Source organism: Myotis nattereri (assembly GCF_964212035.1).
Source record: "Myotis nattereri genome assembly, chromosome: 6".
Lineage (NCBI taxonomy): Eukaryota > Metazoa > Chordata > Mammalia > Chiroptera > Vespertilionidae > Myotis > Myotis nattereri.
Window position 1 is genome coordinate 99,749,170 of NC_138081.1, and position 247,270 is coordinate 99,996,439.

A 247,270-nucleotide genomic window follows, 5' to 3' on the forward strand; every position below is an offset into this window, starting at 1 on the left:
AAAGAAATAGGAATGAAATGTAACCACGTGGTGCACACAGAGAGAGATGGCTGGCAGAAAGAAAGCATAGTCAGCAACTGTACCATGACACAAAGGAGTGTGACAGACTTAGAGTTGGATCTCAGAAGGAGTAAGACAGGAGTTTGTGTGAAAATAGTGGCCAAAACATTTAATCCGCAGACCCAGGAAGCTCAGTAAGTCCTAAGTAAAAAATAATAACATATACAGACCCACAAACTATGTCCACTGAGGCATATCACATTCAAATTGCTGAAATACAGTGATAAAGACCATGGCATGCCGAGGCACAGAGGTAAGATTGGCAAGCCAGAAGACGAGAAATGTCGGCTTCTGTGCTGAAAGAAAATACTGTCACCCAGTAATTGTATACCCAGTAAAAATCCTTTGAAAACAATGACCAACCACATGAGATGCCGCCTCACACCCATTGGAATGGCTATAATCCCAAAGTCCAACATTCCCAAGTATTGGCAAAGACAGTATGTTGTTGGTGGAAATGTAAAATGGCACTGCTTCTTTGGAAAAGAGCTTGAAAGGCTTTTTTTAAGATAAGCATCTCCTTACCATGCAGTGCAGCAGTCAGGCCCTGTGACTATTCCCTTGGACAGATGTGATCAGGCCCACACAGAGGTTGGCTCCTGAATGTCCATCGCTCTGCTGTTCACAATAGCCCCAAACTAGAATCAACCGGAATGTCTCCTAAGAGAAAAGTGGATAAACAAACCATGGTGGTTTAAGCACACCATGGGATATTGCCAATTAAGGAAAACCAAACTGCCAGTACATTCAGCGACCTGGATGGGTTGCAAAATCTTACGCAGAAAATACGAAGGCAGACACAAAAGTCTGTGCATCACATGACACTTTCCCGTGGAAATTCCATAAAGGTGAGGGGTAAGCATCCCAGTGGTTTCTGAGCCAGGGGTACAGGTTAGCCGGGTCATCTGGGGAGACAGACCTGGTGGGACAGACCCAGAGCAGAGGCGAGCTCAGGTGGAAACGTACCTGAGCAGGTGGTGAGTTCACCTGGGACCCCACGTTCCTGCCACTGCAGCCTGTGCCTGCACAGCCGTGCCCCCACGGGGTCCTGTATCCACGGTGCCAGCATTCAAGCCACATTTATCCCCACATCAAGTCATGACGTAATTGTCATCTGTTACTAGCATTTCTTTATTTTGATATAAAAATGGATTCATAGTTGACAAAGAGTTTTTAAAAAGCAGGAATGCTGATGGCTTAAAGATTACCTATCTTGGCTTTTTCTTCCTGACAGCTTTCCTTTTATTTATGGGAATCAGGATTGCGGCATCCTCTTGTGTCACCTACACAACATCTGGCCTCCATTTAGGAGAAGAGTGTTCTTTAAGGAGCTGCCATCTATTGGGCTCCTTGGCACCGCTCGGGACACGCTTGGTTGTTGATATGCTCGGCAGATCTGTGGGTGGGGGTTCTCCAGGCGTGTCCACAGCAGAAACGCTCTTCAGAGGCAGCAGCCATGGCCTCCAAAGGAAGGCTGGTCAGTACTGACAGCCAGTACATCGAGTCCCAACTCGGGCGCCGCCTACCCACCAGGGCCCTGCCCATTGGGCACTGGGTGCAGAGATCCTGGGGTGTTGAGAGTTAGGGATGAGGCGGAGATGTCAGCGCCACATTGTGAAGCATTTTCATAGAAGGGTTTTTCTGGAGCTTAGATGGTGCTGAGTCCAGACACAGCTGCAGAAAGAAGACAAACCTTGGTCAATCTCTGAAAGCATACCTCTGTGTACTCTCCCCCTAGAATATTCTAGAAAAGGCAGAGACCACACACGTGCACATGCCATGGTTCCTGAGACGCTGTTCCTACGTGTCTGGGCTGAACACTTGTGAGGGGACAGCCACGGGGGTGTGCACGCGTGAGGTCCAGGCTGCTCTCGCAGCGCCCCTCCCCCCTGGGTCACTGTCTGGGACAGAGTCCAAGGTTAAGGTGAGGAGGTGGCTCCTCTGAAGCCTCGGGGGTTTGCTGGCATCTCTGGCGTCTCTGGGTTTGTCTCGCCTGAGTCCTGCTGTTCATGTCCACGTGGTGTTTCCCTTTTGAGAAGGACACCACGGTGTTGGATGAGGGCACACGCTAATGACCTCATCTTAACCCACTGCACCTGCAGTGGCCCCACTTCCTAACTAGGCACTAGTTTGGGGGGGCATAGCATGTGCTTCATGTTATTCTGAAATAGCTTTGCTTGCTAGGGGCCCCTCTGAGGGCCTCAGGCAGCTCGAAGACACTAACATCAGTTCCACTCACATTTGTCTGTCAGCTGTTCCCTCACTGTTGCTTCCTTTTTGAGATGAATGTCTAAGTAGTCGGTGAAGGTCATAAGGCAGCTCTCATTCTTTCAACGAACCACCTGTCGATCAACACTGTTTATTTCTATCGGTTGTTCATCTGACTGGGAGGGTTTAGTGGTTTAACTGGATTGAGAGCAGAAAGCTTAGGGTGTTGGCTTTGTCATTAGCAGCTCTCCTGTCACTCTTTCTGTTCCCTTTAATGGGGTTTGCAGCAGCGGTCGCCACCCTGTCGGACCTCACGGACCACCAGTGATCCGTGGACCACCGGTTGGCAACTGCTGGTTTACAGGGAGTGATCCAGGTGCCAGGTCCAGCTCAGGCCCTGATGACGAGTGAGTGACAGACGGAAGAGGCACCTTTGGCCATGCCTCCTCTGCTCATGGGAGAAAGAAATGCGTCTTCCTGTGGAGATGCCCCAAATAGACTCTGGCTGGTGTCTGCGCCTCGTCCCTGGTGGCTCCTCACTGTCACTCCGTGTCCGATGGCAGCAGCCCCTGCACACAGTCCCCCTCTTATCTCGCAGCCTGTCATCTGCCATGGTTTCCCTCCTCACACCTGGGCACTGACAGGAGCTGTCCCTGGACGGTGTTGGCACCTCCAGAGGCTGCGACACCTTCCTGTTCTAGACCCTCAGACCATCTGTCAGCAGAAGGCTCTTCCCTCACCCGTGTCTAGGTCACAGGCCTTTCCACTGTAGCACCTCCACTGTGAAAGGCCAGTGCTCAGGGTCACCTGCACTGGGACTCACAGGACACAGGCTGTCCATCAAGGGGCCCCGTCTCCTCCCCACCTCACCGCTCAGGGTCACCTACATAAGTCTCTGTGGGTTGTTTGTGCACAGATGGTTCCTGCTTCTGGGTGTGACTGTTCAGTGTGTAGTTGGTCATTCTCTCGGCTGGTGTACCTGGCGATCCTCATGCTCCCCCATGGCTTTCTGAGGGATGCAAGCCCATGGCTCACTCACAGGATGGACCCTGCTCTGTGCTGGGCACGGGTGAGGCTTCTAGCTGCCAAGACCTCCTGGGAAGTTGGTGATTGGACGCAGGGCTTGGTTCTTCTTTCTTACGGAGACCTGCTTCCAGGGATTCCGTGATTCTCCCGGGTGGGGGGGAGCCCTGAGCTGTCTGCTGTGCCTCACCTCCCCAAACTCAATTCCAAATTCTGAACACACACTCCTTTCCATTCCCTATTTTTCTTCCAAAATTCCTTTGCAGATTAAACGTTTTAAGTGCCAAGAATAATGATAAATACACTATAGGAAACAGAGAACGTTGTAAAGATTTGAACACATAAAGATGTACCTTTGTAGCCTTGTATACATTCAGGCCACCATACTGTGCTGTGCCAGCACAGCCAAGGGTTTAGTGAGCCTGAGGGGGTGGGGGGGGGGGTGGCGAAGGATGTAGAAAAGACAGACAGAGAGAATAAGCTGGGTCTAGGTCAGCCGTGGGCAAACTACGGCCCACGGGCCGGATCCGCCCCGTTTGAAATGAATTAAACTAAAAAAAAAAAAGACCGTACCCTTTTATGTAATGATGTTTACTTTGAATTTGTATTAGTTCACACAAACACTCCATCCATGCTTTTGTTCCGGCCCTCCGGTCCAGTTTAAGAACCCATTGTGGCCCTCGAGTCAAAAAGTTTGCCCACCCCTGGTCTAGGTGGATCTTCCTGTGCCTGGCTAAGGCCACAGAGAGAGATCCAGACAGCAAGCTGAGCCTTTATTTTATAGCCAGGTAATGGTCACCATAGTTACAATGTTCTTGTGAGTTTCATTTGTTTTGGCAGCACTTGTTGCATCTCCTGCAGCCCATTAGCTACCCAGATAAGATCTAGGAAGCTCATAAGGTCAAGCCTAATTATGCTAAGGGGCTGCGCCCTCTAAACTGGGACTTGTTTGTGGCTTTGCCAACAGGTCAGTCCGAGGCTTAACCCTATAGCCGCTCCCTACACCATACAATACAATTTATGTTGTATAATGGCCACTAAAATGACAAACTATTTTGCATGTTCTCTCTTTATAAGCTAAGTAACTATTTACTATCTTAATTCTAAAATAACCCAAATCCACCAGGGCAGGCGGAGCGTCTCTGTCGGGGACACCCTGATGTGGAGGAGGTCACTCTGGCAGTCACTGAAGTTAGTGCAAACCAAATGCATTTTCCTTAAGCCCACTGGGGAGGCGGGTGATTGCTGCCGACCCCTGTCAGTGGCACCTAGAGATGCAGGGTCTGTGGGTCTAGTCCAGGCCCCACGTGCCCCGGGATGACACAGGTGTGTCACCTGCATTCTTTCACACGGTATTAAAATGTCACATCGCGAGTCAGAGTTAATTTCACATGAACCAGGTGTCCGTGTAAACAGCCCCTGTTACTGCAGCTGCTCCAAGCCCTCCTCTCAAGCGCTCTCTCCACAGACAAGTGTAAGCAGCTCCCTTGTCTCGTTTTCTCCTCGCTGACCACAAAGTACATGACATTCAAATACTACTCAGTGGAAAGAAGGTCAGTTTTCCCCAATCCCATTCTTCTAGAATGGAAACACTTATGTGGAAATTATTTCAAGGTTTCAGGATCCGCCACAGGGGGTTTCTAAAGGATGACTTGGCAGGAACCTTCCTTCCTCCGTGGACGTTTTAAACAGATCACATGCACAGCAGTGTGAGGCCAGCAGCTGTCCCCTCAGAATTCACGCACCACGCTCTCCACTGCGCCTCCCAGAGGGGCCCTTCATCACCGTGCGGGGAGTGGGAGTTACGTCATCAGTTAGAAAGTTGGGTACGACTTCCTGCTTGCTACAGCTATAGAGCACAAGTATATGTTTTTTCGTGTATCTGTATATTTGTCATTTTTAAGTTTCAGAAGGTCTTACCTAAAAAGTAGTTTTGAGTGCATTGCAGCCACTCAAAGGCCATCTCCTCATGGGAAACAATTCACGCACTCATCCCCTCAAGTGACATTCACATCGTCCTGCACTGGCCAGCCCTGAGGACGGCAGATCTGCTTCCTGGCCCAGGGGCTCGGGCTGGGGACTGAGCCCTCACGTGCCTCACCTGCCCTTGCCCAGGCTCAGGAGGGTGAGGGCCGTCGCGGCGACTGCGCGCACCTTTGCGGGTCGGTGCCAGCAAGCACAGCACACGTTCCCCACGTCTTCTCACTCAGTCTCACGACAGCTCAGAGGAAGAGAGTTTTTATCACGGCCTCCCTGTGAGAAGCTGCGCTTCAGGAGGTCGGGGAGAGGTCGGGGGTCACGGACGTGGGAGAACGCGGGATGGAGTTTGTCTGTGCCCCAAGGACACCGTGCCTCTCTGTAATCGGGGCCGTGTGCAGAGGCAGCTCCCGGCAGCAGGGCACCAACACGTCCCAGAGCGCCCCACACTCGTGTTCACGTCTGAGCCTTCGCACACATGGCAGATTACTGCATAAACATGCAGGAGGCGCTCTTCTAACTGCTTCCGGTGTCGGGAGGTCTCTGGTGGGTTCCGTGTATCAGGTTCCGAGCACCCGTGGGCCTGTCCCTTTGACCACACTCCCTCCTGGGAGGTGGCCAGTGCTCGCTCACTGAGACAGGAGCCTCCCCCCTCCTCTGGGTGCTGCTCCCGCCAGGAGGGGGTCCTTCAGCGTGGACCATGCGTGCCAGAGAGTTAGCACTGAAGTGCAGCTGTGGAGCGGGGCTCAGGCGAGGAAGTGGCCTCTCCTATCAGCGTGAACTGAAGGAGGAGCAGGCTCAGCCGCTTGCACCCGGGTGAAACGGTGCAAACCTTTGCACGTCACTCCCTGCCTATTGGTGGTCTCTTAAGTAAAGGCAGGGCTTGGGTGGGTGTCTATTCAGTTTCTGCTGAGTCCTGAGGGTCTGTGGGCAGTGCTATGCCCCTCCGTGTGGCCTGGCGTCCCTGCCTGCGGTCCAGCACAGCCGGGGGCCGGCCCCTCCATCCAGATGGCAACTCAAATCCCAGCCCTCGCCTGCCTGTTGGGCTTCGATAAAAGAGACTCCGTTATGGTGCGTTTCCAGCTCCTGATTGTGCCCGTCAGCAGACTGAGCTTCTGCTGCCAAGAAGCAGTGGTCACCCCCACCCCTGCCCCGAGGGCAGGGAGAGTGAATGGCCTGCCGTGGCCCACAGGCGAGGATCACACAGGCTGCCGGGAGGGGCCTCTGCCGAGATGTGCAGTAATCAGGCAGTGAGGACAGAGATGTGAGTGTCTTCAGGAGACCTCTGTAAACCCACTCTTGATTGATTGTGAACAACAAAGAGACTGTCGCCTGCAGCTCAGAGCAGCCTGATGGCTTCAGCGGGGCCCTCCTCCCACCGCTCCTCGCCGCCCTGCGAGCACAGCCCTAATCACTTGCAGATGATCCCTCCCAATGCAGCAGCCAAGGCCAACTTGTGAAAGTTTTACAAAGGGAAGTTCAGGGTGAGAAAGAAGAAACGGGCACAGCTGTGATCATTGCAAACAGGGAGAGAGACGTGTGCTGGGCTTGGGAAAAGGAGGGAGACAACGACAGAGATAGGGAGATAGTGACATATAGAGATAAAGACAGAGACAGAGGTAGAGAGAGAGAGAAATAACGATCTGTAAGCTTGAAGATATGTCAACAGAAGGTCCAAAACTGCAAAGCAAACAAAAAAAGAATGGAAGAAAGTTTTAAAAGAACCAGGAGAGATGGCTGAAGCACTCTAGGACAATTACAAACAGGTGACACACACATAATGAGGACAACAGAGAAGGAGAGGATAGAGCAGAACAGTTGAAGTAATAATAGCTAAGAATTTTCCAAATTTAATGACAAACACAAAACCAGAAATCCAGCGAGTTCAGAGAACACTGCACAACACATACTAAACATACACCTTGGTGTCTCGTCCTCAAAATGCACAAAGGGAAAAATTTTGAAAGAACAGAAGTGAAAACCCACCCAACCTATACAGCAGGGAGGAGGGATGACAGCCCCATCACTCTCATGTGGAAGAGATGAGAGTGGAGGGACATATTTTAAGTGCTCAAAGGACAAACTCACCAACCCAGAATTCAATACCCAGTGGGTGATCCTTCAGATGTGAAGGAGAAATAGATTCTCTCAGAGGAATGAAAGCTGAGGGACTTCATCGCCAGCACACCTGCCCTGCAAGAAATGGTAACAGAACTTCTTCAGAAAGCAGGAAAATGACAGCAGAAATGCATGCTTACATACAGAGAGGAAGAGCATTTGGGAAGGAGAGTGACGTAAAGTAAAATACAGCCTTCTCCTTGTCTGGCATATAATGTATTTTGTTCAAAATAATGGGAACACCTTTTTGGGTGATGATAGCATAGGACAGGCAAAATGAGTAACATCGTGCCATCAGGGAGGGTCGGGGGTATTGGGAAGTCTCTGTAATGAGGTGCTTGCACTGCCCACGAAGTGTGTGGTGATATTTGAAAGTGGACATAATTACCTGTAAGGGTACAGGACAAGCATAAACATGTTTTAGCAACATAATTTAAAAAGTTTATTTTTAATTATAATTGACTAGAGGACCAGTGCACGACATTCATGCACTGGGGGAGGGGAGAGGCCCTCAGCCCGGCCTGCACCCTCTCGCAGTCCAGGAGCCCTCGGCAGACATCCCCTGAGGGGTCCTTAGCGCTGCCGCAGAGGCGGAAGAGGCTCCGCCACTGTCACTGCACTCGCCAGCTGTGAGCTCGGCTTCTGGCTGAGCAGCACTCCCCCTGTGGGAGCACACTGACCACCAGAGGGCAGCTCCTGCATTGAGCATCTGCCCCCTGGTGGTCAGTGCGCATCATAGCGACTGGTCGTTAGGTCGTAACGGTCGCTTAGGCTTTTATATATATAGATTGTTGACTATATTCCCTAAGCCGTGCTTTACAAACTGTGACTATTTTTATAACAGGCCATTTGTACTTCCCAAGTACAGGCCATTTTCACCCCAAGTCCCTCCCATCCGGCAGCCATCCTTCTCTGACTGACTCGTTTCACTCAGCGCAATACCCCCAGGTCCCTCCATGTTGCTGCAGATGCAAGGCTCCTTCTTATGGGTGGTAGTCCTGGTGCACATGCACCCCTTTACCCGCTCATAGAGACGTGTACTTAACATGCTAAGAGAAAGGAGAAAATGCAATCATGTAAACTGGTCACTTACAACCAGAGAAGGCTGGAAAAAAGAATAAGCGTAATGAATAGAGACCAGTTATAAGAACGGTAGATGTTAATTCAGCAATATCAACAGTCTCTTTAAACATTGGAGCTAAATACACCAGTTAAGACAAAGACTGTCAGAATTAATTGTAGAAACAGACCCAACTATATATTGTCTAAGAGAGGACACTATACATGTAAACACACAGATGGATTACAAGTGAGAGGAAGCGGACAGAGGAACCAGCCAGAACTGAGAGGAAGCTGGAGCTGCTGCATCGGTTCAGACCCAGCCGACCCAGAGCAAGGACGAGGGCAGAACAAAGTCCGTGAGGAGCTGTCACCAGGGAAGGGAGACACTGATTTACCCACTGGCTCTGACGGTTCTAGCAGCACCAATAACTCAAGGAAGTAAGTTGGAAGATGCAGGATAAAGGATGCTTCCCTAAGACACCGAGGGAAATGGTGCTTGACTAGCCCTGAGCTCTGGTCTGCAGTGTGACCACCGAGCAAAAGCCCTTGCTGTCCACCCCCTGCCTCCATGGCGTGGAGAACACAGCGTCTCGGTCACAGGGGCCCACCTTCCTGCGCTGCCCACCACAGCCTTGCCGCCTGGGCGAACCACCAGCTGTTTAATATCCGGGCGATTTGACAGAAAAAGAGGAAGAAGGAGAGAAGGAGACGAGGATGGACCAGCCTTGGTTCCCAGCCACGACCACCTGTGGTCCTTCCTCACTTTGCAGAGTTTACACCTCACTAACATTCAGTGACAACCTGCCTAATGCTACTGTTTTCTCAGTGCACATCATGAAAGTTGAAGAAAAGGGTAGAATGAAAAAGGCGCACCTTCTTGAAAACGTGCGTTTTAACTCACGGTCCCACACATCAGAGATTCCCTGGGAGGGCGATTGGCACAAGGTCTGGCAAGATGCCAGCGAGGGCCCAGAGCCCGGCCGCTCAGAGCCGATCCAGGAGGGCTGTGCAAACGCGTCTGAACAGAACACACTGTCCGCGGCACTGACGGTGCCTATTCCAGGGCTGCTCTACCAGCACAGAAAGGGGAGGGCGCGGGCGACTGGGAGCTGAGGTGGTGGAGTCAGTAACAGCAGCACAGGGGGCACTGTGAAGGCCGGGAAGCACCCGCAGGCATCCAATCAGAAGCTCACCGCTCCATGGATGGCCACCAAACACTCCGGCTTGAATCAAACAACACACCCGACGTGCAGTAACATTTTATTCACTTCACGTGAAGGTGCCAGAGAGACCCTCCCCTGGTGGGTGAGGGGGAACATAGCACATTTTCCCCGTCTAGCGGGAGAGGGATAGAGGGCGACCACTCTCCCGGAAGCGGCTGCTTCCGAACCTCAGCCCTGCGCTCCCTGAGCCCTGCCCTGGGGCTTAGGCCTGGAGGGCGTGTTCCTGTGTCTCCAGCCGGTTTCCCTCCTTCAGCCGTACCTGCTCTTGTTTATTTCCAAGCCTGTCGTGACCCCAGCGATTTCCCTGCCTGTGAGAGCAGGGCCGTGAAAGACCAGGACTCGGGTCCTGCCTCAGGACTGGACACGCCCTCGCTGGCCCGTGTGCGCGGTTCAGGCTCCTGCCAGGTCCGGGCGGGGGGGGGGGGGGGGGCGGGGCGGGCTTGTCTCCTCCTCGCCCCTAGTTCCCAGTTTGGGAGCAGCTGGTGTCGGCGTGACCCACACTGTATGTCACGCACTCTTGAGGAGATGTCACAGGCGCAGAAGCGGCTGAGTCACACTTGGACTTTTCAAAGGTTTGCCCAGCGACTCGCTTTAAAACTCCTTTAAACCTTTGGAAGCACATGCAGATTGTCACCCCCACACGCACTGACTTCCAGGGCATCTTTAACATGGGGGTGGGGGGCAGGGAGCGAGCCCACGGCCGACGCTGTCATCGCTGGCGTGGAGTGCTCAGCCTGCTTTCCTCTCGGTAAAGGGAGGTTTAGGCCAGATTCAGTGTCCCAGTCCCTTCAGGTTGAAAATGGTGCCTGACTGGCGTTGCTCAGTGGTTGAACGTCAACCTATGAACCAGGAGGTCACGGTTCCATTCCCATCCGGGCACAGGCCCGGGTTGTGGCAGGATCCCCAGTGAGGGGCGTGCAGGAGGCAGCCAATCAGTGATTCTCACCATTGATGTTTCTCTCTCCCTCTCCCTTCCTCTCTGATATCAATAAAAACATTTTTTTTAAGAAAACAGTAATGGTTCTGTGACCCTGTGGTAACTCGGTCTGAGTCGCCGCACACTCGACCAGATGGACTCCTGTGGAGCTGGACCGCGTCCTCCCAACACCATCTCCAGGGCACATGCTGGGGTGTGTGCAAGTGTCAGGTGTGTCTGTAAAACCTGGAGGGAAGCCAGTTCCCCTGTAGCTGGTGAAGACACTGTCTCTCCGCGTCCCTGCCGTTTGCCACGTGGGGACCGGCAGCTTGGGATGGAGAAAGCTGTTGATGTGTTTGGTTTGGGTGGGGGCCAGCGTGGAAGTGTCCTCTGGGCCTGGGATTGGAGGGGGGGGGGGCGGTTGTCATTAATGGAGAAGGAACAAGGCTCAAGGGAGTGACCCCAGGAGCCATTCTGTGGAAAAGGCTTCCAACGTCCATGCTCGTAAATTGTCAGCAGGCTCCATCCAAGCCTGGTCCAGACAGAAGTCCTCTCTCTGAGAATGTCCTGTCAGGATGCCGTGGCCGACGCACATGCGCACGGAACAGACATGTTTGTGGTGATCGTGCCACCAGGGATTTGTCAGCCCAGCGTCGCAGGTGCACATCTGGAGGGCATTGGCCAGGCAGGTGTTTCCTCCGCAGTCAAACACCTATTTGTGGCTGAGCATTAATAACAACAATAGAGTCGCTGCATCTGTGGAAGCCGTTTTCTTTCTCTTTATGGGAAACCACATTAAAATAGAAACAGCCATTGGCACGTGAAAAGGTGGTTAAATTGTATGCAGAAAATGGAAAATTTGGTGCATATGTGGTAATTATTCGACAGAAACATTTTTATATGGATTTTGTTATGTTTGGGGCATATGTCAGATTCATAAAACGTATCAGTTGTGCTTTCTCTTAGTGATAAGGTTACTCTTATATGAATATTCTAGTTGTGTTTGGTGGTGTTTTTCAAGAGGGCTCCCTAAATGATTTCAGTGTTAAACCCGGAACCCACCCCAAAGTAGTCATGAAACTGAGCCTTGCTGACATTTCACAGACGAGAGGATGTGCTTTATACCATAAGTATGTGGCAAATAACAGACTTCATCACCAGAAACCCTCCGCTGGTCCCTGTGAGGCCCAGGGGGTCAGATAGCTGGGAGCAGGGTGCCCTGGTGCGTTTTACAACGAGACAGCGCCCCCTGGTGTCGCAGCCTCACCACGCAGGCAACTCAGGATGCTGTGAAGAGGCAACCCCCTGGCACCTGTGGGAGGTTGGTTTCTGCTTTTCCCCTCCAGGTTCTGCGGCTGCTGCTTTCTTCCGCGTCCGGAACGGCTGGCAGTCAGATCCCAGGGTCACAGCCGCAGAACCCCGCCTCCCAGAACCCCATTTCAGGGGATGGTTGGCCTGGGAACAGGAGTAACCCATGTCCGTCTGGCCTCGGCCAGCGCAGACCTTGTCCGTCTTGCAGTGTGTCCTGGGGCCGCGTGTGCAGGCGGAACCTGTAGCCATGAGCCCTGCAGTCGGCTGATTTCCGTTACCTCCTGTCCTTCCTTAGCCTGCGCAACGGGAACCCACGAGTCTGAGTGGGAGTAGGGAGAACTCGGAAGGAAGACCTGGTTTGCTTCCCTTGCAGTGACCAGGGAGAGGCCCAGCTCTCTGGGAGTGTGGGTGTGTGTGTGAACCAGAGGGAAGGGGTCAAGTACACGGCGACTGAAGGCGATGAATGGGGGTGGTAAACACAGGGTGATGTGCAGATGGCGCATCAGACAATTAATTGCACCTTTGAAACTGTCCACTGGTTGTCCTTGGCGCCAATTCAAGGCCAGCAGGAATCGCCAGTTTGGGTGCAGTGGAGACGGAAACTGCTCCGTGCAAACAGCCCAACAGTGATACAACACGGCCGTGGGAGCAGCGCGGCCCGAGGCTGCCCCGCCAGGCGGAGGGGGGCTCCATCTTTGGTGAAAAGTGTGCTCCTGGAACCAGAGTGGGGAGCTGGCTTATATAGGCAGAAATCTCTGCCCCAGTCCCTGATTGGTCAAAACAGAGCCACTCTGATTGGCCAGAGCTGCACAGCTCTGAAAGCCTCAGCCCTATAGGTCAAGACCCGAGTGCAGAACTGGTTTTTTTCTTTTTTGTGTATGTGTGTGTTTTTCAGCCCAGTTAGCCACCAGGAGCCCTTCCTACTGGTGTCTTCTTTTTTCTTTTCTTTTTTTAATAGTTTGGGTTCACAGTAGCCTGAGTTGGCTGGTGGGTTCATTCCAGACAAGCTTAGGTTTCTAGTGACATTCTCCACAAATGTAATAAGTTCTTTTCGCTTTAAGGTTCTCAGTGAAGTATGTTTCAACCATGTCTGTAACGTGTAAGGCAGCAGAAAATATACTCTTTACAATTATTAACTCAGGATAAGAATGTTTGATGTTGACTAACAAACGTGCTCACGGGTTCTCAGCACTACTCGGGTGCGAGAGCACAGCCCTCTGCAGTGCACGCCTGCGCCACAGCCACACGGCATCCTCGGCTGGTTGGCTTCTTGAACTGGGTCGGTGGTGGGTGCCGGGCGTTTGAAGGCAGAAGGGCCGGAGCTGTGGCTCTCCAGGGGACAACGTGGCTCCTCGGGGACAGCTGCAACCTCTGGTTGTCACAGCGAAGGGACTGCTCCTGGCATCTCGTGGGAGAAGCCAGCCATGCTGGTCGATGGGCTCGGGTGCAGACAGCCCCACCGCCACCCAGCGCGCGAGCGAAGGCAGAGCTCAGACCAGGAGCCGGGAATGGGTGAAGGGGTCGTTTCAAGAGAAAGATGAAGCAGGAGTTGTGCTGTGATGGATGTAGTACAGGATTTACTTCTTTTTTTAATTGAGATGTAATTGGCATTACCTTGTATTAGTTTCAGGTGTGCAACCTAATGATACCTGTATATACTGTGCAGTTTACCCTTAAACAACATGGGGTTAGGGGTGCCAACCCCCACACAGTCAAAAATTTGTGTGTAACTTCTGACTCCCCCAAAACTTAACTACTAACAGCCTATTAGTCTTAAATAGCCGTAAACCATCAGCACCCACTGCTGTGTGTCACATGTCTTATGCGCTGCACTCTTACCGTGAAGCTACAGAAAAGGACGTGCTGAAGTCACGAGGAAGAGGAAATGCAGGCACAGTGTTTACTGGAAACCCTGCAGGCAGGAAGGGGTGGGGTGTGCGGTGCAGGAGGAGCAGTGGCCCCGGCAGAGCTGCAGTGACCTCACGTTCCGCAGGGCCCGGGGGACTGGCTGGGAACACGCATGCCCTGCCGTTCTCAGCCCTCGTGCCCCGGCCTCGCCATCCGCCCCCCGGGCCCTCAGCTCTCGTCCTGCTGCTGGTCCAGCAGGACGCAGCCTCTTCTCGTCCCGCGACCCACTCTTCACGTGTCCCCTGCCCGTGCGAGGCTGTATGAACACACAGGTGCACAGGTTCACGTGGTGCCGAGCCCAGGGACCACCCACGGCACAGGCTTCCCAAGGTGAGGACGGCATTGCACCTGTGAGACAGCCGCGGCGAGCTGATCAGGACAAGGTGAGCCTCACCTGGGTCAGGTGAGCCTAATTAGCCCCCAGGCCAAGGGCAGGGGACATGACTGGAATGACTGGGTGTGTTTGAAGAAGGAGCACATAGCATTTAGACTAAGTAGAGTCCCCTCTTTAATCTGTGGCCCATTAAATGCTTGAAAAGAGATGAAGGGGAGACGCGAAGATATATGCAAATAAGACCAAATGAGAAAGCCCTTTCATCCTGAATTTATTCATAAATGTCAGTGTGAACTCTGATGTGTCTCCCTTAAACCAAACCAAACCAACGAAACGCGTTTCCTGGCTTTGAAAGGCCCGGCAGCGGCGGCTCCCCTGTGGCCACAGGCACAGGACTGGTCTCTAAGCACAAACGTCCCAGGAGGACCCAGGCTCCTGTAACAGTGAGGCAGGAGCAGCGGCGGGGGCAGCAGTGCAGGCAGGGACGTGGGCGCTGCTGGTGGGGTCTGGGCTTGTGGTCCACGCAGGAAGGCCGGCTCAGGCCGGGATAAGCAGCGGGGGTCTGGCCAGCGAGAACTGACGGAGCTGCTCGCCTCCACTGGCCGGCGCTTAAGGAAATGTGTCCAGTTTCAGGGACACGCAGGGCCGGCTGGATCGTCTGCCCAGTGGGCTTTGGAAGCCGAGCCTTTGGCCCCCACTGCGTGGCTCCCCCGGGCTCCGTGATGAAGCCGGCAGCTCCTGGCCGACTCCTCCTGGGGGCCCTTGGCCTGGGCTTGTGCCTGAGCCGCGCACAGCTCCGGAGGAGGGGGGTGCTCTCCTGGGCGCGTGGTGGGGTCCCGCTGGCTGGCCAGGCTCCCAGGAGTCCTGGGCGGGTGGTGGGTCCCGCTGGCTGGCCAGGCTCCCAGGCGTCCTGGGCGGGTGGTGGGGTCCCACTGGCTGGCCAGGCTCCCAGGCGTCCTGGGCGGGTGGTGGGGTCCCGCTGGCTGGCCAGGCTCCCAGGCATCCTGGGCGGGTGGTGGGAGCTGCAGAGGGTCCCAGCCTCGGAGGGGGCCTTGCGGGGTGGACACGGGGCAGTGGGCACAGCCTTAGTGTAGACTCCAGCGCACGGTGGGTGAAGGGGCCCTTTTTTTCCAGGTTTGATTTTTTTAATTTTAAATTTATCTTTATTATTGCTAGTGTTACAAATGTCCCTTTTGTTTTTTTCCCATTGACCCCCTCCACCGGGCACCCTCCCCTCCCAAGCCTTCACCAGGCTTTTGTCTGTGTCCGTGGGTTATGCATATGTGCATATTGGTTCCCCTGTTCATCTCCCCCAAGCACCTCCCCAGCTCGCCTTCCTCTGACACTCATCAGTCTGTGAGATGCTTCTGTGTCTCCGGATCTATTTTCCTCAGTTTATTTTGTTCATTAGATTCCACATATGAGTGAGATCATGTGGCACTGGCCTTCCTCTGACTGGCCTGTCTGGCTTCGCAGATGCTCTCCAGGTCATTGGTTGCAGCGTACTCTGAAGTGTTATACTTTCTCCTTATTTAGTCTCTATGGACCACATAAAAGCATCCGTGGCTTTTGTCCAAGAAAGTAATACCTATTCATTACTTAAACACCAGGTGGTCAGTCTAATGGGACTTAGTAGGGCCCACACCCCAGTGTTTTCCCCGCTGAACACTGCAGCCTCTGTGGTCTGGTACAGTGGCCAGGATGGGCCACCAGGGGGCACTGGAGACTGTCCTTGTGCCTGTTTCTGCTCAGTCCCTACCCTTGCTTCAGGGTGACTTGCTGTCAAGGGAGGCAGGACACACAGAGGTGAATGGATTAAGCACAAAAAACCCTCAGACCCACAGACAAGTGTGGTGATTGCCAGAGGGAGAGGGGGTGCTAGAGGTAGAAGAGGGTGAAGGGGGTGAGTGGTGATGGACGGAGCCTTGCCATGGTTGGTGAACACACAGTACAACACACAGATGACGTATCACAGAATTGTACCCTGAAGACGGCATAATGTTATTAGCCAATGTCACCCCAGTGCATTCAATAAATTCTCTTCAAAAGTAGAAAATAATTTAAAAAGACAAATTGTATTCGTAGCAGAGCTCTTTGTGTCAGCCACAGACTAGAAACGCCCATAATGAATAGTACACAGAATGAATAAGAATTATAAACAACTAGTGCCCTGGTGCACAGATTCATGCACATTGAAAGGAGATTAATTAGAAGGTGGCCAGCGGGGTGGGACTAGGCCAGATGGGCTGGACACGCCCTGGAGCCAACCTCCCACGGCCCCCCCACGGTCCTCCCACGGTCCTCCCCGGCCCTCCCCGGCCGGCCGCACCTGGGGCGGTGCTGTGGCTTGAAGGCCGTCTGCCGAGTAAGTGGGGTCCCTCTGGCAGGTGGGGCCCTCAGTGTGGCCTGCGGGGATCAGGCTGAAACTAGCTCTCTGACATCCCCTGAGGGGTCCTGGATTGCGAGAGGGCGGTTCTTAGGTAAAGCACCCTGGAATCTGGCTCCCTCCTCTCTGGTTCTGGGTGCATCACCCGAGAACCGCTGCTGCCAAGTCACTGCAGCTTGGCAGCTCCTGCGTTGAGCGTCTGCCCCCTGGTGGTCAGTGCGCATCATACCTACCGGCCGGTCAGATGGTCAGACAGTTGCGTCGCCTTTTATGTATACAGATGGTGCAATAATATAATTAACCTCACAAATATAATGTTAAAGCACTCACACCAAAGGGATGCGCAGTGTGTGACTTCACTTGTAGAAATCACGAAGCAGCAAACCGCCCTGTGCGGTTGGAGCCGAAGCGATGGCTGCTTCTACGAGATTGACTTCGGTGTGCAGCCTTGAAGCAACACAAGGTACTTACACTGTGAAGATCTTTTTAAAAATGTGTATTTTTATTGATTTTAAAGAGGAAGGGAGAGGGAGCGGGAAACATCAGTGATGAGAGAGAATCACGGATCGGCTGCCTCCTGCACGCCCCACACTGGGGATAGAGCCGCATCCGGGGCCTGCGCCCTGACCGAGAATCAAACTGTGACCTCCTGGCTCACAGGTCGACACTCAGCCAGCGAGCCACACAGGCCGGGCCTATGAATCTTTCTCTTCTATAATCTTTTCCATGTTTCCTTCTGTCTACATATGCATATTTTAAGTAACATCAGGAGAGGAGGGAATTCTTTACAATGTTGTGGGTACATGTGATTTACTTCTCCTTTAGTTCTCAACCTGTGGGTCGCGACCATCGGAAAAACACACATAGCATTATCAGATATTTACATGACGATTCATAACAGCAAAATTACAGTTATGAAGTAGCAACGAAAATAATTTTATGGTTGGGGGTCACCACATGAGGAACTGTATTAAAGGGGTCGCAGCCTTAGGAAGGTTGAGAACCACTGCTAGAGCCTGCCACACTTGACCTACTTATGGGAACCATGGCTGAGGTGGCACGTGGCCTCGTCCTGCTTTGCTTGTTGGTTTGTTGGTCTAGTTGCTGACACTGTGAAGTCCTGCAGGCCCAGGGGCGGTGCTCAGGGTCTGGGTGCTGCCCTGTGCGCTGTCTGGTGTCCCCCGGTCACTGAGTCTGGGGACAAGACCCTCCTCCCACCTCCACCCTCTGCCCCTCACTTCCCTGTGCACCCGTGGGCGCAGACCAGGAGTCACCGAGACTGGGCACAGCTGTGGAGCCCCCATGGGCGTGGGGACAGACAGGTCCTCTGTTCCATGCCTGCGTCCGCCTCCCCCACTGTGCGGAGCCTCTGACAGCAACCTGCGTTTCCAAAGCGTCCATGGGTAGTCCTTCCTGCCCAGCAGCAGGGCGTTGGCAACCTCAATCTTCTCGGCCTGCTTTTCACAATGTCCTCGCCCGGGGATGTGTTCCCATTGATGTTAGAGAGAGTGGAAGAGGGACAGACAGAGGGAAGCATCGATGTGAGAACACCGATTGGCTGCCTCCTGCACGTGCCCTGCCCAGGGCCCGGGCTGGGGAGGAGCCTGCAGCCGACTCCGTGCCTTTGACTGGAGTCGAACCTGGGACCCTTTGGTCCACAGGCCAACACTCTATCCACTGAGCCACCCGGCTAGGTCTCTACTCTGCTTTTAACCCAAGACAAGTAGAATTTTAAAATGCTGACCTGAAAAACAGGAATTATAAAGCATTTTCCCACAATTTTCAAATCTAGCTGGAAGATGTCAGTCCTTTTAAATGTTTTAAAAAAAAAGCAAGTTCAGTTCAGTTCATCCATTTCTTCAAAACAGGGTTGTAAAGAAAAAACAGAGACCACAGAAGTCTGAGGAAGCACATGGCAGATGGGCTGGTACCGTGAGCTGGAAACTTGGACGCGGGGCTGAAACCCCATCCCAGTCCTGCCCCTCGCCTCCGCCAGGGCTGAGATTGCGCCCCGTCCAGGCTCTAAGTGCCGGCTGTGCCGTCCAGGCTCTCGGTGAAACGTAGTCGCCGAGGCTGTCGGGGATTAGAAGCTGCACAAGCACAGCCTGCATCCAGCTCTCAAACTCAGTGAGCAACACTCTTGTAGTGACTTTTTAATTAAAAGTTTGAAGTGAACATTTTAGAGAATTCATGAAAATGGCCTTTAAAAAGAACCGAAGGCATTTTTTATTTACTCGAGGAGAGCGAAGGTTGCTGATCCGGGTCCCTTCAGGGGCCCAGCCCGTCAGTGTTCTGGGCCAGGAATCACGGTTCCTATGGCTGCGCCCTCGGGTGGGCGGGCGGATGGCAGCCCCACAGGAGGCGAGCCCCCAGGCCTCCGGCTCCCAGGTGGGGACTCAGCTTCCGCCTCCGCTCTGAGGCCCCTCCCGCTCAGGTCCGCCTCTCCCCTCCCCTCTGCTTCAGCGCAGAGCCCGTTGCTGGGATCCTCTATAGCCACTAAATGGAGTCGATTTCAAACTTCTATAGAAAACCAAACAAAAATGTCTGTTTTAGACGCATTTCATAATCCGTTGTTACGAAGCCCTGGTGCCCTGTCGCTCCACCCTCTCTGGCTGTGGGAGGAAACGAGTCCCTGATTGCCCACCTGCTGTCAGGGCTCCCTCTGCGCTGGTTCTGGAGGGTGACGGGGGAGGGGGGGAGGGGGGACATGGGGAGGGTGACGTGGGATTCGGCTCCCACAGCCACATGCTGCTGGGCATGGAGCGCTCCCCTGGGCGGGCAACCAGGACGGTAGGAGGCCCTCGGTTAATGGACCGAGTTGCTCAGATCCACACCATGGGATGCGTCAGTGAGAATTTGGAGAGGGCGTCACGGATTTACAGGGCGTCACGGATTTACGCTCAGACGTCAGCGGACCAGACCCCAAGTCCCTGCGCCCTGCTGCGCCCGGTGACTGAGAGCTCAGCGCTCCCTGCTGAGCGCAGGGCCTGTTTCTCATTTGAAGTCAGTGTCAGTGTGACCCGAACAGACGGCATTTCCTTCTCTTTCTGCAGCTTGAAAGGAGTTTGGATGGTCTTCCAGGCGCTACTGGCCCTGGCGCTACACCCGCCTTAGATAAAGTTCCGGGTAAAATCAATAAATCCTGGAAGGGAGTCACATCCTTTTCTGCGTGTAATTTTCCTTTCACTCTAAACCCCTACAACGGACAATTATAGCCAAAGAGGTGAAAAGGCAGCATCGACGGGGAGCTGATGGCTTGTCTGGCTCCGGTCTGTGGCCCGCAGGCCCAGGAGAAGGCGGGCCTGGCGAGGTCCGGGGTGGCGTGCGGAGCTGTGGCCGCGGCCCTGGCCTACGTGGGCACGGCGGCGGGCGGCCACGTGAGTCCCCGTGCGCTTGTTTTTCTGAGTGTCTGCTGAGACATCTTCACCTTCCCTCTGCTGTAACTTTGTTTTGTGCCTGCACTTGCATTCCCCTGGCTCTGTGTTGAAACGCTTTAAACCTAGCGCAATCGTGAAAGCACTCCTTACTCGGAGCCGCCCATGGTGTGGGTGCTGAGTGACCCACGCACAGGGGCAGCCACGCTGAGGCACGACCATGCTCCTTGCTGACAGGCTCCCCTGGGTCAGTGAAATCCCCAGCCAGGGAGACGCACACCCTGTGCAGCCCCAGCCGCCCTCCCCTTTCTGGTCAGACACCTGCTGTGCTCCAGGGCCGGTGCGGGAAGTCACGGAGTCTGCCTTCTGCGTCTGGTGCCTGGGAGACGCACACACCTGGGCGCCGCTGTCGTGGCGGCGAGTGCGCGGCTTCTGACCCGAGAGTTGGCCGCCCTGGTGATGTCACAGAAGGAGAACATCAGGCTGATGTGGGGGACGTGCCTGCATGGCCGCCCTTCTGTCCCACCAGCTGCTCCTCTGGGGGCGTGGCCTGCCCCTCCTGCTCCTCCCCAGGATCCGTCTCCCATGGTCACGGGAAATGCCCTGCAGCCCCAGCTCCCCCACCTTGTCTTCCCTCCAGGTGAACGGGAAATGTATTTCCCACACAGAGCTGTGTGTATGTTTATATACACTTATTCATAGCCCCTCAGATTGGAAACGCCACGCTGTCCGTCAGCAGAGACGAGTTGAACAGCCGTTCTGTTCCCAGAGGCTGGGCCAAGGTTCTCAGGACGCGGCTGAATCTCACACCCATTTTGCGAGAGAAGCCTGCGCGTTGCATTTCCCGTTGCCACGGGTCCCGGGAGGCAAAGGCAGGGCAGGAAGGAAAAGAGCTCTTGGGCTCAGGACGGGAATAATGAGGGCAGAGTCACGTGTGGTGCGGACTTGGCGTGTTTGTCGAATGCCCTAGAAACGCCAACAGCACAGAGAAGCCGGAGGCATTTCTTTCATGCAGAGAAAAAGATCAACCCTTTGAGGAAGATCCAAAGGTGAAATGCAGATTGTGACAAGTGAACTAACTGTTACCCATGATAACACAAGTCAACAGCTAACACAACTCAACAGCTAACACAGCTCAACAGCTAACACAGCTCAACAGCTAACACAGCTCAACAGCTAACACAGCTCAACAGCTAACACAGCTCAACAGCTAACACAACTCAACAGCTAACACAGCTCAACAGTTAACACAGCTCAACAGTTAACTCAACAGTTAACACAGCTCAACAGCTAACACAACTCAACAGTTAACTCAACAGCTAACACAACTCAACAACTAACACAACTCAACAGTGTGCCTCCAGAATTGGGAGGGGGAAGGACCCCGTGGCAAACTCGGGGGCTGTCAGGTCAGCCACGTGGTGGCGCCAGAGGACCGCCCAGGAAACCTGAGGACATTTCCAGGAAAGTACCTGTTAGAGCAGCCTGATTGGCACCTGTCAGTACGGGAGGGGCAGTTTCATTGACTGCTGGACGCCATGCCAGCCATGTCTGTTGGTCAAGAGCATGTTACAGCCAAAGTGAGAACATGGGAGAAGCCCGTGGCCTGGGCCTCAGGGTCCTCCTGGGTTTCATGTCGTTACGCTGGATGAAGAGTTTGACTTTGTCTTGGTCGTTGTTGGAGTTTCTCAGAACTGGTTGGGACGTTTACTTATCAGAGACGGGGCAGTAGAAAGAGAAAACAGGTGAGTAAATGTAACCATGTTGGTTCCCAAAGCTGAGAACAGGTCAGTCTCCTTGTTGCTGGGACTGTCCCTCTAAAACCCGCCACTCGAACAACAAAGTGACAACAAATACACATCTATCAACAAGTGAATCTAAAAATCAAGTGAATAAATAATGTGATGAACAGAATAAACTGGTGAATATAATAGAATCAGGGGCATAGAAAGGGAGTGGACTGACAATTCTCGGTGGGAAAGGGGTGTGGGGGATGTGGGAGAGACTGGAAAAAAATCGTACACCTATGGATGAGGACAGTGCGGGGGAGGTAAGGGCAGAGGGTGGGGTGGGAACCGGGTGGAGGGGAGCTATGGGGGGGAAAAAAGAGGAACAACTGTAATAATCTGAATAATAAAGATTTAATTTAAAAAAAAGCTGTGGTACATTTATACCATGGAATACTATGCAGCCATGAAAAAGAAGAATCTCTTACCCTTTGAGACAGCATGCAGAGACCTGGAGAGTATCATGCTAAGCGAGATAAGTCATAGAAAGGCAAGTTATCACATCATCACACTCATATGTGGAATCTAATTTAACAAAATAAACTGATGAGCAGAGTGGATCCAGAGACATGGAAGAGAGTGTGGAATCTCAGAGGGAAGGCAGGGGAGGGTGGGTGAGTGGGAATTAATCAACCAAAGACCTTGTATGCATATATGCATAACCCATGGACACAGACAGTTGGGTGGTGAGGGCCTGGAGTGGGGGATGGGGGTGTGCTGGAAGGGGTCAATAGGGGAAAAAAGAGACATACGTAATAATTTCAACAATGAAGATTAAAAAATAATATTTAAAAACCAACAAAAAGGTTTAACAACAAAAAGAAACCGAATTGGAACAGCACTATAAACCATCTACACCTGGCAGACACACAGAATGCTCCAACAGCAGAACGCACATTCTTCTCAAGTGCACAGGAAACATTCTCCAAAATAGAACATATGGGCTGGTGACGTGAGAGTGTACCTTTTCCTATTTCTCTGAAATTTCAACAAGTCAACCAACTATAATTCAACAAAGAAATCCCTGCTCAACACAGATGTGCTCCTGAGAAATAATTGTCACTATTACGGAAGGTGTTTATCCCCCAGTTTTCAACTTTGCCTCACAACAGGACAAAGGAAATGACTTCAGAAGGTCTTTGCGTTGCACTCGGTCTCATGGCCAGTGGCTTCTGCTAGACGTGTGACACGGAGATTTCGTCTTTGCAAAGAGTGGCAAGAACAGGCCTTGGAACATGAGGGAAGGGATCCCATCGGTGCTTACAACCCCGGCAGAGCAGATAAGCTCCAGATAACATCCCCTAGAGTGTGTCTCTCAGATAGAAGCCAGGATTCACCGGGACTCCTTCCATCAGGGGCCTCAGCAGCGAAGGTGTCAGGAATGTGCCGGAACAGGCGATCGGGGGGGGAAGAGATGTACCTGGAGGTGGAAACTAGCACTGAGAGGTTGAGTAGGCAGTTTCCAGCCAAGACCCGGGAGTGTCTCCAGCGGATCTGGATTGTCACCCGGATTCCGTTCTCCTGGGAACGTGGAAGACACCTGCTCCCTCGCAGGGGTGATGCCTGTAGCTCTCTGCCTGTAACATGCCCTCTTCACTCCCAGTCGCTTCTTGCTTCGAGTCCAAATTCTGGTCTTAATGTTCTCAGAACGTAGCTAATTCATCCAATCACAACAGCCCTCAGGTCTGTTCCCACTTCCCGGGGTGCTACCCAGACGCTTGGCCCAGGCCCCATCACAGGCCAGTTGGTTTCCCAGGTAACCAAGCTCAATCCTGAGGTGACACTGTAGGTGCAAGTTTGGTGGTTGTTTCAAGAAATTCCTGTAAACCAGTTTGTCAAGAGAATCAATTGGCTCATCTGAGCCAAAGTTCATTTGCCAAAGACTCACCTCAAAACTCTTGCTCCATCCTGTCACCGATGGTCACCTATCCTCTGACCCCTGACCCATCCCAGGCCCTCGACCCGCACGCCCTCTCACAGGGAGCCAGACTGCCAGGTGATGCCGTTTCGCAGTGTCCCTGCTGGGCAAGCTGGTGGCCTTGCGTGCAGTCCATAGAGACACTTCATCCTCACGAGAGCATCAACTCGGGGACCTCCATGGTGTGACCTGTCTGTCCCTCATTTCTGCTCCATTAACCTGTGAGTCCCCCAGGCTGTCCTCTCGAGGGTGAGCGTGTGGAGTCTGACTGTCCCGAGAGCCTGAGGCCTAAGAAGCTACAATGTTCAGTTTTCTTTGACCGACTGATTCTCAGAGCACCTGTGTGTACACGTCTCATACATTCACTGTGTGTTTATGCAAAACTGTGTTTTTCTCCTTCCTATGCTTCTGAAACGTCTTCCTCAGGAGGATTCCTGTGTCTGCGTGTGGGTGTGTGTACACTGCGTGTGGGGGTGTGTATACCGCGTGTGGGCGTGTGTACATCGTGCAGTGTGTGAGGAGGAGCATGTGCAGTAAGTCTTTCTTCCACAGTGAAGACACAAGCTTTGAGCCGGCCGGTGTGGCTCAGTGGTTGAGTGTGAACCTATGAACCAGGAGGTCATGGTTTGATTCCCGGTCAGGGCACAGGCCCAGGTTGCAGGCTTGATCCCCAGTGGGGGGCGTGCAGGAGGAGGCCGATCAGTGATTCTCTCTCATCACTGATGTTTCCCTCTCTCCCTCTTCCTCTCTGAAATCAATAAAAATATACTTTAAACAAATAAAAGCTTTGAGAGGTGATATAACTTGCCCAAGGTCACACAATAACCTTAAGAACTCGAATTAATACCTTTTGAAGGTTTGATAAACATTTATAAAAATTAGAAAATTAACTCAAACTTAGATAAAACTAAAATCTTCATGAAAAATGTATTAAATAGACCTTAAGTAAGCATTCAAGAAATTCCAACAGACCCAAAAATACCAAAATTACATGGACTAACCTCTTTTCTGTAACTGAGTATCTTAAGAGCATTGTTGAGGTATAATTCATACACCATCCGAGTCAGTGTTTGTCATACATTCTTGGGTTGTACAACCCTAACCACATGCAATTTTGAAACACTTATATTTCCATGCCCACTCGCCATCATCCCTGACCCCTTCACATCCCCCCACCCCCCGTCCTCCAACCCCCGAGCCCATGTCTCCCCTCTCCCCCCCCCGCACCCCCCCCCCGCCCCCCGCGCCCTCAGCAACCACTAATCTATTGTGTGTCTCTAAACGTGCCTGTTCTGGACATCTTATAGGTCTGTCACAGTCGCACTGACCTGGCTTCTCGCTTCTCGTGTTTCTAAGATTCACTGTTTTGTAACTCGCATCAGCTCTTCACCTCTCTGTTGGACTGATGGTTAAAAATACCTTTCAAGACTGCGTTTTCCCTGAGCTGCTCCGACTCATGGAGCCAGGGAGGCACTTCCAAAGGAACCTCCCGCCACCGTCATCAGGAAGGGGCAGGCGCAGGGGGGAAGCTAATCTCTGCGGAGCGGAGCTGTTGGAGGTGCAGGTGCCTGAAGGGACGTGTGGACGTGGGGTGAGGAGACGCTGATTTACTTCTGCTCCATCCCACGATGGGAAGAGAAAAGGCTGTTCCCTGGGGAAACTAGCTCTGCTCATGTAATAAGGCACGAACTCGGGCCACAGCACATGTGGACGCGGATACGGGTCATGTTCATGGAGCTCGTGCCTGGAACCAAATTGCATGTTAGGTTCCAGTCTGTGCTGGGCATTAGATTACAGTTTCATGGGGTGGGATGGGGTGGGGGAAGCTATGCAGACCGATGGGAGGGAAAGGCGTTGGCCAGTGGAGAGGGGTAAGTTGAGGCCACGGGTGTCTGCTTCTTTCTCCCTGGCCTGTGATTCCTCGTCCCATTTGGGTCTTCTCCTTGCCCTCAACACAAGAGAGGCCGAAGCTCCACCTCCAAATGGGTTAATGCGTTCTCCAGGCCTCTCTCCCTCAGACTAAATATAGAAAGGCAGGCGGAGGAGAGGGCTGAGGCCCAGCGAGGGTTGGTTCCTTGCCGCAGTCCCTCTCGAGTCTGGATGAGTTCCTGTCGCTCTCTGACCCTCAGATTCCTCGTTTATGAAATAATAGAAAAATGTAGAACTTTCCGATTTGTTAAAGTGATTGATTAATATGGTGAATTCCTTGTCAGGGCCCTGCTCGCTGGAGACCCGTCACTGATGCCGCTGGGCCGAGTCCCCGGACGCGTTCCTGGGAGAGAAAGTCAGTTTGAGCAAAGGGTGTTTTCAGAGCTTACCTGCAGCGTCTGCAAGAAGTTTACGCACATGTGGTTTCTGTCTCACTTGGACGGACCGTAAATCGTCACTCATTCCCTTCCTGGCACGGCAGCTGCTGATGGGAACCCCAGCTGTCTCTGTGGCTTTGCGTGGCGTGGTCCCGTCTGCTCCCGTCCGAGGCCACGCCCCAAACCAGCCACTGTGCCCCTTGGCAGTGGCTCACTCTCAGTGGGGCCTGTGGCTGGAAAGTTATTTGAAAGTGAAGAGTGGATATTTTCCTTCCTTGTAAAAGCAGTCCTGCTCCTCAGAGTGGGAGGGGGCTACCCTGGCTGCCGGGCACACAAGGGCGCACGGTGGACTCAGTGCAGGGCTGAGGAGGGGCGCACAGTGGGACTCACAGCAGGGTGCACGGGCCTCTCTGTGGCTGTGGCCTGGTGGGGGCGTCGGGTTTGGCTACTTAAAGGAAATGTCCGCTCCCAGACTTCAGGCAGGCCAGGCCTCCGGCCGCAGGGCTGTCTTGGTCACAGGGGTTGAATTCCGTGTGTGTCCTTCCCACCTCCCTTCGTCAGCACCTTCTACTTTGGTGACAAGTCTGTTTCATTCTTTTGCTTGTTTTTTAATTGGTTGGTTGGTTTCTTGTTTTTGAGTTGGGGGAGTCCTTATGTATAAGGGCACCTCTTTTCTTAGTGGACATGTTAGCATTTGTGTCCGTCATAGAATGAAGGGTGAGAGCGCTCTGGGGAGAGGGCCACCCCGCGCCCTCGACAGGCATGCCCGGCGGGGCCTCGCTGCGGCCAGGAGCCCGGTGGGTTGGAGGGTCTCCGGACGCTCCCCTCGCCTGGGGCTGAGAGGAGAAGGGGGCGGGGAATGGAGAGCTGGGTGCCCTGGGAAGAGAGGAGATCTGGGGGCACACCCAGCAGCGTTTGGGGGCAGCCACCTGACAGCGACAGGTGCAGAGAGGAGTGTCATTTCCCAGCTGTTCACGATGAACACGTGCTCTGCTCACTGACCACAGCCACTCGGGGAGCACAGGCTGGTGTTCCCTAGCACAGCGCCGCTGCCCTCTACACTGGCACCCCGCGAAACTGGCTCTGGGAGCATGGCCCAGGCCCAGACCCTAGTTCTAACCTCCTGTCCCCGACAGCAAAGCAAGTCCTACACACAGTTCCCAGTTGGTCTGGTTTTAGGGAGTCTTCCGGGCCTCTCCCCACCTGCGTTTGTCCCTCGTGAGTGAGCTCTGGGTTTCCACACCCACGGGGTTGGTCAGCAGCTCATTCCTCAGAAATCCACCAAGAAGAGCAGAAAGAAACTGTCCGTGGAATCAGGGTGGACGGGGATTGAGGGAGCAAATTAAAATGACAGACGGAGGCGTGCCGGGCCCGGACGGCAGGGCGGCTCCTCTCTGCAGGCCATCCTGGGACCGCCGTCTCATGGTCTCCCCGATTCCGCCCTCAGAAGGTCCCCTTTCTGCTGCTGTGACCCCGCTGTCCTATGTCCCCAGCGACCCCTGGGTTTTCCGTCCCCGTGAGCCCCACCTGCTGGACACAGCTCCATTTGGGTTAGAATCAGATCTCACCTCTTCTTCCTGCCCTCCGCCCCTCCCCCATCTCTCTCGAACAGCCTCTAGGGCAGTGATGGCAAATCTATGACATGCGTGTCAGAGGTGACATGTGAACTCATTTTTTTGGTTGGTTTTTCTTTGTTAAATGGCATTTAAATATATAAAATACATACCAAAAATATAAATATTTGTTTTACTATGGTTGCAAATATCAAAAAGTTTCTATATGTGTTACGGCACCAGAGTTAAGTTAGGGTTTTTCAAAATGCTGACACGCCGAGCTCAAAAGGTTCACCATCACTGCTCTAGGGCAAGCATATCAAACTCGTGGCCCACAGGCACATGTGGCCCACAGTGAATATTTTTGTGGCCCAACCAATATAAGGATATGTAAGAAATGTTTTAATAAAAATTTCGTAACTTAATTTTTACAATATGCTGTTAAACACAATTAGAGGCCTGGTGCACAAAATTTGTGCATTTGAGTGGGGGGTCTCTCAGCCCAGCCTGTGCCCTCTCGCAGTCCGGGAACCCTCGGCAGATGTCCAACTGATGGCTTAGGCCCACGGGGAGCAGGCCTGAGCCATCAGTTGGACATTCTTAGCGCTGCCCTGGAGGCAGGAGAGGCTCCCACCACCACTGCTGCGCTTACCAGCCGTGAGCCCTGCTTCTGGCTGAGCAGAGCTCCCCCTATGGGAGCACACTGACCACCAGGGGGCAGCTCCTGCATTGAGAGTCTGCCCCCTGGTGGTCAGCGTGAGTCATAGCGACCAGTCATTCTGCCATTTGGTCGATTTGCATGTTAGCCTTTTATTATATAGGACTAGAGGCCCGGTGCACAAAAATTTGTGCACTGGGGCGGTTGTCCCTCAGCCCAGCCTGTGCCCTCTCGCAGTCTGGGACCCCTCGGGAGATAACGACCTGCTGGCTTAGGCCTGCTCCCGGGTGGCAGAGGGCAGGCCCAATCTCCAGGTGCAGCCCCTGGTCGGGCTCAGAGCAGGGCCGATTGGGGAGTTGGGGCGCCGCCCCCTGTCATGCACAGAGCAGGGCGGATCAGGAGGTTGCGATGCCACCCTCAGTCACGCTCAGGGTAGGGCCGATTGGGGGGTTGGGGCACCGCCCCCGTCACACTCAAGGCAGGGTCGATGGGGAGGTTGTGGCGCCACCCCCTGTCACGTACAGAGCAGGGCCAATCAGGGGGTTGGGGCGCTGCCCCCTGTCACGCACAGAGCAGGGCCCATCAGGGGGGTTGGGGCTCCGTACCCTGTCACGCACAGAGCAGGGCTAATCAGGGGGTTGGGGAGCTCCCCCCTGTCACTCACAGAGTAGGGCCAATAGGGGAGTTGGGGCACCGCCCCCTGTCACACACAGAGCATGGCGGATCAGAGGGTTGGGGCGCCGCCCTCTATCACCCACAGAGCAGGGCCGATCCGGGGGTGGGGCGCCGCCACTGTCACACTCAGGGCAGGGCCAATGGGGAGGTTATGGCTCTACCCCATCACACACAGAGCAGGGCCCGTGGGGGTGGGGGGGTTGGGGCGCTGCCCTCTATCACCCACAGAGCAGGGCCGATCAGGGGGTTGGGGAGCTCCCCCCATCAGGTACAGAGCAGGGCTGATCTGGGGGTTGGGGCTCCTTCCCCTGTCACGAACAGAGCAGGGCGGATAGGGAGGTTGTGGCCCCGCCCCCTGTCACACACAGAGCCACAGAGCAATCAGGGGGTTTGGGCGCTGCCCCCTGTCACGCTGATCCCGGTGCCAGGAGGCCTCTCGGCTCCGCTGATCCTGGTTCTGGGAGGCATATTACCCTTTTACTATATAGGATAGAGGCCTGGTGCATGGGTCGGGGCTGGTTGGTTTGCCCTGAAGGGTGTCCTGGATCAGGGTGGGGGTTCCCACTGGGGTGCGTGGCCAGCCTGGGTGAGGGGATGATGGCTGTTTGCAGCTGGTCACACACCCTTCAGAGTGGGGGTCCCCACTGGGGTGCCTGGCCAGTGTGGGTGAGGGGCTGAGGGCTGTTTTCAGGCTGGGACTGAAGCTCCCAACTGCTCCTTTTTTTTCTTTCTTTTTTTTATTCTGGGCCACCTTTAGCCTGGCTCCAGCTCTGAGGCCTCTGCTGCTGAAAGAAGGTATCTGGTTTGTTTAGATTCTATAATGGAAACTCTGTATCAACTCCAGCTCTGAGATCCCAGCTCGCTGAAAGCTGGTTTCTGGGGTTTTGTTTAGCTTCTATATTTGTAACTATGTTTCAAACTGCAGGCTCAGAGGCTGGCAAGGCAGGCAGGGAACGTTGCAGTCCTCCGTCACTGAAGCAAGCAAGCCTCATGTTCAGTTTAAGCTGCCTGGCTGCCGGCCGCCATCTTGGCTGGCAGTTAATTTGCATATCTCCCTGATTAGCCAATGGGAAGGGTAGCGGTCGTATGCCAATTACCATGTTTCTCTTTTATTAGATAGGATTATTAATAACGAACTGCAACATTTGCTAATAACTGATTACTATAATCATGTTGCATTCATTTTCCTTACACACCTTACACACAAGTGCACCATTTCTCTCCCCTAATACTAGCAGTGAATATTTTAGCAGCCAATTGCCAGTCATTAGTCTTGGACTAACTTGTTTGGTGTGCGCAACAGGAAATATTTTGCTTTCAGAGAACAAGAAAAATAGGTTTATTTGCGTTACACTTATTTGTGCAGTTATTCAGTGTCTGGTAAGTTAATGTTCAAGAAAAAATATTAATTTTTTTATTAAAATGTTCTATTAATGATTACTCACTTATTTTAGCCCTTTGTCTTGGGCTTATTTTAGCCCATTCAGCATGTCTCTATCGAAATAAACCTACATTTCTATGAAATTGGGGCTTTTGTATTTTTTGCGGCCACATACACTTAAACCTTGTTTATTTGGCCCGTGTCAGCCTTTGACTTTGACCTGCTTGCTCTGGGGCGCCAGGGCCCTTCTCCGTCCAGCTCCTCACCACTCTCTCCCAGGGCTCTGCCCAGACGAGGAATCCAGCCAGGACCTCCTGGTTCACCGGTGGACACTCAAGCACTGGGCCACCTGGCAGGGCTGCCCGTTCTCTCCTGAAAGGAGTTTCTGTTCCTCCCTCCCTCCCTCCTCTTCCTCTGGGCTGTGACTGTGTGAGTGGCAGGGCCTCCACAAGGCCCCCCGCTCTCTGCCTGCTGTTCTGAGCTATGGTGTAGGTGGTTCTCTCGCGATCTCTCTCCTCATTTACTCCTCTTCCTCAGCATCTCCATTCTCTGGTGGCCTGTCCGATCTGTATTTCTTTATTTCAGATATTGTGATTTTGTGACTAAAATTTCCACCCAGTTCCTTTTTCTAACGTGCCTGTGCCCTCGGCCTCTGCCCTCTCATTCTTTCCTTCCCCCCAGAAGCCCCGACTTTATCCATAACATGGTTGTGTTTAAAGCTCCAGTTCTGGGCCCAGCAAACCACTGCGTTCATTTCTTTCCTTATTCATGAGCCTCACATTATTTGCGTGTCTGGTGGTTTTTGGTGATACGTGAAACTTGTTCGTGAAAAGGCATCGGAATATAAAATATTCTCGTGTTTTAATTTGGCTGATTTGTTTGTTTGCAGAGAATGTGAACTCTTTTCTGTGCTGGATAAAATGAGGAAGTGACTCATTTTACTGAAGTCCCGTAGAGCAAGGACCACACCGCTGCTCCCGCCGGAGTGAGCGCCCCTCCACACAGGCCGCTCCGGTCCCCCTGTCGGCACGGGGGCGCCAGGGGCAGGGGCAGCGCCTGCGTCAGACCTGTTGGGCCCTGGCGGAGGCTGGCGCCAGCTGTAGCAGGAAGGCCATCTCAGGCTCCATGAAAATAAGCAAAACTGCAAATTCTGGTTTTAGACCATCTTTCACTGCCTTTTCTGGAAAGCTGGGGGTGGGCCAGGGGTAATGTTCAGGATAAGCAACTATTGTTTTATCTGGGGCTCTTCCCGACGGACCCGTCCCCGCCGCTCACAGCCTGGCTGCGCGCCTGTGACCGTGGTGAGTCTGATGGTCTCCGAGGGGCCCTTCCTGCCGCCGCCGCCGCCGCCGAGACCTGGCTCTCCGAGGCCGCTGGCCGCCTGCGCCTCCCTGCTCCCGCCACTCAAGATATTCTCTTAATCTCCTGCTACTTCCACTGTCACGTGTGATCTGCTGCTGAGATTTTAAATATCCATCAGGAATGGAAAAGGTACCCTAGCGTTGAATAGTTTATGTGATGAAAGTGGCCATTTATGGAGATGGCCAGTTACTGCAGCCATCTGTTTTGTGTTTCACGTTCTGGAGCCTGAGCAAGGAGGAGTGCGTTTGGAGTCTCGTGGTCTGTGTGTCTGTTCACCCCGGACACTGAGGCGGAGGCGATACCACGGAGCGTGCGTGGCTGGGAACACTCTGAGTAACGGGCGAGGACGCTGTCGGTGTTCACCACACGCCGTGGCAGGGCCTCCTGTGGCCGCCTGTGATGAGGCCGGGGTGCCGGTCCCACGGTGAGCGGCCAGGTAGCCTCCTCTGTCCTTCTGCCCGCGTCCTGGCCGACGCCTCCACGGAGAGTCGGTGACAGAGGAGGACGGGCCGGCGCAAATCCGTGTGCGCGTCGTGTGCCCCACCCGTGTTCGTGTGCAAAGGGATGTTTCCTCCCTGGTGTTCACTCCCCTGCGAGACTCGGTTCTGCCTACAGTAGCTCGCAGCCCATGAAGGTCGGTGGGGACCAGGTCAGTGACAGAAAGACGGCACTTTTGTCCAAAGCAGCATTTTCTTTGCGTCGTGAAACCAGGCTTCTCTCCCAGCGTCCGGGGCTCTGGCCACGGCACGTGACCGTCACATGTTGGCTGAGCTGGCGGGGTTTCTCTGAATGTGTCCAGCTGGGATGATTCGGTCATTTCCTTTTGAAAAAGCAGTTCACGGTGCTCGCTGAGCTGTTGCTTGGTTAGAATCCAGATGAGAATATTGGTGCTACAAGGAGTTATTATAATGGCTAAGCTACGATAACGAATGTGATACAGATGGGTCAGGAAGCACCAGACATGGCTATTGAAACTACAGCTCACTTTAAAGAATTAGGGCAGAAGGTTAGTGTTTATAGCGCTCGTGGAAAGGAGTGGGGATGGAAATAGATCTCTCATCTGGGCATTTGTGAAGGAGGGCAGTGACACGTAGCACAGATTTCAAACACTTCTTAACAGGATGCTCTCTCCTGTGCAGGCGCGCACACACTCACACCTCTAAATTAGATGGAAAGAGTCCTTTTCTAGTTAGTTGATTAAGAAGGCCATACAAGGAACAAAGATCTATAAGACATTCAGAAACATTCCCAAACTTTTGGCCTGGAAAACAGCTACGTGCTGAAGATTTGAAATATTTGCAGAAGTTCGAGAACCAGTGACCCCTCTGAGGTCGCCGGGGCTCCGGAGGGAGGTGTCAGCCTGCCTCCCAGTGGTTGCACCCCAAAGCGAGATTGGGATCTGCGGTGAGAACCCACCCCAGGTCTCCCCGTGGCCTGGGCGTCCCGCTGAGCTATCCCTGGCTGCCCCTGGCTGGCTTTCTCCTCTCCGATTCCTGTGTTGCGCTGTTCTTTATGCCGTGTAGCTTGCTTTTGATTATTTCTACGTACAGTTTTGGTGATGCAGGGCCTCGCTCTGTCCCCGCAGCGAGGCTCTCATCGTCACCACCCCCCCCCGCCCCCCCCCCGCCCCCGCCCCTGAGGGAAGTGCGAGTCCCCCTCCTGGGAGGAAAGCGATAACACACAGCTGCTCCTCCGGGTGAGGATGGTCCCGGAGGAAAGCAGCTGGCAGGACCGTGACCTGCACTGGCGGAGACCGTGGTGCCTCCGAGCGTGTTTCCTGGAGCTGCTGTGGGGGAGATGGTGGGAAATGCTCGGCGTCGCGGGAAGATGGAATTGTGAAGTTTGGGGACAAGATATGGAAGGAGGTTTGAAGGCAAAGACTCCCAGTACCTGGTGAGAGGCTGTAGCTCCTCATAAACACTTTGATAGCACGGAGCTCGGATACAACATACAACGTGATAGGAATGGCCCTTTGCCTCTGCGCTTCCCCGCAGAAGCCTGTGGCCCCGCCCAACCAGGCGAAAAACAACAAATGCCGACAGGAGGCCATTCTACAAGACACAGGCCCCCTCGCACCCCCTCCCGCTCAGCCCTGGTTGCTGTCATCTGGACTCACACGGCCTCCAGGTTCCAGCCTTCCTCTCTGAGATCCACCCCCACCCACCGCCACCCCACACTCCTTGGTCCTGAACCGGATGGTTTCCCAGCCGATGGGTCACCTGGTGCTCACCTGGGCGGCACTGCCCGGCCGCCCCACGATCCGTCCCTGCTGTCCACGCCTGGCAGTAGCTCCTCCCACCCGTCTCCACAGAGCCTCACCGCCTCTCCGAAAGGCAGCTGTGCTTTTGTTTCTGGCGCCTCCGTGTTGTTTGTTGTCGTTCCACACGTTCACCTTCCCCACTGAGGCTGAGAGTGAGGCCGCACCGTGGGGTCGCGTAACACACAGGGCTCGCCGGCTGCTGCCTGTGCATGTAGCTGGCCCTTGGTAGCTTTGTTCCCACCAACACTGTCCTCGGCAACTCGGATCATCAGGGAACAAACACGCCGTCCCTGGCACCCAGGGGTGGCAGGAAAAAGGCATTAAGAAAGGGTCACAAAGTTACGTAAATGACTGCAAACCTTAAAAGTGCTTCCACGCAGGAAAAAAAGAAGAGAGTGTGGCAAAGACGCTTCGATCTCCAGAACTCACTCCAGCCACGTTCCCACGCGCACACCCTGACGCGGGAGAGCTCGTCCTTCGTCAGCACCTGGGCGGGGGGGGGTGGGGGGGGGGGCTCCTCCCACTGCTCTCAGCGGCTGAGAGTTCATCAGGGACGAGCTGTTTAAATACAGACTTGAGTGGCCTTCAAAGTCCTCTGTGTGTCCGAGGTGCGACGGGCTCCCGAAAGGACGGACTAACAGCAGCGGAATCAGGGGCTCCGGCCACGGGACCCCCGGCCACGGGATCCCCTGCCACAGGACCCCCGGCCACGAGACCCTCGCTGCGTCACCCCCGAGCGCCGCTGCCGCGACAGCATTGTCCTCAGTGCAGTGGGTTTTATGTTTCCGTGATCCTCGCCCAGATCCTACTTGGAAAAACACCGCGTCTTCTCCCTAAAGAATGTGCCTCAACCCCAAACATACTTTTCAAAGATGAAACCTGTTCACACAAACGGAGCGGCCTGGGTACCAGGCGGTGCTCCCACAGGTCCGCTCGGCTCAGGTGGAAACCATCCTGACCACTGCGCGCTCCAGCCCTTGTCCTTCGGTTTATTCTAATACCCACTGAGGGGCGCTTGTCTTCCCTCACCGCTGTCTGCGAGGGGCCTGCAGGGTGCGCTGCCCTCAGCACTCGGGCCCAGACGGTGCCGCGCCAGGGGCGTGTCCTGCCGGGTCGTCCTCCCTCTGCCCAGTCAGACCCGGCACTGGTGCTGGTCCTGGGTCCTGGGTGGCCTTCGGCGTCCGACCCAGATTCCCGTCCTTGCAAAGGGGAAGGACGGGGAATTCCTCAGAGCAAAAGGCATTTCAATGCTAGTCTCTAGTTTTCAGGTTGAACTTTTTTAAAGATCCCGTTTGGCCACTTTCCTATTATTTTCTTCCAAGTTCATAATGGAGGCAGCTTTCTGCTAACCCACACAATGCAGGCTGCGGTGCGTCTTCCGGAAGCAGAGGCTGTCGGTAACAGCGTCAGCACACGGCACTGGAGACAGATCTGCCACCTACTCCTCTTGCGTTTTTAAATGTTTTATTCAGAGAGGAAGGGAGAGAGAGAGAGAGAAACATCCATGATGAGAGAGAATCCTGGATCGGCCGCCTCCTGCACACACCCCACTGGGGATCAAGCCTGCAAACTGGGCGTGTGCCCGGACCGGGAATTGAACCCTGACTTCCTGGGTCATAGGTTGACACTCAACCACTGAGCCACGCCGGCTGGGCCACTTCCACCTGTTTGTGGAGGAGACGCTGAGACCCTCTCTCTGCTTCTCGGGGGCCACCAGCGTGGAGACGCCTCTGCTGCGTCTGCATCCACAGCAGGGGTTAGGTTTCTGCTTTCAAACTGGACGGAATCTTTCAAAGACCAGGCAGGGTTCCCAGCACGTCCGTGCTGTGGGGAGACGCGGGATCTGGTGAGCAAGGTCGGGGTCCCCGTCGCTCACAACAGGGCGGGCGGGGCTCAGAGAGCCAGTCCCCGTCCCCATCCCTCTTCTGGATGGGGTGCCCAACACCCCACTGTTAGAGCAACTTAGCAGGAAGGTAGTTTCCCCGATTTTACTAGTAAAACCTAGGCTTACAAAAGTGTATGTAATGAGCTTATGCACTAGAGTTTATGCAATCTCTACTTCATGACACACGTGTGTTCTTTCTGAATTAGCACGAAGCTGGTTAAACGGAAGGGGATCCGGGTTGTCAGAGAGAAAGGAAAGCCCCGGGACCAGGCATGGCGCCGCCACCTCTCCCCGAGGCGGGCACTCTCCACACACCCACCAGGTGGCACCCAGAGCTGCCGTCCAGGGCGTCGTGAAGACCCTCCTGCGTGGCCCCACCTCTGGTCCCCGCGTCAGGTCAGGCATTTTGGCTGCGCCTCCTGCTCCCAGCAGCGCCCAGGACGACGGGCCTGGCCCGGCCCCCCCCCCCCGCCCCCCCCCCGCCCCCCCAGCACAAGGCGTCTCGGTCTGAAAGGCCCTGGCGAGGGCCCTTGCACAGTTGTGTCCCTCAGGCGCGGGGGCTGCAGAGCAGCGTGGAGCCATTGCACTTGGTCAGCGTGCCCTGCAGGCTCTGAAAAAGCTCTTTGTCAGCAACAGTTTCGACCAGAGCTCCTTGGAGCCCTTTCCTCTGAACCAAACCTCCCCGTTTTCTTGAAATGAAAGGAAACTTAAAATCATTGCCTTGCGTTGGCTCTGCAGTTGGCTCTGCGTCTGACTAAATGAGAAACGGTTGCAAGTCAATAAGCAGCGTGAGTCGATGGGTTGAAGGGAGTCTGTATTTTACAATATTCCTGTTAGTTTCAAAACGATACTTGGCCATTGCTGCCTACTAAAAGGCATTTACATAAGCGAGTAACTGCGACTGTACGTCTCCAAAAACTTAAACTCCCTGTAACTCTAACAGTGAATTTCAAGCACGTGATTGTAGTCTTGTGCTGTAGGCTTTCTCTGTGTGCGATGTAAACGGAATGAGCAGAAGCTGCCGATGGAAGGAGCCAGTAAGACTTCGCGGTTTCTCTCCACTTGGAGTGTCGAGAGCAGGCACGGGGTGCGTCCGTGGGGACAGGGTCTCGGCACATCCCTCCGGCAGCTCCACACGGCTCACGGCTCACGGCTCACGGCGGGGCAGCCTGTCTTGCGGTTCCTGGGGACCCGGAATCATAGGCACAGGCCAGGCCAGAGGGGCTCCCTGTTCCTCCCCAAAAACTATGCGTGGACTCGGGATGGCCCCCGAGGTCCAACTTTGTCTCTTTCTCTTCTTCCTTGTGCTGGCGCGGTGGGCGTGGACGGAGAGACGGGGGGCTGGCCAGGCAGCCTCACACAGACCGAGGCTGTCCCTGCGTCTGTCCTAATCTCGGCAACGCTGGGCTCTTCCAGGGCCGTCCTTCCTGCTGGTGCCGCTGGGACGCTCATGGACCTGAGGGAAAGGGGGGGCCCCAGGGCTCGGAGCTGAGGGTTGTCAGACCTGCAGCAGGAAACCCAGGGCCCTCGCTCAGCACTGGGGTCTGAGACCCAACCCCGTTCGAGCTGAAGGGGTGTTGTGACCATTTTTCCTCTTCCGGACACAGTGTGTTAAAGCAGGGGCACTGTCACCCACACGTGTCTTCCAGGACAATAGCTACTCCTGACTTCAGGGCCCGGGACAGCTCTCGGCTCTGGGTCAGGACTGGTGTCTCCAGGCCTCCCTACCGATACCTCACGGAAGGAGGTTGAGAACTTACTGACCACCATGCAGAGGTTTGGGGTGAGGACGAGGGCAGCTCTGGGGAGCCCCGTGATCCACCGGCAGGAGGGAGAGAGGACTGTGTCAGCCCAGTCGGATGGCCTGAGACAGGGAAGCAAGAGAGGAAGGAGGCCTAGGACAGTGGCTCCAAGCGGAAAAGCAGAGCCCAGCGTCCTTCCTCTGGTGAGGCCAGAGCGCAGCAGCGTCCAGGCAGGCAGAGCCGAGCGCCCAGAGCGGGGCCAGCACACTGCAGTGAGAGTGAGAGCACCGTCCCCGTGACAGCACCGTCCCCGTGAGAGCACCGTCCCCGTGAGAGCACCGTCCCCGTGAGAGCACCATCCCTGTGAGAGCACCACCCCCGTGACAGCACCATCCCATCATCCCCGTGAGAGCACCATCCCCGTGAGAGCACCATCCCCGTGAGAGCACCGTCCCCGTGAGAGCACCGTCCCCGTGAGAGCACCATCCCCGTGACAGCACCATCCCCGTGAGAGCACCATCCCTGTGACAGCACCATCCCCGTGAGAGCACCATCCCCGTGAGAGCACCGTCCCCGTGACAGCACCGTCCCCGTGAGAGCACCGTCCCCGTGACAGCACCGTCCCCGTGAGAGCACCGTCCCCGTGAGAGCACCGTCCCCGTGAGAGCACCATCCCTGTGAGAGCACCACCCCCGTGACAGCACCATCCCATCATCCCCGTGAGAGCACCATCCCCGTGAGAGCACCATCCCCGTGAGAGCACCGTCCCCGTGAGAGCACCGTCCCCGTGAGAGCACCATCCCCGTGACAGCACCATCCCCGTGAGAGCACCATCCCTGTGACAGCACCATCCCCGTGACAGCACCATCCCCGTGAGAGCACCATCCCCGTGACAGCACCATCCCCGTGACAGCACCATCCCCGTGACAGCACCATCCCCGTGACAGCACCTTCCCATCATCCCTGTGACAGCACCATCCCCGTGACAGCATCATCCCCGTGACAGCACCATCCCCGTGACAGCACCATCCCCGTGACAGCACCATCCCCGTGACAGCACCATCCCCTGTGACAACACCATCCCCGTGACAGCACCATCCCCATGACAGCACCATCCCCTGTGACAACACCATCCCTGTGACAGCACCATCCCTGTGACAGCACCATCACTGTGAGAGCACCATCCCCGTGAGAGCACCATCCCCGTGACAGCACCATCCCTGTGAGAGCACCTTCCCATCATCCCTGTGACAGCACCATCCCTGTGAGAGCACCTTCCCATCATCCCTGTGACAGCACCATCCCCTGACCCAGGAGCCCCAAGGACGCTCTGGCCCAGAGGATGCTGTTCTTGACTCCGGCCCATTCCGACTGAGTTACTGGAAACACCAGACTTCACAGACCACAGGCTTGTCTGCTTTCCAAGCTTCAGCAAAGAATTTTATTTTTCCGTGAAGAAAGGAACAGGCTTAATAAACATATAACAAAGCGCCTTCTCTCGATTCACTCGAGCAGTGACTTTGCCTTTCCTCAAACTGGCACTTAATGTGCAATTAACTCGCTAGACTTCAGGCCAAGCGTGTCTCACACAGTTTGGGGGGGGGGGTGCTCACGCCCCTTTTCTTAAGATGGGGGTCACTGTGCTTTGACTTAATGGCTGTTCAAGAAGAATGTGATAAAATATAAGCAAAGCAGAGAAGTCAGACACTAAGCACAACGCCACACGGGGACGGACCCCGCCGACCGCCCCGGCTCTCAGAGAAGACGTGGGCGAAGAGGAATTCAGCTCGGGCTGGCGCTGGGGAGGTGGAGGGACTGAGCAAAAGAGAAAAAAGGGAGAACGTACGGACATGACAGCAGGCTGGTGACTGCAGGGGTGGTGGGAGGTGAGGGGGGTGGGAAAGGGCATAGAGGGAATAAATGGTGATGGGAAAAATAAAAATAAAATGTAGAACAGAAAATGGAATAAATCTGTGCACAACTGCCATCCCATCAATGCCACGGGCCCTGTGTCCTGGGCCCGTGGAGGTCAGCACGCCCGGGGCTGTGCACAGCGGACGTGCCCCCGCAGCCAGGAGAGCTGATCAGGGAAGTGTCACTCCCTTTCTGTGCTTCGGCTAATAGTACTTTTTAATTATGAGATAAAACACCCCAAATTAGAAAACAGATCCGTCCTGAACCCGCACAGGGCAGAGCTGTCTTCATCGGCTCCTGCGCCCGCCTTGCCCGCAGGGAAGCGGGATTCTCCAGGATGAGCCGCTGCCGCCTGGGCACCAGCTCAGCCCGGGCTTCGGGGGGTGGGCTGCCGCTGAGCCGGGGGGTGTCGGTGAGAGTGGGAACGGGCGTGTGTTCACCGCACGTTCTTTCAGGACGATACCGATCCACAGATAAGTAGCAAACGGTGTGCAGGCACCTGGCTCTGAGGTTTTAGATGATGCAGATAATAGCCGGGTTCCCCGTGGACTCTGCAGAGAGTGGAAAGTATCTGGAAAGAGAGAAACCGAAATGTGGCTGATTTTTTTGTGGGCGATTTTTTAAAACAATTCTTTCTTTAAATTTATATTTCCTGTAAGAGAGGTCCCTTTATTTTTAGGAAAACGTGCTCTTAGAGGCACAGGGTGGCTGCTGCTGGGAGAAAGGCTGAGGTCAGGACCCGTTGAAAAACATGCCTGCAGCCTAGTCCCAGCTTCTGAACCCAAAGGAAACCCCGATTCTGAAATATTGTTTCTAACAAATTGTAGTCCAGCCATGCTGATTTGGATAGATACCAGTTTGTTCGAAGGCACACCATTTCCAACATGCCTCCCTGTGTAGACACGGACACGTACTCGTGACGACGTCAAATAGACGAACCAGCGCGTGTTGCTGAGTGTCAGGCCAAGACAGGTGCTCACGCTCAGTCCTCTGATCTCATGGTGAGGACGCGGAGACCGAGGGTGACGAGGCCTTTGGGCCACATGACCGGGGTCAGGGCTCCCCTCGGGACCCACGGCCCTTCCCTAGGCCACAGATTCAGCCACTGTGGTCAGCCCTGAGCAGGAACCACCAAGCAGGAGGCAGCCTCAGCGCCAGCCTCAGCTCAGCCAGCAGTGTGGACCGTGTGGGCCAAAACAAACCCCTGTAAACACGTTCGCGGAACAGTGTCCGAAGGGAGACGCTGGTCAGAAATACATAGAAAACAAATGTCTGCTCATTGGGGTGAGTTTTCTTACCCTGATTTTTCTTTAAGGATCTACACTGCATCTTACACTTCCTTATATAAGAAAAAGAATAACCTGAAATAACCAAAGTGTTTAGGCAAAGTATCCTATATAATAAAGAGCTAATATGCAAATGGCCATCACACCCTCACACCAGGGCCGGGGGACCTGAGGCTGCGCCCCCTGCACCAGGGCGGGGGGCCTGAGGCCACACCCCCTGCGCCAGGGCCGGGGGACCTGAGGCCGCGCCCCCTGCGCCAGGGCCCGGGGACCTGAGGCGGGGCCGGGGGACCTGAGGCCACACCCCCTGCGCCAGGGCCGGGGGACCTGAGGCGGGACCGGGGGACCTTAGGCCACACCCCTGCACCAGGGCCGGGGGACCTGAGGCCGGGCCAGGGGACCTGAGGCTGCGCCCCCTGCGCCAGGGCCGGGGGACCTGTGGCCGGGCCGACGGACCTGAGGCTGCGCCCCCCACCCTGCAGGGCTTGACAGGGGTGGTGCTGGCCGGGTCTGGGTCTCGCACAGTTTCGAGGCATGCGTGGGTGGGCAGGGACTTGACTCTGGGTCCTGCAGCGTGCTCCAGACTCTGACAGGAGGGAGATTTTCATATACATTTTACTAATTTTCTTTCATCTCTGACACTTCTATTATAGAGAAAGGGCGAATAGCAATATTAAAATATTTCCTCTAATTAATTCCCTTTTAATGTGCACGAATTTTGTGCACCCGACCGCTCGTTTTATAATAAAACTAGGACAGGAGGTTTTGTTTTTGTAATCTGTGTGCGAGTCGGCTTAGCGTTTTGTGTGTGTAGAGGAGAGAATGTCTGGAACATATAAGTCTGATGCCAAGTTATTTCCTGTGTTGAATTAAATGAGTTACTGTTTTAACTCATCTGCTCTCTGTGGTTTGTACAAGGATATGTTTATCCAGCTGCTTTTTATAACTACATCATCTCAAAATATCACCATACATGCACCCAGCCACCACCCTAAAACCTACATTCCTCTTCTTGTGTAACCACTTTGAGAATACCCTTCCAGATGTGCCTGGCGCCCTTCACCGCCTGTGAGTGGTGGGACCATGTCCTGAGGGCCCCACGCACGTGGTTGCGGCCTTAGAGCTGCCTGGAGACAAGGAGAGTTTGGGGGTGGACGCTGGACATTTTTAGGACAAATGGCAGTGAAGGGAGGCTCGCGGGAGGACAGTTTGCAGTTACCAAGGCAATCAGGCCGGAAAGAGAAGCAGTAAAGGGAAAAGTTAGGTGTTTTTGAAGAGGAGGAGTGTGCACTGTCTATGTGTTTCCCCCACTTCTCATGTCCCTGTTTCTCTCCCTTCTCCCTCTCTCTCTAAAAATCAATTTATTTTTAGAGTGTACCCAGAGGTCAGAGTGGGACCATCCAGTTTGCAGCTCCATGGAACCATAAAGGACACATTCAGGGGGCAGACTCAGTGAGCACCAAAGCCCCACTGAAGCAAGTCTTGCCCTGGAGGGGTGTCTCCAGCACAGAAGTTCTCCCACTGCAGACACAGCTGATTCTCACAGCCAATTGGCCTGGAGGTCAATTGCTCCCAGTGATCCTACAACAATCAAGGCTTAACTATAACAAGACTGCGCACAAAACTCACAAGGGGGTGCACCAAGAGTGTCCTCCTCAGGTAATTTGCCGGAGTCCAGCCCCAGCGGGTCCAGGGGTCCCCAAAGGTGTGGACGGAGTCGGCGAAGAAGGAATGACACAGAGGCAGCGTTCAGTTGATCAGCAGCCTAGCCAGGATCTCCAGCCAAGTTCTGTCTGGATCTCCAGAGAGGTTCTGCTTAGGATCTCCAGCCAGGTTCTGTCCAGGTTCTCCAGCCAGGTTCTGTAGCCATGTTCCCTCGCTAGGTTCTCCAGCCAGGTTCTGTCCAGGTTCTCCAGCCAGGTTCAGTCACCAGGTTCTAGTCAGGTTCTCTTGCCAATTTCTGTAGTCAGGTTCAGTCCAGGATCTTTTGCCATGTTCTCTCCAGCGAAGTTCTTCTGTCTCTAGAGAACGTTCTGTGTAGGTTCTGTGCCTCCTGGTTCTGTCTTCTAAGTTATCTGTGTTCTAAGTTCTGTGTCGTTACATCTGTATTTATACCAGTTGATTCCAATCCTATCAATCTCTATTACAAAGGTTAGGGCGTTTCTTATCTCCATTCCAGGGAGTAAAGATTATGTAGCTTAAGCATGATTGTTCGTAGTTAAAGTGATTCATTACCCACCTGGCACTTAGTTAAGAGGTTTTATTCCCTCCCTAACTTCAGGGGAAAATCCCTACCTGGGGAAACAACCTTTCTCAGAGACCTTGGTTAAAACACATAGTGCCAAGAAGGTGAGCAAACATATTAAGAACAGTATGCCATATATGCCAGGTCCCTTGAAACAGCAAGCATGGACCGGCTCCCGGCAGTAATTGGGGAGGCTGAGCCACTGGGCCCTATAGGACACTTAGCACAGAAAACCACTTTATCAACACAGGGAAGCATAAAAAATGCGGAGACAAAGAAAAAGGACACAAATGACAGAAATGGAGGAAAGCAAACTACTGGATATAGAGTTCAAAACCACACTTTTAAGGTTTTTCAAGAATTTTCTAGAAACTGCTGATAAACTTAATGAGACCTACAAGAAATCTAATGAGACCCTCGAGGTTGTGATAAAGGACCAACTAGAAATTAAGCATACACTGACTGAAATAAAGGATATTATGCAGAGTTCCAAAAGCAGACTAGAGGATCGCAAGAATCAAGGCAACGATTTGAAATACAAAGAAGCAAAAAACACCCAACCGGAAAAGCAAAATGAAAAAAGAATCCAAAAATACGAAGATAGTGTAAGGAGACTCTGGGACAGCTTCAAGCATACCAACATCCGAATTATAGGGGTGCCAGAAGATGAGAGAGAGCAAGATATTGAAAACCTATTTGAAGAAATAATGACAGAAAACTTCCCTTACCTGGTGAAAGAAATAGACTTCCAAGTCCAGGAAGCGCAGAGAACCCCAAACAAAAGGAATCCAAAGAGGACCACACCAAGACACATCATAATTAAAATGCCAAGAGCAAAAGACAAAGAGAGAATCTTAAAAGCAGCAAGAGAAAGAAACTCAGTTACCTACAATGGAATACCCATACGACTGTCAGCGGATTTCTCAACAGAAACTTTGCAGGCCAGAAGGGAGTGGCAAGAAATATTCAAAGTGATGAATGCCAAGAACCTACAACCAAGATTACTCTACCCAGCAAAGCTATCATTCAGAATTGAAGGTCAGATAAAGAGCTTCACAGATAAGAAAAAGCTAAAGGAGTTCATCACCAAAAACCAGTATTATATGAAATGCTGAAAGGTATCCTTTAAGAAGAGGAAGAAGAAGAAAAAGGTAAAGATACAAATTATGAACAACAAATACACATCTATCAACAAGTGAATCTAAAAAGTGAATAAATAATCTGATGAATAGAATAAACTGGTGATTATAATAGAATCAGGGACATAGGAAGGGAGTGGACTGACTATTCTTGGGGGTGAAAGGGGTATGGGGGATGCGGGAAGAGACTGGACAAAAATCGTGCACCTATGGATGAGGACAGTGGGTGGAGAGTGAGGGAGGAGGGTGGGGTGGGAGCTGGGTGAAGGGGAGCTATGGGGGGGGGGGGGAAGAGGAACAACTGTAATAATCTGAACAATAAAGATTTAATTAAAAAAAAAACCCAGTCACAAAAGACTAAAATAAATAAATAAATAAAAATCAATTTATTTTTAAAAAGATATATCAGCCTCTGTTTCCTCCTGGTACATTTATGTGGTTTAATTTTACAGTAAAATATCAGATAATTTGAAATATGATGGTGTACGGTATAACTCTAGTTTTTGCCCAAAGTTTGGTGACTTTTCCAAGCTAGTCCAATCTTTGTCTATTCTTTTTAATAGTAACCTAAATAAAATCAGTGTCCATCACTTATTTATGTATGTTTTGGGGTTGATTTATCCACCTAATTTATACCTCTACACCATGCTGCTTCAGTCTGATAGCTTTGAAATACATTATAATATCAAAATGGGTAAACGAAGCTTTCTTATAACTCCTCTTTTTACACAGTGTTGTTCCTTGTCACCAACTAATGATTTTTTTTTTGTTAAATAGCTTCTCTACTCTAGGCTTCTGTTTCTATACTTACGTAACAAAAAGGCTAAAATAAAGTATCTCTAAGTTTTCTCTCGAATTCAGTACTCCCCTATTTTTTAATTTATTACATTCCTACCATGGAAAAATATTTTATCACGTTTTCTGTCCAAACTGACACAGGAGACAAACGGGCTGTGGCGCGGTGCCCTGGGACTCTGTCTGTCGGTCCCCACATGGGTCAGCCCAGGCCTTGCTGCTGGGAACGTCTCCCGTCAACAGGAGAGAAAACCCCACATCATGGAGGAAATCTAATTTAACTTCTTTCTTCAGCTAAGTGTTTCGCCTGTTGGTTCTATATTTAAGAAATAACTTTGGAAACGAGTTTTTAAAAGTGCTTTATTTTCTGCTAAAATACCACCAAATACGTGAATTATTTCCACTTGAACCTCATGTGCAGCTTTTAAATAATCAGCCATCCATCTCACTCTGAGGGTGGGTGGTGGGTTCAGAGAGAATCTGACTGGGACTCACGGCCACAGGGTCACCCTAAATGCAGGCTCTTCCCTGGGGCTCAGATTTCTCTGTGGGATTTGGAACCCCGCGCTGTGCTCTGGGAGAGGTGGATTCCGGATTGTTCGTTTCTGGAAGGATTTAAACTGGGGATGCCAAGTCCTGGGAGCTGCGACAGGCGTCTGTCAGGGCCCCAGCCATCCACGCGGCCTCACTCCTGCTCAGGCGCTGGCCCTGGGCGCAGACGGCAGACGTCCAGGGAAGAAGCTCATCTTCTTACAGTTTGTGTCCCCTTAACTGTGTTGAAGAACCAGCTCTAGAATAACTTTATTTTAAGTGGCATTCAAGCTCCGGGGAAGCGGGTGGGAGAAATTCCGACCCACCGTTCCTGGCATCGACCCGCCGCCGTCCTGGGTCAGCCCCTGGTGGCGACCTGTGGTTATTCCACGGCGTCGACCCGCCGCCCATCCTGGGTCAGCCCCGTGTGGTTATCCCACGGCGTCGACCCGCCGCCGTCCTGGGTCAGCCCCGTGTGGTTATTCCACGGCGTCGACCCGCTGCCGTCCTGGGTCAGCCCCTGGTCGCGACGTGTGGTTGTTCGGCGCTGCCGGCCTCGGGCTGCTGTTGTGCGGAGGTTTCTGTGTCTGTCCCCGCAGGATGCTGGTCGTGGTCTTTTCTCCGGTGACGTCTCTGAGGGAGGCAGTGTTCCCGCTGCTGCTGCAGAGAAAGAGGCTGAGAGTCTGGGGAGCTCGCTTCCTAAGTGCCTGGCACCTTAATTGGTTTAAGATGTGAGTGACCTGGCACCACTTGCTGATGAGCTTGGGGAGCTGCTGAGTGGCCTCGTGGCAGCCAGTGGGCAGGGCGGGCCTGGAGCCGGTCTCCCAGGCCCGGCGTGGAGTGGAGGTTTCTGGTGAGAAAGGGTCATAAACCCCGGTTCAGTGTGACTCTGATCTGCACCTAATGTTCCAGGTCTAGTGGGAGCGTGTCTAAGCTTGTCTCCCTGGAAAGAGGCTCCAGCGCATTTGGAAGATGTGCTTACCGTCGCCACGGCGACCACCAGGCCGGGGTGGAGGTCTGAGAACCCTCCCTGTTTAAGATGCAAATGGGAATGACGCCTGTGATCTGAAAACATGAGAGATTTGAACGTTGAGTTAAGGAATGTGTTTGATTGTGTTTGTGGAAAAGGAAACTCATATAACTCAGGATAATATTTTTATTTCTTTTTCTGCATCTTTTCTTGGCTGAACTCCCAACCGTAGAAAATGAGACTTATATTCCTGTGGTTGCTCTTAATGCAGGATTTTTAACTCAAATCTTTCGCCCGCTCACTGCATGCCCCTAAGTGAGTTTCCACTTGACTTTTCCAACCGGCCTCCAGGGCAGCCAGGCCCCCACTTCACATTTTCCTAGATCGCGGTTCCACTTTTAAATCGGGAAATGGTGACTCAGCTAAAGGCTCATTTATGTTAAACACATTTACCGAAAAAATATCTGGGGGAACAGAGAAAGACTTCAAGTCACGCTCCTTCCGCGGGGCGGGGCCTGTGCATTAGGTTCTATCACTTTTACAACTCACATATTTTACTCCATAATATCTTCCAGATATTTTTTTCATTAAATGTTCACTCATGGTTATTTGATGTTATTCCTGTTCCAAAACTTCATGCTCAGTTCACAATTCTTTCTTATATAACCTCAACTGTAAAAGAAAATTTTTTATTGGACTTATTTTGGTCAGTAACATAGTTTCTCAGACATTAAAACTGTACTTGAATAAACTGTCTCTGCAGTTTGCTATTCTCACTAAGGTAAGTTATTTATTAATCAGGAAGTCCCCAAATTATTCATTTTTTAAAATATATTTTCATTGATTTCAGAGAGGCAGGGAGAGGGAGAAAGAGATAGAAATATCATTGATGAGAGAGAATCATTGATCGGCTGCCTCCTGCACGCCCCCTACCAGGTATTTGAGCCCGCAACCCGCGCATGTGCCCTTGACCGGAATTGAACCTGCGACCCTTCAGTCTGCAGGCCGCTGCCCTACCCACTGAGCCGGACTAGCCAGGGCCATACCTTTGATGCTATGTATTTAAGAAAAAACTCACATTTGCATTATCTCTAGGGTAAGTAATGGGAGAAACAGCAAATGGTGAGAGTACTGCACGTTTCATCACTATTTCTCTCGAGTGAAGGTCTTGGATTTGTGTCAGGCATCTGGAAAGTCAGTGACGCTCGCGGATTCCATGCCGGGAGGGACACAGGCCCAGGGGGAGAGCGCCTCCTCGTGGCGGCTCCTGGTGGCTCTGGTGGCCAGTGATGTGCCACCGTGTCTGTTTCCTGGTGGCCAGACTTGGACACGAAGCCTCTCCTCTCAGCTCCCGTGACAGTCGCCCGCGGACCCGGAAAGGAAGTCCTCGGCGAGTGTGATGGCAGGGTGGCGCGCAGGACTCCGGCAGGAGTCGCAGCAGACGACGCATTGTTCTGTGTAGTTCCCCTTCACTCACAGGAGCCCCAGCTGAACCCAGCTCCGTGTCGTTCCACGAGAACCCGGATACAATGGGGCATATCCACGCAGTAGCATAGTGCAGGGCAACAAAAACAGAGCTACGTCTTGAAGCGAATGAGGCGCTGCAGCCCACAGGTGTGTTCAGGGACAGCGCCAGGCCCTGGAGGAAGGCCCACCCTCAGGCCCCGCACAAGAGGTAGCAGGAAAGACCAAGCTGGTCCATGGCCACAGCCACAGTTGCCATGGTCACCACAGGTGGAGAGGAGGCCCTTGGGAGCACATGACAGAACTTCCCAGGACAGTGGATACGCCCACATCGTCACCTGGATGTCCCCTACCTGGCGACCGAGGTGACATTCAGGGAGCGACCCTCGACACAGGTGCTTTCTGCAGCCATGATCCCCGCAATTCAAAAGCCTTGAGGCCAGAGGAGGAAGGAGTCTGAATGACAGTGGGCAGGTCAGGCCTTCAGGAATTCACAGCCGTCCCTCAGTAACTGCAGTGTCCCTGTCAAGACGCCACCTGCTCACAGAGTAAAAGACAAGAGATCAGGTGTGAGGACAACAGGTGCTTGAATTAGTCCTTGCAGCGGGTAGGACAACATTCTGACCCGAGAAAGTCGACATGAGCAGAGGGGAGTCAGGGCTCGTTCAGACTGTGAGTAGAGCAGGTCTCCACTCCACCCTCCACCCTCAGGCGACACCAGCCCGGTCCCAACGGCACCGCACGTGTCTGCAAAGGGGAAGGCCTGATGCTTCATGACTTTTTTAAATTAAAAAGTGTACATCTGAGAAGTGATAAAAAGCCAGAATTTTGAGAGGGGAAACTTAAACTTCTCATGAGATCACATCCCGAAGTAGAGTCTGTGTGTGGGAATGCGCCAGAGCAGCCTGCGTTAACGAGAGGCTGGACTGCGGGGTGGACTTCGGGTCCCCGCGTTCCCACGCCGGCCCCACCCGGAGCTCTGGGTGGCCTGGAGAAAGTAACTCGGTCCCCAGGTCCAGGACGATCGGCCAGCCCAGAGCCGCGGCTGAGCGAGGAGGCGGCCGCGAGTGGCGGGGTCCAGCCAAGTTCCCCACACCCCTCGCCGGAATGCTGACCCCCACCGCGGCCCTGATAAACATACCGTGACTATAGAAGTATTTGGGCGTCGACCAGGAGGTCCAGCTGTCTCTCTTCTTGAATTCTGCATCCCGACTCAGATAATTGCTGTATTGCAAACGCAGAAAACTATGTGCCTGCCCCCCCCCCCAAGAGCCCCCAGGGCCTGGAGAGACAAGACCGGGCGGCAGCGCCTTCCGGAGAAAGCGCCGCTCTCTGCAGTCAGCGTCTGCAGCTGCAGAGCCGCCCCCTCCTCACTCCTGCTGTCAGGAGGCTCAGCTGCACACAGGGGATGGAGCAGCGCCCCCCCCCCCCGAGGGCCGGAGGCAGGTGGCCAGAGGCGCTGCCGATCCGGGTGTCTGGACTTTGCTTCCTTCTGGAGAGAAAGATGAAGATATTTATAAAGACACGATAAGGGGGTTTCCACAGCTCGTGGGATGATGCCGACGGGCCCCCGGCCCCCTGTTGAATGTGTTGTGAAGAAGGCCTCGGCGGCTGGCACGTGCCCGTTTCGATGCCCGTCGGCCACAGCCGCCCATCCATGCGCTCATTAAGCACCTACTGCCCCCCGTGCGCCTCTGCTCGGAACAGTCAGCGCGTAGCACTCGGCCCCTCTCCTGAAGCGGAGCTCACACGCCCACTGCGCATCCTCACGGAGAGGATGGACGGCCCCCAGGAGCCATTCGGCCCTCGGGTGGCCGCTGGCCCCCCTTCTCCCTTAATCCCTGGGGCCATCAGTCAGTCACCCTGGGCTCACTCTTCAGGGAAAGTTGGTCTTGGGAGATTCAGGGAAAATAAACATATTAGGCAACTTGAGACTAAGCCAAGGGCTACCCAATGCTATGAAAATTCAGACGAGTCGGGGTCATCGTCTCACCCTCGTCTTAAAGATGTAAAACTCAGGCAAGGAAGGGATGCCTACGGTCGCTGCGAGCATCCGAGACTGTCCTCGGGCTCGAGCAGGCAGCGGCGATGTTGTTTTTGGCTGCGTGCTGTCAGCAGTCAGACAGTCACTGGAGTTGGTCACATGCTCCGTGAAGGGTCCACACACAGCTGAGCGGCTGGGACAGTGTTAGAGCACAAAGAGCAATCTGAGAAAACAGACTTCACAGCTAGTGTGTCTACTGAGAGCCTGTCCACCTAGACACACCTGGAATCTCCCGGAGGCCGAGCGTTCCAGCCGCGGGAGGTCCTGGCGTCCAGGGAGCTGGGGCCACGCAGTCTCTCCTCAGACACTGGAAAGAGTCACAGCCCCGATGCCAGGTCAGGACACGTCCCACCTGTCCTCCCACTGAAACGTGTGAGTGCAGAGACACATGCACACGCAGACACTGCACACACAGCCACAGCGGACACAGGCCCTTTGGTAGGTAGGGAGGCCACCCCACAGCCTCCGTCTCATGGCTCTGCGTCGTCTGCAATAGTGTGCAATTGAACAGTGTCTGTTTTGAGCTCTTGGGACCTATGTGGACACACCTTCTCAAAGCCATGCAGGCATCCAGGGGCCCACAGAGGGCGGGACTCGCCGTCATTGATTCGTAATCCAGATTCCTCCATTTCCAAAGATGCCTCTGCACACCTCCAGAGCACGTACGTAACCACCGGCTCCCCAACACTCGTCAGTTCCGTAAAAGCCAGCTGCACCGAGAACTCACAGATGTGTTACCTACACAACAGCTGCACTTCAGTCAAGGAATACAGGAAGCTGGTCATCTCATCAGAAGGCAGAACGCGAAGTTCCCGTAGTAGTCGGAGAGAAAGTGGGCCAACGTTAATGCCAACTTTCAATTTGTTGAGGTGGGAAGTGCGTGTCTTAAAACCTAAGGCAGTAGAAAGATGATACCTATTTTTTGTCAGTCACTGAAGTTTGCTGATGTGATAAAAATATGTAAATTACTTTTGAACACACTGTGGCCAAGTCTGTCGCCCACAGAACTGCAAAGGGCAGCTGGAGCCTCGCTCAGCGCCTGGGTGACAATGAGACGCTGCGCGCATCAGCGTGTGGGCATCAGCGTGTGGGCACCGAGAGCCAGAGCCAGTGTGCTGGCCGAGCGCGCGCCCTGGGCGGAGGAACCAGGGGCGCAGCCAGCTGCCTCCAGTTACCCTGGAAAGCAGGGTCTCGGTGCAACTGCAAAGCTCAGCCCTCCGTTTCCAGTTCCTCAGACCTTTCCCAGCTGCTCCCTCGCTCCCAGGACCTCGGAAAAAGTAACATTCCGTTCAGCATGAAAACAAGCAGCGGAAAGGAACGTTCCGGGAAAGGGGAGACGCGGAATTTATGCTCCTTCATGTGGTCCCCAGCGAATGTGAAGCAAGAACTCCCCACTGGAATGTCTGTATTCTAGATCATTCCAGACCGGCATTTCTGGTGGAATTGCTGTGTAAACATATATGTTGACTGTACTTTTGCTTAAGCCTCTGTGACAGGGTCCTATTTCCATGTAAAATTATGAGAGAGAGAGAAAACTGGTTTTAATCTACTATAAAGTCCCGGTACCCGGGGACGTTTTGCAAGTTCATTTCAGGAGATCAATGTTAATCGTGCCCTGACAGTGGCCTGAGGGATGGGCTTCCTTTTGTGTGTAGTGGGTTGCCCCCCCCCCCCCAAAAAAAACGAGTAGCTGTTTTTTTATATTTACTTAAAATCTCTACCACCACAGTCTTATGAAAAATTGATATAGCAAGTAAGTTAAGAAATACATATATTTTCAGATTTAGATTATTTCTTAGACTAAATTTAAATTCTGTAGCAAAAATGGCTCTGGAAATGGCTCATTTAAGGAGTATAACTGTTAGGAGTCACACCATGATCTTTCTGTCATAAACTTAATTATAATTTAAATAAGACAATAAAATTGAGGGGCAGGGGATGCTTGGGCACCCTGCCGTGTTGACCAGGACACACCCCTTCCCCAGGTGATGTAGGCTGGGCAGCGCCGAGACACCCAGGGGCAGAGGAAGAACCAAGAGCAACTAGTGAGAACCCGGGAGTATTAACAAAAGTGTCTGTTCAAGGGCCATTTGCACCATAATTATAAAAACAACACATCGCTTTTCCACTACTTCAAAGGTGTGTATTCAGGAATTCAAGAGCATATGAAAGTGAGGATGTTCAGGCAACATTTCCCCCCCAATCAACTGAACATTCAGTTTCAAATTGTAATTGAAATTCACAGCCAGCTGCAGACATTCCGGAATGAGTCTTGGAGAACGATCTAGTCAGCTGACTAGGACCACATGTCATCCTTTCTCGGCTCCTTCAGATGTCGCTGGCACAGGGAGGGCCGGACTCCACCACCTCCCGGCCCCCGGCCCTGACGTTCTCGCTGGTCGAGCTCAGTGTGTTTCTCTCGCTCCCCTGCGTCAGAAGAGGCTGCCCCTCGGGGAGCAGACCGGGTCCCTCCTCACGCTCGTGCTGGCGTTAGTTGTCCCGTTGTCTGGCCTGAGGTCAGATGTGCTCCCACTGACTTTGTCCTCAGCACCCGCCTGGGGGGTGGCGCCAGGGCGGGAGCTCAGAGTTCCTTTCTGAGCACCTCGATGGCAGGCGCCCGGGAATGAGGATGCGGTCAGAGCGCACGTCCAGGTGGGGAAGCCCCCTGTGACTGTCCCCACGGCTCTCACTCTGAAAGAACTCGAAGTAAAACCTCAGCTTCGACGCTGGAAGACGTGGGCAGTCCTAGGACAGGATGCACCGCGACGCGCTGCCAGCTGGGCCCACCCTCCCGTCCAGTCAAGTGGAGCCTGGGTGCTGAGGGTTGAGGACGGAGAGATTCCTAATGCCCTCAAGGCTCCAAACCAAACAGAAACCCTGCTCCCTTCAGAGTCTCCAAACCCTTTTCATTCCAACTTTTCCAAAATGCTAGCTGAAGGGCAAGATAAAACAAAGACAATGTGTTTCTATTCAAGAAATGTTAACACAAATGTGTAATGATTTCTTGGTCAACGTTTTCCTTTTCCAAGATAGAAATCATCTGCAGGCACATATGATCGCTGTTAGCGTGCCTCCCGCCCGGGAAGCCGGCATTCCCACCGCAGCCCGCAAGCCGCCAGGAGACGGCGCTGAGTTCAGGGCGGGAGGCTGGCCGAGGTGGGACTGGGGGCCTGTGCCTCCGTGGGAGCCGGACGGGAAGCGTGCGTCCTTGTGGGTGTTGGCGTAGGTCACTTGATGTCGATAAAGAAGGAAGCACAGGGAACCAGACATCAGGGAGCGTCATCGGCCAGGAACAGGGGTGGAGCCCTACAGGGGGGCAGGCACACACAGTGGAATCCCAGGTGGGCACAGAGGCTGTCAGTCAAGCCTGGAGAAAGGATCGGATTGGATAAGAGACACAACCCAGAAGATCTAGGAAATAGATTGGTTAGGGGGGGCCAACAGAAGCCCGAAAACTTGGGAAGTTCATGGGTTAGTTTAAAATAGCGCCTGGTCCTTCCCAACCTGAGGTAACTTAATCCCAGCTACAAAGCGCTCACTTCCCTCCCTCTCCCTGCCTCTCTCTAGCATCAGTTTTATTTTTTATTTTATTTTTTTAATATATTTTATTGATTTTTTACAGAGAGGAAGGGAGAGAGATAGTTAGAAACATCGATGAGAGAGAAACATCGATCAGCTGCCTCCTGCACACCTCCCACTGGGGATGTGCCCGCAACCCAGGTCCATGCCGTTGACCACAATCGAACCTGGGACCTTTCAGTCCGCAGGCCGACGCTCTATCCACTGAGCCAAACCGGTTTCGGCTCTAGCATCAGTTTTAGAAAGTCTTCCTGGGCAGCCGCGTGCAAGGCTTGGTGCACACACCCCCCTTGGTTACACGCTCAGTGTCGGCTGCTTAGTGGGTTGCCGGTTTCAGCTTTTAAGAAACTTGCGGCGGGAGGGTGGGCGCGAGGTCGGACAATCTGAAGACTCGTGTGCACGGTGCTGGAGGCGTGCCGCGTCCTCCTGTATCGCCAGCGTGAGAGGAGCAGGCAGCGTGGAAGGGGAACCGGGGAAGTGGTGCAGTGACAGTAGGACCGGGGACAGGAACTGGGCGGCCGAGGGGCAGGGTAGACGCAGCTGAAGGAGTGGAAGCGGAAAACCGAGAAGGCAGGAGGCGGGAGACCAGCTCCCGCGTGAAGGAGTGAGGAGTGGACGGGAGGCCTGTGGGACGGGGCTGTGCTGACGGAGCCTCACACAGGGTAAGTGCGGGTCTCCCCCGACGTGTATTTACTCAAAAAAAAGGAAAAGAAAAAGAAACTTGCGGACTGGGGTTTCCCAGGGACTGAGCTGCTCTGCATTCCCAGCAGCACCTGGGAGAGGCCGTCCCCTCCTGTCCTCGCTAGAGCAGGTGGACAGTCTGTTTCATTTCAGCCATTTGACAGGCCAGGGACAGGGACAAGGGGGCCGGCTCCTCGTAGTTCCGATGGGCGGTCTCAATGACGAGGGCGCTGAATACCAATCGGTCCTCGCGTGAAATCCACGTGCAAGACGCTCAGACGCCCCCTGAGGTCTGAGGCCCCGACCTCCACGCCTCTGGTGGACACCCATGCGGGAGTCGCTGAGGGGAGCCGGGCGCCTGGCCGTTAGCCGGATTCCAGGGGCACCAAGCTGCCCGTCGGCCGACACCGGTGCTGTGTGAGAAACCTGGGCACGGCCTCGGTCCCCACGGAGGAAGGAGCGCGTGCCGCTGGGCTCAGACTCACTGTGGCCGCTTCCCCTGCAGGCGGTCGGTGCTGTGGAGACGCACGGAGACCCAGAGACTCGAGCCCCACCCCGAGGACCCCCAGCTCCACTGCTGTGCTGAGCAGCGTGTTAGGCGCCGGCGCCGAGAGCAGACGTGTGGAAGGCTGGAGCGCGAAGGGCCCGTGCGACGGGTGGTCCCTCAGGAGCAGACGCTTGTGTTGGTCGTCTGGTCTCAGGTCAGATTGGCTTCCATTTACTTTGTCCTCAACACCTCGAGGTGGACGAGGCCTGTGGGAACTGGCCCCTCGTTGGAGGCCGAGGCAGGGCTGGCACCCTCGTGAGGGTGGCGGAGTGGGCCTGCTGAGCGGGATGGCTCCAGCAGCGGCGGGTGCTGGCGCCGTGGGCGTGGAGGGCACCCGCTCCAGGTCGGGTGGCTGTGTCCCCGACTGAACCTCCCACTCCAGCTGCGTTCGGGAGAGTGCCAGGGCAGGCGGCACAGGGCTGACACCCGCGTGGCCCTGACAGGCCATCAGCCTCCTGTGGCTCGTCTTTCCCAGGCGAGAGCCGCCCTGGACTCAGGATAAGGGCCCCGGGTCCCTGAGGCACCTGTAATTGTCCTGGTATTCCCCTCCCCCCAGAGGCTGCGAACGCTGTGCCATCCTGGGTCCTTAGGAAAGAGCCTCGCCTTTTTCTCAGCTGAGCGCCCTCCTCCTGTGGAATCAGGGTGACGGCTCACATCTGCCCGGGACGGCCATAGCCTCGTGAAACCCACCGTGACGCCCGCAGGCTGGCGGGGGGTGCGGGGGCAGGAGGTCCTCCGTTTCTCCGTTTACTTTTGGAACTTTGTCCACTCGACCCCGGTGACGATGCCCGCGGTCCTGTCCCTGGGGAGCCCGGCCTCCTCGGGCTGACCTCACGCCGTCTGGGCCAGCGGGCACTGCGGTGTCACCGGGTGGGCGGGCACTGCCCGGCGCGGGCCTTGTGAACCTGAGCACAGCAGCCCCTGCCGGAGACGCGCTGACCACCCTCCCTCAGTGCATTGGACAGAGGCCTGACTCTGCTGCTGCTGGCCCCGGGTTATTGCCAGATGGTTTCCGGGTGCACACACCCCAGGCCCAGGCGTTTCCCTGGCACTGGCTGCGTGCAGGCCCTCACCCCTCCCTAAGCATCCAGCGTGGCCCCCAGGCCCCCATGGGCACCGAGCACGCGGAGAAGGCGGTTTCTAAGGGGATGAGGCAGCGCAGGGCGCTGTGATGGACCAGGTCGCTGTGGGCCCATCGGAGAGGGGCTCAGGGAGGGAAGCCGAGTCCGTGGTCTGAGGGGGTGGGCGGCGTGCGGTGGCCGCCTCAGCACGGCACCAGGAGCTCATGCCCGGCCCTCCTGTCCCCTCCTCCTCTCCCGGGGACATGATGGGGTTGGGGTCGTGGTTACGGGTTGCACACTGAGGTTTATGATGCAAGTGTTCTCAACAAGGTGTGGACTTCTCTTTGTTTTCTGAATCCTCACTGAGGACGTTTTTTCCATTGATTTTTAGAGAGAGAGGAGGGCGAGGGGGAGACAGAGAGACACCAGTGTGAGATAGACACATCGATTGGTTGCCTCCCGCCTGCCCCCAGCCGGGACCGGGAGCCTGCAACCATGGTGCGTGCCCTTGACCAGAATCAAACCCAGGACCCCTCCGTCTGCAGCCGACACTCCATCCACTGAGCCACTGGCCAGGGCTGGACTCTTCGTTTATTGGCCGGTCTGCCCATCCTCTCCACCTCGGCCCCACCGTGGCTCCCGCGCTTCTCCGTGTCAGCACCTCAGTGGCGATGCGGTTCTGTCACCTCCCCCACTGGACAGGGAACTCACAGTAACAGAACTTGGCCTGTTGTTTGTGGCTATATCCCCACTTCCTAGAACAAATATTTGTTCATTTAAAAGCTGAAGTGCTACGAGATTCGCTGAGGCATCCACTGTGCACCCTGAGCGAGGCCACGGGGGCCGCGTGAGCTGGGCCGGGTGCCAGCTGCACCTCAGAAGCGAGTCCTCAGCTCCTTCAGTGCACCCCGTGCTCCCCCGTTCACAGTGATGCTCAGAGCCGTGGACACGGATGCAGAGGAGCCTGGAGCTGCCCGGCAGGCCCATCGCTTATGGCAGTTGTGGTCCCAGATGCTGCAGAATCACTGAAACCAAACGTAGATCAGAAGAGCAGGTGCTGCACAGACACAGCACGGAGCGTGGCGGCCTCAGAGGGACCCCAGCCCCCCTCACGCCTGTTCACACGGACACGGGGCCTCAGAGGGACCCCGAGCCCCGCCTTACGCCTGTTCACACGGACACGGGGCCTCAGAGGGACGCCCAGCCCCGCCTTACGCCTGTTCACACGGACACGGGGCCTCAGAGGGACCCCAGCCCCGCCTCACACCTGTTCACACGGACACGGGGCCTCAGAGGGACCCCAGCCCCGCCTCACGCCTGTTCACACGGACACGGGGCCTCAGAGGGACCCCAGCCCCGCCTCACACCTGTTCACACGGACACGGGGCCTCAGAGGGACCCCAGCCCCGCCTCACGCCTGTTCACACGGACACGGGGCCTCAGAGGGACCCCAGCCCCGCCTCACGCCTGTTCACACGGACACGGGGCCTCAGAGGGACCCCAGCCCCGCCTCACACCTGTTCACATGGACACGGGGCCTCGGAGGGACCCCCAGCCCCGCCACACGGGGCCTCGGAGGGACCCCCAGCCCCGCCTCACGCCTGTTCACACGGACACGGGGCCTCAGAGGGACCCCAGCCCCGCCTCACGCCTGTTCACACGGACACGGGCCCTCAGAGGGACCCCCAGCCCGCCTCACGCCTGTTCACACGGACACGGGCCCTCAGAGGGACCCCAGCCCCGCCTCACGCCTGTTCACACGGACACGGGGCCTCAGAGGGACCCCCAGCCCCGCCTCACGTCTGTTCACACGGACACAGGGCCTCAGAGGGACCCCCAGCCCCGCCTCACGCCTGTTCACACGGACACGGGCCCTCAGAGGGACCCCCAGCCCGCCTCACACCTGTTCACACGGACACGGGGCCTCAGAGGGACCCCAGCCCCGCCTCACGCCTGTTCACACGGACACGGGGCCTCAGAGGGACCCCCAGCCCCGCCTCACGTCTGTTCACACGGACACGGGGCCTCAGAGGGACCCCCAGCCCCGCCTCACGCCTGTTCACACGGACACGGGGCCTCAGAGGGACCCCCAGTCCCCCTCACGCCTGTTCATACGGACACGGGGCCTCAGAGCGACCCCCAGCCCCGCCTCACGCCTGTTCATACGGACACGGGGCCTCAGAGGGACCCCCAGCCTCACCTCACGCCTGTTCACACGGACACGGGGCCTCAGAGGGACCCCCAGCCTCACCTCACGCCTGTTCACACGGACACGGGCCTCAGAGGGACCCCCAGTCCCCCTCACACCTGTTCACACGGACACGGGGCCTCAGAGGGACCCCAGCCCCGCCTCACGCCTGTTCACACGGACACGGGGCCTCAGAGGGACCCCAGCCCTGCCTCACGCCTGTGGGGGCACCAGAACGAGAGGGGCTCTGCCTCACACCAGCAGCCTATCCCCAGGCACCGTGCAACTAGACCCCAGGCGGGGCGCGGGGGTGGGGACACAGCCACATGCACTCACCCCTCCAGCGTCTTTGCCAGAAACGGGTATGTAAACGGGATTTTTTACCCCGACCAGGCTAATTGTTTATTTTATTCTCATAAAGTGGAAGGATCATCTATTTCAGCAAAACACAATGGAATGATTTTCCTCCTTCAGCAAAGAAATAACAAAGACACATTATTCACGGGACGGGCGCCAGCTGTCCTTGCTCCACGGTCCGCGTGGCTGCGGCCAAGCCCTGTGCCCGCGGCGGCGGAGTCAGGGGCACCCCGGGGCCATCAGGAGTGTGATCGGAGGGAGAGAGACTGAGGGAAAGGTAGGCAGGGGCCTCCACAAGTGTGTCTTCAGCGTGAGCCGCCGCCTCACATGCCGTCCCCACCATGGAGATGGGCTGATGGGCTGGCCGTGCACGACATCCGAGTCCTGTCCCACTCAGCGCGGTCACTGGCCCCACTGTGTGTCTGTGGCGGCGGCCGGGCTCCTGGGGGTCGGAGGCAGCTCTCCACCCCCCTCTGCTCCCCAGGCAAGCCCCCGGCCGCCACCCCACGTTCCCAGGTTGTTGATGGCATTTCCCTGGAGTGGTGCTCCCTGCAGTGTCGCGACCATCGGAAAACATATAGCATATCAGATATTTACATGACGATTCATAACAGTAGCAAAATTACAGTTACGAAGTAGCAACAGAAATAATTTTATGGTTGGGTCACAACATGAGGAACTGTAGTGAAGGGTCGCGGCATCAGGAAGGTTGAGAACCACTGATCTAGACAGTCGGTCACCGTGAGGGGACTGGACAGCCAGGAGGCGGCCCCCTGCGGCTGCGTGCTGAGGGCCCAGACAGACCGCTCACCTTGCCCCACTTTTTCGTAAAAAGCCGTGATTGTTGGAGAAGGCGGATTGAAGCATAAGCCGCGCAGATGTTTCTTCCCTGCAGCGACTGTGTCAAGCAGCAAGGGTGGACCGGCTTCCGGCAAATTCCCCCATTTTTATTTTTTAAATGACAGTGTGTGTAAATCAGCGGCCACCTCTCGGATTGGGTTAAGACTCGGAAGAAGACTTGTTTGTGATTTTGCTAACAGGTCAGTCCGAGGCTTAACCCTCTATCGGCTCCCCACAAGCATCCAGGACCAAGGCCTGCACGTGCAGCTGCTCTGCCGCTGATGTTAGGGGAGCACAGACTGAGCTCTCGGTGCTCATCACCCTCTCACAGAGAAAGGGTTGAAACGGTGATTATTCAAATGCAAAGTGATGAGCTTTGTTGTTCTGTTTTTTTATTTGATTTTTCAACACAAACTTAAGATATGTTTTCTGCTGAGATTTAGTTATTACCAAGAAAAGAAAGAGACAGAGAGCCTAGAGCATTCAGTTAATGTTTTAAACTATATTTCATTTCTGCAAAGTTCCCGTCTTTGGTGGTCTCTGGCCGCATAAAGGATCGTGTTCGTTGTGCATTTCGTCCGGTCTCTCAGACCTTCCCCTCTGGTCCTGCTGCTAACCACTGATGTTCCCTCCATGCCAGGACGGGGGCCGAGGACAGCTAGAGGTCACCCAGGCCGCAGCCTCTCCCAGATGATTTAAAGGAAAATAACACCAATGACTGACACCGGCCGAGCCCTGGGAGCCCACGGAACGTCCCTCTCACCGTGGGTCTCAGACACGCATGGGTTCGTGTCAGACCAGGGACATGGGTGCATTCGCTCGAGATGGACACAGCTTGTCCAACAGGACAGGCACAGACGCGGGGCCAGCACCCAGAGCCACGCAGGGTCTGGGAGATGCAAGCACCAGAGAGGTGACAGCGGGTGCCTGTGCCAAGGGCCCGCCTCCCGCCTCGCCTGGCACCATGGGGACAGCCCTGCTGGCACCCGACTCCTGACCCAGTGTCACGGGGCTTTCCCGAGTCTGAGGCTCTACCTGAGCGAGGACTGGGAGCTGCGGGAAGAGGAGCAGCCTGACACCGTGAGGAATCCTGGAACCTTCCGGGCCGCGCCCGGGAGGGAGCGAAGAAGGAAGCGCAAGGGTGGCTTTCTCAGGGCCCGCGGCCCCTTGGGTCCCAGGGCCCTCCCTCCCTGCAGACAAGCGGTCGCCCTGACGTGTGGTCCTTTGTTACAAAGACAAACCTGCCAGCATGTGGTGTGCTCCGTCTCGCTTTTCTGCTTTGATTTCATTTTATTTTTTGAAGAAGAAAAGAGAAATAAATAAAAGTTTCTCGCACTCAGTTCCCACAGTGTAATTCCTGGAAATCATTCCAGACTCAAGATTAATTTGCCTGTTGAGAAAAAAAAGAACATTGAGAGACTTCCTGCAGCTCTGGGCCGGGCTCCAGGCGGTGGGGGTTTCCACCTCCTGCCAAAAGCTCCAGCAACGTGGCAGCCACGGAGACCCAGGCGGCGTGGGCTCAGCCGCGCTCCCAGCCGCCTCCAGGCCTCAGGGAGGGAAACGCAGCCGTCAGCTCTCACACTGGGACCTCACGACTCAGACACAGGGACGGGTAGTGCAAAGCCCGCCTGAGAGGTGATGTTGGTTTGTAACGCCCCAGCCCCACGGTCACCCCAGATTGTGTGCGGACCCTCCTGCTGGAGGCCAGGGGAGTGTTCTTTGTGCAGCTTCCGAGGGAGACAGATGGTTCAGGAACGTCGTGATTTATGGGACGAGCCAGGGAAGAGGCTGGGCTCTTCTATTCCTGGTGGGCTCGTAAGAGAAAGAGGCAGGAGCAGGGGCCTCTGGGAAGGACGCCAACTACCCTTTGGTTCATTGAGAGCTTCGGTCCTTTGAACTTTATCACCTATCATCTGTCTATCTACATATCATCTATCTATCTATCTATCTATCCATCCACCCACCCATCCATCCATCCATCATCTATCCATCATCTTTCATCTATCTATAGATCATCTATCCATCCATCGCCGTCTCTCATGGCCGTCTCTCATGGCCGTCTCGCATGCCGTCGCAGTCTGGCAGGCTGGCTGCCTGGTGAGGACAGCTCAGCCTTGCTCTCTCGCTGTTGTCTGATCTCTCCACCGGGAAGGAGGATCTGGCACTGCCGCGGCTGAGGAGGGGGCGAGCAGCTGCGCAGTGGGAGCTCCAGAACAGCCCCGACCTGAACAAGCCCGGAGCAGGCGGGCTCGGCTGCGTTCTCACTGGCCCCAGTGCTCTCAGGGTGAGGCCTTGTCTCCAGGCCCAGCCGAGCGCCGGTTGCTTCCACCAGGGCGGGCGGAGGACTGCGGGGTCAGGCCCTCCCTGCATTCACCCCCCTCTCCCCAAAACTCCTGAGCGGAGGTGGTCAGAGCAGGTGGGGGGCGGGGCACAGAGGGGGAGCTGGAGCCTGGCTCCACTCCAGCGTGACCGAGTCAGCCGGCGACTCCTCGCCCCTGGGTGACTGGGGAGACGCCTAGGCAAGCACAGCTCCTGGGGGTCCTGTCCGTGTGGCCTGAGCAGCCCCGGGTTCGGTGACGGCTCAGCTGGGCTCCTGGCACCAGTCCCGGGACTGTCGGGGACTGTCCACAGCTCTGCAGAAGCAGGTCGCGGCCATGTGGCCGTTCTGCAGGCTCGGTCTCCTGGGACACGTCCATAAGAATACAGCTGACACGCGAGAACGGTGATTGACGTGTTCGTGTTTGGAAACTTGCCCCGTGAAATGTCGGATTGACAGACTGGCCCAGCACGGCCGTCAGAGAACAGGGGCCTGAGCTGGGCTCTCGGGGCTCGGTCGGGAGGCCCTAGGTTCGTGCACGTTGTCCGCCTCGGTTCCTCAGAACCAACCGGGCACAGGACCGGGCGGGCTGGGCCGGGCCTCAGAGGCCACGGTTCAGGAGTCGGAACGTGAAGGCCGGGCCGACGGGGAGGGGCCGTCTCCGCACAGGCCACGGGAGGGAGGGAGGGAGGGAGTGCTATGCAGACGGGGCCATCCTCACCTCACCTTGCTGTCCTTGGTGAGGGCGCTGGCGTTCAGAGGGCTGTTCCCAGATCCCCACATTGAACAGGAGCTGGAGTGTGGCCCCAGCCCGAGCCAGCGGTGAGGCACCACCGCGCCGTCTGCTGACAGATGAGGACGTGCCGGCCATGGAGGCGTCGGGTCCTCGCTCTGCCGTTGAAACGCCTCCGGGAGCGGCTGCGAGGCAGACTGTGTGGTCAAGCGGCCGGCTGGCCCGCGGCTCCTGGGGCGGCCTCAGGATGGCGGCTGCTCTCTTCCAGGCCACAGCGACCCCATGGCCTTCACCTCCCGTGTCCCGTCTCAGGGACCACCTTCACCTCAGCACTTTCCAGCCGCGTCCCAGGCACCTCCCCCGGGCCCTGACTGACAGGGCTGCCTGAGCTGCTGGATCTGCCCCTCCATGTCCCCCAGACGCCCGGGAGAGCACACCCACTGCCCCAAGCCTCTGACAAGCTAGGAATCATAAGGGGTAAATGGTATGTTATCACAGGCAGATAGAAGATGGGAAGTTTAAGCAAAAAGGAATCCGAAGGAGCAGCCACACCGGGCGGGGAGCCCGCTTGGAACGGCTGCCTCTGCAGCCGAGGCGCCGGCGGGACGTGAGGGCGATGCTTGGCGGGCACCCCCGTGATCAGGGTGCGAGGGGGGTGGGGGGGAGCGGAAGGATCTGTCAAGCCTGAGAAAGGAAACGGGAAGCCAGGGGGTTTAACTCGTTTTAAAACTGCTGAGCGTGGCCGGCAAACACCGGACCCGACCACAGGGACGCCCGTGCAGTTGGCTTGAGCTCTTTGCGGAGTGTGGCTGGGTTTCCCAGAACTGCTGCAGCCCAGGCTCGTGTAGCTGAGGGCTGAGCAAGGAGTTTAAATAAAAGGGGGAGTTCCCGGGGGGGCCCATCTGAGCGCATCTTTGCGTGACATCCTCTGCCGCGTCCTGCATGACCTCCGCCAAGGGCATCGTCAGGCGAGGTCCCTGGAGACAGTGACGACAGGCAGAGGTGTGCGAGCCTCGGCCGCCGGGAAGCACACCGGGGCCCTGAGCGGGGAGCGGCCTCAGCCACATGCCCCTGGTGTAGCTTTCCTGTCCCGTGAGAAAAGCAAAACGTTGGACAATTTTATTGTTAAATTCTGAAGTGGCCTCTCTCCCAGCTTAGCTGAGACGCCCGCGCACTCGGACGCCCCTGGCTCCCACGGGGAGGCTGAGTCTGACCGCGCGTCGGCCCTCCGCTCCACGCTCACCCCGCCCCCTGAGACCCGGCGTGGATGCTGCTGCCCCAACAGCCCCTGCCGGTCACCTCTGGGGGCGGCTTCTCGGGGCTCAGAAAACGGGGGCAATGGAGGGTGGACCCCAGACCTGAGGGAGCTCTCAGCGCAGCCAAACCGGGGGCCACGCGTCTTCTTAGGAGGCGTCTTCTCTCTCAGGTCCACGTGAGCGTCTCCCGTTCTCTGTGGGGCCCCCGAGGGCCGTGCTCCAGGGCCCCTTCCCGGGCAGGGGACGTGGCAGCCGCCCACGCCAGATGGAGAGAGACGTCGGTTTTATTGCAAAATGAGTGAAGAGCAGGCAGCTGCCCAGCAGGTTCTGTCCAGCCAAAGTCACTCTCAGGCTCACGGCTGTGCTTCATATTTTAAAAGCTCAAATTATTTTATAATTTTCTGAAAATACATCCCATTGCCATCTGTTTTCAATGCCGTGTCTGTAACCTTTCATAATGTGTAAACGACGTTTCCCCCTTTGGATAAAAAAAACCAAAAACATGAAGAAATAAACATTGTTCAGTTAGGAACGATTACGGAATGACTGTGTGTATCTCCTTGGGAAACAGCTTTCCGTGGATGAGGGTCCGTGGCAGCGTGGCCGCGGGGAGAGTGGTGGCTGCCGCAGGCCTCGCACCTGGACGCTGTGTCCGCTGTCCCCTCGGGCGTGGGAACTGGGCTCCGAGGACCGGCGAGCGAGTCCCCAGAGCGCCCCAGTCTCTCCCTTCTGGGACCCCTTGTCTCAGGGGGCCCTGCCCACAGCCGGGTGACCACGGCTCTGAGAGGCAGCTCCGAATGCGTCTGTGGTCAGGTGGTCAGTGAGGGTCCTCCGCTGGAGCTGGGTGACCTGGCGGGAGCAGCCCCACCAGCCACACGTCCTGTGTGCTGCTCGGTGCGGAGACGCGAGGGCTGGTCTGTAGCATCGTCCCCAGCCTGGTCCTGGGCGGTCGGGGTCCACGGTCAGGGAGTTCTCCCTGGTTCCCTGGCCTGGCCCTGGGCTGTGGTGAGGACGGTGCTCCCACACCCCTTCCTCTGAAAGTGCTGCCGGACGCTGTTTCTCACGTGCTGACCAACCAGCTCTCTCCCGTCAGTGCAAATGTCTGCATAAGCATTTTGAGCCACTCGCTCCCTCCCACTCTTTCCAAAGAGACAGAGCCCATCCGTTCCCCCACCTGACACCGCGCCCCCCTCCCCCTGTGGCCGCCCCTCTGCCCCTCCCTCTGCCACCCCAGCCCTGCAGCTCTGGCTCTGCCTGGAGTTTCCAGGGCCTCTCCCTGCACATCATCCCGTCTGAGGGCCCAGAGCAGGAAAAGCAGCGAAGATGGAAAGAGAACAAATACTCTGTGGGAGCAGATTTCCCCCATAAAGAATTCACACACAGAGAAGGTAGAGAGCGGACGGCTTCCTCTCGCCCATGTGGAGACACCCTGGCACCTCGTCCCAGGGAAGAAGGACCCGCGAGCCTCCAGGAGACGGCAGGGGCCTCCCTGTGTCTGTGTCGGCAGCTCCCACCTCCAGCAGAGAAACTGCGCGTCACCGCCCGCGTCTCCTCACACACAGGCTGCGCGAGCACGCTGTTTCCTCCTGCGCTCGGCAGGTGCCAGCACCCGTCTGACCTGGGAGCCGGGGGCGCCCAGCAAAGCCCCCTGCCCCGGCCCACCCCCACCCCCGCTGCCTCCCCCCTCCCCTCCCTGCACTCCCCCCTGCAGGGGCCCCAGCCCAGTTCTCCCTCCCTTGTTGCGGCTTCCCCACCGCCACTGTGGGTGGAAACACCGAGGGACCGGGTGTGCAGAAGCTCCTGAGTCAAGACGGAGAGGAAGAGAATTGAAATCAGCCGCCGGCACCTTCAAAGGCACGCGTACGTGTGGGGCACGGTGACACGCGTGGACACGTGAGCACATGGGTGAGTGCGTGACGGAAGGAATGGAGGCAGCACGTGCCAGGGAGGTCGGGTGAACGAGTAGGTGGGGACGATTGAGGTGCCCGCGACGGCGGCCCCACGTACAGGTGAGCTCTGTGCGCCGTCTCCCTGTTCTCACTCGGGCGGCGACAGGAAGCTCAGGCCTCAGCTCCTGCAGAGCCTGGCCGGGGAGGTCCCCGGCAGAGGCCTCGGCGCTGGGGGCTGGCACGTGCCTGGCGGCCGGAGCCCTGCCCCCCACCCCCCGGGCCTGAGCCTGAGGACCGGGTGCTCATTCACCGCGAGGAGGGTGGACATGAACAGACGGCGCCGAGCAGCCTGGCGAGGGCAGGGCGTGGGAGCTCCGGAGACCGGCTCCACTTTAACGCAGTTAGGGCCGGAATGACGACGTGAGCGTTAGAGAATCTTCAAAAACCCCCTTTCGGCCAAGAGACTGCTTATCTCACAGGAGAGGCTCTCCGGCCGGCCAAGGGCAGCAGGCGCTGCTTATTCTGGAAAGAACGTGTCGCGTGGAGCTGGGACCCTCAGCACATCTCTAGTGCCGGGTTGTCTCGCAGAACCGCTGGTCCAGCCGCTACAGGGCGTCCGTTCCGGCCGGAGCAGCCTGGTGGGGGCGTCGGAAAGCAGGGCTCGGGCCCGCAGGGTGGCAAGGCCTGGTGAGCACAGGACGGCTCGGGTGTCATGTGGGTTCGTAAGCAGTTCGCTCTCACTGTCATTTGTGTGATGGGGACACATGCGTCAGTGACATGAAGTCCTCCCAGGCCTGGCTCTCACCCTCGAGCAGGTTCTCCCCAGGAACTCGGGGACCCTCCCGGCAACGGGCTCTTCTCTCCAGGGCATCCCCAGGCCCAACCGGAAATTCTCGGTCGCTGAGCCTCACGGGGGACCCTTCTCGCTGCGTGTTAGCCTTTGGGGCAACAGACAGCAGGAACCCAGCGAGACGCGAGAGCGCAGCCAGGCCCGTCACGTCCGAGGCCACGGAACTTTCTCATGTGAAAATGCCTCTGCTGTCCGTGTGCCTGTCGACGGACACTGAACGTTTCCCACCTCGCGTCGTGGCGAGTCATGCTGCTCAGGAGAAGCACGCATCTGAGTCGCTCTCCCGCAGCCTCCTGGGCACCGCCTGGCGCGGGGTTGAGGCGTCAGGCCGTCCCCACATGTAGCTGTCGGAGGAAACATCAGACGGTTTCCCACAGCGGCTGCCCCACAGCACCCGCTCCACACCCTCGCTCACACGCGTGTCCGAGTGGGTGTGAGGTGCTGCCGCTGCATCTGTTTCCCTGGCGACTGATGATGTCAAAATGTCTCCATGTGCTCCTTGGCCGTTGGTGTCTCTTCTTGAAGCGTGTTGGTTTAAATCCGTGGCCCATTTTCTAAAATGGAGTTTTCTGCCTTTTTGTTGGGTCGTCCGAGTTCTTTCTATATTCCGGCCACCAGGCCCCTCGCGGGTGCGGGCCTAGTCAATACGTGGGTAATTGGTCATTTGTCTTTTCGCTTTCTTAGTAACGACCTTTGTACACAGATTACTTGTTCATTCTGAGAGAGTCCAGTTTGTCTACTGTTTCTTTTGTGGCTCGTGCTTTTGGTGTCATATTCAAGAGCCCAGGTCCCGTCCAGGGTCGTGAAGATCGATCGGCCTGTGCTTTTACTGGGTTTGGTGGTTTTGCTCTTCCATTCAGGTCGCGACTCATTTTAAGTTCCTTTGTATACAGTGTGAAGCGGGGTCAACCTTACTCTTGCGCGTGGAAAGAGAACGGGCGTGTGAGTTTATCTGGACTCGCTCTGTCTCATGGTCCGTAAGGCTGTCCTGCTGCCAGCACCACAGTCGTGAACACTGTAGCTTGGGGGAAGCTGTGAAATCAGGAAGGGTGAGCTGTCCGTATGTGTTTTTGTTTCTTGGTACTTTGGCTTTTTAGCGCCCTTTGACCCATGTGAACCTGAGGGCCCTCTTCCGTTTCTGTGCGAGGCCGAGGCCGGTGGGATCTGATGGAAGTGCCGGGTGCCGGGTGCCGGGTGCCGCCTCCCTCCACGGCTCTCCGTCTCTCACAGGAGCGCGCTCCACCTTCGTTTCTTCCAGCAAAGCGTTACGTTTTCCTTTCTGGGGTCTTTCCCTCTCTGGTTGGAGTTACTTCTAGGCATTTGCTTGTGTTGGATGCTGCGGTCAATGGATTGTTCTCTTACTGCCCTTCCCCTCTCTCAGGGAGGTGTCTGACACACAGCTGACCTTTCCTGTCCATCTTGTCATCTGCAACTTTGCCGACGCCCTACTTTTCAACTCTGTTGAGACAACTGACATGCAACACTGCGTGAGTCTAAGGGTTACACCATTTTCAATCCCAGAAGATACGGCGCGAGAAAGGCGCTTGGGAATTCGAAAGAAATCACCTGTAAAGCCCTTTGGACCAGACGCTGGGTGTGACCTTCCTTGCCCAGCAGCACTAACCCCCTGGAGGGTGGCCAGCCCGACGCTGCTGGGACGCTGCCAGGGCAGAGCCCGGGGCCACTTCCCGCCCCCCCGGACGGAGCCCCAAAGCCAAATCTCTTTCTGTCACCATTCACCCCCTTTAGCCTTTTCTGCACCCTCCCCGCTGGTGGCCCACACGGTCTGTGTCTGCGTTTTTGTTTGTTCGCTTGTCTGGTTTGCTCATTGTTGCTTTCAGGTTCATGTTCCCGTGTGAGTGACCCAGGGGGGTCTCAGCCTTCCTGCCCAACGTGTTCCACGTAACGCTGCTCCCTGGCCGTCCCTGTGTCTGCGGCAGCTGCGCTCCGTCTCTGACGGCTCAGTGGGTTCCCACTGTGCACGGGTACCACCTGTGACAATGCAGTTTGTTCCTGAAACCACATAAAAAGAAAAATAATTCCATCTTTTTAAATAGGAAAAATCGTGTGTTCTGTTCCAACCAAGGAGGACTAGACGATTTCACAGGCAGGAAACTAAATCCACGGGACGTGTGTGCATGACAAACAACTGGAAAGGAAATAGTCCCTACACTAAGCGCAGCCAATGCTTGATTGTGTATGGTTTCCCCCCAAATCTCCCCTTTGGATGCTCAGTTCTCCACAGCCAGACTGCTCTTCAGCCTGAAGCCATAGCACAGAGAAGCCCTCGGGCACACGCCAGGCTGGGCCAGGCCGCCTCCCGGGGCCTATGGCGTGTTCACGGCACGGGGAGGGGGTGACGGTAAACCTGTTGGGCTGTCCCCTCACCCCCCCACCCCCGGGTGGAAGTTCTTCTTTTTAAAAAAGGGAGAGAGATCCATTTCTATAAAACCTTTTTACAGTTTATTTTCTGTTGTTCATCTTGAAAGTATAAAAATGAGGCTCTAGCTAAATGCAGGGTTTCCGTGGTGAAGCGTCGACCGTGTGAACAAATAAATAATTACAGTCTTTGGCAAAACAAGTGAAGTCTCATCAATCTGTACGAGAAGATTGTTTAAAAAAACAAATAATTTACAAAAAATATGGTACATTCTAATATTTACATCGCCATCCCACACCGCTGCGTCCTTCAGCCACACCCTCCGCCTCTGTCACGTCTGCCACCCTGTTGTCGTGGGAACAGAAGTCCACAAAAAAGTGCAGCAAAGTACAGAAAACCAGCCTCAGAGAGAGCAGCAAACTGACTATCAGATGAGATGGGGGAGGGAAGGCAAACGCTTCGGGTTCTCTGGACTTGACCTCGAAATGAAATGTTAACAGCAGGAAGGATCTGCCCCGTCGGACGAGACCAGCTCCTCTGATGAGACCCCCCCATCGGAAAGGGCACGCGGCCGACAGCACAGCTGGACACACAGGACAGAGGACGGGGGAGGGCGCATGGACGTCACCGCAACAGCAAGATTAAGGTTCCACTCTAAACGCTCATCATCATCTGTTTATTCTACCGCATTTTACAGCACGCTTTGTCTGACAACATAAATTATCGAGCCTCGCGTTCTGACAGGACGATCTGCTGGAACCGCCTTGGTCTCAGGTGCTGGTCAGGTGCTTCTGGACCTCGCACGCCCTCCGTGAGCCCTGACAGATGTCAGGTCAGCCCCTGGAGGAACTGCCTTCTGTCTCCTTCAATAAATACGGGCACAGCGTGTGTCACTGGAGCCTTGGTGACACGCGTCACCCGATCCGGTACAGGCGACGGCCTGGCTTCAGAGCCCTGACTGGGAGTCGGACGCCAGCGGGCACTGCCCGTCTCTGCCTGCCTGGCCTCGGGGCAGGGGTGGGAGAGAAGCCAGGTGAGCGCTCGGGTCAGACGCGGGCAGGTGGCGACCGGGAGCTCCCGAGTCCTTGACAGCTGGAGAAGCCCCGTGAGGGCCCCGCCAGGCCCCACCTGGCCCGTGTGCCAGCCAGTGGGCAGGACGGTCCCTCCTGGGCAGACCCATCTCTCTCTGCCAAGGGGGCTGTCACTGTAGGAAGGATTAGGGGAGGGGTTTGCCTTGCCCGGCCACGCCCCCTTCAGACAGGAGGGAGCCTCTTCCTGTGGGAGCTAACGTGACGCGAGCGTGGGCAGCGCCACAGGGGCAGCGGCGGCTGGGCACGAGGCCTGAGTGACGGCAACGCCTCACGCACAGGGCGCCCTCGGCTCCACGCACGCACGGTCGGCAGTCACATGTTCCACGCGCCCGTCCTTCTCTCTACACAAACAAGAAGCAATGCCACGGCGGCCGTCGCGCCACGTCGTCTCGTGGGCCATCACTGCTTCCTGGCGGGCTGGGCATCCCTCTTCGGGGCCCATTGGCATCTGCCCTCTGGGGGCACTTGGGCTTGGGGTTGAAGGAGGTGAAGAGCCGCTCGAAGTTAAGGTCAAGGTCAGAGACGCTGCCGGAGAAAGAAGCCGGGGACCAGGACGCTGAGGGGTCTCGTAACAGCATCTACGGTGCGTGCGGCACACGCGGGTCCGGGTCACACATCTAGACAAACAGCCAGCGGTTAGGACGGGGCATTTGTCTCCTCCCGTTTTCTTTTACCTACAGCCTAAAATGCCATTATTTTAATTAAAAAAAAGACATCCATGCCCCACCGGCCTGGCTCAGGGGTTGAGCATCGACCTATGACCCAGGAGGTCACGGTTCGATCCCGGTCAGGGCACAGGCCCAGGCTGTGGGCTCGATCCCCAGTGTGGGGCGCGCAGGAGGCAGCCCACCCATGATTCTCTCTCACCCTGGATGTCTCTCTCTCCCTCTCCCTTCCTCTCTGACATCAGTAAAAGTGTATTTTTTAAAAGAGACATCCACATGCAGCTGGATGATGCGCGGATGCAGACCCGCAGGGGGAGGAACGAATGTCCAGAAAGGCCGCTCGCTCAGGACAAGGACACGCGCCGGCCAGGAGGTGCGTTGGCACCGAGCCCTCCTCATGGCCCCCACGTCTGTGTCACGTGGTCTGGGCAGCAGCTCGGAGCCTTACTTGCCTCGTGGCACAAGCGGTAGTTTCTGTCTACGTGAAGGTGGTAGCCTGGGGGAGCCAGGTTCCCTCCAGGTCTGCAATAATCTGAGCAAATGCACTAGAGAGAGAGCTGAGCCTCCTCCCTGCCTCCCCTCCCCTCCCGCCCTCCCTGCCTCCTCCCTCTCCCTCCCTACTTCCTTCTCCCTCTCTCCCTCTCTCCCTCTCTCTCGCTCGCTCCCTCTCTCGCTCTCTCGCTCTCTCGCTCTTCCCTCCACAAGGGCAGTGCTGTGAAGTCCCATCAGGGTCCTGGAGGTGTAGAAAGCGCTGGACGTGTGGTGGGTGCCGTGGACGGGTGGGGCTGTGAGCATCTGCTAAGTGTGTGGCCTCCCACATTCAGCTTCAACCATCACAGCAGCTCAAGCTGAGCAAACCCGCATCTGCCAGGGCCGAGCCCTCGCTCACGCCGCAGCCTCGTGACCGACCGCACAGGTGTGCCCGCCCGCCTCCGGCCTGGACGCCCCGACCCACCTCTGCACTCGTACTTGAGGTCCGAGAAATAGACCATTTCTTGAGAGAAGACGAACAGGCCCAGCCGCCCGCCCGCGTAGGTTTGGTCGTAGATGGGTCCCGAGTCTGCCATGACCTGCTTCCCTTCGTGCACCAAGACCCTGGGGGGGGCGGGGGGGCGTGAACTCTGGGGAGGGCTCCTGGGAGGAAACTGCTCCCGGCCACGCCCCTTCCCCTCCCTTCTTCCCCCACTCACTGCCCCAGGCCAGAGAGCAGGGGTTTGCCCAACTCTGCCTTTCAGAGCCAAGAGCAGTCGGTACCGTGAGCAGCACGTCCTGCCGTCCCTCAGGAGGGCTCACCGTATGTAGCCCGTCCGGGGCCTGGGTCAGGGGGGACTCACCATATGTAGCCCGTCCGGGGCCTGGGTCAGGGGGGACTCACCGTATGTAGCCCGTCCGGGGCCTGGGTCAGGGGGGACTCACCGTATGTAGCCCGTCCGGGGCCTGGGCCAGGGGGGACTCACCGTATGTAGCCCGTCCGGGGCCTGTGTGTCAGGTGCCACCGGTAGGCAGTGTAGTCCTTCCAGCCAATGTTTTTGGGGTCGTGCCACAGCGTCCGCACCTGAGGGAACGTCCCCGAGTCCTGAGCGCAGTCCAGCCCCGCGACCCCGTCTGTGGAGTAAGCTCCAGGGCGTATGGAGAGCCACCGACAGGCACCAGGACGTTCAGTGCTAAGAGCACAGCCCTGAGCCGGGTCACAGGTCCAGGTTCTGGACCCTCCACGCCCTGAGCCGGGACCGTGGGAGAAACACCTACTTTTAAACCATCTCCCCATCTAATTGGCCAGAGAATCGCCCGTCATGTTTGCAAAAGTACCAGCACGGTGCCTTTAATCAGGGGGAGACTCGATAAAGGGGGTAACATGCTGGTCACTGAGTTAAGAAGCACAAAAGAGAAGGTGGTGTCCCCAGGGTGGGCCGGCCCCCCTCACCTGCCCCGCCGTGTTCCCCGTGTGCCACAGCGCGTTCCTCAGGTGCTCGCCGGTGCCCGTGGTGGAGTTGACCACCTTGAGGGACACGCCCGAGTAGCCGTAGGCGCGGGTGGGCTGGTCCTCCCAGTAGGTCTGGGTCACCTGCTTCCACATCACCACGTAGAAACGGCTGCTGGACTGGTAGCCGAAGACGAAGCCGGCGTAGTCGTCGTCCCGGTCCGTGTTCACGTAGAAGGTGCCGCTGAAGTCCACGGACCCGAACTCGTCGAAGCCTGCGCGAGGGGCAGGGCCGGGAGGTCAGAGCAGCCCTCGGGCGCCTGGCCAGCCCTTGGCTGCGCGGAGCTCCGGGCCGCTCGGCTGTGCCCGCCCTCACCCGGGGTCTGTCCCTGGGTGTGAACACACGAAGAGGGGCTCGTCTTTGCAGATCCGACCTTCGGAGCCTCGCAGAGCCACACGCACCGCGTTAGGTGACGGTGTGTGGCTCAAGGTCATAAAATAAAAGGGCAAGTGGCTTCCTAAAGACAGCCTTTCAGAGGCGAGGGCGAGGCAAGTGCCAGCTCTGAGCAGAGGTTGTTACAGCCGTGGGGACGGGCCACCGAGGACGCCCGAGTCCTCTGTGGCTGTCAGGAGCAGCCGTGGGCACAGCGGCCGGAGGCTCACCCACGGCGATGCCGGGGTCCGAGTTGGCTGTCTGCACCAGCTCCTTGCCCTGGTGGCGGATGACCCAGTTGGGGTCGATCTGTGTGGTGCCCTTGGGGTCCAGGTGCACCATCTGGAAGTTCCTGAAGTCGGTCTCGCTGATGGCGCTGTTCTCGGGACACACGTCGTCGATGTCGGGGACGCTGTCGTTGTCAAAGTCGTCCTTGCAGGCGTCGCCCCGCCCGTCACCTGCCAGGAGGATGGGACGCGCAGGGTCAGGAGGGGCCACGCCTCAGGAGCTCGGCTCTCGGCCTGGGAGCCGGTGGGCGAGCACTGGCCGTGGCACCGTCACACCTACCGTCTGCGTCCTCCTGGTCAGGGTTGAAGACCAGTCGGCAGTTGTCACGGTCGTCGGGCACCCCGTCGTTGTCGTCGTCCGAGTCGCAGGCGTCGCCCCGGCCATCGCTGTCGTGGTCAGCCTGGTTGGCGTTGGAGATGTAGGGGCAGTTGTCCTGGTTGTTCTGGTGGCCGTCGTCGTCGATGTCCTCATTGTCGTCACACTGGTCCCCCACCAGGTCGTTGTCCATGTCGACCTGGGCACAGAGCACCCGCCGTGAGCGGGGTCTCCCCCTCGTCCCCTGGGAGCGGCCGGTCTGGGGGCAGGAGCAGCTCCCCGAGATCACAGCCCAGCAAGACCCGGTCTCTATCCCTGCTCCCTCTCCCGTAGGGAGACGGGAAACTGTCCAGAATCAAGCCCTTTCTGACATCGTCCGCGGTTGCACACAGGGCAGGCAACCGCAGGTTTACAGTTGTTCGTATGGAAGATAATATGACGATGAATAAATAATAACGCAAGAATAGCCCTGGCCGGTTTGTCTCAGTGGTTAGAGTGCCAGCCCATGGACCGAAGGGTCGCGGGTTCGATTCCTGGTCAAGGGCACGTACCTCAGTTGTGGGTTTACTCCTCGCCCCAGTCGGGGCCCATGTGGGAGGCAACCAGTAGGTGTGTCTCTCACATCAGTGTTTCTCTCTCTCTCTCTTCCTTCCACTCTCTAAAAATCAATGGGTGAATATCCTTGGGTGAGGATTAAAGTAATAACAACGATGCTATTGCAAGAATGACCTCTGCTCCGTGGACTCACAGCTGAAGCCCACAGCTGCCGCCCTGCATCCTGTGAACAACATACACATGTTCTCACGCATCTCCCGGGGCAGCTCTGGGAAAGCCAGCCGCTGGCTAAGCCGGGGAGGTAAGCGCAGACCACACGGCGAAGCCTCTGTCCGTCCAGCCGTGGCCACTGAGACGCTAGGGCCAAGTGTGGAGGTCAGTTCAGCACGTGTTCCCGTGTCGTGCCACGGCCGAGCTCACGGACACTCACGAGGGCGTACGTACATTTATGTCTGAGACTGAAAGGCCCGGCCCCCCCGCCCCCGCTCCCTGACGCCCGCCGGCCGCCCACCTGGTCGGGGTTGTGCACCAGGGGACAGTTGTCACAGTGGTCGCCCACGCCGTCGCCGTCCGTGTCCCTCTGGTCCGTGTTGTAGACGTAGGGGCAGTTGTCGCGCTCGTTGAAGACGTCTGTGGGGGGGAGGGCGTGGTCCCGTTTAGCAAAAGCACTGAGCTTTCTCCCGTCACTGAGCCTGACAGCCAGGCCCCCGCTGGTCAGAGGGGGTGGTGAGTGAGGAGATGACTGGCTGCGTGGACGCGCCTGTGTGACATTTCCCGCTAACTTTCAGATTTCACCCCCGGTGGCCACTGGCTGTGCCCCGTCAGCTCTGAGTCCACGGTGCTATTCCCCGAATAGCCACTCAGGACACGCACCCTGGGTGCCCGGGCGAGCAGCTGAGGCTCCGGGGCCCTGGCATCCGTCCCCACGCGAGTGGGAAAGTAACGGGCACAGGTGCAGGCTTTCAGGTGCCACCTTCGCCCAAGAAACCTGAAAACAGATCACGAAGCCCATCAAGACAGGAGCCGTGAAGAGACAGGTTCCAGGGGACCACAGTGTCACCCTCAGTGACGAGGCAGCAAACACCCCAAACCAGGAGCCAGGAAAAGTGTGAGGCAAGCCTGGGGTGTGGGGGGAGGGTCACCCAGGTGCAGGGCGGCAGGAAAGGACCCGGGGCTGCGACCCGTCCACGGGCCGGAACGACGGGTGGATGAGAGCAGCTCAGAGAGGCGCCTCCTCGCGCCTCAGCCCGTGGGGCAAGCTGAGCAGATCCAGCAAACAGGACAGAAGTTTGCCAACTTCACACTGAGCCTCAAACGCCCGTGCGGACGCAGCACTGACCGTCGCCGTCGATGTCCACGGAGCAGGCGTCGCCCTCGCCGTTGTGGTCGGTGTCGATCTGGGCGGGGTTGTGCACCTGCGGGCAGTTGTCGCAGCGGTCCCCCACCTCGTCCTTGTCGTAGTCGAACTGGCGCGGGTTGAACAGGAGCTGGCAGTTGTCCTGCAGGGACAGCGGGGGAGGAACTAGAGAAACAGCCCAGCGGACACACCGTCCAGCAGAGGTCAGAGGTCGGGGCCAGTGCGTCCACACAGGCGTGGCCAACCCAGCACACTCGTGACCTCAGATCGCTTCCTACTTATATGTGCACCTCCCTCTCTTGAACATTTTGAGGTTTTCTAGCGCAGAGATGACAGCATACACTTCCTGGTGAAGGCAGGTGCGTAAATACAAGTGAATGAATGAGTGAATAGATGAATGAATGAATGAATGAATGAATGAATGAATGGGTGAGTCAGTGGGCGACGGAAGGCAGATGCATAAATACAAGTGAATGAATGAATAGATGAATGAATGAATGAATGAATGAATGAATGGGTGAGTGAGTCAGTGGGCTGATGGAAGGCAGATGCAGCAAAGCTGTGAGTGAAAATTGCATCTTCTACCCTGCAGGTCTCAGTTAGGTGTGGATGTAACTCCTTTATGATTCGCTACAGTTTTCTCAGGAAAGGGAGACGCCTGCACATGGCCCCAGGCCACGTGTGTCGCCGTATCTGCCACAGCCCCGCCCACCACTGCCCCACCAGCGAAAAGCTAGTTAAGCTGTTAGCAGCGCTTCTAGCCGAGCGCCCGGCAGCTCCAGGCTCGGCCGGTCACCGCTTGGTGAAGGACCAGCCTTCCCGTCGGTGACTGGGTGACGCAAGCAGGAGCCCCATCACGACAATTCACGGCGACTGTTTAGTGGGAGACGCTCATCCCTGACCCCTCTGCTCCGGACCCCAGCGGCCCCTCCCACCTTCTCGTCGCTGACGCCATCGTTGTCATCGTCGTCGTCGCAGGCGTCACCGATGCCGTCCTTGTCAAAGTCTTCTTGCCCCGAGTTGGGCAGCAGGGGGCAGTTGTCCTGGGACCAGAGGAAGCACACGTATGACCCACAGGCCTTTCCTCCACGCGGGCAGCCGCAGCTGAGGACCGAGATGGAGCCTCACGTCTGTCGGCCTCGCGGGAGGCCTGCCCTGGAGACCACGTCACCACCCCTAGGAGTCGAGACCACAGACGCCGTGTCCTGAGCCCAGGACCCCGTGAAGCTGCCGAACACCTGAGGAGGGACGGCTGCTCCGAGAAAATACGGACGCGGACGGAACCCCACTGTCCTTCTCCTTCCCGTGAACGTCAGCTCGTCCACCAGGAGCCCACAGCGCCTACGGCCTCACTCCCGGGCCACCCAAGCCTCAGGCTCAAGCCACTGCCCCGGGTCACTCTTCCAGAGGCAGGGCGTGCACAGCACGTCACAGACCACACGTCACGGCCGAGCTGTGCGGACACCGAGGGAGGGGACCAAGTGCCGGAGAGGGTCGGCAGCACGGCCTGCGTTTCCATGACGCCCACCAAGTGGGTGGCCCGGCCTCACCCTAACCCCATTAGAGACCCTGGGGCTCCGCCCCGGCGCCCTCACCTTGATGCAGTGGTAGGTGGCGTTGGTGGCACAGACCAGGTTCTTGTTGGGCCAGCCGTCCAGGTCCGAGTCCTCCCCGCAGATGAGCCCGTCGCCCGCGTAGCCCGTCTGGCACTCGCACTTGTACATGGGGTCGCTGAAGTGGCCCAGGTAGATGCACTCGGCGTGCCGGTGGCAGCGGTGGGTCTTGTCCTGGCACGGGTTCTCGGGCTCACACACCTGGAGGACGGCCACACTGGTGGGGACCCTGGGACCCCAGCCCCACCGGACGGGGTCCAGGCCGCGTGCTCAGGGCTGCACGGGCCTTCCCAGGCGGGCCTCCCTAGGGGGGCCTCCGAGGGACAGTGGCTGGGACTCGGCTCCTTCAGGAGCCGCCTGGAGGCACCTGTGTCCACCAAGTGCTGCCGACACCTGTCGGAGCCACAGGCGACCGCGGAAGCTGCTGATTCAGGAAAAGCTGAGAGTGTCCTCGTGGATCCTGTAGCCACAGCTGAGCTCTGCCCCACGTGGTCGGCTCTCGAGGGCCGACAGCGGATGTGGGTCCGTCTTGCCCGCTCTCCCCAGACGCTGCCCTTCTCCTCCCGCCTCCACCCTCCGCCTCCCCAGATCCCGCTGAGGGTTTGGAAGACCGAGCCACACAAAGGGCCGCGCCCGCTGCTCACCTGCTTTTCCGTCTGCGCGGCCTCCAGGCCGGCCCCGAAGGGCTGGGTGCCCCTGTAGCGAGGCGGGCAGGGCAGGCAGTGGAACCCGGGGTCCGTGTTGACGCAGCGCTGGGACTTGCTGCTCGTGGAGAAGCAGACGTCGGTGACCAGGGCACACTGTGGGGACAAGCAGGGGTGAGCCGCCCCGCCCCGCCTCTGAGGCGCCCCCTGCCCTGCCCAGGGTGGGCACCCACCTCGTCCAGGTCCTCGCAGTGGGTCCCGTTGCCCAGGAAACCCACTGGGCAGGAGCCGCAGGACCAGGAGCCGTCGGGGAAGCTGCTGCACTGGGCGCCCGGGAAGCAGGGGTTGGATAGGCAGCCGTCTGCGTGGGGAGCAGAGCGGTCAGGGCTGCGGGTGGGGCAGCAGCCGGAACCGGGCCCAAGAGCGTCTGGACACTCACTGCGCCCCGGGGGGCACCTGGGCGGGTCAGCACCGCAGTCTGGTTGTAGGGAAACTAAGGGAGGGACGCACGTGCTGGAGACGGGCACGTAAGGTGGGTGACGGGCATGGAGGGAGGTGTGCAAGGTGGGGGTGACGTGCACATTGGGGGCCCGCACACGGTGGGGGCACCGCGCATGGGGGGGGGCAGGGAGGGCGCCGCCGCCCCAAAGCGCACGGCTGAGCTGCGAAGCTGGGGGGTTCGCGTGTCATCACAGGCTGTTGTCACCATGTGCAGCCTCGTGCACGGTTCTGCTTTTACAGAAACGCAAAAGCGCGGAGGGACCTAACGCGGGGGTAGGAACAGGTGTCTGTGTGCCTGCCGTCGACTGTTCTGTTTTCTGTATATTCCCTCCCTTTCATCAGAACGAAAGCCCAGTGGTCACTTCGAAGACTGTTGTGGCCGCGGGGACAGCGTGGTGCCTCGCGATCCTCCGCGTGTCCCGCGCACGCACCTACGGGGCAGCTCCGCTTGTTGCACATCTGCTGCTCCGTGCGGTCGCCCACGCAGGCCTTCCCCCCGTGCTGGGGCTCCGGGCTGTTGCACACGCGCGTCCGCTCACGGATGCCGCCGGCGCAGGTGACGGAGCAGGCGGACCACGGGGACCAGGGGCTCCAGCGGCCGTCGACTGCGGGGAGAGCAGGGACAGCGTCAGCCGGGGTGCCCTGCAGGCCGGGCGGCGGAAGCCGGATGCGGGGTCTCCAGTGCGGCAGCATTTGGTGAGAAGCCCTTGGTGACAGGTCGGGCCACAGGGCGAGGGTCTCGGTTAGTTTGTAGTTTCCTCTCGGAAGAGAGATCGCAGCCCTTTCGGGTGTAGAGGTGACGGGGCTGGGGGACCTCGGTCACGTGGGGAGAGGGTGTGACCTTGAGGTTCGTGTTCACGGCCCCTTCCCATCACCCCACTCCCGTCTCTGGGTGACAGGACACCAGGACTCAGGCTCCCGGAGCAGGTCCTGCTGCTGGGACCCGCATGCTCTCGTCCTGGACTTGCGCCCGGCGGCCGGCCTGTCCGGCACCTCGTTCTGGGCGCCCGCTGCGCCTGCTCTGGTTCTGGTCCCCTTGGTGCAGGTTAATGTGACTTCCCTGCGCTGGCACAGACGAGGGCAGCGCCCAGCCCGGGTGCTGGGCATCGACGCCCAGGGCTGCCTCCGGGCCAGTCAGCAAGGGGACCGGGCAGCTTCCACTTCTGCCAAGCCCTGGTCCCAGCTGCCCCCACGCGCCCGCCCCCACCCGCCTCGTCCCACTCACTTGGACACGGGGCTCCCTGGCAGCCTTTCGTCTCGCGGCCACTGCCTTTGCAGCCCTTGCCCCCCATCTGGGGCACCGGCGAGTTGCAGAGACGGATCCGGGTGATGTTGCCGACCCCACAGGTCGCGGAGCAGGAGGACCAGGGCGACCAGTGGCTCCAGCCACCGTCCTGCCGGACTAGCACATGAGAGGCGTGGGTGTCAGCAGCGGCCTGGAGGGGAGGGGACCAGCCGGAGCCCATGGACAGGCTGGTGCCTCCCAAACCCCACCCCTCGGAGCAGACCCCCGGGACCCGGCGACTCACTGCGGTGGTCGCACTTGCCCAGGCTGCAGGCCCGCGTCTGGATGGAGGGCCCCAGGCAGGTGTTGCTGGTGACGTCGCAGGACCTTCCCCTCTGCTGGGTGCCAGGCCCACAGGTGACGGAGCACTGGGTCCACTCAGCCCACGGGGACCAGCCCTCCTCACCATCGGCCGCTGGGAGGGACACAGGCCGGTCACACCTCCCCTGGTGATGGCGCAGGAGGGACCGGCCGGGACAGAAGCCCTCGGTCCTAATTCAAGGCCTGGCAGACGCTTGCTGATCACTGGGCAGCGAGGGTGGAGAGCGGGTGAAGCGTCCCTGGGCACACGCGGCCTGAGCCTCCCCCCCCCCCGCCCCCGAGCAGAGGACAGCGAGGCCGCCCCGCACTCACAGTGGAAGCAGGACGGGCAGCAGTCCCCCTCCAGCAGCGACGGGTTCGCGCAGGTCACCGGCGGGCAGGAGATTTGGTGGCAGACGGTTTTAAATTTCTGCGAGGAAAGAGGCGTTCATGTAGCCACCTCTGCTCCCCCACACCCGTCGGCCCGCCAAGGCCGGCTGCCCGGCCAGTGCCAGGGGCTGAGGAGTGCAGGCAGGGTCCTCGCCCAGAGCGCAGGCTGCGGGCCTCACCTTGCAGGTGCATTTGGTGCAGCTGTCCACCACCCAGGTCTCGTTTTCCGCGAAGAACCGGCCGTCCTGCCAGCACGCGGACATGTTCCTGGTCTTCGGGGGGCCCCCGATGAGCTCCCAGAGGAACTGGTTGTCGTTGGACTGGAAATCGGGGCGGGTTTAAGGACAGACAGGAACCCTCGGTGGCCGTGCTCCCTGGGAAAGACGTCCCTCCCCACAGCCCTGCGGGCCCAGAGGGAGCCAGGTGTGCAGAGCAACTCGCTGAGACGTGCACCATGGAGGGCGCGGGTGTGCGAACCGCGCAACACACAGGCTGCTCACACCTCAGGGTGTCACTTCACCTGACACGTGTTCACTACTGGCTGCCTTAGCGTGTCCCCACCCACCCCACGCTCCTGGTGGAAAATTCCAGAAGGTCTCCTTGGTCTTGCTATGCCCATTCCCTCAACCCCCACGGACCACCCACCCTGGGCAGTCAGGACGGGCTGGGCCCTCAGCCGTGCGTGCAGGGGGCTGTGCCTGGGCCGCACCCACCACTTTCCGAAGGCTCTCGTGCAGCTGGTTGACAACGACGCGCAGCCCCGACAGCTCGCTGGCCATGCTGCCCAGCTCCTCGCAGGAGCGCTCGCACACGCCCGGCCTCTGCCCCGCGCTCGGGCCCACGTACGCCGTGGTGACCGCCGGGCTCAGGTGCAGTGTCTCCGTGTTCTCGCTGATGGCGTTGGCCTCCGCTGCGGGGACGTGGCGGAGAGCCTGGTCGGAACCACTTGGGCACAGCCCCCCGGCCCCGCATTTAGCGGAGGACTGTCCGCTCCTGACCCCCTCGGACTCAGCGCTGTGCCCTCCCAGCACGGGGACAGACGTCGGACGGTCCTGGGGACCCGCACGGGCCAGGATCGTGCGCCTCCGCGTGGGCACCGCACCCCGTTCCCGCGGACATTTCTGACTCGGGCACACGTCCTGACAGCGCGCGCCTCTCCCTCCGAGTTCCCACCGGAACACCTCGGCCGCTTGTCCTGACTAAGCAGGGCCGGCTGTCCTTGTCCTGCCCCCACCCCCCACCCCCCGCCCCCCGCGCACACACACCGTGGTTCTGTCCAGGTGGCATCTGTTCAAATACTGTGAAGTCTCACTGGCCCTCATTCTCTCTCTCTCTCTCTCTCTCTCTCTCACACACACACACACACACACACACACACACACACACACGAGCGGAAACCTGCCCAAGACGGGGAGTGTTTTGTTCAGAGCACACCTACCTCCCTGGCTTTGCGGACAGCCTTTCCTGCTGAGAACGTCTTCCACCGAATCTTCAAACACTAAGTAGACGTTCTGCAGCAACCCCTGCAGGTGTGACAAGGAGAAACACGGGGGATGGGCAAACGCCACACCAGGGAGGCCTCGCCACGTGGACGAAATGAAAACTCGAGGTCTCCTGCCATGGGGGTGTGTCTGTGCTGCACGCTCGGCCCTGGCCCCTGTGGGCTGGGCATCCTTGCAGGTCCCCATGGGAGCGGCTGGGCATGACGGGCAGTGGGAGATTACAGAGGAAGGAGGGGGCACGGGAGCTGGGAACTGCCTCTGAGCTCAGCCTGATGGGTGTCCTGGACTGTCCTCTGCTGGCTAGGCCTCCAAGGAGAACAGCCGCCCCTGAATGTCCTGGGAACGTCTGCGGGTCCAACCACAGACACAACGAGGAGAGGAGATGACGTGTCTCCCACAGCCTGGGTGGTAAGTGCACGTTGGGCTGGGTCAGCTTCTGCCACGGGAGCTTTCTAACCCCAACCCTAACCCTGACCCCAACCCTAACCCTAACCCTAACCCTGACCCCATCCCTAACCCTGACCCCAACCCTAACCCTAACCCTAACCCTGACCCCATCCCTAACCCTGACCCCAACCCTAACCCTGACCCTTTCTAACCCCATCCCTAACCCTGACCCCAACCCTAACCCTAACCCTGACCCCATCCCTAACCCTGACCCCAACCCTAACCCTGACCCTTTCTAACCCCATCCCTAACCCTGACCCCAACCCTAACCCTAACCCCAACCCCAACCCTAACCCTGACCCCAACCCTAACCCTGACCCTGACCCTAACCCTAACCCTGACCCTGATCCCAACCCTAACCCTGACCCTGACCCCAACCCTAACCCTGACCCCAACCCTAACCCTGACCCCAACCCTGACCCTGACCCTGACCCCAACCCTAACCCTGACCCTTACCCTAACCCTGACACCAACCCTAACCCTGACCCTAACCCTGACCCCAACCCTGACCCTGACCCTGACCCTAACCCTAACCCTGACCCTGACCCCGACCCTGACCCTAACCCTGACCCTAACCCTGACCCTGACCCCAACCCTTACCCTAACCCTGACACCAACCCTAACCCTGACCCTGACCCTGACCCCAACCCTAACCCTGACCCTAACCCTGACCCTGACCCCAACCCTAACCCTGACCCTTTCTAACCCTGACCCTGACCCTGACCCTGACCCTAACCCTAACCCTGACCCTGACCACCAGAGATTAACTCAGCAACACCTGTAGGCCTTTTACTCAAATAACAGTCACACACACACATTTCCAGAGAACACAGGTGCCTGGGAGAGACCGACGTGCTCGCCCTCCTTCGCGGGTCCTTGCGCGCCTGTGGCTTTAAAAAGACCCTCTTCCCGAAGGCGTTTAGCAGACGCCCATGGTGTCCCTCCCTGCCTTCCTTGGAGAAACAGCTGCTCGTCCTCCTCCCCTCACGTCGGCACCGAGGCGGACGGGGCTCAGCGCAGGGAGGCTGGCCTGGGTCCCGGAACGCTGGGGCCCGACCCCTCGATCATGTCAGCCTCACTCCGAACATCAGCGCGTTCGTGCAGGTGAGAAAGTGCACCTGCAGCCCTCACTCCGCCTGTCCCGGCATGTGTGTGTGTGTGTGTGTGTGTGCGTGCAGGTGTGTGTGTGTGCAGGTGTGTGTGTGTGTGTGCGTGCAGGTGTGTGTGTGCAGGTGTGTGTGTGTGCGGGTGTGTGTGTGTGCGTGCAGGTGTGTGTGTGCGGGTGTGTGTGTGTGTGTGTGCGTGCAGGTGTGTGTGTGCGTGCAGGTGTGTGTGCAGGTGTGGGTATGTGTGTGTGCAGGTGTGGGTATGTGTGTGTGCAGGTGTGGGTATGTGTGTGTGCAGGTGTGTGTGTGCAGGTGTGTGTGTGTGCAGGTGTGGGTATGTGTGTGTGCAGGTGTGTGTGTGCAGGTGTGTGTGAGCGTGCAGGTGTGTGTGTGTGTGTGTGTGTGCAGGTATGTGTGTGCAGGTGTGTGTGTGTGAGCGTGCAGATGTGTGTGTGTGTGTGCAGGTGTGTGTGTGCAGGTGTGTGTGTGTGAGCGTGCAGATGTGTGTGTGTGTGTGCAGGTGTGTGTGCGTGCAGGTGTGGGTATGTGTGTGCGTGCAGGTGTGGGTGTGTGTGTGCGTGCAGGTGGGTATGTGCAGGTGTGCGTGTGCGTGTAGGTGTATGTGCGTGTGTGTGCAGGTTGTGTGTGTGTGCAGGTGTTTGTGCAGGTGTGTGTGTGCGTGCAGATATGGGTATGTGTGTGTGTGCAGGTGTGTGTGTGTGCAGGTGTGGGTATGTGTGCAAGTGCAGGTGTGGGCGTAGGTGTGCATCATGTGAACGTGTGTGCAAGGGTGTGGTGCTCGAGTGTGGTTGTGTGCACAGGTGTACATGTGGGTGTGCATGAGCACATGAAGTGACTGTACATGTCTGCATGCCCACACATGCACGACTGTGTGTCACCTGTGTGTGCACGCGTGTGTGTGCGTGTCTCCGACACAGGCCTCGTACCAGGAGATGCCCCACCGTCGGCGCTCCCACAGCTCTGCGGGCCCCTGGCCGGCGCATACGCACCCGGAAGTGGCTCTCCCGGGCGGAGCCTTTGGCCACGTACATCCTGCTCTTGTCCGTCGTCAGCTGCTCGTAGAAGGGCTCGTCCAGCGTGAAGCTGTCGATCAGGGCGCAGCCCACGTACAGGCTGAACGTCTCGCCCGCCACCTGCACGGTGACGTTCTTCCACTGGGCGTCGGCCAGGCCCACGTCCTCCAGGGACAGCACGTGCTGGGCGCCGTCCACCCAGTAGGTGAGGTCCAGCGTGTCGGCCGGGCCGTTGGAGACCAGCTCGAACTGCCTGTGCGCGCCGGGGCCCTCGAGGGCCAGCAGCGTGCCCCGCGACTTGCGGTCCTGCCGCAGGCTGGCCGTCAGGAAGAAGCCCTCCCTCTGCCGCATGAGCCGGGCGATCCGGCCCAGCTGGGCCGCGCTCACCGGCGGGATGTAGTCGAACCGCAGGAAGCGGTAGGCGGGCACGCCGGGGTCGGGCCCCCGGAACTGCTTGGCCCCGATGGTCTTGCGGTTGATGTTGCTGATGCCGAAAAGGTCGAAGGCCGTGTCCTCGTCCTGGTCACCGGCTGCCCGAGGGAGCGAGCGGGGTTAAGCCGGGGCGCCGGGGCCGGGCTCCTTACTCGGTGCCAGAAACGAGCGAGGGCCCCGACACCCAGGTCCCCTTCCCTCCGCACGGGTGCAGCGCCTTCTGTAGAGCCTCAAAGGGGGGTCCCCAAAACGGCCGGTCCTCTTGATGGGCCAGCATATCACCCACAACCTCACTGTGTCCGGGCCCCCGCCCTCAGGTGACCCCCAACCCCAGCGCAGGTTCCGGCCCCGCCCACTCACCCTGCGCTCCACAGGCGGCCCAGAGGGCCGGCAGGACCAGCGCCCAGAGCATCCCGCCTCGCGGCCGCCGGCACCTGCAGACGTGAGAGCCGGTTAGTCAGTGCGGACTCGACTTCCTGCTCCGATGACCATTGGCAAGAAGTCAGCATTGTGGCCGGCCCTGTGCTGAGCGCATTGGATGTTTGTGTTATAAATCGTCGTCATGAGCCAGGAGGCCAGTGCTCCTGCTCTCGTCTCGTGTGCGGAGTCCTCGCCCCGCTGCTCGGGGTGCAGCCAGGACCTGACCGAGGAAGTCGGGTCTGGAGAAACGTCAGGTGTGGACGTGACCCCCAGGCGTGTGGAAATCGCCACGACAGCGAGTTATGCGTGACCGACTGAGACACAGTGAACACGAAGCGCACACGCGTGAGGAGTGAGCTTAGAGTGGAGCGCCGTCGCCTCAGAGAACAAACCACACGCCTTGGACACGTCTCCCCGCTGGCGCGGCTCCGCGCCTGTTTTTCCGTTCGTTCTCGGGGATTGTCAGTTGGCCGCCTCAGCAGAGGCTGGGCCAGGAGTCAGGAGACCTGGCGGCTGTGGCGGCTGCAGTTAACCCCCGCTGGCCTCCCGGGTCCTGAGCCCAAACCCTGGGGCCCGGTTTCTCCCCAGGCAGGACCTCCAAGCGAGTTGGGGTCTCGGTGCTGAAGGAGCCGCCTCGCCAGAAATGTTTGTCAACGGCCCCGGAGGGGACGGGACGCCTGCTTTCACCATCAGCCCCGAGGAGTCACCGGGGAAGAGGGGGGCCCAGGGCTGGGGCGCCGGCAAGCCTCTCTGTGTGGGTTCCCCATCTGCAGGGTGGGGAGTCGCCCTTTAACGTGCCCGCTGCCAGGTGGGTGTGAGGAGTGTGTGCACTGGGTCACTGAGCACAGCACCCACATGTGTTGGTCGCACAGCTGCTCGCATCTGGACGCACAGCCTGTGACTGCCTGGCGCAGGGGCAGCGAGGGATGTCAGCGGGCTCTCAGGAGGACCGGGGGACATGGGCAAACGCGAGTCCACACTCACTCAGCAAGCTGCCGGTCAGTGGTCCACGCGGCGGCCCTGTGGCCTCTCATCCCAAGGTGCCTCTGTCCCCTACGGTCAGCCGGGGAGGCTGGCCCATCTGGAACGTAAACTGTACACTCTGGATGCCAGCTCCCCGAGTCCAGGCTTAAACAGTGAGTGAACTCTGTTCCGACCACGGACCCTGTGCTCCCTAAAGCAGAAGCGCGCCTGTCTGTCTGTCTGTCTCTGCCACGTGCCACCTGGGAGCGAGGGTCTCATCTCCGGAAGGAGACAACCACACCTGCGGCACCGCCCGCCTCCCGCATCAGAGGAGCGATTCCGGCCGCTCGGCCAGGAGCCCGAGAGCTGCCACGGTCTCTAAGAGCCTGTCTCCGCCTCACAGCAGGAGTGACGTTCGGAGCGCGGCATCCCTGCCTGTGCGAGACCCAAGGCTGCGCTCCGGGGCCCCCTCGCCCCCGCCTCCGCCACCCTGGCACTTGGCATGGACCCGCTCCTCGCCTTTCATCAGTGACCGGCCTTGGAAACCACTCCGCAGCGATGGGGCGTGTGCGGTCGGGGTCTCGGGGTCTCAGAGTTGTTTTCCCCCCAATTCCTTCCCTGCGGCTCCCCCAGAACAACCACCTTCCTGGGCAGAGTTCTCCTTCCGCAGCGGAAACACTCAGGTGCCCAGGCCCCCGGCAGGTACGGCCATGAAACCACGTCGGGCGGGGACGCAGGTGCCCAGGCAGAGGCCGGAACGGGCGTGAGACTGGCCACTCGCCACCTCCTCCAGCTGAACCTACGTCCTTGTTTCCGTCTCCCGCTCAGAAATCAGGATTCTCCTCCGAAAACTAAATGAAACTAAAGGACAATGAGACCGTTTGGAAAAGTGAAAAAGTCTTACCCGGGAAGAGAGGAGGCCGCAGGGAGGGCTGGTCGGGCCGGGACGTCGGGCTGGGGTGGGTGGGCGCTGGGCGGGGCGCGGACACCGGGCTGACGAGCGGGGGGCGCACTGGCCTCCGGGCAGCGGCTCTGCTTTATATGCTCCTGTCTCCGCTTAATTCATTCCCTCGAAGGAATGACATAATTCCTCCTCCTCCAGGACCGCGGAGGAGGGGCCAGACGGGGAGCCAGAGCTATAAATAAACCGCAGGAGCAGGAATGCCCTCGCTCGCGTGCGTCCCGTGGCCGGAGCGGGGCTGGCCTTTGTCACCCGGGAAGCCCGGCGCTGGGCAGCAACGGGGCGAGGGCTGCGGAGTCCACGGCGTCCGAATCTGACTTCCTTTGCTCAGTCCGCGCCCGGCCTCTCCGGCTGCCCAGGCCCGACTGGCCCGCTCGCCCCACAGTGTCCCGGGGCGTGAGGGACCGCCGTCCGCTCCCCCGGGTGCGACAGGCAGCCTGCCGTGCGGTTGTGCAGAATAAACACTCGGGAGTGAAAACGGTGGCAGCAACCACACTGCCTGCCATTGGCCAGAGCTCACATCCCAGGCTTGTTGCGGGCGGGGGTGGGGGGGTGGGGGTTGGGGGGGGTCAGCTGCACGGGCTGGGTCTGTGAGGGGGAGGGGCAGGGCTCCGGGCACCTCTGGGTGCCTGATGGGGGACACACACAGCAGCAGACACGCTGGGTCTGCGTTGGGGAGTCTGGGTGCCTGGGGGGACACGCACAGCAGACAGGGCCTGGGTCTGTGTGGGGTGGGGGGTGGAGGGGGGCTCCGGGTGCCTGGGGGGACGCACAGCAGCAGCCGAGCTGCTGGTCTAGGCCGTGTGGAGCCTGTGTGAGGAGTCGGGCCGCCCCCGCCTGGAACTGGGCCGTGGAGCTCGCTGAGGGGCCTGCCTCCCCCTGGTCCTCCGGCTCCTGCCTGGCCCGGCCCGTGGGCGGGAGGGGTGACGGGAGAGGGGGGTTCTGGTCCTGTTCACGTTGGGAAACCACCTCCTGCGGGAGCCGTCAGCCTCCGTCTCGGGGACCGTGATCCCTGACCGCGGGGAGCAGAGCACGCAGGCTGCTGAGGCCAGAGCTGGCGATGGAGCCGCCAGAACAACCCCCAGGCCTCAGGGCAGAGCAGGCGCGGCCTCGACCAGGGGCGTGTGCGCCGGCTTCCGGCGGGCGGTCACCTCACTGGCCCTCAGGCCGCTGGTTCCGTGGCTGACGGTGGGGTTTGGGCGTCTCGGGGGCCAAAGGGGCGAGTGCAGGTCCCACCTGCGTCCATGTCACCCACACGCGCCTGCGCGGAGCAGGGACTGGGCCAGCTGGGTCAGCAGACGGGGGGGGCGGGGGGGTGTCCCAGGAGAGGCGCCGGGCGGTCGAGAAAAGGGGGGCCCAGAGCAAAGCCAGCCGCACCTGGAACTGGTCTGCGCGGGAGTCAGACGGCCCCTGAGGCTGGTCCTGGGCCCTGGGCAGAGGGACGGCCGGGGGAGGGGGTCCGTGAGACCATGGGGCAGAGTCGGGGGCGTGAGGGGACAGCCAGTTTCCTGCGAAGTCCACAGACCCGAGTGCAGCATCAGTTCAGGGGGGACAGTGGGTGTCAGGAGGGGGAGGGGCCGCAGGCAGGTCCGTGCTGGGGTGAAGCACAGTCCCCCGAATCTTGTCCACCTGGACCCTGTGGGCACAGCCGCCCAGCAGGAGGGGCGCCCCAGGCCTCTCAGTTCCGGTTGGTCCACCCGGGAAGCTCAGCAGATGCGCTGGAGGCTCCGGAAGCTTCCATCCTCATGGGCATCACGTCTGAAGTGGGTGCAGCGCCGTGACCCGTCCGGGGAGGTGCCACGCCCGCCCTGGCCCTGCCACCAAGACGAGCTCGGGGGCCGGGGCCCTGGTCAGAGCAGGCAGGACAGTCCTCGTCCGGCCTGAGCGTCTGGCTCGGGAGCCACGTGACGGGACCACGGGAGGAGCCGGGACGGGAGGGGCCACCATGTTGGATGGCGGTGGCCTGGAAAGGTCTGCGAGGCCACAGGTCGGGGGTCACACTCTCCTGGGGGGACCGTTGGGCCCCAGCCGCTCATCACGGGGGGATCAGGTGAGAAGCCTGCAGCTCCGGCCTGTGGGTGCCCGGCTCCCACCAGGTTCAGGGGGTCCCACCAGCACGGGGTGGGGTGACGCCCAGGGTCCCCCAGGAGCTCCCGCAGCAACAGCGTCCCCCGATGCCGGGTCCACCGGGCAGTGCAGGACCCCAGGCCCTCGGTGCCGGGGGCAGGAGGCTCAGCAGGTGGAGGGACTCACGGTCCAGGGAGGCCAGGCCGCGGCCTCAGGTGCCCCTGGGACGGACGGGAAGGGCTCTGTGGCTTCGGGCGCGTTTGGGATGGAACTGGAAGGGGGGGGGCTCCCTCCCAGCGCCACCTGATGGCCCTGACACGGCAGCATGGCCGGGGCTCGGGCAGGGGCTGACAGAGTGGGCGCAGGGCAGTGTCCAGCGGGTGGACCGGCGCCGTGAGGACGTCTGAGTGGAGGACGAACGAGCTAATCCGTAGCGAAGACGTGACCACCGAGCCCTCCACGCCCGGGTCCGAGGGGCCGGGCCGGACTGAGTGGAAGGAGGGCGGCCCCGACGGCTGGTTCCCGCGGGAGCCGTGGGTCGGGGTGCGGCCGGGCCCTCCTGCGTCTGGAGGAGGAGCTGGAGGCTGCGCCAGGGCCGGCGGGCGGCTCCCTGTGACGTCCGCGGCATCTGTTTCCTCTCCGTCTCTGGGCCGTGAGTAAGCGAAGGGCTTCTTACCCCCCTCTGGGCGGGGCAGGGGTTCCGGGAACTCGTGTCTTAACTAAAAACAGAGGGAAGGAGTCCTCCGCAGAGGAGGGGCGGGGAGAGGTCAGGCAGAAGCTCCGAGGGCCCAGGCCGGCGATGAGGTCACGGTCACGCCCCCCGTGTGAGCCGAGTCTCCCAGGAGCTGGGGCCGGGCTGAGGGGGTGGGACAGCCCTTCCTGGGGGAGGCGAGGAAGTGGCGGGTGACCGAGAGCCAGGTTCCAGCCCCAGAGTGCTGGCGCTGCCGGCCCGCTTGGGCCTTGGTGTTTTTTCCTGTGAAATGGGCACAGCCACAGACATGGCTTTGGAGCCAGGCCCAGCCTGTGCCCTCGACGTCGGGGAGCCCTGCACCCCAGCCCTGGCCCTTTGTCCCACTGGTGACCCCGCGAGCCCCACGCAGCTCCCACCTCTCCGGCGTCCCGGAGCCCTGGTGCCCCGGCCGGTGAGGGGAGGCAGCCCCACCGCTGAGCCCTCACCCACCCCCACTCTGACCCAGCCTGGCCAGGGCGTGCCCCTCTGCTGGCTGGCGGCGGCAGGACCGTCCCCCAGGCGGGCCTAGCCCTCCCACCCCTTCTGCATCCCACACCCCGAGGACATGGGTGTCTTCTCTCAGGGCAGCCGCCAGCCCCGGCCCGGCAGGCGGAGCGCAGGGCCAGAGCCGGGCCAAAGGCTGCGGGTGCGTCGCTGCGGCTTCCCGCTCCCCCGGTGCCGGGAGGTCGCTGCACGGACCACACCGTGGATGGCCCTGCCGACAGTCCGCAGGGACCCCAGCGTCCGGAGAATAAACCCGCCTCCCTGCCTCCTGCTCCCTTGACCCATGGACCCTGAGCTCCAAAGCCATCTTGGGGACCTGGAAGGTGCGAGTCTTTCCTGTCGGCCAGTGGCCTCAGCCCAGGTCCTCCCGGGTCAGCCACCCGCCCTCCCGCGTCCCGCACTCGCCTCGCCTCCCGGCCGCCGCCTCCCGTGCCTCTCCTCTCGCTGGACCTGGTCTCCTGGGCATCGGGCGTGTCCACCTCCCGGGACATGGAGGCTGAGCCCGTCCCCGTCCTCCTAAGGGGCCAGGGCGCGAGGGAGGGAGGCTTGGCTTGGCAGCCCCGGCTCCAGGAGGGTCTTGGAGCAGATGTGAAGACAGGACAGTTGGGGGCATTTCCTGTGGCGGCCGGAGGACAGTCGGCGTTCCTCAGGGGGCCCCAGCCCCGCGTGAGCACCGCCCGTTTCACACGGACGCCGGCAGGTCCGGTGAGGGGGGCGCGGAAGGTGGACCCTGAACACGGGGGCCCCCCAAGTCCGCCTGCCGGTCTCTGCGAGAATGCGTCCCTTTGTGTCCTCCAATGAGATGTCATTTCACTTTTTAAAAGTTGATTTCAGAGAAGGAGGGAGAGGGAGAGAGAGAGACATCACGGATGAGAATCGCTGACCGGCTGCCTACTGCACGCCCCACACAGGATCAAGCCCCCAACCCGGGCCTGTGCCCTGACCAGGAATCTAACTGAGACGACCTGGTTCCTGGGGGGATGCTCAGCCCCTGAGCCGCGCCGCGCTCATCACACATGAACGTTTAACGGCTGCAAGCTGGTGCTGGCCTTTGTCCCAGCCCTGAGGGCCACCGCGCTGGGCTATGGGACACGCAGAAGCCCCTCTCGCCCCCCCCCAGCCAGGCCCCCCCCCTCCGGGATAGCCAGCGGGAGGGGAGGCGCAGGCCCGGGGTCCACAGGGGCTCAGGAGCCTCCGCAGGGCGGTGCACCCAGGAGGGAGGCCGGTGCCGAGTCGCGGCGTGTCCAGGGAGGGACACACGGCCGCGAGGTTCACAGGCCGCCCCCGTGTCTGGCACTTGCACCGTCTTGTAATTGGGCAGGAATCAGCTCGCAGGCAGGAGGGGCGCGGGGACAGCGGTGACAACTCGCTTGCCGTGGGCGCGCGTGTGCTCTGTTCCTGCCGAGCAGGGTGCTGGCCGTGGGGCGGGGTGCCCAGCCGGCGGACAGGCGCGGGCGGCCCTCGGCTGACCAGCCTGACCTCCAGGGGCAGCCGCCGCGGGTTTGCAAGTCTCTTCTGTCCTTGCGGGGCCTGGCGAGCTACGGACACGCCAGGTCGCCAGACGTCCCGGCTGCGCCCCCCAAGGCTTGGGCGTGGCTTCTCCTCGCCGGGGTCGCTGTGAACGTCCTGGGCAAACGCGGGCGGCGGGCCCTGCGGGGAGGAGACCCACGCGGACACTCGGTGCAGAGCGGGCGAGGCCGGCGGACCCCGAGGCTGAGCCCGTCCGAGGCCGCAGGCTCCGCGCCCCGGAGCGTCTCCGGTGGAGCCCACGTGCGGACGGAGAGCGAGGAAACGCGTGGACTTAAGTAGCTGGTCCGAGCGTGTTTCTGATGTTCACTCTATTCTGTGGGTCCTGCAGCCACTGAAACGTAAAACATAAAGGTTTTCTCTCGTTGGAAGGCGCATACGGTGTTCTGTTTATTCAGAGAAGCCGTGAGGGCCGTACTCAGTGACCCTGAGAGGTCCAGTCACGTGGCGAAGACCCAGCAGGGGGCCAGGCCAGGCGGCAGCACATGTTCCACCGACGGCGTCCGTTCAGAGTGAAGCTGGCGGTCGAAGCTCAAGGAGGAGGCGGTCAGTGCATGCGGAAACGAGGGAGGCGCTGGGCTGCCCCGGGCCAACCTGTCCAAGTGTGTGATTCAGCTCGTTTCAGTGTTTACATTTTTTCTAACATCTGGTGTGTGCTCATGGCTATCTCTAGAAATCTTCAAAATCTGGTCAATTTTTTCAACAATTTTATTTTTTACTAGAGGCCCAGTGCACCAACTGGTGTGAGCGGGGGGGGGGGGGGGGGGGGGGCGAATGGGGCCTGTTGGCAGGAGGAGACGCGGGAGGTTGGCTGGCTGGCCCCGCCCCCTGAGGAGTGAGGGGGCGATCAGGGGCATGGCTGGCCGGGGGGAAGGTCCATGGGAGGTTGGCCGCCAGCCCCACCCCTGATCAGGCTGGGTTCGCTGTCCGCAGTGGGCGTCATAGCGATCGGTCATTCCGGTCTACAGCGGTACGGTCACTGGCTTTTTATATACATAGAAGATTATTTTCCTTTTTCAGCCTATAGGGTGGACAAAAGTAGGTTTACAGTTGTTCACAAATCATTAATAAATAAGTAATAACACAAGAGTAAACTGTGTTTTGTGTACTCATGTCTGTACATGTACCTTTGCCCACCCCTACACTATGGATGGGATCTTGTTCTCAGCTTCCTTTTCACATAATTTGCTTCGTGTAAAACACGGTGGATTTTTATGTCGGTTTTATATCCTGAAACGATGCAGAGTGTATTCGCTCTGACAGTTACTTCTGTGGAGCCATTAGGGTTTGCTGCATGTGAGACATGACATCTGCTGAGATGAGTTATCATCTTCCTGTTGATTTGGACGACTTTCTTTTTCTCACCACAACTTCGAGGTATGAAGTGGAATAGCTGTGAGCACAGTGGGCCCCGTGCTGCGTTCCAGATCTCAGAGGAAAAGCTTTCGGCTCTTCACCATTGCGTAAAACATTTGCTGTTGGCTTTTTGCACGTAGCCTTGCTGTGCTGAGGAAAGTCTTTGTATACCTCATTCATCAAGGGCTTCACAATGAAACGTGCTGAATGTTAGCATGTGCTTTTTCTGCATATTCTTAGACTAGAGTCCCGGTGCACAGAAATTTGTGCACTTGGGGGGGTCCCTCAGCCCGGCCTGTGCTCTCTCGCAGTCTGGGACACCTCAGGGGATGTCCACCTGCTGGCTTAGGCCTGCTCCCCGGGGCATTGGGCCTAAGCTGGCAGTCAGATATCCCTCTGGCAGCCCGGCAGCCCTCAGGGGATGTCCACTTGCCAGCGGGGAGCAGGCCTAACCTGCAGTAGGACATCCTTAGCGCTGCTGAGGAGGCAGGAGAGGCTCCCACCACCATTGCTGTACTGGCAGCCGTCAGCCTGGCTTGTGGCTGAGCAGAGCTCCCCCTGTGGGAGCACACTGACCACCAGAGGGCAGCTCCTGCATTGAGCTTCTGCCCCCTGGTGGTCAGTGTGTGTCATAGTGACCAGTCATTCTCAGTCGTTCTGCTGTTAGGGTCAATTTGCATATTACCCTTTTATTATATGCCTGGTGCATGGGTTGGGGCTGGCTGGTTTGCCCTGAAGGGTGTCCCGGATCGAGGGTGGGGGTCCCGCTGGGGTGCCTGGCCAGCCTGGGTGAGGGGCTGATGATTCTTTGCAGGCTGGCCACAGCCCCTTCAGGGTGGGGTTCCCTGCTGGGGTGCCTGGCCAGCCTGGGTGAGGGGCTGAGGGCTGTTTGCAGTCTGGCCAAGCCCCCCAGCAGGGACCCTCACCCCATGAGGGTGTGGCCAGCCTGGATGAGGGGCTGAGGGCCATTTTCAGGCTGGCCACACCCCCTTCAGGATGGGGGTCCTGCTGGGGTGCCTGGCCAGTTTGGGTGAGGGGCTGATGGCTGTTTGCAGACTGACCAAGGCCCCCAGTCGGGACCCTCACCCCATGAGGGTGCGGCCAGCCTGGGTGAGGGGCTGATGGTTCTTTGTAGACTGGCCACAGCCCCTTCAGGGTGAGTGTCCCCACTGGGGTGCCTGGCCCGCCTGGGTGAGGGGCTGATGGCTGTTTGCAGCCTGGCCACGGCCCACAGCCACCCAAGCTCCCAGTGGAGGCTGGCTGGAAGCAGGTATCTGGGATTTATTTATCTTCTATAATTGAAACTTTGTTGCCTTTAGCGGAGGCCACAGCCATCCAGGGCAGGCGGGAAGCTTGACTTCCTCCATCGTCGGGGCAACTAAGCCTTCTGCTTGCTCCAGCTCCGTGGCTGCTGGACGCCATCTTGGTTGGGTTAATTTGCATATAGTCACTCTGATTGGCTGGTGTGTGTGGCTTGGGGTGTAGCGAAGGTATGGTCAATTTGCATGTTTCTCTTTATTAGATTAGATGCTTGTGCGATCTTTACCTTTCATTCTGTTGACAGGCTGTATTGCCTGAATGTGCACATGCTGAGCCATCCTTGCATGCCAGGGGTAAATCCCCCCTGGTCCTGGTGTGTGATCCTTTCACTGGGTTGTGAACTTCAGTTTGCTAATGTTTGACTGGGGGTTTTGCATCTGTGTTCGTCAGGGGTCTTGGTTTGCAGTTCTTCTCTCTTGTGGTGTCTTTGCCTGGCTTAGGTCTTACGATAACGCTGGCCTCAGAGTCTGGGGGTGCTCCTCTCCTCTTTTTGGATGAGTTTAAGAAGGACTGGCATTAATTCTTCATGAAATGCTTGGTAGCATTCACTTGATTGTTCAAGACTTGTGATGTCATATGGTCCTGGACTTCTGTCTTTGTTGGACGGTTTAGATTATTAATTCAATATTTTTATTGATTATTTGTCAGTTCAGGAATCTTATGTTTTCATTATTCATTCTGAGTAGGTTGTGTGTTTCAATGACTTATTCCATTTCTTCTAGACTGTCCAGTTTGTTGGTGAATAATTGTTCATAATAGTCCCTTATGATCTTTTTTTTTAACTTTCTGTGCCATGAGTTGTAATATGTCTTCTTTCATTTCTGATTTCTTCTTCTTCCTCCTCCTCCCCCTCCTCCTATTGTTATTATTCTCCTTTGCCTTCGCTTTCTTCACCTTCTCTTTCATTCTCTCTCTCTCTCTCTCTTTCATTCTCTCTCTCTCTTTTTCACTCTGTCTCTCTCTCTCTTTCATTCTCTCTCTCTCTCTCTCTTTCTTAGTCTAGCTTAGAGTTTGTCAATTTTATTTGTTTTGTTTTTGCAAAAAATTAACTGTTTCATTGATTTGTTTCTATTGCTGTTTATTCTCTATTTTATATTTATTTTTGCTCTGATATTATTATTTCCTTCTTTCTGATACTTTGGACTTGGTGTTTTCTTCCTTTTCTAGTTCCTTGAAGTGTAAAGTTAGGTCTTCTTTTGAGATCTTTCTTCTTTTTTAAGGTAGGCGTTGATCACTGTAAACTTCCTTCTTAGTGTGTCTCACAGGCCTTGGTGTGTTGTCTTTTTAATTTTCATTTGTCTTAAGATATTTTCTAATTTTTAAAAATTAACTTCTTTGATCCAATGATTGTTCAAGACTGTGTTGTTTAAATTCCGTGTATTTATGAATTTTTCCATTTTCCTTTTGTTATTGCCTTCTAGTTTCATTCCATTGTGGTTAAAAACAGACTTGAAATGAATTCAATCATCTTAAAGTTGTTAAGCCCTGACTTATGACCGAGCATGTGATCTGTCCTGGAGAAAGGCCCATGGGCCCTGGGGAAGCTGTTGGGCGGGGTGGTCTGTCCATGTCCGTCTGGGCCACATGGTCTGTAGTGGAGCCTGGGTCTGCTTTTTCCTCAGGTTTCCTGTCTGTCCATCATTGCAAATGGGGTACCGAGTGTTTCTCCACTATTACTGTGGTGCTGTTTATTTCTTCCTTCAGGTCTGCCGATGCTTATATATTTATACTTGTCATACGTTCTGGTTGAATTGATCCATTTTTAAATTATGCAATGACTTCCTTTGTCCTTGTGACACTGTTTGACCTAAAGTCCACGTGGATGTAAGTGTAGACATCCTGTTACATCCCTTCACTTTTAACCTTTATGTCTCCTGAAATCTAAAAGCAGATTTCTTATGTACGACATGCAGCTGGATCTTAGAGATTTTTAAATCCATCCCACCAGTGTATGCCTTTTGATTGGTGAGTTTAACCCGTTTATACTTTAATTATTGATAGACGAGAGGACCAGTGCACAAAATCGTGCAAGTGTAGGGTCCCTACGCCTAGCCTGCGATCAGGCCATGTCTGCCGCCCCGGGACACTCCGCGATGCTGCTCGCTGACGCTCCACGACGCTGCTCGCCGCCCCTGGACGGTCCACGACGCTGCCGCCCCACAAGTCCAGTCCCCAGTCCGGCTCTGCTGCCCCCAAGCCCGGTTCCCGTGGTTCCCCGTTGGCCATCCAACAATGGGAGCCTGCGGACTGAGGGGAGGGACCGAGGGGTGGTCAATGCACCTCATAGCTGCTGGTTGATTGGTCATTCTGGTCATGACGCCTGGCCTTTTATTATTATAGATAAGAACTTACTATGGACATCTTCTTCTTTGTTTTATTTTTCCATCACCATTTGCCCCCTTATATCCTCTTCCACCTCCACGTCCCATGCACCCACCACACTGTGGACCACGTCTATGAGTTCTTTTTTTCCCAATCCCTCTACCCCCCACCCCCGATACCCTCCAGCCAGAGCTGTCTGCCTGGTCTCTGTGAGTCTGTGTCTGTTTTGCTGTCAGTTTGGTTTGTTCATTAATTTCCACAAATGGGTGAGATCATATGGTGCTGGTCTTTCTCTGACTGGCTTATTGCGCTCAGCACAATGCTCTCATGCTGTCGCAAAGGGTAAGCCTTCAGTTGCTTTGTCGTTTTCTGTAGTTCTTTTCTTCCTCTTTCCTCTCTTGTCTCCCTCCGTGATTGATATTTTCTTTAGTAATAGAGTAAAAATCCAGTAAGATAGTTTTTTGTATCCACAAAGTGGGTTTCTTTGTGCTCACCACAAGGAATGCATAAAGCTTTGGTTATAAAACTTCATTCTGAGCTGATAACTTAATTACATAAAAACTTCTACACGTTCAGTCCTCCTACTCCCACACTGTCTGTCACTAATGTCAGAATTTACTTCTCTGTATGTTGTGTCTCCTTTCCCCATTATTGTGGTTATAGTCACTTTAATAATATTTTCTTTTGACTTTGCACTGGGGGTAAACATGCCACCTGTCATGTTCTTTGTGTGACGAGTCTTTCCCTTTACTAACGAGACTTATACGTAAATTACTAGTTTCTGTTCTGTGTCCATTTATTTCTAACTGGAGAAATCCCTTAGTTCTTTTTAAAGACAGTTCTAGTGCTGATGAGGTTTCTTTATGTTGGTTTGGGAAATTCTTTATACTTCATTTTCTTTCAAGTTTTTTATTTTACTAACTAGGGGGCCCAGTGCGTGAATTCATGCACCTTGAAAGGAACTGTGGGCTGCAAGCCTCCTGGGCACAGGGGTGGGTCTCGGTCCATCTTTTGTGCCCCTGCCCAGCCCCTCCTGCCACAGCCTCTGCTCCCCTATCTGCGGCAGACCCGAACCCACTGCCGCCGCACCCATGTGCTGACAGCGCTAGCCCTGCTCACACCCACTGATGGCACAGAGTGATTGGGGCTGGAGCCAGCAGCGGGTGTGAGCGGCGGCTGCTGCCCCGATCCCCCCCCCCATTTCAGGAGCAGGAGGAGGTGGAGAAGCCCTGATGGACGATCGGGGCAGCAGCTGCTGCTCATACCTGCTGACGGCGCCAAGCGATCGGGCCGGCACCGGGTACCAGCAGCAGGTGTAAGCACTGGACAGGACCTCGGCACACAGGAGCAAAGAATTTCCAGTAACCACCAGAGGCTTGCCCTGATGACAGCAACCGGCACCTGCCTTGGTCTGGTGCCCCGCTCACCTGCTCCACCATCCCGCCGCGGCGATGTCTGCCATGGTCTGTGCACGCCCCCTGGTGGGCAGCACTTGTCATAGCGACCGGGTGTTCGGTTGTTCTGCCATTTGGTCTATTTGCATATTAGCCTTTTATTATATAGGAAATGCACATAATAGAAAATGTACCATTGGAACCATTTTTGAGTGTATAGTTCAGTGGTTTTAAATACATTCATAATGTGCTATCATCCTTATTCGTTTCTATAAGAGAAGTTTGTCTTTTTTATCTTTTTATCTTATAACACTGAAACTCTACCCATGAAGTAATAACTTCCCACTCCTCCTCACTTCTGCCCCTGCAGCATTGTGCGGGTAACCACTCCATCCCGTGGACGTGGGGTCGCACAGGGTTTGTCGCTCGTGTCTGGCTTGTTTCACTCAGAGAATGCTGTCCAGCTTCGTCCGACCACAGCCTGTGCCAGAGTTTCCTTCCTCTGTGGCAGGATTTCCTCAGAGGCCCTTTCCACGTGCATCCGCACGTCCAGCACAGCTCCCTTCCTGTCGGCACTTCTCACTGTTATAGTCTAGGCCAGTGGTCGGCAAACTCATTAGTCAACAGAGCCAGATATCAACAGTACTTCTTTAAAATAGACTCACCCAGGCCGAAAACCGACTTCTGCGCATGGGCCACGAAGTTTCAATCACACTGTACGTGTGCGTCCACATGTGGTATTTTGTGGAAGAGCCACACTCAAGGGGCCAAAGAGCCGCATGTGGCTCATGAGCCGCAGTTTGCCGACCACGGGTCTAGGCTATCATTTCTTTCCAGTGTAGGAAACCTCACTCAATACGCATGTTTCAAGCTTAATATTTTTCTTTCCAGTCCTATTGGGGTACAGGTGACATGTAGCCCCATGCTCATTTAAGATGTAGAAGAATGACTTGACGATGTATATTGGGAAACAATTACCACAAATAACTGTAGCTGACAGACTCGATTTCATGCAGCTTTAAAAAAGAGAAGAAGTGTTTTTCCTTGTGTTGAGACCATTTAGGAGCTGCTCTTAGCAACTTTCGAAGATACACACAGCAGAGTCGACTGCAGTCGCCATGGGCACAGTGCACCCCAGTCCCACTTCACCTTCCCTCTGGGTGTCAGTCCCTTTTGACGACCTTCATCCAGGTCCCCGCTCCCCACCCACCTCCACAGGGGATCCGGGACAGAGGTACACCCCCGGGTTGTCCTCCACTCGCTAGAGGTGAGCACGTTCACGTATCGCCGTGGGTCAGAGCCCCGCGCAGTGGCCATACATGGTGTACAAGCTGAGATACGTCACCTTTCTTCTCTGTGTGCATTCGTCCACCATATTCGTTTTCTGTGACTTAGGGGCCTCAAGCAACACATAATCTCTTAGTTCTGGAAGCCAGAGGCCGAAACGCAGCCTCGCTGGCCAATGCCAGGCTCCGAGTGCAGCTGACGGAGAACCTGCCTCCTTCCTCCCAGCGTCCCAGGCTCCACCCACGCTCCGTCCTCGCGAAGCAGCACCCGGCCTGCCTCAGGGGACTCATCCCTTCCTCTGCCTCCTCCTGTGATGCACTTAGGGACCCCATGGGTGATCCAGAAAGATCCCATCCCTGGGCGCAAAAGTCCACCACCCTCACCCTGTGTGCAAGGGGTCCAGGAACCCAGAGATGGGGGCCTGCCAGTCACGGGGGATGTTCTAAGCCAGCAATTCGGATAAGATGACCTTGGAACTGAATTACTGGGGCACGAACACAAGAGGCAACAGAACACCAGTGTCTCCTCTGAGGTTAGCGGCACAACAGACTGTGAAGAGTGATCCAGACGCAGCCAGAACTTCTTGAGAAACACCCTTAACCCTATCCCTAACCCTTAACTGTAAACCTGACCCTAACCCTACCTCTAACTCTAACCCTAACCCCAACCCTAATCCTAAAGTCTAACCCTAACCCTAACCCTATGCTCTAACCGTAACCCTAACCTTTAACCCTAACCTTAACCGCTAACCCTAACCCTGACCCTAACCCTATCCTCTGACCCTAACCCTAATCCTCTAACCCTAACCTCTAAATCTAACCCTAACACTAAAGTCTAAACTTAACACTAACACTATCCTCTAACCCTAACCCTAACCCTAAACTCTAACTCTAACCCTAACCCTAATCCTAAAGGCTAACCATAACCCGAACCCTATGCTCTAACCGTAACCCTAACCTTTAACCCTAACCTTAACCTCTAACCCTAACCCTGACCCTAACCCTATCCTCTGACCCTAACCCTATCCTCTGACCCTAACCCTATCCTCTAACCCTAACCCTAACCTCTAACCCTATACTCTAAACCTAACCCTATCCTCTAACCCTAACCCTAACCTTTAACCCTAATGCTAACCTCTAGCCCTAACCCTAACCCTATTCTCTAACCCTAACCCTAACACTATCCTCTAACCCTAACCCTAACCCTAACCCTAATCCTAAAGTCTAACCATAACCCCACCCATATGCTCAAACCCTAACCCTAACCTTAACCTCTAACCCTAACCCTGACCCTATTCTCTAACCCTAACCCTAACTCTAACCCTCACCCTATACTCTAACCCTAACCCTATCCTCTAACCCTAACCCTAACCCTAACCCTATCCTCTAAACCTAACCCTAACCTCTAACTCTAACCCTAACACTAAAGTCTAACCCTAACCCTATCCTCTAACCCTAACCCTATCCTCTAACCCTAACCCTAACCCTAACCCTATCCTCTAAACCTAACCCTAACCTCTAACTCTAACCCTAACACTAAAGTCTAACCCTAACCCTATCCTCTAACCCTAACCTTTAAACCTAACCTTAACCTCTAGCCCTAACCCTAACCCAAACACTATCCTCTAACCGTAACCCTAACACTAACCTCTAACTGTAACCCTAACCCTATCCTCTAACCCTAACACTATCCACTAACCCTAACCCTAACACTAACACTAACCTCTAACTCTAACCCTAACCCTAACCCTATCCTCTAACCCTAACCCTAACCCTAACCCTAACCTCTAACTCTAACCCTAACCCTAATCCTAAAGTCTAACCATAACCCTGCAGTGTAACTCTAACCTTTAACCCTAACCTTAACCTCTAGCCCTAACCCTAACCCTAACACTATCCTCTAACCCTAACACTAACCCTATCCTCTAACCCTACCCTAACATTTAACCCTAACCTTTAGCCATAAGCCTAACCCTACTCTCTAACCCTAACCCTAACCCTATCCTCTAACCCTAACCCTAAGCCTAAACCTATCCTCTAACCCTAACCCTATCCTCTAACCCTAACCCTATCCTCTAAACCTAACCCTAACCTCTAACTCTAACCCTAACCCTAATCCTAAAGTCTAACCCTAACCCTATCCTCTAACCCTAACCTTTAACCCTAACCTTAACCTCTAGCCCTAACCCTAACCCTAACCCTAACACTATCCTCTAACCCTAACCCTAACACTAACACTAACCTCTAACTGTAACCCTAACCCTATCCTCTAACCCTAACCCTAACCCTAACCCTAAACCTATCCTCCAACTCTAACCCTAACCCTAAAGTCTAACCATAACCCCAACCATATGCTGTAACCCTAAACCTAACCTTTAACCCTAACCTTAACCTCTAACCCTAACCCTAACCCTATCCTCTAACCGTAACCCTACCCCTAACCCTAACCCTAAAGTCTAACCCTAACCCTATCCTCTAACCCTAACCCTAACACTAACCTCTAACTGTAACTCTAACCCTAACCCTATCCTCTAACCCTAACCCTAACCCTATCCTCTAACCCTAACCCTAACCCTAACCCTAAACCTAGCCTCCAACTCTAACCCTAACCCTAAAGTCTAACCATAACCCCAACCATATGCTGTAACCCTAAACCTAACCTTTAACCCTAACCTTAACCTCTAACCCTAACCCTAACCCTATCCTCTAACCGTAACCCTACCCCTAACCCTAACCAAGTCTAACCCTAACCCTATCCTCTAACCCTAACCCTAACACTAACCTCTAACTGTAACTCTAACCCTAACCCTATCCTCTAACCCTAACCCTAACCCTAACCCTATCCTCTAACCCTAACCCTAACACTAACCTCTAACTGTAAGTCTAACCCTAACCCTATACTCTAACCCTAACTCTAACCTCTGTAACTCTAACCCTAACCCTATCCTCTAACCCTAACTCTAACCCTAACCCTATCCTCTAACCCTAACCTATCCTCTAACCCTAACCCTAACCCTATCCTCTAACCCTAACCCTAACCCTATCCTCTAGCCCTAACCCTGACCCTAACCCTAACCTCTAACTCTAACTCTAACCCTAATTCTAATCCTAAAGTCTAACCCTAACCCTACCCTGTAACCCTAACATTTAACCCTAACCTTTAGCCATAACCTTAACCCTACTCTCTAACCCTAACCCTAACCCTATCCTCTAACCTTAACCCTAACCCTAACCTCAAACTCTAACCCTAATCCTAAAGTCTAACCCTAACCGTATCTCCTAACCCTAACCCTAACCTCTAACTCTAACCCTAACCCTATCCTCTAATCCTAACCTTTAACCCTAACCTTAACATCTAGCCCTAACCCTATCCTCTAACCCTAACCCTATCCTCTAACCCTAACGCTAACCCTAACCTCTAACTCTAACCCTAACCCTAATCCTAAAGTCTAACCCTAACCTTTAACCCTAACCTTAACCCTATCCTCTAACCCTAACCCTAACATTTAACCCTAACCTTAATCTCTAGCCCTAATTCTAACCCTACCCTCTAACCCTAACCTTTAACCCTAACCATTAACCGCTAGCCCTAACCCTAACATCTAACCCTAACCCTAACCCTAACTTCTACCTCTAGCCCTTACCCTAAACCTAACCCTATCCTGAACTTTTATCACTAACCTCTAACCATAAGTCTAACCTCTAACCCCAACTCTAACCAAATCTCTAACCCTAATCCTAACCTCTAATGCTAAACCTAGCCTCTAAGCCTAACCCTAAACTAACCCTAACCCAAATTCTCATCTGTAAGCCAAACCCTAATCTCTAACCAATACCCTAAACTTAAACTCTAACCCTAGCCATAAACTTAAACCCTAACCTCTAAACAAAGCCCTAACCCGAACCCCTAAACCAAACCTCTAACCCTAACCCTAAACCTATCATCTAACACTAACCCTAACCCTATCCTCTAACCCTAACCCCTAACCCTCACATCTAAGCCTAACACCAACCTCTAATGCTAACCCTAAACCTAACTTCTAACCCTAACCTCTAACCCTAACCCTAACCTCTAAACCTAAACCTAACCCTAACCCAGGGGTGGGCAAACTTTTTGACTCGAGGGCCACAATGGGTTCTTAAACTGGACCGGAGGGCCGGAACAAAAGCATGGATGGAGTGTTAGTGTGAACTAATATAAATTCAAAGTAAACGTCATTACATAAAAGGGGACGGTCTTTTTTTTTTAGTTTTATTCATTTCAAACTGTCCGGATCCGGCCCACGGGTGTAGTTTGCCCACGGCTGCCCTAATCTCTGACCCCAACACTATCCTCTAACCCTAACCCTAACCTTAACCTCTAACCCAGCCCCTGGGAAGTGCCTGGTGTTTCCTGCATTTTCTCCAGGGAGAGGCCCCTCCTCCCCATTTTGTTTCAAAGCAGCCTCAGGGCAAAGCTCAGGGTCAGGAAGCCTGAGGAGCAGCTGGGGTTGGGGAATGGGCCTCCCTGCAAGGCCTTCCTGTGATTCTTCACAGCATGGGGGAGGGGGGGAGGGGGGGAGGGGGGGGAGGGGGAGGGCGAGGGCACGGGGATGGGGGCGCGCCAAGCCCAGGAGAGGGGCCCCCAGGCTCTCCTTTGTCTCCTCTCTCTGTGATGCGGTTGCAGCCCCAGGGAACTTGTCCCACATCCAGAACCAAGTCCAGCAAACGTCTGGGCCGCTGGAGAGAGAGCCCTTTCCTCTCGGGGGCAGAGGCCCAGCCTGTCTGGCAGCTGGTGAGGGCGCATCTGCAGGTCACACTCCGGCCCCCAGGCTCCGCGAGGCAGTCCGTGTCCTGGGAGGAAGCAGAGGGCGAGCAGCCTGCTCGGGGCGGGGCCGCGGGCGCCTGGCTCCCAAGCTTCCCTGGCGTCTCCGACCCAGGACGGGGCCTGGCGGGTCTGCTCCCGGCGATGCTGTTGGCCGAGAGGACTCTGCGAATCTGAGGACCACAGAGTGGGGGCTGCACCCCGGGCACCATCACGTGGAATTAGAGGCGTGGGGACCCCGAGGGCCCTGGCCCGTGGTTCTGGCAGCACCCAGCGTCGCAGACGGAGGACAGGGCCGTGCCCAGCGGGACACCGGGTGCCACCTCCCGGGCTTGACCCCGCGCTCACCCCAGGGCCTGGCCGAAGGCCGTGCTTGCCCAGCGCCATCGGCCGTCCCTCTGGTGACTCACTTGCCTGCTGACAGGCAGGGCTTTGTCTCCATTTCATCAGCTTCCCGTTCCGTGGCCTGTGCTCTGGGCAGGGAGGAGAGCCGGCCTGGCTCTGGCAGGAGCCCCGGGCAGCGCGGTGTGTCCCCGGGGGTCGCACGACTGCACACACCGGCCTTCAGTGACGCTTGGCAACGCCGTCTGACATTTAAGCTTTAAAAGGGGAATTTTATTACGTGACGACAAGAGCGAAACAGGCGAAGTCGTCTCTCACGGGGACACTTCATGGCAGGGACACGGCTGGGGTCGGGGTGGGGTCGGCCCAGCAGAAAGTGCTCGTGTCCCTCCATTTCCGACCGTTTAGACCGTGCCGCCCTCCCAGCCACCCGCCTCCACGGGGTTTTCTTACATGAAAGAGAGAGAGACTCCACGTTTTCAAAAATCGTGTCACCATTGATCTGCTGCAGGTGTCTTTCCGAGTCGCCCAGCACTGCCATGGCCAAGCCGTTCCCTCGCGACAAAGCAGTGGGACTCGCTACACTCACCGCACGTTCATTTCCGCGGGTCCCCACGCCGTCCCTCTCCTGACTCGCCCTGGGGCGCCGCCCGCGACTGAACTCGCTGCTTCTGAACGTGTCGCGGTGCCATCTACACTGTGAGGCTCAGGAGCTGACACCTCAGGGCCCGCTGGGCAGGTCTGGACGAACGGTGCCTTTGTCACCACCACCGCGGTGGGAGCGCTCCGGGCCCCAGCCCTCGGCCGCCTGGGTCAGGGGTCGGCGAGGGTCCGCTGCCGCCTGCGCGGGTGCTGATGATCCGAGACGGGCTGGGTCTCCGAGGGGCAGAGAGAGAGAGGATTTCTAGAGCTGGGGTTCAACCTAAATTTACTCCAAGTCCCGAGGACCCTGGATCAGAGAATCTCCGTGAATTGAATTGTACTTGTCATCTGTTGTTTTCTTCGCGGTGAAACCTGTATGGGGGTCTAACGGACGTAAAATCACGCATGACGAGCCCTGGGCACCTGTGTAAGTGTCCATGTGATGAGTCTTGACATGTTACCTGTGAAGCCCTCACCACAATCGAGCTAATGACCGTCTGCCCGGTGGCGTGGCTCAGTAGGTCGGGCACCCTCCCGTCCACCAAAGGTCAGGGCACAGGCCCAGGTTTAGGGCTGGATCCCCCGTCGGGAGGACCGATGGGCAGCGCCCGCCTGCCCGAGCCAGCTGGCTGCACTCCCCTCCATGGTCGGCTCCGGCTGGAGCTGCCGTCTCCAGTTCAGACACGACAGGCTGGGTCTTAGGCTCGCCCTCTGGCCACAGCCCTGGGAAGGCTGGTGGGTGAGGAGGCTGCGCTGGGCTCCCAGCGTCCCCTTCCCCGCAGGCGGCGGGGAGACCCCACGGCGAGGCCCGCACCTTCCCCTCACGCTGCGGGTTGTGATTTGAGACCGTTGGCTGCTGGACAACCGATCTGCTGTGTTAACAGTTTTCATGACTTTAACCCAAGACGCTCCGTTTTTGCCACTTAAAGGAAGGAGTCACACGTGGCCAACTTCCAAGAAAGAAACGAAGTTGGGGCGTCTCTGCCGTGGGCGACGTCAGGAGCCTGTGCCGCTCACCTGGGCCCATCGCCCGCGAGGTGTCACGTCTGGAAACAAGATCAACAGACAGCGACCAACAGGGACATCCTGTCGGAGCTCAGCCCTGGAGGCTCTGGAGCGGGGCCAGCCCGCAGGCGGTGGAGCCGAGCCGGCGGCCGTCACCTGCACAGGAGCGCCCACCCAGGAGGCTGCCGCGTCCCCGCAGGCCCCGCGAGGGAGGGAGGCCGCGAGTCGGAGCAGGGAGGGCTGGGCTCTGTGCTGGGGCCGATGGGGGTGAGACCCGGCTACAAAGTGGGGGAAGCAGGGATTAAAGACGATGGAGTCCAGCAGCACCTGCAAGAGAAAGGACGCCTCGGAGGAGGAGAGACCGCTGTGCTGGGCGGCCTCCCTCGCTGAGGGGACACCGACTGCTCAGAGCCCCCAGAGGCTCTGCTTTCTTTAAATGTGGGCATGACAGCGCTCCTCTTGGGAAAAGGCCTTTCTCAGGGTCTCGGGCCACACTCACCCCCAGGTCTCACCACACTCCTGGGCCAGGGGGCTCTCCTCTGGGCGTCAAGGCAAGAAGCACGTCTAGTAACTTCCGAAGAGCAACACGTCGGAAACATTCGCATCAGGAGCTCAACCACTGAGAAATGTTCGAAGTCCATTGTGAAGTGTGTCCTGAGCCGCCCGGTCCCCTCCTGCCCCCGCCCCTCCCCATCGAGAAAGGTCCACGCATTCACTGCGGGAGGGGTGCCCCCGGGAGGAGGTCTCGCCTGTGCGGGTGCGGGAGGCGGTGTGAGAGGACAGATGCCACGGCCCCGGGTCAGACGCTGCCGGGGCCTGGCTCAGCGTGAGCTCAGTGCCTGTGGGCGAAGCTTGGCTGGCTGTCGTTTTTATTTTCTCTGCTGTTATTTTTGGGGTGGAATCTCTCCCTGAGCCGAGGGCGATGGCAGTTGGAGGGATGTTGGCCGAGCTGTTCTGTTTCCGACATCTGGCTTCCTCGCTGGTGCCTGGACCCGAGAGGGCAGTGCACACGGCACGCGACCTTGAGGCCTCGATTCCCTCGTGGCCTCCCTGGCGAAGCATCCCTGGGGCGCAGCCGGCCCCAGCCAGATCCCACCCCACCCGGGGCTGGCGGCCGGGTGCTGCTCGGATGCAGGGAGGGGGTGGGGGGCTCCTCCCGTCTGTCTTGCTGCCAGGCCATGGCTCCCAGGACAGCAAGCAAGGCAGCGGTGGCTACAATGCCTCCTAATGTGTGTTGCACACTTAACACTTCCTCCCAGGCATGGCCGTCCCGTGAAAGACCCTCACGGGGGTGCGGGCAGGTCCTGCCTGGACAGGGCAACCGGCCAGAGGAACGGAGCTGGCCGAGGAGCTGCCCGGCCACAGGCACCAGCCCGGCATGTGGACCCTCTGCAAGGCAGGGGAGAGGGAGGTCGGGCAGCTGTGAACTTTATCCGTGCGTCTTCGGGAAGGGTGGTGGGTCTGAATGAGTGTAGCCGCTGGGTGGTCAGTTTAAGACCAACTCTGACGGCCTCACATACCACGTGCACGTTCAGTGTGAGGGGAATAGTGGTCCTTGTAGCCCTTTTATATCCCTTTTTCGCTTCGTTTGACCCCTGACCCTGTGGAAGGACACAGGAGGAGGGTCGCTTCTCGAGGACAGAGGACAGGTGTGATGACGAGCGCTTCACAACCTCCGACATCATCAGGGCCATGTGACTGGCCGTTAATAAGTTCTCCAGCCTGGAGGGTGGGAAGGAACCAGCCCCTGTGGGCAGTTAACCACGGAGCCTAGAGCCACGTCAGCCTGTGGCAGTGACGTGCACATGGCTTCCTGTGGGAGATGTCAAACGGTGTGAATCAGCAGTGTGGGGGTGTCCACACATTGCACACGGCTGCACACAGCTGCACACAGCTATACACGGCTGCACTGGGCTGCACACAGCTACACACGGCTGCACACGGCTGCACATGACTGCACACAGCTACACACGGCTGCACTGAGCTGCACACAGCTACACATGACTGCACACAGCTACACTGAGCTGCACACGGCTGCACTGAGCTGCACACAGCTACACACGGCTGCACACAGCTACACACGGCTACACACGGCTGCACTGAGCTGCACACAGCTACACACGGCTGCACACAGCTACACTGAGCTGCACACAGCTACACACGGCTGCACACGGCTGCACTGAGCTGCACAGAGCTACACACGGCTGCACTGAGCTGCACAGAGCTACACACAGCTGCACTGAGCTGCACACAGCTACACACGGCTGCACACAGCTACACACGGCTGCACACAGCTACACTGAGCTGCACACAGCTACACACGGCTGCACACAGCTGCACTGAGCTGCACACAGCTACACACGGCTGCACTGGGCTGCACACAGCTACACACGGCTGCACACGGCTGCACATGACTGCACACAGCTACACACGGCTGCACACAGCTGCACTGAGCTGCACACAGCTACACACGGCTGCACTGAGCTGCACACAGCTACACACAGCTGCACTGAGCTGCACACAGCTACACTGAGCTGCACACGGCTGCACACAGCTACACACGGCTGCACATGACTGCACACAGCTACACACGGCTGCACTGAGCTGCACACAGCTACACATGACTGCACACAGCTACACTGAGCTGCACACGGCTGCACTGAGCTGCACACAGCTACACACGGCTGCACTGAGCTGCACACAGCTACACACGGCTGCACTGGGCTGCACACAGCTACACACGGCTGCACACAGCTACACACAGCTGCACTGAGCTGCACAGAGCTACACACGGCTGCACACAGCTACACACGGCTGCACTGAGCTGCACACAGCTACACACGGCTGCACACAGCTACACTGAGCTGCACACAGCTACACACGGCTGCACACGGCTGCACTGAGCTGCACAGAGCTACACACGGCTGCACTGAGCTGCACAGAGCTACACACAGCTGCACTGAGCTGCACACAGATACACACGGCTGCACACAGCTACACACGGCTGCACACAGCTACACTGAGCTGCACACAGCTACACACGGCTGCACTGAGCTGCACACAGCTACACACAGCTGCACTGAGCTGCACACAGCTACACACAGCTGCACACAGCTACACTGAGCTGCACACGGCTGCACACAGCTACACACGGCTGCACTGAGCTGCACACAGCTACACACGGCTGCACACAGCTACACACAGCTGCACTGAGCTGCACACAGCTACACACGGCTGCACACAGCTACACATGGCTACACACAGCTGCACTGAGCTGCACACGGCTGCACAGTGCACACCAGAATCCCAGCCAAGGCTCACTTGGCCACACGCGGCCCCTTTACAGTAACAGTGCATCTGCTGTAGGAAAATCGTCTCCAATCCTTCAGCTTCCGTGGGGCTTGGACCGGTTCTGACCAGGAAGGCCCACGTGGCTCGTGGCAGCTGCCTCCAGCCTCCGGGCCGATGTTTCACAGGGTTCTGTTGGCTTTTTATCTCCGGGACAAGGAGCCTAGTAGTCGGGGGGGGGGGGGGGAAGGGGGCGCTGGCAGCGGCAGAGTCGGGACGGGTTTTCCGTGGATCAAATGTCTTTCCTGTGGAGCCAGAGCTCTCGCACTCACATGTGTGGCCGAGTCCGTGTGTGGGCACCTCCCCACAGCTCTGGACGGCAGTGCTCCTCACACAGAAACCAGAGTGGACGCCGGGGCCGGACCCTCCATCGAGTGGCCCCCGCCCGCCCACCATGGGAGGACGGAGCGGAAGACAGGGCAGGGCCAGGAAGCTCCTCCTGCTCAGCCGAGCCTGTCACCAAGGGCCCTTCGCTGACTCTCTCCTGGCGCCTCTTCCACCTCAGCCCTTCCCGTCACCGTCCGCGACGTGACAAACGTCCTCACAAAATCACCAGGACGCGCGCTGCGAATCTTTCCCACACACGGCCCAGCTCCCCCAGCCACGGCAGCACCTTCGCGTGGATGGCCACTCCGCGCAGTTTCACCGTGAGCGCGATGCGGGTCACGGGGCGGCAGGGAGCCTCCCCCGGTTCCCTCCGTGGCCCGAGAGCTCCCGGCCGCACCTCCCGAACGTTGGCTTCTTCAGGGTCTTGGTCCGCAGGTTGTGAGGGCAGCGTCTCTCTCTCTCCGTGGATGCACTTCCGTTTCCTCCAGAACCAGCGATGGGCCACCCTCTCCCGCCCAGCAGCTCCGGACGCCCGTGGGCCACGTGCCTGCATTAGAGTCTGTGCCCTTCTCAGTGCTGTCGTTTGAGGGACCGAAGTCCTGAATGTCATGAGCCCAGCTGACCTCTTTTCATTACTTTAACTAGAGGCCCGGTGCACAAAATTCGTGCACTGGGGGAGTGTGGGTCCCTCAGCCCAGCCTGCACCCTCTTCAATCTGGGACCCCTCGAGAGATGTCTGACTGCCCGTTTAGGCCCAATCCCACCAGAATTGGGCCTAAACGGGCAGTCGGACATCCCTCTCACAATCCAGGACTACTGGCTCCCAACCGCTCACCTGCCTGCCAGCCTGATCACCCCCAAACCACTCCCCTGCCAGCCTGATCGATGCCTAATTGCCCCCTGCAGGCCTGGTCACCCCTAACTGCCCTCCCCTGCAGGCCTGGTCACCCCTAACTGCCCTCCCCTGCAGGCCTGGTCACCCCCAACTGCCCTCCCTTTCAGGCCTGGTCCCTCCCAACTGCCCTCCCCTGCCAGCCATCTTGTGGTGCCCATCTTTGACCACATGGGGGCAGCCATCTTGTGTGTTGGAGTGATGGTCAATTTGAATATTACTCTTTTATTAGATAGGATGTTGCCCCTATCGCCCTAACAGCTGCTTCCTGGAGATCGTGAGCGCATTTCCATTTCTAGAAGGCAGTCGGATCCAACTGGACAAGGTGCCTGGAGACCACATTGCTTCCATATTTTATTTACTTAGTTCCTCCTTTTTCCAGCTGAGGAGTCACAGGGGAACTGCTGGTCTGAATGCGAACCACAGACGGAGTTAAGAACCAGAGGGTTGCCCTGGCCGGGGCTGCCCAGTGGCCAGATCATTGGCCCCACTCCAAAGGGCCTCGGGTTCGATTCCCAATCAGGAGCACATACCTGGGCTGCAGGTATGATCCCTGGCCCAGGTCAGGGTGCATGTGGGAGACAACCAATTGATGTGCCTCTTCCACACCGATGTTTCTCCTCATCCCCCCCCATTCCGCTCTAAAAATCAGGAGAAAAATATCCTCCAGTGAGGATTAACCCCCCCCCCACACACACACACACACACACGCACACACAGTGCTGGAGACAGCTTGCGTGGGGGTGGAGGGGGGTCTGGGGGCAGAGAAATGGGGGCCCCCTCCCTCATCTAAGCAGCAGAAGTGGAAGCCGGCTGCCTCCAGGCTGGGCACCCCTTTCAAGGCTTGACTGGTGCAGCCCTTACCAAAACGCTGGAGCGAAGGCCCGGGTCTGAGTGGCCTCCCACCAGCATCAACACCGTGCCTGGTGCCCGCAGCCGCCAGGCCTGTGCGGTTCAGGGCCTCTCTGTCATCATCCAGCTTCAGGGTTTGTACCAAGTTTTGCTTCTGAACCTGACGCTTTTCTCTCCGAAATCCCAGAGGCGGCTGCGTGGTGACTGTCGCGGCAGGAGCGGCCGTGTCTGTGACGAGGAAAACGTGGAGGAACGGGCGGTTTTGCTGAGAAGGCGCCTGCCAGGGCGACCCTCTGCTTATGTCGCCCAGCACCACCCTCTGCTCAGCCCGCACGGGCCTGCAACGTCATCCTCCTGGGACTCAGGAAGGCGTTTTACATCAAAATGGCTTTTCCCATTTTTCTTACTTTTCACAAAAACTCAGAAGAGGAAGCCCCACAACAGCATGAACGCGCCTCCTCCAGGATGAGAAGCACATGCAGTCCATCCATCCCCACTTCCTGTGTCCAGGCAGCTCCTTCACATCCCGTGCGAACACCGCGGAGATAGTTTCTAACCCGCCTCCTCCCGCGTTGCTTCTCGCTGATGTCACCTCTCGCTGATGTTCTCGTCCCTTTTCCACTGAACAGCCTGGCGCTGACTCTGACGGTTCTGTCAGCATCGCCGGGCGGGTTCCAAGCGCTCGCTCTCGGGGCGATGACTTGAGATCCAAACATCTTCTCCTCGAAGCCCAGTTGCGGGTAAGGCACAGCCGCCCTGTCCTTTGCACGCCACAGGCCTGAACGCCCCGTGCTCCTCTCCTCCCAGAAACGCTCCCTTTCTCTCAAAACGCCCCCTTTCCCTCCTTTTCTGTGCGAGCCAAGAACCCAGCGGGACCGGGAGCCTCGGGCACTGGACGGGAGGGGAGTCAGCACAGCGTCAGCTCCCCCTGGACGGGGCGCCAGTCCCACCCTTGGGCCCACTCCCCTGGGTCTCACAGGGTCCCCAACGTGTCCACAAGCAGCAGAAGCCTCCCCCCTGCCCTGCCTCCACCTCAGAGCTCCTCCCACTGTGGAGGCCCAGCCCTCAGGGACCTTCCCTCCCAGCCCCACCTGCCTGATCCCCACCTGGGCCTCCCTCTGCCCCGGGGCCACCTGCAGGGCACAGCCCGCCCCCCCCCCTTTCCCCAACTCCCCAGCTTCTCACCCAACAGCCAGTGAAACAATTACTCTCATTAGCACCAAATCAGCTGCAGCCCAGGCCTCCTGCCAGCGGTGCCCCCAGTGGGACCCCCTCCCCTGGCTCCCTGACCCCCCAGACCAGCGGAGGCGCCCCTGCGGGCGTTTCTCACTCACCAGCAGAGCTGGGGCCACAGGACTCCCTGGAGGACGGTCCCCTGACCCCGACTGAGAGAAGCTGCAGGACAGTGGCTGAGACCTGAGCTCGCCGCCCCTCCCGCCCCAGCAGGTGTTGGCCTCCAGGGTCCGCGAGGCTCCGCCCCGGCCCACCCCCTGCAGGAGGCGGCTCCCTCCTGGGCGCCGGATCTGGGCAATTTGTCTGCTTCTGTCTTCACCTGGACTCGCAGAAGCCGGCCTGGTCGCAGCAGTTTTCTCTCGTTATCTGATTGTTATTCTTTTATCTCCTAGGATTTATGGCTGTGGAGCGGCGGCCAGATTTCTGGAATCTGTTTTCAATCACTTGGTTTTCTGTCAGGAGGTTAGAAATCTTCGTTCTCTTTAGTTTTTTTGTTTAGAATATGTCTTGCTGTAAACATTCTGTATTCATTTTGGAGAATCTCCCTTCACTCACACGCACACACACACGCGGACACACATGCTCACACACGCACACACGCGTGGGCACACACATGCATGTGCAAACACATGTGCGCACACAGACACGCACGCTCACAGAGTAACTGCCGCTGCTGGGGTTGGTTCAGGCGGTGAGCGCAGAGCAGCCCCTGGGAGAAATCAGCTGGCTCGACCGTGGGAGGCCGACTCCCCCCCCCCCACTCCTCCTCCTCCTCCTCCTCCTCCTCCTCCTCCTCCTCCTCCTCCTCGCTCCTCCCTCCGTCCCCTCTGCGCTTTGGTGTCACGCTGTCAGGCGGTTGGAATTCTTAACGTAGAGCATTTCTGTCTTCACTTGTTTGTTGTGACGCTGGCCACACAGGCTGCGCGGGGCCTGTAGCTCACGCCTCACGTATGATGCACGTGTTCTCATTTTAACGCAGGACCTGGGATTCCAGGCGCAAACCCTGAGTGCGGCGAGTCTAGGAAAAACTCAAGGCAATGGCAGAAGTGCCCCCGTGACCTTAGGGGGTCGTTTTCACTCACTCACTCACGGCGATCACGCGAGTGAAAATCCAAGGGAGATGGGCAAACCTCAGGTCCCACAGACGCTGCTGAAGCAGAAACGGAAACATGTGCCCGAGGTTCTCGACTAAACCGATTACACGCCGGGAAAGGCTGTGACGCCGTAACGACCGTCCTGCAGCCGAGAGAAACGCTGAGAGACGGTGGCACCCGCCCTGGGCTGGTCCCGGCCACGCAGGCCCTTCAACACGAGTTTCAGCAGCAGCTGACGGACTCCCGTGTGTTTTCCACGGAACAGCCCCGCAACACCCCCCAACCCTCACCCTGACCCAGACCCCGACCCTCACCCCGACCCTCAACCTCACCCCGACCCTCACCCGACCCTCACCCGACCCTCACCCCAACCCTCCCGCCGACCCTCACCCCGACCCTCACCCTTCACCCTCACCCCTGACCCTAATCCCAACCCTCACCCTCACCCCCGACCCTCACCCCTGACCCTCACCCTCACCCCCAACCCTCACCCCGACCCTCGCTGCTTCTGACTTGGCTGCGAGGAAGGCTGCCAGGCACCCCTGGCCCCACCGAGTTGGGTGTAAAAATTGTCCCGATGCGTTTCCCGTGCGGTTGGCTGAGCGCTCGCTCCCGCGTGGGGCGGCCAGCGCACCTCCCCTGGCGCCTGTAGAACTTCCATCAAGTGGAAACGACTGTACTGTGGCCCCCGGGGACGTTGAGCCAGAGAGGAGAGACGCTGCCGTGCGTGAGCCCCGCAGGCGGATGTCGGGAGGGCTGCCTCTCGACCGAAAACAGAAATGGATGCGTTTCCTTCTTCGCATTGTGAGTGAAATGTCGCCCCTCGTGACCCGGCGACGCGCAGGCCATTGGCGCAGGCGCTGCTAATAAACACGGGGGAGACAGCCTCGGTGCTCAGCGCTCTCAGCTCGTCCACAGCCTTCCTGAGCGCCACCTTCTCCATAAGCGAGATGGCGCTTCCCCGGGATCGGATGGTGTGCGCTCTGCGGGAAGGGAACCAGGACGCACGGACCTGGGCCTCGGCCCCCGCCTCGCCCCCCGCGACGGCCCCGCCACGGCCCGCTCCTGCCCGAAGCGCGTGAGCGTCTCTCCGGCGAGAAGCCCTGGAGCCCCAGTTCTCTCAGGAACCTCAACAGGACTCGGCGCACATGGGCCTGAAGCCGCCAGGGCTCACCTCACAGGCTCCCCCCGGCCCGGCCGCGGACCCAGCACAGACCAGACAGACGGACAGACACCAGACCCATCTCCCCGCCCCCACGGTGGACAGGCGTGCCCCGCAGGTGCCCACAGCCTTCTCGGACGACCCCGCCGGTCACAAGGCCGCCAGCAAACCCGAGGTCGAGGCCCACGCCTGGGGCACGGGGACCCGCAGAGAGACACAAGCAGCACACGCCTGACCTGCCATCTCACCAAGAAGGAGCCCAAAGGGAAACTGGAAAGGGCCTTGAAACAAACAAAAAAGAACGTAAACACGACGTTAGGGGGAGGTCGGTGCCCACGGGGGCTGTGCCACTCGGCGTGTCCTCCTTCCTAGTCCACCGGCCGCCCTCTCGCCGGAAGGACGCCCTTCACGCTGTCCTGCCTGAGCTCCCGGTCGCCTCGCGCTTCGGGGCCACGTAGGTGACATGAGGGAGACGCAGGAACAAGTGCGGGTTCGCACGGCCGCCACTCTCAGCACCGACGCCCACGGGTGTCAAACGGCCGAGCGGGTGCAGGGGGGACGCCGGGCCAAGGGGTGAGCCAGGTCCCCAGGGCGTCATGGGGGTTCATCACACTGTTCGGAATGGCGAGCGACTGCAAACTTACGGATGGTGTATTTCTGGAATTTTCCATTTCATTGTTTTGGAACTCGGTTGACCGAGAGGAGCTGAACCTGCAGGAAGTGGGCAGTAGGGAGGGCGCTGGGCCCCACGCTGTGAACAGCAGCAGGACGAGACGCCAGCGGGAACACACATGAGCAGTCACTTGTAATTCGGCCACGAGACCAAGTGGCACAAACGGTTTTTCGTGAGAAAAAGGAAGGAAAGAGAAGAGGACGGAGGCAGAGGCGGCGGAGTTAATCCACACGAAGCTCTTGGAAGCCACACCTGGTGGAGCCCCGTGACGCTGCCGTGTCGGTGAGCGCTGGGCAGTGGGTATGGGCACCTCATCGGTTCCATCCACTCACACCGACACGGGGTCGCTGCCGGGCCTTCTGGAGGCCCCGCCGACGAGGCTGGGCTGTGCCCGGAGCCTGGGCCCAGGAGGGTACCTGCCGTGTCTGCTTATCACACCACACGCCTCCTCCTCCACCAGACACACGTCACCTGCAGAACACGGATGAGAGCACCTTCCCCGGGAAAATACTCGGGCACCTTCTCCCCAAAGTGTGGAGCATGAGCCAGTTCTACGAATGAAGAGGAATGGGCTTCACCCGGCCGGCGGGGCTCAGGGGGTGAGCATCGACCTATGAACCAGGAGGTCTGGGTTTGATTCCCGGTCAGGGCACAGGCCCGGGTTGTGGGCTCGACCCCCAGTGTGGGGCGTGCAGGAGGCAGCCGATCCATGATTCTCTCCCGTCATGAATCTCTCTTTCTCTCTCTCTCTCCCGTCTCCCTTCCTCTCTGAAATCAATTTTTTTTAAAAAAAGGAAAAGCAATGAGCAGCACGTCTGAAAAGAATGCCTGTGAACAGATGTCAGAGACGAGCTAGGTCACTTATTCCAGGCCGTGGAGCCACGCTCTGCAGCAAGGCGTGGGAGGTCACACACTGCGCCTGCCCACACACACCGAGCACCACCGTCGTGCCGGCCCACGGCCCAGGCCATGGAGGACGACACCCTTCAACCACCACAGGGACCTTCCTGGCTGATTGCACGTCTAGACCGAGCTGTCTCCCTCCTTCCCCACCGGAGGCCAGGCCCCCTGAGGACAGAGCCCCTCCCCGTGGACTTGCCCGCAGCCTCCGCACCGTCTTGTCTCCGTTTGCCCCACTGCTGGGGCGGCCGCCCTGACACAGGCCCATCCCCGGAAGCACCGCGCCTCCGTCTACCCTGTGAAATGGGAGGATGGCCAGGTGAACCAGCTTTCCCAGACTACAGGCGGCTCTGGAATCGCCGGTGGATCCTCACTGACCCCCACAGACCTGGGCCCACCTGGGACTCTGGCTCCCCCCACCTCCACCCAGAAGCATCTGTGGGTCCTCTCTCACCGAGGCCCGCCCTCACTCTGGCGCCTACACTTGGACGAGGATGTACAGTCTTCTCTTCACGCCTGCACTCTGGCGCCAGCCTGCGCATTCCCGCTCCACCAGAGCCCGACATGCCCATGACTTTTGTATGTGGAACGAATGCCTTTAAATGGGTTTTCCAGGGGGAAATTCATAAATGGGAAAAAAGTTTACACCTGGAATATTAAAAAAGGACAAAAATGTTTATAAAGGGTATACTATAAATAGATAAAATGTTTGGATAACTCTAGATCTTAGAAAAACAAGAATGAGTTATTCTAAATATTGCTTCTCACAAACTTTGTAAGAAAAGTGTGTGCACTGTGGTCTGTGTGACGACCAGGAGCCGGGGCTGGAGCCGTAGTGTTTCCCGGGCAGAGATGGCAGGTGCACAGGGGGCAGGTGCACAGGGGGCAGGAGGCGGGGGGCGGGGGGGTTAGGGAGGGGCAGTGCCTGGGTGGACAGGAGCCCCCCGGGTCCCAGAGCGTGGGTGACACTGGGCCTCCCGGGTGAGGGCAGGCTGCCCGCAGAGACCCCGACACGGGTGGCTGCCAGGGTGTCAGACACTGGGATCTGGATTGTTCTAGAAGCTTCCTGGCTCCTCTGGGTCCTGGAGATGTGGGACCTTCAGAGGCAGGGCCGTGCACAGGGCTCCCCGGAAACTCCTATGTCTGAGGAGGGGCCTCTGCACTGGCTCAGCCAGCACCGTGGGCGGAAGGACCAGAGCAAACCTCGCAGACACAGAGGCCACAGGAGAGGCCGGTGACCCAGACTCGGGGCGTAGTCAGGGCTGCACCCCGTCCTCACCACCGCGAGGGAGCCCTCCCATTCCACCCTCTCTCTCTGCCGGGAGCCGGTCCATGCTTGCTGTTTCAAGGGACCTGGCATATATGGCATACTGTTCTTAATATGTTTGCTCACCTTCTTAGCACTATGTGTTTTAACCAAGGTCACCTCTCTGAGAAAGGTTGTTTCCCCAGGGAGGGATTTTTCCCCTGAAGTTAGGGAGGGAATAAAACCCCTTAACTAAGTGCCAGGTGGGTAATTAATCACTTTAACTACAAACAATCATGCTTAAGCTACATAATCTTTGCTCCCTGGAATGGAGATAAGAAACGCCCTAACCTTTGGAATGGAGATTGATAGGATTGGGATCAACTGGTATAAATACAGATGTAATAAGACAACAGGACACAGAACCTAGACACAGAACCCACACAGAATCTAGAGACAAAACCTAGGGAGAGAACATGGCAAAAGATCCTGGACAGAAACTGGCAACAGAACCTAGAGACAGAACCTAGTGAGAGAACCTGACTGAAGAACCTGGAGACAGAACCTGGCTACAGAACCTGGATTAAACATGGCAAGAGAACCTGACTAGAACCTGGTGACTGAACCTGGCTGGAGAACCTGGAGAACCTGGCTGGAGATCCTAACTAGAACTTCGCTGGAGATCCAGACCAGAACTTGGCTGGAGATCCTGGCTAGAGATCCTGGCTAGGCTGCTGATCAACTGAACGCTGTCTCCGTGTCATTCCTTCTTCACCGACTCCGTCTACACCTTTGGGGACCCCTGGACCTGCTGGGGTGGGACCCCGGCATCTCTCTGTCTCTCATTCACTCTCACTCTCTGCAGAGTCTCGATTGTAAGCAAATACAAGGCTATTTATTGGGAACGTCGGCTTTAACGTCACCGATTCTGCGTGGAAGGGCAGCACCATGGGTCCATGGGTCCGTGGGTCCCGTGAGAAGTAGAACCAGGGCTGTGGGCACAGACACAGCAGCCCCAGCTGGGCCCCGAGCCCGAGCCCGTGGCCCTGCCCCATCCGCACGCCGGGGCCTGGCGGCACAGGGCGCGTCACTCGGCTATGAACAGCTGGAGTTGGCCGTCCAGGGTGGCGGTGACGAGCTGTGGAGGAGGAGAGACGTGTGAGCTCGGCCTCCATCACTGGGGGGCCGTGAGGGGAGGGCTGCGGGGAGGTCCCGTGTCCATGTCCATGACAGCGGGCGCCAACCATCCGGACCTCACGGACCACCAGGGGCCCCGGACCACCAGGGGCCCCGGACCACAGTTTGGCGACCACTGCTCTACAATGCAGACCAAGCTGCATTGAGCAGCGGCACAGACCTGCCTGCTCCAGGCCCTGCCCACCCACCACGCTGAGCCAGTTCTACCCGGGGCCACGCTGTGACCCGCTGCGGGCTCAGGGCAGCACCTCCTGTGGGCTCAGTCCCTGCCCGAGCCAGCCCCCCTACCCACCCCCGCTGCCCCCACCTCCTTCCGGGGCAGCTGAGCAGGTCCTAGGCCCTAGCCCTTCAGCCCAGGGGCCCGAGGACCCGGGAGGGGCAGTGAGTATGCCCAGGCCTCAGGGAGCTCAACCAGAGTGTGTGTGGGGGGAACCACATGAGGACTGACTTGGGGGTTAGAGGACTGGGTTTGGGGGTGACAGGGTGGGAGCAGCACTGTGAAGGAAGCAGCCTGCTCTTGTACCCCTTGGAGGCACAGGTGTCCGGCTCACCAGCCTCGGAGCTCGGCCAGGGGCCGGAGTGCGCTGTGTCACCCACCCAAAGCCCCTGCGCGCGGAGACGTGGCCGAGAGCCTGGGACCTGGGACCAGCTGTGCCCGGGCGGGGATGGCACAGGGTCGGCAACACTGTGGGCCCCAGGGGGCTGGCCCGGGTGCGGAGGTCACAATGCTCGTCCCTGACCAGGCTTCCGAGGGTCCCGCCCTGCGGGGTCCAGGTGGGCCCGTCAAGTGCCTGCCCCTGAGGCATTTTAACGCCCTTGTTATTTTTTGCATTTCCCGATATCTGCTCGCTCAGGCCACCTGACGGCAGAGGTGGACAGAGGTGACCCCAGGGACAAGCCCGGCTGCTTCACATCCTGAGGCTCCCACTGAGGGGAGACATGGAGCTGGTGCAGGAGGTACTGAGCCCCCACCTCTGCCTGGACAGGACCCGCCCCGTCCCCCTCCCCGCTGCCCCTCCCCCTCCCTGCCCCCCTCCACTCCTTGCAGCTGGGCCAGGCAGGCCTCTCCTGCAAGGCCCTGGGAGCCACACCCACAGGGTGGAGAGGGAGGGGCTCCTGTGGACTGAGAGCCTGGAAGGCTCAGAGGCAGGTGGGGAGGCACCAGTGCCTGGCCCGGGGGCACCGCTGTCCTGCTCGCCGGCTTCAGGGGAGAAACAGTGGGAGGCCGACCCGCGCTCAGGCCGTTCCCTATCGGATCAGAGTGAGAGGGGCCTGCGCTCAGCCTCGCAGCTTCCGGCCGAGCAGCTCTGCTCCCCAGATGGCCAGGGAGCAGCCCCGCTGAGCGCCCAGGACTTCCAGCCCAATCCCATCCTCCTCCTGCCTGGATCCAGGGTAAACATTCCACTCGGCTGCGTTGCGATCCCACATGTGGAAACGCTTTGTGGTCGCCTCTGGCTTCTCCCAGCGGCAGTTCCAGGAACCTCGTCCCGGCTTCTGCCGCTGGACGGGCGGTGACTCAGTGCCCAGCGGGGACCCAGCGGGGACCCAGGCGTGATCCCTCCCCCGGGATGTCCACGTGCAGCACTGCCCAGGGCGCACCCACACCCACAGAGAGAAACTCCGTGGCAGGAGGCGACATGGGCTGTGCTCGCTGCCGAGGGGGGTGGGGCAGGGAGGCTCCCACCACTTGGCAGGTGGGCGTGTGGGACTCGGGCTGACACCCCACCGTCCCCGCTGTCCTGGGGTCCCCTCCGGCACCCCTGCTCCATCCATCTGCACCCTGGAGGACAAAGGTGCTGTGCACCCCGAGTCCGGGGTCTGGCTCTGAGGGGCAGCTTGCTCAGCATCACGATGCACCCCGCGCCGGCACACAGCGGCGGCCCTGATGGGCTGCACGCACCTAGGACAGCCGACGGCCCCGTGACCAGCTGTCGGCAACTTGACGAAAGCACCGGCTCCATCAGGGGTGGGCAGCGCCGGTGCCGGGAGGACAGGACGTCTGTGCGTACAGACGCTCCGTCGGGGGCGACCCTCCGGCCCAGGACAGATGGCAGCCTCCCCCGCGGTAAACAATTCCGGGAACCGGGTTCCTTCTAGGCTCCCAGGGCCTCCCCACATCTCGCGTGGCTGCTGCTTGCTTCACGCTCCTTTTGTTGGAAGGAAGATGAGTGTTCGCTTCATGCTGCGGGGACGTCACGCACATGTGGCTGCTCACATGTTTTGTTTCTGCGGTAATGTCCTGGGCCTGCCCAGCATCCCCACAGCCACACGGAGGGAAAGACCGATTCTCAGTGAACTCGTCCTTAGACATCCTTTCCTCATTGTTTTAAACCCGTGTCGACCCAGTGAACATAAGGTCTCAGCCAAAAGCCATGAAATTAAAGGCCAAACAACCTATTCTTAATGATGTCCCTGGTGGAGCAAGCTGAGCTCCTGAGCCAGTAAAAGAAAGGCCTTCCTAGTAAATGCTGGTCTCAGATGTTAGTAACACACCTCACAGCTGTCAGAACGGCTGCCATCAATAAAGCAACAGCAAGTGCTGGTGAGGACGCAGAGAAAAGGAGGCCTCGTGCACGGCTGGTACGAATGCAGACGGGGGCAGCCCCTGTGGAGAACTGTGGAGGTTCCTCGAAAAATTAAAAATGGAACTTCCTTCTGACCCAGGGATCCCACTTCTAGGAATCTATCCTAAGAGACCAGAAGCACCACTCAGGAAGAATGTATGTGCCCCTGTGTTCAGAGCAGCACAATTTACAGTAGCTAAGATCTGGACACAGCCCACGTGCCCACCAGCAGGTGAGTGGATAAAAAGCTGTGGTACATTTACACCATGGGATACTACGCAGCAGTAAAAAAGAAGGATCTCTTACCCTCTGAGACAGCACGGAGGGGCCTGGAGAGTATCACGCTAAGTGAAATAAGCCGGTCAGAGAAAGACAAGTATCACATGATCTCACTCATGTGTAGAATCCAAGTGACAAAATAAACTGATGAACAGAGTGGCTGCAGAGACACGGAAGCATGGCACAGAGTGCGGAACCTCAGAGGGAAGGGGGGAGGGTGAGTAATTTGAATCCTAGACGACAAAAGATCAAATTTTAAAACCTAACAAGTCTACACAATAGGAGTAGACACATGGGGCCAGAAAAGAATTTCAGCTCGTTTTCCATTCGGCACTTTACTCCAGAGGAAGTGAGGGTGGGGCCACGGGGGAGTGTGAGTGACAGCGAACCCGGGCACCCACGCGCTCTCCAGCCCACGGCAGGTCCCGACGACAAGAGTTGAGCCGTTTAAAGGGTGCAAGCAGAGCATCTCCACTGTGGGTTCCAGGAACAGCAGTGAATTTGCCTCCTTGGATGCCAGAGACAGTGGCTTGGCTCACATCTGATCTTAGAGCTGGTTCCCAACCGTGTCTGCACATTGGAATCGCCTGGGAGGATGGGGCCCAGAAATCAGGATTTTAAAAAGATTCCCGGGTGATTCTAATGTGCAGCCACGGTTGGGAACCGCTGTCTTAGAGGAAGGAGCAGGAACCTGCCTGGCTGGCCCGCCCGACGGCGTCTCTACGTCCAAACACAGCGGGTGAAGAGACGGGCGTGTGAACGTGGAAAACTATGTAACGGAGATGCTGAAGACGGCAAAGCCACCACCAACTCTCACGGCAAAGGAGCTCGACTAAGAAAATACACCTCCGTGACGTCAAGAACACGTGAAACAATGTAAACGGTGTTTCGGCTACTTATTGTTGCATCGCAATAACCGTTTTCTTGCATTTCGTGATGTAGGGGAGGTGCTGGGCTCCAGGTGGGGACTCTGCAGCTCCCGGCTGCACTGTGAGGGTCCCCGATGGCACAGCCGCCTGCTCAGGGGGCGCCTGGGGGTGGGAGGGCTGCACAGCCTCTCCGCAGGCCCTCAGCACAGAGGGGCTTCTCACGGAGGCTCGGAGCCCGAGAGGGAACATTCTAGCAAACAAAGCAGAAGCTGCCTGGGCTCCCCTGGCTTGGCCTTGGAAACCCTACAGAACCTTCCGTCATCCGTGTTCACGGGCAGGGGACACGGCTCTCAGCACGTGATGAAAGAAGATCACGTTTAATGATGAAAGACTGAACACTGTCGCTTGGAGCTGAAACACGACAAGGAAATCTGCCATAGCCAAACAACGCCGAGACCGTTAGCCGCTCGGCCGCCGGGGGGAGCGGGACAGAACCCCCTCCACCTCAGAAAGGCCACCTGCTCATGGCCCCTTAGTCTGGAATTCTAGCCCCAGAACTTCGAGATGATTTGTTTCTGTTATTTTATGCCACTTAGTTTTGGGTCCTTTGTTATGGAAGTCTAGGAAACTAGTACAGATTTTTATGACTTTTCCCACTTTGAGAAGTATGTGGTTCTTGTTTAAATATTGCTATTTTTGTTTATTGCCGAAACCGGTTTGGCTCAGTGGATAGAGCGTCGGCCTGCGGACTGAAAGGTCCCGGGTTCGATTCCGGTCAAGGGCATGTACCTAGGTTGCGGGCATGTCCCCAGTGGGAGATGTGCAGGAGGCAGCTGAGCGATGTTTCTCTCTCATCGATGTTTCTGGCTCTCTATCTCTCTCCCTTCTTCTCTGTAAAAAATCAATAAAAAATATATTACAAAAAAATATATTGCTATCTTTGTTTATAAATACCTCACTTCACTTCCTATATTTTTATGATATTCTAAAAGATGTTTGTTTATTACATATGCTATAAACAATAATTCTAATGCTATTAAAGGTCTAATTCTTCTTTGTGCAAAAAAGAAAAGCTAAGTAAGTATGAAAACATCCCATTTCATGGAATAGAAGAGAGTATCATGACAAATCATTACTTTCCACATTGAATTCGCGATGCAATGCAACCCCTATCAAAACCCCAACTTCTTTTTTAGACACAAAAACATAATCTGCTCCTCAAACTCAGATGGAGATGCCAGGGGCCCTGAAGAGCCAAGAATCGGCTGGGAGGCCCCTTCCAGCTTCAGCACTTACTTCAACGCTGCGGTCACCACGACGGGGGCGGCGCGGCCGACGGACGGACGGACGTGCGAGCCTAGGACAGAACTGACACCAGCAACAAACATCTAACGGTCACACCAAACAATCAGGGCCACTCCATGGAGGAGAGAACCCCCCTTCAACACGCGGATGGGGCACCCGCCTGTGGCCCCAAAGAACTGGAATAGGATTTCTCCAAAGAAGATGTGGACCATCAAACGCATAACGTGTTCAACGCCATCCATCTCCTCCATCGCGAGGGGAATGCTACCACTGTACGCCCCCGAATGGCTACAATGAGACAGACAATAACAAGTGCTGGCAACTATGTGGGGCTCTTGGGACCTTGTAGCCGCATGTGGAATTTAAACCAGCGGAGCCACATACCAAGCCTGGCAGTTCCTCAACAGTCAAAAATAGAGCGGCCACAGGACCCAGAAACCACTCCTAGGAATGTTCAGAGCTGACGCGATGTGCAGGCAGAAACGTGTGCGTGGATCTTCACAGCAGCACCATTCAGTGTCGCCCACTCGGAAACCACCCCAGAAACCATCTACAGCGGGAGGAGCAGAGGGAGGGCTCCCCGAACCATGAGGTGTTTCAGCCGTAAGAGGATGGCGGCTGCCGTGTGGGTGGGTCTGAGTGACAGGCGCCGGCACAAAGGGCACCTGCCCGGAGATCCTCGGACAGGAAACATCCAGAAAGGCGGGTACCGGAGACGCAGACCCGTGCGGGCCGGGTCGGGGCTGCGGGGGCTGCCTGCCACCAGGTGTGGGTTCTGTGGGGCCACATGTCCTGGCATGGGCAGTGCTGACGGCTGCACAAAGTTAAACATAGTCAGACCAACCGCACTGCACAGTTAAGGGGGTGGATTCCGTGCCATGTAAGCTGTGTCTCAACAAACCACGTAATGAAATGCCTTCTGAGACCCTTACAGATCGAACCGCAGCTGGACTGGCTGCAGTGACCCGGGGTGAGGGCTGGATGCGGAGGCGAGGGCGAGGGGGCTGGTGGTGGGGTTCAGGGGGCTTCTCCCTGCTCCTAGAGAGACTTGAAATGCTGCACAATGTCATTCTTTTTGGAAGAATAACTAAGTAAAACTTTATAAAAAGGGGGCTGTTGAGAAGAACTATTGTAAAGCCGCATAATAAAAGCAGCTGGGCTCTGAGGGAGTGGACAGCGTGTGGAGCAGCAGCCGAGACCCTCTCATGAGGGCCGGGACGTGGGAGTGACGGGCCACTGCCAGTCCCCTGGGGCCACACACACAGGCACAGGCACAAAAGTGACCTTTTAAATAAAATTTAAAATATATAAGAACAGATTACGTCCATGCGAGACATTAGGAAAATATCAATGAACATATCCTCTTAGGGGAAGTTCTCCTAAATCTAATAAAAAAAAACCCAGATCTTAGGTTCTTTTCAAAATATCACAAACACAAAGGTTATCGCTAAGTTATGGAAAGGAGCTGATACCTAATAAAAAAGTGTTTCCATTTAAAAACAGGGTGAATAAATAATTCACAAGAAGTGAAATACAAATGCCCGAGACACCAAGTGGAGTTCCGTTCTCACTCGCGGCCTGAGACCCGCGCTCCGCCTGGAGCCCCCCCCCCACCCCCAGCCCCAGTGTGCTGGAGGAGGAAGGAGGCGGTTCGTCCGGAAGAACTGAAACGGCGGCTCCGTCCTGGCCTTCCAGCCGGCCCGGGCCTGTGCTCTGCACAACAAATATTTGTAAATAGCAGTTGTTCCTGTTGCTGCAGACACATTCCCTCATCCTCTATTAGGAGGTAAATAAGTTGACCCAAACTTGTTAGAGAAACTTGGCAACGTTTCCAAAAGCTGTTCAGAGTGAGGACGGTGACTCGGCAATTACAGGTCTAGGGAGAGAGACACAGGAGCAGAGTGTGCACGGGGTGCCCATCCCACAGCCCAGGCCCTGGCCAAACAACCAGGAGCCCCTGAAGTGTGAGTTCGATAAATGCTGGTGCCGGACACCAAGTCCCACCAGGTGGGAAGTTAGGCTGAAACCACTACATGCACGTGTGTGCGTCTGTACACACGTTCGGGAAAGCCTGTGCGTTTACACAGTGTTAGCGGCGACCTCTGTGCCGGAAGCGAGTGGCCAGGAATGAACGGCCGTGTCCCCGTCTGTGCGCTCGCTCTGTCTGCCGTGTGTGTTCTCTACGTTCCACAATGGCTCTCGCCCCTTTAAGAAGGGGGAACGCATCTGAAACAGAGTCACTTGTGAAGCTAGAAGGACCCACCAACACGTTCCTACGCGTGTGCCCCCGGAACTCCCCACCGAGCCCGCAGAAGCTGCGCCGAATCATGGCGGAACCCACTGCTCCGTCGGACGGGGACCCGCCTTCTCCTCGGCTCCAGCTCTGGGTGCCTGACGGAGAAGCGAGCGCTGGCCGGCTCCCTGGATGAGTCACCACTGCCGAGCCCATCGGGTGCCACAGGCACAGCCGCGTCTGTGTGGCTTTCATGGGACGACTTGTTCTTGTGCCTCCTCCTTGGTGTCACATAGCTGTTCCCTGACTCCTGGCCCTGGAACAGAAGACCAGCTGCTGGTGTGTGATCTGCCGCCCTCCTGGCCTGGGCAACAGCTACAATAGGAAATACATGTGAGAGGAACCCTGTGTGCTGGGAACTAAAATGCTGCAACCTATTTCAGCAACAATTTTTCAAGTTGGGCTTATAAATCACTTACAGAGAAACGGAGCCGAGCTGGAGTTACCGCCAGCGGCCACATTCCTGCGCCGTGACCGCAGCCAGCTGGGGCCGGGCCACGCAGCACCGGGGGCTGGGCCAGCGCATCAGAACAGACCAGGCCAGACCTCAGTCAACGCCACCGAGTATAACAGGAGCCATCTTCCGTGGCCTCGGTCAAACGCTGCAGCACAAACGGTTGCAAATGTGTCACTGGCAACCCAGGCGACCTGCCCCACCCATGGGCCCGCGTGCTGCCGTGGAAACCCCGTGGCCACTCAACCAGGAGGACAGCCACGGCCGAGCGGCCACATAGAACACGGCCCCTCCCTCCTTCCCACCGGTTCCGTCCAGCCACAAACACCTCCGTGTACCACACCTGCCGTCCTGGGCCTCCCAACACGATGTTAGCTGAGATGAGAAGTTAGCCTGACTCCCAGCAACATCGCCGCCCCGGCCCCAGGACAGGCCATGTGAGAAGTACCAACTGCTTGGGACGGAGGGACACCTGGAAGGGGAGCAACCTGGGCCTGTCACCGGGGACACCTGACTATGACGCCAACTCAACACCCAGGTCTGGGTCTGGGTGGCATGCGCAAGTGGCATGCTAGGATGGCGTGCGCAGGTGGCACAGGTGAGCAGCGTGTGCGATTGGCGTGTGTGGCTGGCATATGCAGATGGCGTGTGCAGACAGAGCGCTGGACTACACCACTGACCTCGCCAAGGTGAATGCGCAGAGCGGACCCGGCTCCACAAACCAAGCAGCTGCGGAAGGGCCTTGGGTGGAGCAGAAGACTCCCTGGGAGGAAGGCGGGGCCCAGACATGGGGGGCAGCATCTGAAGGACGAGAGGAACTGGGTGGAGAGGGGAGGAGAGAATGTTTCCCCAGAAGCAGAGGCAGCAGCTGCACAGGCTGCAATGTGTGCGGGAATGCGGAGCACGGACAGGCAGCGCGTTAGGGTGACTGGGGTGCATTTGGGAGGGAAACGGGAGGTGAGGCTAGAGGAGCTGCCTCCCTGCCCAGAAGAGATTGGGAACGACCGCGTTCTGCAGGGAAGGATGCAGGGACCTGGCAGGGGCCAGGGCAGAGCCTGCCCATCACCAAAAGGGTCCCTGACAAAGCGGGGCCTGACTGGAAACCCGGGGCCCCCAACACAGCAGGCCTGGTGGGGAGCAGGGTTAGCAGGTCAGACATTCCCGTCAGACAGAGAAATCAGAGGCAAAATTGCCTTTACCAATACCTACGTCCTGTCCCACCACGACAGGGCAACACGCAATGCTGAGATCCACGTCCGGCCCACCACGACAGGGCCACACGCAATGCTGAGATCCACGTCTGGCCCATCATGACAGGGCCACACGCAATGCTGAGATCCACGTCCAGCCCACCACAACAGGGCCACACGCAATGCTGAGATCCACATCTGGCCCACCACGACGGGGCCACACGCAATGCTGAGATCCACGTCCAGCCCACCAAGACGGGGCCACACGCAATGCTGAGATCCACATCTGGCCCACCACGACGGGGCCACACGCAATGCTGAGATCCACATCTGGCCCACCATGACGGGGCCACACGCAATGCTGAGATCCACATCTGGCCCACCACGACGGGGCCACACACAATGCTGAGATCCACGTCCGGCCCACCACGACGGGGCCACACGCAATGGCTACAGAAAGGAACTCTGCTCTCATGGCAATGACCAGCACTTGTTACCCGACATCTGGGGGAACTGACAACCCCACACGCAACCACGAGTCACCAACTGGCCATGGGTCTCCAGGTGAGTGTGACATGCACATGTGGGTCTGGAGGAGAACCGCCGGCGCAGTCTCTAGAAGGGGGGGTGTGGACGGCTTATCTGTTTCCTTGTCGGGGGGGACGTGTCGACTGCCCACGTGAAGAGCACCAGCGGGGAGAGGGTCAGAGATGATGGTATCGGCTGAGCAAGTCCTATCACTGCTGTTACTGAGTCTTCCCTAAATGGGTGCTAACTGTTGTCTAATAATTGACTGATGTGATGTACATTAATTTCTGTTGGTTAAGCCAAGCTTCCGTTCCTGGGATGAGTCTCATTTGGTGATGGCATAGAACCCTTCTGTACATTGCTGGATTTGATCTGCTATAATTTGTTGAGGATCTTTGCAGCTATTTTTAGGAGACATTTGTCTAATTTCCCGCCGATTTGTTAATCCGAGTAATACCGACCTCAGGGACCGAGGAGGAGTTTGTGAAGCGAGATCAGTTCTCCTTTAAATGTCTGGTAGGGGTCGCCATGAGGTCATCTCATCCTGGGATTTTCTTTATGAAAATTTGTTATTATTTATTACAATTTAATCTCCTTACTTTTATACAACTATTGAATCTTCTGTTCATTCTTGAGTCACTTTCCACACCTGTGTCTTCCCAGGACTCTTCCCTGTCATCCACGCTCCTTAGTTCCTGGTGGGTTGGCAGCCGTGTCCCCTTCCGTTCCGGAGTCTAGACATCCCAGTCTCCCCTTCCTCCTGGCTCAGCTTTGGCGCTTACTCTTCACTTCCCTACTTCGAAAGTCCAGATATTCTAACGTCTGGGCATACACACTTCTCCTCTGAGAAAAGGTGAAATTATCTGTATCTCCCACTCACCTATGAGAACATTTAAGTATGCACTATGTCTATGAATGTCTTTGAATTCTGTGAGCCACTCAAAGTGTCATTTCACGAGACGACTTCTCTAGGAAATAAAACAGGGAACGGTTCACAGGTGAAACACTGAGCCATACGAGAGGCCCCGAGGCCCCAGCGCCCGTGGGGGTTGCTCCGCGAGAACCAGTGCCGGGTGCTGAGCAGCCGCTCCTTTGCTTGGGCTGCAGGTGGAGCCAGGTGACCCGTGGCCTGTCCAGCACAGGTTCTCGCCGCGTGGCCTTGCGGGCATCACAGTGAGCTGTTGGGGGAGGAGTGAGGGCAGGCTCGGCACCCTCCTTCCCCTTCAGTAACTCCCTTTTTAAGCCGCAAACGCCATCACTAGGTTCTACGGGGTCTGGTGGTAAAAGGTGAGAGAATGAGGCAGGAACACCAGGAAGTGTTTCAAATCCTTAAATGCAGCAACAGGGGAAGTGGACTCCTCTATTAGACACCCTTTTCCCTCTTTCTTTTATAATCCGACATAAATCATGGAAGCCAACGGCAAAAATAAAGGCAGTGAGGCATTTTCCAGGAGCTCACCTTACCCTGGGAATGAGGCGTCTTAACGTCGCCCAGATGTGCTAACGCAGCTCATGCCAAGTGCGCTGGGGTGTGACGTGCGCGTGGCGGCTGAGCCGTGTGCTGTCTGCCTGACCCAAGACCACCCAGACCTGCCCTGCCGCCGCCTTCTGGTGAGTGGGGAGCGGGCAGCGGAGGAGCCGAGGGGCAGGTCAGGGTGCAGTCTGAGGCGGATTTGCGCCGAGTGTTCCCGACGAATGAGAGCGATGACTGCAGCTTCCTCACTCTCCCCCAGGTCCAGTCTCGTCTCCATGGAGGCACGCCCTTCCCTCAGAGGCAGGTTCCTTCAAACGAATGAGGACCAACCACCGTACTCGGCCAACGGCTTCCCAGAGCAAGCCCCCCGCAGCCAGCACCCTGGCTGACTGCAGAACGTCCTGTGCCAGCAACAGAGAGGCTCCGCCGGCAGACAGGGGTGCTGAGCTCTGGTTCAACGAGGGAGACCCAGGTCCCCGAAGCAGATCTTAGCCAGTCGCCAGCCGAGGTCAGGGCGCACCTGCGTTTGGGCACGTGGGCACCTTCCTGAGTCTGCACGGCTCGCCCCAGCCTCTCACTCAGCCATGAGTGTCTGCGAGGAAGCGTCGTCCAAACCGCCGGTTATTTCATGAGCCTGGACTGCAGCTCTGGCCTCTAGAAACCTGGGCCTTCCACGTCGGGAAGGAACAGACACCGGCTTCTCCCCCCCAGCGAGTGTAGAAACGGAGAAAACTGCAATAGAAAGGGCTGGCCAATCAGCTCACCCTCCCGGGAGCCGAGCCAGGCTGTGGGCTTGGGGTCAGGCCCAGGAACGAGGGCCCAGACAGCTCTCCCGTGGTCGGAGATGCAGTGTCGGTGGCACGAGAAAGGGGTCAGAGGGCCAGGCCGCCCTCCCGTCCTGCTGCTTCGTGGGTCTGAGTGAGACACGGGCTCAGCCCCCATCGTGGGAGCCCGCAGGCTAGGACACCCCGTGTTGCACCTCAGCTGGCTGTGCCCCGTGTGACTCTCTCTGGGGAGCCGGACCTCACAGACCCCGCGATCCTCACCCAGAGACGCTGCTCAGTGCCACGGCGAGGAGGACCGTCCTCAGGAGGTGTGAGCGTGTCCCAGGCCGCTGTCGCTACGGGGTGGCCCCAGTGAAGGGAGGTGGGTGGGCATGTCCTGGGACTCAACAGGTGGAGGGGGGACGAGGGGCCCCTGGGACGAGGAGACCAGTGAGGGGCCGCACAGCCTGGCAGAAGCGGACTGAGGACCACAGGGGAGAGGGGAGGAGGGGAGGAGGGGAGGAGGGGAGGAGGGGAGGGCACTGGCCACCATGGGTGCCGGTGGGGAGAGCAAGACAGGGCTACGTGCAGGCCCAGGCCCGGCACTGAGCACGCAGGTCAGGGGTCTCGTGGTCAGAGGAGGCCTGAGGGGCTGGCCTGGATTCCAATGACTGAGCAGGAGGGGCCGCAGGCCTCCCGGTGGACACACCAGGAACAGGTGGCATTTGGGTCTGGAGGGCAGAGCTGGAGCACTTGGCAAAGGTTGAGGGACAGCAGAGAAACAGGGCTGGGAGCACAGAGGCAGCAGAGGAGCGAGCAGAGACCAAGCTACGGCAGGAAGCCACCCCGGCCGCCCACGGCCAGGACAGAGACTTCGACTTCAGGGGTCTCCAGAGCGCAGGGCACGGGTGCAGCAAGCTTCCCAGAGTGCAGCCAGCGTGGGAGCCACCGACTCGGACACAGAGGACACGCGTGTACTACGCACAGGAGGAACAGGCCAACAGTGATGGCCATGTCCCCCGAGGGCAGTGGCCACGCCCCAAGGGCGGCCAGGGGTACACACGGGTCTGAGAGGAGCAAACACTTGGGGTGGAGAGGGACCCTGGATGCCTCATGCTCAGCCGCCACATCAGACACGACTGGCCTGTGTTCCCGGCTGGCGTCTGCCCCACCGATGCCTGCAAGCTCTCCAGGCTGTTTCCACGGAGAATGCCGGGCACATTTCAATAATGTGGAACTCAAGGGCCCAAGTCAAGAGGTAGAAAGGCAGGGAAAACTGGTCAAGTAGATGTGGCAGCAAAAATCTTTCCCATCAACGTAATTTTTAAGGACTGAGTTTAATCAAAATGAGTTTTTTGTTCCTTATTTTAAGATTTCAAATCCAAATCATGAGGAAAGAACACCTATTTTCCAATCACAGGTTGGCTGCATTGGAAGGAATTTCAAGGACCTTCCCTGCCAGGTGGAGGGAGACTGGTGGAGGTCCACAGGGGCGAGTCCTGTCTCCCGAGGCTGCAGGAGAGCTGGGCAGGAGCGCCCTGCGGGCAGGACTGGGTCCCACCTGCGCAGCCGAGGGCAGGGCAGCGCGGGGGCTGCTGGGCCTCTGCTGCTCTTGGGCGCCCGGGGCCCACCTCTCCCCGTCCCTCCTCCTGCCCCCTCGGAGGATAGCCTCCCCCCCCCAAGGGGTCCCGGCAGGACCTGTGGTCCCGGCAGGACAAGCCTGATGCACTTTCCAACATATGCTAGACGAGGACGGCCAATGTGGCGCAGACACTGCCCCTGCCCTGCACGGACAGGACCCGCCCGAGTGAGCGAGCAGCCCGCAGAGCAGTGCCCGCGAGTTCTCCGAGTCACAGCTTCAAACGTAAGGAGAATGAAACCAATACTCCCATATACTCGCGATTGGATGCTCCATGTTTTTACATCTTCTATTGAAACACCTCCCTCTGCACTTTAACACGAGCCCATGCACTCTGTTCGGCTGATCTGCAGCCGCTGTCATTTCCTCTTAATCTTTTCTCCCAATCGGGCCAGTTCCTTGAGCTGGGGTCCCCCTTCTCCCCTTCCCGCCCTGGTCCTGCACATGTGTCCACCTCCGTGCCACCGACTGGCTCGGGGCTCCCAGAGCTGCCCGGTCCAGCCACGCTCTGTCCAGCAGCACCGCGTGCGGAGCCCTTCTCGCCAAAGGAGACACCGAGGCCTTTCCTCCTCAGGCTGTCTCCCTGCACGCCATCACAACTGGCCCATGGTCTTAAACAGCATAAAACTCACCAAAACGAGTCTGACAGACACGGAAGAGGAGGGGAGACCTGTGGGGAGAGGCTGTACCTGAGGGGCAGACGGGCTGAAGGCCACCCCGCTGACCGTGTCTGTGTGCCCCGGCAGCCTGTGGGAGAAGGTGCAGGAGCCCACTTCGTACAGGTACGCCTGGAAGACAAGGCCGCAGGTGTTCGGTGGGGAGCCCGCCATCAGCGAACGAGGAGGCGAAGGTGAGGGGGTTTCTATCGCACGCAGCAGCCTTGCCCCAGACCCCGCTATGGGCCGTTGTCAAGACAGGCTGTTTGGGGGATCTGAAGGGAGTCAGGCTCTGTACCCCAGCCTCTCAACAGGTGGTGCCTGGTCCCAATTCAGCGCCATTGGGAACCGCCAACCAGGGGTGCGGAGAAGGACGGACGCTGTGTCCAGCAAGCAGCTCAGCGGCGGCCAGCAGGGGTGCCAACAGTGGTCGGCGGTGAGGAGCCCAGGCCCCAGCTCAGGGAGACCGGGCCCCTCCGATCCCCCTACCAAGCCCACAGGTGCTTCCAAACTGCCCTGGCTGCCAAAGGTGGGTCATCTCTCATTTTGACCCAATGACAACGTCCTCACTTCTGGAGGCTCCTCAGGGCCCCAGGCTCCCCGCTTGCCTGCGGCCCAGGCTACACAGACACGGGAGACTGACACCTCTGTTGCATCTGTTGTTTCTGGTTATAAAGTACAGAGGTTAGTAATAGCAGCAGACAGGTATTGAACACCAACTTCTATGTAACTGCCTCACCTCATCCTCTCTACTGCCCGATGAAGAAAACGGTATTACTGTCCCAATTCCACAGGCCAGGAGGCCAGGGCTAGGGGCCAGCAGTCTGCTCGGGGCACAGGGCCGTGCTCTGAGAGGAGGTGCCACAGGGACAGCTCCTGTGGCTCTGGGGTGTCCTCATACGAGAGAGGAGAGTGAGACTCGAGACCCACAAGGAAGGGGCAGGATGAGGATGGGCAGGGCCTGGAGAGAAGCCCAGGCCAAGGTGGGCCAGACCCTCCATAGGGCCTCCAGGAGGGAGAGTGGAGGGGGACCGATCCTCCCAGCACCTGAGTGAGACCCAGGGCCTCCAGGCTGCAGGGACCAGGGTCTGTTGCTTGAAGCTGCTGAGTTTGGGGTAATTTGTTACCACAGCCCTAAGACACTACACAGACCTTCCCAAATACGTTAAAGACAAACAAACATAAATTACTATTTGTTCCAAATCCATCCTAAGGTATGTGTCACTTTATTTATCAACTAGAGGTCCAGTGCACAGATTTGTGCACTAGTGGGGTCCCTCGGCCTGGCCTGAGCCCTCTTGCAATCCGGGACCCCTTGGGGGATGTCGGACTGCCGGCTTCGGCCCTATTTCCACAGGCCGGGCTGAGGGACCCCACCGGTGCATGAATCTGTGCACCAGACCTCTAGGATGCATATAAGATCTTTGGTTAATCTTTTCCCACCCTCCCCCCTTCCCCCGTCCCTCTGAGATTCATCAGTCTGTTCCGTGTTTCCATGCCTGTGCGTTGAGCGTCTGCCACCTGGTGGTCAGTGCATGTCATAGCTACCGGTCAAATGGTCACTTAGGCTTATATATATATATAGATGTTACTATCTGGGAGGTCAAAGGAAACACAGCATGTCACACACAGTAAGTCACTGAGTGAGGAAGGAATGAATAAGCAACGGTGTTTCAAGTTCCCTGCTTCACGAAAAATACCAGGACGACCTCTCGCACCTCACGCCACTGCTCTTACACTCGTGACAGCCTCCAGCATCAGCCTGCTTCACCCTGCTGAGCACCCACGCCGCCCTCTCCACAGGCACGTCCAGCCCTGGGACTGAGACCAGTACATACGTGTCTGTCCTCCGCGCCACACGCCACGAAACGCCCGCAGGGGCTGAAGGCAATCCCACACGGGAAGCAGCGGGTCGGGTGTCCTTCGAAACGGCGCTCACACCTACGAGGAAAATAAAAGAAACACCAGGAGAAAAAATGATTTTTTTCATTTTTAACCCAAATTAGGATATTGACCTGTTTCACAAAAATGAACAAACTGATAAGAACGTTTTTATTTGTGAAGATGATTGAACAGAGGTTATTCTAGAGACCCTCAACAGTAACTAAAAGACTTCTAAACCATAAAGTCTCAAAGATGCCAAACTAACGATAATCCAACTTTTATACATGAAGACTATCAAGTGATAAGTATATTCTGGAGATCTTTAAAAATATAAAAACCTACTTTTAAAATCATAAATTATTTGAATCAATAATTCAAAGGCTGTTGGAAGGTGCAACATTCTATCAAGGCTGGTTAAGTTTTACAACCAACTGTTAAAGAGCTACATAAGATTTGTTTATTGTAAAAAAACCCAAAAACCCAAAAGCACAAAAACAGCCCCACCAGCATGGCTCAGTGGTTGAGCGTCGACCTGTGAACCAGGAGGTCACGGTTTGATTCCTGGTCAGGGCACAGGCCCAGGTTGCAGGCTCAGTCCCCAGTGTGGGGCGTGCAGGAGGCAGCCGATCAGTGATTCTCTCTCATCACTGATGTTTCTATCTCTCTCTCTCCCTCTCCCTTTCTCTCTGAAATCAATAGAAATATGTTTTTTAAAAAAATTAAAACAAAAGTAAGGGAAATGGAGCTGGGTTTATTGAAAAAAATCGCCACCACCTTTGGGGGCAGCCAGAGCCAACACCCAGAGGAAAGACCGGAGCTGTGGTTTTTCCACATTTTGTAACCGATTCTGGGTACAAATCACTTTTCCGAGAAGGGTCAGTGTGAACAGACTCCCCAACCTTGTCGCTCTGAGTTCACAGCATGCGCTTCAATAGATACACGCCCTGTGGTCCTGGTCTCCCCCTAGTCCCCCTGCACACCTGCCCCCGCACACCTGTCCCCCGCACACCTGCCCCCCACACACCTGCCCCGGCATAGCTGCCCTCCACACACCTGCCACTGCACACCTGCCCCCCTGCACACCTGCCCCCTGCACACCTGCCCCCGCACACCTGCCCCCCCACCATCTACCCACACACACCTGCCCCTGCACAGAACGACGGCCTCACCTCAGGGTTCTCAGGTCCCACAGCCGGACCCCGTCACCCACAGCGGTGGTTGCGAAAAGATTATAGTCCTGAGGTGGCTGGGTCGTGAATGACGATCCCTATGGTGCAAGGGGAGAGCAGGTGCATCTCGAGACGGAGCTGGTCACCATCACGCTGCCGACAGCTGACAAGATCGCAGCCAAGGTCATCACCAGAAGTCCACAGCTTTGTCCTTACTTACAACGTCATAATTGGACTCTAAAAGCTACCATGTGGACAATCACCAGTGGTGCACTCTGACCTTAAGCTTAGCGACATGCGTGTCCCCCCCGGAAGCCCAGGAGAGAGGTCACAGGACTGAGGTATTAGCTCTCCAGGGTGCGTTTTAGAGCACAGGTCACCATCCGTGTTCGACGATCTGCGATCACAGGCCCTAGCGCCTGGTGAGGGCTCGGGGACGTCCGCATGCGTCCCCTGCGCGCTGGTCGCAGAGGCCCTGCCGCTGGCCCGGTCACCGCCCAGGAAAACCTCCTTGTGGCCCGAGCCCTCGGCGCCATCCAGCCAGGGCAGCAGCCGAGGGAGCGCCCTCCCGCTCACACCAGCTCTGAGATGTGCTGTGCAGGGACCCAGAAAGGCACCAAGGCCTGGATGACAGCCTGTGGCCCGCACAGACTCCACGCACGAACACGGGGAGGTTCAGGGTCACGGCCGGACTCCAGGGTACACATTCACTCGGCCCAAACGGGAACATGCCGATGCACCGAAGGCAGAACTGCGGCTGCAGGCCAGGCGGAGTTGGCACTAGGCTCCCGGGGCTGCTCTGAGTAACAATGTGTCCTTTGAGCCGACTGCGCAACAGGCCTCCACCTGAAGGCCAGCTCCCCCGCCGAGCCGGAGCCCTGCTGTGGGCGTGTCAAAACCACCAGCCGGTCCTGATAGGAGCTGCTGGCCTGGTGGCTGCCCTGCGCTCCTGCGGTGCCTGCACAGCCGTCACTCCACCGTCAGGGCTGCCCGACCCTCCCCAGGCTTCCAAAGAGGCCCGTGCAACCATCACAGCCCAACGCACCAATATTCACCCCTGATGACGTGAAAATGCCTCCAGCGCCCCACATCCAGGCTCAGAACGACTTCCTGATCGACAGGAACTCGCCTTGGATTTGGTGGGAGACATGCAAGTGCATCTCACAATGGCATTGGTGACAGCCTTGGACGTGGCATTTCACAGACGATGTGCAGGCCCAACCTCACTCACCTGGTTCTGGCAGATCTGGTGGGGGGGCCGGGAATGGACTCCCTGGATCACGGCGGCGCTGCGGCCCACGTTGAGGTCGAAAACTTCCACTGTCCTGCTCCGGCTGGCGGCCAGCACCAGGTCTGGGCTCCGTTAGGGAACGCCTAAGTCCACAGAGGTGGGGTCTCAGGCCGCTCCCCACGCGGGCCCTGCCTCTCTAAGCGGGGGTGGGGGGTGGGGGGCTGAGGACAAAGGGGAGGCCTGGGCAGAGCAGATTTCGGGGTGAAAGACCAAGTTCCACCATGAGATAAATGAGGGTCGAGGCGCCTGGGAAATACTCCAATCGGAGATGCTCAGCGGCGCGGCTGCGTGTGCAGGAGGAGGGGCTGGCTCGGAGCCGGTCTGAGGCTGGGCAGTGGCCACGTCCGGACACATCACAGGTGAGTGTGATCAACTCCGTGGGCTCTGAGGGGTCTCGTGACCCTATGAACTACCCAACTGCCAGTGCTTAGCCAGAACGGCAGGAAAATCTGCCCAAATCCTGAGACGTGCACATCAGAGAAAGGGCACGGGGTTTGATCATGGGCCCCACGCGGACAGCAGAGCAGAACCTTCACGTGGGGAACCGCAGGCACAACAGCACACTTCGCAGGAGGCTGTTTGTTTTGTTTTTAGCAAAAGGTTCTAGACTAAAAATAACGCATATTAACAGAATATTCTAGAACCTTCTAATACCAAAGCCAGTCCTTATGAAATTTCAACTACAGAACTCTTCAAAAGAATTCAAATGAGGCCTCTGAGTAAATTAAAATGTTACAAAATAGATTCCTGAAGATTTTGATTTTTGCTTCCAAGTAATTTTAAATAGATGCTTTTTAATGAAAAGGGCTGATGTTAGCCCTAAAGACTAAAATAAGTAAAGCTTTGGGCTCTGTGTTATGTCCCACTGAAGTGCAGCTGTTTCGAGGCCACTGGGGTGGGTCTGGCCCTGCACTGAGTCACGCGGTCCCAAGACGCGGAGCCGACACCGCGTGTGCCGCTGCCGGTCAGAGGCGCCACCGCGTCCCCTTTCTAACCCTTAAGGCCCCTCACTGCTGAGATGAGCTGTCACATTGTTCAGAATCAGTTCACCGGAGTCTGGGCTCCGCAGTGCCACGCGGGGAGGAGCTGAGACGCTCAGCTGCGTGCGGAGGCCGGGCTCCGGCCACAGCCCTCGGGACAGGAGAAAGGATACGGGAATAAAACTCGTTGGCGGCGGACAGGCCAGTGATCTCCGCGGCCCCAGTCGTGGGGAGCCGGAACACGCGGGTGCACCGGCTCCTCTGTTTGTATCTGGAACAGACAAGATGTCAGTGTCTCTGTTTCCCTCCACAACTAAGCGTCCTACCTGTGAAACGCTGGACATGTAAAAAGTGTTCATACCCCCTAATATAATCACGGTTTAGGATGAGGGAATGTGAGCCAGCCACCTAACTTTACAACTTCATGAAAACCACCGTCGTCTCAGCCACAAACACGGCACTGCCGTCCGTGAGAAAGCACATTGGCTCCCAATTCTACGGTGACCGCAGGCCTCGGAGACACCCCACGGTACCAGTGACTGTGCTCCCATCACACATAACAGCTAATGTTCCCTAGAGGCTTCACACACGTGTCTCAGCTGTGGCGAGGACGGCGCAGAGCACGGTCCCAGGGAAGCGTGGCTGAGTCACGGCGGCCAGCCTGGCCCAGGTGGGGGAGGCCTGGGGCACTGGCAGGTACAGCAGGGGCCGGGGCAAAGCTGCTGGGGGCTCAGTGAGGACGAACCAGGCCATCAGCCCGCACCTTCGACGGGCAGGTGAGTGCAGGGTGGGGTCTGGGCCAGGACATGCAGGGGCAGCTCAGACTCCAGGGCAAAGTGGGCGGAGTCCTAGGCTTGGGAATGAGGCTCAGGATGGGCGTGGAAGCAGGAGGCAGCCCCCCCCCCCACACACACACACCGCGGTAACATGAGGTCCCCACAGTTTGGATGAAAACTGTGTTTAAATGTAGACACTGCCTCACACGTCACCTATCGCTGAAACACGCTTCCGCCCACCACAGGAGCCATGGCTCCGGACGGGCCGCCCACCGTCTGATCTCATCTTTGCGCGTGTCCAGGTGGAGCCTGAGCAGCTGGAACTCGGGGCCCGAGGACACGAGCACGAACGAATCGAGGTAGTAGAACTGCGCGTGGTGCACAGGCTCTGGGAACACGTCTGTGCCCTGTAAGCACATCACGGCCGTTACCCGCACGCTACCATCATGCTACCCACACGCTACCGTCACGCTACCCGCACGCTACCCTCATGCTTATCCCACTGGGATTAACGCCGCTACTCTAACTGGCATTCTTCCATCTTTACACCTGACACCCACCTGTTCTAAATGTTAAACAGTCTCTGCTCAACCAGTTCACGATGTCTGCTTCCTCTCCCCCCCTTCTTCTAAAAGATGTTATGACTAGATTTTCCTGTCATGAGTGTTTTGAGGTCTGGCCATTGAAAACTTTAAAACAAAAGACATAAAACTTGGCAGCAAAAATATTAAGTATCAAGGATTTTGTTAAAGCCAAAACCTTACACAGGTTTTAAAGTGTAGTTGTGAGGGGCCCATGCTCACATTGCACAGCCCACACGTGTGGCCATAACACCCCACAAGGAGGGGTCTCCTTGAAAGCGGGGCCACCGCCCGACCCCCGAGCCTGCACTGGGCCTGTGTCCCCTTCCCCCCAGGCCTCCTGGCGCCGCCCTTTCCTGCAATGAGCCTTGCAGGCTGGCAGTGCACGGCTCTCGTGTCCTGTTGTCACTCTCCCCTCTTGTCCTAACGTTCCGCTTCCGAACGACCTGCAGGTTCACTGAAACAAGATGTTTTCTCCCCAAAAGGCAGGCCCTAGGCCGCCGTCACTGCCTCCCCTGCACAAGCACACTGAGCGCACATTGAAAGTCCCCAGTGTTTCAGTGTTAACAGCTTTGCCATCTTGAGACCTTAACAAACGAAAGGCATGTTTCACTGCATATGTGCGTGCGTGTTACACGTGTGCACATCATGTGTTAAGAACAGTTCGGTCACTAACTTCTGTGCCTGAGCAAACTCCTGGCCTCCTCGTTTCCCACCTCCTAGCATGGAGAAGGGTCTGCCTGCCCTACTGGGCCTCCCTGACCTCGAGGTGGCAGGGCTGGCCACTGAAATCGCCAGGAATCACCCCTTACCAGGCACAGGGCGGGCTCCCGGCTGTGGGCCGACCACACCCTCAGGGTCCTGTCCAGGGAGGCCGACAGCAGCCACCGGGCGTCGTGGCTCCAGCCCAGGGCGCTCACTGCCCCATCGTGACCTAAAGGAGCCGGTGGGAGGAGGGGGTGGGACCAGGGAGAGAGAGGTCTGATCTGATTGGTTCTGGTCAGTTCTGACAGGACCCAAGAAAAAGTGGCTCTGCTGCCCCCTGGTGGCCTTTCAGGGACTTTCCATCTCACTGCTGCTGAGCTGACAATGGTCACTGGTAATGGCAGTTGAGGCTCCGCACCACTGCCCAGGTGCCCGGAGGTCCAAGTGCTGCCACCCACACAGCCCAAGGGAGGGCAGCCCCACCCACCGTCCAGCTACGGCACCTCCACAAGCACCCTCTTTCCAGCCGAGCGGCTCCCTCTCCTGGCTCAGGTCACCCCGACTCCCTCACCCACACTCAGCAGAGCTGACGAGGCCACACGTCAGAGGGACGCCCGCCCACGGGAAGTCACCACATGTAACTGGGCTCCGGCCGCAGCTCTGGGCCCACAGCTGTCCCCACTCTGGGTGGAGGGCAGGCTCAGCGGAGGCCAATGGGTTAAACCTCGCTGCTTCCTCCCCCAACTCAAGCCGGGTTCTACTCTGGCCGTCTCAAAGGGAACGAAAGGGGCCTCAGCGACCAACTTCAGGGCCGGAGAGACCCGCCCGTAAGTTCACGTGACCAGGGTGGCCACGTCTTACCTGAGAAAACAGCAGGTGCTCCAGTCAGATGGGCATCGAAGACCAGGGACAGGTGGTCGGCCAGGCCACAGGCCAGCCAGCGCCCGTCTCCTGCTCAAGAAAGCAGAGACGATGTTCAGGTGAGTGGATCGTCCCCTCGGGAAGCAAGGGCATCCGAGACGAGCAGGTCCCGGCTCCCCTGAGGCTGAACCCCAGCCCTGAGGCTGCTGGGCTTCGTCCACGGGGAGCTGAGGCACCAATGCGGGTCTGAGCCCAGAGCTCCCTGGACCACGGCTCCGCCCTGGGCCCCTGCCATCAGCCTGCCCCAGCAGACGCATAAGCGGCAGGTTTGCTAAGCAGTTCCGTCTTACGTTTCCCTAAGGGGAGGCAGAAATCAACTACGACTTCCTCCAGGACGTTCAGAAGGCGGGTCCTACCTTGCAGTCCCACGCTCAGTAGCAAGCACGTCAGACATCACAGACGTGTTGTTCACTGAGCGAGGCTGCGGTCTGTGGGGGACAGTCCATCCAGCTCTCATCTCCCATTATCCTGCAGCGTTTGGCTGGAATTGCATGAAAAGCAAAGGGGACTCCGCACGGCTGTCAGTAACCCCAGATCCGCCAGTGGTACTCGGGCAGCGGCTGGAGGAGGTGGCCCGGGTGCAGCACTGGCCAGGCCCCCGTCCACCGCAGACCGAGGGCAGGGCCTGGGGACCAGCATTTACTCTGAAAGGAGCGGAGATCAGTGAGACCAGGAGCTGCTTCAGGAGAGCCGCCTCCTCTCTCCTCCCAAATTCATTAGAAAAACACCGGTGGCCAGGAGGGAAGTCTGGGGAGGGGTCTCGATGCCCTTGAGACAGGACAGCTGCCACAGAGCCGAGCGGCCTGGCCGCGGGAGGGACAGCGCTGACGGGCACACAGTCCTCGCCTGTGGGCTCCTCCGCCCCCCAGGGGACGGGGACGGGCTGCTTTTCCTCCCCACACAGACCCTCCGAGCAGCCTTCCCCCCAGGCCTTCATGTGAGGAAAAGGCGGACACGGCAACTCCGCAGGCCTGGAGTGCAGACGGGAGCTGTGCGGCCGGGCTCTGCACCCGCTCCTCCCACACACAGGGGACAAGTGCTGGTCTCAGTCTAAACCCAGCACTGCCCTGTGGCTCCAGGCCACCGAGGTCGCGAGGCTGCAAGGTCACAAGGTTGCTTAAACTCTATGCACGAGGGACACGGGCAGTGAGCGCCTCCCCACGCCATACCTGAGAACTGCACGCAGTGCACGGCCACCGGGCCCGCGGCCACAGCCAGCCGCCTGCGGAGCTGGGTCGGCGGAGGGCTGTCCGAAGGGCACTCCTGACTTAAGGAGGCGGAGAAGATAAAGGTCAGGAGGGGGTTCGAGGGGAGACGGGCAACAAATGCACTGGATCTCCCCGTTCCTGTGTGTAACTCCATCCCATCAGACATGGTGCAGACGCACATAAACTGACTTCCAGGACCACGAAATGACTCTTGAAAGACTGGCATCCCTTCGTGCCAACATGCAGGTGTTTCAGCACAAACACCAAGCACTGACCACATGTAAGTGACCTCGTGGGACACCGTGACGGCTCAGGGAGGGGCAGGTCGGTTCTGCTTTGAGTTTAGACCCTGTGGGTCGTGTCTCCCTCACACTGACTGCTTCCATCGTGAGCAGATCATCACCTTCCCAGCTTTCAAAAGAAACCAGGGGCGGGCTGACGGACATACATCGATGGTGCACACGTCTGTGTACACATGTACATACATCAGAGTTAACTTTGACTGAAGGACATACATCAATGTGTGCACATGCCTGTGTACATGTGTACATACACACAGACACATACAGGTCTACACCTGTGTGAAAAGTCAGTACACTATTTAAAGGGTTTCTCCAAATCACCAAGTTTACTCGGAAGGTCAGCCAGCTGCCCACCAGGTGTGAGTGCTCCTGCGTCGTGAAGGTCTCTTACAGCCACTCTTGACATTGGTCTTGGGTGAGAACATGGTCACACTGCGGGAAGGAAAGGCTCACATCAGCTTCCGAGGTGACGGGCCTCAGCTGCTTAAGAGAACAGTGAGAAGCACAGCCACGCATACGTGCCATCGTGTCCCCAGGCAGTCACATGCGGAGTGACTGAACTCTGAGACTCGTCAGCACCGGCCGGCAGTGCTGGGAAACCAACTGCACCGGGCGGCAGTGCTGGGCAACCAACTGCACCAGGCGGCAGTGCTGGGCAACCAACTGCACCGGCCGGCAGTGCTGGGAAACCAACTGCACCGGGCAGCAGTGCTGGGCAACCAACTGCACCGGCCGGCAGTGCTGGGAAACCAACTGCACCAGGCGGCAGTGCTGGGAAACCAACTGCACCGGGCGGCAGTGCTGGGAAACCAACTGCACCGGGCGGCAGTGCTGGGAAACCAACTGCACCGGGCGGCAGTGCTGGGAAACCAACTGCACCGGGCGGCAGTGTACTTCTACGGACAGCGCTGGTCATGCCATCGTGGGCAGGCCACAGCGGAGGAGCCAGAGGGCTGGCGGGGGCCGGAGGTGGAACGTCGCACAGAGGGGAGCAGCGGCCTGGCCACTGCAAGCACCACCAGGTGGGCCTCTGGGCGGTGCCCCTGGCCCAGGAGGATGGTGGGGAGCCCAGAGGGTGGCTGCAGGGGGCATCAGGGGAGCATGGCAGAGGGGAGTCATCGGGGACGAGTCAACCAGGGCCCCCAGGCTTCCCGCTCACTGGCTGTTTTGTGACGGGGTTCAGACAGACAACGGGTCAAGATTTGAGGGGCAGTGCCTGCTTCTGAGACACGCGGGCCCTGAAGCACCGGGGCCCGTGGCTGCTGTACCTGAAAGTCCTCGTGAGCCCCAGTTCCCAGCCCGCCGCTCCCACTCGGCCCTGACAGCCCTGCTGCGCCCCAGCGCTGGGTGCAGCGATTTTAACACCGTGGTCAGAGCGAGGCTGTGGTCTGGGGGGGACAGTGCGGTCAGGCCCCAGGCCATGTCCCTCCTCACAGGTGGTCAGTCACAACCACTGCAGCCAGGCAAGGACCCAGGGGCCAAGGGGCCGGTGCACACTGAGCACTCAGCAGGCTGGCCCTGCGGCTGCTGCACATCTGTGAGGGGCCAACCCCATTCTAACTGTGGTGCCCGCCATCTCCCGTCTCCCGTCTCCCACCTCCCGTCTCCCATCTCCCGCCCTGCTGGTGGCCCTCAGGACACACTAGGCCGCAGCTACTGTCACTGCCCTGCTCCCGTGGGAGCGGCTATGAGCCATCTACTCACTGGGGTGCAGCCGTGTACCCGGAGGACCGGACGCGGCTGTGGAAGACCAGGGGCTGGTCCCGCAGGGAGCTCTGAGTAGCTGGCAAGGCAGTTAGAGAAACGAGAAAAAACATCTCATGATCCATCATATCCCAGCGCCCACAGCCCGCACTGCTGGACCCTGAGAAGCAGCAGTTCCTGAGTTCCTGTGAGTTGTACACAGTTCAGGAGAAGAAACCTCGCACATTCCCTGCACAGAAACATGAGAGGGGCAGGAACAAAGGAGCCCAGCAGACCCCCCCCCCCCCCAGGCAGCACGACACAACGATAACAACGTCTGCGTTTTCATGTTCATGTTTCATGTCACACTGACCGGCTTGCTGGTGGCCGGCCGGCTTGATACGTGTCGCCTCAGCGACTCCAAAATACAGAGGGGAGGTCGGCGAGACACCGGAGCTGAAAACAGAACTGCACCGTGGGAGCTGTTTCCACACAACAGGGGCCTGAGGGCGGTCACAGACCAGTCCCTGCAGGTGTGGCCTGCAGCTGAGAGGAGCGACCAACCCTCAAGCTCATTCTTATCTTCCCAAGAAGTAAATTTGTATTTTATAAAAACACTGTTTTATAATCTGCATTCTATCCTGAAATACAACGGTGTTTCACACTAAAACAAACTTAAGGGTAGTATAGGTGGGAGTTTACTGAACTTTGCTCTGAATTCTGCCAACTGATACACAGACACGTATAGCCCCTACCTGCCAGACCCACCTGGCAGACCCACCTGCCAGACCCACCTGGCAGACCCACCTGGCCGACCCACCTGGCAGACCCACCTGGCCGACCCACCTGGCAGACCCACCTGCCAGACCCACCTGGCAGACCCACCTGGCAGACCCACCTGGCAGACATACCTGGGCAGCACTGAGAGCTGCGTTCCCAGGTGGGGGTGCTGCTGGGACCTCACCAGAGCGGCTGGGTCGAGCTCCAAGCCGGCGATCTCATTGCCAAACATGGAAGCGAGTAAGCAGAAGGCCTGTGATGGGTGGTGACAGAATGAGACGTGACTGTGATGCCATCACAGACGAGCAGGCCCCACTGCAGTGCACACAGCCGTCCCTGCAGGGAGCCCGCGTCCCTCACAGCAGCCGTGCTGCCTGATGGGTGGGGAGCCCGCAGAGCACCGTGGCTCCTCACAACTTCCCCACAAAGGCCTCATGGGAAAGCCGGCATGTCACACGCGGAGGAAAGGGAGCACGAGTCACGTGGACGGACGGACAGATGGACGCCCCCAGACGCCAAGGTCGGGAGCGCTGAGGACTGACCTTCCCACGGCTGCTCGTCATGGCACACGACCCGGCCACCTGGATGCTGAGGTTTCGAAAATCTGAATTTCCACAAAGAGAAATAAGCAACATTTAAGGGCTTTCTGCCCTAAAACTCACTCCCCAACAACAGTCAAAGATAACATTAACGTGACATGAAATGTACAGCGAAGGTGGTTCGAATCTGCGCTCACCCTTGTAATGCAGGGCAGCCTCCAGCTCAAAGCTCGCCAGGTTCAGGATGAATAGTCCAGCGGAGCTTCCGACCCACACACAGCCGGTCCTCTCCGGGGAAAGGCTTCAGAGAGAGACACGTGGGCCGGTCTCATTTGTGAGCTTCAGTTCCAGGGTGTCGTCCCCGAGCATCACCCACGCTCCTGTGAGCACAGCGTAACCGCGGAGACCGCACGGGGCCTCTCTGCCCGCTGCAGGTGAATGTGCCTGCCGCCTGAGCTACAAGCTACGAGCACCCACAGCTGGGCTGGTGTCAAAGGGTTTGGGTGCCCTTGGAATCCAGTCTCCGGTGAGACCAGCAACTCAGCTCTGATCTGCGACATCCTGAGGCCGCGAGAGGTTAGTGCGCGTCCCCCGCAGGACAGCGCAGGCGGCCCCGTGAGGCTCCTGCCCACCGGCCGGCAGGCAGCTTTGCACGCGAGAAGCAAACTCCAGAGGAAACTGCACCGAGCAGCAGAGCTCCCAGCGAGCGGCACACAGCTCTGCTGCTTCCTCTTCTTGGCGTCCAGCTCACAAACCAGACGCGAGTTCCTCTGTGACGGATGCGCCCCCTCTGGCCCACGGTCTCCCTCCGGCACCTGAGGACTGAGCCAGGCACAGCCTGGTCACCGGGCACCTCCAACAGCCCAGCTCCCCGGGACCCATTCCTGGCGTCCTCACCTCCAACGCCAGACCACAGAGCAACAAGTCAGTTGTCCTGGGGGAAACGGGACCCTGAGACGCGGTCCAGACCCTCCCATCACTGCCTGCCTGGGACGGGCGCCCACAGTCTCAGGCCCCACAGTCAGCTCAACTGCCCGCCAGGCGACTGCTCCGCTTGGCCTCCAGCCACGTGCCACCAGCCAGGGGCGTCTGGGCAGACAGGGCCACCCCAGCCAGGCCACAGGCAGGGCTGCAGCCCCCGACCCTGCCCCTGCCTCCTGGGGGCCGGAGTCCTTGGTCGTGTCCGGAACCTCCCACGCTCTGTGCCACGGGTGGACACACCTGCCACCTCCCTTTTAATCCCAGTTAAGCAGCGGCCTCCTTGTGCTGCCAAGTACCTGTAGCATTTCTACCAAACACAGGTGAGTGAGCTCGTCGCGGACCATGTTAAACGCACACACTGCAGAACGACTTAGGAGTGCGGCTCCCTTCACCCACCACACAGGCCGAGAGCTGCCTAGATTTTATGAGCAAAATAAAATAACCCCATTTCTCTTATCAAATACATTGAACATGACTGACCAAGTTGACCAACTTTAAGACTTAAATACTCAATGCTAACATCACCAACAGCTACACAAACACTAAAATAACCCGGTGTCGTTCCCACCACCTAAGAAACGGACCTGACTTGAGGGGTTTTCTCCTGGGGGCCGGGCCGAGCGACCACACTCACCATCCATGCCCGGGGCCGGGGCCCGGTGGCAGGTCGCAGCGCGCCAGGCTCAGGACGGGGAGCACCACGTCGACCCCATCCCCTCTGTCCAGCCCGCTCTCTCCTGGAAGAGTCAGTGACAATCCCACATGGAGGGGAAGCATGGGGGGCGGGGGGGGGGGGCGGGGAGTGGCAGACGCAGGTGCTGCTGGTCGGCCGATTGGGGCCGAGGGACATGGGCTGCTTCCTCATAGTGGACACGAGAAAGCAGCGGCCCCGTCACGAGGCCGCAGGGCGCGGGTGTCCAGTACAGGCCACAGAGGGAGGGAGGGCACGGTCGCCGTGGGTTACAGTGGTTTGAGCTTTGCTTCAGGATAAATGGGCTCTAACAGAAGAAATCACGACAGCCAAGACGTAAAGCATTCGGAAAAGGTAGACAGTTGGGAAAAGGCAATTCTGGCCGATTTTAAGAGGAATGGCTAGAGTCATCTGGGAAAAAGCGAGAAATGCAAACTGGGCCTACGCTGCCCTCGGCGTGCGGGCGGAGGGTGGCCTGCGCTCGGAGCCTCGGACGGCAGTCCCACGGGAGGCCCTGCCGGACTACAGGCAGAACCAGGCCCCGGGCAGGCAGCTCCTGACAGAACCTAGGCGGCTGGAGCGCGTGGGACCGTGCGCCCGGGGGTGGGGGGGTGGGAAAGACGGGGGGGGGGGCAGGGGAGGTGACGACAGGTGACACACAACAGGGCGGGCGGGGCCCATCCAGGGGGAACCCAGATCTGAGCAAGGCACAGTCTGCTGAGCGAGGAAAACCCATGGCGGCCGGAAGGCATTCACCCTGGACCCTCATCGCCATGACAACCACCCACAGAAGGAGTGGAGTGTTCACTAGACCCTCCCCCTTACCCCCCCCCTCCCCCGGATCTGTGGTTCCTGCAGAGGTCTGAGGTCAGACCTGACCCTGCTGCAGCCCCTCCTGCCTCACATCCGGGGTCAGAGGTGAGAGGTCAGGGGCATCACCTGGCCGCCTGGCGTAGAAACTCTCCGTCTCTTTCCTCAGGTCCACACGCGTCACATGACGATAATGATGACCTTCAACCAAACTGAAGATGCACAGCTGGCAAACGAGACGGGGGCCTCGCCCTCGTCAGCGGGCGCGAGGAAAGGCAGGGAGAGCCAGACAAGGGACGAGGGTGGGAGCAGACGAGAGACAAGGCGCGTGGCCCTGGGGTCCCCGAGCCTCTGCCCTGGTCTGAGCCCCACCCCTCGGCCCCTGCTGACCGTGGCTGAGGGCACTGTCTCGGGTGCAGGCACCACACAGGCCTCTGCAGACCCCGGCGGGCTCCCCAGGCGCACGCCACCAGGGCCCGGGACAGCCCGGGGACTCCAGGGTGACAGCGGTCACTCGGGTGAGCCAGGTGTGCGGCTCCAGGAGGCCCCGACCCTGCCCTCACCTGGCCCTCGGCGCCCCCGGCCACCAGCTGCTGGCTCTCCCCATCGATGAAGAGGCTCAGGAGGGGGGAGGCTGGTGAGAGGAAGAGACGAACGTTACCCTCAAAGGCGCTGGTACAGTTTAAAGGAAACTCTCAGCTTACTTATTCCTTCAGTCAGTTCCAACTGCTCTGAAATCATTTCTGCACAGAAAGTAGAAACAGCGAGTACAGTGCTGGGCTGGCAGGTGACTGCGTCTCTGCCCGCGTCACTTAAGCCCTCGCTGAGTCGCTGGCGGGGGGGGGGGGGGGGGGGCGGGGGGACCGCACAGCAAGTGCCCGGAGCACAGACGCCCCAGGACGGGCCTCGGGTGGCCAGGCTCCATGAAGCTAAGGATTCATGATGGACAGCAATTAAATGGCATCTTTTTAAATTGCTGCCTAGGATGTCATTTCACTTAAGACATATTGTGCATCTAAACTGCCAAGAATTTGGAAGGAGAGTTAAGATAAATGGGCATTTAAAAACACCCCATGGCCTAAAAACTCTAAATGATGTGAAAACCAAGTTTGTAATTGTTTTCTGGACAGTCCGGTAGTTCACATAATTTCAGGAAAGTAATTCCAGCACGATCCCCAGGCCCAGGCTCTGGCCCTGCTTGTGTTGCCGCCGAGTGTGACAGCAGCCCGTCCCCGCAGACCGCGGCCCTCGGGGGATGCGGAGTCAGGGCCACACTGCTGCCCTCACATGGCTTCCCTGCTCCCTTCCCAGGAGAGGAGTGCTGGGCCTAGCGGGACCAGGAAACCACTCCCAGGAGGCGCTGGGGCCCTGCACGGAGGTCACCCGGCCCCGCATCTCACAGGCCCCACGGAGACCCATGCTGGCACCCTGCCCCACCGCCGGTGCCAGTGTGCAAACGCTGAATGCGTTTGTGTATCTGTGGCGACCGTGGACGGTGTCAGCCATGACCAAGGGGACGGACTGAGGAGAGTGTGTGGGGACCCGGCCGCATGCCTGGGCCCACGGGGCACGCGTCCCACGAACACGCAGCTCCGGGCCCTGCTCTGTGGGACAGCGCCGTGGCCACGCCTCCCCACACCCCCACCTTCCACAGCTCCCAGCCACGCTCAGACTTTAAAGCTAAAATGAAGACAGTCGGTGGGAGCGAGGCAGCTAGAGGGGTGATACTGACCCCCGACTGGCGCTCCGTGTGCCGACCACACCTGCCCCAGGAGAGCGCAGAGGCGTGGCCACAGGCAGAACGAACAAACATAAGGGCTAGTTAAGGGCCAGTTACCTGTCAGCACCGCCGAGCTGTGCATCAGCGCCCCCGTGCGACAGTCCCACACCTGAGGGCAGACACAGCTCGTCAGGAGGGTGGCTGCCGCTGCTGCTAGCCCTGCAGCTAACACTCCAGGCCAGCGGTCAGCAAACTGCGGCTCGCAAGCCACATGCGGCTCTTTGGCCCCTTGAGCGTGGCCACAAAGTTTCAATCGCACTGTACGTGCGCGCCCGCACGTGGTGTTTTGTGGAAGAGCCACGCTCAGGGGGCCGCAGTTTGCCGACCGCCGCGCTAGGCAGCCACAAGCTACCCTGCAAGTGCTTTCCTGGGAGAGCAGACAGCGACGGGAGGACAAACAAGGGAACGGCACAGTGAGACGTGGCCTCCTAGGAAGCACCACGTTTCCAGACCAGCCCACCCGCGAGGCCGGGCGGGTGTCCACCTGCTCTGCACGCTCGCGGGGAGAGTGGCGCGTGCTCACCAACACCCAGCTCCTTTCATCCCCACGAGGGCTGCCGCGAGGCTATGGCACCGCAGGTCCAGTCCCCATTATTCCAGAGGAGCGGGGGCACAGCACGGCAGCACCGCTGTGGGCAGCAGAGGGCACCGGGAGCTGGGGGACACCCTCCCACGGCTGCACCTGGCACCGTCCCGGGGCCGGGAAGGTGAGGCCGTTCCTGTCCCTCCCGTGCAGGTGGGGTCAGTGCTCTCCTTTCTCTCTCCCTCACGGAGACCGTCCTCCCTCGGTCACCAGCCATCATGACACGGGCTGATGTGGACTGCGATGGGGACTGAGCTTGCATTTTAATTTATTTTCTTCTTGAGCCAATGTTGTTCTGATTGAGTCCTGATACCGGACGACGGTTCTACTGCTCCAGGGCCGTCCTTGACGCCGCGGAGAGAAATCAGTTTTCTCCCCGAGGCCTGGATCCAAGGAGGCACCCAGCTGACTCGATGCCTCGAGCCCACGTGGGAATAGGGGACAGAAGGGGCACTGTGAGCGCCATCGGCTCCCACACCGGCCGTGGCCTGGCTGAACCGGGGGTGGGAGGTCAGGAGGGCAACTATCGCGCAGACACCACAGCCCTAACTCTGCTCCGTCTGGCTGCGGGCGGGGCCGCCCTACCTTGAAGCTTCTGTCCTCAGACCCCGAGACGACCACATGCGCTTGCCATGCACAGAACTCAGCTGCGGTCACGGGGCCCTGGTGCCCCTCTAGCTCGGCGCACCCGGTCCGGCTCTGTGGGTTGCACAGTGAGACCAGTCACTGGATGTCCCAGCAATGACAGCTAAGAAGGCGCCTGTGTCTCACAGAAAAGAGTTTCCGTTAAAATACACCCTGCAGGGCTCCCTCTTCCCGTGCACGGAGCTGACACCCGGACAGCTGAGCACAGCGCCCGGTGCCACAGGAGCCGGTGGCCACAAACACCACCGAGGCCGACCCACTGCAGGCCCTTCCCACAAGGATGTGTTCACAGCCCCAGCCCCGTCCCAGGACACTTCCCGCCTCCATCTGTGAGGTCACCGCCGACACTGCCCTTCCCCAGGGTGAGCCGTCAGCGTAGAACCAGTGAGCAGAGACGTGTTCAAAGGCAGGTGTGCCCCCACAGCCCGCACACAGCAGGTCCCGCCACAATCACCAACACGACGTCCCGCCTCTGTCCTGCCTGCCCTACGGTTTTAACATGGGCACGGCAAGGGACTCTCGGGGGGCCAACAGCGTGCTCAATCACTGTGCCCGTGACACCACAGCGTGCCCCGACAGCGCATCCCATGCGACCACGGGTCCGAGGGAACAGGGCCCCGCCCACTCTGTGACACGGGCCCAAAAGCCGTTCCTGGTCCAACACAAGACTCAATGGTCACAGAACCTGCAGGTGGCAGCACATCCACATCAGCCAATCTCGATGAAGAATCAACGAGCAAGTCCACTTCTCAAGGGGAAGCAAGTGTTGGTAAGAGAGAGGCAGGCAAGGCCCACACTCTGAGGCTCTCTGACAGAGAAGGCCGGGAAGTGCCCGTGTTCTGTGTTCCGTGTTCCGGAGCATGTCTGTGCCCTGGTCCCCGGGCGTCCCGGCGAGGCCTCCGTCCACATGAGACAGCAGCGTCGTCTCCAGGGGCCTCCATTGCAAGATACAGATGAGCGCTCCCTTACTCCCCTCACGTGTCTACAGAAACTCGCCCAACTAGGGCCGCTGACAAGAGGCAGGCGGACCTTGCCCGCGAGGCCCCGCACTGTGCCCGCCATCCACAGCTGCGCTCACCTGCACGTGCAGCACGAGGACCCTGTTGCCAGCGCACACCGCAGCCATCTGGTCGTCCGGGCTGAACTTCACGCACCGCACCTCTCCCAGGCGGGCGCCCAGGACGAGCCCGCGTGGGTCCGTCCCTGGAGGGGGGGGCGGGGGGGGAATGCAGCCGCTAGTTGGTCATCAGAGGCAGGACTGCGTGTCCCCGGGAGTCAGCTCCCAGGCAGGGACACGCTCGCGGGGTGACTGAGCTGTCGGACGACTGGCTCTTTGAGAGAATTAGACACGCTGAATATAAAAATTCCTCTGGAAATAGGCGGAATTGCCCAGAACTGCCAATAGCGTGTGGGAACCCGTCCGTGCAGACCCGTGAGGGGAGAATGAGCTTGATCTGACCCACTGCGGGGTGGGGCACAGGACGCCCCTGAGCCCGGTGCCTGCGTCCTGGGAGCAGATCTCCACATTCCAGATCCACGTGGGGCTCAGCTTACAAACTTGGGGAGTCCGGCCCCTCCAACGAGACTGTCTGTTTACCAAGACCCCAGGAGGGAGCAGATTCCTAACAGGTGCCTCACTATACGCAAATGTGCATACCATACACACATGTGCCTGTAGGCGTGGACTACATTCATGTGTACCCTGTGTGTAGTATGTATGTGTGCACGTATGTACATATATACTGTGCATGTGTGTATAAGGTGTGCTTGTATATGTGTGCTAGAACTATATGCATGCACATACCATATGTATATGTGTATGAATGTACTAAATATGTGTACTGCGCACATGTTTCTGTGTGCATGCATGCTGTGCATGTGCGTACTAGATGCGTTTGTGTATCTGTGTGCTATAAATGCATGCACATATACCATATGTGTATGCATGTGAATGTGCATTATGCATGTGTGTTGCAGTGTACGCATGTACATGCTTATGTAGTATGTATTAGATATATACCATGTACATAGTGAATACCTGTACTGTATGATGTGTGTACATAATGAATGTGTGCATGTATGTACATTGCATGTAGGTATGAATATAGTATGCGTGCATGTGTATTGACACTGTGTGTGCGTGTATGTTTGGATTTGTATGTGTACACATAATTACATGTGTGTGTATGTGTGTAGTGTGCATATGTGTACATAATGTATACACATGTGCATATACTGTGGGTGGGTGGGTGCTATGTGTGTGTGCGTGTGTGTTTATGTTTGCATGCATGTGTGTAGTTACACATGTGAGTGTGTACTATATCGTGTAGTGTGTACACATGTACATATAGTACATGTGTGTGCTGTACTGTGTGCATGTCTTTATATGTGTATGTGTGTGCTATATTGTGTAATGCGCACATGCATGTTTGTGTACTGTTGGGTGCTGTGTGTACATGTGTGTTTGTTTTGCATACATGTGTTTACATGAGTGTGTGTGTGCTACCATGCATGTGCACGTGTGTAGATGTCAGTGGTGGCACACTGATATTGCAATGACCATACTATAAAGAAGGTGGAGTATAAACTATTATAGAGGCTGCTGCCTAAATTCAGTCGATTTTAGGAGTAATTCTGTAACTTCTGAATGTAGCTCCATACTGTGGTCGTCACCAACGTCTCACGCGCATCTGATAAAACTCGGACACACAGCCCTCAGCACGCAGGCTCGGTCTCGGCTCCTCAGAGAGGCCAGGCCCCCAGATCCCTCTGCCTCACAGACGCTCCCAGCACTGCCCACCCTCCCGCCTCCCGCCGCCGGGACGGCTCCCCGTGAGCATGTTGCCATGATCTGTCTACGCCTCGCTCTCCACTGCCCGCATGTGTGTTTCCCACTCCAAGCTGTGAACTTGCCCCAACTCCATCGGGAAAGAATATTTCAACTCCCTCCACGTTTCAGATGCCACTAAAGTCACAGATTCCAACGCAAGAAAATGTGAAGGTTAAACGCACTGAGTTCAGGAAGCGGCTTCTCGCTCGGCCGTGTTCCGCCAGCTCCGCACCTGACTTCAAGGTCCCAGGGTCACGCAGGACCAGCCCCCGTGTGCACCAGCTATTTAAGGGGAAGTTGCTCCGGGACATTGTGAAGTGGTTTTAGGGCTGCACCTACCGTGAAGCGCCTTCTCTCTGCACTCGTCCAGCCTCCACATGAGCACGTGGTCTTGTGAGGCAGAGCAGACCACAAGCGGGTGCTCCGTGCTGCCGAACACCACAGCAGTAATTGGCTGATGGTGTCCTCTTAAGATCAGAAGCTTAAAAATTCACAAAAACATCATTGATTAGAGGTAACAAACAAAATAACATGCCAATGTAACCTCAAACCTAAAAAGATAAATGGATTGAGTTTTTCAAATATATTGACTTTGCGTATTCATTTATTAAAACCCTATGTACTACTAAACCAATCTCGTGAGCTCAGCATGGCATGTAGCTCAGTATCACAAATAACAGGCAGCAGGAAAGGGCAGCGCCCTCACCCCCACTACCCACTGCGTGTGATTGAACAGTGCCTGCTGCACCCACCGCATGCCAGGGAGGGGACAGCTGTGACCCAGGGGACAGCGGTGTGACCCAGGAGGGGGCAGCTGGGTGACCAGGGAGGGGTCAGCGGTGTGACCCAGGGGACAGTGGTGTGACCAGGGAGGGGACAGCGGTGTGACCAGGGAGGGGGCAGCGGTGTGACCAGGGAGGGGACAGCGGTGTGACCAGGGAGGGGACAGCGGTGTGACCAGGGAGGAGACAGCGGTGTGACCAGGGAAGGGACAGCGGTGTGACCAGGGAGGGGGCAGCGGTGTGACCAGGGAGGGGACAGCGGTGTGACCAGGGAGGGGGCAGCGGTGTGACCAGGGAGGGGGCAGCGGTGTGACCAGGTAGGGGGCAGCGGTGTGACCAGGGAGGGGGCAGCGGTGTGATCAGAGAGGGGGCAGCGGTGTGACCAGGGAGGGGGCAGCGGTGTGATCAGAGAGGGGGCAGCGGTGTGACCAGGGAGGGGACAGCGGTGTGACCAGGGAGGGGACAGCGGTGTGACCAGGGAGGGGACAGCGGTGTGATCAGAGAGGGGACAGCGGTGTGAACAGGGAGGGGGCAGCGGTGTGAACAGGGAGGGGGCAGCGGTGTGACCAGGGAGGGGACAGCGGTGTGACCAGGGAGGGGACAGCGGTGTGATCAGAGAGGGGACAGCGGTGTGAACAGGGAGGGGGCAGCGGTGTGAACAGGGAGGGGGCAGCGGTGTGACCAGGGAGGGGACAGCGGTGTGACCAGGGAGGGGACAGCGGTGTGATCAGAGAGGGGACAGCGGTGTGAACAGGGAGGGGGCAGCGGTGTGACCAGGGAGGGGACAGCGGTGTGATCAGAGAGGGGACAGCGGTGTGAACAGGGAGGGGGCAGCGGTGTGACCAGGGAGGGGACAGCGGTGTGACCAGGGAGGGGACAGCGGTGTGACCAGGGAGGGGACAGTGGTGTGATCAGGGAGGGGGCAGCGGTGTGACCAGGGAGGGGGCAGCGGTGTAACCAGAGAGGGGGCAGTGGTGTGAACAGGGAGGGGACAGCGGTGTGACCAGGGAGGAGACAGTGGTGTGATCAGAGAGGGGGCAGCGGTGTGAACAGGGAGGGGGCAGCGGTGTGATCAGAGAGGGGACAGCGGTGTGACCAGGGAGGGGACAGCGGTGTGACCAGGGAGGGGACAGCGGTGTGACTAGGTTTGTTAACTGGGGAAGAACAAGCTTTAACACATTCAACACGTTTTCATTTTGTTTTTATTTAACCAGCGTGGTCACCAGTTGGTTAAGGTCTTTGAATCCACACAGACAGCAGCATGGTGACCAGAAGGTTAGGCCCTTTGCTCACCACTTATCAGTGAATTCCCCTGTCCCCCAACAGAAAAATAAACAAATATTCCATTCGTACAATGGAATATTCCTCAGTGGAAACCATGAACTACTGATATAATATGGGTAAGTCTCAAAATAATTACTCAGAATGAAAGAAGTCAGACAAAAAAGTACACACTGATTCCATTTACATAAAACTCCAGAAAATGCTACCTAAAAGCTTATATTTAGAATAGATTAAAAACTCCTTCAAACAAAAAAATCCAGTAGGAAAATGGCAAGAGACTGAACACACACGGCCTTCAACCTTCACAAAGACTAAAAGGAGAAAACGGCCAGACGGCCGTTAAGCGTACAAGGCGCTGAGCGCCACGCCGTCGCGGACAGCTGCGAATTACAATCCAGCAGCACTAAACCCACCAGAGGGCGGAAACTGAAAGGGCCAGCGTGGGGAAGGAGGCGGAATTCTCACACACCATTTGGCGCACAGCTTGGCACCCCACTTCGGAAGTCTCCTTAACATCACAAACTAAAGGCACAGATTCCCCGTGACTCCGCAGGGGAGCACACATATGACGTACCAGAGCATGCTTCTACTGGTCAGATTGGGGGGTCAAAACCACTGTCCCCCTCCAGAAGGGGGAAGGCGTGGTCTCTGCCTGCAGTGGGAGACTATGCAGCAATGAACACGAGCAATGCGGACGAACCTCCTAAGCACGATGGTGAACGAGGGACAGACTGCACACTGCATGTCCCGGGTGCCCCAAGGTCAAAGGTCAGCCACACTGACCTCTGGTGCGAGTGAAGAAGGTGCCCTTCAGGGGGCGAAGGCGCACTGATTGGCAGGCGGGGTCCCCCCGGACCACTTTGTTACGCCCACCACAGTGTGCCCGTGAGCTCTGGGACAGGCTCTCCGGTATTTCAGGTCCCGGCCAAAGGAAGAGAGGAAGCTGGGGATCTGAATGCAGATCTAACTCGGGGGGGGGGGGGGGGGATCAAAACACTAGCGCAGGCTCCCTCCAGGCACGGCCAGCACAGTGACCGCCGGCAGGACTGGACGCTACACCGGCTCCTGGAGAGCACTCCGTTCTCGCCGAAGCGCAGGGAGGCAGCAGTCACCCAGCGCCACCCGTCTGGCAGCGCCACGCTCACTGCGCCGAGACCCGGTTTATTGAGAGCGTTCCCGGAGCGCCGCCGCCGCCACGAAACGGGCTTTAGAATGAAACCCGATGTCTCTGGAACTCCACCAGCTTAATGCAGAAGATTCTGCAAGAAACGTAATAAATGTCCTTAATGTGTTCATGTCAGAAACCTGTAAAATTCAACTCCTCTCGGCTGCGTTCAGATGAACCTGTTCTTGCTCATGTTCTTCCTGAAGTTTTTTAATACAGCGATTCCTGGCTGTTCTATAAAAATCAAAGCTATTGCAAGGCCTTTGTTGGGTTTGCCTTGTCCCCGGGGCTGTCAGTTGGGTCCACAGGGGTCCCGTCCCCCCGGCGGCACCAGAGGTGAGGTGACCACCGCTGTGTGTCCAGGGAAAACGAGAAGCCACGGGGGGCACGCACCTGCTGGGGGGGACATGCACCTGCTGGAGGGGGGTCCGCACCTGCTGGGGGGTCCCCACCTGCTGAGGGGGACCCGCACCTGCTGAGGGGGGTACGCACCTGCTGAGGGGGACCCGCACCTGCTGGGGGGGTCCACACCTGCTGGGGGGTACCCGCACCTGCTGGGGGGGGACCCGCACCTGCTGGGGGGGGTCCGCACCTGCTGGGGGGACCCGCACCTGCTGGGGGGATCCGCACCTGCTGAGGGGGACCCGCACCTGCTGGGGGGGGACCCGCACCTGCTGAGGGGGACCCGCACCTGCTGGGGGGATGCGCACCTGCTGAGGGGGACCCGCACCTGCTGGGGGGGGGGGGTCCGCACCTGCTGAGGGGGACCCGCACCTGCTGAGGAGGGCGCGCACCTGCTGGGGGGGGGTCCGCACCTGCTGGGGGGGGACCCGCACCTGCTGGGGGGACCCGCACCTGCTGGGGGGGGGGTCCGCACCTGCTGAGGGGGACCCGCACCTGCAGGGGGGCACGTGCACCTGCAGGGGGACCCGCACCTGCTGAGGAGGGCGCGCACCTGCTGGGGGGGGTCCGCGGTGCTCCGCACGCAGAGCGCAGTCCCGTCCACGGGGAACGCGCAGTGCGACCCTCGACACGCCAGCTGCACGTGCGAGGCGGACCGCGTGGACCGGACCCGGAACTTTTCTGTGACGACGTCGCCCCCACGGCCATCCTCCCCATCCTTCGTGGGGAACGTCTGCGGCTGCTCCATCTTCCCTCTGGAAACACAGGCAGCTCCAGCCGCTCAGAATCCCCCCGCGCTCGCACCGGCCCTCCGCCTCCGCCTCCGCCTGCGCCCGCCCCGCTCCCGGGGAAGGGAAAGTCCTGGGCAGCCCGGGCCTCGCGCCTGACCGCCCCTCCGCCGCCGGCTCCGAGGCTCAGGCCTGACCCGCCCCGCGGACCGAGCCCCCGCACCGGCTCGCGAGGCCGCTCCCAGCCGGGGAGGCGACCACCGCCAGGGCGCCCTGGAGATGGGGCGGCACCGGCTGCGCCCCCCGCCGCGACCCTCCCCGCAACCGGGGTCACACCTGCCGCTCCCGGGCCGCCCGGCGCAGCGCCGTGGAGTGGTCGCTCCGTCAGGGGAAGGACGGGAACCGCCGTCCGCACCGGCCGCGCCGCGCCGAGAGCCGGGTGTGCGCCCCGCCCCCTCCCGTCGCCGTGGTTACCACCCCAGCGCTGCTCGGCGCCACGCCCCCTTCTCGCGAGAGCCCGAAGCCTACAACTTCCGGAGCGTCCTCCCTCCCCAGCCTTCACCCCACTTCCGGGCGCCGCCTGACTTCCGGCTCCTGCGGCGCCGCCGCCCGGCCCGGCCCGGCCCCTGGGGGAACGGAGGTGAGTCCCTCCGGCCGCCCCGCCCGCCCCGCCCGCCCCGCCCGCCTCCCCCGGCCGCGAGGTGGCCCCGATGTGGCCGCGCCGCCCCGGGCGTGCTCAGCGCGGCCCCCGTGGTGTCTCCGCAGGACGAGCTGGTCGCGCGCCGGGCGTCGCCGGGCATGGCCGCTGCCGGGAAGGGCTCCCCGCGGGCCCCGCCGCCGCGCCTGCTGCTGCCCCTGCTGCTGCCGCTGCTGCTGCTGCTGCCGGCGGCGTCCCGCGCGGGCGCCTCGGAGGAGGAGGAGGAGGTCCCGGCCGAGTGGGTGCTGCTGCACGTGGTGCAGGGGCAGGTGGGCGCGGGCAACTACAGCTACTTGCGGCTCAACCACGAGGGCCGCATCGTGCTGGCCATGCGCAGCCTCCGCGGCGACGCCGACCTGTACGTGTCGGACCGCACCCTGCACCCCAGCTTCGACGACTACGAGCTGCAGGCCGTCACCTGCGGCCGCGACGTGGTGGCCGTCCCCGCGCACTTCCAGCGGCCCGTGGGCATCGGCGTGTACGGGCACCCGTCGCACCGGGACAGCGAGTTCGAGATGAAGGTGTATTTCGACCGCACGGTCCAGCGGCACCCGTTCGGGGACCCCGCGTACTCGGACGGCGCGGAGGCGGGGCCCACGCACGCCTACGAGCCCGAGGGCGCGTCGCGGGAGGAGGAGTCGCTGCTCTGGACCCTCCTCCTGGGCGTCCTCAAGCTGCTCCTGGAGATCCTGTTCTGACGGCGACGGCCGGGACCTCCGCCCCAAACAAAGCCATACAGCGCGTTACCTCAGTGGCCCACGCGCAGGAGAAGCCGCAAGCCCGGCGCTTGCTTTCTGTAAAGCTCGGAATTCCTGTAAGAGTCGAGTCGTGTGCACAGCGAATGCCTCCGCTCCCCGCCCCAGCCGTCAGGCGGCCGCGCAGGAAGGCGCGGGGGCGGGTGTGCGCAGAAGAAACCGCAGCAGCAGCCGCGTCAGAGCAGAGTCAGAGCGCGCGGGCGTGATGTCACTCGTGAGTCAAGTTCAGTGTGTGCGCCAGTCGGCACCCTCGGCAGGAGGGACTGCGGCCCACAGCCGCCCGGGAGGGAGGGCCCGCCTGCCCAGCAGGTGTTCCTGGCTTTTTAAAAACGTTTTTATTGATTTCAGAGAGGAAAGAAGAGGGAGAGACAGAAACATCAATGATGAGGGAATCATTGATCGGCTGCCTCCTGCACATCGGACCGAGCCCGCAACCCAGGCATGTGCCCTGACCAGTCTCGAACCTGGGACCCTTCCGTCCGCAGGCCGGCGCTCCATCCGCTGAGCCACACCAGCTAGGGCATGTGTTCCTGGGTAAGGACATTCTCACCCAGCTGCTCCCCATCCCAGCTCTCCGCCTGCCTGCTCAGTCTCCCATTACTAAACCATGTCGTGGTCCCCGTGGTAGGCCAGAAACAATGAAGATTAGGAAAACTGCCTAAAAATAATCGCAACTTCCAGGCTAATGGAGGAATAATTATTTCAAATGAAACTGCCTAATACTTCCCTCTGAATTTCCAAAGAAGCCAGGATACTAAGAGAGAAACCACCTTTTGGAAGATGAACTGTTTCTCTACCTGAAGCTGGTTCCCAGGGTATGAGCAGCTTTTAACAGAAATGAGTCAACTTGCAGATTCTAAGCACAGAGTTCATTTCAAAAATCTTTTATTGGCATAAAAATGAGAACTGAAAATAAGTTGGCACCAAATAATTCACTTAAATGCATATTACAGTATTGGGGTCAAGAAACTATTTTATCCCTCTTTGCTGTTTTTCCCCCTTCTGCCCACTTTCCTGGGTGTTGGGGGAGCTCGCTGACAACAGTCACAAATCCAGCGACCTAGGAGAAAAATTGTTAGTTAATAGAGAATGAAATGTAATTTTTTTAGGACTGAATTGTAAACCCATTGAGCTCTCCTTCCTTGCTATCACTAATGCTGCTCCTCTGGGTTTGTGGGAGGAAGGGCACTACTGCGCTCCTTAATTTAAGGAGAAAAGTGTGAACTCCGGAAGATAATCAATGCCAAGTGACAGGTGGGGGCGCGGGCAGAGCAGTGCTGTGGAGCGCTATGGACCTTTAGAACATCCTCACCCTTTCTGAAACCCAGCACTACGGGCTCAGGAAGTTCAGCCATTGGTGTCGTAACATACCCTGTTACGTCTCGCCCATTTCAGCCCTTTCGCTGCTGCTCACTGGCAGCTGTGTCTCGGCATCCTTGTCCTGGTGGGCGAGGCGGACACAGCTTTAAACGGACCGAGTGTCTGGCAGCACGGGGATCAGCTGCCCTCAGTGCTTGTCTGAATGACTGCAGGACTTCAGGTAGTTACCTAATTGCTTGTTTCTCAGTGATTCCCAGGAAGCGCCGTTCTGGCCTTCTTTCTTACAGCGTCACACACACGTCAACTATGCAAGTGAGGTCTGACACTGCACAGTCACGTGTGCGATGTTTCGGTCCAGATACTGTGATATACCCTTCAATTCTGTGTCCTTCTAAAGTTACCTGGGTTGTTATGCTGCCTCAGTTGATAGAAATCTGGACCACTATGTCCAAAGGCATAGGAATCATTTTGTTAACTGTGTCCATGACATATGAAAATAAAATCAAGGCTTTGAAAAAAAGGGGTGCTGTCGTTTTAGCTATTCTAGTAGAAAAACACTGGCTCATTCTACGTACTGAGCTCGACACCAAACCTGGACTAGTCACCCTGACACCACAGTGTCCTTGGCTGGGAGGGCCGGGCACGGACGGCAGGTGGGTGAGGGGGGGGGGGGGGTCACAGCACAGGCCCACATGTCACTGGTGTGTGTGCCGCCTTTCAGGTCAGGGCTGGGAGAATCCCCTCGCAGGGGCCGGCCTTTCGCTTGTGATCGTTACCTGATGGGATAGCACGGAGGCCCACACAGAACGTGTGGTAGCCTCTGTCACACACATCACAGAACATCATTTCCTCTTCGTGGTGGGGCTGTCCACATATAATGCAAGTTTTACATTCCATGCACTGCCATGGGTAGGTCTTAATCATAGAAACAAGCTCCATGGTCATATCCAGGCAAGAAGGATGGCCTAAACCAAAACCAAGATTAGTAGGATTCACCAAGCACAGGGAATGTTTACCTTAAAATGGCTAATAAATTGCTAGCTGCTTTGTGAGTTCTCAAGAATGGCTACTACGATGGTTAAGATCATCAAAGAGAAATGAAAATGCAGAGCTGGAAGAAAATGCATGGACTTACCCTACGCCTTACAAATGACCCTTTAATACTTGATAACTCTCTGGGGCAAGTCTAGCTGACAACTAACACACAGGTGGTTAAAACGGCAAGCAGACAGGTGGTACTTACCGCTGTTCTCACACTGGGAGCAGTGTATAAGAGGTTCAGCCTTCCCTTTCTTGTTGGACTCCTTACCCTTCAGACAAATTCCACATAGAGCATTGGGAATGGCCTTTGGCTGGAAGGGTAGAAGAGGGCTATGAATTCATGCCGGAAGAGCCTGCTGTGGGTTCAAAAGGAATTTCACTATTGCCTCAACTTTACTTTGGTGGCTCACTACTGAGGACCTTTTCGAAAGACGTAACTTGACCAAAGCCTCAGATTTCACCTTAAATTGTCAGCGGGGATCCCATGTCAGGACTCCTGGGCCTCCTGCGCCCTGTACAGCGAACCAGAGGGAAGACTACGGCCACACCAGGGCCCCACTTACCGAGGAGACCCAAATTCCCGTGGCCCTTCCCACTCAGCCAGGCTCACTGAGGAGACTCAGTGTGGGCAGCGTACGCACAGGTTTTGTTTAAACACGTCTGCCAAAGTTGTAAAACTGCATCTATGAGACCTAAGTTAAAAACCAAGGTTTTCACGTTTTTTATTGAAAGACAGCTCATGCAGACTGTCATGTGCACAAATGTTTGTGGAAAACCAAGTTGTGAGATTATTTCCTTTGTACATCTAATAAATAATAAAAGAGCCCATATTTAGGGGCAAAGCATTCAGTATCTATAATAATAAAATGGTAATATGCTAATTAGACCGGACGTCTTCCGGACGTCCTTCCTGACGAAGCCGGGGCCAGAGGGGTGCCCGCTGGGTCCCAGGTGCCTACAGGCAGCCCAAGGGAAGCCGGTGCCAGCAGCTGGGGGAAGGAAGGCCTACTCTTGCATGAATTTTCGTGCATCGGGTCTCTAGTAAGATATAAAACAAAGTTTTCAGACAAGAAAGTAATGATCACTTAACAGAAATACAGACACCCTTATATTTTGAGCACCATTCACTTCTCATATTAAAAGCATGCTCAATCCAATGGAGGCATTTGGGCTTCGTAAGAATCGGTGGCCCCTGGGCATCAGAGCAGGGCAGGGGCACCGCACCCGACACCACCAGGCGGGAGGCGCTGAGCACAGCCTGGCGGGAGCGAGGCTCGCTCACGCTCTGTGGGCAGGGAAGCAACGGGAGAAAAGGAAGAGGCAATATGGCCAAGGGCCACGGGGCACATCCACGTGTGTGCATGGGGAGAAGTCATTTTAAACAGAATTACATTTGTTTTAGTCCAGCCTAGCCAGATGCGTCTTGCATTTCCCTGACTGAACCACAGAGAAGCCAACAGAACTCTGACTTTGCATTTAGAAGTCCATCTTTGGCACGGCTCACTGCCCCTTTCAAACCTGTTCGCCTACGCAATTTGTTCTTAATTTACATTATTTAAGCATTTTTACTTTTCAAATTGTCTTTCTTTGCAAAAGATGACAGAGGCATTCAAAAATAATTTTTGTCTTATTTATTTTAAAAAGTCAACCTTATACATAAATATAATAAAAACAGTAACTCTAAACAATCACAAATAGCTCTACAAAATAATAAATACGGAAGTAAAACATACATATAAAACGACCGTTACCTAACCTACACCTCCTGTGCATCTTCATACCCTGCTCCCCAGTGAGGGTCCTGCCACAGGCTCACACCTCAGCCTGGAGTGTGGTGCCCTGTGGTCACAGCTACATTCTCAGCATCAGGCTCGCAGGCTCCCTGCCTCCGTGAAAACAGCCAGGAAGCGCCCCCCAGGACCAAATGCAGGTTCCATATGGTCAGACCTGTCACTGCCATAATGTACAGCGGAAGCGACCCCTCTATCTACCCAGATAAGAACCACCTGTTGGCTCCGTTACCGGCACTGCATGTGAAAGTCACGCTTCTCTAACACCCGCAGTTGAGGTCAGACACGCACTTGCCGTGCCGATGGCGACGCGTCCAGGAAGGAGCCGCACGACACGGAATTCTATAAGTAGAGCGCCTCACAGGAGACCCTTACAGACGTCGAAAGGCTAGTCGTTCACATTCTAGATCAAGTCCCACAATGACTGAAATACACATGAGGCACCTATGATAAAAGGGACGCCAAGGAAATCCTAGGTTTAACTTCTAAGCTTAACATCATGTATGTTAAACCACTTACAATTCTCCTTATCCGGCAGTCTTCATCTTGAGAACAGAGAGACGAAGGGAGGGAGAGGGGGAGGGAGAGGGGGAGGGAAAGGGGGAGGAGATGGGGAGGGGGAGCACATGAGAGGGCGCGTCCAGCATTTCTGAGATGCTGCCGGGCTCAGCACAGAGAAGCCAGTGTCTACGCCAGGACTTGGCCCGCGACAGCAGTCGCTAGCGGGGAGGCGTCTCAGGGAGCAGGATGGGGAGTGGGCAGAGCCCCCCAAAGAGCAATGAACAGAACACCCCTGGCATGTCTGACGATAAGTCAGTTCCACTGTAACTACCGCAACCTCAGCTTCACTACTGACAAGAAAACTAATCCTCATCCCAATAGTTCTCAGCACGCCAACTACAGGCTCACACACACCTGCTTTCCTGCTGAAAACGTAACCGCAGGTGAGTGCGACGTTCACGGTAGCACTAAGACAGCTTAATTCTGTACTTGTGACGCGGGCCTGAGTCCTAGCAAGAACGCTTTCATCTCAGGTTAACGTGACCTAAACAACACTGTCCTACGTTAAGGGCAAGCAAGACATCGGGCGCATTTAAACCTTTACATCCGTGACCTCCGGCTTGAAGCATCCTAATATTTAGGCACATCTTGGCTTATTAATACTTTCATAGAGGTTAACTTTCCACAAACGTGTTCACATCAGGGTACTGGCTCTAAACACTGGCTGTCCCAGACTGTGAAACGCTGACGCGGTTCCGTCCGGGAGGCCCAGTGCGTGTTCCGCAGCCAGGCTCCCGCCAGTCCGGACGGAGGCGATCTGTGCCCTCCACAGTCAGTCACCACAGCACGCGTCTCCATTCCAGCTCCACCCACGTCCCCCCCCGCCCCCTGGCCATGATTTCCGTGTCACTGACAGTCTCCACCCCGGCCAGTCCTCTCGTGGCCATTCCCCGCAGACCACAGCCCACGTGTGGCACCTGCACGCTAACTTTCCAAACTTAATCTTTGGAGTTCATTTGCTTTCAGTGATTTAAGTGTTAACTTAAACTTTTAGTTTAAAAAATGATATAAGCTATACATGTGAATACAAGTATAAAAATCACGCAGCCACTGCCTGTCAACAGCCTGGAAGCCAGCCCTGCTGGGTGATGCTGCATTGTCTGCCCAAGGCTGGAAACACGAGTGTGTCAGTTGATTACATAAAGGCATTTTCTAACCTAGTGTGGAATACACTGCTGAGCGCTGCTCCCCTCAGGGGAAGGTTGCGTGTGGGGGGGCGGGGGGGGGGCGCGTCTGGCTGCCGCTGGGGCTCCTGGGACCTGCTCTTCTCCCTCCAGTCCCAGCTCTGACTCAAGACAGCACTACAATTCTACTCGGCAAAACCTCACCACCCACTCCTAACAGCCCTTTCAAACACCTTCCTAACCACAGTAACAGGCATTCCAGACACATTCCAGACCCAAACACTGTATGTTCACTTCGCCACCCAAAACATGAACCTGTGCAGCCTCCCCCGTGGGTGGTTTCCTGAATCCCCCTACAAGCCGCCTAACCCTCCGAAGCGGAAGGGGACGTCGGGCGGAAATGACACCATAGTGTCGCCGACAGCCTGCTGCCCGACTCAGAGCAGCCAGACCAAACACGGAACAGGCGCACCGAGCCGCTGCCCCCGGAAACACCGTTCCACACGCTCTTGCCCAGCGATGCAAACACCACGACTGCAGTCGGTCTTACTACCTCCCTCAGAGCCAGCGGGGCCTGACGAGTGGCTGCAACCACCCCGGTCACAGCGGGCCCTCCACGGAGGCCTGCGCGGCGCCTCCTCCTACATACCAGGGTTCGCACGGTGTCCGACAGCTACGGCCTGTACTCCGAGGAAACAAAGTGTCAAGTCCTGCCTAGAAAATAATTTTTTAAAAGCCCATACTTGCCTGCTTATTATTTAAAAGCAAAAAAAAAAAAAGGTTCCCTTAGAAGCTGTACACATACAGAAAACAGAAGCTAAACCACAGCCAAAGTGACAGGAAGCCACCAGGAGACAGAGCCGACAGGAGGAGCGGACAGCACAGGCCAGAGGGGCGAGCGCGGCAGCAGCGGCTCCACCACGCGGAGGTTCAAAGGCAAACGTTTCAGGGAGAGGCTGGTCGGGAAGGAGGCTGGTCAGGGGCTTTTCTCTTCTACCTTGTACCCGGGGGCGGACTTGGGCAGCACCGAGTGCTTGGCAGCGTCCTTCCTCGGTGTGGCCGCTCTGTCCTTGGGCCGCGGTCTCCCCGGGAGAGGCTCCTCCTGGCTGTCGGGAAGGCCTTCGCCCTCGGACACGTTGCCGGAGGAGCTGTCCTGCGGGCAAAGGCACATTCCTTGGCATTCACACAGGTTTGAGGGAATCGTAGAAACCACAGAACACATTCCAACCATCTTTCACGTTCCACCGACTTACAAACGAGATCATTCTAAATATAAGAAACGTCACCTGGCGGAGACTCAACGAGCCAGGGCAGGAGTCACGCACCTGTCGCATCAGCCCGTCTCCCCAGGGACAGTCGCCTCCGCGGCCATCACAGCCCAGGCCGCGCGCCGCACCACGGGAGCGTGCTTGCTCCATGCAACAGTATCGCTTAAAAAGAAACTTCTAGACGTGCACGGGCATTCTGAGGGACAGGTCACTGAGGAGCTCGCCCCGCACACACGTGTCTCCTGGTAGGCGCGTGGGGCCACGTCACCGACATAGTTTTGATGCTCAAAGTTTAGGAGTTCAGCATCTGGTCACTTCATTCACTTTTTACCTTAATACTTCCTGCTTAAAGCGGCAACGTTATGCTCATATAAACTACGAAAACTGGAAATTAAAATACCATGTCTGCACACGCAGACACCCAGTCACTCCAACACACGGGCCCTGGTTTTACAAAACAGCTGGATTACACTGTGTGCCTGTGTGTGAACTGTGCCTTACTTTCTTCAAGCGTTATGTGCATTTCGTCACACAATGAAGTGTTCTCTGGACTGTGTTTCCATCATGTAAGTGTAACACATTCCCCCACTGTGAACATGAGATTCACCTCTAGTTTCCACAGTAAAAAATACTATTAACATGCCAATGGACATCTGTTTTCTAATTAAATTTTGTCAGCATCTGACTGGGTCCTTTGGGTACATTTTTAGTGTATTTGCAATGGATCGCATGCTGCGGAACTTGTCCATCTTGGCATAAGCTGTCGCGGTGCCCTCCGAAATGTTGGGTTACTTACACCCCCGCTAACAGCGTGGTCGAGTCAGCGAGGCGTGCCCTCGCCGGCCGGCGCGACAGGAGGAGGGCAGTCACGGCACTAACTGGGCGGCCTCCTCCTTGTAAACGCGGCCGGTCACTAACGTGTTTCAGCCGCCACTGCCCGCCCAACGGCAGCACCTGTCAGGTTCGGGGGCCGCGGAGAAGCAGTGAGGAGTAAATCAGAACCTGTCCTGCACTCCACAGCGCACACTGGGGGCCAATGCATTTCGCTGGGAACAGCCTCATCCAGGAAAACCCACCAGCATAACGGAACCTCAGCATTTCCCTAAAGGAGCCTGACATCACCACTCAGGCAACAGGACACCGGGAAGGAGCGCCCCACGCCAGATGGCGCAGTGCCGGCTGTCACCAGGTGCGGCACCCCTGCCTGCGCCGCTGTGGCAACCACCAGGGCAACATGAGGCTTACAGAGGCCATGCAGCTCGTCTACACGCAACTGCCGTTTTCAGGCCGAGGACGGCGACACCAGTGGGACTTCACGCTCCAGGCAAGCAGCCAGCACCCGTGCAAGGGGAAGGAGACGCCTCCCCAGGACAGAGGTTCTCACCGAAGTGCCCTTGTTCCTCCTCTTCTCGTCACCGCGCCCGTCCTCGGCATCGTCCGAGTCGCCGTCGCTGTCGAGCGCAGGCAGCTCCGGATCCAGCGGCGGCTCGTAAAGAGCCGTGTTCAGTGGCAAGTAGCGCAGCTCATCCGGCGAGTACCTGGAGGCAGAGATGTTCAGGTCCCTTCACAGTTAACAGGAACGGCTCATCTTCGAGCTGTGAAGAGCCTCCACCTTCTCAACGAACCCCAATACTTGTGAGAAACGATGCGAGGCAGTGACTGAGACGTCCCTTTGAGGACCCGGGAGTGACAATAAATAAAAGGCATGACCAGGCGTCCACCAGACCGCGCGTAAGACATGCACTGATTCTTAACCGCCAAACGCCTCCTCTCCTCAGCCCCAAGCAAAACAAAACGGAACGCAAATGTCGGCAGACAAGGTGAAGCCTCAGCCGCACAGACCCGACAAGGACCCCTCCCAGGCCCGGCCCGTGTGCTCTCCCACTTCACATGCAGAGCGGGGACACGGAGGGTTCAGTGAACCAGCCCGTGTGAGTCGTGGCAGCGCCTGGTCCATGATGCAATTAAGAAAACATTCAGGCCCAGCCAGTGTGCTCCGTGGCTGAGCATCAACCTAGGAACCAGGTCAGGGTTCATTCCCGGTCGGGGCACAGGCCCGGTTGGGGGCTTCATCCCCAGGGGCGGCGTGCGGGAGGCAGTTGATGGGTGTTTCTCTCTCTCCCTCTCTGAAATCAATGAAATAAGATAAAAAGAAAAATGTTCAGCAGCAAGTTATAGAAAGCAATTTGTGAAGCATGTGCTCTAGGAAAGGGAATCTCCATGTCACCTGCACGGGGTGGGACGGCAGCCAGCTGACCGTGCACCCGGTGGGCGCTCCCTGTTACCTTCGCTCCCCGGGACCAGTCGCTGCACCAGCCACCCCCTCAACTAAGACATCACACCCAAAGCACAAGGCTTGGTACCCAGAAACTTTTAAAGATCTCGCTGACCCGTGACTTAAATGTGACTTGCAAACAGTATTGTCCTGTCGTCTATGCAGACACTACTCTCTCGGGCACCTTCTCTGTCCTAAGGACAGAGGCTGAGGGTCTGACACACGACCCTGTCAGTGCTGGTCCTGGTTTCACTCAGGCCAGGAGGGAGGTGGGGTGGAGAGGAGCCAGGCTAGGCCAGGGCAGGGGTGTGGCTGCAGCCCAGGGCGTGCCCACCCTGCATGCCCTTGCAGGCAAAGCCCTGGCTTCTCCATCTGCACGCGGCCCGGAGGCTGCTATGAGAGGAGCCTCAGGTCTGAGCTGTGCCCGCGCCTGCCTTCCCCGCACGTCCTCGTGACTCCAGTGCTGCGGGGTATGCACTCGCTCCAGGGAGCCTGCCCACAGAACGGGAAATGGGCAAGTAGGGGGCCGCCAGGCTCCGCCAGCAGATGCTCAGCTGAAAGCAAATCCTGGCTGAAGGGAGTTCCCACCACAGACCCAGGAGGCAGAGCACAGACACAGACCTCAGACAACGCCGGGAGGTGGGAGCCGAACCCTGAGGAGGCCCTCCAGGGTCCGAGGTGCCCAGCATTCAATGCGGACGGTCAGGAAGCACTGCCCACCTTTTGTAATATTCCTGGAACTGTCCGGGGATGAGGGCCACTGGGTAGGAGCTGACCTTGGTCCGCTCTGTTGGTAACACCTTGTACTTCCCTTGAGGCACCTGGATGACCTGGGGGACGGGAAGAGCAACACAAAACTGAGCCCAGCCTCAGACCAAGGCGCTGGGGGAAGGCCCTCGCTGGACGCCCCAGAAGCCAAACCGGGAGAGTGAGGAGCTCCGCCCAGGGGCACAGTGGAGTCTCCTGCTCTACGGGGGATCGGTCCCTCTCCCGCGGCCGCCGCTCCGGAAGGAAGGCACACCCACCCACTTCACAGCCCTGTGGCCCGGCAGCTCCCAGCCTCTGCAGCTCAACGTCCCGGTCTGTGAAATGGAAGGAAAACCACTTCCAACCTCACAGGCAGGGAAGGTCAGCGAACTGATAGGGAAATCTGACCACCACCCTCAGAGCACACAGGAAGCATCAGTCCCTTCAGCAGAATGCACTCCACAAAGCAAAGACACTGCACATGGGCACACACACATGCACATGCGCACGCACAAACACACACAGTTTCAAACAACCATCTACGCACACGCATGCACATGCATACAGACACATGCATGCATATGCACACACAAGCTCCACATAAACGTGTGCGCACACGTGCAGTCACGCCCGTAAGTGCATGTGCACACACAAGCATGTATGCCCCACATAAACATGTGCGCACGCATGCAGACACACCCATAAGTGCATGTGTGCACATGTGCACACACATGTACGTGTGTATACACACGTGCATACCTGCACTGGCATGCACATGCGCACACAAACACACGCACACATGTAACCTTAGCATCATCGGGCCATCCTTAACAATGACAGCCTACGTTCTGGGAGAAAAGGACCGGCCGCTGGCACAGAACGGACAGGGATAAGCAGGGGTGAGGCTCGGCAGCAGCGCAGGAAGCCAGGTGCAGGGCTGCGGAGGCGGTGCCTACGTGTGTCTGCAAGTCGAAGTACGCCCTCCTCTCCTCCATGCGCTCCCGGTTCAGGCTGCTGTTGAACTCCGCGGCTTTCTTGGCGGCTTTCTTGATATACTCGGGCACTTTGCTGGCTTCCACTTTCTGCGTATTCTGCTGCTGCATTTGCTGAGATAAAAGCATGGCCGGTGGCAGTCACACATAACTCCACAAAGTGTCGTCTCCCAACCCCAGTAAGCGATGCCAGCCACCTGGACACTCACCGAGTACTCTTTGTAGTGGTCCGTGATGCGCTGGCGTTCTTTCTCTTGCAGAATAACTGAATACTCAGCATGTTTTGCTGGATATTCTTTAATCATTAAATCAATCACTTCATCACTGCGTAATGCAGTTAAACCTATTTTAGACCAAAAACAGGTTAAGAAACCCAATTAAAGTTAAATGAGCAAAACCACTTTTTACAATGTGCTTCTCATTCAAACTACTCTGCACGTACAAGGCTTCCATCAACCAAGCAAAATATTTCAATACTTTGAGAATAAAAATAAATTCATAATATTAAGTCAAACAATTAGAGAGAAATAAATTACCAACATTGCAAAGGCAAAAAAATCAATTTCTCTGCCAAATGCTTCTTTTGTACGATCTTATGTTCTATGAACATCTATCCCTTTACTAGAACAACGCCTAAATGATCATGTATTCTAATGAGTGGCAATAACATAGGACGTCAGATGAAAAAAACGAAGAATTTTCAATATATTACAGTTCTTAGTCTTAAAGCACTGGCACACAACACAAGTCAGACGGGCAATTTCCAAATCTCACAACATCGGATGACAACAACTGCTGAGATAAATTCCTCGGTTGTATGAAAAGTAGCCATGCTGCATTAACATATTTGTAAAAGGGAAATTACAAGTAAAGCATGGAGGTAACTATTCGGAACTAAAAATGGAACAAAATGTGCCTTTTAAGAGAGATGGATCAATACTTCTAAAAAGTACCAATCAAATCTTGCACATAAAACACACACTCTTTAACACTTATGTGACTGTTATTAGAAAATGGTACTGTCATGAAATACACCGTTCTCCTTCTTATTTTAACAGTAATCAAAAATAAAGAACTTGGCATTAGAATAATTCCATGTATTTTACTGATGCGGCAGGATGTTTTAGGAAAAGGATAAGCACGGCTCTCGCAGCTCGGGGAGCGCCGGTTACCTAGGGTGCACTGTGTCTCCGTGATGACGTTTAGCTCTCGCAGGTAGAGTTTCTCCTTGTGAGACAGATCTCGTCGCTCTAAATCTCCAGAAAAAAATAAAGACAAAAAACTATTACAAGGAGTTGTTTGCATGTGTAACATTATGCATTTGTAACATTTTTTAAAGCTAAAAACACTTTTTAAAAGTATTAAAAAGTTAAAATATTCCAAGACTTTAAAAAGTACTTCATATTATATATTCCAAGTGTTATACACAGAATCAATCTTTAAATTCAAGAAATAAAATTTAAAATGAAACTCAAAATAGAATAACTCAAAGTAAGCAGGTACATCCCCAATCCCGTTAAAACAGCTGAAGGATACAACCCTTCTCGAATTCGGACCCTGTGCAGGTACGTAGCCGCCTCCTCCCCTCGGGCTGCAAAGCAATGGGCACGAACCAAAGCACTGGGCTCGTGTCACTATACAATTATTTTTCTAAAAGTTTCCCCGAGAAACTTATCGCCCTCATTTTGCTTTTCAATCAGTTTAGAAGGCAAAGGAACAAACTGATACACAGAGAGGTGCTGGGAACCAGAGTGAACGGAGATCGGCCAGCAGAGGAACATAAGCACATAGGTAATCCACACGCAGCCCAACAAAAACATCACCATCAGTTACAGTCAGATCAACCTGTTACAGGAACTGAGACTCGGTACCTGGGTACTTCCGTTTGAAGGAGGTCACCCCCAGGTACTCGCTGACCTGCTCCTGCAGCATGCAGTACTCCCCCGTCTCATCGGGCGGCCATTTGTACTCGATCAAGTTTTCTGCTGGGTAGTAGCTAAAGCTAGACACAGATACACATTATGCCTTACATGTGGCTTCTATGCAATGTTATTTTTAAGGTTATTTTTTTTTTTTTGGCCTGGCCGGTGTGGCTCAATGGTTGAGCACTGACTTATGAACCAGGAGGTGATGGTTCCATTGATTCCTGGTCAGGGCACATGCCCGAGTTGCAGGCTGGGTCCCCAGTAGGGGGTGTGCAGGAGGCAACCGGTCAATGATTCTCTCTCATCATTGATGTTTCTATCTCTCTCCCTCTCCCGCTCCCTCTGAAATCAATAAAAATATATTTAAAACAAAAAAGAAACATCCACCGACTGACTGCCCCCTGCACGCCCCCCACTGGAAACAGAGCCCTAAATCCCGGCACGTGCCCTGTGAACTGGAATCACACGCGCAACCTCACGGTGCACAGGATGACACCCAACCCACTGAACCACACCAGCCAGGACCGAAAAACTATGTTAATTATGTAATTCTCAGTCCTCCAGAACACTGCAATACAAAGACATTCCCAGGACTTCGTATGTTATCACAGGAAACCATGCAGCAGGTGGAGGGAAAGAAACCACCACCTGGAACGCCAAAACAAAGGGCGATGGGAACGCTGCCCTCTGCACGCCACAAAGAGCCCAGCCTCGAGCATTACGGCCACGGCGTGTGGAGGCACCAGTTCCGAGTTCTCTCTCGTGAGCTTGACACCCGCAGCTGCTATTACATCCACTCAAGATGTGAAGTGAGTCTCAAGAAGCCGAGAAAGCAGGACTGGAAAAACCCATTTCTCAATAAACTGAACTATAACCCATAATTATTTGTTCTCACTGACGCCACAAATCCAGAGGCAAAGACCGGACCTCGTCTGCTGGGGCAGTGCCCTGCAGATCTGCCCCCATCCTCAACGGCAGACGACAGCTTCCTGGGCCCAGGTCGACCCAACCTCTGAATCTCCTCAGCGGGTACCAGAGGCAGGAAGGTGACACGACGTTAGGCATCAATCCAGTAAGAAGTAATGAACAAAAAGAACATTTTCTCCAAGATGGTGCTGGGACACTGGACCCTGACCTCATATTACATACAAAAATTAATTCAAAAAATGGATCAACAACCTAAATATAAGAACTAAAACCAGAAAACTCTTAGACGTAAACATAGGGGGTAAATGTTTACCATCACAGATTTAGCAATAGGTTCTAGATATGATACTAAAAGCACAAGCAAAAAAAAAAAGATAACGAGGAATTTGACAAAATTTAAAAACTTGTGCATGAACGGACATAATCGACAGAATGAAAAGACAGCCCACAAAATGAGAGAAAATATTTGCAAATCGTGTACCTGATAAGGGATTAATACCCAGAAGATATAAAAACTGCAACTCAACAACAAAAAAAAACAAGCAATCCAATTTAAAAATGGGCAAAGAACTTGAACAAACATTTCTCCAAAGAAGATATACAAGAGGGATTAAGCACATGAAATGATGCTCCACATCATTAGTCATTATGGAAGTTCAAATCAAATCGCAGTGAGATACCACTCCATGGCTTTAAAACAGCTACTCAAAAAAAACACCAGAAAATAACTGTGGACCCTGAGAAAGATACCTGCGAAGAAGGGCTTCCGGTGACTCCACTGGGCTTAAATTAAAAAACATAAAACAAATTTAAAAAGAGCCTCGCAAACATTTCTGCACAGGGGCCTCTCCTGCAAAGCCCACATCAGGAGGAGCCTGCAGGGGTGCCTGCCTGCTCCTGCGCCTGGGCCAGCCCTTAGGAAGGTTCCCTGGATCCCATTTCAACCAATAGGACGGAGGCTTTCCCTGGATCCCATTTCAACCAATAGGATGGAGGCTTTCCCTGGATCCCATTTCAACCAATAGGACAGAGGCTTTCCCTGGATCCCATTTCAACCAATAGGACGGAGGCTTTCTGAGGATTCCTGTGGGACAGCCACATCCATACCCTTCTTGGCGAACCAATCAGAGCATCTCTTATCTGCCCAATCAGGACAGTGACTTTCGGCCTAATCAATCTGTAAGGATTTGGAGCCCTCATTTACAGGAGGACAGACCAACCAGGGACTAGGGGTGGGAATTCTGTCTCCATAAGCTTCCCTTGGCCTCAAGCTGCCACCTACCACTGAGAACTGTTCCCCCCACCTGAGTGGTTTCCTGGAGGGGGGCCTGGTCCCAGGGCGGCTGTTTGCACTGAATGAAGTTTCCTTCGCTGCACCCCAAATTGAGAATTCCTATTGGCATTGAATTGACCCCAGTGACCTTCGGCTGACATAAACTGATAAGGATAGGAAATTTGAAACTTTGTACACTCTGGGTAGGAATATGAAATGGTGCATCTCCTGTGGAAAACATAAAATTACCATAAACTCTAACTAGGACTATAAAACAGGACTCTGAACAGGTACGTATATACCAGTGTTCACAGCAACATGATTACAACCAAAAGGTGGGAAGAACCCACCGTCCATCAGGGAAGAATGGATAAGCGAGCGAACACGGCACCTCCATACAACGCAGCATCGTTCAGCCGTAAAGAGAAGTCTGATCCATGCTACTACATGGATGTGCTTTGAAGACACAGCCAGACACAAAATGAACACAGTATAATTCCACTTCCACCAGGTGCCTCAAATACACACATTCATAATGACACAGTGCTGGCTGCCAGGGGCTGGGGAGCAGGGAAACGAGAATTTCTAGTGCTTGATGGTCATGCAGTTTCTGCTTTTGGTAGTGAAAACGTTTTGGAAATGGGTGGTGGTGATGGCTAGACGACACTATGAATGGAATTAATGCCACTGAACTATATACTTTAAAATTGTTTAAATGGTGAATTTTATGTGCATTTTACCAAATTAAAAAAAAATTGCAGAGAACAAAAGCCACTTTGGTGTCACACTGTAAAACATGACAAACACTCTACAATTTTTGAGGACGGCCTTTTCCAGGGCTGGGGGCGGAGGAGGGAGAGCTAAGCAGAGGAGAGAAACACACCACAGAGCTACGACAAGCCGTGAGGGACAGTACCTGAGGTCCTGGCTGGAGGTCTCGCAGCTCCGGGAGCTGTCTCCGGAGCCCATCCGCCTCCTTTTGCATGGCTGGGTCCCGTCATTTGAATTATCTTCATTGTCATCCTAAACATGTTAAAGATTAAACAGTCAGAGAACAAATAATACGGAAGAAAGGTACTTCCCAGACTGGTTACAAGACTCAGAGACTTTCGAAGGACAACTGGTTATACAAATGTTAACTTTCTATTATAATTAACAAGAGGCCTAGAATGTGGCATGGGCAAGACCTGGAAAAAGCTAAAAAACTGATCTTTAATACAGTTTAAAAAAACCTTTCAATTTACTTATAACTCTAAATCTACTTTTGCTTTCTTACCAACTGAGGTTACAACCAAGGTTAAAATGCCTTCTAGTTTAATGAAAATTAACATGAAATTGATATGATACTCAAAATTCAAGCAAGCCTCCTATCTCAGCTAAAAGTAAAGTATATGGATCATTTAGTGTTTAATTCAAATTACAGCTGGTTTACAGGACTATCTTAATTGGCTGTTTTAGGAACTTATATCTCAGAGGACACACAAGGACTAGAAAGAGGTTACCAACCCTGTTAATTTTCTTCTTATGTTGCAAAAATTTAGCAAAAACATCTATATATATAAAAGGCTACCCAGAACCAGAGGGGAGGGAGCCCAATTCCTCGTGGGGCCGCACATTCCACCTTCGGCCGTGGGTTATGTTGAGAAAGGGCAAAAAGCAATATTAAAATATTTCTTCTAATTAATTTTCTTTCAATGTGCATGAATCCGTGCACGGGGCCACCAGCTACCTGAGTCATCACTCTACATGGCAACTCCCTCCCCACACGAAAAAAGAGGCTTAAACCAATGTAGGTGACGTCACCCATTACGTGATGACAATATCAAGGCTGTAAGTCAGCCCATTACATTAAGAAAATGAATGCGGTATCAAATGTCAGGGAATGTATTTACAAACACATTAGCTAAAGCTTAATGAACAGAAGGCTTAACAGAGATTTCTTTAAAAAGCCTGGGTAGTGCGGCTCCCTGGGACTGGTGTTAGTCTGTGAAATCCACATTACAAGGCGAGGAAGCCTGCAGAAGCGGCCGGCTGCTGGGGCCGAGGGGAGCCCTCGGAGCCCCCCCCCCCCCCGCCCCCCGGTGCAGACCTGAGCCGGGGCGCCGCGGGGCTTGGCTAAGGAGAGGGCGGAACCAGCACCTGCACAGGCGCGTTCAGGGCGTTTATCTGGCGAATAACCCAGCGCCCATGGAAAGCGAGTCAATATGATGGTGATGACAGTGTCTCCAACGGCTGCAGCCGCCAGGCATTCGCCCCGGTTCTCCGCGGAGAGGAAATGCAGACGTCCTCCCTCCGGCTCCGACAGGGAACTTCCCTGAAGGAGCCCGTGCGCCGCCGACACGCCGGCAACCGCGTCCGAGCGGAAGCGTCGCACTCAGTCATCGGCCCCGGACGCGTTCGGAGGCCGCTGGTTCCTATCGCACCGACGCCCGGGGTTTTAATGGTTTTTGCGTCAATTTGTTGACATTTTCGTTGGCTGAGCAATGGGGCCCGCGGGAGACACCGGAAGTGAGAACGGGAGGTCCTCCGGGCGGCGGGACCCCTTTCCTCCGCCGACACTGGACTCGCGGCCCGAACCCCCGGCGGGGGCCGCACCCGGGGGCGCCAGCTCCGACCCGGGAGCCCGCGTGTCCGGGACCCGCCCGGCCGCCGCCGCGGGCCGCCTCCCGCTCCCCGACCTCCGCTCCGGGCGGGGCGCGGGCTCGCGTCACTTCCTCCCTCCCCGCGGGTTCAAACCGCGGCCCGGCGCCCGCACCTGCGAGCCGCACCCCCAAGAGGGGGCCCCCAAGGAGAGGCCCCGGGACGCGCGGGGGGAGTCGCCCGGGGTCCAGGGCCGCCCAGCCCCGGGGGCACCGGCACGCAGGCCCGTCCCGCGGTCCGTCCGCCCGCCCGCCCGCCGCGGCCTCCGGAAACGACCCCCCACCGCCCGGGCGCGCGAACCCCCGAGAGGGCGGCGGGGGTTCGCCCGCGGGTCGCTGGGCCGCGGCGGGTGGCGAGGGGGTCCCGGGCCCCTCGGTCGCCCCCGCCCGTCCCTCGCCTCCCGAGGCCCTGCCCCCCGCCGCCTCCTCACCTTCGGGGACTGCGCTCCAGGCGTGGCCGGGTCGCTGTCGCACGGCCGCGGGGACAGGGCCGCCCCGGGCCCCGCCGCCGCCATCAGCCCCAGCGCCCCGCGCCGCCGCCTCCTCCGCCGCCGCCGCCTCGGCCCAGCCGCCGCCGCCGCCGCCACCGCCGCGCGGGCCGCCCGCCGCCCCGGCCCCGCCCCCTCCGCCCGCCCGCCGCCCGGGGGCCGGCCCCTCCCGCCGCGCGCCCCGCGGGCCAGCGCCGCCGCCACCGCCATGGCCGCCGCCAGCGCCGCGCGCCCGGCTCCGCGCCCGCCCAGCCCCCGCCGCCGGCTCCCGCCGGTTCCCGCGCCCGCTCCCGCCGACTCCCGCTCCCCGGGCCGCCGCCCGCCGCTCCCTCCGCCGCTGGGCCCGCCGCCCCGCAGCCGGAGCTCCTGCAGCCCGAGCTCCTGCAGGCCGAGCTCCGGCGCCGCGCACACCCCGCCGCTCCCCGCGCTGCGCCGCCCCACCTCCCGCCGCGCCCCCGGCCCGGCTCCGCCCCCGCCCGCGCCCCCGGCCCGGCCCCGCACACGTCAGCCCGGGGTCCCCTCCCCTCGCTCCCCTCCCCTGGCCCGTCCCCACCGCCGCCCCCGCCCGCCTTTGTTCTCCGCGGGCGGGCGGGCTCTGCTGCCCCCGAACCGCCGGACCGCACCGCGCGCTCGGGGACCCCGCAGGCTCCGCCGGAAGCTCATTCCCGTCCACCTCCCTGGGCGCGCGGATCCAGATGGTCGCTGCCATGCCGCTGTCCGTGCAGCAGCATCAGGACCGGAGCCGCGACGGCTCCGGGGCAGGACGGACGGCAGCTCCGAGGGCTGCAGGCGCTTCCTCCTGCCCGTCAGACGGGACCCGCAGAGGCCACAGGACGTTCGGATTCCGGCCGTGCTTCCTCGCCTCGGCCCGTCATCGCACCCGTTTCTCGTCTAAAGGGGAGAAGCCTTAACCTCAGGCCATTGAAGGTCATCGCGCTGGGCTCCCGAGCACAAGGCAGGCCCTGCAGGGGCCAAGGGACCGGGAGCCGCTGGATTGGGACTGAATTAACCCAGCCTCTCAGGCTTCGCTCGGCCGCTCCCGGGCCTTCGCTGTAAAACACGAGCCGCGAGCGCGTCGGCAGGGCATTCAGCCGGGACCAACGACCAGGGCGTCGGAAGCCGCACACCCTCCACGTTAGACTGTGTGTGACTTGCTCGGGGACCACAGAGAATGTGCCTGGAGTCAGGGTTCGATGTGGCCCCCCTTTCATTCATTATTTTGGCTTGCACTCAGCAGAAGGAAGTTTGGAAACAGAAAACGATAAATGCAAACGGTCTGCTTCCACTTCCCAGTGGCATCATCAGATCCGGCATCACCAGCAACTTCAGACTCACAAACTGCAACTGGGTCAGACTCTGCTTTCTCGGTCAGACCCGCTCGTTTCCCCATCGAGATCCTGACAGTCGGTGCCAAATCCACCGACAGGAGCCCCCAGTGTGGGGTGCAGGAAGGAGGAGACTGAATGCAGCGCCAACAGCTGGGTTATGACCTGCAGGGCGGGGCCCAGCTCCACCACCAGAGGGCAGTGTGACGCGGCAGGGCTGCGGGGAGGCCCCTGGCGCCGGCTCCGCGATGGGGTCAGTGGTCTCACCTCGGCTGTTTCCTCTCCACGCACAGCAGCCTTCCAGCCTTCCGCCAGCCCGAGGGGAGCTGCCTTCTGTAAACCAGCCTCTGCCCCTGGCCCCTCATTGGTCCGTTCTCATGCAAATGCTGCTCCAAATCCGAAGCTTGATTGGTCCAAAAGGCATTGTCCTGATTGGGCAGAATAAAGTTGCTTTGTGAAGATGCTGATGGGGGAGGGCAGAGATGTAGATGGGGAGCTGCGATTGGATGAGGAGAGCCTCAGTCCTATTGGTTGAAGCAGGAACTTCCTCCTGAGGGCCAGCTCAGGCACAGGCCACAGTGCAGGCAGCAGTTTGGTGCAGGTTTCTCTCGGATGCCTGGCTTGCGGGAGAATTGCCTGTGCAGAAAAGGCTGCTCAACTCTTGTTTTCTTTAAATTTGAGCCACCAGGAGCCCTTCTTAACAGGTGTCTTCTCAGCATCCACAAACCCAGTGAAGAAAACAGACCTAAATCCACCAAGAAGCAACAAAATCTTTTCCCCAAATTCTCTTAAATGATCAAAGCCCTCAGTCAGAGCCTCTGGATAGAATTTAATATATATACTAGTATAGAGAGAGGGAGAGAGAGTGTTTGATGTTATGTCTATAAATATATATTCAGGTTTTTGGGTCTACTCTTCTCCCTTGGGAAATGCCTCTAGTCCAGGGGTCCTCAACTTTTTAAACAGGGGCCCAGTTCACTGTCCCTCAGACCGTTGGAGGGCCGGACTATAGTTTAAAAAAAACTATGAACAAATTCCTATGCACACTGCACAGATCTTATTTTGAAGTAAAAAAACAAAACGGGAACAAATACAGTATTTGTATTTGCATGTGGCCCGCGGGCTGTAGTTTGAGGACCCCTGCCTGGTCAAATACACATTTAAAACTCTTCATTCCAAGTCAACAAACACTGATTCAGCCTTTCAAGGTAGAATGTTAAGGAGTCACTATGTAGATTACAATCCCAGCCCATAGGTATTTTCAATGCTGAAAGAATATAAATATACAATTATACGTAAAGGCCGTTTAGGTGGAAGAAAATTTACAACTAGAATTAAGATGTTTAAGGTTGATATGGAATTTGAAAAGTAAAAGATTAGTAGGACAGCTACAGATAAAGGTACTACTAGGAGCAGAAATAAGGTTTCAAGCCCAAAAAGACTTAGAAGTGGGAAAACAGGAGGCATATTCAGGTACATCAATCATTCCAGTTTGGCTTGAGAATAGGATAAATGAAGGAAGCTTCTAGGAGTTAGGGATAAGCTACACAGAAAGGCAGTATGGTGTGAAGTTAAGATTTTAGTTTGAAAACCAGCGTGCCACTCACTAGTTGTGCGACCTGGTTAAGTTATTTAATTCAGGTCCTCCATTTCCTCGCTTGTAGGATTGGAATAATAATGCCCATTCAATGACTTCACAAATATTTTATGGACATCAACTACGAACTAAGGACTCTGTTAGGTGACAGGAATATAATGCCTTACTATTTACTAAGTTAGACCTGAGTTGGGCACTAACAATACAGTGTTGAAGTGGAAAGGCCAGACAACTCTGAGCCCACTCACCACTGACGATGCAGACACAGGTGAGGAGAAGGCCCGAGACATGAGGCCAGAGATGCTCATGGAGGCAGAGGAGAAGGAAGGGAACTAAGTGTCAAGCACTGTCGTGTTTCAGAAAGAGGGCCTGGCCAACTACGTCAGCTGAGAAGGTGAGTTAGATGAGGACAGATAAATGTCCGTTTTATTCAGCATTTGAGGGCAATTAGCAATCTTAATTGTTTCAGGATGTTTCCATGTAGTAGCAGTTTTAGAAGCTAGGTTGAAGTCAAGAAGAAATAGGCTGCTAGGAATTGGATCCAAGTAGGTACAGAAGCTTGCTTGGAAAGAGCAAGAAAGAAAGAGGTCGGCTGGGTGGCTGTTTTGAAGACAGGAGAATCTAGAGCCCGTCTGCATGCTGCCAAGAATGACTCAGCAGGAGGGTGAGAAATCGTGATGCTGGAAAAGAGGTGATGGCTGCTGGAAGGCAGCCCTTGAGAAGGCCAGAAGGCAAGCAGCCTCTGATGGGAGGAAGCGCAACCCATCCTTGTAACAGGCGGAAAGCAAGTGGCTGCAGGTGAAGAGCTGAGCGAAGATGTGCAGTGGCCCTGACTGACAGACTGACAGACTGAAAACAGGACCCTGACGCTATCTGCTGCTCACACCGTGGCATGTGGACTGAGGAGCTAACGTGGAGTTTGTTCTTCCCGAAATTACTCACAGCCAATATACTGGGGCAGCTGAAATCTGAACCGAGTTTTTCGGGGACGGCTGATACTGGGCTAATGCTATGGTAACTAGAATTTGTACACATCAGAACTGCACAGCGAGGACGGCCTGGATGATTACCTGCATGGATTCTGACGTCACAAAGGATGCCAGGAGCTGAGTGGAGAGGAAGCTTGTCATCGGAGTTCAGTCTTCAGCAATGAGAAGGAACAAGCCAGAACTGCAGGCTGCCGTGACCCAGAGGTAGAGCACTGTACATCCAGACAGCAGACATGTCCAGGAGCTGGGGCTGCCTACCCTGCCTCTTGGCTCTGAGGCATCAGGATCTGAGAGAAAAAACAGCTTTCACTTGAGACGCTGCAGTGGGACTCTCCTCAGGGAAATGTCCAGAAAACAACTCAAAATACACCTGGAGGCGTGGAAACAGGGAGGAGTTCTGAAAGGAGCCTGAGACGCAGTGAGTCAGGTTAGGGATGTTTCATAGTGACTAATTTTGAGTCACTTTAAAAATACAGAATCTGCTGAAACCGGTTTGGCTCAGTGGATAGAGCGTCGGCCTGTGTACTGAAAGGTCCCAGGTTCGATTCCGGCCAAGGGCATGAACCTGGGTTGCGGGCATATCCCCAGTGGGAGGTGTGCAGGAGGCAGCTGATCGATGTTTCTCTCTCATCGATGTTTCTAACTCTCTATCTCTCTCCCTTCCTCTCTGTAAAAAATCAATAAAATATTTTTTTAAAAAAAATACAGAATCTATAGAATTTAACAAGTAAATATATGGGCTTGGGAGGAGGGCAAGAGAAAGAGCAGAGCTAAAGTAACTCTGACATGTTAAACTGAATGGTTATAGGTAACATAGGACTTAGTGTGCTCCAAGGCTATGCTAAGCGCTGGGCACCAGTTCTTGATGGTATATTACCTACAATTCACATACAGCACTACCCTTAGGAACAAGGGTAATTCTCATTTTACATACAATTATAGCTACAAGGCGATCAACTCAAATACAGGCAGTATATTTGACAACTAATTGATCCTGACAGGTTCATCAGGAAGGCACACTGCTGAGCATGGGCTGTGTCATGGGTTTGTTATTCCAACTCTCTGGCGAGTTAGCAGCGGAGAACTCCAGTTGTGCAGATGCCCGGGGCCACAGCGATCCTGTCTGAGCCGTGTGGTGCGGAGCTGTGAGTCCCGGGGCCACAGCGATCCTGTCTGAGCCGTGTGGTACAGAGCTGTGAGTCCTGGACGACCCGTCATTGTAACACAACGTAAAAAGAAACCCCTCTGCTGTTTCGTCTTCCTGTTTACAGGTTCCTCAACTAATGGGTCTTTTTACTGTCCTTCAAGTCTGACACGGTGTTTCAAGTTCTGATTACAGCCATACTCCCTTTTAGTGCACTTTACAGGTACTGTGGTTTCATCAACATCAATGCAAGACCTACCAGCAAATGATTACAACTTGCTGAAGGCTCAGATCATGGTCAGCATCTTTTTAGCAATAAAGTATTATTTAAGTAAGTACATTGGGTTTTTTTTTTAAACGTAATATTACTGCACACTTAACAGACTACAGTATAGTGTAAATATAACTTTTATGTGCACTTGGAAATAAAAAATTCACATGACTCGCTTTATTGCGGTATCTGCTTTATTGTGGTGGTCAGGAACCAAACCTGCAGTATCTCCAAGGTCTGCCTGTGTAGTCATGTGGTGCTTAAGGACCGGGGTTTTGTTCTGAGAAATGGGTCACTCGGCGATTTTATTGTTGTACACACACCCATGTGCAGATGGCATGGCCTATTGCACACCTGGGCTACGTGCAACAGCCTGCTGCTCCTGGCCACAAGCCTGTGCAGCATGTCCCTGCACTGGATGCTGTGGGCAGCTGAGATGTGCTGCACTGCAATGTTGCAGTTGCTACCATGTCACTGGGTGACAGGAAGTGTCTGGCTCTATTATAATCTTACTAGAGGCCTGGTGCACACATTTGTGCATGGGTGGGGTCTGCCTGGCCCGCCCCAATCGGGGCTGATTGGGCCAGTGGGGGTGGGGGGGGCATGGGCAGTTGGTGGGCCGCCCCGTCCCCAGGTCAAACTCCTGGTTGAACTCCCGGTCAAGGGGACAGTTTGCACATTAGCCTTTTATTATACGGGACAGGACAGCCATCATAGCATCGAGAGCGGTACGTGACTATGTGACTATGAAAGTGCATGAACTGTCTCAGACGTGGTCAGGTGCCTCCCCCGAGCCCATTCCTTATCTCCTGGCTCCAAGAGCGCCAATGTTCAGTTACAGCCTCTCTTTCACACGGCCGTGCGCGTCAGGGAAGATGGGCTCCAGCCCCGGCCCCAGCTAGTGAGTGGTGTCGTCTAGCTATGGGACCTGACTACATGCTATCAGCTCAAACAAACCACACAGAAGTCTGCGGGGAGAGTGCAAAGACAGACAGAACACGGGTCCTGATCAAATGCCTGGGAAATGTAAGTTTCCTCTTGTTTAAAAAAAACAATTATATTAGCCCAGACAGTGTGGCTCAGTGGTTGAGCACTGACCCAGGAATCAGGCGGTCACTGGTTTGAATCCCAGTCAGGGAACATGCCCAGGGTTGCAGGCTCCATCCCCAGTAGGAGGCATGCAGGTGATCGGTGATGTTTCTGTCTCATCGATGTTTCTATCTCTTTATCCCTCTCCCCTCCGCTCTCTCTAAAAAAAAAAAAAAAAAAAAAAAAAAAAAAAAAAAAAAAAAAAAAAATCAATAAAAACGTATTTTTTTAAAACACAGTTGTATTAGGTTTTTGGTTCTGGCATCTAAAAAGAGCCTAACCCAATTACATACAATTTACATACACTTATAGCTACAAGGCAGTCAACTCAAATACCCTATTCCTGGCCAGCTCTGCCTCTCCTGACTAACAAAGAGAAAGACCACACATTTGTAAGCATTCTGATTGGAGAAGGAGTCATTCGTTAGGGAAGTATGAAATTTATCAACATTTTTCTTTAAAACTTGGTAATTCCCTTCAAAAGAATGCATATAGTGCATTAAAATACCATTCAAAATACATCTGCCTTTAGAAGGTTTCCAAAATTTACCTTAACATTTTCTTAATTTGATACTTTACAAGGTTGTGTCATAATTTCCTATAGTCAATTATAATTTTCTTAAATCTAAGAAGAATGATAATATTCCCATATTATAATCTACTGTAAGCATTCATATGTTCCTATATTTTATATTTTGAGGTAATAGTGTTAATAAATATGGTAAGTACAAGTATGAAGTTAAGAAAAATCCAGCTTTTACTTGTTTGTTGTTAATGCAATTAAATGCTCCAATTGGAGATAAAAATATGGCTACTCAATACTACTGAGGTTTACAAATCTATAAACTTCATGTATGTGAGGAGTTGAGAGGTAAACATTGTTCAGGACATGTGACAAGTTATTCACAGTAAAGAGCATATACCAAGGCCAATGCCACGTAAGTTTCTGTTTCATGTTTAGCTGCAACCCAGCTGTCCCATGCAACATCCCAGATCCATCGGCTGGCAACCTGGAGACATTTTAAAAAATTAACTTTAGATTGAACATGTTAAGTAATTTTAAAAGCTACACAAGCTCGATTTCTTTAAAGACATGTCGGTTTGCTAGAGAGTTACACATTTAACGCACACTCTGTCCCTTTCCTGGGGAGACTGACAGTGAAGCCTCCCGGGCCCTGCTTCGCTTCTCTCACCACAGCTGTCGTCTGAAGCAGACACCCGTCCTAGCAGGATGTCCGGGAAGGACCAGGAGGCCCTCTGTGGTTTGGGCATAGTACAGCGGTTCTCAACCTGTGGGTCGCGACCCCTTTGGGGGTCAAACGACCCTTTCACAGGGGTCGCCTAAGACCATCGGAAAACACATATATAATTACATATTGTTTACAGTAGCAAAGTTACAGTTATGAAGTAGCAACGAAAATAATTTTATGGTTGGGGGTCACCACAACATGAGGAACTGTATTAAAGGGTCGCGGCATTAGGAAGGTTGAGAACCACTGCTCTAGTAGCTCAGTGTACGGTGCTACTCTGCTGTGTTGTAATCCATCTTGAGGAATTAACCTTCCTGCCCTTAAGAGATTTCCAACTGAAAATTTGTTAGGACCTTGTCTCAAAATGAAGAAATGGCACTGATTATACACGTGGCTGTGGGAGAAATGCTAACTCCGGTGCTTTGCTTACAAAGCCACGTGTGGTCTGATACAGCCTAATTTTCTGCAGTGCCTCTAAAATGGCCACAGGTCCTTTCTGGCTTCTCCCATCAAGAGGTTCAGTCTATTTCCCCTTGTGTATCAGCTGTCATTGGGACTTGCTTTGAGCAAAAGAATGTGACATTGTGCAACTTCCAAGCCAGGCCTTAAGAGGTCTTCTGCTCTCGCCTTCTAGGAACGTTGTGAGGAGATGCTCCCTGAACATCCCACAGCCACAGAGGATTCCGGAAGCACACTGAGTTCAGTCTGCCTGGGCATCTCTGCTCGCCACATTTTCTCTGCTGGCAGTTCTCCCTGACCTTTGGCACAGCTGGCTTCTTCCTGTCATTAAGACATCCCCTAGGGGCCTTCCCTGTCTCCAGACAATCCCACTGAGTCACTGTCACTTTAGCGCACCTCCCACCTTAATTTTCTTCACTGAGCACTGATGATCATCTACCGCGGTTCTCAACTCTGGCGGTCGAACAACCCTTTCACAGGGGTCACCTAAGACCATCCTGCATATCAGATATTTACATTACGATTCATAACAGTAGCAACATTACAGTTATGAAGTAGTAACAAAAATAATTTTATGGTTGGGTCACACACAACATGAGGAACTGTATTTAAAGGGCCAGAAGGTTGAGAACCACTGGCCTAGTGGGGTTGCATTTTTATCTATATATATAAAAGTCTAAGCAAACAAACGACTGAACAACCAAACGACTGGTCCACCAGTTGCTATGAGGCACACTGACCTCCAGGGGACAGATGCTCAATGCACAGGATTAGGCTCCCTCCTGTTTGGATCAGGCCTGTGGGGATTGTGCAGAAACCAGCTATTCGAAATCCCCTGAGGGGTCCCAGATTGCGAGAGGGTGCAGGCCAGGCTGAGGGAGCCCACCAGTGCACGAATCTGTGCACCTGGCCTCTAGTTTGTAAATAATGATAATCTTGCTGTTTATTGAGGACTCTGTGCTGGAGAAAATATTAAGGACTTGAATGCAGTTAGTCTCACTTAGTCCTCACAATTACTCCAGCAATTAGACTTTATTATCCTGATTTTATAGGTAAAAAAAAACTACCATAAAAAACTCTTTATCATCATAGTTTATTATCATCAGTGTTTCTGCCAGGATTCATATCCAACCCAATCCGACTCCCAAACCTAGGCTGTTACACTACCTGCATTATTTTTTTTTCTCAAACTCTAAGCTGTGTTGCTTTATTTTCTTGACTAGAGTAAAAAGTAGTCAAGAATCAGTCATTCCTTATAATTCTCTAATTTCTTCAGTATCTAACACCCATTAATGCCTAAAATAAATTTACTGGTTAGTAAATGACATTAATTATCAAAATAGGGTGATTAAGAAACAGGCTATCTATATAACTTAATAGGTTATCAATAGAAATTGTCATTTCTAAGTACTTTTCAAATAATTGCAGTGAAAGAACATAAATTTAACACAATTATTCTTTCATTCCCAGGCACCCCGGGCCTGACATGCCCTGGAGCCATCACAGGGCTGAGTGAGAGACACCCAGTCACTACAGAGGATGGACCTCGTAGTTCTAACTGATAAAGGGGTACTTACGTTTATTGCCTGGCCAGTCTTTTGAATAAATAATACCTTTATAATCAATTTATAACGGTGGTACCCAAAGTCTTTGACTGCTGACAATATGATGTCTGCTAATTCAAGCGACAAGTGAGAGAAGAGTTTATCATCATATTTGACATCTTTAAGAGTTTCCTTTAAAAAATTAAAAAGTATACCTTAATTTTCAAACTAAATATTTTCTAAATAAAAATTCAAGTAAAAAACATGTCTAAATAATACATATAACTTTAAACCAAATATTAACTACATGTCATGCTTACCAATTTATTTCAATCCCAATTTTGAAGAAAACTTATTTTGGTTTTTTGATTCTGTTCCATTACTCTTGGTTGAGCTGAAGGTTTCCCTGTGTTAGATTACTGTTATCAGACATTTGGGGAGACACGGGAGGGAGGGGGGGTTTGAAGGAAAGCTTCTGGGAATTCTTTGGTAGGGAAACCAACTTCTTAAAGTGCACATCCTTGCGAAAGCTCATATTTGGGATTCCCTGCAGCAGGGCGACCTGGTCCGGAGCTGCACCGGGCCTTTCCTGTCTCCCTCTTCCTCATCTCCTCTGGTGAATGCCCACTTCTTCCCAACCTCTCCCTATGCTTCCCACTCGGTGGATTTTTTCCCGTGGCCAAGGAAGTCAGGTTTCTCACCCTGCTTGTTAGTGAATTAGCATCCAGCGGTGGGGGAGGGGGCAGGTGTGGGCCCTGAAGCCCTACACTTCCCTCCCAGCCCTAAGCAGGCTTGGACCACCTCGGGAGCAGATAGCATATGCCTCTGACTGGCTGACTGGGACCAAAGATACATTAACCAATGTTCTGGGTTCTGAGTGACAACAAATGGACTCCTAGCTAAACATACAGGCATGCACTAGTAAAACCAAAGAACTAGCTAGCTCTTTTTGTTTGTTTTGGCTCCCTTCTAGAATGCTCTGGGTCTAAAATGGGGTTTAGAAGCATTGATTTCCCTCAGGTACTTGGCTGTGGCTGTACCTTTTGGACACTTAGCAACAACCACTCCCTTTTCTGAACCTGCCTAACATATCCCAGGTTTTCTCTACCTAAGGGCTCTCTTTTAAATAAATAAGCACTCCCAATAGAAAAATACCCACAAGCTCCATCAATATATACTATTTCTGTGTCTAGAACTACATTCAGTGTTCCCTGAACTCCAGGGAAATCCCTGACCTCTTCATGACCCCAGCCATTCACGGACATCCCCAATAAGCTGTTCTAGGCCCCATCAAGCCCAATGAAACTCTATAAATTATCAAATTAAATATGATTTGAAATCCTACTATATTCAATAAATGTGAACTCAGCCTATGTGGTAGAACTGAGTGCGAGACACACCACAATGTATACTCTCGCATCACAAATGCTTGCTATTAGTGTTTAGATCAGTGAAGAAGGTCATAAATAGTTATTTTATTGTAGTAAAATTGAGTTGAATTGCTTTATTTCCTGAAGCCATGAGCCATTACATCTTCATCAAATATCATCTGATAATTATTAGTTCCGTTTAGAAATATATCTATACAGTGAAGAGAAATTGGAGTCACCTATTCTTCTTTATTAATAAAAGCTAATTCATTTAAAAATTAAAGTTACTAATCATTTCTACAAACCAAATTAAACCTATGCTTTGTTCCAAATAGGCAGCTCACATCAGTTGTTACTGAGGAATGCATTTTGTAAATTGGAGGGGGAGGTAATTTCAAAACAAGGAGTGGGGTGAGGTTGGGCGGAAGACCACAAAGGGCATCTGCTTATCAGGAAACTCCTGGTGCCTGGTGCCCAGAACTAGAGACCGAAGATGAAAAAGGGATTCAGAAAAGGTGGTGCCTCAAGTGAATTTCCTAAAATAAAAAGTGTTGTAATTTGGTCCTTTATCAAGAAAAGATGGTGAAGGGAATTCCTCCCATCTGAACAATGTAGCCTTCCGACACCAAAACTAGAAAAATTAATCCGGTAGTAATATTAGTATTATAGGGTTAGTTTTGTAAAATTGAGAAGCTTTTTTGAATGAACCTGGGATCATGTGTTTGAGTTTCAAACAACTGTTTTTAATGAACTATATTCCAGTAAGTTTAAGGAAGAAAAGAACGGATGCCTAAGCTGGAGATGGTCTATACTTAAAAGATGCTTTAGCATAGACAGGAACCAATTTTTCACACAAATACACACATCCAATGTGTTCTTTTTCACTCATTCCTCCAGTTATGGGCAAAACATGGAACCAGAGGGACAGTTTATGGATAATTAAGAGCTAAATGAAATAGAAGCATGTTCCCTTTAATCTAACTCACAGCATCAATGTAAAGATTACTGACTACAAACCCAAAGCACTTTGATATTTTCAGAGTTAAGTGCTATAAAAAAACAATCAGGGTAATTATACTGCCATAAATCTGAATATAGTTTACCAAATCCCGAAAGCTTAGATCAGGGGTCCTCAAACTACGGCCCACAGGCCACATGCAAATACAAATATTGTATTTGTTCCCGTTTTGTTTTTATATTTCAAAATAAGATATGTGCAGTGTGCATAGGAATTTGTTCAGTTTTTTTAAAAACTATAGTCCGGCCCTCCAATGGTCTGAGGGACAGTAAACTGGCCCCCCTGTTTAAAAAGTTTGAGGGCCCTAACTGGTTTGGCTCAGTGGATAGAGCGTCAGCCTGCGGACTCAAGGGTCCCAGGTTCGATTCTGGTCAAGGGCATGTGCCTTGGTTGCAGGCACGTCCCCAGTAGGGGGTGTGCAGGAGGCAGCTGATCGATGTTTCTCTCTCATTGATGTTTCTAACTCTCTATCCCTCTCCCTTCCTCTCTGTAAAAAAAAATCAATAAAATATATCTTAAAAAAAAAAAGTTTGAGGACTCCTGGATTAGATATTATTAGATATTATATCATACACATTTATCAACCTACCGTTAATATCTGCTGGACTTTAGCTTCTACTGAATGAGCTTGGAATTTTCTGAGTGGCTCCATTCTATATGTATTAGCAAACCTAAATTTTGCCATAGAGCTCTTCCATTCTTTACTTATCTCAGCAATGGAATCATCAAATGGAGGCTCTATATACAGAACATCATGAGACGATTCTTTCAGCCTTTCTTGTACAATCTGTGTATACTGAAAGAAAGAGGTAGGGAGAGGTATTGATTTACTTACTTATTTACTAGAGGCCCAGTGCACGAATCTGTGCAAGGGTGGGGTCCCTTGGGTGGCCTGCAGAGATCGGGCCCCAGCTCACGCCCCCAACCTCACAGGCCCTGCTCCACCATCTCGCCACAGTCCTGCTCTCATCAGGGCCCTTTGGGGCCAGCAGTGCCTCCACTGCTGCCCGCTGCCAGCGCTGCATCACCGATGCCCACCATGTTCCGCGCTGCCCCCTGGTGGTCAGTGCTCGTCATAGTGGGCGGTCGAACTCTTGGTTGAATGACCACCCAAGGGGACAATCTGCATATTAGGCTTTTATTATATAGGAGGATAGGACTTATTTATAATTCTTTATTGCTGAAAGTATTACATGTCCCCTTTTCCCCCCAATTATCCCTTCCCCTTCATATGCATACAAGGTCTTTGATTACCTCCTACCCACCCACCCTCCCCCACCTTCCCTCTGAGATTCTGCACTGTTCCATGCTTCCATGTCTCTGGATCCACTCTGTTCATCAGTTAGTGCATCTATTGGTATGATCATGTGATTTTTGTCTTTCAGTTTCTTTATGTGATGTATCACGTTTATTGATTTGTGAATATTATACCAGCCTTGCGTCCCTGGAATAAATCCTACTTGGTCATGATGTGTGATCTTTTTAATATATTGCTGGATGCGATTTGCTAATATTTTATTGAGGATTTTAGCATCAATGTTCATCAGGTATATTGGCCTGCAATTCTATTTGTAGTGTCTTTATCTGGTTTTGGAATTAGTATTATGCTGACCTCATAAAAAGAGTTTGGAAGTGTTCCTCCTCTTGGATTTTTTGAAATAGTTTGAGGAGTATAGGTGTTAGTTCTTCTTTGACTGTTTGGTAAAACTTCCCTGTGAAGCCATACAGACCTGAGCTTTTGTTTGCTGGGAGTTATTATTATTATTATTATTACTGCTACTATTTCATCAGTTATTAAAATATATACAGGTTTTCTAATTCCTCCTGATTCAGTTTTGGGAGACTGTACTTTTCTAGGAATTTGTCCATTTCATCCACATTGTCTAGGTTGTTGGCATATAGTTGTTCATAGTATTTTCTTACAATCCTTTGTATTTCTGTAGTGTCAGTGGTTACTTCTCCACTTCTGTTTCTGATTTTATTTTATTTGGGTCCTCTCTCTTGTTTCTTGATGAGTCTGGCTAACGGTTTATCAATTTTGTTTATCCTTTCGAAGAACCAGCTTTTGGTTTCATTGATTTTTTTTTTATTGTTTTTTTGTATGTTACTTATTTCTGCTCTAATCTTTATTATTTCTTTCCTTCTACTTACTCTGGGCTTTTCTTGTTGTTCTCTTTCTAGTTCTTTAAGTTGTAAGGTTAAATAGTTTATTGCTGATTTTTCTTGTTTTTCTTGAGGTATGCCTGTAGTGCTATGAACTTCCCTCTCAGGACTGTTTTTGCTGTGTCCCAGATATTTGGGGTTGTTGTGTGTTCATTTGCATTTGTTTCCATGAAATTTTTTATTTCTTTCTTGATCTCATTGGTAACCCATTCATCCTATATAATAAAAGGCTAATATGCAAATCAACCGAACAGTGGAACAACTGGTTGCTATGATGCGCACTGACCACCAGGAGGCAGACGCTCAATGCAGGAGCTGCCCCTGGTGATCAGTGTGCTCCCACTGGGGGAGCACTGCTCAGCCAGAAGCCCTGAGCTGGGCTCATGGCTGGCGAGTGCAGCGGTGGTAATGAGAGCCTCTCCCACCTCTGTGGCATTGCTGAGAACCCCAGCGGGGACCCCCACCCTGAAGGGGCTGTGGCCAGCCTGCAAACAGACCTCAGCCCCTCACCCAGGCTGGCCAGGCACCCCAGGGGGGACCCCCACCCTGAAGGGGCTGTGGCCAGCCTGCAAACAGCCCTCAGCCCCTCACCCAGGCTGGCCAGGCACCCCAGCAGGACCCCCTCCCCAAATGGGGTGTGGCCAGTCTAAAAACGGCCCTCAGCCCCTCACCTAGGCTGGCCAGGCACCCCAGCGGGACCCCCACTCTGATCCAGGACACCCTTCAGGGCAAACCAGCCGGCCCCCACCCATGCACCAGGCCTCTATCCTGTTGAGCATCTGCCACCTGGTGGTCAGTACGCGTCATAGCTACCAGCCAGTTGGCTAGTTGCTTAGGCTTTTATATATATAGAGACCCGATGCATGAAAGTCGTACATGGGTATGGTCCCTAGGCCTGGCCTGCTATCAGGGTCATCTTCCCCAGCTGCCCGCAGTTGGCCCTACCCACCCCCACCACCCACCCCGGTTCCCTGTTCTCCATCGGGTGATGGGTGCCTGACGACCGGGGGAAGGGACCAAGAGGTCGGCTATTCCTGCCCACTCACCAGCCCTGCCCCCGCTGCTGGAGGCCATCAGGTGATCAGAGCCTGCCAACTGGGGAAAGGGACCAAGAGGTGGTCAGTGTGCCTCATAGTGACTGGCCCAGTGGTCGTTCCCATTAGGGCCAATTTGCATATTACCCTTTTAGTATATAGGATAGAGGCCTGGTGCATGGGTGGAGGCCGGCTGGCCTGCCCTGAAGGGGGCCCTGGATCGGGATGGGGAGTACCCACTGGGGGCAGGGGTGGCCTGGGCAAGGGGTTGCAGGTAGTTTGCAGGCCAGCCACGTCCCCAATCAGGGTGGGGGTCCCCACTGGGGGGTGGAGCCAGCCTGGGCTGGCCTGGATGAGGGGCCGCGTCCAGAAGACGCCCAGTCTATCCATCTAATTAGCATATTACCCTTTCATTAGTATAGATATGCTTTGCAAATTATTTCTCCCATTCATTAAGTTGCCTTTCCACTTTGACTATGCATGAGCTTTTTAGTCTGAGTCTCCTTTATTTTTGCTTTTGTTGCCTTTGCTTTGGAGTCCAATTTTTCCAAATAAATGTAGCCATTTATTTCATCTTCTTGCCCGATTGATCTCAATAAGGCTTGCAGTGCTATATTAAAGTGGTGAGAGTGTGCATCCCTGTCTTGCTCCTGATCTTTGAGGAAGTTTTCAGCTTTCCACCATTAAGTATGATGTTAGCAACAGCTTTGTCATATATGGCCTTTATTATGTTAAGGTATGTTTCCTTTATACATACTTTGTTTTTATCATAATTGTATGTTGATTTTATGTAAAAGGCTCTTTCTGCATCTATTGAGATACTCATGATTTTTACTGGTATTCTTCATTTTGTTAAAGTGGTGTATCCAATTGATTGACTTGGGGATGCTGGACAATTCTTGCATCCTTGCAATAAACCCCTCTTGATCATGATGTAAGATCTTTTTAATGTATTGCAGAATTCAATGTGCTAATATTTTTTGATAATTTTTGCATCTGCATTCATTGGGAATATTAGCTTGTAATTTTTTCTTGTGGTGTCTTTGTATGGGTAATGTTGGCGTCAGAGTAATATTGGCCTCGTAAAATGAGTTGGTAAGTGTTCCTCTTTTATTTCTTGGAAAAGTTTGAGGATAGCTATTGATTCTTCTATAAATGTTTGGTAGAATTCACCTGTGAAGCCATCTTGCACTGAACTTTTGTTTGTTGGGAGTTTTTTTTATTACTGTTCAATTTCTTTACTAGAAGTTGGTCTTTTCAGGTTACTTTTTCATGATTCAGTCTTAGAAAGCTGTATGCTTCTAAGAATTTATATATTTCTTCTAGATTATCTAAGTTGTTGGTGTATAATCATCCATAGTAATCTTTTATGATTCTTTATATTTCTGTGTTATCAGTTGTAATGTCTCCTTTTTCATTTCTGATTCTGTTTGCCCCCCCCCCCCCTTTTTTTTTCTTCGTGAGTCTAGGTAAATATTAATTCTGATTATCTTCAACTAGCTCTTAGTTTCATTGACCTTTTCTCTTGTCTTTTTAGTCTCTCTTTCATTTATTTCCTCTCAGATCTTTGTTATTTTCTTCCTTCTACTAACTTTGGGCTTCACTTTTTTTTCTAGGTTTTTGTGGTGTAAAGTTAAATTGAAATTATTCTTGTTTCTTGAGGTGGGCATTTATCATTATGAACTTCCCTCTTACACTGCTTCTGCTGACCTCATAGATCTGGGTGTGTTGTATTTCCATTTTCATTTCTATCAAGGCATTTTTTTTTTTATTTCTCTCTTAATTTCTTCACTCACCCACTTGTTATTTAGTAGCATGTTGTTTAATCTCCACATATTTATGGATTTTTGTTTTCTTCTTGTAATTTATTTCTAGTTTCATAACACTGTGTTATGAAAGGTGCTTTATATGATTTAAATTTTCTTAAATTTATTAAGACTTGTTTTATAACTTAACATTTTATCCTGGAGATTATCCCAGGTGCTTCTGAGGGGAATGTGTATTCTGCTGACTTTTGGATGGAATGCTCTGGATATATCTGTTAAGTCCATCTAATCTAACATGTCATTTAAGGCTGTTTCCTTATTGATATTCTGTCTGATCTATCCATTGATGTAACCACAGGTATTAAACTCCCTTGCTTTTGTATTGCTGACTGTTCCCCTCTTTAGGTCTGCTAATATTTGGCTTATATATTTAAGTCCTCCTATCTTGGATAGCACCTATATTTTATTCTTTTTATATGTTGTTGGCTTTAATTTGCTATAATTTTATTAAGAATTTTTGCTTCCATGCTCATGAATACTGGTCCATTTTATTCTTATTACTCCATATTTAATAGCAGGGTAATATTGGCCTCATAGAATGAGTTAAGAATTTCCTCCTTTTCAATTTCCCAGAACACATTTGGTAGAAACTCACTAAAAAAGCCATCAAGTCCTGAAGTTTTCTTTATGGGACCGTTTTAATCTATAGATTCATTTCCTTTAATAGATATAGGAGCTGTTCAGGGTATCTATGGTAGTTTGTGTCTATATATTAGTTTGCTAAAGCTGTTGGAACAAAATACCATAGACCAGGTGCCTTAAACAAATTTGACCAAATTATGAATGTTGGAAATCTAAGATCAAGATGCTAACAGGGTTGATTTCTCCTGACACCCCTCTCTTGCAGATGGATACCCTCCCTCTTGCTGCCTCTTTATATAAAAACCATCCTGCTGTGCATGCTGGCCCTGGTGTATCTGTGTCCTATTATGTTCTTCTTATAAGGACACAAGGCAGAAGAGATTAGGGCACAACCCTAACAGACTCATTTTAACCTATTTACCTCATTGAAGGCCCTGTCTCCACATGCACATACACTCACTTTGTGAGGTACTGCAGGTTAGGCTTCAACAGACAAAACTAGGGGCACACAATCCAGCTCATAGGGTCTTTCAAGTAATTTGTACATTTCATCCAAGTTCATAAATGTATGCCCACAGTTATTTCTAATATTTCCTTCTGATCCTCCTAATATTTATTGGGTCTGTAGTGACTTCCCCTTTCCATTCCTCATATTAATAATTTGTCTTTATTTTTTTCCCCCCTGATTAGTCTGGCTTGGGCAAGGGTTGACAAACTTCTTCTGTTTTTTTAAATATTTTAGGCATTGTGGGTTAAATATGGTCTTTGTCAATTTTCCTCCTGATTTTTGGATGGAATGCTCTGGATATATCTGTTAAGTCCATCTAACATATCATTTAAGGCTGTGTCCTTATTGATACTCTGTCTTGATCATCTAATGATATAAGTACAGGTATTATTTCCTCCATCCTTTTAAAATAACTGTATAAAAATACAAACAACATTCTTAGCTTATAGGCTGTACGGAAACAAGCTGTCGGCAAAATTTGACCCACAGGTTGTGTTTGCTAACCTCTAGGCTTGAAGTTTAACTTTATTCTTTCAGAGACAGACACATGAGGCACTTCACTATGCCATCCTCATTTTAAATTAATCTCAACCACTTTCCTGAAGTATTCCAGGAATAGTTATCTATTTTACCTAGTTTTGGGCTCACCTTAACATTAAGGAAAGTGACTGACAGTAACACCAAAACTCTATCCAGTGGGGGATTAGTTAATTCTACAAATAAAAATTGAGGTGCTATACAAGGGGGGAGAAATGGGTTCAGAACGGATTAAAAAAATGTTTACGTTGATTGAATTGCAGTTCTAATATTTCCTATGCTTAGAGCATAGGAATTATCATCTACCTACAAGTTATAAATGACTTGTTGATATACTCATTGTCTTCAGGTATATTTTGTGAGCATCTGTGGAATCCTCTCTTAGTCTCTTCCCAATTATGGGTCTATTCAAATTTCTTACCTTTAGAAGCTAGATTTTAATATATTTTATTGATTTTTCACAGAGAGGAAGGGAGAGAGATAGAGAGTTAGAAACATCGATGAGAAACATCGATCAGCTGCCTCCTGCATACCTCCCACTGGGGATGTGCCCACAACCCAGGTACATGCCCTTGCCCGGAATTGAACCTGGGACCTTTCAGTCCACAGACCGACGCTCTATCCACTGAGCCAAACCGGTTTCGGCAGAAGCTAGATTTTAAAGACAGCTATGATCAATCACACCCACATCAAATAACTAAGAACTGCCTTTGTCCATGTCCATGTCCCCGATTTCCAGATTTGGGCCGTAGGCCCCGGTACTGTGCACCTCCTCGTTTTGCATTCAGGCATTTCTCAAGGCCAATCCCGGCATTCAGTAGGCAGTACATTTATAAAAGGCCCCTTTGTCTGCCTCCAAATACAGAAATCTTACTACCAGCAGGTGACCCGCTATTCAGGCTCACTGCCAGGCAATAACGCGGAGCTTCTGGGAGCAGGAAACGTCAAGTACAAGGTCAGGTTTCTGGCTTGCTCCGCTGTTCTCCTTCGTTGTGTGAACTTGGCCCATTAGTCTTCCTTCAGTTTCCCTTTCCTCTGCACAACGTGGACACCAGAGCGCTGTCACTGAACTTGAACCGTTACCGTGACTTTCTTTAGGAGGGCTGTCTTTTTGTTTGAAACATATTAGGATTTCAAAACCAGGTTTGGCAGGTTCTCTCCCTCATTCGATCCTGACGCCCACAAAGTAGGTGTGAAAAGGAGCCAGGAAAAGACAAGTGGGCGCAACCGTTTCCAGCCTCGGCCCGTCCCGGCAGCTTGGCGTCCGGGGGAACACGTCTCTGTTCAAGTGTCAAAGGGAGGGGCGTCCCGATTGCAATGCTGGTTTCCACACTCCGGTCCCACGGGGCCCCGGAGTGAAGTCGCCGGGAAAACTGAACACTTCCCCTCCATTCAGACGGTGACTGAACGGGCCTGCTATCTCCTACTGCGCGTCTTGCTCCAGGATGCTCTTCAGACACCGAGTCGGCCGCTGTTTTTAAAACCAAAACCGCCCACTTGTTCTGCTGGGTCCAGCAGCTATTCTCCTTTTTGAAAGCACGGCGCGCTCACGTTGTGGCCGACACACCGCCTCTGGCTCGCAGGACGCGCTCCGGGCAGCACGAGACCGGAACCGTCCGCGGCAGCTGAGGGAAGGCGGTGGGAAGGGATTAACCGGAGCCCTTGTACGCACTTGGCACCGCAGTGGACCCGGAAGCGGTGGGGAGGGCGGGGCGGGCTGAGGGGCCCAAGGGAGGAGGGGCGTCTGTAATCCCTTCACCAATGAAGGTGGAAACCCTACAACTGTGTGTCTCTGTCCGGAACACCAACACTCTCGGGGCTGGGAGGACACCCAGACCTGGGGGACCGGCCGCTCTCCCCGAGCCCCGCCGGCACTCACGGCCTCCTTCTCGAACATGCTGGGCCGCCTCTCCTTCCGGGACGCCCCCGTCGGGGACGGCTGAGCGGCCGGCGTCACGGGCGCCTTCCCGCCGCGGCTGCGCCTCTCCATCGCGCCCGCCTCCGCGCCTCGCCGGCACCGCGCCTCCCTGCGGCGGAGCCCAACGCCACCGCCGCCACTTCCCGCGAGAGCTCAGTCTCGCGCCTGCGCCGCGCAGGCCGACGTGCTTCCGGAAGTGCGGCGCGCAGGCGGGGCGGGACCAGCCGCGTCCTTGCGCGGCGCCGCGGGCCGGACCCGGAAGTCGTGGAGGTGAGCGGTGGGCGGCGCAGGTGGGAGGGTAGGGGAACTGCGAGAATGGTGCACTGGCCGTCAGACACTGAGCTTTTGTGAACCCACACTTCACAAATGCTGTGAATGTTGAGATTGCAACCTTTAAACGTTTATTTATTTGAAAATCGTTACGTAAATTATCTTTCAATTTAATCACAATGCTTTAATCATACAGCTGTCCCAGTAGTTAGAGCTGTTTATAGTCTGTTCAGATAGAGCTAGAGGCCGGTGCTCAGGAATCAGTGCATCTGGGTGGTCCCTCAGGCGGCCTGCGCCCTCTTGGGTCTGGGGAGCGGCCTAAGCCTGCAGTCGGACATGCTTAGCCACCCCTGTGGGAGCAGCACTGGCCACCAGGGGGCAGCTCCTGTGTTGAGCATCTGCCCTCTGGTGGTCAGTGCACGTCATAGCAACCAGTCGTTCTGCCGATTTGCATATTAGCCTTTTATTATATAGGACTAGAGGCCCAATGAACGAAATTCGTACAAGAGTAGGCCTTCCTCCCCCCGGCTGTCAGCGCTGGCTTCCCTCGCAGCCCTGGCTTCGTCTGGGAGGATGTGTGGTCTAATTAGCATATTACACTTGTATGATTATAGATATTCTTGGGTTAAGTGTATAGTTAGCACTCATGCGTCTTTACTTCCCGTAAGACAGTGTCTTTTATGTTCTATGTTTCAGATGTCGCTGGAGGACCCTGTTACCACATGCCTTTCTGCCCCGGTGTACCATCTGATCTGTGAACTCGGGCTTGAAGTCCAAGAATATCCTGCTATCAGTAGCATTGTGGCTGGGAACGGGGACGTGTGCTGGAAGACGATCACAGACTGTGTGATTGGTGCCGAGTCAGGTCTGCACTTTCTCTGCACCCCAAACATCCCTGGATCCTTTTCATCTTAAAGGTCTCGACCTCCAATATTCCCCTTGCCTACCATTGATTGCAGTGGTTCTCAACCTTCCTAATGCCATGACTCTTTAATACAGTTCCTCATGTTGTGGTGACCCCCCAACCATAAAATTATTTTCGTTGCTACTTCATAACTGTAATTTTGCTACTGTTATGAATCATAATGTAAATATCTGATATGCAGGATGTATTTTGAGGGGTCGCGACCCACAGGTTGAGAACCGCTGGAGAGGGTGTTATCATAATGGCCTCACTCAAAAGATAAAAGGAATTTCTGTGAAAAGAGGGAATGAGGCTAAAGAAGCATAGAAGAGTTCAGGGGAAGCTGGGCCAAGAAACCTGTGTGTCAGAAGGGAGGTTGGGAGGCAGTGAGGGTGATGGTCTTGGCTCCAGGCCAGCCGTCCAGATGGCAGAGGGTAGAAAATACAAGTCATGAATTAGGTATGAAATGACCAGTAACATGTTACATAATTATTTTAGATGCCTTCCACCTGTTTTTGCACATTTTTTGGAGCAGGGAGTTGGCCTGGAAATTTCACAATAGTTATAAAAATGACAAATAAATGTGCTCTGGCCCAGCAGTTCCATTCCAGGAATTTATAGGACTGGCACACTTACAGACAGCAGCGTGTGTGTGTGTGTGCAGGGGTTCTCCTGCAGTGTCGTTTGTAATAGCCAAGAAGAAAAAAGCACTGGAAACAGCCAGATGTCAGGCAGTGGGGATCGCTTCAGAAAGTCATGAGCAGTTCACAGTGGAACACCCTGCAGTGGGAAGAAGAATGAGGAGGCCTGGCCTTCGACCACCGGCATCTCTGAGCTGTGCTGCTAAGTGAAAAAATGAGGATCATATATTTGCATTTGCTTTTATATGTGTAAATACTTCTAAATATACACAAGGAATTAATAATAGCAGCTGCTCTAGGAAGGAGAATTCAGTGGCCAGGAGGGAGACTTACCCTCTTATATATTTTTTTTATCATGAACCATGGGAATGTTCAAACTTCTAAAATATTTCATATTATAAATATGTCCTGAAATAATTAAGATCATTGGAAATTGCACAGTCTAATGTTAAGTAAAAAGGAATCAGGTTAAAGTATTATATATGCTGTATGAACCTGATTTTCTATAAACTTATATACAGGTAAAGAAATTGAAGAAAATATTTTTCTCCTGTTTGAAACTTTCTGTATTTTCCAAGTTCTCAGCCAATAGCATATTTTTATGTTATAATCAGATGAGCACCATATACCTTATTTCAAGGTAGGTGTATCTTTTTTGTAAGTTCAATTATAAACTGGATGTGGACTTTGTGGGAATTTTATAATTAGAGCACTTTTTCTCTGATGACTCAGATATTTTTCTCCCCGTGATATAGGAGCGGAGGTGCTAACTTGTTTCTCATCCTTGAAGGCCAAGGTCTGGATTACCAGGGAAGCGTGAGGCTGCTGGGCCCTGTGTGTGAGGCTGTCCACGTGCATTTCTCATCTCTCACCAAGGGGCAGTTTGAAGTTCAGTATGTACCGTGGCTCCAGTGGACAAGTTCTCCAGAGGTTCGGCCTTTGCAAATTCCACTTCGAAACCCTGTTACTTGCTAATATGAAAGGGGTCTCTCTGGAGGGCCCGGAGGGGAACTTGGGACTTATGCAGCGTCTCTGGGTCTGAGCTGAGAAGCACCCCCTTTGACCAAGGGGAGTACCGCGGTGCAGCATTAGGATGGGGGTGGGAGGGAGCTCGGTATGTGGGTGCTGGTCCTGGACAGAGGCAAAGTGGGCCTCTGCAGAGGAGAGACAGCCCTGCTGGCAGCGCGAGGTCATCTTGAGACAGTGGGCCCCAGGCTTGGAGCAGGGCTGGCCTCAGCCCTGCTGAAGTGGAGGGAGAGGGTCCTTCGAGGCTCAGACCTGGCTTCAGCTGCTTTGCTGGTTGGTGAAAACCACCGGTGTCCCGTGGCACAGTGAAGGACCACAGCAGAGCAGTACCGCCAGCAAGTCTACCTCCGAAAACCTTTGGAGTTTCCCCATTCAGTGTGAAAGGGTCATTCCTGCGTCCTCTGCAATAGCTCTCAGAAGCGGCAGGGTGAGCTGCCGTATGTTTATCTTAAGAATTAATCCAAATTGGAAATAAGATTTAGGTAAAAACATTTGACTTCTCGATGTACAGTCACACCACACTTCCTGTTTTCAATAAATATTAAACAAAGGACATTCAAAGAACTCCTTAGATATTTTTTATGATTTAGAAGTTATATTTGTAGGAAATGTTTACCTATACTCAAAAAAAATCATTAAAATATGATCATCAAAATCTTTAGAGGTCTGGCTCTTAGGAACAGTATTGTTACTGGGAGAAATATTTCTTATTGAGCATAAATTCTGAAGCGCATCTCATTCGAAACAGTTGTTTCCGGAAATATTTGATGCCTTGGAGAGTCGTGAATCCCCTGCTGCTGCTCTGAGCCTCATGAAGCTGACGGCTTGTCTGGAACGGGCCCTGGGTGATGTGAGTGTGAGAACGCTCGTTGTGGGGCCGTTAAAGTACCTGAGTGACTTGATTTTCATTCTCCTTCTCCTCTAAAGTTCAGTTATTTGGTGCAGAGTTTTAGTATGTTTTGGATGATTATGACATTAAAACATGGGTGTCTTCAGTAATGGTCTCCCACCATTTGTCCAAGCAGTTGCCTTATGGGTGATTTCTCCCTGAATATCATTTGGCTCACTGGAATGCAGCTGCTACATGAATTTTGTTTGAATTTTAGGTGTTTTTACTGGTGGGGAAGGAATGCCCGTTTCTTTTAAGAGACCTGCTTGCCTCTGCAGAGCTTGCTCAAGTCTTCGGGCGGCCTGTGGTAAGCTTCCCCCACAGCCACAGAGGACGCGCAGCACAGGCGGTGAGCGTCCACTGCACTTGTGCTCCTCAAAAATATGCTGATGGGAGTGTCGTCACCTCACAGGTGGAGGGCCCTCAGAGCTTCCCACAGCCTCAGGTTCCCCTCCGAGCTGCCCGTCCCGTTTACACGCAGGCCCACGCGGTACACTGTGGCGCTTCTGTGCCAAGTCGTTTCCTGTGTGAGTTTATCTGGATGTCAGGCTGTTTGATGCCCAGCACCGCCTGGGACAGGTCCCACCCTCGCCCGCCCGGGGTCCCCTCTGCACCCCCCTCTCACCTGCACAGTGGGCCTCACAGCAGTGCCTTCTTCGTGGGCGGGTCTGAGGATGGGCGAGGCAGGTGCACGCAGTAACTGCTCAGTAACTGTAGGCTGTTTGTTACCTCTGTGCCGACGACTGTGTACTAACTAGGGCCGTGGTCGGCAAACCGCGGCTCGCAAGCCACATGCGGCTCTTTGGCCCCTTGAGTGTGGCTCTTCCACAAAATACCACGTGCGGGCATGTGTACAGTGTGATTGAAACTTCGTGGCCACACTCAAGGGGCCAAAGAGCCGCATGTGGCTCGAGAGCCGCAGTTTGCCGACCACTGAACTAGGGGAACTGCTGCGGGAAGGAAGGAAACGTGACCTGTTGCATCAGTGATTTATTAATGACCGCACTGCCCAGCCTCTGCTCTCCTGCCCTGCCCAGATGGACGTCCTGACGGTCTTCGTGGGCTCTCCACGCGGACTCAACCTGCGCAATGTCCTGTGGCACGGGTTCGCGTCCCCGCAGGAAGTTCCTCCAAAGTAGGTGCTGCAGAAGGGCCTCCCCTGTGGAGGGCACTGGGGGTCCACCCCTCTGTCGGGACAGGGAGGCCCGTCTCCGCAGGACTTGGAGGGGAAGCTGGGAGTTCTAGCGGAGCCCTGCAGGGGTCCTCACGGTTTCAGCTCCCGCGGGTCTGAGGTTCTCTTGTTGCTCCCAGCCCATGTGGCACTGCTTCACTTTGCTTTCTTAATTTTGAACTTTTTCTCCTGAAAGGAAAGCCTTTTATACGTATGACTGAGGTCTCCGGCACCTCCCACAGGTACTGTTCGATGCTGGTGCTGCTGACCGCGGGGCTGGGCCAGCTGCTGGAGGCTCACCTGCAGCAGACGGAGCGCACGGTGGCCCGTCGGCCGCTCCTTACGCTCGCGGACTCAGAGGACTGGACCGTCTTCCCCGGCAAGTCCCCGTCTCCCCTGAGTGGCATTAGGGAGGCTGTCATCGGAGCCTCAGGCGTGAGCTCCAGGTGGGGCGTTCTCTCGGCGACGTGCCGAGACAGAGCCACGAAGTCGTATGTGAAACGTCGCCACCTGGACCCGACCCTTCCCGCTGCGCCCGGGCTGCTGCGGGGAGTCCGTGGGTCCGTGTTGGTGACGGGTTCAGTCTGTCCTCCAGAGGGACTGGCATGCACGTGGTGTCGGGCCATTTATAAGGCGCCTCCGCTGCCCACGCTCGGCTGTGCCTCTGGGCTCCACGCGCTGTGCCCAGAGCCCTCGCGGTGGAACGGTCTTCACATCGTTTATCCTCACCGTGACCGAGCCTTTTACCAAATCGTGGGGAGGGGGACCTTGAAAGAGCTTTCCACCTGTGCTTCTCCAAGCCCACTGCCCCTCACCGGCCGTCGCGGTACAAGGTCTGTGTCTGCCAGTGAGAGTGTGACTCACGTGGCCCCACATCTCAGCCTTTTGTGCACAGACCCTTGCGCTAGTCCGGTGACGGCCAATAATACGGTACATAGAAATGGCAAGACACTTTTTAGAGTGCTTTAAGCTTATAAGAACACAGAGGGAGGTCCAGAGATTCCCCTCCACCCCGCCGCCCGCCCACAGCCTCCCCCACATCAACACCCCCAGACTGGACGTGTCACCAAGGACGAACCTCCTTTACACGTCATAAGCACCGAAGTTTGTCGCTTACCCAGCATTCCCTCGAGGTTCCTGTATCTTGTGGAAGTTTATTTTCCTGGTCAGGTGGTCAGCTGGTCCACCTTGAACTCCGCTACAGAAGGTCACAGCCTGCACCACTAACGAGACGCAGTGTCCATGCCTGCTTCCGCCAAAGCCCCTGGGCCACCTGCCCCGCGCAGGGCAGGACGGTCTTCCTTACCGGGGCCCCGCGCCACCCCGGGCTGGGCTGCGGCTCACCTGCGTGAGGAGATGAGCCGCCTTGCCCCCGAGCGCGTTCACAGCTTTTCAGTGACTGTGGTTGTGCTGAAACCTCTTGCTGTCTTGCAGCTGCTACTGACGAGGTACTTTGGGCATTGGAGGAAGTGATGAAGAAATCCTCTTTCGTCCTGAGGATCATGTTGCCATATTGGGAAGTCGCGTTGACCAAGTTCAAGACACACAGGTGATGGGAAGGTGGCACAAGGGTGGTTCTTGAGTCCGGGGGCCAGTCCTTCCTCCGCCCCTGCCTCCAGGCCCTGCTGTGGGGCTCCAGCCACGGGGAGGCGGCTGTCTGGAGGGGGGGCTCGCGGGAAACACCTTCCTGACCAGGAGAACGGCCTCCTCGTCGCGTGTCAAGGATCACGGGACGGCGGGTGAAGATTATTGTTTTTTAGAATCAACTTGAAAAGTCATTGAGTTTTTACTGTGAGTGAAGCCCTGAGTCGAGGGTTGGTGAACCAGGGAACAGGAAATCAGTCTCGGGCTCCGAGGAGCGAGCTGGCGCTCATACCTCAGGGGTCACTGGTCTTCACTCCTCCCGCATTTCCCGGGACGGCCACTGGGAGACCGTGAGAGCCACTGATGTCCTGGGTCTGAGTACTTTCCAGAAAGGAAATGCGGCGGCTTTGGATGACACCTTCCACTGAGGGACTGAAAGTGGCCCATCAGGCGGTAAAGCCCCGAAGCAGTTGTAAAGGCCCGAGTCCAAGGAGACGGCTCTGTCTCCCTTTGGACACAGCGTCCAGTCTGGACACCGCACCTTGGCTGGGGGGCCGGCCGTGCCCACCTCACAGCGGGCTGTGCTTTTCCTCCGTTTTGCAGGTTCGCCGACTGCGCCATGCTGCTGTTGACGCAGCTGGAGACGGGGCTGCGGGGCCTGTTCGCCAAGGTTAACGGGTGTCCCAGGAGACTCCTGACGGCCGAGGTACGCGTGCGAGCGGCAGGCTTCTGCAGTGATCTTAACGCCTCATTTCTGTTTGCAGTTCATGAACTTGTTAGCTAAGAGCTTTCCTCAGAAGACTCAGTGTCCTTTTTTGTGGCTTTCCATTATAATGTTTTATAGGATTTACGTTTACTTATGGTTGATTGTGGTAGTTCCATCATATTTTAAAAGTAGTCTTTTAAATTCAGTGATGTCATACAACTAGTTACCACTCATTTCTCTGTGTAGCCGTAGTCACTGACATATCACTGTGGCCCACAAGGAGGTCCATGGTCTGCAGCACGCGCCCTCTGTAAGGACCCTACTCCTCCTCTCCTCTTGGCCAGAACTCATCCCACCCCTCTGTGGGAGGCTCGGGTGGCAATGTGCCCAGTTAACTATTAAGAGATCTATGGATAAGGAAAGGGGGGGCCCTGAATTATAGGGTGAGCAGCAGCGTCTGCCATGTCTTCTTTTCCAATTTCTTTCACTAGTTCATCTTCCTCTTTTTGCCCCTTTATGTCAACATTCCTCAAAATTCTCTTCTCAACCTTGTCCTCTCCTTATATTTGCTCCTTGGGAGATCTCACACAACCCCATGCCTAAAGCTGTCCCCTCTGTGGGGACAACAACTAAAAAACACTTGGAACCTCATGAAAACGGAAGCCCAACATATCACAGGCTGTCGATGCAGCCAAAGCAGCTATGAGGGCAATTCATAGCCTTAAGTTCCAGGGTCTCCAGGCATTGACTCTAACTCAGTTCTTTCATCTCCTGAGTTAGGTTGACACCTGTTTGCTGAATATCTTCATATGGGTTTTCCCCAGCATCTCAAACTTACTTAATTTTTAAAAAGCATATTTTTTTCTCCTACAAATTCCTTATTCTTATGCTCTCAGTGGCTCTGGCCCCAAACCTTAGCACTGCCCTGTGCTTTGCCTGCACTTCATTCTCCATGGCCACTCAGTCCAGCACTGCCCATCGGTTCTTCTCGTGATGGATTTTGTGCCCCTCCTTTCTGCGCTGAGGCCTCCCTGGTTCCTTGTCCTGCCCCCTGAGCTCCTCCCCCGTCCCATCTTCATGCTGCTCTTCCTTCTCTGACCCATGCTCACGCTACCACCCATTCTCTTCTAAACCAGTACATATCCCTGTGTCTTCTGTGGCCTCAAGTGCTCAACAGCCAGTGGCATCCCCGTGCTGTGCACACAGGTCCCAGGCCTCTCAGCGGGTTCCTCCCCGCTGTTGTGCAGAGGAGCTGCGTGCCACAGTGGAAGGCGGGATCAGAGCTGAGGTTCCACCCGGAGCCTGTGTCTGTAGACGGTGCTGTTCACACCAAGAGTGTGGGAACCGGGCTGTTTGTGGGGAAATGCCCCTTTGCTCTTGCCTCGTGCCGTCAGCAGAGGTACCCGGGTGGGCAGTGGTTTGTGACGCTGCGGGCCTGGAGGTGTGAGGAGGTCGAGCTGAACGTCCAGCATGGGCAGAGTTCCAGCGGCCGGATGCCCTGGGTCCCACGTGGCCGTCACGTGTGTGTTTTGCCCACGTTCTTCCCAAAGTGCTGCTGGGTGGAGGCGGATTTCAGACGAGGTTTTCGTGTTTGTTGGCATGTGAGACTCCTCCTGCTTTGAACAGTTCACCTGCTCGTATTTTGCTTTAATTATTTCCTTTTTTCCCTTTTCTGAAGTCGGCAGCTCTGTACACCACCTTCGATGAAGTAAGTGAATTTGAACTTACAAGGTATCTTGAAACAAACAAAACAGTATATTCTTTTAAAATCTAAAGTGAAAGATTAGCCATCATTCACAAGCTTATAGGAAAGCGTTGATCGTCGTTTAAGCTAGAAACAGCCTTAGAGCTGAATATCGCTTTCAGGATGAGCTGGGGCCCAGCATTATTCACCAAGTCTCTAAAGTCGCAGAGACAAGGCCGGGAAATGCCGGGGACCAGCATCAAGCGCTGCAGCTATTAGAGGCTCACACGTCAGCTACGGCTAGCGCTTGCTTGTTTTGCACGTGAAACACATCAGCTACTGCCATGAGCATGTAGTAGTCACTGAGGCGTGTCATCTGAGGGGCAGGGGGCGGGATTCTGAAGGAGGAAGTCCGGAATAGTGAAAGTCACAGTGAAATGTTTTTATCACTGGTGGAGTGTAGAGGCATCTGTGTGCCTCCTGGGTGGACTCCGTACAGACCCCGAAGCCGGTGATGCCACAGAGCAGCTCCGAGAGGAGACGGGAGTCCCTCTGCCTTTGGATGACTTAGCTCCGGGGACTGGGGGAGGGGTTAAGAAGGAGCCTGCTCAGTGCGGAGTTTGTCCCATTAGTAACTGATTCGCTGTTACTGGGTGTGTTATTTGGGGCTGTGGGGACTGAACTAGACAGTGAAGTCAGGTCCATACAGGACTCGGGCCTCAGGATTGGCTCCTGCTTGGGCCCCATCATCTTCGTGAGCCAAGTGACTCATGAAGGAACTGGTGGACACGGAGCACACAAGCACACGTGTACACGTGAAAAGACAGAGACACACAGACACACACATATATAAGTAGACATAAACACACATAAAACCCAGATACCCACATATACAAGTACACAAACATACATACAAACACAGATACACACATATATACAAGTACGTAGACACACATGCGCACAGATACACACATACAAGTACACACATACATGTACACAGAGACACACCCTCACAGTTAGAAAGCTGCATGTACTAAGGTCATTAAACGGGTTAAGAGACGTTTTCCTGGCCCGGGGGCAGTTTCCTTGGAGACGCCCTCACTTCATCTGATTGGCTTGTGGCTTATTTAACGATTCTCAGCAAAGGCACAGGGCAGGGTGCTTCGGCTCTGAAAGGCCCATGCGTGCCCGTGTACCAGCTGAATTGCTTGTTTTGGGCGTTTTAGATGTTGGCACAACACCTGAGTGATGGCGAGATCAACCAGCTTCCTCTTGTCCTCGGGGAGCCTGCGATGGTGAGGCCTTTCTAGTCTGACGCTCTTTGTTCACGGGTGTGACCGGCACTTCTCTGACGTGGCACTGACCGTGGCCCATGACGTGCGCAGAGAGAGCGCTGAGCCCTTCGCGTGCTCCCTCGTCTCCGCAGCTGCGCCCGGCCTGCGGCTGCTGGTTGTTCAGGTTCCGTCTGGGCCTGGAGTCCGCGGTTCCCAGCAGTGTGCTCCTCCTCGTGTCGGCGGGGCCTCTGCTGAGGATGCTGACGAGCCTGTTGTCCGTCTCTTCCGCAAGGAATTCCTCTGGGACTTCCTGAACCACCAGGAAGGGCCTCGCGTCAGAGATCACCTAAGCCACGGGGAAGTCAGCCTCCCTGCATTTCCCAGAGGGCTGGCCGACCAGCTGCTCGCCTTCTCCCTGGTGCTGCTGCTGAGATTCGCTGATGAAGACCTCGCCTCGGAGTTTAAGGTAGCGGAGAGGGGAGGAGACAGTCCGGTCACTGCCCCGTGGCTCGGACAGGGTAGCGTTCATTTTAAACGCCATTCACTTCATCGTCTCGTGCTTCACTTACCTGGTTTACTGTGTGCTGCCATCGGAACACATAATTGTGCATTGATTACATGTATTGATGCTAATGTTTACATTTCTACTAAATTCTATTTTTTTAGGAGAATCTCTCAAATTTTCCAAATGTTTGGGATCTTTTCTTTCTTATTTCTGTCTGTGTTTGTTGCGTTGTGGTCAAGCATGGATTTGGCCTTTTAATCTATCACTGTCTTCACGTCTTCGAACATCACTTTGTTGGCAATGATGTGACTCCATCCCAAACCTGTTCTGTGGAGAGCTCAGCTGCTACAGCTGAACGGAATGAGACGCAGGAATTGGGACGTATGGGGCTTAACATTCAATAGAACAAAACTGGCAGCCTCACCAAGCGTGTTTCCCACCAGGAAAAAGCAGCAGTTCAGGCGCTGGTCAGGCTGGCGGAAGGCTACAGCGCTCGCTTCCACCCGGTCGCGCTGATTAAAAAGCAGGTGAGCTGCGTGCGGGCCGTTTCGGGGCGGGGTGTGCACGGCTGCTGCCGCGACTGGAAGGCTCAGGCCGGGGCTGCCTCGTTGGGGCGGACTCCAGTGGGCAGACCTGGCGCTCCAACGACAGTGGTCACTCAGATGCGAGGCCTCGCGTGGTGGCTCAGGTGTGCGGCCTCTTTGTAAAATGTGCTGCGTAACAAGTCACCACACACAGTGGTGTCTACAGTAGCCACTTCATTTCCTTACACTTCTCTTTTATCCTCCCCAACGGGGATCAAACCCACAACCGAGGTAAGTGCCCTGCCAGGAGTCAAACCCGTAGCCTGTTGGTGTATGAGACGGCGCGCCAACCAGCCGAGCAGCCCAGCCAGGGCCTCCTACACGTTTGTGGGTCAGGTGTTTTGGACGGGCTGGGGGCTGGGTCCCGTCTGATATTGGAACCGGGTGCTGGCACTTGGCCACGGCCACTGGCTGAGGCCTTGTCTTCACCCAGAGCGCGTGGCCCACAGCACCAGGGAGAAGCATGCCGGTCGGCCGCCCCCGCCCCCCGCCCCAGCCTGGGAAGTCACCCCACGCCCGGCCGCCCCGCAGGCTCCTGGGGACTGTGCCCATTAAGCGAGTCCGACTCGGAGGGGACTGGCCCCGTCCTGGCCACAGTGCATTGGAATTTTCGACAGCTCCACAGCCGCTCGGACATTGCTCACATGGACCTGGCGTGTCTCCGGCCTTTCTGTATCTCACAATGAATAACCGACACCCACCACCTGGTTTTCAAACGTAATGTCCTTAGCAGTTTTACACACAGGCTTCTAGAAGGTGACAGGCACACCTGCAGCAATTTCAAAACAAGGTTTTAAAATAGGTTTCTTCTAGAGCAGTGGTTCTCAGCCTTGGCTGCACATTGGAATCACCTGGGAATCTTCAAAATCCTGATTTCTGGGCCTCATCCTCCGGAAATTCTGTTTCTTTGTTATGGGGTGAGGCCCCAACATTAGTAACACAGAAACAGAATTTCCGGAGGATGAGGCCCAGAAATCAGGATTTTAAAAAAAAGATTCCCAGGTGATTCTAATGTGCAGCTAAGGTTGAGAACCACTGCTCTAGAGCCTTATTGCAGAACCTTCAGAAGCCGGATCCTTTTCCTCCCAGGTGCTGAGCTGTGAGCAGAGCGTCCGGTCGTGGCCTCTGCTGCCTTTGCCGGAGGACGCTGTCAGGGAAGCGGCCAGGTGAGCTCCATCCTGGGAGCGTGCAGGCCTCACAGCAGTTGGGGAGCAGCTGGACCGTGGGGCCTGGTGACGGGTGGAGAGGAAGAAGGGTGGTCGTCCAGCTCAGAGCTCAGCTGTGGGTGGGTATGTGTGGAGACTGAGAACGTGGACAATCAGAAAGGGGGTCTAACTCTCAGGAGAGAAGTGGGAACACGAATTTTGGGTTGTAGAGTCAGAGACAGATTCACGAGTCAGCAAAGCATATTGCTTTTAGCATATTGTACCATTGACTTTTTTTAATCTTCTTCCAAGGATGGAAATTATATATAATTTATTTTAAAGAGAGACATAGGGAGAAAGAGAGAAACATTGATGTGAGAGAGAAATATCAATTGGTTGTTTCCCATACACACTCCGACCGGGAATCGAACCCACAACCCTCCAGTGCACAGGACAGTGCTCCAGCTGTTACTGGGAAACCCTGGTTGGGCTCCGGCTGCCTGTTGCTGTGCCCAATACCAGAGGCATGGTTGAATCATTTAAGGCATTTATTGAGAAGGCCAGCCAACCAAGAAGACAGGACGCTTACGGGCATTCAGACCCTGTCTTCCAGCAGGTGCAGGGGACAGGACTATAAAGGGGAAGGGGCTGGGCGACGAATGTCAGCTACTGTCATCAGGAGATGAGATGGTGTGGATGAGATGGTGTGGGTGAGGTGGTGTGGGTGAGGTGGTGTGGATGAGATGGTGTGGGTGAGGTGGTGTGGATGAGATGGTGTGGATGAGGTGGTGTGGATGAGGTGGTGTGGGTGAGGTGGTGTGGATGAGGTGGTGTGGGTGAGGTGGTGTGGATGAGATGGTGTGGGTGAGGTGGTGTGGATGAGGTGGTGTGGGTGAGGTGGTGTGGATGAGATGGTGTGGGTGAGGTGGTGTGGGTGAGGTGGTGTGGATGAGATGGTGTGGGTGAGGTGGTGTGGATGAGATGGTGTGGGTGAGGCGGTGTGGGTGAGGCGGCGTGGGTGAGATGGTGTGGGTGAGGTGGTGTGGGTGAGATGGTGTGGGTGAGGTGGTGTGGATGAGATGGTGTGGGTGAGATGGTGTGGGTGAGGTGGTGTGGGTGAGGTGGTGTGGATGAGGTGGTGTGGATGAGGTGGTGTGGGTGAGATGATGTGGGTGAGATGATGTGGGTGAGGTGGCGTGGGTGAGGCGGCGTGTGTGAGGTGGCGTGGGTGAGATGATGTGGGTGAGGTGGTTTGGGTGAGATGGTGTGGATGAGGTGGTGTGGATGAGATGGTGTGGATGAGATGGCGTGGGTGAGATGACGTGGGTGAGATGGTGTGGGTGAGATGGTGTGGATGAGATGGTGTGGATGAGGTGGTGTGGATGAGGTGGTGTGGATGAGATGGTGTGGATGAGATGGTGTGGATGAGATGACGTGGGTGAGATGGTGTGGGTGAGGTGGTGTGGGTGAGATGATGTGGGTGAGATGGCGTGGGTGAGGTGATGTGGGTGAGATGGCGTGGGTGAGGCGGCGTGGGTGAGGCGGCGTGGGTGAGGCGGCGTGGGTGAGGCGGCGTGCGTGAGGCGGCGTGGGTGAGGCGGCGTGGGTGAGGCGGCGTGGGTGAGGCGGCGTGCGTGAGGCGGCGTGGGTGAGGCGGCGTGGGTGAGGCGGCGTGGGTGAGGTGGTGTGGGTGAGGTGGTGTGGGTGAGGTGGTGTGGGTGAGGCGGCGTGGGTGAGGCGGCGTGGGTGAGGTGGTGTGGGTGAGATGATGTTTTGACTCCTGGTGGGTCGGCCTACCATGCCTATCGGTTCTGCTTACTGGATTCACAGCCGAACCAACTCCTCAATCATATACGAGAAACTTAGCCCCCTGTTCACTTAAGTATATTTGTTCTAAGATTTAAAATAATATGATTATTTTTTAGATTAATTCAGGTGCTCTACCTATCTATGTATATAAAAGCATAATACGCAAACTATCCCCTCGGGAATTTGACTGGGAGTCCTGGAGTTTGATCGCTCGCTATGACGTGCGTGACCACCAGGGGCGGCGCTGAATGAAGGAAGGCTTCAGCCAGCAGCCGGAAGGACCCAATCGGCCCTGATCACCGGGCAGGCCTAGGGACCCTATTTGTGCTCGAATTTCATGCACCGAAATGAAATTCTCTAGTCAGATTATAAGCCCCCTTATCACAACCAGCCGAGCCCCACCCCGGCCAGGGCACTGTGGTGGCCTTTTCATTTATAGCTGAGGAAGCATTTTCAGATTAAGCACTTTTCTCAGTGAACCAGGTACATAAATGTTATTTTGCACAGGCGCTAGCCAGGCACCTGAATTACGTCAGGTGCGATTAAATGCCTTCTTTTTCCAGATTAGGTGGCAGTTCTGAAGCCAGTGCCTGCGAGCCTTTGATTCTAAAGATCATGTCTGAGCTGTGCCGCCACGTGCCTGGGCACCACTGTGCTTTCGGGGGCTTAGACCGCCTGCCTGTTGAGAGGTAAGGTCCCTCCCACACTCGTCAGACGTTGACACGCAGGCCGGAGCCGGTAGCTGGGCCTCGGTGCGCTCCGCCGGGCTGGTCTGTGATGACAGCCCCAGGTGAACCTGCGTGGCGGGAACCCCTGCGTGTGTAAGAGCAGACGCGAGCTGGCTGCCGCGGGACTCAGTGCAGCAGGCGGCATGGTGGCCCGGGAGGTCGGCGATGGCCGTGCCCACAGAGCCGTGCTCTGACCGCAGGTGGCCCCGGCCGCTCCCGTACATCTGCAGCCTCCGCGTGCCAACCCTGTTCTGCCCCAGAGCCGTCCTGGAGGTGCTGACTGTGCTCCGAAGCATCAGCTCACGCTGCGCCCAGGTGTCCCAGCAGGTGGCGGCCTCCCTGGAACGCAGGGGCCAGCAGTGGGCGGAGAAGACACTGCGCTCCCGGCAGAGGCAGAATTTCCTGCGCATGGTGAGCAGGTGAGTGGCTGTGCCATGTACATGGCGAGCAGGTGCGTGGCTGTGCCGTGTGCGTGGCGAGCAGGTGCGTGGCTGTGCCGTGTGCGTGGCGAGCAGGTGCGTGGCTGTGCCGTGTGCGTGGCGAGCAGGTGCGTGGCTGTGCCGTGTGCGTGGCGAGCAGGTGCGTGGCTGTGCCGTGTGCGTGGCGAGCAGGTGCGTGGCTGTGCCGTGTGCGTGGTGAGCAGGTGCGTGGCTGTGCCGTGTGCATGGTGAGCAGGTGAGTGGCTGTGCCGTGTGCGTGGCGAGCAGGTGCGTGGCTGTGCCCGGTTTGAAGGAGCCTTGGGCAGGAGTTACCTCTGGAAGCAGTTCTGGTTCTTACTTTGAGAGAAATAGTGATTTTTAGGGAAAGTTATGGAACACCTGCTGTGCGTGGCTGCAGCCCGGGGAAGACTGCCCGCCCGGGTGAGTGTGGATCGCAGGCACAGCAGTGGTGACGTGGGAGCCGTGTCCTGGCGTGTGCTGCTCCTCAGGGAGTTACCATTTGGGACAAATGCCGAGCCCTGAGTCGAGGGGTGTCTGAAGCTTTCAGCTCCCACTGCTTCCGAAAACTGATGCCTCGTTTACGCTCTGAGCGGCCGCTTACAAGAGGATGCCTGCTCCCTCACATCCTTCCCGAAGCAGAATATCTTTAATCTCCTACCGGTTTTATGGGAAAGATGAAATCTCACTGGAGTTGGGATTTCTCTGAGTCCCAGAGACACAGACACCTCTTCATGCTTAAGCCTTTCCGTGGCTCTTCCTGCGCGTGTTTTCACTGGCTGTTGGGCTGTAAGGAAGACGCTGACGGGTGCAGGGGAGGGCGCCCAGGAGGGTCCAGGGCAGGGCCAGGTCCTCCCTGTCCGGAGAGCAGGCCCTGATGGCTCAGAACTAGACAAGAGGGCGTGAGGAAGGGGGGCCTGGTGGCAAGTGGCCAAGCTCCTCCTGAGGACTTCCGTGGTCCAGCCGTGGCCCAAGGCCCTGTGGTGGGGGCAGTGTGGTCCAGGGCTTTGTGGTGGGGGCAGCGTGGTCCAGGGCTCTGTGGTGGGGGCAGCGTGGTCCAGGGCTCTGTGGTGGGGGCAGCGTGGTCCAGGGCTTTGTGGTGGGGGCAGCGTGGCTCAGGGCTCTGTGGTGGGGGCAGCGTGGTCCAGGGCTTTGTGGTGGGGGCAGCGTGGCTCAGGGCTCTGTGGTGGGGGCAGTGTGGTCCAGGGCTCTGTGGTGGGGGCAGCGTGGTCCAGGGCTCTGTGGTGGGGGCAGCGTGGTCCAGGGCTCTGTGGTGGGGGCAGCGTGGTCCAGGGCTCTGTGGTGGGGGCAGCGTGGTCCAGGGCTCTGTGGTGGGGGCAGCGTGGTCCAGGGCTCTGTGGTGGGGGCAGCGTGGTCCAGGGCTTTGTGGTGGGGGCAGCGTGGCTCAGGGCTCTGTGGTGGGGGCAGCGTGGTCCAGGGCTTTGTGGTGGGGACAGCGTGGCTCAGGGCTTTGTGGTGGGGGCAGCGTGGTCCAGGGCTCTGTGGTGGGGGCAGCGTGGTCCAGGGCTCTGTGGTGGGGGCAGCGTGGTCCAGGGCTTTGTGGTGGGGACAGCGTGGCTCAGGGCTTTGTGGTGGGGGCAGTGTGGCTCAGGGCTTTGTGGTGGGGGCAGCGTGGTCCAGGGCATTGTGGTGGGGGCAGCGTGGTCCAGGGCTTTGTGGTGGGGGCAGCGTGGCTCAGGGCTTTGTGGTGGGGGCAGCGTGGTCAGGGATTTGTGGTGGGGGCAGCGTGGTCCAGGCCCGGTGGGTGGGGGCAGCGTGGTCCAGGGCTTTGTGGTGGGGGCAGCGTGGCTCAGGGCTTTGTGGTGGGGGCAGCGTGGTCCAGGCCCGGTGGGTGGGGGCAGCGTGGTCCAGGGCTTTGTGGTGGGGGCAGCGTGGTCCAGGCCCTGTGTTGGGGGCAGCGTGGCTCAGGGCCCTGTGGTGGGGGCAGCGTGGTCCAGGCCCTGTGGTGGGGGCAGCGTGGTCCAGGGCTTTGTGGTGGGGGCAGTGTGGTCCAGGCCCGGTGGGTGGGGGCAGCGTGGTCCAGGCCCGGTGGTGGGGGCAGCGTAGTCCAGGCCCGGTGGTGGGGGCAGCGTGGTCCAGGCCCTGTGGTGGGGGCAGCGTGGCTCACGGCTCTGTGGTGGGGGCAGCGTGGTCCAGGCCCTGTGGTGGGGGCAGCGTGGTCCAGGCCCTGTGGTGGGGGCAGCGTGGTCCAGGCCCTGTGGGTGGGGGCAGTGTGGTCCAGGCCCGGTGGGTGGGGGCAGCGTGGTCCAGGCCCTGTGGGTGGGGGCAGCGTGGTCCAGGCTCTGTGATGGGGGCAGCGTGGTCCAGGGCTTTGTGGTGGGGGCAGCGTGGTCCAGGCCCTGTGGTGGGGGCAGCGTGGCTCAGGGCTCTGTGGTGGGGGCAGCGTGGTCCAGAGCTTTGTGGTGGGGGCAGCGTGGTCCAGGCCCTGTGGTGGGGGCAGCGTGGTCCAGGCCCTGTGGTGGGGGCAGCGTGGTCCAGGCCCTGTGGGTGGGGGCAGTGTGGTCCAGGCCCTGTGGGTTGGGGCAGCGTGTTCCAGGCCCTGTGGGTGGGGGCAGCGTGGTCCAGGCTCTGTGGTGGGGGCAGCGTGGTCCAGGGCTTTGTGGTGGGGGCAGCTTGGTCCAGGCCCTGTGGTGGGGGCAGCGTGGTCCAGGCCCTGTGGTGGGGGCAGCGTGGTCCAGGCCCGGTGGGTGGGGGCAGCGTGGTCCAGGCCCTGTGGTGGGGGCAGCGTGGTCCAGGCCCTGTGGTGGGGGCAGCGTGGTCCAGGCCCTGTGGTGGGGCAGCGTGGTCCAGGCCCTGTGGTGGGGGCAGCGTGGTCCCGGCCCTGTGGTCGGGGCAGCGTGGTCCAGGCCCTGTGGTGGGGGCAGCGTGGTCCAGGCCCTGTGGTGGGGGCAGCGTGGTCCAGGCCCTGTGGTGGGGGCAGCGTGGCTCAGGCCCTGTGGTGGGGGCAGCGTGGTCCAGGCCCTGTGGTGGGGGCAGCGTGGTCCAGGCCCTGTGGTGGGGGCAGCGTGGTCCAGGGCTTTGTGGTGGGGGCAGTGTGGTCCAGGGCTTTGTGGTGGGGGCAGTGTGGTCCAGGGCTTTGTGGTGGGGGCAGTGTGGTCCAGGCCCTGTGGTGGGGGCAGCGTGGTCCAGGCCCTGTGGTGGGGGCAGCGTGGTCCAGGCCCGGTGGTGGGGGCAGCGTGGCTCAGGGCTCTGTGGTGGGGGCAGCGTGGTCCAGGCCCTGTGGTGGGGGCAGCGTGGTCCAGGCCCGGTGGGTGGGGGCAGCGTGGTCCAGGCCCTGTGGGTGGGGGCAGCGTGGTCCAGGCCCTGTGGTGGGGGCAGCGTGGTCCAGGCCCGGTGGGTGGGGGCAGCGTGGTCCAGGGCTTTGTGGTGGGGGCAGCGTGGTCCAGGCCCGGTGGTGGGGGCAGCGTGGCTCAGGGCTCTGTGGTGGGGGCAGCGTGGTCCAGGCCCTGTGGTGGGGGCAGCGTGGTCCAGGCCCGGTGGGTGGGGGCAGCGTGGTCCAGGCCCTGTGGTGGGGGCAGCGTGGTCCAGGCCCGGTGGGTGGGGCAGCGTGGTCCAGGCCCTGTGGTGGGGGCAGCGTGGTCCAGGGCTTTGTGGTGGGGGCAGCGTGGTCCAGGCCCGGTGGGTGGGGGCAGCGTGGTCCAGGCTCTGTGGTGGGGGCAGCGTGGTCCAGGCCCTGTGGTGGGGGCAGCGTGGCTCAGGGCCCTGTGGTGGGGGCAGCGTGGTCCAGGGCTTTGTGGTGGAGGCAGTGTGGTTCAGGGCTTTGTGGTGGGGCAGCGTGGTCCAGGCCCGGTGGGTGGGGCAGCGTGGCTCAGGGCCGGTCAGGTGAAACCTCATTTTCTCTGTGAAGTTGGACACGTGTTTAGGACTTTAATGTGCTTTGCTGTCTTCAGTGTGACGCTGCTGGCCCCGGTGCTGTCCCTGGTTGTGCTGCTGGTGGCGCTGGAACTGGTCAGCGTTCACGGAGTCCGCGGCGAGGAGCCCTGCGGCCGCCAGCGCTACCTCAGGTGGGTGTCCTGCCCCAGGGGAGCTGCGTTGGCAGCTGTGAAGTCTCCACGCCTGCGGGTGACCCCTGGGTGGTTTTTGACACCCACCCCTGCCTGGCCTCACTGTTCCTGGGCTTTAGGGGTCTGAGCCTCGCGCTGCCCGCGTGTGGGTCCCTTCAGCGTCAGTGCGAGCGCCCGAGCGCCCTGCACTCCTGTCGGGGCGCCTCCGCGGGGCTGGGCTCTGTGAGGCCCGGGCCTCGGTCACGGCACCAGACGTGATGTTTACAGCGAATGCGCTCAGCTCGGGAAGCCCCCTTTAGGAGCCCAGACCCGGCTCTGAGAGCAGGATCACACGCATGACCCACCTTACACACGTGTGAGCCACCTTACGCATGTGTGACCCGCCTTACACACGTGTGACCCGCCTTACACGCAGAGCTTCCAGGAGAGGCGCGGGATCTGTCATGTGTTCACCCCGGCTGCTCCCACAAAGTCCCTCGTGTCCCCAGCCTGAGGCTTCGCAGGCCGCAGGCAGCTCAGTGCACGTGTACAGGGCGGTGAGGTCCAGGTGAGGGCGGAGCGAGTGCAGCCGCTGGTCCTTGTTTCCCGTCTAGTCAGGGTCTCAGCCTCCGCACTGACGTCCTGAGCTGGTGGTTCCCCGGTGGGGCTGGGGCGTCCTGTGCCCGGTGGGGCTGGGGCGTCCTGTGCCCGGTGAGGGCTGGGACATCCTGTGCCCGGTGGGGCTGGGGCGTCCTGTGCCCGGTGGGGGCTGGGGCGTCCTGTGCCCGGTGGGGGCTGGGTTGTCTTGTGCCCGGTGGGGGCTGGGGCGTCCTGTGCCCGGTGGGGGCTAGGGGCATCCTGTGCCCGGTAGGGGCTGGGTTGTCTTGTGCCCGGTGGGGGCTGGGGCGTCCTGTGCCTTGTGGGGGCTGGGGCGTCCTGTGCCCGGTGGGGGCTGGGGCATCCTGTGCCTGGGGGCCCATCCACCTCCCCAGTGACAATGTGGCAGCATTTCTCTTTCACGGAACCTGTACTGTGTCCATTGTGTGGGCACCCCTTTTCCTTGAATTCGCAGATAGAAATTAAACTCAGTACTTAATTGTAATCCCAGTACTTAGTTGAATTCCTTGAATTCGCAGATAGAAATTAAACTCAGTACATAAAGAGAAAACATTCGCATCATTGTCACATTCTCAGTGGATGGAATAGATAAAGGAATGAATTCCTGACGCAGGTTCTTAAAGTCAGTCCTGCAGTTCACCGAGAACCTGGCGGCCTGCACCAGCCCCGCCAGGAACCAGTGGGGCGAGACGGCCCGGCTCACGCACACGGCACTGCTGGGCATCTGGACTTTCAGTGAGAGGAGACAGATGCTCGTCCACCGAGCCGGGAGCTCCCGCTGAGGCCGCCCGAAGACACGTCGGCAGCTCAGTCACACCAGGAGCCCCCGGATGGATGTCACAGCCTGCAAACGGGTCCAGGGGAGGCGGTTCCAGGGACATGCTCCCCATGGTGGTGCCGTGGCCTCCTCGGTCAGCACGCCATGGAGTGTGCGGTCCCCGTGGTGGTGCCGTGTCCTCGGTCAGCACGCCATGGAGTGTGCAGTCCCCGTGGTGGTGCCGTGTCCTCGGTCAGCACGCCATGGAGCGTGCGGTCCCCGTGGTGGTGCCGTGTCCTGGGCAGCACCACTGAGCCCATGTGGGTGAACTGGCTCCCTCGCTGGCGAGGTGACGCTCACTTAGTGTTTCTGATAAAGTGGCGGCACCCGGTCTCTTCACCATGAAGACGCGACTGTGACTGGCAGCTGCTCGGGAAGCTGCGTGAGCCCTTGGCCATTCTCCCGGAGCCTGTCCTCCATGTGGGCCGGGGTATAAAGTGGTAGCATGTTGGCTCTGTCTCCTGCATTTACTCGTCACCGTCTCTGAGGAAGGGGACCTCTGGCTGCACTGAGCACCTTAGGGTGTGTTCGCTGCCCAGAGAGCCCCTCCGTGTGTGGCTCAGTCCTGACAGGCCCGCAGCCCGGCTCCCCGTCCCCGGGATTCTCCAGGGGCTGGGGAGCGGGGAGGTCCCACTGGGTCCCCAACCGCTGGACACGGCCCGTTGCCCGCTGGGGAGCCTCTCCCGGGGCTGCCAGCCGCCTGCGTCCCTGAAAGGGTGAGAGGTGAGCTGGCCATGGGCCCCGCACCAGCACAGACTCTGACGGGAGGGCTGGCCATGGGTGGATGTGAGGAAGGCGGGCCAGGCGGCCTTGTTAGCCAAGGCCTGATACGGGGGTGGGGGTGGGGGAGGCAGGCGTGTGTGAGGGAGGGGCACAGGGAAGTGAGGACGAGAAACAGCAGTGGGGCCTGGGCCGCCTCCGTCTGCCGTCCAGGGGCCTGTTGGGCGAGTTGTTTCCAAAGCAGGGGAGTGACGGGGCTGCTTGCCGCCTGCACCGAGCCAGTGAGGAGCCCCCTGGGGAGGCAGGGCCAGGCTGGCCCTCGGGAAACGCGAGCCCGAGAAGGGACTGAGGGTACAGGACGGGCCGGGCGCTGGGCACACCCTCACTCAGACCTGGCTGCACCGTCTCCTGCACGTGTGAGGTCACCAGGGCCCTGGCCACTCGAGGGTTCTGGGAAAGGGTGGAGGCGGCGTGGCCCTGAGCAGACGGAGGGCCTGGGCGAGGCGCTGCTTGGGCAGCGGGTGCCACAGGCCTCCCGTGGCGCCAGGAGGAAGGGAGACCACGTGCTCCGTCCGTCCGCAGGCTCTGCTCTGTCCTGCACGCGCAGCGGGAAGAGGGAAGCAGGAGGGAGAACCACGCGGCTCCCAGCCTGTCTCCGGTGGCCGGGCTTCAGGTGAGGAAGGTGCTGGGACCACGCGGCTGTCCTCCTGGGTCAGAGCTGAGGGCGCCGTGGTCCCGCCCAGGCCGTGCCCCTCCGTGGGCACCCGGGGGTGTAGACGCGGGTTAGGGTTGCGGGCTCTGCGTGAGGAGTGAGCCCCCACAACAAGCCTTGGGTGCCCTGCGTCGGGTCTGGAGCTGCTGTTGCAGGAGAGCCGGGGTCTCGGTGCTGCTCCCCCCTGTGGGGGCTTCGGCCGCGTTTCCCTGGCGAGCCGCCGGGGGGCGCCTGAGTCAGGCCTGGGCGGCCGGGACTGAGCTCTGCTGCTCTGGGCAGGGGCGTCCTTGCTCCTCTGCTCAGGGACGGGAAGAGTGAGCGCCGATGGATTCACTTTTCCTTTTGCAAGAGAACACTGATTCAGTGAATCAGACAGAAAACGTAACTCCTCGGAGAAAGGGGCTGTGGAGCAAAGGCGGGCCCTTGGAGCTGGGAGTGCGGAGGGGATGGGAGCGAGCTTGGGCGAGGGGAGGGCGGGAGGGCAAGGCTGGGGTGCTCTGGAGGGGCGCCTGACTCCCTGTGGTGAGACACAGCCCTGACCAAGTCTGGCCTGGCCCAGGGGCCGCGCAGGGACCGGCTGAGACACCCGAGGGCCTTCACTGCAGCAGGAGGTGGGGGCGGGGGTGGGGGGGTCCACGCACTGCGGGCGGGGGGGGGGTGGTCTCTGTGGAACCCGAGTGACTCCTGCGAGGAGAGTCCAGGCGCAGGTTTGCTGTGGGAACTTCTAACAGCCGTCCTGTCCCAGGAGCAGACCCATCCCCGCCCGTCGCGTGGAGGGTGCAGCTGGGCCTGCAGGCAGGAGGCGGGAGGGGCCCCCCTGAGTGACTTTAATAAACGGAGTCGCCGCTGCCCGCCCCTGGGCTGCCTGAGCCTCTGAGGGCTGCCTGAGCCCCGCCCACGGCCAGCGGGGCTCCAGGGACCGGGAGCGTGTCGTGTCCGTGGGGCCATCCCCACCTTCACCCAGAGGAGGCCCTGGGTGAGCGCAGGGAGCCTTCCCACAGGCATGGGATGACTTTGACTCGAGAGTTTTAGGTCAAGTTCAAAACGCCCGTCCTGGAGCAGCCGCACCAATGGTCATAGTGTGCGAAGCAGGCGGCGCAGACTTATTATAAACATGAAACGTCCTTGCGGACACCGCGGAGGCGTGAGACCTGAGGCACGGGCCTCGCACCCTCCAGGGAGAGGAGGTGCCAAGCCGGCTGTTCGCTGGTCCTTCCGGGGGTCCCGGCCTCGGTGGGAGCCCCAGGCCAGCCTGGGTGCAGGGCCAGGTGTGGGGGCGGGCGCGGGGCGGGGGGCTCCTGCGAAGGGGGGGCTGCAGGTCTGGGCTGCTCTTGTCGCCCAGCTCACAGATCCCACTGATGGCACAGCCTGCAGCCTGGCGGTTCCCAGGGATGTTGTCGCCAGCGCTAGTCCCCACAGCTGGAAGGAGGCGGTGTGGCCACTTCACCGGTGGCAGAGGGTGGACGGAGGGTGTTGGCCCAGTCAGTGTGGGGCGGCCCCTTCGCCGCCTGCGCTCACCACCGTGGGTCTGGGAGCCGGTGGAGGCCGCCTGCTGGCTGCCCCTGGGGGTTGGCGGTCCGTCAGCCGCCTCGTCTGTGCTGCTGTGTAAGTGGGAGGCCGAGAGCTCGAGCCTCTGCACCCGCCCCCTGAGGCCGCCTCTCACTCCGTCTCAAAGACGGAATATTGCTCCGAAGGGTCAAAGGTAAGGAGCTCCGGGCGTGCCCCTCGCGTGCCAGTGCCCGAGACCCCGGCCCCGGCCCCTCCCGCTCCTTTCCCTCCCTGTGGCAGGTGGTAACGCTCTTCTCTGGCTGGGATGGAAGTCACATGACACGTGGGCATAACCCGGAAGTTAGTATTTCTCTGTGGGCACGACTCTGCGGGGGGCCGAAGGATCCCAGACGTTTGAGGGGTTTCCTGGGAGGACAGAGGCCGCAGGGTGGCCAGGGTGACTCTGACGTGCTGCCCACAGAGGCAGCGCCTGCGGGGGCAGGGCCGGGCCCTCTTGGGGCGGGGAGCAGGGCCGGGCCGTCTCGGGGCCGGGAGCAGGGCCCGGCTGTCTCGGGGGCAGGGCCTGGGCCTGCGGAGGTTGGAGGTCGGAGGTCGGCGGTCGGCTGAGGCGTCTGGAGCCGCCATGGCCTCCAGGTCCCCTTCCTCCCCTGGGACCTGGGCGGGGAGTCTGGTGTCACTGGCTGGGCCTGGACTGGGAGGAGCAGCACCTCGTGCCTGGTCACCACACAACAAAATGAGACATGACCCTGAAACGTGATGTGGACAGGAAGCTCGTGCAGCCACCCGATGCCCCTACGGCCAGGATGGACGGTGAAGGGCAGAGGGTGCAGGGCCCTTCCGAGGGGAAGCAGTGAGTGAGGCCAGGGGAAGTGCCGTCAGAACAGGTGTCGAGCTCAGCGAGAAAAAGGAGGAGGAGGAAGGTGAGGAGGAGGAAGGTGTGAGCAGGGCCTGCCCACCTGAGCAGCCTCCGTGCACAGGGAGTGGCTGCAGGACACGATTAGGGGGCTGCTTCCCTGGGAGCAGAGGGGTCAGGGGTGAGGGTGGAGTGTGGGTGGGGGGTCCCATCCCCGGAGCATGCTGGCTGGGCAGTGGGGTCCTCACCTCACGCAGCTCCCACAGGGAGAACCAGCGTCTCGTCCCTGGTTCCCGTCTTTCCTCTAGGAGGCAACGCCCTCACCTCACACACAGACACGCACACAGACACGCACACAGACACGCACAGACACGCACACAGACACGCACAGACACGCACACAGACACGCACACAGACACACACAGACACACAGACATGCACACAGACACGCACAGACACACACACAGACACGCACAGACATGCACACAGACACGCACACAGGCACACACAGACACACACACAGACACACACACAGACACAGACACACACACAGACACGCACACAGACACGCACACAGATATGCACACAGACACACACAGACATGCACACAGACACACAGAGACACGCACATAGACACACAAAGAGACACACACAGACACACACACAGACACACACACAGACACACAGACACGCACACAGACACGCACACACAGACACACACACAGGCACGCACACAGACACACATAGAGACACACACAGACACACACAGAGACACACACAGAGACACGCACACAGACACGCACACAGACATGCACACAGACACGCACACAGACAGACACGCACACAGACACGCACACAGACACACACAGACACGTGGGGCTGGCTGGCAGCCCATCTGCCCTGCGGTGTTTATCTTCGGGACAAACTGGGAGGTGTGAGTAGCCGACACCGACAGGCCCGGAGGTGCAGCGTCCCGCAGGCGGACAAATGGTGGCAGTGGGCTGCGTCCAGATGGCGGGACCGCCCACCCGTCCCGGGGTCCTGGCTGCACCCTCCCCTTGCTGTGCCCCCCCAGGCCTTTTCCACCCCCCCACCTGTCCCTCTCCGGGGCCCCTGAGCCAGGCTTGCTTGGGGGCCCCAGCGGCGCCCCTGCCTCCCCCTAAAGGGCGAGGGGCTCAGACCCTGCTGCCCCGGGTTCCACTCCTACAGGGCATGGCCGCCGCTCCAGCCTTCCTGGCCGGCCAGTCCCTGCCTCCCGTCCTCACACCTTCCCTCCCGAGGCCGATCCCTGAGACATTCCTGCGCTCACTTGCCCAGTGACGCCACGGTTCTGCCCGCCCTGGGCTGCAGGTGGGCCCTGGCGTCCAGCACCTGAGGTCGTGCGGACTCCACTCTCCTGTCCAGGTGTCTTCCTGCCCACGGCCGGCCCTCAGAACTCCTCCACCCGCCCAGCTGTTCCAGACATACCGGACGGATACAGGCCTGGGTTCCTCAGGGCACAGAGGCCGCCGTGGCCCAGCTGGATGCTGAGACAGGACCACCAGTGTCCACTACGGCGTCCATTACAGCATCCACCACAGTGTCCACTACAGCGCCCACCACAGTGTCCACTACAGCACCCATAACAGCATCCGCTACAGCGTCCACCACAGCACTCACCCACAGGAGTCACGCGCAGAGAGCGTGCTCTCACCCACAGGCCCCGCTCCATCCTCCCGCACCCTGAGCTGGGCCAGTCCCCACACTCGAAGGCGAAGGTGCCGAAGGTGAAGGCGAAGGCCGGATGTCCAGGTGCCCCCTGAAGCTGGTGAGAGGGACAGTGAGTCCCTGCTGGTCCTGTGTGTGAGGCAGGGGGTCCAGAGGACAGGAGGCCGGGCCGGGGGGGGATGAGGAGGGGCAGCCCAGCGCCCAGCTGGCTCCCGGAGGCAGGGGCGTGTTTCAGTCGGGGGCCTGGACAGAGCGACCCTCCAGGCTGAGGCCAGGCGTGGAAACGGCCCGGGCGCGGGGCCGAGCGGGCCACTGTAAGCAGCGGGTGCTCCGTACCCACCGTCGCCGATGCAGGTCATCGCACTTCCTCCGGACACCCTCCCCCGCCAGATGGCCCTCACTTGGGAAGGTCGGGAGCTAGAGCCAGTCGGGTGGGACTTGGTGGCCGGCCCGGGGCTGCAGGCCGAGCCTGCGGTCAGCGTGGGGATGCAGGAGTCCACGCCGGGCCTGGCCAGAGGGGCCTTGGCGGCACTGCAGGGTGTGAGCACTGGCCTTTCTGGGACGAATGCAGATTCCCACACCCACTGTCCGGGAAGCTCTGGTCATTGGTGGTGGTCACCGGCTGCTCTGCAGAGGCCTCCCAGCTGCTGTTCTGGGCCGCAGGGACGGAGTCGGCCAGCAGGTGGAGCCCGTGGCCCCGCCAGCAGAAACCTGCGCCCCACCCCTCCACGCAGGAGGGTTGGTGTCTGCCCAGCAGTCTGTCCACCCGCCTTCTCCCTGAGCCTGGCCGCTGGGCTGGCAGCTGGGGTTGTGGTGGAAGTGCCGGCTGCCTCTCACCTGTTGAACAGCCTCCGTGCTACCGGGCCCACTGGTCAGGTTGCTCTACGGCTGCAGATGTGATGGACACCGGGCCCCAGGAAGCAGCTGGTCACGTGGTTTCTGAGTCCATAGGTAGGCAGAGAGAACACAGGAAATCATGTTGTATGGACATATACCTTGCAGTGTGAGAGCAGCCTGCGCCTGCTGACGACACCGGATAGCAAATACAAAGCACGTAACATTCCTATTGACTAAAAGAGCTGGTCTGGGAAGTCAGTGGCAGTCTGTTCAGTTGGAAGTTATTTTCTTGTTGATTTCTTGGCGCTCTTTACATGTGGAGAGTGGGAGCTGTGATTAGCTTCTTGTGTACCCTTAGTTTCCTGGGGTTTATATAAACAAACCTAAGCACGTACACTCACTTTCACTCCCTGTTTCCTACTCGAATAGTAGTATGTTACAGGCCCTGCACTCCACCCAGCTCTTTTGCTCACTGGTATATATGGGAGAACCTTATACATGGAGACGTTTTCCGTTTTTAAAGCTGTATGGTATTCCATTGTGGGGATGTGTCCTATTGATGGATAACATAAAAGTCCATCACATGAACCTTCAGTTATAACAAATAATGCTGCCCTAAAAGCCTGGACAGATGCCCTTTCACACCTGTCCTTAGACCCAACTCCTAGGAGTCAAGTTGCTCAAACGGTCTGTGCCTTTGTAATTGTATCGCTGTTTCCACGTGATTCTCCAAATGGGTTACAGAATTTCCTCACCAAATGCGTAAAAATGCCTCTGTCTTAGTCTCATTAACTATTAGAAACGTCTTGACTTTCGCCACCCAGATAGGGTTTCTGTTATTAATAAAGCTGAGCATCTCCTTGTACTTTCTTTTCACTGGACTCTCTGGTGTTCAAGTGTTTGCCCATTTATCTACTGGGTTGCTGATCTTCATCTTTTTATTGAATTCTGGAAGCTCTTTATATATGAAAGGTACAGGCTGTGATAGAAGGTGAACTATCCATTTTTCTCATTGGCTATCTTGGTTTATAAATGTGCTGAGGGCAGGGTTGTTTTGTGCAGAAGTTTTATTGTTACGTAGTTTATCCTTTTACTGCTTTTGGATTTTTTAGTTTTAATTAGAAGAGTCTACCCTTGACTACGAAGTTGTAAAGGGATTGTCTCATGATTTCTGTTCGTACTTTTATGATTTTATTTTTAACATTTAAGTAATTGACCTACTTGGAATTTATTTTGATGTACAGTGTGACACATGGGTATAACTTTTTTATTTGTTTTGGTGGATAGCGACTCAGTTGTCCTAATGCCATTTATTAGTCATTTTTTACTGCTTATCTGGGATATCGCCTTTATTACATACTAATTTCCCACACACTTGGTGTCCACCTGTGCTTCGTGTTTGTCTGTTGTTCTGTATGTCTGTTCGTGAGCCAGCCCAGCGATGCCGTAATTAGGCTATTCTCTGATTTAGGACCTAGTGGGGCTGCCTCCCTCTCTTAACTCTTTCTTTATGGGATTTCCTGTCTGTTCTTATTTCTTTTCTATTTGAACTTTAGAGTCGGATTGCCTAGTCCTCACCCACAAAAAGAAATTAAAACACAAAGATCCAGAAAAAAATGGACTTTTATTATTCTTATTGGAGTTGCATTCATTTATATAACAAGTCGGGGAACCTGACATTCTAGATGGTAACTCTTCTAATAGATGGCAGGTTAAGTTCTGTCCACTCACACTAGCTCCTTGTCTGAGCTTCTGAGGGATTTAAAAAGCATCTCCTGCAGATACTAACGTCCGTTTATTCCCAGATACTTGGTCTCTGTTTTGGGCCAATCAAATGGGGACAATTTCTCCCGTTTTGTCCTTTTGGTGGTAATTTTAACCCTGATAGCTTGCTAACTTCCTTTATTATTTGTAAAAGGTTTTCACTCATTATTGTCTTTAGGGCTGAGATATATGTGTCTTACGTTAAGGAAATATTTATCTAATCTGATGTCATTAAAGTTTATCATACCGAATTTTATCAGCTTCTATAAAGATGGTCCTTTTTTCTAATCCTTGGCTCTGTTGAAAGATTAACCTCTAACCAGCTTTTAGGTGTTTATGTGTCGCCCGACGTGCTCCCGTGTCTGTGTCGCACGGAGTGCAGGCCTCCGCGAGCACCTCTGTTCTTAGGCGCGGAGCTCAACAGCCTCGCGTTCGCTCAGCAGAGCGTCGCAGCCGGAGGCCTTGGAGCCGGTGCCGGCGTGCCACCACCAAAGGGCGTCCCTTTTCCCGCCGAAGGGGAAACAGTAGGTGTGCATCTTTTCAGTGAGGAGAGCAGTGCCCAGTTTGCCACCCCACACAAAGCTGGCAGGTGGGCACGGGCAGAGGTTGGCACGCAGGCAGGAACGTTTATAGAATCTGCAAACGTTGTCAGAAGAGGAAGCTGACCCGGCGCACACCTTTGAAGGTCACGTAAGAAATACGAAGAAGCAGGAGGCAGGAGATCCACGTCCACAGATGCCCACCGTGCAGGGGGGCCTGCCTGGCTGGTTTCCGTGGCAACGGCAGCGTGGGGAGAGCAGGACGGGGAGATGTGGCAGACCTGTTTATTCTCTGAGACGCCTGCTCCCTGGGCTTGTTTATCGCCTCCCAGCTCCACAGCCTGGGGGGGAGGGGGGTGAGAGGGGCCACTCAGCAAGGGGGAAGCCGCCTCCCGGGACCCGCGAGGGCGCTGGGGTGGGTGGGGGACCCATCACTGCGTCTGCACCCATAAATCGCTGCCATCCCCCCATCCCCGCCGCGTCCAGTGTTTTGTGTCCCCGTGTCGCGGAGGCGCCTTAAATGGTCTGCAAGTGCTGACATCTGGTTATTTATTCGTCTCCCCAGAGACGCTGGCGACACACGTCCCGAATGGGGGAGGCGGGACGCTCTCACCACATGGAGGGTGTCGCAGGCGTTTCCTTCCCCTGAGCCCGCCGTCCGTCACACAGCGGGCAGGGGCCTGGCCACCGAGGCCCAGGCCTGGGGAGGCACGTGGCCTCCATCCTGCTCATGGCGGGGAGCAGCCCCCAACGGGACAGACGCAAAGGGCAGGTCTGCTCCCAGCAAAACGCCATCGTGGATCAGGCGGCGGCCGCCCAGACGTGCCCCCGGGCCGGCAACTCTGAGTCGTGTCCGCACGTAGGGTCGGAGGGTGGGGAGGGGATTTCCAGTAAAAGTGGCCTCAAAGGGCGGGCGATGGAGCCTGGATTCGTGTCTTAACCTTCGTGGCGAGGGCAGGAGAGGGTCGGCCGCGGGCACGGGCGCGTTGTCCGGGCGAGGGTGGGCTTTGTGCGCCCGGACGCGGTCCTTTGCCAGCATGGGAGGCGTGCTCGCACAGCGTGGCCACGACTAGTGGGACAGTGGGTTGGTCAAGAGCCAAATGAAGGCAACCTGCTCCCCAGGTCCCTGCTCCCCTCGCCTCACAGCACCGCCCGGAGGGTCAGCGAGTCAGACCCAAACTGCCCTCTTCTGGCTGTGGCCCGACCCAGCGTGCAGACGGCCGACCCCACACAGGACGGGCGGCAGGAGGAGAGGAAGTGTCCGGGCCCACGCGCTGGTTCCCGTCTGCGACGGTGACCCGTGGCAAACCCCTCTGCTCGGCGGGACCCGTGGTGCCCCACACGGTAATGCGCCAGGGCCCGGGCCATGCACTGCTGGTCAGGAAGGAGACGGACAGGCGTCCGATTGAGGTCCCTGCCTCTCGTTGGCCGCCTGGGAGCGGAGGGCGCAGGTGAGCCCCGCCTCGCAGTGTCTGGGCTGCTCTCCCTGTGACAGAAGCCGCCTCTGCCTCCAAGGGAGGGCCTGGAGCAGCGCCTCACTTCCTCTCTTCCCCGCAGCGTCCTCACGGCTCCTCTCGCCCGTCCCTCCCTCGCCATGGGCTGTGTGCCCATCGCCCCTCCACGCCTCCCTGTCTCTGTTGAACCCGTAGTCTGCCTGCCCGGTGAAGGCCACGTCGGTGACAGGCCTCCTCCGCGTTTGGAACATGAGCTTTATTTGGGGGTTTGTGGCATCGCTGAGTGCTGGGAGCCCCGTGCCCTGACCTGCATGGCGGCGGCTCCAGGCCGTCAGGAGACCGCGGTTTCCAGGGTCTGGCTGTGAGCAGCACCGTCCGTCCGTCCGTGCTGAGGCGGAGGAGGCGGAGCGGGTGTGCAGGGTCCTGAGCTGGGGACCCGCTGTTTTCGCCCAGGACGCACATAAACACGCAGATGCTCAGCCTCTTTGTCAGGGAGGCCTTTACGCTCCAGCTGGTCCTGGAGGCGTCGTCAGGCATCAGATCAAATACACCTACTGTGCGCTCTGCGTGGACCCCTGAGCAAGTAACCCCCCAGCATGGACCCCTGAGCATGGGCAGTCCTGGGCATGGGATTGCCACTGACGTGAAAACACAGCTGCGAGGTGTGGGGAGAGGCCCCCCGGGGGCGTCCAGGTCTTTGGGGAGAATTTCTGGGTCAGAGGCAGCTGTGGGTCCTGCTCTTCAATATGGTGGCCATGAGCCCCATGCCACTGTCTAAGTCATTAACTACGTGAATTAAAATTAAATGAAATGGAAGTTCAGTTCCTCAGTTTCACTGGACACGGAGCTCAGTGCAGATTATAGACCTCAGTGCAGGGCATGGGGCTCTGTGTGGGGCATGGGGCTCCGTGTGGTGGGCATGGGGCTCTGTGTGGGGCATGGGGCTCCGTGTGGTGGGCATGGGGCTCCGTGTGGCGGGCATGGGGCTCCGTGTGGGGCATGGGGCTCCGTGTGGCGGGCATGGGGCTCCGTGTGGCGGGCATGGGGCTCCGTGTGGGGCATGGGGCTCCGTGTGGCGGGCATGGGGCTCCGTGTGGGCATGGGGCTCCGTGTGGGGCATGGGGCTCCGTGTGATGGGCATGGGGCTCCGTGTGGGGCATGGGGCTCCAGGTGGCGGGCATGGGGCCCCAGGTGGCGGGCATGGGGCTCCGTGTGACAGGCTGCTGGACAGTGAGGATTACAGCATCAGCCTCAGGTTCTAACTCCAGTGGCCCACCTCACATGCACTGGTCAGGACGTGTCACCCTGACCCTCTGAGGCTGGGCCGGGAGGGCTGGTTGGGGTGGAGCGCCGACCCAGAGCAGTTCTGTGCCGGTCCCTCCGCGGCCGAGGCGGTTGTTAACGTGTCTGAGGGAAGAAGGAACCCGGGGTTTATGCTGAGCGGTGGTGATGGGCCCAGGTTTATAGAGAATTCCTCCTTAATCCACGGAGCGTGTCCCGTGTCCGCAGGGCCGTGGCGCTGGCTCCTCCCTCGGCCGCACCGTCCTCGCCCTCTGAGTGCGGGGAGCACAGGCGTCGCCATGTCCTGGGGAGCTCCGGGGAGCCCCTCGCTGGCCCTGCACAGGCCGCACCCTCCGCACTGCCCCCTCAGGAGAGCGGCCTCCTGCCACGCTGCCCCGTGGTGCCACTTTGTCCCGTGTGACAATTCCCAGCAGCAGCAGCACGCCGCCCCACGCCAGGCGCCCGCCCCACACTCAACAGCTGTTCCCTCTGCTCCTCAATGGCCATTCACACGGCTGCCTATTGATCCCGGGCATAAAGGGCACAGCTGAGCTCATTAAAGTATATTTGGCCCCGCGCGGCCCGCTGCACGCTGACCCCCTGCCCTCCCCCTCCCCTCCCCCTGCCCTCCCCCTCCCCTCCCCCTCCACTCCTCCTCCCCTCCCCCTCCCCTGCCCACGGCCCTCCTGCCTTTCCCCTGCGCAGACCTCGGCGCCAGCAGCCTGGTTCCTTCCAGCTGCAGCTCTCCAGGACTTCCGTGCCGGCTCTCCCGGCCACCGTGACGGGCAGTGGCTCCATGGCAGGTCCCAGGTCTGCAGCCCCGTCTCTCTCTCTCTCTCTCTCTCTCTCTCTCTCTCTCTCTCTCTCTCTCTCTCTCTCGTTGGGTCTTAGGGCCAGGAGGGAGGGACGGGAGAGCGGCCGGTGACTGGCTAGGGGCGATTTCCTTCCCTGAGCGCAGGTCACGTGCCTCTGTGGCCAGGATCTGTGTCGGGGCCCTTGGAGAAGGGGTGCTGGGGACGTGGGGGCTCCTCAGTGTGGAGAGCCCCCTGGAGAGCACGGGAGCCTGGGTGGTGAAGCCACACCGAGGTCAGTGCAGTGGCCACAATAGCCCTTTCTTCCTAAACCCAGAGCCTGGCGGACCACGGACCCACCGCACGGCTAACTTCACGTGTCCATGTGGCTGGCACATGGCAGAGTAAGCAACCGCATCTAGAACATGGGCACCACCACCCAGTTGCTGGCTCCTGTCGACCCAGGTGCCCCAGGAAGCCGAGGCCCAGGCTGGACGCATGAGGGGGAGGCCTGGGAGGGGAGGGCGGGGCTGGGGAGGACCCTGCATCCTCCTGCAGCCTGGCATCCTTGAGTCCCTGAGCCGCGTGGCCTGCGCTTCCCACCCAGCGGCTGCCTGGTGCGCCCACTGCACGTCACTGCCCAGGAGCCCGAGGGAGCAGCAGGGAGGGCCCGGGCACAGGGACAGGGATGGGTCTCCCCGGGATCCCCGCCGTGAGCGGTCTAGGGGTCTCCCCTGCCGCGGCACAGGGCTCAGCGGTTCCCAGCACCCGGTCAAAGCCCCCAAAGGAGGGTCCGTGTCCTGGGGCGGCTGCTCCGATGACTGCAGACTGGCCCCGGCCAACAGGACCCTGTGCTCTCCCCGTTCTGGGGCCAGAACCTGAAACCAGGGGCTGTGCTCCCCCGGAGGCTCCCGGGAGGGGCCTTCCTGCCTCTGCAGCCTCTGGGGGCTCCTGGCTGCATCCCTTCAATATCAGCTTCTGTCCTCATGTGACCCCTATTCCATCTTCACATGCCCCCTCCTCCGTCCTCACGTGACCCCACACTGTGTTCATGTGGCCCCACCCCCTTGTTCATGTGGCCCCGCCCCCTTGTCCACGTGGCTAGCCATGAAGGTACTTAATACACGTGATTAATGCTGAAATCAGTCGGCCTCGGCAATGTGGTGGTGGCACCATCAGTAGAGGACACGGAGAGAAAAGGTGAGGCCCCGAGGGGAGGGCACTGTCCTCCAGGCGCCTTCAGGCTCTGGCTGCAGCGTCTGCCCTCCTCCCCTCGCGCCCCCCCCACCTCCAGCCTGCTGCCCGCCCTGAGGCCACACTGCCAGCTCCAGAACCTCAGCCAATCCCTCAGTCGCTCTGCCCTTTCTCTCTCTAAACATACCCACACACACACACATGCACACACACCTACACACATGCATGCACACCACACCTCACACCACAACCTGCAACACCTCCCCTCCCCTCACCCCACAGCGCACAATGCCACCCACCACCACCCCACACCTCCCAGCATCACATCCCAGCACAAGGCCATGCCTTCTCCCCTCACCACCCAGCCTGGCACTCGCCCTGACGCCCCACTACGAACCCCCTTCTGGCCCAGCGGCCCCCACCGAGCGCCAGGACCACCAGGCTTCCCCGGGAGGCGTGGTGGCCGCACACCAGCTGGAGGAAGAAACAAATGTTTGTTTGGACAGTTTGCATCCGCTCCCTCGTGCTCCTTCTTCAGACCGGATAAAGGAGAACGCCGTGTAACGTACACAGAAACTCCTGTGACCGGCCCCGTCTTAAAATATTTACACCGCGTGCAAACAGTGCCACGGAATCCCCCGCACGCGATGGAGCGGCTCCATAAACACGGAGCCATTATGCAGCGTTTGTCTGGGTTAAGTGTGACAAGTTAATGAAGGCAGAGACTGAAATCTGAAGGCCGAGATCGCAAGATCAAGACGTTTATATACAACGTGCTGTCGGATTCGGCCGCACGATAAGCTAGGAGGTCGACACGTTGCACCGCGCCTCTCGGAGGCCACAGAGGACAGCCTTCAGGGGCCCGCGGCCCTCGGCCTCGCGTGCACGACAGGCACCCCCACTCACCTGTGGTGGGGCCACCCAGGGACCTGGAGCCCCCGGTGAGTCGCCACCTCCCCACACCCCCGCTGCCCCCACCCCACCACCACTGTGCCCTCAGACCCCTGGCCCTTTCCAACTCCAGTCGCTTTAAGGATGAAAAGAAGCAAAGGGCCCCAGCTTCTCCCAGGAGGTTTGGACACGTCTGGGTACATTGCACGGTGACATGGTCTACCTCTGGGAGTGAAAGCTGCCCCCACAGCCCAGAGACACACCAAGCACCTTCGGACTCTCCAGTCCGACCCAAGGTGCCTCGTCCGAGCTCTGCGCTCCGGGCTCCCAGATCCTGGGCTGTGCAGGTTGATTTTCTTTCTTAAAAAAAACAACATATTTTTATTGATTTCAGAGAGGAAGGGAGAGAGAGAGAAACATCAGTGATGAGAGAGAATTATTGACCTGCTGCCTCCTGCACACCCCCAACTGGGGATTGAACCCACAACCCCGGGTACATGCCCTTGACTGGAATCGTACCCGGGACCCTTCAGTCCGCAGGCCCACGTTCTATCCACTGAGCCACACCAGCCAGGGCTGTGCAGGTTAATTTTCAAAGCAAGGCCAGACTGTAGGTTCCACGGTACGTTCTGGAGAAACGTGAGCGATGCCGGTGAATGTCTCCGTGAATAACAGCAGGCACGGGACATGTGCACGTGGGAGAGGGGAGCCTGGGTTGAAACGGGGGTGACAGTCGCCCACTCCAATCCTGCCCAGACCCTGCAGCGGAGGGAGCTGCCGCCGGGACAGGTGGCGGGGGACGCGCTCCGGGAGTCCAGGTCCAGCTTGCGGCCAGTGGGGCTGCCACGGCCACACCTGCCCGCCATGCCAGGCCTCGTGCACCTGTCCCAGCCCCCGCGCTCAGAGACCCCACGGTGGGCTGACCGGCCCTGGGGGATCGCTTCCTCCACGGAAACTGGCAAGTGCTGTAAGTCGGGGCTCCGCGCAGGCAGGCGGCTGAACATTTACTGCTCGTCTCTGCACCCGACATCTGTCCTCCGGGCGGTGACATTCATTTCCTGTGCGACCGACCGTCCATTTCATCCGGCCTCATGGTCAGGTGCCCGCATCTGAGGCCAGCTCTCAGTGTCTCTGTCGTAGACAGTGTCCACCCTGAGGCCGGCCGTGGTCTCCCTGTCCCAGGCGGTGGGGACAGGGGGGCGGGGTGTGCAGCCCTGGTCCGGGGTCACTCTCGCCGGGGAGCCGGCACCTGGGCTTGAGTTGTCCTGGGCCAGGGACGGAGGCCAGGCCCTCAGGGACACAGCGTCCTCAGCCACTCGGCATAGATATTGTCTCAGATTCGTGGCCACGGGCCTCTGGCCCCATCGCAGGCCCCTGCCCACGTGAGTGCCCGGCACCCCTGCCCCTCTCTAAGCCTGGCCCGCTGGCCTCCCTTTGTTCCTTAGATGTTCATTTTCTGCTTAAGTGAACGAGAATGCATTTGAGCTGCTTGTCAGCACACGAGGCTAACAGAGCTGTCCCGACGATGAGCCCCACGGAGGGGTCGGGGTGCCGGCCGGCTGCCCTGCCAGGCTGGCCTCAAGACAAGGCACTCAGGACACGGCCAAGGTCACACGGGGGTCGGGGTGCCGGCCGGCTGCCCTGCCAGGCTGGTCCAGGACACGGGCCTCAGGACACGGCCCAGGCCACAGGGGCGGGGAGACAGAAAGAGGGGCTCGCAGAACCGCCTGTCCAGGTGGGCCGTCCCTTCGCGGGAAACGTGGCCTGTGCCCCCCGCCCAGCACCGGTCACCTGGTCACTCTCCCAGCTGATGTTGGTCCACTTCAGCCGAGGAACCGTGTCGAGACGGCCCTGCTGCTCACGAGTGAGGGAGAGCGTGACTGGTGGCCTCGCGCTCCGAGCCTCGCGTGTCCTGCACAGAATGGAGGTGACGCTGAGCAGGGAGCTCCGGGGGGAGCTGCAGGGGGCGTCCCGGCCGCCACCCGTGCGGCCGTGGGGAAGCTGGGCGCAGCCTGCTCGGTCGGCGTCTCTTCCCTCTCCTTCCGACTCGCCAAGGCCCCGTTCACAGTGGAAAGGCGCTCGCAGAGGAGCCTCGGATTTAATGCTCTGTGACCCACGAACCTCGTGGTTGTCCCACCTCCCGGCTCCAGTGGAAGCTGTTATTAATGTCAGCAAACATTCATCGCCTGCCAAGCTGCAGGGCATGAGGAAGAAGAAAAGGCCCATGCGAGCAAATGCCTGCGCCCAGCTCACACACGGCCAGGCCCTGGGTGGAGGAGGGGCGGCCGCCTGGGACCGGACCAGGCGTGGGGAGCGGTCACCCTGCAAGGGACCCGCGGGCCCGCTGCCTCCGCTCCGTCCCAGGCGACTGCCGGCGAGACGGGTGAGCCCCAGGTTGTGGTGGGCCGTGGCGGGCCGTGGCCCCCGAAAAGCCAGGAAGCCACCCCGCGTGGGTCGGGCGCTCCCTGCTCCGGGTGTTCTGTGGGTGAGTGAGGCCATGCTTGTCCAGAAAGGTGCACCTGGGAAGTTAACCTGCTTTCCGAAGTGGATGCCCTGTGTCAGAGCTGGAGGGTGCCCCCGCCTGCCCGCCCGCCCGCCGGGAACCCTCCGGCCGAGACCGGTGGAGGCGCGTGGTGCCGCTCAGCCCGTGGGGCCTGGCCGCCGCCCTTTGAAATGCCTCCGCCGCTCTAAACAGAAACAGATGTTCGCACAGCAGAGCTGAGCAGAAGTCATCCTTCAAACAGCAGATTAAAACATCTGTCAGGACAGCCCGGGGCCGGCACAGCTGGGCCCGCCAATCACCGGGTGGCAGGGAGCCCGTGGGGGGCAGAGGGACCCGGACAGAGAGCGGTGCCGGCCTGAGCTGTCCTGATCACACGTCGACTTACACATCCTGTCCCCCATCCTGCTGTCCATCCCTGTCCTGCTGTCCATCTCTTGTCCTGCTGTCCATCTCTTGTCCTGCTGTCCATCCCTGTCCTGCTGTCCATCCCTGTCCTGCTGTCAATCCCTGTCCTGCTGTCCATCCCTGTCCTGCTGTCCATCTCTTGTCCTGCTGTCCATCCCTGTCCTGCTGTCAATCCCTGTCCTGCTGTCCATCTCTTGTCCTGCTGTCCATCCCTGTCCTGCTGTCCATCCCTGTCCTGCTGTCAATCCCTGTCCTGCTGTCCATCTCTTGTCCTGCTGTCCATCCCTGTCCTGCTGTCAATCCCTGTCCTGCTGTCCATCTCTTGTCCTGCTGTCCATCCCTGTCCTGCTGTCCATCCCTGTCCTGCTGTCCATCTATTGTCCTGCTGTCCATCCCTGTCCTGCTGTCAATCCCTGTCCTGCTGTCCATCTCTTGTCCTGCTGTCCATCCCTGTCCTGCTGTCCATCCCTGTCCTGCTGTCAATCCCTGTCCTGCTGTCCATCTCTTGTCCTGCTGTCCATCCCTGTCCTGCTGTCCATCCCTGTCCTGCTGTCCATCTATTGTCCTGCTGTCCATCCCACGTCCTGCTGTCCATCCCACGTCCTGCTGTCCACCCAATGTCCTGCTGTCCATCCCATGTCCTGCTGTCCACCCAATGTCCTGCTGTCCATCCCACGTCCTGCTGTCCATCCCCCATCCTGCTGTCCATCCCATGTCCTGCTGTCCATCCCATGTCCTGCTGTCCATCCCCCATCTTGCTGTCCATCCCTGTCCTGCTGTCCATCCCTGTCCTGCTGTCCATCCCATGTCCTCCCTGGGACTCCCTTGAACCTGCTCTGTCCTCTCCTTAGGACCAGGTGTGCTGATGCCTGGACGGGTGGCCCTGCTGGCCTTGTCCCTGGCCGGGGGTGGGACCCTGGCCTCCTTGGACATGTCCAGGGCGGCTGGGCTGCCCTCACGCAGGCTGCCGTGGCTTCTCTCAGAATCCCTGCAGTGACCCTGCCAGGATTCGGGGTGGGGGCGGGTCCGAGTGGGCAGGGGTCCTGGGGACGAGGGTGATTCTGAACAGCAGTTTCTGCAGCGACACAGCCCCTGGCCCAGCCGGGCACTTCCAGCCTCCTGACCCGTGATTCCCTGCACGTGAGCAGTGGCTTCCCACGTGAGAACGGCCACCCTGCGGGCCGGGCTCCTTGCCCCTGACAGAGGTCAGGGCAGACCCGTTCTCTGCCCAGCAGGCTCAGCCCAGGAGGCCAAGGGGAGTGATCCAGGGAACTCCAAAGGCGGGAGCAGCCCGGTGACGGACTCGCAGCCCTGTTGCAATTTTGAAATATTTGTTAAAAGCTCAGTTATTTGTCAAGTGAAGGCACCACACTCCCCTGCAGAGACTGGAGCCCTGAGGACCAAGAACGGAGGGAGGGCGGGCAAGGCCGGTGCCGAGGAGGGAGAAGGGAGGGACGCGGTGAAGGGCACCCTGTGCCCTGCTCCTGGGGAGAGGTGGGCGGGGCCCCAGCCTTCCTCCCAAACAGGAGCCCTCGGCTCTCGGCCCCAGACACACCCGGCCCCTTGTTTTCCAGGACTTCGGGGCCTTGGTTCAGTGCAGGTGACTGAACGGAGGAGCCAGGCGGCGGCGTGATTGATGGCAGGCGCCCTCTGTCCGCATCATCTGCCAACGTCGTTCACCTCCCATTTCCCTGCTCCCACAGGGGGTGGGGGAGGGGGCAGAGCCGCCCACATTTCCAGATGCTGCTGTGAGCTCAGCTGTGGCCCGTGGCCGCCAGCCTTCAGGGGTTGTGCAAACAGCTGGGTGACCTGAAGTGGCTGCGCTAGCCTGGCAGCTGCTCACCTTCCCGGCCGCGGGCCGTCCCAGGTGGTGGGAGTGAGCCTGCCCGACTCAGCACCTGCCCCGGAGCCCCTTAGAGAAGCTGGGGGTGCAGGAGGGTCGCAGAGCAGAGGTGGTTCAGCCCAGGCGTCTGCCAGGGAGCCCCCCAGACTGCGGGACCCCAGACTGGAGGCTCTGGTCCGAGCACGCGGGCCTCATGGGGCAGAGCCCGCCCTGACCAGCAGCCCAGGTGCCCGTCCTGCTCTGAGCTGGGCCCGAGCTCCTGCCGGAAGCCTGGGTGCACGGCCGTGGGACAGTGACAATGGGATGGCCAATGCGGTGGCCTCAGCCCCAGGCCCGGCACGCCCGGCAGGCACCGCCCGCACCCGCCTGCACGCCCCCCCCCATGGACCCTGCGGCTGGTCCCCTTCGCTGCGTCACACGGGGAGCCCATCCACGGCCTGCACCCCGCTCCCCTCTGTCCTTAGGCCCCTCTGTAGCCAGACTCACCTTTGCCGCCCCCCCCCCACCCCCACCCCGTGTGCTCCAGTCAGCCGTGTGAACACAGCACGGACACCTTCCCCACGACCACACCTTCCAGAAAACAGCACGGCCGTGTCGGAGCAGCCGGTGCGTCCCCACGTGCCCGGGTCTCTCCCTGCACACGGCCTCCCTGGTCAGTCCTCAGGCCCCAGGCTCGTCAGCACCCCCCCCCCCCCCCAGCACTCTCGTCCCCACAACCGTCAGGAAATGGAAGTCACCACATTTATTTACTTATTTAGGTTAATTCTCACCCGCGGATATTTTTTCCATTGATTTTTTAAAATACGTTTTTATTGACTTTAGAGAAAGAGGAAGGGAGAGGGACAGAGAGAAGATAGAAACAGATGAGAAACATCCATCGGCTGCCTCCTACACGCCCCCCACTGGGGATGGAGCCCACAACCTGGGCATGTGCCCTGACCGGGAATCGAACGGTGACCTCCTGGTTCATAGGTCAATGCCCAACCACTGCGCCACACCGTCCAGGCTCTGATTTTTAGAGATAGCGGAAAGGTGGGAGGGAGAGAGAAACATCCTGTGAGACCCCCAAGACTGGTTGCCTCCCGCACGTGCCCTGACCAGGAACGTGACCCCATGACCCCTTGGCGCCCGAGCACCTAGCACACTGGCCTGGCGTGCGGGTATTTAAAGAGAATCCTCCGGCAAGGACAGTCTTCGGAGCCCGTGCGAGGCCACGAGGCCCGGAGGAGGCTCCGCGCAGCTGCGTGAGCTGGTGAAGGGGGTCTTCGCTGTGACAGACCGAGCGCGGGGGCCCCTCCTCGGCCGTCAGACACCAGCGCACCTGCTGCGGGAGGGGTTTTGCTGTGACACCGTCCAGACCAGGTGGCCCTGAAACGGGGACACCACCCAGGTCTGACCTCATCGCCTGCACCTCCCAGAACAGAGTCGTCCCCGGCTGGTGGCTGAGGCGTCCGAGACCCCCTGCGACTGGGTGGCGGCAAAGGGGAGCTGCAGACTTGCCAGGGGCAGGGGCTGTGGGCGGGGCCCCGGGCAGGGGCTGTGGGCGGGGCCCCGGGCAGGGGCTGTGGGCGGGGCCCCGGGCAGGGGGTGTGGGCGGGGCCCCGGGCAGGGGCTGTGGACGGGGCCCCGGGCAGGGGGTGTGGGCGGGGCCCCGGGCAGGGGCTGTGGGTGGGGCCCCGGGCAGGGGCTGTGGGCGGGGCCACGGGCAGGGGGCTATGGACGGGGCCACGGGCAGGGGGTGTGGGCGGGGCCACGGGCAGGGGCTGTGGACGGGCCCCGGGCAGGGGCTGTGGGCGGGGCCCCGGGCAGGGGCTGTGGGTGGGGCCCCGGGCAGGGGCTGTGGGCGGGGCCACGGGCAGGGGCTGTGGGCGGGGCCCCGGGCAGGGGGCTGTGGGCGGGGCCCCGGGCAGGGGCTGTGGGCGGGGCCCCGGGCAGGGGGTGTGGGCGGGGCCACGGGCAGGGGGCTGTGGGTGGCTCTGGAGCCCTGCCGTGTCCTCTGGCAGCAGGAGGAACCGTAGGGCGTCCCTCCCACACGTGCAAGGACGCGAGTGAGTTCCACCAACAAGCAGGGAGCGCAGGCGGCCGGGCCCGCGAAGCAGCGCACGATCAGGGCGAGACCCCAGCGGAGCCTGCCGCGCCCACCGTGCCCGCGGCTGCTGCGAGCTGCTTAGTCTGTGCTGATACGTGTCCAACAGCAGCTGATGACGGAGGGTGGGGGCCGGCCTGTCTGTGCCTCCGTCTCCATCCCCAGCTCCCACTCCGGGCAGGAGCCGAGACCCTGCCTGGCGCTGAGCACAGGCGGTGGGAGCAGGACAGTGGGACCAGCGCTGGGGCCCCGCACCCCACGCCTCATGCCCCACACCCCGTGCCCCACACACCACCCTCCATCCTGCAGCCCATGCTCCACGCCCCACACCCCACCCTCCATGCCCCGCACCCCACGCCCCACACCCCACCCTCCGGGCCGCGGCCCGCCCTGTGAGGTTTCCGTCAGTGACTTGCTGAATAAGGACAGGATAGGGCGGTGAGCCCTGGACACACTAGACATTCCTCAGCAGAAATGACTGAAAAACGTGTGTTGTTAGCAGCCAGAGCCAATTTGCAATTTATCTTGGTTTTCACCCAAACAGGCTGCAACCCAAGACAAACACGCTTTGATGTAATCAGCGAGTGACTCAGGCTGTTTGCACGGCGGTTCCCGGGCTGAGGAAACAGAGAGGCCTTGACAGCCGCCAGCGGAAGTGTGCCTCTGCTCTGCCCAGCGACCCGGCCCGCCCGCCCAGGGCGGCGACGTCATGGCCCCTCTGCTGCCGCTGGGGTTCCGAGTTATTGTTGCAGTGGCTTGGCCGGACCCCCGCTGGTGCAGCAGCCTGACCCCAGGTGACGTGCACGCTCCCACGAGAGGCACGTGGCACACGTGGCCGTGTCTGTGGTCCTTCCCCAGATCTGCTGATCCGTGAGTCGCACACGGTGATGTTCCAAGTCAGCGGTCTTGCTTTCCGACACCTTTTTTAAAAGTATTTTTTTATTGATTTTAGAGAGGAAGGGAGAAGGAGAGAGAGAGAGAAACATCAACGGTGAGAGAGAAATATCCATCCGCTGCCGCCTGCAGGCCCCACACTGAGGATTGAATCCACAACCCAGGCCTGTGCCCTGACTGGGAATCATACCATGACCTCCTGGTTCCTGGGTCGATGCTCCCCCCTGAGCCACCCCAGCTGGGCCTGGCACGTCCTATCAAGAGAAGGGCTCCTCGCAGGTGCGGCTGCCGCTGGCTCAGCCCATCATGTGCCCGAGGACCACACGGAGGCGGGTGGCATTGACGTCATGGGCTGTCTGTGCTGTTAGGAAACGGCGAGGTCTGTACTCAGAGCCAATCCCAAAGTGAGGAAACATGCAGCAAACATCATACAGTAGAACCCTGCCCTTCACACAGGATACAGCACTCCACATGCCACTACAGGCACCCCACGTACATGTGCCCGTGTGGTTGGGTGTGGTTCCTCAGGACGAGGGCAAGTCTGGAGGGTACAGCCTAGTGGCTTGTAGTGATGATCTGGTGGGAGTTTGGAGAAAGGACAGGAGGCCCAGGACAGTGGCCGAGGCCATCACACTTCCTGTATGAGGCTCTCCTGTGTGCACAGACCCGTGTGTGTGCATGTGCTCACGTGTACATGTAGATCTACACGTAAGCAGAGGCTGCTTTGTGTGTTTCTCTGGTGCAGTGCTGTTGCATCCCAGCTGCCGAGTCTGTGTGTGCACATGTGTACAATGTACGCACATGCATGTACAGTGCATGTGTGCGCATGTACAACGTGTGTGCACACATGTAAAATGTATGTGCACCCGTGTACAATGAGTGTGCTCGGTGTCACCTGCTGTCTCAGGGGCTCTGCCTTTGCTCTGCGCGGGCTGCACCCCACACGCTGCAGACGTGGAGACACGGGACGTGACATAATTTGTCTCGTGGTCTCAGCAGGGAGGTGTCAGGTGGGAAAAGCAAAGGGAAAGGCCAGGTGTCCACAGCCGACATCCCCTGACCCGGACGAGACGCCCAGTGCAAGGCCGGAGCAGCCTCTCCGATGGAGCGTCCGATTTCATGGGTCATCTTCCGGCCGGAGCTGCAGTGTCAGATTTATGGCCCTGCAAAGGCTACCTCCTCTCCACGGGAAGAGGGAACCAATGGCCCGTTCACACCGAAAGGCCCTGGGCCGCAGGCACCCACCAGCCATGGACAGCGATGCCCTGAGCGGCTCCAGGAGCTGCGGCCAGTGCTCCCTCCTATACCGAGTGGTCACACATTCAGAGGACTCGGCGTGGGAGGGTTAGGGTTAGGGTTGGGTTAGGGTTAGGGTTAGAGTTAGGGTTAGGGCTAGGGCTAGGGCTAGGGTTAGGGTTAGTGTTAGGTTTAGGGTTAGGATTAGGTTAGGGCTAGTGTTAGGGTTAGGGTTAGGGTTAGGGTTAGGGTTAGGGCTAGGGTTAGGGTTAGAGTTAGGGTTAGGGTTAGGGTTAGGGCTAGGGTTAGGGTTAGTGTTAGGGTTAGGGTTAGGATTAGGTTAGGGCTAGTGTTAGGGTTAGGGTTAGGGTTAGGGCTAGGGTTAGGGTTAGAGTTAGGGTTAGGGCTAGGGCTAGGGCTAGGGTTAGGGTTAGGGTTAGGATTAGGTTAGGGCTAGTGTTAGGGTTAGGGTTAGGATTAGGTTAGGGCTAGTGTTAGGGTTAGGGTTAGGGTTAGGGTTAGGGTTAGGGCTAGGGTTCGGGTTGCTGTTGCTGCCCCGCCTCTCATGGTACTGTCGTCACACCTTTGAGTTGGGGCGTTTGATTAACTAGCCTGAGGAGGAGACCATCCCCAATATGTACAGACGTCAGATTGTCACATGTGCACAGGAAACTGATTGGTGACACTTCATTCATCATTATAAGTAAGAACAGAACCACGGGCTACTCATCAGTCCCGCGACGTGGGAGATGGTTATGAGAACGATCGAGAGCGAAGGCAGGTGTGCGTCCTGCAGCCACCACTCTGGACGCTGTGATGGGTGGATACAGGCTCCCTGAGAGCTTGGGAGAGAAAGTGTGGATGTGGACGAAGGGCCGGCAGAGCACCTGGCGGCTCAGAGCCCCGTGGAGGAGGCATGAGACAGTCCCACAGGGACGCAGGGGCGGCGGAGGGACAGACACAGCAGCGTCCCGGGACCCAGGGCTCTGGTGGTTTCCATTCCTCTGGGTGCAGAGCTGCACACGGGGAGAGGCTGCAGTGACTGCTGGCACCTAACCCTTCCCGCCGGCCCCCGCATGCCCGGCCTGCTCAGAGGACATGGCAAGGGGCTCACAGCGCCCTGGCAGAGGGGAAACCGAGGCTTAAAGTGTTCCAGCTGTGAGCCAGTGCCACGCTCAGGAGGTAAAGGGCGGGTCTGAGAGGTGGCGGGCCCAGGGCTCCCCCGCCATCCACCTGCCTGCCGGGTGGCGCTCTGGGCACCTGCTCAGGTGAGGAAGCAGCTGCCGGCAGCCCAGCCCGTCCTTGCCCCGCGGGGGTGAGTGGGCCCACCCTGGACAGGGATGGTGACGCTGAGAGCTACAGGGAGGAGGGAGGGGGCTGGGCGGGGGAGGTGCGAGGCGGGCCCAGGAAGTTTGTTTTACAGCTAATTTTTACACGTTTGTTTAATCTGTCACCGAGGGTCACTGGTCAGGCCGCTGCTCCCGTCCCGCAGGCCCGTTCCCAGCGCCGCCGCCTGGGAAGGGGCAGCGAAGCCCTTTCCAGAGGCTCAGCAAACAGGAAGTGCTCCCAGGACACAGGCGGTCACCCAGCTGTCAGGGTCAGGAAATTGCTCCTGCCCTGTGGTGGCTCCTCTGCTCGGGTGGCCAGTCACCGGGCCCAGCCCACGCGCAGCCCCTGGGACGCCGGGCCCGGCAGCAGCCGCACTTTCGCTGGGATTTGATTCTGGTCAGTTGATGGGGGGCGGGGGAGGCATTTATCCGACACGATGAGGGGTCCTTGTTCTTTTACCTGAGTGTCAGGCTCTCTTCTAAGAAACACACCGTTTTCATTTCTCTGAAAACATTCACCCGTTTTCAAACCGTTCGCGAGGACCTCACGCATGGCCCAGGACTCCAGCTCCGCCTGCAGTGAAGGGAGGCCCCGGGAGCTGGAGGATGGCCCGAGGGCCTCGCCCACGTCTGGTGTGACACTTTACACTCACTTTTAAATGCTCATTCAAAATCCATGTTAGGCCTGGCTGGTTTTGCTCAGTGGATAGAGCATCAGCCTGTGGACTGAGCGGTGCTGGGTTTGATCCCGGTCAAGGGCATGCACTTGGTTGCAGGTTCCCCAGCCCTGGTCAGGGTGCATGCAGGAGGGAACCAATCAATGTGTCTCTCTCACATCGATGTTTCTCTCTGTCTCTCCCTCTCCCTTCCACTCTCTCTAAAATTCAAAGGAAAAATATCCTCGGGTGAGGGTTAACAACAAAGAAAGAAATCCACATTAACTCTCCGAGAAACGATTCTTTTTCCTTTGAGCACTCATGTAGCAATGCCTCGTGTACTTTGTTAATGTACATGCACTCAGTGCCTCCTCAGTGTCTGACACGTAAGTACACCAGGCACAGACTGGTTTGAGACAAACACATGATGCTGGGTGAGCACAGCTCTACTGGGGACACGGGCACACCTGAGGGGGATGCTCACAGACCTGAGGGTTCCAGAGTGCCACCAGCCCTGTGTTCTGGACAGAACCTGTATGAAAGGGCGAGGGACCAGCTAAAACAGCTTTATGTTGTCATCACACTATCACCACCACCACCACCACCATCACTACCATCATGACCACCACCACCACCATCACCATCCCACCACCATCATCACCACCATCACCACCATCATCACCACCATCATCACCATCACCATCCCACCACCATTACCACCACCATCACCATCATCATCACCAACACCATCACCACCACCATCACCACCATCACCACCATCACCATCACCACCACCATCACCATCACCATCACCATCATCATCACCATCACCATCCCACCACCATCACCACCACCATCACCATCACCATCACCATCATCATCACCATCACCATCCCACCACCATTACCACCACCATCACCACCACCATCACCACCATCATCACCGCCATCATCACCATCACCATCCCACCACCATTACCACCACCATCACCATCATCACCATCATCATCACCATCACCATCCCACCACCATCACCACCACCATCACCACCATCATCACCACCATCATCACCATCCCACCACCATTACCATCACCATCACCACCATCATCACTACCATCATGACCCCCACCACCACCATCACCATCATCATCACCATCACCATCCCACCACTATCACCACCACCATCACCACCATCATCACCATCACCACCACCATCACCACCATCACCATCCCACCACCATTACCACCACCATCACCATCACCATCACCACCATCACCATCACCATCACCATCACCATCACCACCATCACCACCACCACCACCATCACCACCATCATCACCATCACCATCACCACCATCACCATCACCACCACCATCACCATCACCATCACCACCACCATCACCATCACCATCACCACCATCATCACCATCACCATCCCATGGGCATGGACTGCATTGGGGGAGCAGGGGCCACCTCCCATGTGCTGTGTCACCCTTTAGGCCATGAGGAGTCTTTCTGTTCACCTCATGGGGCAATGGGTCTCGTGGTTCTTGTTTGACCAAGGAAAGGCAGAGGCCCCACCTGCTGCCCGGGGCCGGGGCGTCTGCAGCCCACCACCCTCGCCCTGGAGTTGGGGAGGGCTTGCTGGCTGCAGCCACAGACATCCAGGGCCACGTTCTGACACCTGGTTTAGGCTCATCCTCCTGGGCCCCAAACCACGGGAATTAGTTCCAATCCTTCTTTTAATTATTAATGATGGTTAATAGCAACATAGACTGGAAAATCCCAGCTTCCTCCACTTACCAGCCCTCACACTCCTGTCTGCTTCCTGGTGAACCAGTGTTAATAAGTAACCCCGGAGAGGGGCCCTCAGTGTCTCATTGACCAGCCCAGCGGCCCGGGCTCAGGGGTGCATCTGCAGGCGTTGATGTGTGGGAGGGAAAGCAGGTCTTCAGAAAGTTCTTGTTCATCTCGTTTCGTTGGTAAAAGAGTTTGGAGAAGAGAGGGTGGGCCAGCTCAGTAAGACAGGGAGGCCCTGTCAGTGTTGCTTTGGGGGTGATGAGCCTGCGTTTCAGGGTTAAGTGGATTTACAGTGACTCACACCCCCTTTCTTCTCTCTCCTGCGTCTTGCTTCATGACTGGAAGCTCACAATCCTCAGTCTTTCCGGCACCATTCCCGTTCCTGGGCCAGCCTCTACTCTCCGCCGTGGCATGAGTAGGGAGAGGAAGGGGAGGGTTGAAGACAATGCCCAGTCGCTTTGGGGACTGGGCACAGGGTGGTCGGTGCCACTGATCGAGATAGTGAACTCAGGAACTGGAACCGTTCAGGGGAAAGATGGTGAGCTCATTGTTGTAGGGTGGTCTTTGAGA

At 56.7% G+C, this 247,270-nt stretch overlaps 6 protein-coding genes across 9 annotated transcripts; 2 read left to right on the forward strand and 4 right to left on the reverse strand.

The window, feature by feature from the left end:
• Window positions 1-69,136: 69,136 nt before the first annotated feature.
• Window positions 69,137-97,981, reverse strand: THBS2 (thrombospondin 2; the record flags this gene model as incomplete). Its single annotated transcript, XM_081093584.1, has 24 exons — window positions 69,137-70,201; window positions 71,205-71,344; window positions 71,707-71,804; window positions 72,174-72,445; window positions 72,834-73,061; window positions 73,171-73,405; window positions 74,273-74,391; window positions 75,101-75,260; window positions 76,054-76,161; window positions 76,714-76,932; window positions 77,376-77,531; window positions 77,609-77,736; window positions 78,308-78,481; window positions 79,102-79,278; window positions 79,406-79,576; window positions 79,795-79,891; window positions 80,031-80,171; window positions 80,565-80,761; window positions 81,290-81,374; window positions 83,917-84,470; window positions 84,733-84,806; window positions 89,087-89,502; window positions 91,497-91,667; window positions 97,970-97,981. The coding sequence occupies 24 exons, from the start codon at window positions 97,979-97,981 to the stop codon at window positions 70,194-70,196; spliced, it is 4,140 nt and encodes a 1,379-aa protein (XP_080949710.1). The 3' UTR covers window positions 69,137-70,193.
• Window positions 97,982-118,617: 20,636 nt separating this feature from the next.
• On the reverse strand, window positions 118,618-158,881 carry WDR27 (WD repeat domain 27). The gene is made up of 25 exons (XM_081094702.1): window positions 158,791-158,881; window positions 158,280-158,481; window positions 154,433-154,574; window positions 152,342-152,466; window positions 151,204-151,317; window positions 150,093-150,144; window positions 148,819-148,889; window positions 148,385-148,481; window positions 147,389-147,491; window positions 145,971-146,074; window positions 145,777-145,838; window positions 145,366-145,487; window positions 144,828-144,910; window positions 144,476-144,554; window positions 143,126-143,203; window positions 142,431-142,528; window positions 141,202-141,291; window positions 140,448-140,569; window positions 139,328-139,461; window positions 138,452-138,549; window positions 137,239-137,360; window positions 136,008-136,105; window positions 134,793-134,895; window positions 132,988-133,086; window positions 118,618-118,880 (listed from the first exon to the last, which is right to left on the reverse strand). Exons 2-25 carry the CDS (start codon window positions 158,472-158,474, stop codon window positions 118,830-118,832), a joined length of 2,442 nt encoding a protein of 813 aa, XP_080950828.1. The 5' UTR covers window positions 158,475-158,481; window positions 158,791-158,881; the 3' UTR covers window positions 118,618-118,829.
• A 200-nt stretch (window positions 158,882-159,081) lies between these two features.
• On the forward strand, window positions 159,082-161,746 carry LOC308521155 (UPF0669 protein C6orf120 homolog). Its single transcript, XM_081094006.1, has 2 exons — window positions 159,082-159,094; window positions 159,220-161,746. The coding sequence occupies exon 2, from the start codon at window positions 159,253-159,255 to the stop codon at window positions 159,847-159,849; it is 597 nt and encodes a 198-aa protein (XP_080950132.1). The 5' UTR covers window positions 159,082-159,094; window positions 159,220-159,252; the 3' UTR covers window positions 159,850-161,746.
• Window positions 160,754-178,342, reverse strand: PHF10 (PHD finger protein 10). 3 transcript variants are annotated; one of them, XM_081094002.1, is made up of 12 exons: window positions 178,220-178,342; window positions 176,066-176,172; window positions 172,896-173,026; window positions 172,197-172,280; window positions 171,234-171,367; window positions 170,989-171,138; window positions 170,006-170,115; window positions 168,395-168,548; window positions 166,740-166,895; window positions 162,470-162,578; window positions 162,003-162,191; window positions 160,754-160,966 (listed from the first exon to the last, which is right to left on the reverse strand). In XM_081094002.1, exons 1-12 carry the CDS (start codon window positions 178,301-178,303, stop codon window positions 160,881-160,883), a joined length of 1,494 nt encoding a protein of 497 aa, XP_080950128.1. In that variant the 5' UTR covers window positions 178,304-178,342; the 3' UTR covers window positions 160,754-160,880. The 3 variants fall into 3 exon arrangements, with proteins under 3 accessions (XP_080950128.1, XP_080950129.1, XP_080950130.1); XM_081094003.1 differs by having other exon boundaries at window positions 172,197-172,274; window positions 178,220-178,320; XM_081094004.1 differs by lacking the exon at window positions 178,220-178,342 and adding an exon at window positions 177,289-177,664.
• Window positions 178,343-185,590: 7,248 nt separating this feature from the next.
• Window positions 185,591-198,972, reverse strand: DYNLT2 (dynein light chain Tctex-type 2; the record flags this gene model as incomplete). Its single annotated transcript, XM_081094229.1, has 4 exons — window positions 185,591-185,701; window positions 187,978-188,136; window positions 190,922-191,128; window positions 198,862-198,972. 4 exons carry the CDS (start codon window positions 198,970-198,972, stop codon window positions 185,591-185,593), a joined length of 588 nt encoding a protein of 195 aa, XP_080950355.1.
• ERMARD (ER membrane associated RNA degradation) lies at window positions 198,735-220,147 on the forward strand. 2 transcript variants are annotated; one of them, XR_013996155.1, is made up of 19 exons: window positions 198,735-199,170; window positions 199,867-200,035; window positions 201,506-201,645; window positions 202,490-202,591; window positions 202,848-202,937; window positions 203,668-203,765; window positions 204,044-204,180; window positions 205,236-205,350; window positions 205,989-206,091; window positions 207,770-207,799; window positions 209,002-209,070; window positions 209,342-209,515; window positions 209,998-210,081; window positions 211,228-211,304; window positions 213,656-213,781; window positions 214,021-214,239; window positions 218,169-218,282; window positions 219,493-219,813; window positions 219,864-219,933. XR_013996155.1 is itself a non-coding variant. In XM_081094228.1 (18 exons), exons 2-18 carry the CDS (start codon window positions 199,867-199,869, stop codon window positions 219,659-219,661), a joined length of 2,016 nt encoding a protein of 671 aa, XP_080950354.1. In that variant the 5' UTR covers window positions 198,735-199,170; the 3' UTR covers window positions 219,662-220,147. The 2 variants fall into 2 exon arrangements, 1 of the variants encoding a protein (XP_080950354.1); XM_081094228.1 differs by having other exon boundaries at window positions 219,493-220,147.
• The last annotated feature ends 27,123 nt before the right edge of the window (window positions 220,148-247,270 follow it).

Bases quoted from the DNA above. Each gene is read 5' to 3' on its own strand.
- PHF10 (XM_081094002.1), bottom strand. From the start codon at position 178,303: ATGGCGGCGGCGGGGCCCGGGGCGGCCCTGTCCCCGCGGCCGTGCGAC. The intron at 170,116-170,988 runs GTAGGCACCGCC...CCCGTCCCCCAG, and splicing joins ACTTCGACTTGCAGACACAC to GTCATCCAGGTGCCTCAAGG. The intron at 168,549-170,005 runs GTGGGCAGTGCT...CTCTGCCTCCAG, and splicing joins TTCCAGGAATATTACAAAAG to GTACTCGCCGGATGAGCTGC.
- ERMARD (XM_081094228.1), top strand. From the start codon at position 199,867: ATGTCGCTGGAGGACCCTGTTACCACATGCCTTTCTGCCCCGGTGTAC. The intron at 207,800-209,001 runs GTAAGTGAATTT...TGGGCGTTTTAG, and splicing joins TGTACACCACCTTCGATGAA to ATGTTGGCACAACACCTGAG. The intron at 210,082-211,227 runs GTGAGCTGCGTG...TTTTCCTCCCAG, and splicing joins TCGCGCTGATTAAAAAGCAG to GTGCTGAGCTGTGAGCAGAG.
- LOC308521155 (XM_081094006.1), top strand. From the start codon at position 159,253: ATGGCCGCTGCCGGGAAGGGCTCCCCGCGGGCCCCGCCGCCGCGCCTG.
- WDR27 (XM_081094702.1), bottom strand. From the start codon at position 158,474: ATGGAGCAGCCGCAGACGTTCCCCACGAAGGATGGGGAGGATGGCCGT. The intron at 144,911-145,365 runs GTATGTCTGCCA...TTCTGTTTTCAG, and splicing joins CAGCTCTCAGTGCTGCCCAG to CTCCGGTGTCTCGCCGACCT. The intron at 136,106-137,238 runs GTGAGTGAGGTT...CTTGCACCATAG, and splicing joins ACCAGATCTGCCAGAACCAG to GGATCGTCATTCACGACCCA.